This window comes from Gorilla gorilla, chromosome 2 (assembly GCF_029281585.2).
Source record: "Gorilla gorilla gorilla isolate KB3781 chromosome 2, NHGRI_mGorGor1-v2.1_pri, whole genome shotgun sequence".
NCBI classification, from domain to species: Eukaryota; Metazoa; Chordata; class Mammalia; order Primates; family Hominidae; genus Gorilla; species Gorilla gorilla.
In genome coordinates, this window is record NC_086017.1 from 197,983,044 (window position 1) to 198,270,590 (window position 287,547).

General features: G+C 43.2%; 4 protein-coding genes across 8 annotated transcripts; 2 read left to right on the forward strand and 2 right to left on the reverse strand.

Moving 5' to 3' along the window:
- The first annotated feature begins 1,812 nt into the window (after nucleotides 1-1,812).
- LOC101141974 (small ribosomal subunit protein uS10-like) lies at nucleotides 1,813-2,239 on the forward strand. The gene has a single exon (XM_055382092.2). It carries the CDS (start codon nucleotides 1,840-1,842, stop codon nucleotides 2,197-2,199), a length of 360 nt encoding a protein of 119 aa, XP_055238067.1. The 5' UTR covers nucleotides 1,813-1,839; the 3' UTR covers nucleotides 2,200-2,239.
- A 23,128-nt stretch (nucleotides 2,240-25,367) lies between these two features.
- On the reverse strand, nucleotides 25,368-25,835 carry LOC101142361 (large ribosomal subunit protein eL29-like). Its single transcript, XM_055382093.1, is given in 1 exon segment — nucleotides 25,368-25,835. A coding segment is annotated over 1 exon segment (468 nt).
- Nucleotides 25,836-33,744: 7,909 nt separating this feature from the next.
- Nucleotides 33,745-183,912, forward strand: ST6GAL1 (ST6 beta-galactoside alpha-2,6-sialyltransferase 1). Of its 5 annotated transcripts, XM_055382102.2 has the most exons (9): nucleotides 33,813-33,854; nucleotides 45,527-45,606; nucleotides 67,872-68,013; nucleotides 144,114-144,245; nucleotides 148,027-148,683; nucleotides 156,593-156,690; nucleotides 178,203-178,301; nucleotides 179,513-179,687; nucleotides 180,916-183,912. In XM_055382102.2, the coding sequence occupies exons 5-9, from the start codon at nucleotides 148,077-148,079 to the stop codon at nucleotides 181,155-181,157; spliced, it is 1,221 nt and encodes a 406-aa protein (XP_055238077.1). In that variant the 5' UTR covers nucleotides 33,813-33,854; nucleotides 45,527-45,606; nucleotides 67,872-68,013; nucleotides 144,114-144,245; nucleotides 148,027-148,076; the 3' UTR covers nucleotides 181,158-183,912. The 5 variants fall into 5 exon arrangements, with proteins under 5 accessions (XP_018879673.2, XP_055238074.1, XP_055238077.1 ...); XM_019024128.4 differs by lacking the exon at nucleotides 45,527-45,606 and having other exon boundaries at nucleotides 33,745-33,854; XM_063704449.1 differs by lacking the exons at nucleotides 33,813-33,854; nucleotides 45,527-45,606 and adding an exon at nucleotides 50,717-52,109.
- Nucleotides 183,913-225,923: 42,011 nt separating this feature from the next.
- RPL39L (ribosomal protein L39 like) lies at nucleotides 225,924-244,354 on the reverse strand. Its single transcript, XM_004038177.4, has 3 exons — nucleotides 244,053-244,354; nucleotides 232,923-232,986; nucleotides 225,924-226,304 (listed from the first exon to the last, which is right to left on the reverse strand). Exon 3 carries the CDS (start codon nucleotides 226,274-226,276, stop codon nucleotides 226,121-226,123), a length of 156 nt encoding a protein of 51 aa, XP_004038225.1. The 5' UTR covers nucleotides 226,277-226,304; nucleotides 232,923-232,986; nucleotides 244,053-244,354; the 3' UTR covers nucleotides 225,924-226,120.
- Nucleotides 244,355-287,547: the final 43,193 nt, after the last annotated feature.

Sequence of the window (287,547 nt, forward strand, 5' to 3'; positions counted from 1 at the left end):
TTGTGTTTGTGCCCCATCATTATACTTTAGAATGCTGCCATCTTCCTTACATCCCAGCAGGACCACCTGCTTCTCATATCTACTATAGAAAAGGGTGGCATGTCAGGCAGGAGCCAGCTACACTGTGTCCCTCCAACTAGGAACTTGGATGGGCTATGGATGCCAGCATTTCTCCCTTCCCTTCGATCTCAGCAGTAACACTAGTTGGCTGAACACTTTTCACTTGCCAGGCAGTGTTTAAATTATTGATGTGTGGCCGGAAGCGGTGGCTCACACCTGTAATCCCAGCACCTGGGGAGGCCAAGGCAGGCAGATCACCTGTGGTCGAGTTTGAGACCAGCCTGGCTAACATAGTGAAACCCTGTCTCTACTAAATATATATAATATATATTATATTTATATGTATTATTTTTGTATATGTATATACATATGTGTGTATATTATATATGTGTATATATACACACACACAAAATTTAGCTGGGTGTGGTGGCACACGCCTGTTATCCCAGCTACCTGGGAGGCTGAGCCATGAGAATTGCTTGAACCAGGGAGGCAAAGGTTGCAGTGAGCTGAGATTGCGCTACTGCACTCCAGCTTGGGCATCAGCTGTCTCAAAATAAAAAAATAAAAAAATAATGAATGTCTGTCCAATTCAAGCTTGTTATTTAAAGAGCAGACCATACCTGCTCCCTGCATGACTTCTCTTACCGCTTCTAAAACTGCTGCCAGCCAGGCAGTAATGACACAGTTGGTATCTTTGCAATATTTGCTGATATTGACCCCTCCCTTCTTGAAAATTCTGCCTTATTTGGTTTGTGTGACATCACTCCCTGTGGGGTTTCTCTTCCCACTGAGTAGTCTTTTTCAGACCCATAGATTGGTTTCTAGCCAGCTTTCTTGCTATGCCTCCATATTGATATAACCCTGGACTCCATTCTGAGCACTCTTCTCACTTGATTCTCTACCTTAGTAATTGTCTCCTTGACTGGGGCATTAGTTACTGCAGCTATGTGAATTTGATATGTTCAGACAGCCACACTCCAAACCCATAGATCTTTGGCTAATGGTTGGCTCTACCAGAGTGTCCTTCAGGCAACCTAAACTGATCATTTCCAAGGTTGAACATATCATCTCCCATAAAGCCAGTTCTTTTTGACATAACCCAATCAGGAGAATAATTCCTAAGACTGGAACAAGCCTTTTCTCTCTCGCAACCCCACCAATCACTTGCCAAATTCTTTTATTTCTACATTTTTTTTTTTCAGAGATAGGGTCTTGGTCTGTCACCCAGGCTGTAGTGCAGTGGTGGTGTCACAGTTCACTGCAGCCTTGAACTCCTAAACTCAAGTGACCCTCTTGCCTTAGCCTCCAGAGTAGCTAGGACTACCCGAGTGTGCCACCAGGCTTGGCTAATTAAGAAAAAAAAAATCTGTGTGTGGTGATCTGGTGATCTTGCTATGTTGCCCAGGCTATCTCAAACTCCTGGCCTCAAGTGATCCTCCCACCTCAGCCTCTCAAAATGTTGGCATTACAGGTGTAAGCCACCACACCCAGCCATTATTTCTACCTTTTAATAAACTAGTGAGTCTCAAACTTTGGTCTCTGAATCCTTTTACACTCTTAAAAATCATTGGTATCTCAAAGAGACTCTATGTAAATGAGCCATATTTATAGATATTTACCATACTAGAAGCTAAAATAAAAAATTTAAAAATATTTATGTAAGAGGAAGACGCGGTCGTAGGTGCTGAGGATTTCTGGTCCGCATGCTCCTGCTCCTGACTCACCGCTGTTCGCTCTCGCCCGGGAACAAGTCGGTCAGGAAGCCGCGCAGCAGCCATGGCTTTTAAGGATATCAGAAAAGCACCCGTGGAGCCGGAGGTGGCAATTCACCGAATTCGAATCACCCTAACAAGCCGCAACGTAAAATCCTTGGAAAAGGTGTGTGCTGACTTGATCAGAGGCGCAAAAGAAAAGAATCTCAAAGTGAAAGGACGAGTTCGAATGCCTACCAAGACTTTGAGAATCACTACAAGAAAAACTCCTTGTGGTGAAGGTTCTAAGACGTGGGATCGTTTCCAGATGAGAATTCACAAGCGACTCATTGACTTGCACAGTCCTTCTGAGATTGTTAAGCAGATTACTTCCATCAGTATTGAGCCAGGAGTTGAGGTGGAAGTCACCATTGCAGATGCTTAAGTCAACTATTTTAATAAATTGATTACCAGTTGTTAAAAAATATATATATATTTATTTAAAATAATAAACCCATCACATATTGACATAACTAATAAGCCCACCACATAGTTACAAGAATCACACATTGACACATTAACACTAACGTTTCTATTAGAAAACTATTTTCCAAAACAAAAAAAAAAGAAGAGTTGCACTGCTTTACATTTTTGTAAATCTCTTAATGTCGCTTAACAGAAGGAGCTGAATTACAATATCTGCTTCTCTTGCAATATATTCAGTTGCAACCAAAATGCAATGATTTTGTTTGAAGTGTACAGAGAAAAATTCATCCTCAAACAGGTAAGTAGATGGAAAAGGTAGGGGAGTTTTAACATCATTTTTAGGTAATTGTAGATAATTCTTTTGTTGCTACACCAAAGCTCAACAAGTGGTAGTTTCTTAAAGGTTAGCTATAAAGTAGATTCTGAAACCATATCAGTGAATTTTTTGTACTCTGTTATATTAAAATCTACTGGGTTATTTTATACTTTGAATGAATCTTTTACCCCTTAATGCATGACTTTGTGACATTGTGTGCTGGGCTTTGGAAATTTTATTCACTGAGTCATGCATACCTTCCTGACATTGACCCATTTCCCTCTAAATGTCAAGTAATCACATTTGATGTTTGCACCACGGTATTGCTTTGCAGGGCTGCCGTAACAGAGTACCACAAATTGTGTAGTTTATAATAACAGAAATCTATTCTGTCACATTTCTGAAGGCTGGAAGTCTGAGATCAAGATGTTGGCAGGGTGGTTTCCTCCTTAAAGGGCTAAAGGAGAATCCCTTCATGCCCCTCTCTGAGTTTCTGGTGGTGGTGTGAAGTCCTTGGTATTTCTTGGCTTGTAGCTGCATTACATCAGTTTCTGCCTCTGTTTTCACAGGCCTACTTCCTTGGGTGTGGCTACATTTCTGTATCCAAATTTATACTCATAACACCAGTTCATTGAATTTGGGGCCTTCCCTAATCCAGTATGACCTCATGGTAACTCAAGTGTATCTGAAAACCCTGTTTGCCAAGGTCACAATCATAGATATAAAAAATTAGGACTTCAACATGTCTTTTTTGGAGCCACAATTCAACCCCCAACACCCATTAGTGTCATCAGAAAAATGTTCAAGGATTGGGAAGCTGTCAGATTCACAGGGGTGGGTACAAGTCTTCCAAAATTCTAATTTTTACCTGAAAACTTAGATTTCATCATTGGCAAAAAATACAACTAGTAACAAACACTAAAATAAAAACTAGAAAAATTTGTTATTCTTGAAGTGAGTGGTTCACTTTGTTGACTTTTAAGAAAACGTCTCCCAAATATGCAAGTCTGATAACCTTAGTTTATACTAGTAATTTTCTTTCAGGTGAAATCGTATTTACCATACTAGAAGTTAAAAGTATGGTAAAACTTTTAATATAAAAGTTTTTTTCATGTTCCATAAAAAAATAAAACGGTTAGTTCAGTTCATAACTTAACTACAAAAGCACTTTTCCTTGGGACGACCATCATATTTTACTCTGCAACTAAAATGCTTTGTATATTGCATCACACAGAGTGTTAAAAGGTTGTGGGCGCAGTGGCTCATGCCTGTAATCCCAGCATTTTGAGAGGCTGAGGCAGGCAGATTACTTGAGCCCAGGAGTTTGAGACCAATCTGGGCAACAGAGGGAGACCCTGTCTTTACAAAACAAACAAACAAAAATTAGCTGGGCCTGGTGGTGCATGCCTGTGGTCCCAACTACCAGGAAGGTTGAGGTGGGAGAATTGCTTGAGCCCAGGAAGTCAAAGCTGCAGGGAGCTGAGATCACGCCACTGCATTCCAGCCTGAACAATAGAGCAAAAACCCTACCTAAAAAAAAAAGGAGGCTGGTGATTCAGGAATGATAGAAAAAAAAGAAAAAAAAGGATATGTACTCAAAGGTAAAGACTTAATAAAAATTAATAATATTTATTGCTTCATAAAGGATATTTAAAAAACATTTTTTTTCCCCTGTGAGTTGATGGTGGTGAAGCACACAAGACTACTAGTGGACTTTAGTGCCTCATTGTACTAAGACACTAACAGTTTTACCCATTATTTCTTTTGCACTATTAGTGCAAATGTCAATACAGTGAAAAACACAAATATGATCTTACTGTAATTGTGAAAAATAGTTGTGACCTCATGGACCCCCTGAAAGTGTCTGTAGACCACATTTTGATAACCACGGTCCTAAAGAACTCTCCACCAACTCTACCTCTGCCTTAGGACTCATGAGTTCTTAGGAAGACTATTACAGTAATCATCACCATAACCAGTTCTCTCTCTCTCCAGAGCTGTCCCCTTCTATCAGTCTTCCACACAGCCAGAGTGAGCGTTCAGAAAAGTATCAGTGGGACATTCTTCTGCTTAATACCCTTCAGTGAGTTCCCACTGGCTTTAAGGTCCAAACTCCTTAGCATAGGACATATGATGTAAACTCTTCATCTAGCAATGACTTATGTTTTCCACCTGTTCTCCAGCCATATTCTCCACGTCTTCCAATTCAGCCAGACCAGTTCTCTTAATCTATCATGCTGTTCTTCCTGCCAGGAATATCCTCATCTCCTCACTTTTTATCTGGCTAAATCTTTACTTACTTTTAAAAGTCAGCTTCTGTTATCTCCTCCAGGAAGACACCCTGGATCATCTTCCTGGTTCATCAAAAGGATTAGCAGATTTTCCTTCTCTACATTTCCATGACATCGTGTGCTTAGTTAGTTCTATTATAGCATTTTTTTTTTTTTTTTTTTTTTTTTTTGAGACAGAGTCTTGCTCTGTTGCCTAGGCTGGAGTGCAGTGGCACGATCTTGGCTCACTGCAAACTCCACCTCCCAGGTTCAAGCAAATCTCCAGCCCCATCCTCCCAAGTAGCTGCGACTACAGGTGCACACTACCATGTCCAGCTATTTTTTTTGTATTTTTTAAAAGTATTATACTTTACGCTCTGGGGTACATGTGCAGAATGTGCAGGTTTGTTACATAGGTATACATGTGCCATGGTGGTTTGCTACACCCATCAACCCATAATCTACGTTAAGTATTTCTCCTAATGCTATTCCTCCTTTACCCCCTGCAACCCCCGGCAGGTCTCAGTATGTGATGTTCCCCTCCCTGTGTCCATGTATTCTGATTGTTCAACTACCACTTATGAGTGAGAACATGTGGTGTTTGGTTTTCTGTTCTTGTGTTAGGTTGCTGAGAATGATGGTTTCCAGCTTCATCCATGTCCCTGCAAAGGACAAGAACTCATCCTTTTTTATGGCTGCATAGTATTCCATGGTGTATATGTGCCACATTTTCTTTATCCAGTCGATCACTGATGGGCATTTGGGTTGGTTCCAAGTCTTTGCTATTGTGAACAGTGCCACAATAAACATACATGTGCGTATGTCTTCACAGTAGAATTATTTTTAATCCTTTGGGTATATACCCAGTAATGGGATTGCTGGGTCAATTAGTATTTCTAATTCTAAATCCTTGAGGAACCACCACACTGTCTTCCACAATGGTTGAATTAATTTACACTCCCACCAACAATGTAAAAGCATTCCTATTTCTCCACATCCTCCCCAGCATCTGTTGTTTCCTGACTTTCTGATGATTGCCATTCTAACTGGCATGAGATGGTATCTCACTGTGCTTTTTATTTGCATTTCTCAAACGACCAGTGATGATGAGCTTTTCTTCATATGTTTGTTGGCTGCATAAATGTCTTCTTTTGAGGAGTGTCTGTTCATATCCTTTGCCCACTTTTTGATGGGGTTGTTTGTTTTATTCTTGTAAATTTGTTAAAGTTCGTTGTAGATTCTGGATATTAGCCCTTTGTCAGATGGATAGATTGCAAAAATGTTCTCCCATTCTGTAGGTTGCCTGTTCACTCTGATGATAGTTTCTTCTGCTGTGCAGAAGCTGTTTAGTTTAATTAGATCCCATTTGTTAATTTTGGCTTTTGTTGCCATTGCTTTTGGTGTTTTAGTCATGAAGTCTTTGCCCATGCCTATGTCCTGAATGGTATTGCCTAGGTTTTCTTCTAGGGTTTTTATGGTTTTAGGTCTTATGTTTAAGTCTTTAATTCATCTTGACTTAATTTTTGTATAAGGTGTAAGGAAGGGATCCAGTTTCAGTTTTCTGCATATGGCTAGCCAGTTTTCCTAACACCATTTATGAAATAGGGAATCCTTTCTCCATTGCTTGTTTTTGTCAGGTTTGTCAAAGATCAGATGCTTGTAGATGTGTGGTATTATCTCTGAGGCCTCTGTTCTGTTCCATTAGTCTATATATCTGTTTTGGTATCAGTACCATGCTGTTTTGGTTACTGTAGCCTTGTAGTATAGTTTGAAGTCAGGTAATGTGATGCCTCCAGCTTTGTTCTTTTTGCTTAGGATTGTCTTGGCAATGTGGGCTCTTTTTTAGTTTCATATGAAATTCATACTAGTTTTTTTCCAATTTTGTGAAGAAAGTCAATGGTAGCTTGATGGGAACAGCACTGAATCTATAAATTACTTTGGGCAGTATGGCCATTTTAACGATATTGATTCCTCTTATCCATGAGCATGGAATGTTCTTCCATTTGTTTGTGTCCTCTCTTATTTCATTGAGCAGTGATTTGTAGTTCTCCTTGAAGAGGTCCTTCACATCCCTTGTAAGTTGGATTCCTAGGTATTTTATTCTCTTTGTAGCAATTGTGAATGGCTCTCTGTTTGTCTGTTATTGGCGTATAGGAATGCTTGTGATTTTTGTACATTGATTTTGTATCCTGAGACTTTGCTGAAGTTGCTTATCAGCTTAAGGAGATATTGGGCTGAGATAATGGGGTTTTCTAAATATACAATCTTGTCATCTGCAAACAGAGACAATTTGACTTCTTCATTTCCTAATTGAATACCATTTATTTCTTTCTCTTGTCCAATTGCCCTGGCCAGAACTTCCAATATTATGTTGAATAGGAGTGGTAAGAGAGGGCATGCTTGTCTTGTGCCGGTTTTCAAAGGGAATGCTTCCAGTTTTTCCCCATTCAGTATGATATTGGCTGTGGGTTTGTCATAAATAGCTCTTATTATTTTGAAATATGTTCCTTCAATACCAAGTTTATTGAGAGTTTTTAGCCTGAAAGGCTATTGAATTTTATCAAAGGCCTTTTCTGCATCTATTAAGATAATCATGTGGTTTTTGTCATTGGTTCTGTTTATGTGATGGAGTACGTTTATTGATTTGCGTATGTTGAAACAGCCTCGCATCCCAGGGATGAAGCCGACTTGATCTTGGTGGATAAGCTTTTTGATGTGCTGTTGGATTTGGTTTGCCAGTATTTTATTGAGGATTTTCGCATGGATGTTCATCAGGAATATTGGCCTGTAATGTTCTTTTTTGTGTGTGTGTCTCTGCCAAGTTTTGGTATCAGGATGATGCTGGCCTCATAAAATGAGTTAGGGAGGATTCCCTCTTTTTCTATTGTTTGGAATCATTTCAAAAGGAATGGTACCAGCTCCTCTTTGTACCTCTGGTAGAATTTGGCTGTGAATCGGTCTGATCCTGGACTCTTTTTGGTTGGTAGATTATTAATTACTGCCTCAATTTCAGAGCCTGTTATTGGTCTATTCAGGGACTCGACTTCTTCCTGGTTTAGTCTTGAAAGGGTGTATGTGTCCAGGAATTTATCCATTTCTTCTAGATTTTCTAGTTTATTTGCACAGTGGTGTTTATAGTATTCTCTGATGGTAGTTTGTATTTCTGTGGGATCAGTGGTGATATCCCCTTTATCATTTTTTATTGCTTCTGTTTGATTCTTCTCTCTTTTCTTCTTTATTAGTCTGGCTAGCAGTCTATCTGTTTTGTTGATCTTTTCAAAAAACCAGCTTCTGGATTCATTTATTTTTTTGAAGGTGTTTTTGTGTCTTTATCTCCTTCAGTTCTGCTCTGATCTTAGCTATTTCTTGTCTTCTGCTAGCTGTTGAATTTGTTTGCCCTTGCTTCTCTAGTTATTTTAATTGTGATGTTAGGGTGTCAAGTTTAGATCTTTACTGCTTTCTCTTGTGGGCATTTAGTGCTATAAATTTCCCTTTAAACACTGCTTTAAATGTGTCCCAGAGATTCTGCTATGTTGTGTGTTTGTTCTCATTGGTTTCAAAGTACATCTTTATTTCTGCCTTAATTTCATTATTTACCCAGTAGTCATTCAGGAGCAGGTTGTTCAGTTTCCATGTAGTTGTGTGGTTTTTAGTGAGTTTCTTAATCCTGAGTTTTAATTTGATTGCACTGTGGTCCGAGAGACTGTTATGACTTCCGTTCTTTTGCATTTGTTGAGGAGTGCTTTACTTTCAATTATGTGGTCAATTTTAGAATAAGTGTGATGTGGTGCTGAGAAGAATGTATATTCTGTTTATTTTGGGTGGAGAGTTCTGTAGATATCTATTAGGTCTATTGTTCCAGAGCTGAGTTCAAGTCCTGAATATCCTTGTTAATTTTGTCTCATTGATCTGTCTAATATTGACAGTGGAGTGTTAAAGTCTCCCATTATTATTGTGTGGGAGTCTAAGTCTCTTTGTAGGTCTCTAAGAACTTGCTTTATGAATCTGGGTGCTCCCGTATTGGGTGCACATATATTTAGCATAGTTAGCCCTTCTTGTTGCATTGATTTCTTTACGATTGTGTAATACCCTTCATTGTCTCTTTTGATCTTTGTTGGTTTAAAGTCTGTTTTATCAGAGACTAGGACTGCAACCCCTGCTTTTTTTTGCTTTCCATTTGCTTGGTAAATATTCTTCCATCCCTTTCTTTTGAGCCTATGTGTGTCTTTGCACATGAGATGGGTCTCCTGAATACAGCACCATTGATGGATCTTGACTCTTTATCCAATTTGCCAGTCTGTGTCTTTTAATCAGGGCATTTAGCCCGTTTACATTTAAGGTTAATATTGTTATGTGTGAATTTGATTCTGTCATTATGGTGCTAGCTGGTTATTTTGCCTGTTAGTTGGTGCAGTTTCTTCATAGTGTCGATGGTCTTTACAATTTGGTATGTTTTTGCAGTGGCTGGTACCGGTTGTTCCTTTCCACATTTAGTGCTTCCTTCAGGAGCTCTTGTAAGGCAGGCCTGGTGGTTACAAAATCTCTCAGCATTTGCTTGTCTGTAAAGGATTTTACTTCTTCACTTATGAAGCTCAGTTTGGCTGGATATGAAATTCTTGGTTGAAAATTCTTTAAGAATGTTGAATATTGGCCCCCATTTTCTTCTGGCTTGTAGGGTTTCTGCTGAGAGATCCGCTGTTAGTCTGATGGTTTTCCCTTTATGGGCAAGCCGACCTTTCTCTCCGGCTGCCCTTAACATTTTTTCCTTCATGTCAACCTTGGTGAATTTGACGATTGTGTGTCTTGGGGTTGCTCTTCTGGAGGAGTATCTTTATGGTGTTCTCTGTATTACCTGAATTTGAATGCTGGCCTGCCTTGCTAGGTTGGGGAAGTTCTCCTGCATAATATCCTGAAGAGTGTGTTCCAACCTGGTTCCATTCTCCCCGTCACTTTCAGGTACACCAATGAAACGTAGATTTGGTCTTTTCACATAGTCCCATATTTCTTGGAGGCTTTGTTTGTTTCTTTTCATTCTTTGAAAATACTATAGTATTAAATAATGATAATTATAACAAGCAAATCTTGTCTTCTCACTTTATTTCATTAAGTTCATCTTCAATCTGTAACATCCTTTCTTCTGCTTGATTGATTAGGCTATTGATACTTGTGTGTGCTTCACAAAGTTCTGGTGATGTGTTTTTTAGCTCCATCAGGTCATTTATGTTCTTCTATAAACTAGTTATTCTAGTTAGCAATTCATCTAACCTTTTTTCAAGGTTCTTAGCTTCCTTGCATTGGATTAGAACATGCTCCTTTAACTCGGAGGAGTTTGTTTTTACCCACCTTCTAAAGCCTACTTCTGTCAATTCGTCAAACCCATTCTCCGTCCAGATTTGTTCCCTTGCTGGCAAAGACTTGTGATCCTTTGGAGGAGAATAGGCATTCTGGTTTTTGGCATTTTCAGCCTTTTTGTGCTGGTTTATCCCCATCTTCATGGATTTATCTACCTTTGGTCTTGGATGTTGGTGACCTTTGGATGGGGTTTTTGTGTGGACATCCTTTTTGTTGATGTTGATGCTATTCTTTTCTGTTTGTTAGTTTTCCTCCTAACAGTCAGGCCCCTCTGCTGCAGGTCTGCTGGAGTTTGCTGGAGGTCCACACCAGACCCTGTTTGCCTGGATATCACCAGCAGAGGCTGCAGAACAGCAGATTGCTGCCTGTTTCTTCCTCTGGAAGCTTTGTCCCAGAGGGACACCTGCCAGATGCCAGCCAGAGCTCTCCGTATGAGGTGTCTGTCGGCCCCTACTGGGAGGTGTCTTCCAGTCAGGATACACAGGGGTCAGGGACCCACTTGAGGAGGCAGTATGACCCTTATCAGAGCTCGAACGCTGTGCTGGGAGGTCCACTACTCTCTTCAGAGCCATCAGGCAGGGACGTTTGAGTCTGCTGAAGCTGCACCCACAGCTGCCCTTTCCCTTAGGTGCTCTGTCCCAGGGAGATGGGGGTTTTATCTGTAAGTCCCTGACTGGGGCTGCTGCCTTTTTTTCAGAGATGCGCTGCCCAGAGAGGAGGAATCTAGAGAGGCAGTCTGGCTACAGTGGCCCTGCTGAGCTGCGGTGGGCTCCACCCAGTTTGAACTTCCTGGCGGTTTTGTTTACACTGTGAGGGTAAAACCACCTACCCAAGCCTCAGCAATGGCGGATGCCCCTCCCCCCACGAAGCTTGAATGTCCCAGGTCAACTTCAGACTGCTGTGCTGGCAGCGAGAATCTCAAGCCAGTGGATCTTAGCTTGCTGGGCTCCATGGGGGTGGGACCCTCTGAGCTAGAACACTTGGCTCCCAGGCTTCAGCCCCCTTTCCAGGGGAGTGAATGGTTCTGTCTCGCTGGCATTCCAGGTGCCGCTGGGGTATGAGAAAACAACTCCTGTAGCTAGCTCAGTGTCTGCCCAAACGGCCACCCGGTTTTGTGCTTGAAACCCAGGGCCCTGGTGGCGTGGGCAACTGGAGGGAATCTCCTGGTCTGCAGGTTGCAAAGACCATGTGAAAAGCACAGTATCTGGGCCAGAGTGCTCTGTTGGCCACGGCACAGTCCCTCACGGCTTCCCTTGGCTAGGGGAGGGAAATCCCCCTACCCCTTGTGCTTCCTATGCTTCCTGGGGGAGGCTACACCCCACCCTGCTTTGGCTCGCCCTTCGTGGGCTGCGCCCACTATCCAACCAGTCCCTGTGAGATGAACTGGGTACCTCAGTTGGAAATGAAGAAATCACCTGCCTTCTGCATGATCTCACTGGGAGCTGCAGACCGGAGCTGTTCCTATTCGGCCATCTTGCCAGCACCAATTTTTTTTTCATTTTTAGTAGAGGCGAGGTTTCGCCGTGTTGGCCAGGCTGGTCTTGAACTCCTGACCTCAGGTGATCCACCCGCCTCGGCCTCCCAAAGTGCTGGGATTACAGGCATGAGCCGTTGCACCTGGCCTATCATAGCATTTTTAACATCATATTATAGTATTAAATAAAGATAATTACCATTATTATAACAGCAAACATCTATGTACTACTTGCTGGACACTGTGTCAAGCACTTTAAATGCATCATAATTTCTGGCATATTAATTTATTAATCATATTAAGTCTTCAAGTTCCTTAACCTCAGGGTATCGGAGGTAAGAGAGCAATAAGGTTCATAGTTTTTCTTTTTCTTTCTATTTATTTATTTATTTATTTTTGAGACAGCGTTTCACTCTTGTCTCCCAGGCTGGAGTGCGATGGTGCGATCTCACCTCACTGCAAACTCCGCCTCCCGGGTTCAAGCAATTCTCCTGCCTCAGCCTCCTGAATAGCTGGGATTACAGGCATGTGCTACCACGCTCAGCTAATTTTGTATTTTTAGTAGAGATGGGGTTTCTCCATGTTGGTCAGGCTGGTCTTGAATTCCTGACCTCAGATGATCCTCCTGCCCTGACCTCCCAAAGTGATGGGATTACCAGTATAAGCCACTGCATCCAGCCTATTTATTTGTTTTTTGAGAGTGAGTCTCATTCTGTAACCAGGCTGGAGTGCAGTGGTGCGATCTCGACTCACTGCAACCTCCACCTCCTGGGCTCAAGCAATTCTCCTGACTCAGCCTCCCAAGTAGCTAGGATTACAGCATGTGCCACCATGCCCAGCTAATTTTTGTATTTTTAGTACAGACAGGGTTTCACGATGTTGGCCTGGCTGGTCTTGAACTCCTGACCTCAAGTGATCCACCTGTCTTGGCCTCTCAAAGTGTTGGGATTACAGGTATGAGCCACCATGCCCGGCCAGGTTCATAGTTTTTAAAGTTTGGAAGATACGAGTTCCCATCCCAGCTTCAATCTATGTGAATTTAAACAAGTTTCCCATTTCTCTTGCTCAAAAAAATGGTTGTTGGGCTTTTTTTTTTTTTAACCAAAGTGATAACATGATATCCAGAAAAGTAGAAAGAAGAAAACAATAAATTACCTCCACGTCCCACCATTTAGAAATAAAATCAAAATCTGTGAGCATGCTTATAGATATTTCCAAATGGATTTGTATGTTAGAATGATACATAAATAAATTCAAAACTAATAACCTAGTATTATATTCTATATTCTGTTGTTTAAAAGTGAAAAAAGAGGTCCTGACGCAGTGGCACACACACCTGTAATCCCAGCACTTTGGGAGGCCGAGACAGGTGGATCAGGAGTTCGAAACCAGCCTGGCCAACATGGCAAAACTCCATCTCTACTAAATTACAAAAATTAGCCAGGCGTGGTGGCATGCTCCCATAATTCCAGCTACTCGGGAGGTTGTGGCAGTAGAAATACTTGAGCCCGGGAGGTGGAGGTGGCAGTGAGCCGAGAATGCACCACTACACTCCAGCCTGGGCGACAGAGCAAGACTCCGTCTCAAAAAAAAGAAAAAAAAAAAGTGAAAAAAGGATTGCTGAGATTCAGGTAATGTTTCTTTACCATGAGAGATATTGGGATATTGGCTACTCTTTTAAACCCTTTAAGCAGGGCCCCAGCCTGGGTCCAGCAGGCTATATATTAACCCACAGAGGCAGTTTGATTGGCTTCACACAGTTAATTTAAAGAAATAGAAACTAGGCTGGGCGTGGTGGCTCATGCCTGTAATCCCAGCACTTTGGGAGGCTGAGGTGGGCATATCACGAAGTCAGGAGATCGAGACCATCCTGGCTAACACGGTGAAACCCCGTCTCTACTAAAAATACAAAAAATTAGCCGTCTAATTTAGTCTCGCTCTATTGCCCAGGCTGGAGCACAGTGGTGCGATCTCGGCTCAGTGCAAGCTCTGCCTTCCGGGTTCACGCCATTCTCCTGCCTCAGCCTCCTGAGTAGCTGGGACTACAGGTGCCCACCACCATGCCCCGCTAATTTTTTGTATTTTTTGTAGAGACGGGGTTTCACAGTGTTAGCCAGGATGGTCTCGATCTCCTGACCTCGTGATCCACCCGCGTCGGCCTCCCAAAGTGCTGGGATTACAGGCGTGAGCCACCAAACCCGGCCACACTGCACTGTTCTTTAGAGAAAAATCTGATTTTTTAAAAAACCCTGAGAGGTGACTGGATTTTTCTTTCTGAATATTTAAAGAATTTTTTTTTTTGCCTTCAACTTTAACAGGCATATGCCTAAATATCTTTTTTCAACCAATATTGTTGGAAAACAATACATCTTCCTGAGTGAAAAACAGAATCACTTTGGAGAGATTTTCCTGTATTACATTTCTGGATAATTTCCCTAGTTAATTGTTGTAACTCTATTTCCAGGACAGTAGTAGTCCTTATATTAGGTGGCTTTTATCATCTATCCTTTACATGTCTTAAATTCCTTATCCTTTCTTTCCATTTTCATTATGATTATACCAAGCCTTCCTTCCACAAAAATAATTTGATGCTCAGTTGGTTCTATTTTGTTACTTGGTTATTTTTCTAGGTTATTTGTTAGATGTAAATTGGGATTTTGCTACACAGCTTGTTTCTTTAGTACTTTAATCTCCCTTTTAATCTTATGCTGTTATTTTATCCTTTTGTCTTTGTGTTCTTATTTTGTTAAAATCATATACTTTATTAGAATATGATATATGTCTGAAGAGTGATAAATTCACAATGAGTATTGCACTGTTCCTTGGCTTGGGCTACGTTTTCTTCCAGATTGGATTACTTTTCTCTATATCGAATGCTTTCATAGCTTCTGCCCTGTTTCTTTTTGTTATCTAGCCTGTGATTGACACAGACGGTTTGGTAATCTCATTCCATTATTTGGTTATATGTGGGTGACTTCTCCTTGAAGCCCTTCTATCATGTGTAAAACCCAGTAGTCTTTCCATCAGGCCTACAGGGGCTGCTTGCTGTCTACATTTCTGTAATTTGAGGGCCTGGGGAAGGCATGGAGCTGCGCACAGCCCTTGCTAGAGGACCTGGGCATGGCATTTTTCTGAGATCTCATTAAGATGTCCAATTTTGTACCCCGCACCTGTGTGCCTGCCCTAACCCAGCACATGTTCTGGAAGCTGTCAGGCCCTGGCTGTTCTGCAATTTCTATGGTGGTATGTAGTGGCTTCTGCTTCTAAGCATTTTGTCTTGACTTTTCTTCAAGCTTCCTTTTCATCCTCTCAGTCAGATTCTCTGCAGATTGAAACAGGGAGAGCGATTCCTAAAAATTATTAGAAATATTGCCATTGTATCTACTTTCCTTCACACTACTTCTAGAAAAGGTAAGTATGAAATTATGATCCCTGTGTCACCACACCAGAACTTTATATTTCTTCCTCTGACAACTTCTTTTCGACAGCTAAGGCATAAGCTTGAATCTCTTTCCTTGCTGCTGGTAGATTTTTTGCAATGTCATTTTGGAAGGATATTTTCAACGAATATAGAATTCTAGATTGCCAGGTGTTCTTTCCTTCTCTCCCTGCAAACACTTTAAAGATGATCCACTATCTTCTGGTCTCCATATTTTCTCTTTTCTTTCCTCTTTCTTTCTTTCCTTCTTTCTTTCCTTCTTTCTTTCTTTCTTTTTTTTTTTAGCATTTTAAATTCTATTTTATTTATTTATTTATTTTTTTGTCTTTATCTTCTTTTTTTTGTTTTTTTGTTTTGTTTGTTTGTTTTTATTGATCATTCTTGGGTGTTTCTCGCAGAAGGGGATTTGGCAGGGTCATAGGACAATAGTGGAGGGAAGGTCAGCAGATAAACAAGTGAACAAAGGTCTCTGGTTTTCCTAGGCAGAGGACCCTGCGGCCTTCCGCAGTGTTTGTGTCCCTGGGTACTTGAGATTAGGGAGTGGTGATGATTCTTAACCAGCATGCTGCCTTCAAGCATCTGTTTAACAAAACACATCTTGCACCGCCCTTAATCCATTTAACCCTGAGGGGACACAGCACATGTTTCAGAGAGCACAGGGTTGGGGGTAAGGTCATAGATCAACAGGATCCCAAGGCAGAAGAATTTTTCTTAGTACAGAACAAAATGAAAAGTCTCCCATGTCTACTTCTTTCTACACAGACACAGCAACCATCCGATTACTCAATCTTTTCCCCACCTTTCCCCCTTTTCTACTCCACAAAACCGCCATTGTCATCATGGCCCGTTCTCAATGAGCTGTTGGGTACACCTCCCAGACGGGGTGGTGGCCAGGCAGAGGGGCTCCTCACTTCCCAGTAGGGGCGGCCGGGCAGAGGCGCCCCTCACCTCCCGGACAGGGCGGCTGGCCGGGCGGGGGGCTGACCCCCCCAACCTCCCTCCTGGACGGGGCGGCTGGCCGGGCGGGGGGCTGACCCCCCACCTCCCTCCTGGACGGGGTGGCTGCCGGGCGGAGACGCTCCTCACTTCCCAGATGGGGCGGCTGTCGGGCAGAGGGGCTCATCACTTCTCAGACGGGGCGGCTGCCGGCCGGAGGGGCTCCTCACTTCTCAGACGGGGCGGCCGGGCAGAGACGCTCCTCACCTCCCACACGGGGTCGCGGCTGGGCAGAGGCGCTCCTCACATCCCAGACGGGGCGGCGGGGCAGAGGCACTCCCCACATCTCAGACGATGGGCGGCCGGGCAGAGACGCTCCCCACTTCCTAGATGGGGTGGCGGCCAGGAAGAGGCGCTCCCCACTTCCTAGATGGGATGGCGGCCGGGCAGAGACGCTCCTCACTTTCCAGACTGGGCAGCCAGGCAGAGGGGCTCCTCGCATTCCAGACGATGGGCGGCCAGGCAGAGACGCTCCTCACTTCCCAGACGGGGTGGCGGCCGGGCAGAGGCTGCAATCTCGGCACTTTGGGAGGCCAAGGCAGGCGGCTGGGAGGTGGTTGTAGCTAGCCGAGATCACGCCACTGCACTCCAGCCTGGGCACCATTGAGCACTGAGTGAATGAGACTGTCTGCAATCCCGGCACCTCGGGAGGCCGAGGCTGGCGGATCACTCGCGGTTAGGAGCTGGAGACCAGCCCGGCCAACACAGCGAAACCCCATCTCCACCAAAAAAATACGAAAACCAGTCAGGTGTGGCGGCGCGCGCCTGCAATCGCAGGCACTCGGCAGGCTGAGGCAGGAGAATCAGGCATGGAGGTTGCAGTGAGCCGAGATGGCAGCATCACAGTCCAGCTTCGGCTCGGCATGAGAGGGAGACCGTGGAAAGAGAGGGAGAGGGAGACCGTGGGGAGAGGGAGGGGGAGAGGGCGAGGGAGAGGGAGAGCTTCTTTCCTTCTTTCTTTCTTTCTTTCTTTCTTTCTTTCTTTCTTTCTTTCTTTCTTTCTTTCTTTTTCTTTCTTTCTTTCTCCTTTTTCTTTCTTTCTTTCTCTCTTCTTTCTTTTCTCTCTCTCTTTCTCTCTCTCTCCCTCCTCCTCTATCTTTCTTTCTTTTTTTTTTTTTTTTCAGAGTCTCTCTCTGCTGCTCAAGCTGGAGCGCAGTGGTGCAATCTCGGCTCACTGCAACCTCCGCCTCCTGGGTTCAAGCAATTTTCCTGCCTCAGCCTATCGAGTAGCTGGCACTACAGCTGCGTGCCACCACGCCTGGCTAATTTTTGTATTTTTAGTAGAGATGAAGTTTCACTATGTTGGCCAGGCTGGTCTCGAACTCCTGTCCTCAGGTAATCCACCCGCCTCGGCTTCGCAAAGTGCTGGGATTACAGGCGTGAGCCACTGTGCCTAGCCCTCCATATTTTCTCATGAGAATTCAGAAAGTGATTCAAATGGCTCCTCCACTATGTGAGGTATCATTTTTTTCTCTGGTTGCTTTCAAAATTCTCTCTTTAGTTTTCAACAGTTTGACTATGATAGGCCTATATGTGTCTTTATTTACATGTATGCTGCCTGGGGTTCACTGAACTTCAATTTATAAATGTATGTCTTTCAACACATTGGGGAACGTTTAAGCCATTTGTTCTTCAAAATTTTTTTTCTGGTCTCATTCTCTCTTCTACTTCTGGAATTCAATTACCTGTATGCAGGTATTTTTATATTGTACTACAGGTCCCTGAGACCCTGTTCAATATTTTCAACGTTTTCTGTCATCAGATTGGACAATTTCTATGGCTATAGAAATTCTCTCTCTCTTTTTTTAAATCAAGTCCATCCAGTGAATTTTTAATTTAAAATATTGCATTTGTCAGTTTTAAGTTCCCACTGGTTCTTTTTTACATAGTTTCTATTTCTTGTTTGAGATTTCCTGCCTTTCATTCATTAAAGTATACTTTCCTTTACTTTGCTGAGATGAGTTGTAATACCTGCTTGAGAGTTCTTATCTGCTGCTTGGGGTTGGTCCAAGTTGATTGTTTTTTCTCTTAACCCTGGATCATATTCTCTGGCTCTGTGCTGTTTTTTCTCTTAACTTTGAATCATATTTTCTGGCTCTGTGCATGGTATGTGATTTTCGAGTATATTTAGGCATTATAAATTTGATGTTCTGGAGATTGTACATCCTATTATGTTCTTCTGAGAATGCTGATGTTTTGTTTTAGCAAGCACTTAACTTAGCTGAGCTCAAACTGCAAAACTGTATCCTTTGGACAGCAACTCATCTCTTGGGTCATTTTCACTACCATTAGGTAGGCTGATTTGAGCATGCCTTATGTGAGTGTGGTTCAGGAATCTGCCCAAATCTTGATCAGAGTTTATACACAGGATCCAGGTCTTTCTTACTCTGGCTCATTTCTTTCTAGTATTCTCCCACCTCCTGCTTTCTAGCATGCTGTATTAGAGTTTTAGCTATCCCATGTAGTACCAATCTCAGCCTGTGCTCAGGCTACAAAACTATAAAAATAGGAAACTCATCCCTTGCCATTTCACTTATCCAAGTTTTGACTCCCCCCAGATTCTGTCTGCTTCTGTTTACTCTTTAGTGCCTTCAGGCTTTTTGTTTTTGTTTGTTTCTTTGTTTATTTCATCCAGAGTTTATATGTATTATCTATAGGAAACCAGGATCTGGTAGATGCTTATTTGTCCATACCAAAAGCGGAAATTGATGGTACTTTTTTTCTGTTGCTTTTACTTTTGCTGTTCATTGTGTTAAATGTTGGGAGGAGAGAGATTATGTCGTCTAGAGTCATTTTGCCATCTTTATCCAGAAGTTTTCTTGTGCAAGTGGTTTATTCTTCTAGAGCCTCAGCTTTATAATCTATAAAATAAGCAAAAGAGTTTCTTGTGGAGTGTGTTATAAGGTTTAGATAAGATAGTGCGGGTAAAACTTTTTAGCCCGGAGCTTGGCAGTTAATAAGATTATTACCATTATCTTCAGTGTCAGTATCTCATCCCTAACATGGTGCCGAGTATGTAGCAAGAGATAAATGATGATTGTTGGATAAATGAATTAGATACATGAAAATAGAGAAGGAAGAGAATGGATACAAGCAATGGTGAAACTAACTACAGGAAACTGAGAAGCTGCTTCAAGGCTGGCATTTCCCCATTGGAGCTGGGCATGTAACAGACACATAGGCCTGTGGCCAGGTAGCTCTTCCCTCTGGCCAGGCTCTGTTACACAATGTGTTCTCTTTAATTTGTGCGGTGATTCATGACACAAGCCGCAGCACGAGGACGATCCTGCAGAACTGGGGGAAGAGTCTCCACATCCCAGCTTTGTACACTTTCCAGAAGGCACAGAGGAATTCTGGGGGGATTCTGGAGCCTGCGTGGAACTCCCTTGTTCCGTGAGCATTAGAGGAAATGTCTGAAAGCTGCATTTGGGTGGGGCAGTAGCAGAGACAGAATGGATAGGTTTGGGGATGGAGGAGGTGTTCATTCTCCAAGTGTGACAAGCTTGTAACACCCTGACTTCAGGAAGGAACTATTACCCACACCAGAGGGCTGAAATGCCAACCCTCAGCAGGTGGTTGCATGCTCCAAAACCATAATGGTATTTACCAGGGTGAAGGGGTCCAGGATTTAGGCACTATCAGTGGCTGTGCTTCTATTCACAGCACCTGCCAGGGCTACTCCAAGAGAACAGTAACTTGAGCAAGCTCCTTGAGCCTGGGAGTCTTCTTAGCTGGATAAAGATACAAAAAGACTTTCGAAAATATTATTAAGTAACATGTTTAAAATGGTAAATTTTATGTTACATATGCCTTACCACAATGACAAACAAAATTGGTAAAATAATGTATGCTTATTATAGACAATTTGAAAAATTAAGAAAGATTTAAAGAAGAAACAAAGTTACTTATATTCTTTCCTTCTAGTATTTTGGCATATGTATTTCCTTTCTTCTTTTCCGTATCGGAATGGACTTTTTTTTTTTACTTAATTGAAATTATACTGCCTATAATGTGGGATTTTTGGGGTAATTTAGTATTATAATCTCAGCATATTTGTCATTAAGTATTGTTTGAATATCTTTTAATGGATTCAAAGAAATTCATTTATGGATTCATCAAATTGTACTTAATGGTCCCAGTGGCTATTTAAGCAGTTTTTAATATTTCACTAATAAAATAACACTTTAATAAACATCTTTAAACATGAGTCTATGTGTAAAAGACCTTCTGAAATTAGAACATTTTTTCTTCTCTTCTTCTTTCATCCTGCTTAGATCCTACATCTCCTTACATGCCAGGTTCAGATCTGGCCTCTGCTAAAAAACCTACCCTGAGAATTTCAGCCTGCAAGAATCCCTTCCTTCTCTGACTCCAATTCATTCATTTTTTTCCTCAAATATTATTTTACGGCATATCAAATATGTATATGTATATGTTTATCAAATATTAATTTCTTTTCTAAAGTGATTGGTTAGTACAATGATTATGGCTAAGCCTATCGAGTACTTACTCAATGATGGCCCCTTTTAAAGCACTTTACATGGATTATATCATTTCATTTTTACAATACTATCCATGCTTTACCTATAGGAAAACTGAAGCATAAGTAATTTATCAAAGATTGCTCAGCTGTTCCTTGGGTGAGCTGGGATTTAACACCACCCACTGTGGCTCTGAGTCCATTAATTGTATTAACATTTATGAATACTGCCTCAGCTGGACTATTCTAGGGAATAAAGTAGACAGAGCAAATACACTTCTGTCCTCTGGAATGAATTCACAGCCTGAGCTGCCCTGATGAGTCTGGATCGTAAAGGGTCTTGAGCCACTTCCTGATGACGGTCTGTGAGTACCTCTTATTCTTCCATTCTGTGTACTCCTGCAGGGCTGGGATATGGTCCCCTTCTGCCTTCCACCCCCATAAAGCACACACTTAGTGCACAAGGGCTACTCAGTAAGGCCCTCAAACTGATGGCTGCGAGGTAGCAGAAAGAGATCTGAGTGCCTGGAGACCAGGGTTTGCTTCTGTCAGTCTGGTGTCTGTTTCTTCATGAGGGAAATGAGATCATCTTTGACATTCTGAGAGTGTAGTAAGATCTTCCAGTAATACCTTAGGTTTTTCTCACGTGGTAAAGAGGAAACACTAACATAAGACCCTCCTGTGGCCCTGAGATCTTTGATCTGGCCCACGGCCTGTAATTTCTGGGTTAAACATGAGAAAGCTGTCTCCACACTGCTTCTTTTTCAGTATGCACAGATGTGAGTGGAAATCTTTTAGAGGCTAAAAAGCAGTGCTAACTTTCTCACTGCTACATATTTGTTTCATAAAGTAGGTAATTACAGTTACAATTTTTTTTTTTTTTTTTTGAGACAGAGTCTCGCTCTGTTGCCCAGGCTGGAGTGCAGTGGTGCGATCTCAGCTCACTGTAATCTCCATCTCCCGGGTTCAAGCAATTCTCCTGCCTCAGCCTCCTGAGTAGCTGGGACTATAGATGCCTGCCACCATGCCCGGCTAATTTTTGTATATTTAGTAGAGATGGGGTTTCACCATGTTGGCCAGGCTGGTCTTGAACTCCTGACTTCAAGTGATCCACCTGCCCCGGCCTCCCAAAGTTCTGAGATTACAGGCGTGAGCCACTGCGCCCAGGCAGGTGTTTTGTTTTGAATGAGATTAAAGGATGAAAGAGGAACAAAAAAGAAAGAGGAAGAAGAGGAGGAGAAGGCTTCCTATGCCATGCCCTAGGCATCTGGGTTTTCTGCATTGGTCCTAGGGTTAAAAAAAAGTTAGTTGTTCACCTCCTTCTGATTGGTTTCACATCTAATAATTATAATACCTTTCTCCTTTTGTGTATGTAGTTGATATACAGCCTGCCACCGCACACACCAGCATTATTGCTGATCCTTGCTGTGATCCTTCGAGGAATGCAGTGCTTCCATTTCACAGATTCAAAGAAGCTAAGGGCCTTTTTAAAAGCTATCTGGCTGGTAAAAAGCAAGACAGGAAGCAAACTCCATTCTGCTTGGCCCCAAAGAACTCCTGAAGCACCACCACAGCACTGAGTTAGCTGTGGTCTCATTAGTTACCTAAGGAAGGAACTGTCAGCAGACGACGGAGAGGCACACTGCAGAGACATGGCCTTTTTGGAGTTTTTTGTTTTTTTTTTTGAGATGGAGTCTCACTCTGTCTCCCAGGCTGGAGTGCAGTGGTGCGATCTTGGCTCACTGCAACCTCTGCCTCCCGGGTTCAAGTGATTCTCCTGTCTCAGCCTCCTGAGTAGCTGGCATTACAGGTGCCCGCCACCAGGCTTGGCTAATTTTTTTTGTATTTTTAGTAGAGATGGGGTTTCCCCATGTTGGCCAGGCTGGTCTCGAACCCCTGACCTCATGATCTGCCCGCCTTGATCTCCCAAAGTGCTGGGATAACAGACTTGAGTCACCGTGCCTGGCCCATTTTGGAGTTTTATTAAAGACCTTGGAGGGGATTAGAGATGGAAATGTCAACTAAGAGGAGCAAGCGTATTTCCTGGCCATGAATGGAGTTAGGAGAGACACTTCCTTCCCTCCCTACCTCTGTGGTCCTGGGCCAAAATTTGGGGAATGGCTAGTGAGGAAGGAAGGTTCCAATCTGATTTAATTTACAACTGTAAATCTGATAAAGAAAATTTTGTCCTGATTTGTGGACTTATTTATGTAAAACAAAGTGTGTTTCCATGAAACACCTAATGCGTATTTATTTGAAACGGTATTAAAAACCAAATTCCAGGCCAGGCGCGGTGGCTCACGCTTGTAACCCCAGCACTTTGGGAGGCTGAGGCGGGTGGATCACCTGAGGTTGGGAGTTCGAGACCAGCCTGACCAACATGGAGAAACCCCGGCTCTACTAAAAATACAAAATTAGCCGGGCATGGTGGCGCATGCCTGTAATCCCAGCTACTCAGGAGGCTGAGGCAGGAGAATTGCTTCAACCCGGGAGGTGGAGTTTGTGGTGAGCTAAGATCACACCAGAGCACTGTAGCCTGGACAACAAGAGGGAAACTCTGTCTCTAAATAAATAACTAAATAAAAATAAAAAATAAAAAACAAAAACCAAATTCCATTTAGCTATACATCAAATACATGAGAAAACAAAAGGTACAGTCCCAGGAATTTCTGCATGTGTCTACAAGACTTCAGAGAAGGAAGAGATCAATGTGGATGCCAGGCTTCCAGGAGGAGCTTAGGATTGAACCAGACCTTAGAGGATGGCTTGAAGGCGGAGAGAGATGAAGGAGGCTTTTCAGAGCAATGAAGAAGCGAGTCCTAGTGGTAGAGACAGTGAGGAGACAGTCAGGTCATCCTCTCCTCACTTTGCCTCCAACGAAAAACAGATGAGCCTATTGGTTAAAGAGTGGCTTTGAAGTCATACACATCCTAGTTCAATTTCCAGCTTTGCAATTACAAGCCTTTGGCCAGTTATTCAAACTTCCTAAGCCTTAGTAATCTCATTTCCAAATGCGGTTAATGACGCACACCTCCCAGGATCTTTATGAGGATTAAATATCATAACCATTTCAGCTCCTGCTTCAGTAATTTGAGGAAGTCATTATTATCTCTTAGATCATTCTGGAATATCCAGATACAAATCTCAACCACGCTCTATTTCACCTCAGTAACCAATGGAAATTACAATTTCTTCTAGGTCATGAGATCTTTGAAGCAGTAAAACTACCTCAACCCTCTATGTCAAAACCACTGGGGTGAAGGAAATGTGTTATCATAAGTCCAGATTCACACAAAGCCATCTCAAATGAGTGTCTTCCTTCTTCTCCCCAGCAACAACGGCAATATCCCACCAGACTTCTGGCCATTCTCTGTAATCTCCACTTATCACTTTACACATTTTTCTTGGCACTTTGAAAAGACAGGCTGAAAACCCAGGCTAATGATCCCCGAGCAGTATGAAAAGTCAGAAGATAATGAGCAGGTCCTGATTCCTCTCGGGGCCCTCATTATGAAGGACAAGCCACTGAAATTTCTGCTTTTTCTCAAGTCTTTTGTTCTTTACACATTTTTCTGGGCTACCCTCTGGCCCCTTATTAGCATTTACAACAGAGTCAGAAGATTTGGGCTCTAGTCCAACTGTTGCCGCTTATTAGCTAGGTGATCTTTGGCAAGTTATTGTACTTTCTAGACCTCAGTTGATTTCTCAGTAAAATAAGGATCAATCAAAAAATGTATAGGAATGCACCTCGCAAGTCCTCTAAATGTGTAATGCATATTAAAGTGAGTAGATGAATCAAGCAGGTGTATTGTACCCCTTTCAGCTTAACCCAACCACCAGAGAAGTCCCAGATTCTGCAATAAGATACCTCTTCAATAGTCCACTCTGAATGTGGACTGAAGAACTCTGCATCTATTCTGGGGAAGAAAATGAGTTTCCTAATAACGATCCTTCCTGTAAGTTTGAGAAAAGCGTCACAGAGGAACCTGGTCTGTAGAATTACAGCCCAGCTGACGGGTTGGGACCCCAAGCAGATTGGATCCAACCCTTTGAATATAATCATATATATGGTTAATACAAGTGCCTGTGCTTACATTCCCCCAGACAGTCACAGACACACACAAATCTTCCACCTCAGTGGGCCTGAGCTGGAGTCCCTGCCTCCTGGATGAAGTTCTGGGGCCTCCACATCATGGCCTTGTCTGAGCCTGTCTGGTTAGAGAAGTGCAGGCTCTTATTATCATTATAGACTGCCTACTTGGTAATTGAACTGGACAGCTGAGTGCTTTACGATATCACCAAGTAAGACTGTAATGGATAAGGCTGCACTGTTCAGGGGCTATTTCCTGCACTGAACCATTTCAGTGCTTCCCAAATGCACACGTTATTGTCCGAACACTTAGACCTCAGCAGAGCTGGTTACAGGTTAATCCAAATCACCACCTCCTCCATCAGCTCCTGCCAGGAGGATGCTGAGGATGTACGCTCAGGGATTTTTTTTTCCTCTTTTTTCTTTTCCTTCAAGAAACAGAATCAATACCCATGTGCACTCAGGTTTCTAATAGCGAGCTGTCAAAGGTTTTACCTTGAGCCCTGTACAAAGAGGGACTAGAAAATTAATGTAGTTTCATAGGGAGGTGTTTAAACTTTAGGCAATAACTTTTTTTTTTCCTGCCTCAGGTTTATTTGTGCAAATAGCACAGAAGGACCCCAGCCCCATGCAGATGGCAGCCGGCGGGGGCGGGGGGAGGGGGGCGGTTGCACCAGTCCTTCTGTCCTCCTGTTGGCAGACAGAGATATCTACTCTGAAGCCTTTGTAGGGGCCTGAGCACCTTTGGGAGCCTGAGCTGGAACTGAAGCTGGAGCTGCAGCCTGGACCTTGGTTTGGTCCTTGGCCTTGGCCTTTGGCCGGCACAGCCTGAGCCCCTTGGCAACGCGGGCACGAGCACACTTCCCAAGCTTGGGGTGGGGAATGTAGGCAAGTCGCTTGAGCTTGTGGCTGACATCCTTTGGGATCTTGGGCTTAGCCTCCTTGGGCTTCACAAGGGCCCTGATAGCCTCGGCACGTGCACTCATGGCCTCGGCACTGTTGGCCTGCATCTTCTTTAGGCTCTTCTTGTTGTGCTTCTTGGCAAAGCACATATTCCTCAGGAACTTGGGGTCCACCCCCTTAAGAGATTCTTATCTTTGTGATCAGGCTTTCTTGATACCATTTCTGTGCCATTTTTGGGACTGGTTGTGTGTGGTGTGGTTCTTGGACTTGGCCATGTCTGCACTTTAAGCTGTGGCTCCTGAAGCACCTACAATTAGAAGAGCAGGAAATAGCTTAACGATAAGAAATGTGGCTTTTTCCAAAGCTTATTGCCCAGCTATTTGTGTTTAATTAACTACTGGTGATGATAATCAATGAGAATGTTGCTGAGGCTGCAACCACGCCTCTGCTGTCTAAAGCCCACAGTCCCTTGGCAAAGGGTTCCTCACTCAGGGCAGCACCAGCAGAGAAAGCTCCCTTGGTGAAGGAGCACGAACATGTTCAGGCATGGTTGGTGGCTTTTTCCCTTTGGGGGAATTTCTTTGTGAGAAGCTAGAAAGAGCCTTAGAGGTAACCCAGTTGACTTGTCTGTAAACCCTGCAGCTCATCAGCCTTGCCTGGGAAATTTGTTAACAATTATAGATACCCAGCGTCTGACCCCAGAACCATTATATCTTGGGGAGGAGAATGAGAATTTATACTATAAACAATTTCAGCAGGTGACTTCAAAGTTCAGCCAGGCTTGAAAACAAGTTATTTTGTCCAACTGCCCTTGTTCATAAAGTAGTAAACTGAGAACAAGAAAGGGCAAGTGCCTTGGCTGAGGTCTGCAGGCTGGTTGTGAGAGTTTAATGTGGAATGCAGGCCTGCTGTCTCCTAAACTGGTGTGCTGTGTGTTATGTGGCCTCTCTCATAAAATATTGGCTCTCCTTGGGGAGAGATGTAGAAAACACATGTGAGTAAAATACAGTCAGTGATGGGGTAATCCTTTGAACTGAATGTTCAAGTCACCAGGACTCAGCGCTGGCCGTCACTTGCTGTAATTAGTCAAATATTTTGGTTAAGAATTCAGCATCACTGGGCGGGTGCCGTGGCTCATGCCTGTAATCCAGCACTTTGGGAGGCTGAGGTGGGCAGATCACCTGAGGTCAGGAGTTCAAGACCAGCCTGGCCCACATGGTGAAACCCTGTCTCTACTAAAATACAAAAATTAGCTGGGTGTGGTGGCGGGTGCCTGTAATCCCAGCTACTCGGGAGGCTGAGGCAAGAGAATTGCTTGAACCTAGGAGGCGGAGGTTGCAGTGAGCCAGGATCGCACCACTGCACTCCAACCTGAGAGACAGAGCGAGACTCCATCTAAGAAAAAAAAAAAAAAAAAAAAAGAAATCAGCTTCACTGGCTGTGTGCCACGGCCCATGCCTGTAATTGCAGTACTTTGGGAGGGTGAAGCGGGCAGATGACTTGAGATCAGAAATTCGAGACCAGCTTGGGCAGCATGTTGAAACCCCGTCTCTACAAAAAACACAAAAAATTAGCTTGTTGTGATACAGGCGCCCGCCACCATGCCTGGCTAATTTTTTGTATTTTTAGTAGAGACAAGGTTTCACTATGTTGGCCAGGCTGGTCTCAAACTCTTGACCTCAGGATCCATCAGCCTCTGCCTCCCTAAGTGCTGAGATTACAGGCGTGACCAAAAACAACCTTAATTTCCAGCTGTAGGAGAATGGTTGAATAGTTTACGACGCATTCACATATTGTTAATAGCTACTGCTTATTCTGTGCTTACTGTGGCAGGTATTGCTTTAAGCACTTTTCTTGTTATTAATTAATTTTTTTTGAGACAGAGTCTCTCTCTGTTGCCCAGGCTAGAGTGCAATGGCATGACCTCAGCTCACTGCAACCTCCACCTCCCAGGTTCAAGCAATTCTCCCTGCCTCAGCCTCCTGAGTAGCTGGGATTACAGGTGCCCACCACCATGCCTGGCTAATTTTTGTACTTTTTAGTAGAGACGGGGTTTCGCCATGTTGGCCAGGCTGGTCTTGAACTCCTGACCTCAGTTGATCCATCTGTCTCAGCCTCCCAAAATGGTGGGATTACAGGTATGAACCACCATGCCCGGCCCATGTATTAATTAAAATAACTTTATGGGGCAGATACTATTATCCTTACTTTACAGTTAAGGAAACAGAGCCAGAGAAGTTAAGTAATTTGTCCAAAGTCACCAAGCTAGGAGGTAGAAGAGTCAGGATTCAAACCTGTCTTGAGAATCCTCTCAACCACGAAACTGTCTCTTGTATAGCCAACCATTAGTACAATAAACCACTAATAATTTGCTGAAGAATGCTTGCTTTGCATGTAATAAGGGCTAAACTGAATGACTACATTTATTGTTAAATACACATAGGAAATGCTTATGACATATTTAAATGGGGGAGAAAAGCCAGATATCACTGTACATACATTATAATTTTAACTATAGAAAGTTGCAGAAAAATGCCCAGGAAGAAAACAGGCCAAATGGTTAATTCTGTTTGTGGTTGATGGGCTGACAATTTTTCCCCCTTGCTTCTTTAACTTTGTCTGACTTTTCTGAATTTTCTAAAGCAAATGTTAACTGTAACATCAGAAAAAACACTATTAAAAACATGAGACCTTACAGACGCAGGCTCAGGACAGATCATCAACAGGCAGCAAACACTGATCCTCCTCCACTCAAAGAAATTAACTGCAAAGAACTTTCATTGACCTGTGTGACCTCTTGCACAAAACATTGACTATTCCTATGATTTATTCTAACTGTCATCCTTAGATCATTAATACATAGGAGACAATTTCTACTTTGGTTCTGATAGAAGTCTCCCAAGAGAAGCCAATTTCCTGAATCTTTTTGAGAGAATTTATTATAAGCATCTTTGCTTCCTCAGAGTCCCCGAGCTCTTGTATTCCCTGCCATTATCAGTGTATCTGGTCTCCTGGGCATAGCTTATGAGTAGATGTTCAATACATGAAAATCATTATTACGAACTGAGATATTTTGCTAAAACATACGTGATTTGGGAACAGAGTCTTGGTTTCTCCTCGTATCTTCCCAGGGACTTAGGATGGGGTTGGACACAGAAGATAATTGGGTGAAGGGCAGCCTAACTACTCATGTGCCCACATGATACGTATATGTCTATTTCTGTGACCTATCCTGATCTCGCCATGCCCGTGTTCTACTCTGAGGTTTCTGGAGCCAGCAAGTCACTTCTTGCTGTACTCGGGGCTGTGGGGCCAGCCATCCTCCCATTCTTGTGGCTGTGATCCTCTCATGAGACCTGTTTCTAGTTTCCAGCCCCTGCATTCTAGCACTCTTCTTCTCTGCCCCCACTCTGCTTTATCAGCCCATCTGTGCAGGTCTGCCTCACAGCAATCAGCAGGAGCCATCCCTGTGTGCTTAAATTAGAGATGCTGTTATTCTCTCTCTCTTTTAATAAAGAAAAGGAAGTCATTTCTTACAGTTACGGAGGCTGAGGAGTCCAAGGTCAATGGACTGTATCTGGTGAGAGCTTTCATGCAAGTGGGGAGTCTGCAGAGTTCCATAGTGGCACAGGGCATCACACGGCAAGGGGGCTGAGCATGCTGCTATTTTCTTTCTACTTTTAAACTTGAGTTCTACAGACTTAGTAGACTAGCTGTGAACATATATATATATATAAAATCATCCATAAGGCTGGCAGCACTGAAAGCCAACATGGTGGGCACAGGCAAACCACAGTTCTTTTAGGCCCCTGAACCTATCCTCATATTAGACAACATGTACTGAAGAGGAGACGTGATATTAAGAGGAGAGCTGTGAGGTTTATTTAAGGAACTTGATGAACATCTGTAGTGGGTGGGGAAGAAAGATTTGGGAGGAAATTTTCAACTGCTTATTGTCTTTTTTTTTTTCCCCTCATGAAACATCACCTCCAATTCAAGAGTGTTATGAACATATTATTTGCAAGTGGATTGCTGTAAATGAAAATTATGTGTATTAATCCGTAAGATGTCTGAAATGATGACTGAGCAATGCATTACCTAAAAATATTATATATTGGCTAAGGTTGAGGTCAAGGGTTGGGGGAGGGATGGGGGATGTGTTAGTCTGTTTGGGCTGCTATAACAAAAACACCATAAATCGGGTGGCTTGTAAATAACAGGACTTTATTGCTTATGGGTTTAGAAGCTGGTAAGTCCAACATTAAAATAATGGCAGACTTGGTGTTTAGAGAAGGCTCAGTCTCCTGGTCATAAGTGGTACCTTCTAGCTGCAGCCTCACATGTTGGAAGGGGCTAGCTAGCTCTCTGGAGTCTCTTTTATTTTACTTTTTAATATTTATTTATTTATTTACTTATTTTTGAGAGAGGGTCTTGCTCTGTTTGCCCAGGCTGGAGTGCAGTGGCATGATCTTGGCTCACTGCAACCTCTGCCTTCTGGGTTCAAGCAATTCTCCTGCCTCAGCCTCCCGAGTACCTGGGACTACAGGTGAGTGCCACCACGCCCAACTAATTTTTTGTATTTTTAGTAGAGATGAAGTTTCACCATGTTGACCAGGCTAGTCTCGAACTCCTGACCTCAGGTGATCTGCCCGTCTCAATCTCCCAAAATACTGGGATTACAGGTGTGAGCCACCATGCCTGGCCCGGGTCTCTTTTATAAGGGCGCTAGTTCCATTTGTGAGGGCTCTGCCCTCATAACCTAATCACCTCCCCCAAATGCCCCACCTCCAAATACCATCATCTTGGGGGTTAGGAATTCATTGTACGAATTCTGGGGGGATACAACATGCAGACCATAGCAGGAAGGTGTGGGTGGAGGGCCCAGAACTGAGATACTGTCCAGAGGGAAAGTGGGTATCTGTACTTCTCAAAAAAACCAAAACCAACCTGTCAAGGCAGGGACCCCAGAGAAAATGGGAGGAGAAGCCTCACATGTATAGACTGGGAGGACAGGATCATCTCCAAAGTAATGCCCCAGCCTCTGCCTCTCACTTATAGGTCAGAGGGTCCTAAGTGATGAGAGAGAACCTTGGTGGAGGCTGCTCCACAATGGCCCCCATCCTGGAATTTTACCAGGAGCACCGTTGCTTGTCCACTCATCTGTCTCAGACGCCCAGGAAATTTTCGCACGTGTCATATCATCTGTGCTTATCTCAGTGTTGAGATAACTTTTTCCCTTGTTTTCTCCTTAATTTGCTTTTCCAGTTCTCTGGAAAAGAGAACTGCAGAGTGGGGACTGGATAACCTCTGAAAGAGCGCCTCCTGCTTTTGTGGAGTGCAGTGGCGCGATCTCGGCTCACTGTAAGCTCCGCCTCCTGGGTTCACACCATTCTCCGGCCTCAGCCTCCTGAGTGGCTGGGACTACAGGCGCCAGTCATCGCGTGCCCGCCTAATTTTGTTTTTGTATTTTTAGTAGAGATGGAGTTTCACCATGTTAGCCAGGATGGTCTTGATCTCCTGACCTGTGATCCGCCTGCCTCGGCCTCCCAAGGTGCTGGGATTACAGGCGTGAGCCACCACGCCCAGCCCCGGTTAATTTGTTTTGTGTTTTTAGTAGAGACAAGGTTCCACTGTGCTAGCCAAGATGGTCTCTATCTGCTGACCTCATGATCCGCCCGCCTAGGCCTCCCAAAGTGCTGGGATTACAGGCGTGAACCACCGCACCAGGCTGTTCTTAGTTCTTAAGTAATGTTGACATATGGGTGATGATGAAGGAGATGATTAAGGCTTTCAAAGAAAGTGGAAGAATGTGTCAAATTCTCTCTTCACTTCCTAGATGACTTCAGTTTCCTAATCCATAAAATAGGACTAAGACCATTACTTATCTGATGAAAAGGAGAGACAATGTAATAAATAAGGTGCTTTGAATCCTGTATTAGTCCATTGTCACACTACTGAGAAAATTATAAATTACCTGAGACTGGGTAATTTATAAACAAAAGAGGTTTAACTGACTCACAGTTCCACATGGCTGGGGAGGCCTCAGGAAACTTATAATCATGGTGGAAGGTGAAGGGGAAGCAGGGCACATCTTACATGGCGGCAGGTGAGAGAGAGAATGTAGGGGAAATGCCAGACACTTATCAAACAACCAGATCCCGTGAGAGCTCCCTATCACAAAAACATCATGGGGGAAACCGCCCCCACGATCCAATCACCTCCCAGGAGGTCCCTCCCCTGACACATGTGGATTACAATTCAAGATGAGATTTTTGGGTGGGGACACAGAGCCAAACCATGTCAGATCTCCAAATGGTAGCTATTATTTAGATGTCCTTTTCTTCTGTCTTGTTACAGTCACTGACACAGTTCAGGCTCTTATTATATCTCCATTGATGTCAGCTTCCAATCTAGTCTCTTGCATGCTCTGCTTCTGCCATCTATTTCCCAGTGTGGTGCCAGAGGAATCCTTGTAAAATACAAAGATGCATGTCATGCTACTGCACAGAATCTTTTAATAGCCTCCTTTTCCCCCCGCCCTTTTTAGAATAGGGCCTAAAATCTTCAATGTAGCATCCTTCCAGAAATAGTCTTCTGAACTCGGCTGCTTCTATTCATTCACGCATACATACATTTTACTGTCAGGAGCACCTTCTATATGCCAAACACTAAGCTAAGGGTTTCACGTAGGTCATTTCACAGAATCCTGAAAACAATGCTTTCCTTAATATCTCCATTTTGCAGAAGAGGAAAGGGAGGCTCACAGGATGTGGAGCTCACCCAAGAAGGCACAGCGAGTTGGTCATAAAGATTTGAATTCACTCTGGCTGGCACTCCCTTCAATTGGAGCTCTTTGTACTGAGCAAAAATGCCTCAGGGGCAGCAGGGAAGGGAATGACAGTATCAGCAGAAGAGAGCCAGGATCAGGACAGGGAGGAAGCAGTGTTTGGAAGTGGTTGGAAGCAACCCTTTCCAAGGTTGGTGATGCGGGGTGGGCACCTCATTTGGAGACAGAACTCTGGGCCTGGGCTTCAGGCACTTTAAGTGTGCACTGGACTTTGTGTTCCCAGAGGACCCCCAAACCTTCCAGTATCTCCTTCCTTTCCCCTTTCCCACCCAGCACACAGCCTGGTGCCTAGTGTGCACTCAGTAGACAACTGGGATATGACTATTGCCTCTGGTAGTCACATCCTCTCTTTGGGCTATGGGAGGCTGGACTGGAGGCCTTAAAGGCCCCTTCCGCCCTCCTGTTGGGCAGTTTTTCTGTCTTAGGGAAATCGCCTTGGGGCTATCGGGGATGGTCAGTACGCAGGTTGGTTAATCCTCTTTCCTTCCCCAGCAGCCCCACCGTCGTCCGGGTGAAAAGAAAGAACCTCGCTCCCTTCACCATCCAGGCTGAGGCTTCGGTCTTTCAGCTTGCAGCCTGGGGTGGAAGCCTCTGGGTGCAGGGGTTCGAGGACGCTCCTCTCCTTCTGTATTTGCCATTTGAGAGCGCCCAGTAGGAGTCATGCCTCAATGTTAGGAGGTTAATGCCAAACGCAGTGAAAGATTTTGTTCTTTCCTATTCTAGATAAGAGCAACACGAGTCTTCGGAGAGGTTAAACGACTTCGTCAGGGTCTCGCAGTCAGCCTGTAGCAGAGACCGGGTGTACAGCGCCCGCATGTTAGGACCGAAAGCCGGACCCTGCTGGATTGACCCCTCGCGGCCAAGCGGGGAAGAGGCATTTAGGGGTCCTTGCGCAGCCGCGTGGCCCCTCCCACTCGGCCCTCGATCCACCCTCCTTGAGGGCAGGCAGAATTCTAGCATCACCCAGTGCCTTCATCAGGAATCTTTAACCCCAAGCCCGCTCGCTAGCGACCTCCAGGCCGGTTTGGGGCGCGGTGTGGCCGGTGGCGAGAGGTGGAGTGGGGGCGGAGACCGACCCAGTCTTCGCAACTCTATTTGCATACGGAGGCGACTCGCTTCCTTCCCGCCCCTCCGCCGCGCTCTTCTTCCTTCCTTCTCCAGTCCCTTCCACTCTGCGTCTTCTGTCCCCCGTTCTTCCCCAGCGGACCCCTCCTTCGAGACTCCCTAGTGGGGTTCCCAGCTCCCGGGCGATCCTGCCCTTGCCGAGCGCGTTTTCTGGAGTCACCTGGGGGAGGGGAGTCCTGGGCAGGGCCGGGCTGGGGAAGACGCCTGGGGCACTGCCCGGCGTTAACAAAGGGAGCCGGTACCGACCGGCGTGGGCGCGGAGCGGGCGGCCGCCACCGAGCGTGCTGAGCAACCGCAGCCTCCGCGGCCGAGAGTGCAGCGAGTGAGTAGGGGGTGCGGTGGGCGGCGGCGCGGCCCGGGCTATCCCGGGAGGAGTGTGATGCAAAGGGGCGCGGGAGGATAGCGGAGCCGCGGGGTCCGCGGCGCGCGTAGGGCGCAGGGAATCTCTTTCCAGCTCCGCCTCAGCTGCCTTGGCTCCGGGGCTGGCCGCCTTTTGGTTGGGGGTGTGTGCATTTTTGTCCGGGCCAAAGGGCCACCCTGGCTTCTCTCTGGCTCCGCGAGCCTGCGGATCCACAACAAACCCACGTGCGCGCAGCCCCGGGGAACACGGATTTCTCCACGGCACCGTCAGTATTGGGTGGGGTGGCGGGGGGGCAGTGCGCCTTGCAGAGTCCGGTTCCTTCAAATCCTGCCTTCTGGGTTTACGGATCGACAAATTGAGGCCCGCGGCAGCGGAGGGGGCACAGGCACCATAACAAACGCACGTGCGCCCTGCCTGGAGAGCTGGACGCACTGCATACCCTTAGGGGCCGCCCTGCGGTGCCGGGCCATTGTCTCAGCCTCGGGGGAGGGAGTGGCTCTAGAGGCGCCACTTGCTGGAAGAGGGCGAGAGAGACATTTAAAAGGTACCGCTTGGGCATCAGACTAAACTGCCAGACTTAAAAAGGGAAACCAAAACAAGAAAGCAGCTACAAAAAGGTTACTCCAGGCTGAGTCGGTCCCCGGCCGTGGCGCATTCTTTTGGGTGAAGTGGACCACCCCTCACCTTCACCCCTGGAGGTCTCTTAGAGATGTGGTTGGGTTAAGGGTCTAAGGGTGCCCCTCAAAAAAAGAGAGTGCTGGGCGCACTATTGTCCCCGCGCTCCGGCGATTGCCTCTGTGGGGATATTTTGGTCGCCTCCTCAGCCTGCGGGAAGAATGTACGAGTCGCCCAGTGCGGTCTTGCTCTTTGCCTCTGAGGCCCGTGTCCGTGTGCCCAGACACCCCAGACGTTGACTAGCCCCTTTTGGCTTGTTAATGCATTTTCGCAAGCAAGGCCAGCCGAGACCTCGTGTTCTAGCTGGGGACGTACAATTTTCAGTTCTGAGTTTATTTGAAAGAAATTCCGAGGTCCGGAAAGAGAGGACTCTTGTTTGTTTTGCTTTTTCTTTGCTTACATATGCTCAGCTCAGCTTTGCAGATGTTAATCAGACACAATCTGCAGCAGGGAGATGGTTTCGCGGTGAATTGGTCTCTGAGGCGATGGTGTTGGTGCAGGTTGTGGGCGTGCAGTGTGAGCAGGAATGGAGGCGCCGCCGCCCCAGTGTGTGCCTGCTGAGCGGGCGGGCTGCTGCCTCACCTTGGCTAGTGTGGCTGAAGATTAACCTGTCCCCGGGGGGAACTGGAGAGCCTCCAATCCTATTCCGCTGTTATTGAAAAGGTCTAGAGAGCATCTAGGGAGCCTTCTCATTTTACAGGCAGGAAGCTGAGGCCGGAGAGTTCTGCCACTTGTCCAAGTTTAAACCGGGCGAAACGGGCCACAGAGAGAACACTTGAGTGTGGGTCTCCCAACTCCCACTGCATCGCTCAGCGGGCAACTAAAGGCAAAACCGGGATTCTGTGATTGGCTTAAAAGGTAGTGGCCTTAGGCAGAATAGGGTGAAACAAAGAGTAATTCAAATAGAAAGCTGCACCCTTCCATTATCCCTTTCAAGAATTCTTTATTCTGTTGAGAAAAATAGATTTAGTAATTCCTTACTCTCCTTCAAGCCTTTCAAAAGCTTAGTTATTTTTCTCTCCTGGCTGCCCCTTCCCCTCAAATTGGAATAAGGCCAGCTACGGAGACTCAGATGTTTTGCCTCTCATCCTTGTGCCAGGAGGCCTTTGTTTGGGCAAAAGCATGGGCTGTTGACATCAGCCCCACGGGGAAGAAAGTGTGTCTTAGCAAGCTACTCCTGAGCCACTTGTGGGAGAACAAAGCATTGTTTTCACTGATCTTATTAAAGTTACTTTTTTTTAATGAGAGTCCCATGGAAGTAGCTGCTTATTTTTGTATTTGGCAGAGAAGTAGGAAAACCAAAAAAACACTGAGAAGCCGGATTTCCCCAAAGTTAACATGTTGTTTTGCACTGTCCCTGTTATCTCCTAGTTACACTTGTTTCTTTTCCTTAGAGTTTCCAGCGTGTTTCACTTTCAATGTGATTCTGGTAGCAACAGGAGGCAGCTGGATGCCTAGGCAGATAGGGTCGGGTACCCGGTGAAACCCCCACCTCCAGGCCAAAGACAGTTTAAAGCCTGAAAGCCAAGCTACGAGTTAAATCCTCAGACCAGAGTGAGAACTTGTCTGTTTGGCGTGCTTTCCCCTAATTGATCCCTACCTTTCACCTGTTTTACATATACCCACCTTTTCCTAATTGATTTTCTACGCTGTCGTGCCCACCTTTGAGTGGTGTCTTTGCTTTAATCTTTTTTGCATACTCACAAACCGGTCAGCATGCACTCCCTATTCTGAGTCCATAAAAGGCCCCTGACCCAGCCACATTGGGGAACTTTTCCGTCTTCAGGTAGGGGACCAACCCGGTGTCCCCTCTCTGCTGAAAGCTGTTTTCAACACTCAATAAAATTCTTATCTGCCTTCCTCTCCCTTCAATGTCCAGTGTATCCTCATTATCCTTTGGTGTGGTGCAAGAGCTCGGAACCACCGAACGCGGGTACAAGCTATAATACAGTGAGCTGGGACACACCTGCATGGCCGAGCGAGCACAGGTGGGGCGTTGCTGGCCCGAGGACCAAGAAGAAAAATCCTACATCAATTCCTCTTGGCACTGCAGTATAGTTTTCTCACCAGGACGCTGACCCTGTAAGGAACTTCAGAAATCATGTGACTGGACCCTTTTACTTTCCAGATGGGAAAAGTGAGGCCTAGAGAAGAGAAATTGCTTGCCCAATGATACACAACAATGCGTGGTCTGCTTTTAGTGCACCTTTTTGCGTAAAAGGGAAATGGTTGCATCAAACCAGTAGTTGTTGGTACTCCAGAGAAAAGCCAAAGTTATGGTTGTTATAACAACACCCTTTAAGTCAGAGAACCAATTCCTTATGGATTTAAATAGGTTTGGTTATTAAGCAAAGCCAGGGATCCCAGTAGTAGGTATGCTGAATAGTGCAGTTATCTCTGGGGATCAGCTTTCTTTAGTGTTTGCTGAACGGTTCACTTTACTCTTGTGCTGGGTTCCTCCATGTCTCTGTCTTGTGCTTCCCCATTTAGGGGCTGCTTTGTATGAAATCATAAGGCAAGAGGCAGTGAGAAGACAGAAGAGAGAGGCGCCACTTAGCTGTTCATGCTACTTAACCTCTTGGGCTCCAGTTTCCTTCTTTGTACAGTGAGAGTTCTCCTTGCCCAGTCTCTGCACAGGCTGTTCCAGCGGAGCGGAAGATGCTCAGGCCATAGGAGGGGTTTGGGGTCATCTTCCTGTCTCTGGTATTACTTTAAAACCAGCAGGCTGGGCCAGGTGCGGTGGCTCACTCCAGTAATCCCAGCACTTCAGGAGGCCGAGGAGGGAAGAGTTCGAATTCCTTGAGCTCAGGAGTTTGAGACCAGCCTGAGCAACATAGTGAGACTACCTCCCCCACCACCATCTCTACAAAAAATAAAAGAACAAAATTAGCTGGGCATGGTGGCGCACCCCTGTGGTCCCAGCTACCTGGGAGGCTGAGACAGGAGAATCGCTGGAGCCTGGGAGGTGGAGGTTGCAGTGAGCCGCGATCTCACCACTGTACTCCAGCCTGGGGACATAGCGAGACCCTGTCTCAAAAACAGAAAATAAAACAAAACAACAACAACAGAAAACCCGCAGGCTGCCTCTTCGTTGTGTAAAGTGAGGGGAGTAAGGTGTATGAATCTCCTGGGGTTGTTGAAGGCATTAAGTCACATGATGCATTCTTATGACTGGTCAGACCTCTTGGCAGGCTTGAGTGCTTACCAGCTTTTAAAAAATTTTATTTATTTATTTATTTATGTATTTATGTATTTATTTATTTTTTCAGACGGAGTCTCGCTCTGTTGCCCAGGCTGGAGTGCAGTGGTGCAATCTCGGCTCACTGCAAGCTCCGCCTCCCAGGTTCACGCCATTCTCCTGCCTCAGCCTCCTGAGTAGCTGGGACTACAGGTGCCTGCCACCACGCCCGGCTAATTTTTGTATATTTAGTAGAACCGGGGTTTCACCTTGTTAGCCAGGATGGTCTCGATCAAAAATTTTATTTTTTTTAAACTTTTATTTTGGGTTCAGAGGTACATGTGCAGGTTTGTTATACAGGTAAACTTGTGTCATGGGGGTTTGGTGTACAGAGTATTTAGTCACTCAGGTACTAAACCTAGTACCCAGTAATTATTTTCCCTGCTCTGTTTCCTCCTCCACCCTTCAGGAAGGCCCTGGCGTCTGTTGTTTCCCCTCTTTGTGTCCACGTGTTCTCATTATTTAGCTCCCACTTATAAGTAAGAACATGTGGTATTGATTTTCTGCTCCTGCATTAGTTTGCTAAAGATAATGACCTCCAGCTCCATCCATGTTCCTGCAGAGGATATGATCTCATTCTTTTTTATGGCTGCATAGTATTCCATAGTATATATATGTACCACATTTTCTTTATCTAGGCTACTGTTGATGGGTATTTAGGTCTTTGCTGTTGTGAATAGTGCTGCAGTGAACATCTGCGCTCATGTGTCTTTATGGTAGAACAATTTATATTCCTTCGGGTATTTACTCAGTAATGGGATTGCTGGGTCAATGGTAGTTCTATTTTTAGTTTTTCGAGTAATCCCCGCACTGCTTTCTACAAAGGTTGAACTAATTTACACTCCCACCAACAGTGTATCACCATTGCCTTTTCTTTGCAACCTTGCCAGCATCTGTTACTTTTTGACTTTCTGATAATATCCATTCTGACTGGTGTGAGACCAGCTTTTGAAGTGGTAGGGAATGTTAGTGGGAGAATGACCTCATAGGGTAAGCTCATGTGCTCAGATTAGAGGACCTCACCTGTCACAAACAGGTGTAAAGCAAGGCCTGCCAAACTATCAAGGGAGGCTTTGAGCAGTTGTGAAGTTTGTGTGACTCTAAGGTGACTAGAACTAGTAAAAAAAAGAAAAAAATTAAAACCAGAACCTTCACACATAAGTGAGTAAAATCTCAAGTCATTCTATTTATGTATTCTGTATTTACTGACAAACAGGTGGTGGGGGTGGAGGGGATCTTGTGCTTAGCCTGGGATTACAAAGAGCATGGAGACCCACCCATTCTTTGTCCGAGGGAAGTCCAGCCTAGCTCCACCACCCTTGCTTAAAACACTTTTGGCTCTCCCTTAGAAATTGCCCTCAGGAGCTCAGAGAAAATTGATCTAATTTGTCTCAGTATTGACCTCTGGGGTCCCCTTCTCTTCATGAATAAAGGCAAGAGCAGGTGGTAAATGACAGAGTACAAGAGGGAAGGCTTCAGAGAAAATCTGGCCCTCCATAAATATGAGGACATGGTTGCATTAAAAATATACAGGAATAATTCATTAATGAAATTCACAGTAATTGTTCTGGACCATTAGATTCCTGAGAATTTAGACAGGGAATTAGTTGCTCCGATGTAGTATCAGTGATTTGTTCTATAAGAACTGAATTAGAGGCAAATGAATTTTTTCTTGCTTGTCTGCAGAAAACTATACGATGGCAGTCTGACTCCTATAGGTGTATTTTTGATAGGCTTATATGTAACAGTAGCATTGAACAGTACAGTTTCACCATATTAAAATACTGAGATGATTTTCTAAGTAATTATTATACCAGAAAGGTCAGGTTAGCCTTCAGAATCAATGTAGTGATTTAAATTTTATTTATTCTGATTATAAAAATAAAGCTAGGGGCTGGGCACAGTGGCTCATGCCTGTAATTTCAGCACTTTGGGAGGCTGAAGCAGCTGGATCACCTGAGGTCAGGAGTTCAAGACCAGCCTGGCCAACATGGTGAAACCCCATCTCTACTAAAAACACAAAAATCAGCCAGACATGGTGGGCGGGTGCCTGTAATCTCAGCTACGTTGGAGACTGAGGCAGGAGAATCGTTTGAACCCTGGAGGCGGAGGTTGCAGTGAGCCAAGATTGTATTACTGTACTCCAGCCTGGGTGACAGAGCAAGACTGTCTCAAAAAAAAAAAAAAAAAAAAACTTGGCCGTTGAGGATAATTTGGAAAGTACTGTACAAAAAAACATAGAGAAACAGAAAAAAATTCCACTATCCAAAGACAACCCCTCTTAACAGTTGGCAATTTTCCTTCTTCTTTTTTTTTAAATGGATTTATTTTTTGTAAATGGTTGAGAACATACTGTATGTGCAGTTATGTCTCTTGCCTTCTTGCTTAACCTTCCCATATATACATTTCATGGTTAACATTGCATTAAAGCTGTATCCTTTCATTCGTCACCCATATCAGCTGTTCGGCGTATCCAAGGTTGTGTGGGCCCCTGGGATCTGATCATTTCAGTGAAGGCCTATAAAATTTCAGGAGCCTCCAACTGCCTCTGCCTTTCCCACCATTGCCTCAGGTGTTCAGCCATCACCCGTCGGTTCTTTAGAAGTCTACAGGTACTGACAGTACAGTGGGGAGAGAAGAGGCCTGCACATGGCCTTGAGTTCCAGTCTGCCCTTGTGACCTTCAAAAACTTAACTTTAATACCCCAGTCTTCAACATCTGCATATGTTAAATGAGCAACTCCAAGGTCACTTATTAATTTATTCACCATATATTTCAGTGCCCACTCTAAACCAAAGACAAATAAGAAGAGCTTAGTTTTTTAGAAGCTCCTAGTTCAAAGGAGGAGGCAGGGGTAACAAGAGATTAGTGCAGGATGCCGTGCAACCTTGAGGAGGGAGCCACCAATGACTGGAGCAGTGGGAATGGCCTCCTGCATGAGGCCACACTGGACAGCCAACCACATCTAACTTTCTCTTGCTGTAATTGACACTGTGATTAAAATATCTGTGAAGAGCCAGGTGTGGTGGCTCACTCCTGTAATCCCAGCACTTTGGGAGGGTGAGGCAGGCAGATCACCTGAGATCAGGAGTTCGAGACCAGCCTGGCCAACATGGTGAAACCCTGTCTCTACCAAAAATACAAAAAACAGCCAGGCGTGGTGGCGGGTGCCTATAATCCCAGTTACTCAGGAGGCTGAGGTGGGAGAATTGCTGGAACCCAGTAGGCAGAGGTTGCAGTGAGCTGAGATCACACCACTGCACTCCAGACTGGGTGACAGAGCAAGCCTGTCTCAAAATGAAATGAAATGAAGTAAAATAAAATATTCATGAAGAAATCTCTGTTCATTTTCCAGATGATTCCCATAGGATAGTCCTAAAGTTGAAATTACCGGGTTATACTTTAAAGGGTATGACCATTTTTAAAACTTCATGGATTTAGTTCAATTACCTATAAAGTCTTAAAGTAGCTAAATATATATTGTGGGAATGGGAAAAACTAACAGCACGAGCAAGTCGGGATTTGCTTTCTTGCCCACTATGTATCACCTATGTAGACTTGGACAAGCTACTTAAGCTTACTAAGCTTCAATTTCCTTCTCTGTAAAATGGGGATAACAGACCTTATCTCATAGGGCGATTATGAGCATTAGATGAAATCATGGGTAAAAGGTTCAGTACGGTGCCAGGTATACAAGAAGCATTCAGTTAAGTAATAGCTGTTATTGTTATAACTGAGGTTTTCACAAGCCGCACACTTTTGCTCCTGATATTTTTTCTTACCATGACAGCAGGCCATTGTTTGGTTTTCTGTGCTGAGGGAAGCGGAAAATTAATTAAAATGGAAACCCCCACCAAGTGACAAGTTGAGAGAGAAAAATGATCGTTCACATGATGCATAAAAAAAAAATAAAAAGTCTTTTTTATTATGGAAAATTTCAAACATACAAAAGCACAAAGAAGAGTGTAAGGAACCCTATATCATATCACCTGCCTTCAACTATGACTGAAACGCATGGCTGATCCGTAACCCCATCGTCAACCCCAGATTACGTGCAAGTACATCCCAGACATCTTATCAGCTGAGCCATAGCTATTTCAGTCACATGATGCATATTTGAGGCACTGAGTTGTGCTGGCTAAGAGCCTGCCTCTGCTGTCGCAGTCATGGGACTGTGTGTGTGTATGTGTGTGTAGGGAGGATTGGCAGTTAGGAGAGAGACAGAAAGTCAACCTAGTACCTTTAGGGAGGATTGGGAGTTAGGAGAGAGACAGAAAGTCAACCTAGGACCTTTAGGGAGGATTGGGAGTGAGGAGAGAGACAGAAAGTCAACCTAGGACCTTTAGGGAGGATTGGGAGTTAGGAGAGAGACAGAAAGTCAACCTAGGACCTTTAGGGAGGATTGGGAGTTAGGAGAGAGACAGAAAGTCAACCTAGGACCTTTTTTTTTTTTTTCTTTTTTGAGACAGGGTCTCGCACTGTCACCCAGGCTGGAGTGCAGTGGGATGATCATGACTTGCTGCAGTCTCTGACCTCCCAGGCACAAGCGATCCTCCTGCCTCAGCTTCCGAGTAGCTGGGACTACAGGCACGCACCACCACACCCAGTTAATTTTATTTATTTTTTTTGTAGAGATGGGTGTCTCACCGTGTTGCCCAGGCTTGAACTCCTGGGCTCAACCGATCCTCCTGCCTTGGCCTCCCAAAGTGCTGGGATTACAGGCATAAGCCACTGTGCCCAGCTTCCAACCTGGGCACTTCTTAAGCTTTACTGCCCAAGTAAGGAGGCCTTGCTGTGTCACAAACAGACAGGGTGGAAGGAGCACTGAATTCGGAGTCAGGAAACCTGATTTCAAATAAGGGCCCCACCCCTTAATGGATTTATGCTTTTGGAAAGTGACTTTTGAATTTCTTGGAGCATATTTGTAAACATTTTGTGAGTATTAAATGAGATAACCCATGTGACAGCTCAAGTGGCTCAATATGAGTTGGACCTAAATCAGACTCGAGCCCAGCCTTCCCTTCCTGAGAGGCAGCCTCCATATGCAGTTTAGGTCCCTGACTGCCACCTGCAGCCTCACCAGAATGCATTCAGGGAGCATTGCTGCCGGTCTCTCATGCTGAAGATGTGGTAGTAGCTCAGATGAGCACCTGACACACACAACGCCCCATGCTTGCAAATCTCCCATCCCCTCTGTTAGTTAGCCCCTTCCCTCTGCTTTATGGATGAGGATGGGGGACCTAGAGAAGGTCCCAGTCCTTGGTAGCAGGCCGTCTCTCACACCCCGTCTATGGGAAGACAGGGTCCCTTTTCTACCTCTGACTTTGATGATTCTTGGTCTCCTCTAACTTGCTGTTACACCCAAGTAGGAATTTTTGACTCAAATAAAATAGGAAAGTCGATCCGATTTAGTAATCAAGTCAAAGTCCTCTCCTTAATCCACTGGGACACCCATTATTTCAAGACCTGGACTGTGACTTGTGGTCTCTGGCTGTTGGTGGCTAGCTCTGTGACCTTGGACAAATGCATGCCACCCTGGGTATGCCACCTCAGAGAATCAACTCTCAGCCCCGTGCAGCCCCTTCCAGCTCTGAGATTATCAAATGAAACATACATGTAAGACTGGGAGGCTTCTTCACATAAATAATAAATGAAATGGTTTTTTTTTAGAGTATTCAAATGGGGTAAAAAATTAACCCCTCAGCTTATGCCATTCCTCCCTCATTCCACTTCTCTTTGCAATGACTACTGTTTGCAGTTTGATGTCTGTCCTTCTAGCCTTCTAGCCCCTTTGTACACATTTATATATGTATTTGTGGTTATATGCAAATACGTTTTTAAAACTCAGTAGATGGATTACAATCAAACTTGTTCAACCCGTGGCATGGGGGCCGCATGTAGCCCAGGATGGCTTTGAATGCGGCCCAACACAAATTCGTAAACTTTCTTTAAAAATTATGAGTTTCTTTGTGTTTTTCTTTTTTCTTTAATCTCATCAGCTATCATTAGTGTTAGTGTATTTTATGTGTGGCCCAAGATAATTCTTCCAATGTGGGCCCAGGGAAGCCAAAAGATCGGACATTCCTGGCATTATACTCGTCCATTTACAAACTTGCCTTGTTCATTTTACTGTGTGTATTGGAGGTCTTCCCATGTCAGTGTTTATTTTTTTTTCATAGCTGCATTGCATTCTATATTTTGAATGTGTTTACCTTACCAATCTTCTGTTGATGGACATTTATGTATTCCCATAAAAATATATTTCTAAGTGTTTTTAGACCTCAAACATATGGAGAGATGGTTGTGAATGTCAGTGGGTTAAATGAACCTAGTCCATCAAGTTCTGGAAAGGATGGTGAGAGAGTGGGCACAGAAACACTGGGGTCTGCACTCTGGAAAGCTGAATTGAAGGGCTCTGAGGAAGCTACCAAGAGGCTGTTTGCATGGAAGGTTATTTTTGGAGATAGCCTGCCTGGTTTGGTGTCCTCAGCTTCAAGTGCAAAAGCCAAGCTGCGTCATCACGTTCCCCTCCCCCTCCCACCATCCTTAGGCCTTCCAAGTTTGTTTCTGGTCTCAGGGTCAGGAACAGGACCTCGTGGGAGAACTGGCACTTAAGTGGTAGGGAGGGAGGAGAGAGAACTGAAGAAAAGGAGTGTTTGATCTCGGGCTCTGGAGGAGGAATTGTTACAGTTATATTGTACTTTGTCTGGTTGTTCAAACCTACCTGGAGTGTTAATGCTTCCCTGGGTCCCCTCCAGAGAGTGATAAAATGATGCATACCCAGAAATTGGCTACTTGGATGACAGTGGCTTAGGACAACATATCGGAGGTGGAATAAATGTGGAAACTAGGACTTTCTAGTCTGCAAGAGATAAAAATAAGAGGCATCCTTTTCATGTGGAAGAAATCACACTTCATTACAGTCACACTGAGTGGCTGCTGCAGAGGGGAGAAGCAAGATGGGAGGGGGGTGAGGAGGGGAAAGAGTTGCAGGAAAACAAATAAGGAAGAACTGACTTAACGGAGCTACCCAACAGTGGAACAAGCTATGTTACAAGGAAGCCACTGCCGTGTTATAAAGTGATCCAAGCAAAAGTTGCAAGTAGGCTGGGCACGGTGGCTCACGCCTGTAATCCCAGCACTTTGGGAGGCTGAGGCAGGCGGATCATGAGGTCAGGAGATCGAGACCATCCTGGCTAACACAGTGAAACCCCGTCTCTACTAAAAATACAAAAAATTAGCCCGGCGTGGTGGTGGGTGGCTGTAGTCCCAGCTACTCGGGAGGCGGAGGCAGGAGAATGGCGTGAACCCAGGAGGCGGAGCTTGCAGTGAGCCGAGATCGTGCCACTGCACTCCATCCTGGGCGACAGAGCAAGACTCTGTCTCAAAAAAAAAAAAAAAGTTGCAAGTAAACTTGTTTGCCATCAGAGGACTTCTGCATTGCAGAGGGGTTGACCTCAATGCCCACTTAGGCCACCTCCAGCTTTGAGAGTCTGTGACTATGGGGCAAGAAGCACAAAGGTGCAAACTAGAACTAAAGGGTTGGGACAAGTTATAGACAATGTAATGAAGTAGTTTTCACCTGCTCTGAAAAGGGAATAAGATGGAAGCCATCAAAGGAGGCTTAAGCCTTGTTTCCCTTGGATCTTGGCAACTCTCTCCCTGTTCTGTCCTTGGCTTCAGCTCCCTTTGACCTTGTATTCTTAAATTATTTCCACAGGAATAAATACCTTACATACACTTTAGATGATCAGGAAATCTGGCACCTGGAAAAGAACTGCATGTCCCAGGAGGATGGTTGTAAGTTTTTTTCATTGCAGTCTTTGTAAATCTGCATCCGTCTGTTGGTTGATGGAGTTTTCCTTTGTACAGTGCCGAGCTTCCAGCTTTAATTTTAGGAACGCTGTACCCTTTACAACCTCTCGATGGTCCTCTGTGCTGGAATTGAGGGCACCCACCGTGTTTAAGGCTGATCCCTTTCTTTCCTGCAAGTGAAGAAGAATGTTTTGACTTAAGTCTTAACCAAGTCTGGTGAAGGAAACGTGGCAAAATTTACCATCTTCTGGGCTTTTGCTGTGTGCCTGGCCCTGATTAGGCATGTTGTGTGTTCTCTCATCCAATCATCATAGGAAGATCTGCTGTGTCGGTATCATTAGCTCCATTTTGCAAATAAGAAAACCAAGCTTCAGAAAGGGCTAGAAACTCATCCAAAGTTTCAGGTGCCCACCACTACGCCCAGCTAATTTTTGTATTTTTAGTAGAGATGAGGTTTCGCCGTGTTAGCCAGGCTGGTCTCAAACTGCTCACCTCAGGTGATCCACCAACCTCGGCCTCCCAAAGTGCTGGGATCACAGGTGTGAGCCACTGTGCCGGGACTGCAGTGCTCATTTTTAGAACATAGATCCAAATAATCCCCATAGTCTGTTGCTTCCAGAGCTTAGTTGAAGGCAGATATGCACATATTAATTACAATATAGTGTGATAAATATTATGATTTGGGTGTGCACAGATGATGGGAAGAAGATCCGGTAAGTTTGGGAAAGATTTCTGGAAGAGGCAACACACAAGCTGTGTCTTAGAAAGTAGCTGTTAGCCTCTGGGAAATGAGCATTTTTGAGGCAGGGGAAGGCTGCAGGAGCAAAGATTTGAGGGTGAGAAATGGCTCATTGTATATGTCAGGGAAACACTAGCAGGTTGATATTCCTGGAGAGAAATGCATGAGGCATGAAGTGGCGGGACTTGAGGCTGGAACCATTACATGCGTTATTTAATAGAATTTTCATAACACTGCATACACTATTATTATCTCAATTTTTTATTTTACTTTGTTTATTTATTTATTTATTTTTAGACAGAGTCTCGCTCTTGCTCAGGCTGGAGTGCAGTGGTGCGATCTCGGCTCACTGCAACCTCCGCCTCTCGGGTTCAAGCCATTCTCCTGTCTCAGCCTCCTGAGTAGCTGGGATTACAGGTACACACTACCATGCCTGCCTAATTTTTGTATTTTTAGTAGACATGGGGTTTCACCATGTTGGTCAGGCTGGTCTCAAACTCCTGACCTCATGATCCGCCAGCCTCAGCCTCCCAAAGTGCTGGGATTACAGGCATGAGCCACCATGCCTGGCCTATTATCTCAAATTAATAGGCGAGGAAACAAAGGTTGAAGGAGATTCAGTGACTTGCTCAAAGTCAGAACGTGAGTGTGTTGAGTTGCGTGGACTTGAACATAGGCCTGCTTGCCTCCAGAGCCAATGTCTCAGCCTCCACTTCAGTGCCTGCAGAGGCAGGCTGTGAAGGTCTGGCTTGCTGGCTAAGACGATTGTTCCCTCTCTTTTAATGTTTCAAGGACAACATCCCTTGCCGAATCCTCTTCTTTCAACCTGCCTCATGGTGTTACCCAATTTTTTGTTAAATTGGGACTAGTGGGTCTGATGTTGACAGGTTTTCTGAGTCTTGGTTCTAGGGTTCACCTTCCTTTTTATCCAGCCAATCAGTAATCCAGAAATCTTCAAATAAAATCTTTATGTGCCCAACCATGTGTGAAGAGGGAGAAGATTCATCTCGTTTCTCAAAAGATCCAGGTTTATTTGTGAGCCCAGGTAGTGCCTGCGAATCCTTTAGTTTGGAGAAACCCTTTGGGGACTGGAACAGGAACAATCACAGCTGGCTGGAGGAACGTGGGGTAATGGGCCTTGAGCTGTCCCTTTAAGGATGAGTAGGAGTTGGGAAGGTGGAGGGCATAACATATGAGCAAAATTATTGTCTCACTTAATGGTGAATGGGACATCTTTTGCCTATTCTCCCCATCCTCCAAGATAATTCCTGGGTTAGAGTTGGCTCTCGGGTAGGAGAGGCAGTATGGGGAATTCATTCATGCAAAATCAAGATTATTGAAAACTAATTAATTGGATCCCAAAGACAAGATGATGAAACTACTCAATGAAATAAAAAAGGTAATTACAGAGCCAAGGAAGACATTGAGGATAAAAACAATGTCATTACAGAAAAAGTTACCAGGAAACGTAACAGAATCTGTTGAAAATTAAATTGCTAGCAGAGAAGGAAGGCTTGAGGAAAATCACAGCCTATGCTGAGAAAAAAGATAAAGCACTTAAATCAAAGATCTAAAGATCATACAAAGGTGGGCCTTCAAAAGGGTAATTGGAGAGTCTGCGGAGGCACGAGTCGCTTTTGCTCATATTCCATTGGCCAAGACTTAGTCACATAGATAGACACACCTGGCTGTAAGTAACTCTGGGAAAAAGTCTCCAGCTGAGAGGCCATATGCCTTCTTAAAACTCAGTTTTGGGGAAAGCTTTCTACTACTGAAAGGAAAACCTGGATATTGGGATCAACTATTATCTGCTTTAAGGGAAGTCATGTTGGTCTCAGACATGACTGAACAGGTTTACAGAGGCCAGGTGAGGTGGCTCATGCCTAAAATCCTAGCATTTTGGGAGGCAGAAGCCTGCGGATTGCTTGAGACCAGAAGTTTGAGACCAGCTTGGGCAACATAGCGAGACCCTAATGAAAATCATCAGCTGGGTGTGGTAGTGCATGCCTGTAGTCCTAGCTACTTGGAAGACTGATGTGGGAGGATCCCTTGCCCAGGAGCTCGGGGCTGCAGTGAGCTATGATTGTGCCACTGTGCTCTGGGCTGGGTGAAAGAGCAAGACCCTGTCTCTATTTAAAAAAAAAAAAAATTGTTTACAGAGTTCCGGGGCAAAGGCAATGGGACTGAAGAATTTTACACTCAAATTACTTTGCAAGTATGTCAGGGAGACATCCTCACACTTGCAAGAATTTAGGGAATCTAGCACTGAAGAGGCCTTCTCAGGAAACCCACTTGAGGAAGAAAAAGATTAATCGAAAAACATACTTAGAAGGCATAGTGGAAGGTCAACTGGTGAACTCTTAATCCGTTCAAATAGAGAAGCAAAGCTAAGCAGGGGCAGGGATGGGCAGTGAGGACTAAGGAACAGAATGTGAGGAAGTAGAAAGAATATACCAGAAATAGGGGGTTAGGGGAGATGTGAGGAGATGTTAAGTGCTACCTTTAATTAGAAGTGTACCTTTTCCGGCTGGGCACGGTGGCTCATGCCTGTAATCCCAGCACTTTGGGAGGCCAAGGCGGGTGGATCACGAGATCAGGAGATCGAGACCATCCTGGCTAACACAGTGAAACCCTGTCTCTACCAAAAAAAAAATACAAAAAAATTAGCCAGGCGTGGTGGTGGGCACCTGCAGTCTCAGCTACTCAGGAGGCTGAGGCAGGAGAATGGTGTGAACCTGGGAGGCGGAGCTTGCAGTGAGCCGAGATCGCGCCACTGCACTCCAGCTTGGGTGACAGAGCAAGACTCCGTCAAAAAAAAAAAAAAGAAGGGTACCTTTTCTGGCCGGGCGCGGTGGCTCATGCCTGTAATCCCAGCACTTTGGGAGGCCAAGCGGGTGGATCGCCTGAGGTCAGGAGTTCGAGCCCAGCCTAACCAACATGGTGAAACCCCGTCTCTACTAAAAATACAAAAATTATTTTGTACTGGGCATGGTGGCGGGCGCCTGTAATCTCGGCTGCTCGGTGGGGCTGAGGCAGAAGAGTGGCTTGACCCCAGGAAGCGGAGGTTGCAGTGAGCTGAGGTCGCGCCACTCTAGCCTGGGCGACAGAGTGAGATTCCATTTCAAAAAAAACAAAGTGTTCCTTTTCCTTATAAAATAAAATAATAAAATTAGCTATTTTATTTTACTTTTAAAAAACTTATTATTTTTTGAGACAGTGTCTCATTCTGTCACCTAGGCTGGAGTGCAGTGGCGCGGTCACTGCTCACTGTAGACTCGATCTCCCGGGTTCAAGTGATCCTCCCGCCGGCCTCCGAAAGTGTTGGGATTACAGGTCTGAGCCACTGCTCCTGACCCAAAACAGCTATTGTGTAAAGCAATCCCCATCTATCCTTTCACGCATGCTTTCTTCCATCTTTCACACTTCTATCCATATACAGATATAGAGACTTGAGGAATGATACTAATTCATTTATTTTTTCCTGTATAGAGGGCTCTTGGGTGATTTTTAGCTCTATATAGTTTCGCATATTGATTGACATTTTATAAATAATGAACTAGTCTTACTTAAATAAGACCACTGAAGCTATTCCGAAAGGCACCATTAAAAACTGGTTCCTGGGGAGTGAAGAGTGGGAGCGGAGATACAGATGGATGAACACTGTGGGGGATTTGAGAGTCAGTTATGCAAACACCTCACTCTAGGCAGAACAAAATACGTTATCAATCAGATGGACAGCTGGGGATTGGGGCCCACACGACAATGGAAAAAGTTTCACCCAGGAGACCGATGGAGTTTTGATAGGTGGAATGGGAGAAAGGACCTTTCTGGCCTGGGGGCAGCAGGAACACAGGCCTGGGGATGAAGGGGCGTTGGCATGTCCGGGGTTACTGGGAGCAGTTTGTTGGTGGTTCGTGGTTGGAGAAGCAAGGATGAAGGAAAACATGGCTGCTGTTCATACAGTGTGCACAGCACACCAGATACTACACGTAGATATCTCTAGGTTGCCCAACAACCCTATAGCACAGGTACAATTATCTCTACTGTACACATGAGGGAACTGAAGTTAAGGGTGAGAGATCTGTGCTTGCTTCAGCAGCACATACACGAAAAGTGCAATGGTACAGAGAAGGTGAGCATTAAAAAATAGTGATGTTTATCTGCCCAGAGTCGCATGGTGGTGAGACTGATTTGAGCTCCCTGTGCTGCCTGCACAGCCATGCCCATGGTTTTTCTATTGTGCTATGATTTGTGGTGCACAGAGACTGGAATCAGCCACCTTTATGAAACACAAAATGTAAAAATAATTGTATAGGTAAATATTTTATAAGTAAGTCTATTTTATACATTTACGTTTATGTTTAGATTTGTATTTATTATTATTTACATTTACCTATAAAATAAAACATGTTTTAGATGTAAATTTTGTAGGTAAATTTTTAGGTAAATATAGGAGCCTACATTATGGTCCAGACTCCACCATCCAGCAGCCGTGTGGCCCCAGGCTACTTAATCAGAACCCTAATTTCCTTGCCTATAGAAGGGGATAATAATTGTGCCACTGCCTAGCCTGAGATTAGTTTTTATGTTCAAATTAGATCATAGACGTTAAGGATGAGACAGTTTGAAAGAGGCACACAGAAGGGTTTGTTATTGCGGACACACCCCTTGCTCTGCTGAGAGCATACATCTGTTCAAGCACCCACAGGTGTCTGTGAAAATGTTCACAGTCATAGACACAGCCCCTACAGGGTTGACACAGACAACCTGGTCAACAGGCAAGAAACTGCTTCCCTGACTCAGTTAACCAGCTGGAGGCTGTAATGAAAGGCAGCAGAGAGTGAGGGAGGGAGGAGGCAGGGAGTGTGTCTGGCTCTCTCCCTGCCTGGGTGAGAGACCGCTCCTGCCTGCCTTCCTGGTTGCTGGGGAATTTCTGGGCCAGAGTTGCGTCGGGATGGCTGTCAACAGCTTGGTGAGGGTGGAGGAGGCTGTTCCAGACGTGCCAAGCTACAGGAATGAATGTTGGAGCTGCCACGCCGGCAGGCCCTGCCATGTCTGGTAGACACCAGTGGTCTGAAAGAGGGACCAGGAAGGATAGGGTTGTCAGGGGACTTCGGTGGCCAGCTTTATTCTCCAGAAGTACCGATGAGGATAAAGCAAGGCCCTGGCCTCAAAGAAATTGGGCTTCTGACAACACTCATCAAACTGGGCGGGCAGCCAGACCTCTGCTCTGAGCTAGTGTGGCTGGAGGCACCTGATGTTTGCTCCGGGAAGGATCAGGATGGTTGTAGGGTGTGGGCTGGGGCCTGGTATGCTCTTGGGGGTTCAGAAACTCGTGTGTGTGTGTGTGTGTGTGTGTGTGTGTGTGTGTGTGTGTGTGTGTATGTATGTATGTGGTCGTTGGAGAGAGACCCAGGCTATTCCATATCGCTGAAGAGATCCGTTTCTTCCTTATCTCACTGGTCTCTCTGCTATACCAACACCTTTGGCTCAGCCTCAGCTCCAGCCAGCCTCAGTTCCGGAGGAGCCCCCTCAAATTCATGGCCTACAAAGGAGAGAGAAGACCTCTGATCTCTTGTGCCATGCTCACTATGCTATGTGAAATTTGCTATGTTAGACCATGACATCCTGGATGGTGGGGATGATGACTGGTTTCTCTGCACAGCCCTGGGCCCAGTATCCTGCCCAGCCCTTAGGAGTCCTCATGGAATGAGCTCAGCTCCCGCGATGCTCCTGTTTGTCCACTGAGGTAAGAACACATCCAGCCACCAGTGAGTTGAGTGGGTGTTCTCTCAGCAAGATCAAGGTGTGAGAGCAGGCAGTGGATTTGCAGTAGCCCATGGTGGGAAGCCTGTGAGGCTGTAGTGGGCCCTCCTGCTCCACCAGAGAGTCATTTTTCCTACCTGCCAATTCTAGCCTTGGAAATAAAAGCCAAGCAGGCGGGTGAAAGAGGGAAAATTCTCTGGGATGGTTCATGGATCTGAGCCCTGGAGGAGAGTCAAGCTTGGGACCTTGTTCTTCTTGTCTTCTCCTTTTGGGAACTAGGGTCATAGGAATTTGTTCCAGGTGAGAGAGGGAAGAAGGCAGCTAGGGAGCTGTGACGCGGCAGCCAGGCTGAGTTATCAGTTACCTGAGAGCCTGCCTCAGGGATTGCCTTTGTGGACTGCACAGTGCTGGTGCTGGGAGGAGGCTGGCCTTGGGCCTGAGCTGGAGGTGGTGGCTGACAGTGTGAGGAATGAATCCCCAGAAGATGATTCCTGCCAGAGGGCTTGTGGCGGCTCCTTTTTTGCTTTTCACAATGAACATCTTATTCTGGGCTGCAAATTTGGATGAGGGGAAAAAACTGGCCAGGAGGAGATGAACCAAAGGCATCTCACAGGGAATCCTTCTGTACTTGAAGAGTCCTGCCCTTGTCTCCCCAGCCAGATCCAGTGACTCACAGTAGGAGGGCTTGGAGGCAACTCACTGCCTTCCCTGTTAACTACCATTTGCAATGTCACCTTCCTCAGAAAGACCTTATCATTCGGAAAAAAAACCACACGCTTTGTAGCCAGACAGACTTGGGTTTAAATTCCAGATATGCCACTTCTCAGGTGTGCAAGCTTGGCAGCTTGGCCTCTCTGGTCCTCAGTTTCCCATCTTAGTCTATATTCATCCTTTCTGCCTTGTAGCATTGGTGTGAGTCCTAGAGGTAGTGCCTAACCTAGTTTTGGGCACATGGTTGGAGACCAATAAATCGTGGTTATTTTTAATATCACAGCACATGTGAACGGTTATTCTCAGTTATTGGCCACCTGATGGGCCACTTTGCTAGGGGCTGTGAAAAGAAAGAGAAATGAGATACAGCCTCTCCCTGGAGGAGCTCTCCGTCTAGGAGGAGAGCCAGGCCTGTGGAAGGGGGCACAAAGGAAAGCAAGTTGCACAAGTTGTGGAGGGAGCTGGAGGCAGGGGCAGAGAAGGCCAGAAAAAGAGATGATATCCTCAAAGGCTTTAAAAGAATGAAGAAGAATCTGCCAGGCAGTTGGATCCACTCATAAGGGAGGGCAGAGCTAACCGTGGAGGCTCCCTGGACAGGTGAGCCCTCGGGCTTCCCCTCTCTGCTGGCATTTGAGCCTACTCAGTTTGGGTCAGGATAGAGTCTGCAGTCGTTTTCCAGCAGGTGGTTTTACATGGGCAGGAATCCAGCCAGGCCTGACTGGGGGAGAGGGTGTTGAGGTGGCACTTGTCATCCCTGTGATCTCTCTATAGGTATCTGGGCTCCAGGCTTAGGGCTAGGAGCAGGAGTGGGCCTCCTCAGAGGGAGTGGGACAGATTACCAGGCAGGAACTGCAAAGGCAGAGCTCACTAAAGTGCAGGCTCCAGGTCATGTGGATGGAGAGGCTTCACAAAATGGTACAAAACGGTTGTTATCAAATTCAGACAGCAGGTAGGTGGGAGGAGGGGTGACCTGTGACTTCTGTGATTTCTGGGAAGTCCAGTGACCCTTTGTGCAGTGCTCAGTGTCAAATAAAAAGAACCGGAGAAGACCGCCTTGATAGTTAAGGATATACATTTGTGGTTTTAGTTATTCACAAATGACTCTAAAGTTCTGTGATATGATATGATTGGGTGAATCATTTCGATGAGATAAAAACAGGATTTTATTTGCTGCATGCATGTTGTGTGTCACTTAGGTGGTGATAAAAACAAACGTAGAAGCTTTCATTTACTGAACTCTTACCATGTCTGGGCATGCTATATGCTTTACAAGTATCTCATTTAGCCCTGGCTAAATCCAGCTCTTTGAACACCATACCTACTCCACAGATCTGAGTGTGACTGTAGAAAAGCATAGTGTCATCCTGAAGGGTCCCACTCTGATTCTTTTTTATTTATTTTTTTTGAGACAGAGTTTTGTTTTCGTTGCCCAGGCTGCAGTGCTATGGCGTGATCTCGGTTCACTGCATGCAGCCTCTGCCTCCTGGGTTCAAGCGATTCTCCTGCCTCAGCTTCAGGCACCTGCCAACATGACCCGCTCATTTTTTGTATTTTTAGTAGAGATAGGGTTTCACCATGTTGGTCAGGCTGGTCTTGAACTCCTGACCTTAGGCAATCTGCCCACATCGGCCTCCCAAAGTGCTGGGATTACAGGCATGAGCCACTGCGCCCGGCCGTAATTCTTGGCCATGACTCTTAAGGGGACATTGGTGTTGTAGGCCATGTCGCTTCATTTTGTTGGTCCATTGGTTCTCAACCCTGGCTGTCATTAGTGTTACTGGTGGGAATTATAACACGTATTGCTGCCTGAATTCCTCTCAAACTAACAAAATCAAAGTCTTTGTGAGGTTGACCTGGGCACCAGTATCTCTTTGTTAACCTGTGCTGTTAATTCCAATGAATGATAGTTGAGAAGCATGACCATTCCTCTGTCATCTAGATGACTGTTTCACACCTTTTTCTCTCTCTTCAAGCCTCTAACACCTTCCCTATCCATACTCTCAGTTGATAACCTTGTTTTAAACTTACCTGAAAAAATAATGGCAGTCGGAGGAAAACTTTCATACCTTTTGTCTTAGTCCATTCAGGCTGTGATAACAAAATACCATAAACAGGGTGGTTTATAAACAAAAGAAATGTATTGCTTATAGTTCTGGAGGCTGGGAAGTCCAAGTTGAAGGCACCAGCAGATTCGGCATCTGGTGAGAGCTTGCTTCCTAATTTATAGATGGTGCTTTTTCACCGTGTCCTCACGTGCTAACAGGGCTCACTAGTTCTCCAGAGCCTCTTTTATAAGGGTACTACTGTATGAGTCCATGTTGCATTGCTATAAAGGAAAACCTGAGACTGAGTAATTTATAAAGAAAAGAGGTTTATTTGGCTCATGATTCTGCAGGCTGTACAGGCATGGCACGGGCATCATCTTCTGGTGAGGCTTCAGGAAGCTTTTACTCACGGCAGGAGGTGAAAAGGGAGGGGGTGTGCCAATTTTTATGCTCCTGGAGAGAGTTGTCTGCATTTGCACCCTGCACTCCCTCTTCTCTCATTCTCATTTAAACTCAACATGATCAGTCTTCTGTACCCAGCACACCACCAAAACCATACCGGTCAGGCTCACCAGTATCCTCTCTTGCCAAATCCAGTGGTCAGATCTCAGTCCCTGTCTTGACTGATCAGCAACTTTTGATACAATTGACCATTCCATCCTCCTTGAAATAGTTTCTTCTCTTGGCTTCTGGAACATCACTGTCTTTGCTTTTCCTCTTTTCTCACTAGGTTCTCCTTCTCAGTTCCTTTTGTTGGCTCATTTTCTTTTCTTTTCTTTTTTTTTTTTTTTGAGATGGAGTCTCACTCTCTTACCCAGGCTGGAGTGCAGTGGCGTGATCTCAGCTCACTGCAACCTCCGCCTCCCGGGTTCAAGCACTTCTCTGTTGGCTCATTTTCACTTGGTCACTGTGGAGTGCCTCCGGGAGTGGCCCTTGGACTTGGCCTCTTCTCTGTCTCCTCATGCCCTGGCCATCTCATGTCATCCATTTACTGACAACCCTCAATTTATATTTCCAACCCACACCTTTCCCCTGAGTTCCATGCTCAGATATTCAACCATCTACTTGACAAGTTTCCTTAGACATCTAATATACATCTCAAATATGACAAGCCCAAAATCGAACTGCTGCTTTTCTCCCTAAAAGAGCCATCCTCATTTCAGTGGACAGCAATTTCATCTTTCCATCTTTTAGGGCTTAAACTCTGGAGTCATTCTAAATTCTCTTTCTCTCACGCTGCACCCACTCTGTTAGCAAACCGTGTCAGCTGTGCTTTCACAATAAATTAAGAAACAACTACTTACTCAATTCATCAAATTCATGTTGGTCCAGGACAGAAGACCTGTTCTTTCTCTTAGAATCGTTTCATAACTGAGCCTCCTGCTTGTAGTCTTGCTCCTGTGGTATGTTCTGAAAACAGTAACCAGAGTGATCATTTTAAAAGCTGTAGTGATGTGTCATTCTTCCACTCAAAAACCAGGAAAGGCTTCCTCTTTTACTCAGAGCTTAGAAAGGCCTACAGGATTCTGTGTGACCCAGCCTTCAGACCCTGCAGACTTCATCTCCTACTCTTTTCCACCGCTTCATTCTGCTTCACCTCACTGAGCCTACTCCTCAGATATAAAGCACACTTTGGTCTCAGAGCCTTTCCACTGCTTCCTCCAGGCAGGACACCTTCCTTCATGTATCCTATTGTTTTCGTCTCTTCTTCAGGTTTCTATTTAGATGTCACCTTGTCAAACAGGCCATTTGACAGCCTTATATAAGATTATAATCTCCTGCCTGTCTCCTCCCACCGTCATACTTGGCTCTCTCCCTTTTATCCTTCCTCATTGCTCTTCAATAGCGTAGGTGGCCATCTGAGTTACTACCCTGTGTCTGTTCTCACTAGGAACTTGCTTCCATGAGGGCAAGGATGTTATCTCTTTTGCTCACAGCTATTTCTTTAGGACCCAGAGCAATGCCTCAGGTATCATATGCATAATCCACATTTGTTGGCTGAATTTAACAAAATCCTCACAATGACATTTCGAAATTAGTTGGAATAACCCAAAATTCATACGTGAAGAAACTGAGACACAGAGAGGTTTTTTTTTTTTTTTAAATTTTATTTTATTTTAAGTTCCAGGATACATGCGTAGGATGTGCAGGTTTGTTACATAGGTAAACATGTGCCATGGTGGTTTGCTGCCCCTATCAACCCATCACCTAGGTATTAAGCCCCACATGCATTAGCTATTTATCCTGATGCTCTCCCTCCCCCAGGCCCCCTGACAGGCCCCAGTGTGTGTTGTTCCCCTCCCTATGTCTATGTGTTCTTATTGTTTAGCTCCCACTTATAAGTGAGAACATACGGTGTTTGATTTTCTCTTCCTGTATTAGTTTGATCAGGATAATGGCTTCCAGCTCCATCCATGTCCCTGCAAAGGACATGATCTCTTTCCTTTTTATGGCTGCATAGTATTCCGTGGTGTATATGTACCACATTTTCTTTATCCAGTGTATCACTGATGGACGTTTGGGTAGATTCCATATCTTTGCTATTGTGAATAGTGCTGTGATGAACGTATGCGTGCATGTATCTTTATAATAGAAGGATTTATATTCCTTTGAGTATATACTCAGTAATGGGATTGCTGGGTTACATGGTATTTCTGGTTCTAGATCTTTGAGGACTCACCACACTGTCTTCCACAATGGTTGAACTAATTTACATTCCCACCAACAGTGTAAAAGTGATCTTATTTCTTCATAGCCTCACCAACATCTGTTGTTTCGTGGCTTTACTAATTGCCATTCTGACTGGCATGAGATAGTATCTTTTTGTGGTTTTGATTTGCATTTTTCTAATGATCCATGGTGTTGAGCATTTTTTCATATGTTTGTTGGCCACATAAATGTCTTATTTTGAGAAATGTCTGTTTATGTCCTTTGCCCACTTTTTAATGGGTTTTTTTTTCTTGCAAATTTGTTTAAATTCCTTGTAGATTCTGGATATTAGAGCTTTGTCAAATGGATAGATTGCAAAAATTTTCTCCCGTTCTGTAGGCTGTCTGTTCACTCTGATGATAGTTTTTTTTTGTTGTGCAGAAGCTCTTTAGTTTAATCAGATCCCATTTGTCAATTTCTGCTTTTGTTGTAATTGCTTTTGATGATTTTATCCTGAAATCTTTGCCTGTGCTGATGTCCTGAATGGTATTGCCCACATTTTCTTCTAGGGTTTTTATAGTTTTGGGTTTTACATTTAAGTCTTTAATCCATCTTGAGTTAATTTTTGTGTAAGGTATAAGGAAGGGGTCCAGTTTCAATTTGCTGTGTATGGATAGCCAGTTTTCCCAGCACCATTTATTAAATAGGGAATCCTTTTCCCATTGCTAGTTTTTGTCAGGTGTGGCAAAGATCAGATGGTTGTAGATGTGTGGTCTTATTTCTGAGATCTCTATGCTGTCCCATTGGTCTGTGTGTCTGTTTCTGTACTAGTACTATGCTGTTTTGGTTACGGTAGCATTGTAGTATAGTTTGAACTCAGGTGGCTGGATGCCTCCAGCTTTGTTCTTTTTGCTTAGGATTGTCTTGGCTATACGGGCTCTTTTTTGGTTCCAGATGAATTATGAAGTAGTTTTTTTTCTAATTCTGTGAAGAATGTCAATGGTAGTTTAATGGGAATAGCATTTAATCTATTAATTATTTTGGGTGGTATGGCCATTTTCATGATATTGATTCTTCCTATCCACAAGCATGGAATGTTTTTCCATTTGTTTGTGTCTTCTCTCTTTTTTTTTTTTTCTTTTGAGATGGAGTGTCACTCTTGTCACCCAGGCTGGAGTGCAGTGGTGTGATCTTGGCTCATTGCAACCTCCACCTCCCGGGTTCAAGCGATTCTCTTGCCTCAGCCTCCTGAGTAGCTGGGACTACAGGTGCGTGCCACCATGCCCAGCTAATTTTTGTATTTTTAGTAGACATGGGATTTCACCAGGTTGGCCAGGATGGTCTTGATCTCTTGACCTTGTGATCCGCCCACCTCAGCCTCCCAAAGTGATGGGATTACAGGCGTGAGCCACCATGCCTGGCCTGTGTCCTCTCTTATTTCCTTGAGCAGTGGTTTGTAGTTCTCCTTGAAGAGGTCCTTCACTTCCCTTGTTAGGGGTATTCCAAGGTATTTTATTCTCTTTGTAGCAATTGTGGATGGGAGTTCATTCATGATTTCGCTCTCTGCTTGTGTTTTGCTGGTGTATAGGAATGCTTGTGATTTTTGAGGCACAGAGAGGTTAAACAACTTTTTCAGAGTAACACAGCTTGCTAGTGTAGAACTAGGACTCAAACCTGCCAAGTGACTGTGTCGTTAGATCGTCTCTCTGTGGAGCCTGGCCTTCCCCCTGCACCCACATCTCAACTGCCTCATTTTTTTCGTATCTTGTTGCAAGCAGCCGGTCCCACAGAGTGAGAAAAATCCCTGTGAAAAATGTCGCAAGTGTGACTGGGGGTGTAGGAAATGCATACACAAACAAGCCCTTATCTGCAACTTTAAAGTCCAAAAATTTGTGAAAGTCAAGCTTTATTCTTAACCCATTTGGTGGCAAAACTCGATTTGGACTGATGTGAGGCTATTTATAAATCTATGCCTGTAAAATGTTTGTGTGTGTTTTTTTTTCTTCCTGGTAATTAGTATTTCCTTTAAGGCTCTTTCCAGGAACATGCTCAGTTTTAAGACCCGATTAAGATCAGGCACAGCAGGCCAGGCTAAGAGGGGCATGTGTGAAATGCAGTTCTATACCAGAGGGAATGAGGGAAAGTCCACATGCTCACCAGCGAGGCCTCTCGCTGCTCCCAGCACTTTTTCTGCTTCTGTCACACAGTGCTGGATACTAGAGTCAGATTCTGCTTTCCCTAGTCATGAGGCTAGAGGAGTCTTTCTGCATAAACTTAAGAGCCCAAGAGAAAAAGCCTATAGATATTGATATTTAGGGTGTTCCAAACAAAATGTGCAGCTGACTCACAGTCACCCTCCCGTAAGATCCACCAGTTCAGAAGCACTGATCATGCACACAGAACATCCGGTCAGTTTTAAGTGTCTCACTTTTCAATTTAAAAAGACAGCTAACGATCACCAGATATTTGAGAAAAGTTTGAAACATGAAAGGCAGAAATTGAAAGAGACAACAACAACACTAGAAACTCACAAGAAATAGAGAAAATATAGGGAGCCGAAGAAAACTTCACAAAACCTGTAATTACTTGTCTAAGAGAGATAAGAGAATATGTTGCATTAGTAAAATAAAAGCAATGTGCAACAAAGAGGAGTTTCAGAGACTAAGAAAGAACTTTTGGAAATTAAAAGTGTGATAGAAGAATAAATCAGTAGAGGGTTTGGAATATAGAATTGAAGAAAACTTACAGAACCTTGCAGAAAGTCAAAGAAAGAAAGAAAATGTGCTGGGCGTGGTGGCTCATGCCTGTATTCCCAGAACTTTGGGAGGCCAAGGTGACTGGATCATTTGAACCCAAGAGTTTGAGACCAGCCTGGCCACATGGCAAAATCCCACCTCTACTCAAAAATACAAAAATTAGCCAGACATGGTGGTGCACGCCTATAGTTCCAGCAACTTGGGAGGCTGAGACGGGAGGATCACTTGAGCCAAGGAGGTTGAGGTTGCAGTGAGCTGAGGTTGTACCACTGCACTCCAGCCTGGGCAACAGAGTGGGACCCTGTCCCTCCCACCTAAAAGAAAAGAAAAGAAAAGAAAAATAAGAAAGGATTATTCTAAGAAGCCCAACATCAGAATAGTAAGACTCGCAGAAAAAGAGAATAGAGACAATGAAAGGGAAAATTTATTAAAGAAATAATACAAGAAAAACTTTGAGAACTGAAGGACATTGAAAGGCCCACTTGAGTACCTGGGGCTGTGACTTGAAAAAAAGACATACACCAGAAGAAAAGCTTCTTGACAGGAGAAAATCCTCCCCCCACCCAAATGGATTATATATAACAATAGAAATATGATTGACATCTATCTCTACAGAAGCTAGGAGACCATCAAGCGATTCCTTAAATTCTGAGAGGCTAGTATTTCCAACTGAGAAATTATATCCTGACAAATTATTAATCAAATATGAGGGTGGAATAATGGCATTTTCAGGTATGAGAAGTCTCAATGATTTTATCTCCCACACAGCCTTTTTTGAGGAATCTATGATGCATTTGTTTCTCCAAAACTAGAGAGTAAACTAAGAATAAATGGGATCTTCCTTTAAGCACAGAAAGCAACCACTTCAGGTTGAAGGAGGAGAATGGAAGATTCCAGAAGGGAGATTTTTAAGAATTAAAAAAAAAAAAAAAGATTAGTACATAATGGTATATTTAGTGTACTGTGATGAGTTTTATAGTTTTGTTGGAATGTTGAGGGCTGAATTCGTGACAAGTACATAGAAAGTTAAGCAAACAAACAAATGAGGTAATAATGGACTCTACAAATGGCAACTAAGAAATATGCATGAAAGGAATTAATTGTAACACCACACATGGCTGAGCTATGAATAATAATTTATCTGGTTATAATAATGTAACTTAATAATTACTTGACAAAATAATGTAACTTAATAACATAGCTATTAGTGTTGACTTAATAAAAAATGGTATAACTATTGGGAGAATGTGGGACAGGAGAGGTGGTATATGGAATGGTGGTAAGGAGCTAAATCCTTATTTTCCATAATAGGAAGTCAATGAATAATATCTAATATTGAAAAAAATTCAGAGCCATATAAGCGTGCTATTTAGATACACTGAGATGACTCTGGAAATAGATACAGGAGTTGAAAGACAGAATTAGGGATATGGAGGGGTGGGGCAGGGCCTGCTGTTTCTCCTTACAGCCTTGCAGTACCACTGGACCTTAAAAATCATTGGTGTGTGTTGCTTTGATTTAAAAAAGGGCTCACTGTGCCGGGTGCTGTGGCTCACGCCTGTAATCCCAGTAATTTGGGAGGCCGAGGCTGGTGGATCACTTGAGGTCAGGAGTTCGAGACCAGCCTGGCCAACATGGTGAAACCCTGCCTCTACCAAAAATATCAAAAATTAGCCAGGTGTGGTGGCATGCACCTGTAATCCCAGCTACTCGGGAGGCTGAGGCAGGAGAATCGCTTGAACATGGGAGGCGGAGGTTGTGGTGAGCAGAGATTGTGCCACTGCACTCCAGTCAGGGTGACAGAGCGAGACTCCATCTCAAAAAAAAAAAAAAAAAAAAATTAAATAAATAAAAAAAATAAAATAAGTTAAAAAGGGCTCAGTGTCTCCCCCTGTATCCAGATTGGCACCTAAAATAGGCACCCAATCAAAGCTGAATGATTGTTTGCTGTAGAGAACACAATAACACAATCAAATAAATGTGCAGAGGTGCCCTCCTTTGGAAATTTTGCATATGGCAATGGCGGAAGAGCTTCCCTTTTCTGGTTCTCTAAATGCAGACACCTCTTCTCTTTTTGTCAGAGCTCACCCATGTACTCAGTGTGCAACTCATACTTAGTTTCAGCTGTTTGCTGGAATCTCTTGGCCTAGTACTAAAGGGAAGATAAAGAAAAGCCCCTGGGAGGCAGCTGTGGGAGGCAGCTTTGTGTGTGGAACTCTGGCTTAGTCACTTACCTGCTTTGTGCCCATGCTGTCACCAAAGCTCTTGTCACCTCATCTGAAAATGGAGAAGACACTCCTCGCTTCATAGGCTTGTGTGAAGAATAAATGAATAACTTAGTACATAAAGCACCTGGCACACAGTAGTTGCTAAAAAAAAAAATTGAAATTAAAAATAAAGGAACATTTATGGTGAATATTATTAGGTCTAGGACAGGAGCCCCGTAATGTTGGATCTGGGCTCCCCCATATGAACCATCAAGAAGGGATGTGAGCCCTGGGAGAGGAAGAGGGGGACAGAAATAATCCGGAAAGTCTCCTTATCTTAGCAGACGTTCTTACTGTGTTTTGGGTACAGTGTCTTCTGATTTGACTGCTGTGTTCAGCAGATTTGTGGAGACCCAGATCCTGGAATGTTTTATGCACAAGGATCAATAAAAGCTCTTAGCTTATTTCGCTTCCATATTCAAACATAATCAAAACCATTGCTCACATCTCAGACAATGTGGAAGAATGGCTCCAGGGTTAAAAGGGTTATCTCACGCTGAGGCTCCTGGGTGCTGAGTGGGGATGGCTCCTTGAAGCCAGGGGCTTGGGGCCACAGCCTTACTGCTGTGACAGGTGAACCCATCCTCTGAGTCAACACAGAGCACTCGAGCAATGGTTCTGCTTTGAGGGGCTGGGCCGTGAAATTCTTGGCTCAATTTATGAACTTCTTTGGGTTCCTTGGTTCCTGGTGAGCTCTCCAAATCCTGGTTCTGGGTCTGTGGTTGGTGCCTCACACATTGTACACTTACTTGAAGGACACACTTGCTGGAGGCAAGAAGGAGTCACTGCGCCCGAGGCAGCCTCTCATTTAGCCACCCTCTTCCTTAGAATCATCTTCTGTGTCATCTAGGTGCTTCTGGGTCTAAGTGCAGAGGAGAAAGGGGATTGGCTGAGCTGCTGCCAGGGGCTCTAGAGTTGGGGGACAGTGCAGCAAGGGCTGCCCCAAGAGATAAAACAGAGAACAGGCCCTGAGCAGAAGGAAGGAGTTGAGCACAATCTTGGCTGGCTGGGCCTCGAGAGGAAAGTAGAGAGACCAAATCTGGGTGTCAGGCCCAGTGACCCTTGTGGGATAGGAGGGAGGTCAGAGAGCAGAACTTGTGGTGACAGATTACAGAGCGTTACGAATTAAGTGGAAACTATATTAAAACGGCCAGGAAGCACGTGAGTAGATAGGAGGCTTGGGGACCCTATGATCAGCTGAATCTGCAGTGCTGAGTATGGTGATAGGAGGAAGTTATATAATCTACTTAATAGAAAAAAAAACTTTAGAATTTAAGATAGAAGAGTCATCCAACTACACTTTAGCAATCCAGCGTGGTCCTGTCAGTAGATTTTTGTTTCGTTTTGTTTTCTGTTTTTTTTTAAATTTTTTTAATCTTTTTTATTTTGAGATGGTACCTGCCAACCCTAGTGGCCCACGGCCACTAGACTCACTACATACCTGCTGTCCTGGGCCTGCATGGTGTCCTGTCTACCTCTCCCAGGGCCTCTGCCCTGCTCTCTTTGTAGGCCAGCTTCCTCTCCTCCCACAGAGCCTCTGTAGCTCCATCACTCTCTGTCTTGCTCTGTCGCCCAGGCTGGAGTGCAATGGCACGATCTCGCCTCACTGCAACCTCTACCTCCCGGGCTCAAGCGATTCTCCTGCCTCAGCCTTCCGAGTAGCTGGGATTACAGGTGCCCACCACCACGCCTGGCTAATTTTTGTATTTTTAGTAGAGGCAGGGTTTCACCATGTTGGCCAGGCTGGTCTTGAACTCCTGATCTCAGGTGATCCACCCACCTCGGCCTCGGCCTCCGTAAGCGCTGGGATTACAGGCATGAGTCACTGCGCCTGGCCCCATCCAGTAGATTTTGATTACCTATGAAAAATTCAGCTACAAACTTGAGAAAAAAGTTTTTTTAAAAAATAGGCTTTTGAGTGCTTACAATGGATGGCCCAAGCCCTGCCCAAGACATGCACTAGGTCACAGGGGAGCCCCCAGTCTCACAGCCCCCTTAGGCTTCAGGAGCCAGAGCCAGCTGGGACCCCAGAGCCCATTTAAACAAAGCTCTTGCACAAGATGAAGAAATCCAGGCCCATTTTAACTTTTTTCCTGCCCGGGCCTCACAGGCTGGGTTACTTGCAGCACCTGCCCTCAGTACCAGGCCTCTAGTTTGCATAGATTTGCTGTGTTGAGCAGAGCTGGAAATAAGTCCTGCTCTTTGTGTTCTGATTTCCCAGCCCAAGATTGCTGCAGCCTCAGGGCCTTGGAGAGATTGTTTTACGTGGAATAATTTGGTTGCAAGAAACAGAGACACCCTCCCAAATTGAAGGGGGTCAGGGAGTGCGTGCAGGAGTAAGAAGTATGCACAGACGAGCCTCACGGCCACTAGACTCACTACATACCTGCTGTCCTGGGCCTGCATGGTGTCCTGTCTACCTCTCCCTGGGCCTCTGCCCTGCTCTCTTTGTAGGCCAGTTTCCTCTCCTTCCATAGAGTCCCTGTAGCTCCATCATTTGATCTTTTTTTTTTTTTTTTTAGATAGAGTCTCACTCTGTCACTCAGGCTGGAGTGCAGTGACTTGATCTCGGCTCACTGCAAATTTGCAAATTCCACCTCCTGGGTTCAAGCAGCTCTCCTGCCTTGGCTTCCTAGAAACTGGGATTACAGGTGCACGCCACCATGCCTGGCTAATTTTTGTGTTTTTAGTAGAGACAGGGTTTCACCATGTTGACCAAGCTGGCCTTGAACTCCTGACCTCAGATGATCCTCCCGCCTTGGCCTCCCAAAGTGCTGGGATTACTGGCATGAGCCACTGTGCCCGGCCCCATCACTTGATCTTGTGCGTGGCATTTGCTTGTCATGGTTCCACCACTACCTTTCCCTTAACTCTAGGGTCTACCACCAGCTGACTAGAGTCTTTTTTCACAGTTGCAGTTTTGAAAGAGTGTCAGATTGGCCCAGCTTCCTTATGTATGGATGAACTGTCTTTAAGTCAGAGTTCTACCCTTTGTCCATCAGGGGAAGTCCAGATGAATGAGCAAGTGGGGTAGGGGCAGGGTGGGCAGGTAGAATGACTTGCCTAAATATTGGAGATCTGCAAACCATTTTCCAAAGGACTTAAGAAGCACAAAAGGAATCCCCCATTCCCTCATGAATCTGCAGATTGCTATGGCTGGAGTGTAGGGTGCATGAGAGTGACAGGGCATGGGGCTGGTCAGCTGGAAAGGGGCATGAGACAGGTCCCCAAGGCTTTTGCCTGGGTCACAGGGCTGAGAAACCTAGTTATCTGTGTAGGTGAATTCTCCATCTCTCACTGAAAGTTTGGCCTGGAGTGAAAGGAAGGATACAAGAGCTGGCTAGGGAGAGATGGAGAGTGGAGTCTTCCTTCCTGTTAAGGAGGCAGAACAGTCAGCCCAGTAATGCCCACCCTACCTCCACCCCAGGAGCACTTTGCTCTTGTTCCCCCAGGAGGGCTCCTTGTGGGTGGCTCCTAGCTGACCACTAGCTCAGCTGTTTGCCTGTAAAGACCTCTTCCCTGACTGCTCTCATTTCCCCACAGTGACCCTGGCTCCTGGTGTTTTGTTGGCATTGATTACAAACAGCTGCAAAGTGCCCAAAGCCTCAAGCAGCTTGTTCTTTTTCCGTCTCACCAGATGCCTTTGTTGTTTGCCCTGTTCTGTCCTGAATCTTTGTGAGGTCTTGACGTTACCACCCATCACATGGCTCACTTCAGCTTCAGTTCTGTCTATCAGCATCTCCTGTCTCATGGGATGACTCTTGTTTCTCTTTGTATCTAAGGGTTTCTTTCCCCTGGACACCGTCCTTGTGTATCTATCACTCCCCTGTCCCTCCACGGGTTTCTCTTTCTCTCCTTATGAATTGTCATTCATGTACCCCTCTTTCCCAAGCTTGATTAGCAGAGTTCATTTAGCATAATGGGTCTTATCTTAGGCTGGGGCTGAGCTGAGTGTGAGCATGAAAAATAAAAAGTCAGACTTGGAGAACCGCACCTTCGTTTCCACTAGAAATGGTTACACCAGGTGAACGAGGATATGTGGGTGAGGGAGGGGCTTGGGGGAGAGAGGAGTGTTAGGGGAACGGGCACATTTCTCCATTGCTGGGAGCAGTTTCTATGGTACCGGTAGTCCTGAAGGTAGCATGCTAAGACTGTTCAGAAGCCTGAAGAATTTGGAAGCTCTTTGACCCAGCACAATTTTATTCCTAAGACTGTGTCTGAAGAAAATAATCATGGGACTCCCTGGAAGATTTTGTTTCAAACACTATTTGCCATTAGCCAAAAACAAAACAAAAGGCTGAAGATGACTTAAGTGTCCAGGCTTGGAGGGTTGGGTACAATTTATGGTACAGCTCTGTGGGGCACTATACATGGCTCATTGGAGATCCTTGGGTACATATATATTAGGTAGCCATTAAAATGATGCTGCTGAAGATTACTTACTGACACAACACTTACTAAACCATGCCTAGCTTTATTACATCTTTATAAAAAATCTGAAAAATAAAAACAAGAAACAGGTAGAGTATGTTATCTGTAGTTATCTTGGATGAAGAAAGAATGGGTACATTTTGTCTTTTTCATTTAATTATATTTTCTAAGATTTATAGATTGAACATACTTTTTCTGACACAAGGAAACACAATTACTTTAAAAACAAATGCCCTCTATTCAGACAACTATAATAATATATGGGTTGAAAATTTAGAATCAGTTAAAAATGCTTCCAAAATGAATTAGAAATTAAATTCACTTTAAAAAAAAATTTTTTTTTTTGAGACGGAGTTTCGCTCTTGTTGTCCAGGCTGGAGTGCAGTGGCACGATCTTGGCTCACTGCAACCTCCGCCTCCCGGGTTCAAGCGATGCTCCTGCCTCAGCCTCCCAAGTAGCTGGGGTTACAGGCATTAATTCACATTTGTAACAGCATAAACAACATACTATAGGACAAAGGAGACTGTGAACACGCTTGATGTAGTTGTTGATTGAAATCCATTGTCCGCAGGCCTTCTCTAAACACAAGACTTGGGCCCGATCTGTAGCTTTCTAACCCTTGCTTTTTCTTACCACAAGTAGTGAGTAGCACAAGGATTCCATGACTGTAGCAGAGTTTGCTTTGCCCAATCTGCAACTTACTCTCAAATTGTACAACCCCAGAGGGATGAGTCTGGGTGAACATGTAGCTCGTTTAGGTCCTGGAAAGGAGGCTGGCTGCCCCAGAGCTGGCAGTGGGAGGAGCAAAGACTTTCCTCCTGAATGTATTAACGTATGTGCTTGTGGCGAAACTTTGCTTTGTTGTTGTGTTTTAACCCTCTGCAGGCAAGGGGAGAGCCAGTTGCGCAGAGCCCTGCAACCAGCAGTCCAGGGAGAAGTGGTGAATGTCATGGAGCCCAGCTGAAATGGACTGGCCCCCTTGAGCCTGTCCCAAGCCCTGGTGCCAGGTGTCCATCCCAGTGCTGAGGTAAGACCCCTTGAAGCCCAGCCTGAGGAAGAGAGGACACAATGCCTTTTTTGCAGGGGCAGGAGGCAGAGGGCCTTCTCAGGAAAGAAGGAGCAGTTAGTTGTTTCTGGTTCAGTCAAACCATCTGCTTCAGCCTCAGCCCGTTGGGAGGCAAGGTCAGTTGGTGGCCAAAGAGGCTTCTGCTTTGTCAGAGCAGGTCTTTGGAATCTTGGTGGGAGTTGTATTTTCTCAGTTGCTGGTGAAATTTGAATTCCCAAGGGAATACATTTATCCTCCAGGTAAGACTGCACCGGATTCAGGTGAATGCTTAAGTATACCTCCTCTGCTCTGCAAGGGAGCTCTTGGGAAACACACACACGCACACACACACACGCGTGCCGCGCTCTCTCTCTTTCAACCCAAGGATGACAGAGTGAAACATTATGCAGAGAGGTTATTCCAAAACATTCTGGGAAGCTCACTAAAAATTGATTTTAATTACCTAGATATGTTCTGATTATAAAGGTAATATGTGCTCATAGAATGGTTGGAAAAATTCTGTTGTGGAAGAAAATACAATATATCTGAAACCCTGCCCCTGTTAACAATCCTCCAGGTGGTATTCTATTAAGGCTACTCTTTAAGCTTCCACAGGATGTTGACTTTTCCTGTATGGAGGTAGAAAGGTGAGGCAGAAGGAGAACTTGTCCCTAATCTGGAAACTCTGTTTCCCAATTTTTATATATTCAAGAATTTTGCAAACTGCTTGTTAAAAACAATTAAAAACAATGGGTGGCTTGAAACTGACCACGATGGGGAAACTTATGCCATGGAAATGGGCAAGTGCTACAACCCAGGGCTTTTTTGTTTTGGAAATTCCGATTAGATAAGCAAGCTGCTGGTTTCAGGGCTTACCCTACCCCAGGCTGTGGGGCATCCGGCAAATCACTTCCCCTATGCATTCCTTCATTTCCTCACCTGTGAACGGTAGGTGCCCAGTAACATGAGTTGCGTGAATAAATGAAAGTGAGATTTCCGTCATTATTTCATACAACAATCGTGAGGGTCCCATAAAATAATGAAAACAGAAATGTTTTGCGTACAGTGAGCCTCCCTGCCCCTGTAGAGAGGGGCTTAGTTGACTGGGCAACCTTTGGTTTAGTGGTAGAAGTTGGCTGCATTTCCCCCTTTGGCTCTTGCTCCTTGGGGAGCCTTCGGATTACTGACACCCTTTTATAAAGGCAGATGAAAACCCACCATTTACTGGCCAACATCTGGGGCACATTTCCTTCCCGGAAAAGTCAAGAAGTTGGTCAGAGAAGTGTGAAAAGGGAGCCTCAGCAATGCAGGACATAAGAGCCAGAACTGAAATCAGAGCTTTTGACTCATGATCTCTCATGCGGGTGTGGGGGACTTCCTGCCAAATGTGAAATTGCAACAAAAGCCTCTTTCTTCAAAGCCCTGCTGTTGCAGCAGATTAGAGCTAATAAATTAGCATAATGAAGTCCCAGCCTCTGTCCCCCTCCCTCTGCTTCCTGAATCTCTTCATGTGTCCCAAAGGAGGGATAGGGAGCGGGTGGTACATCCGTTAAGCACCAGTTTATCCTTGTAGAATTGTAGGTTCAGAAGATTATAAAGGTGGTAAGGTCTACAGAGTCCATCTGGTCCCACACCCTCATTTTAAGAACCCCAGGCCACTGAGCTGGTGATTACCAGTGCCTGAGGCGAAAGTACATACTCCTGGGAGGAAGGGAGCTCAGGTGGAGGGGTAGAGGATGGAGCGCTGCTCAGGAGGCCGCCTCCTCACAGAGCTTACATATAACTGGCAGGGAACGTAGTGGGTGGTCTCCAGGTGCCAGCCCTGCCTCTTCCCTTCCTAGTCCTTCGCCCGTATCTGAAGTCCCAGTGTACTTCCTGAGGTGCCTCTCTAGTGTGTTTGGACTTAAGGCCATCAGAGGCCTGGTTTTCTGGTTAGCAAAATCAACTAAGATCTTATTTTTTATTTTTTTGGGACAGAGTGTCGCTCTGTTGCGCAGGCTGCAGTACAGTGGGGCGATCTCAGCTCACTGCAACCTCCGCCTCCCAGGTTTAAGTGAGTCTCCTGCCTCAGCCTCCCGAGTAGCTGGGATTATAGGCATGGGCCACCACGCTGGCTAATTATTTTGTATTTTTAGTAGAGACGGGGTTTTACCATGTTGGTCAGGCTGCTCTCGAACTCCTGACCTCAGGTAATCCGCCTGCCTAGGCCTCCCAACGTGCTGGGATTACAGGTGTGAGCCATCGTGCCCGACCTAACTAAGATCTTATTCTGAGAATCTTTAGATCTATTTATGACAAAGGGAAGGAAGGGAAGAGGCTGTTGATTGAGCTCATGATGGTTCCCGGCACAGTGTTTTGTAATCTGTCTACATTATCTTATTTAATTCTGCAATGAGCTAACAAGGTATCTATCCCATGTCATGGACGTGGAAATTGGGTCTCACAGAGGTAAAGAGACTTCTGCAGGATTTCACAGCTCATAAGCAAAAGAGATACACTAAGGCTGTCTGTGACCTCCACAGCTTCTCAAAGCTAGTGAGTGCTCTTTATGGCAAGCACTTGCCCACGTGGTAGTTCCAAAATGCAGTTCCCACACACAGAGTCTCTCCCGTCGGGGAATATCATTCCATCTCGGAAGCTCTGTGAACAGCTGCACCTCAAAGTGCTTGGAGCTTTGCAAAATGCTGCACTGTTCCTTTCAAACCCCAAGGGCTCTTCCTTGTAGAGTAAGATAGCACCAGGGCTGGGAGCATTTATAGAGTGCTATAGTGTAGTCCTCTCATTCAGCTGATGCCCCAGGAGGTGAGGCCCAGTGGTGCTGGGCCCCCAGGTCTCCCCGCCATTTAGAAGCAACAGGCGTGTCAGTCCCTGGACTCTCAGAACTTTTTCCCGGGGAGTGCACAAAGACAGATATGCTTGCTTTTCCTCTGCAACTCGGGAAGAGATTATTCCTCTGGCTAGAGGGATTTAATTCAGTTCCACAGATACTTACTGAAAGCCTACTATGTGCCCTGCCAAATATCTCAGCTTGTTTGGGCAAGAAACTGGCCCACACTTGGACATACAGATCTGACAGGGACAAGAGGAGGAGCTTCCATACTTCAAGGCTGTTTAGTACCTTCTTTTTCCATCCGTTCTGTCACCACTCATGTCCAGCCTTTCCTTCAAGAACTCTAAAGGAGAAATTATGTCTCAAGTAGCTGTGTGTCCAGGGTTTCCAGACTCCTGAAGAGGTGTTTTTTTGTTTGTTCGTTTGTTTTTTAGACGGTGTCTTGCTCTGTTGCCCAGGCTGGAGTGCAGTGGCGCAATCTCAGCTCACTGCAACCTCCGCCTCCTGGGTTCAAGCGAGTCTCCTACTTCAGCCTCCCAAGTAGCTGAGATTACAGGCGCCTGCCACCACACCCAGCTAATTTTTGTATTTTTAGTAGAGATGGGGTTTCGCCATGTTGGCCAGGCTGGTCTCGAGCTCCTGACCTCAGGTGATCCACATGACTCAGCCTCCCAAAGTGCCGGGATTACAAGTGTGAGTGACTGCGCCTGGCCCGAACACAGAGTTTTAAGCACCTAACTTGCTAACTGGGGAGCAAACCAGCAGATGGGGGAGGGAGTCAGGGTCTTTGGAAGATACTTGCTGAGGGACAGGGCTGAGGGGAGGAGGCAGAGTGGCAGAGGGAGTGATTTGGGGAGGCACTGCTACGTGGAGGTGGTGCCCTGCCTTCAGCTTTGGCTCAGCAGGGCACTCAGAACATGAATTAGAGCCGAAAGAGCTCCTTGGAAGGCTTGATCGTTAGCATCATGTCTTTCACTTAAGGAAATGGAGGCCCAGAAAGGGGAAGGATGTTATTTGCAGCATGAGAGGAATTGGAGTCTGTTCTGCTGACTGTCTGGTCAGGTCCTTGACACAAAACCACCGTGGCAGTAGAGGCCAGGGTGTCCTGGGGAGCCGGCACAGCCCACTTCCTGCCTTAGCCCATCTGGCCCAGGATGGGCTGGCTGTGGCTGTTGGAGGTATTTGTGGCAGTGGCAATCCAAGAGAGAGAGGGTGTCATTTTAGTGATGCCAGAGATCTCCTGCAGCCCCAGCCCCTCATTCTCATTTGGAGCCTTCTTCGAGGTCTTGCTTAGGCCGGGGAGTTACGGCCTGTGGCTTCAGGTTGGGAATTTGCCACTGTAGAAAGGCATCACAGTGTGGAGAAAAGTGGCCCAGCTTTGAAGCCATTTGACTTGGGTCTGAGCCTGACCTGACCATAGCTGCATGACCTCCCGGCTTTCTGATCCAGTTTCATCATCTGTAAAATGGGCCGAATAATACCTACCTTGAGTGAAGATGAATAATTATTTATATAAAGTTTTTTCCCCACAAAGTAGATGCCTATTAGATGGTACCCATTAATCTTGTTTTATATACCCTTATTGAGGTGTAATTGACAGACAAAACCCTGCACATACTTAAATTGTACAACTTGGTGAGTTTTGACATATGTATACAGTCATGAAACTATTCCCACAATTAAGCTAATGAACATAACGATTACCCCTAAAAGTGTCCTTCCGAGCTTTATCCCTCCCTCCTGCCCCCTTCCATCTCCCGCCCTCCATCCTCAGGCAACCACTAGACTAAGCTGCTTTCTCACACTATAGGTTCGTTTGCATTTTCTGGTGCTTTATGTAAATGGAATTATACAGCATGCATTTTTTTTTTCATTCAGCGTAATTATTTTGCTGTTCATCAATGTTGTGTGTATCAGTAGTCCTAGTTGTGGATATACCACAATTTATTTGTCCATTTACTTGTTGACACACATTTAGGTTGTTTCAAATTTTGGACTATTAAAATAAAGCCATTAGAATCATTTGTGGAAAAAAATGTTGTGGGGACATAAGTATTTATTTCTCCTGAGTAATCTCCTAAGAGTAGAGTAGCTGGGTCATGTGGTGGGCATTTGTTTAACTTTTAAAGAAGCTGCCAAAGTGTTGCCTAGAGCACGGGTACCATTTTACATCACCACCAGCTGTGTACTAGAATTCCAGGCACTTCACTTCCTTGCCAACACTTGGTATGATCTATCTTTTTCTTTTTCTTTTTTTCTTTCTTCTCTTTTTCTTTCTTTTTTTTTTTTTTTGAGACAGATTCTCACTCTGTGGGCCAGGCTGGAATGCAGTGGCGCAATCTCAGCTCACTGCAACCTCTGCCTCCGGGGTTCAAGCGATTCTCCTGCCTCAGCCTCCCGAGTAGCTGGGATTACAGGCACCTGCCACCATGCCTGGCCTATTTTTGTATTTTTAGTAGAGACGGGGTTTCACCATGTTAGCCAGACTGGTGTTGAACTCCTGACCTCAAGTGATCTGCCCGCCTCAGCCCCACAAAGTGCTGGGATTACAGGCGTGAGCCACAGCGCGCAGCCCATCTTTTTCATTTTAATAGGTGTATGGTGATATCTCATTGTGTTTTTTTGTGCATTCCCGTAAACACTAATGATATTGAGCTTCATTTTTATGTGCTTTGTTTGCCACCTGGATGGCTCCTCTGGTGAAATGTTTCGATTTTTTTACCCATTTAAAGAAAATTGGGTTGTTTGTCTTCTTATGATTGAGTTGTAAGGTTTCCTTATATATTCTACAGATAAGTCCTTTATTGGATATGCTTTGCAAAATTGTTCTCCAATTCTGTGGCTTGTACATGACAGGAGATGGAAGCAAGTAAACTAATTATTGCAATTCAGTTGAATAAGTGCTATGCACAGGAAGTGCAGAGGAAGAGTGGTGATCTCAGGATGGGGAGTCAAGGAAGCTTCCTTAAGGAGAAGCTATATGAATTGAATCTTAAAGGAAATGAAAAGTTATCTAGGTGAGGGAAGGGTAGCCTCAGTAGAAGTTCATATGTGCAAAGGCATGGAAATAGGAAATGTCGTGGTACACACAGTACTATGAATAATTTGACCTGGTTGGAACACCAGGATTTTGGAGCGAAGAGTCTGAACTGGAATCCCAGTTGTCTTACTGGCTGGGTGCCTTTTCTTTTTATTTAACTTTTTATTTGGAAACAATTGTAGATGCACACGAAGTTGAAAAGATAGTACAGAGACTCCTGATGCATCCTTCATTTAGTTTCTTGTTTCTTCTTACATGATTATAGTACAATATCAAAACCAGGCATCTAAGATTGGTACAACATGTGTATAGTTTGTGTCATTTTCTCGTGTGTAGGTTAGTATAGGCATCCCTAGAATCAAGATAGAGAACTATTTCTTTTTCTTTTCTTTTTCTTTTTTTTTTTTTTTAAGACAGAGTCGCACTCTGTCACCCAGGCTGGAGTGCAGTGGCGCGATCTCGGCTCACTGCAACCACCGCCTCCCAGGTTCAAGCAGTTCTCCTGCCTCAGCCTCCCAAGTAGCTGGGTTTACAGGTGCCTGCCACCACGCCTGGCAAATTTTTTTTTTTTTTTGTATTTTTAGTGGAGACAAGGTTTCACTGTGTTAGCCAGGATGGTCTCTATCTCCTCATCTCGTGATCCGCCTGCCTCAGCCTCCCAAAGTGCTGGGATTACAGATGTGAGCCACCGCGCCTGGTGGATACAGAACTATTTTATCATCAAAAAGGTCTTCCTTGTGCTGACCTTTTTTTGTCACCCTGCCCCCACCTCCGTTTTTCACTTCTATAATTTTGCCTTTGGAGAATATTCTCTAAATAGGATCATACAATATACAACCTTTTGAGGCTGGCTTTTTTGCACTCATCATAATGCCCTTCAGGTCTACTAAAATTGTTGAATTTATCAATAGTTTGCTCTTTTTGTTAAATTACCGAATTGTATTCCATGGTATGCATGTATCACAGTTTAACTGTTTGCCTATGGAAGGGCATTTTGGTTAATTTCAGTTTTTGGCTATTACAAGTTAAGCTGCTATGAACAATTGTGTTCTGATTTTTGTGTGGACATAAATTTTTGCTTCTCTGATATAAATGTCGAGGAGTTCAATTGCTAAGTTGCATGGTGAGCATATTATTTTGTTTTTGAAGAAACGGCCAAACCATTTCCTAGAGGGGCTGTATCACTTTACATGCCCACCAGCAACATAATCCACTTCCTCCACATGCTTGCCAGCATTTGGTGTTGTCACTTTTTCTCAGCTTTAGCTGTTCCCTTTTTTTTGGACACGGAGTTTCACTCTTGTCACCCAGCCTGGAGTGCAGTGGTGCTATCTTGGCTCACTGCAACCTCCCACCTCCCGGGTTCAAGCGATTCTTCTGCCTCAGCCTCCTGAGTAGCTGGGATTACAGGTGTGTGCCACCACGCCTGGCTAATTTTTTTGTATTTTTAGTAGAGACGGGGTTTCGCCATGTTGGCCAGTGACCAGTCTGGTCTCGAACTCCTGATCTCAGGTGATCCACGCGCCTCGGCCTCCCGAAGTGTTGGGATTATAGGTGTGAGCCACTGTGCCCCCCCAACATTAGCTGTTTTAATAGATGTGTAGTGATATCTTATTGTGGTCTTAATTTGTGTTTCCCTAACAGCTGGTTGTGTGCCTCTGTTTCTGCTGCCCCAGTTTGGCTGTCTGAATCTAGACCACAGCCTGTACTCCTTAAGTGTTGGAAGCAAGAAGATTTGGTGCTGACAAACCCCCTCCCATCATTTTCAGAGCTGCCCCAGGAATCTGACTTCCTTGTTCTTCAGCCCAGTTCACCAGTTATAGGAAATCTTTAGTCATTGTCCTGGGTGGCCCATGAAAAGTGATATTTTATAGAGCTGTGTATTTTTCCAGGGAGGATTGTTTTTGTTCACAGATGAGCAAACATCCTGTAAGTGCTGATTTTTCACTGTGCTTTCCACCCTGTTCCTCCCTGGTGCCAGCGTGCCAACATCTCCACTTACTGGCAGCCTAGTTGAAGAAACCTCTAGAGTTGGCCCAGGAGGACTGTTTTCTCAGTGTTTAGAGATCATACAGTGCCAAGGGCAGCTGCCATGGCCTCAAGCCTTCCCTAGCTCAGTATCTTCTACTCTTTCCTCTTACAGATGGAGAGGCAACTTCAATGCACTGGGGAAAGAAACGAACAATGACAGTGAATGATGATATTGCACTTCTTATGGACCAGGCTCTAAGTGTTTTATGTATAGTAATTCACTTAATCCCCATGACAACCCTAAGAATTGGGTACAATTTATAACTCCATTTTATAAATGAGGAAACAGGCATAGAGAGGTCTCATAGCTAGTAAGTTGGAATTTGAACCTGGGGAGTAGGACACCCAGGTCTGTCCTCTTAGTCATTATGCTATGCTACCTGCTACTTTCTTACTTTCTTTTTTTTTTTTTTTTTTGAGACAGGGTCTCACTCTGACACCCAGGCTGGAGTGCGCCTGGGAGGGATGTCATCTCACTGCAACCTCCACCTCCCGGGTTCAAGTGATTCTCATGTCTCAGTCTCCCAAGTAGCTGGGACTACAGGCATGAGCCACCACGCCCAGCTAATTTTTTGTGTTTTTAGTAGAGACAGGGTTTTGCCATGTTGACCAGGCTGGTCTCGAACTCCTGACCTCCCGTGATCTGCCCGCCCTGGCCTCCCAAAGTGTTGGGATTACAGGCGTGAGCCACCATGCCCGGCCACTGCTTGTTACTATGTGTACATTACCTGCACTAGGGTGGATAGAACCTCATGTGGCACACACATGACGCCACATAACACGGATCATTGTTCACAGTGCCCAGCACAGAAGCATGCACATAGTAGGTGTTTATTTAAAAAGTTGATTGAATGCTGAATGAGTGAGTGGGCACTCTTCACTGACGAACTGGGGTAAGGCACATGTTCCCTGTTTGATTTCAGTGTAGCACTGCCCTATAGCTGGGCAGACACCTTGGTGTCTCCCCTTAGGAGCGTGTGGGAAGACGAGGAGGATTTGCCATGAGCCTTCTCTGGGACAGGAGCAGTTTGGGATGTTGAGATGGGAAATGGAGTATTGAGAGGTGGGTGTATTTCCAGGGGGAATGGAGAGGTCTTTGGAGACCTGCATTGGCCATGGGCTGCCCAGTTGTGAGTGGGCTCAGGCTCTGGATCACCGCTGGGAAGATACCCTTCTATTTATTTATTTATTATTTTTATTTTTGAGATGGAGTTTTGCTCTTGTTGTCCAGGCTGGAGTGCAATGGTACAATCTGAGCTCACTGCAACCTCCGCCTCCTGGGTTCAAGTGATTCTCCCACCTCAGCCTCCTGAGTAGCTGGGATTGCGGGCGCCCGCCATCATGCCCAGCTGATTTTTATATTTTTAGTAGAGACAGGGTTTCACCATGTTAGTCAGGCTGGTCTTGAACTCCTGACCTCACGTGATCTGCCCGTCTTGGCCTCCCAAAGTGCTGGGATTACAGGCGTGAGCCACTGCGCCCGGCCCTCTTCTGTTTTCTGAGTCTCCTGTGCACTCAGGGCTGGCTCACATACACTGCAGGAAGAGGCTGGAGGAGGATGACATAGGGGACTGGACCTTGGAAGATAGCACATGATTGCACTGGCCCTCAGATTTTCAACCCCCTGCCTGTGCAGCAGTAACCTTGACTGCATTGTAGAGACTCCCATCCACTTCATCTCACCCTTGCCCATCAGGGGTGTCTGGGAAAGAGAGGTTTCTAGCCTGACAGATCTGAGTTCCAATTGCAACGCCTCAGTTGCCTCACCTGTAGACAAAGCAATAATAATAGCTGGTTTGTAGATTGTTGTGAGGGCAAAGTGGAGAAGTGTCTTAGGGAGTGTTGGCTCCCTCTCCTAACTCTTTGCCTCTCCTCCTCTCCTGGAGGCCCTCTTCATGAACACCCGGCTGTAGGGCAGTGCTGCACTGAAAGAAAACAGGGGACACGTGCCTTACCCAAGTTCAGTCAGTGAAGAGTGTCCATTCACTCATTCAGCATTCAATCGGCTTTTTAAATGAACACCTACTGTGTGCTTGCTTCTGTGCTGGGCACCGTGAACACATGAGCCATGGCGCTTGACCTCCTGTAGCATGTGATCTAAAGAGAGAGAGACAAATGCTAATTAAATAGTAACACAATCAAATGTGAAACCATGAATTGTGGGGGTTGCTGTGGAGGAAGCTCTGTGGTGTTGCGTGAATGAACCACAGCCTGGGAAGCCAGTGGATAGATACTTCCTCGGGAAAGTGATTTCAACCTGGGGTTTGACTCTCTAGCTTTGGGCCACTGGAGAGGCCAATGTGGAAGATTCAGTAGGATCAGTCCACTTTATGCTATATCCTGACTATAGGCTGACCAGGCGCCTGGCCACCCCAGGGCCCTCACCCCGCCTCCAACAGCCTAGACCGTTCCTTGAGATTACCCATATCCAACCATTCACAGGTGCTGCGGATACTGCAGGAACCGACTGAGCTTGGATCCCACACCTTACAGACCTGGAGCATCTTTTCTGTTGTTTATTTTTGGGTTAGCTCATAACTCAGTTTATCACTCAGCCGAACAGAGTGAGCCACCATGGTGGTTTTGATCATCACACCGATATTTAAAGACAACTTTATTGAGGTACAGTTTATATTCCATGAAATCAACCCGTGTTAAGTATACAATTCAGTGATTTTTTTTAGTAAACTTACTGAGCTGTTCAGTTGTCACCACAATCCAGTTATAGAACATTTCCGTCGTTGATGGGGTCAGCTTTAGATGCAAAAGACAGGAGAATTATTTTTGTTTTTATGGGATTAGTTCTGTGCTCCCAGCAGGAAGATCTCATTAATTAATTAATTAATTCAACTAGTATTTACTGAGAGCCTGGTGGTTGGGGGGGCCCACAGCAGGGCTGGGTGCAAAAGGAAATAAATAAATAAACAAGTGGTGGGGGCTGCTTCACTGTGGTTGATGAGCTTCCCACTGAAGATACGCTGTTAAGTGTAGCCTAACTTGCCTGCTCAGATGGGGTTCATGGCAGCTGCAGGGCAGGTTTCTGCTTTCTACCCTGTAGCTCTTATTTGAAGGCAAGGCAAAGGCCTTCTTTTGCAATACCTGGTATTGCAGTGAATTATTGACTGAGCAGACAGAGAGACGTGTACTTGCCAACATCTGCAAATAGCTCTGGGCTTTGGCAGGCCTGGATGCAGGATCTTGGAAAAGAGGAGCGTGGGTGTGCTGTTTACAGTGCAAAGATTTGACAGGTGAAATTGGGGCGAGGGTGCGCTGAGGGAGGAAAGGAGTGCAGGCAACGTCAGGGCCGGTGGCCAGGGTGAATCCAGGGAAGCAGGTGCCTGTGTGCACGGTGGGTGTTGCTTGGAGGCTGGGGAGTGAGTGGGAGTATGGCCTTGTATACCAGACTGAGGCATTTGCACTTAATGGAGTAAACATGGAAGATGCAATTTCAGTGTCTGAGGAGGAGCTTAATGATTCAGAGCTGGACTTCAGGAGATTAATCTTTTGTGAGAAGATAAGCAGGGGATGGGTTGGGAGACTGTTGTGAGGGTCCTAGTATTAGATGATGTGGACTTGACTCGGACAGGGGCATTGAGGCAAGGAAAGAAGAAGTGCAGGGGAGAGAAAGTTCTGCCAGGTGATGGGGAGTGATTCTTCTCTGTCCCTGAGGTTCGTACCTGCCTGGCCATCTGCCTTTTGCTGTTCAACCAGTCTCCCTCTGCCTGTCCACAACTGAAGCTTCCTCACAGTGTGTTCTCCCATGGCCTCTTTGTACTCTCCCATCCACTTCTTCCCTCTTGTTCTACTTCTCTTGCCCAGGAGGAAGGAGAGGATCCAGCGAAAGAGATGGAGAGAAACAGAACACTGTACCCATGAAAGGCAGTGCCAGGGCAGGCAGTGGAGAGAGACTTCCAGAGAGGGTGGCTGGCTGTGCCAAACGCCACAGAAGTGAGTGAGGCTGGCACTGAAGGAGGTCTGGGGGACTCAGGATTGGGACTAGGGTGAGGCCTCCCTTACCTCATCCCAATCCTGGCCCTGGGAGGAACTGGGGACCTCGGAGAAAGCAGTAGTTTACAACAAACTGGACCAAGTGTGGGACTGTTTCTTCTGAGGACAGCCTCCCAGCCTCCCATAGGAAACTGCCTGAAACTGCTCGGGACCCACTGGTCACCTTCTTCCCCACCCCAAGACAGCCCCTCAGGGTCTCCATGGGCTTGCTAGAGTTCCTGCACACAGTTTCAAGACCACAGATCAAACTCACCTCCCCGCATCCTACCGCAGAGAATTCTGAGACCCAGCAAAGTACCTGACTTGTCCAGGGTCATCCAGTGAGGTGTGACCTCGTGGGTCTTGCTTTGCTTTCCTTTGATTTATCATCTTCAGTTGGTTTACGCTCCCCTTTTATTCACCTCCCCTAACCTTCCCCTCCTCCGTAAGAATTGGAAACAGAGAGTTGATAGTTGAGGTCTGATTTATAGCTGAAGATTGAGGTCAAATTTGTAGCTGAAGATTGAAGTCCATTTATTGAGTGCCTACTTCTACCAAGCATTGTTTTAGAGGTGTTTACATACATCATTTTATTTCATTCTTTTTTTTTTTTTTTTATTTGAGATAGCGTCTTGCTCTGTCGCCTAGGCTGGAATGCAGTGGCACTATCTCGGCTCACTGCAGCCTCCATCTCCTGGGTTCAAGCGATTCTCCTGCTTCAGCCTCCCAAGTAGCTGGAATTACAGGCATGTGCCCCCACACCCGGCTATTTTGTTTTACATTTTTGGTAGAGACAGGGTTTCACCATGTTAGCCAGGCTGGCCTCAAACTCCTGACCTCAAGTGATCCACCTAGTTTGGCTTCCCAAAGTGCTGAGATTACAGGCATGAGCCACTGTGCCCGGCCTTAATTCTTATAAGACCCTTTCAAAGTAGGTGTCATTACCCTATTTTCCTGATGAAGAAATAGAGGCTCCTAGAGACTGAATGGCTTGCTTACCTTTGTATAGTTACTAACTGGTGCTGCTGGTTTCTATTCTCTCCCCACGCATGTATTTCTTCAGTCACTCATATTTACCTAGTGCTTTAATGCCAGGCACTGTTTTAGGTGCTGATACAATATGAATAAAGGACACAAAAATTCCGCCAAGACCTTCTCCATTTGTGGCTTGCTTGCCAGAGGAGATCGGCTTGTTCTTTATAAAGTCTCCTGTGCTAGATGTCTCAGGGCTGGGTATAGCAGCTGCTGTGTTTATTGGCTATTGCTGAGATGAAATTCATGACCCGATTTGCTCCTCAGCCAGCAAGGCATGTGGACTTCTTTCTGTCTGCTTCCGGGGGTCTCTGAAGCCTTCTGCTGAAACTGCCCCTAGGCGAGATAGTTTATTCTGTAAGGAGTGTGACTGTGGCTCCCTCCCCCACGGCTTCTCCCCCATTTCTTTGCTTTTATCACCAGCGGTTTCCCTTAGCCACCACCACTAGCAGAACCCTGATTTAGTTCCACGATTTAGCCCTGATAAAGGCGAGCTATTTTGGCTTCCTCCGCCCTAAGCCCCAGGGAGAATTTGGACTCAGTGTTTTCACTTGTCATTTTAGACTGTTTGCCAGAGTTTGCGGAAGAAGGCCTGTATTATTAATGCCCTTGCCGGGAACAGCTGCACCCTGCCAGGTTGTCATGTGAGACCTCTGAAAAGCTCCGAGCTACAAGGCCCACAGCTCTCCTGGGCCCACTGGGTCAGGTGGGAAATGTGATCCTACGGAAACTGCAGGCAGCCAAGGAGGGCGGAAAGCAACTTGGAAGGAACTGATCAGTCTCATGCAGGAGACACAGCCGTCCTGAGAGCGCCTCAGGAGGGCTAATTCCATCCCGTGCCTCCAGGGGCCTGCTGTATTTGAAGATCTTTTAGCCTGAGGGATTTTATCACATCATATAAAAGACACATAAAATAAAAATGAAGATATTAATAATCAGTTTAATAATATTTAGAGAGCCATTATTCCTTGTAGCGGTCACTATCCTCATCACTTGAAATAGTTTTAATTTTCAGTACAAGCCTTTGAAGTGAATGGGACTTGTTATTGCCATTTAATAGATAAGAAAACAGTCTCGGCCGGGCGTGGTGGCTCATGCCTGTAATCCCAGCACTTTGGGAGGCCAAGGTGGGAGGATCACCTGACCTGAGGTCAGGAGTTCGAGACCAGCCTGGCCATGGTGAAACCCCATCTTTACTAAAAATACAAAAATTAGCCAGGTGTGGTGGCACACACCTATAATCCCAGCTACTTGGGAGGCTGAGGCTAGAGAATCGCTTGAACCTAGGAGGTGGAGGTTGCAGTGAGCTGAGATCATGCCACTGCACTCCAGCCTGGGTGACAGAGCGAGAGACTCCATGTCAAAATAAAAATAAAAATAAAAATAAAAGAAAAAAGAAAAAACAGTCTCAGAGAGGTTAAGGGAATTACCCAAGGTTATGCCAGGTAGTAAAGGTAGAGGTGGAATTTGAACATAGTCTATCTGGCTGGAAGCTCCTGCTCCTTTCCGGATGTTGTGAGCCACTAGACACATCATATTTCTCTGACTCCTCCTCAGTTTATCTGTGCAGTTGGTTCCCACTCCTCTCTCTCCACGTTACTCTGTTAACAGCTTCTGGAGCCTGGTGTTCCAGGAGGGACTTGACCAGAGTTCACTATCTGCTGAGCCGGGTTAGCTGGGTGGATGGTGGGGCTGCAGGCCAGACCAGGAGCCAGAAAAGATGGTCTCTGGCACCCTTTCCTTTATTCACGGAAATGGCCCCTCTTCACCTCTTCGTGCTCCATCAAAGCTCCTTTTTAGTGCTGGGAGCACACCACGGAGTTTAGAGAAAACAATCTAATAATGTTATTTGCTTGCTTAGAAAACCTCCACCAGTCCCAGTTGCTTGCAGGATAAATTGGGACTAGAAATACCTCTGTCTGGAGCAGATGTCCTGTTGAAGACCATTTCTCATCACTGCAGCCCTTATACCCTGTCCCACCTCACAGCTTCTCCCCATCCCTGAACACAATGAGCCACTTTTATGACTGAGCCTTTGCACTGCTATTCTCTGTTGGGCATGCCTTGCTCTGCTTGGTGAACTCCTATTCAAACTTCAAAACCCAGGATGAACTTTACCTTTTCTGACTTCTGACTTCCTCTAGTAGAGTTGGCACCACCTCCTCGGCCCTTAGTTTTTAATGCTTTACATGATTTTCCACCCACTAGTTTATGGTCTTTCTCTAAGACCTCAGCAGCAGGAGCTGGGCCCTATTTATTTCTGTATCATCTGTATTTGGGGCATATTTGTGTGAACAAATGAATGAGGGCTCATTGTAAAACAAACTGTATATAAAGTGTGAGTCACAGGTGGCCCCACTTTAACTGAAATGTTAGGTTAGGTTGGGGGAATTCAGAGAAAGGAGAGGTGATACCCTGAGGCCTAGTGTTATTGATTAGTTGACCAGTGAGCTATGCACTCTGCCTGGAGCATTACTGCAAATGAGCCTAGGACCTATTGAGAGAAGGTCCCAGTGGGAAGACCCTAGTTAGAGGTTAGTTGGCGGTTTCTGATTGGTGAAGCCTCTAGTTACATTTTACTGTTTACATTGATTTGGATTTTGGTTTGCTTATGTAGAAGCTCTGGTTATGGAGACAACCTCAGGCTAATGGCCTCCTTCTTATTTGCTTTAACAGAGGGATGGCAGAGGTAGAAGACAGCAGATATTTGAGGGCCATCACTACTGCCTTGTACCGTGGGTAACCTGCATGAAGTCTTCTCTGTAGCTTCAGAGTATCTAGATCCACTGTCATGCCACCAATACACTAAGGCACTTCATTTTCCTCAGGGAGACTGATGATGTCTTGTTATCTCTTATTAGCATTCCAAGTCTTATCTTATTTTTGAATTCTCAAGGTCCATTTTTGGGCATATAAATTACTGAAGGCAGTCAGGAAATATTGTTCCATCAGAGCTGGGAGAAAGACTCAACCCTTATCCTGGTCCATTGACCTATTTCCAACCTCAGCTTTGATGACAAAACTCAGCAGAAGCTTTCTTACAGACTAAGAGCACTTTATAAGACACTGCTTAAAGCTGAAGGAAACCCACTGAATGACCACCCTTGAATACCTCCTTTACTGAGACCCATGATTATCTGGGAGTTAGAATCCATAATAATAGCTGCCACTGTGCATAGTGATTGTGTGCTGGGTGCTTTACATGTATTTTCTCATTTAATTCTCCTAACAACTCTATGATAGCAGTCACGCTATGATACAGGTCACACTGGTATTGTTTCACAAATGAATAAACGGGCCTAGAAAATCCAACTAGATTTCCCTAGGTTAGCAGTGGAGTTGGCCTTCAAACCTAGGTCTGTGTAGCTCACAAATGAACACTTATTATGCTTATACCATTTTGCCTCATTAGAATAATAGGAAGTCCTTCCTTTTTTGGTGAGGAAGAAATTTAGAGATTGGTTACCCTGACTGGTGATACAGAGCAAAGCTATGTACAAATTGCATCAAAGGGTGGCAGATCCCTGCGTTCCCATCTAACATCACATCATTCCTAACCTTTTTCCGTGTGGATAAGCATGACCTTAGTCAAGTCATTTCTTAGTAAGATAGATTGTTGGTTGCTCATGACTCTCAGTGAAGACCCAGTAATGCCAAGAATCATGGCAGACAGTTAGGGGGAATATGTATCTGCAACTATGGGGCACTATGGCAAAGATATTGAGGGCCAGGAATTTGACTACTTTTGAGGAGCGATGACAACTGAGTACAGGAAGTGAGAGGAAGGGAGCATGTACCGTGTATCATTTAATCAACCTTGAGCTTGAGACCAAAGGGAACATACCCTAAGTTTAACTAGGATGGGTTTATCCAGATATAATGGCATCACATCGTAAATTGAAAAGTGTCTGTGTGTAATTCTCTCTGTCTTATTTTTTCGAGATGGAGTTTCGCTCTTGTAGCCCAGGCTGCAGTGCAATGGCGTGATCTCGGCTCACTGCAATCTCCGCTACCTGGGTTCAAGTGATTCTCCTGCTTCAGCCTCCCAAGTAGCTCGGATTACAGTCACCCGCCACCATGCCCAGCTAATTTTTATATTTTTAGTAGAGACGGGGTTTCACCATGTTGGCCAGGCTGGTCTTGAACTCCTGACCTCAGGTGATCCACCCTCCTCGTCCTCCCGAAGTGCTGGGATTACAGGCATGAGCCACCGCGCCCAGCCCCAATTCTCTCTTTTTAATAGTAATCTAATTACATTTATTTGGCTGCTTTGTTTTCTGTCTCAGGTACGCTAAGTTTGTCTCTCAAAACTCTTTGTGGGCAGGAATTGTAGTTTATATGGTAGTGATGTTTGTATTTTAATTTCACAGAGTGTCTAGCGGGTAATAATTAGCCAATAAAATGTTTCCATTCATTCACCAAATATTTATTGGATAGTTACCACGGTTTGGGCACTGGACATAAAGGTGCTAGGGATACAGTGATAATTATTACTTGGCAGTTGAAATGCTTACAGTTTTAAGGGAAGACAGACATGTAGGCAAATTAAAATGACATTTTAATTTGATTAGAATATAATTGAGATTTAAGTAAAACTTATTGGGAACTCAGATGAGAAATAATGAGAAAACAAAGAGAGGGAGGCAGATTTAAGAAATATTCTGAGAGTAGAAATAGAAGCTTGCGACCTATTCAGTTGGAATCAACACTGTTTATAGGATTGCTCTAGGGGCAGTGAGGCACTGGCGTGGGCAGTGATCCAGGGGCACTCAGGGTGAGGGATGAGTTGAATATGAGGTGAGAAAAAAGGGAAGTTGAAGATACCAAGCTTAGCAAGGTAGTAAGAGGTGGAGAGAGGAAGGGAGGGGATTATAATGGTTATTATATAGGGAGTGCTTATTACTATGTGCAAGGTAATTAACATGAATTGCCTCATTTTTTCCTCATAATAAAAGAAGTAGGCACTTTTGGGGATACAGACACTGAGAGCAGTTGAGTAGCCTGTCCAAGATCAGACCTTTGAGGAGTGGAGGAGTTAGGTTTACGCCGAGGAATCCTTGCTCCAGAGTAAACAGTCATGCAGCTGGGTGGAGAAAAATTCCACCAGCTGATCAAGAACATCCGAAAAGCTCTCATGCTGATAACTCCCAAATATGTATCTCCAGCTCACACCTTCTCCCTGACCTCTAGACTCTCCTATCAGGCTTCTTGCTTTACGCTCTGTTTGACAGTCTCATCTCAAAGTCAGAATATCCAAAGCTGAACTCCAGATTTCCTCTGCCCCCAGGTCTGCTCTTCCTTTGTCTCCTCTTTTTCCATGAAAGTAGCACCATCCGTCTAGTTGCTTGGGCTCCAACCCTTGGAATCATCCTTGACTCTTCTCTCTCTCACACTCACATCTAAAATATCAGGCATGATTTTCAAAGCATGTCTAAAATATACCCACTTCTCTGCCTCCACTGCAACCACCTGGTCTAAGCCATGAGCATCGCTCACTGGGACTGCTACTGTCTCCTTGCTACTATCCCTGTCCCCTAGTCCTGTTCCCACATGGCAGCCTGAGCAATTCTGGCATATTAAGTCAGATCCGGTTGTGCTTCTGCTCAGCCTCCTGCAGCAGCTCCTATTTTATTTGCTAAAAGCCAGAGTTCCTGCCAAGACCTCAAAGGCCTTGCCCAGTCTCCTCCACCTCCCCGACATCGTTGTTTGTTCCTCCCGGACCCCGTCTCCATGTACCCTCTTCCTTGCTCCTTTCCTTCCAACCAGTGCACACCAGTGCACTCCTGCCTTGAGCCTTGCTGCAAACACGCTTCCCCAGATGTTGTGGGACTCATTCCTCCACCATCTGCAACTCTTTGTTCAAATGTCCCCTTCTCAGTGAGTTCTCCTCTGACTGCCCTTTTGAAAATGGAAACCTACCTCAACCCAGTACTTCCGATCCCCCCTTTCTTTCCTTCCCTTCCTCCCTTCCTTCCTTCCTTCCCTCCCTCCCTCCCTCCCTCCCTCCCTCCCTCCCTCCCTCCTTCCTTCCTTCCTTCCTTCCTTCCTTCCTTCCTTCTGTCCTTTCTTTCTCTCTTTCTCTGTCTCTCTCTCTCTTTTCTTTCTTTCTGAGATAGGGTCTCGCTCTGTCACCCAGGCTGAAGTGCAGTGGCACGTTCTCGGCTCACTGCAACCTCCACCTCCTGGATTCAAGTGATTCTTCTGCCTCAGCCTCCTGAGCAGCTGGGATTACAGGTGCCCACCATGACACATGGCTAATTTTTGTATTTTTAGTAGAGATGGGGTTTCACCTTGTTGGTCAGGCTGGTCTCGAACTCCTGACCTCAAGTGATCCGCCCACCTCAGCCTCCCAAAGTGTTGGGATTACAGACATGAGCCACTGCGCCTGGCCCGATCCCCCCTTTCTTGTACTCTACTCTACTTTGTTCTCTAAGCACTTAGCATCTTTTAAGATACTAAATAATTTTTTTAATTTGTTATATTTACGGCTCTTAGTGTGTCCCTCTGCTAGCATGTAAAACTCTAAGGGTGTTGATCTTCATCTGGGTTATTCACTGTAGTATCCTATGCACTAAGAATTGTACTTAGCACTTAGCAAATGTGTAATACATTTTTTTTAAAGTGAGTAAGCGTAGAATATAAAGCTTTTGTGCAGGTCTCTAAAAGTTTTTGAAAGGATATGGTCTGAGGCTAGGCACAGTGGCTAAAGCCTATAATCCCAGCACTTTGGGAAGTCAAGGTGGGTGCATCTTGAGCTCAGAAGTTTGAGATTAGCCTGGGAAACATGGCAAAACCCCGTCTCTTCAAAAAGTAAAAAAACAAAAATTAGCTGGTCCTGGTGGAGCATGCCTATAGTCCCAGCTACTCAGGAAGCTGAGGAGGGAGGATTGCTTGAGCCTCGGAGGTGGAGGTTGCAGTGAGCTGAGATTGCGCCACGGCACTCCAGCCTGGGTGGCAGAGTGAGACCCTGTCTCAAAAAAAAAAAAAAAAAAAAAGAAAAGGAAAAAGAAAAAAAGACGAGGTCTGGAGTCTGAGGGAGATGTCACTGGGGGCTGGCCATGTGGAAGTCTGAGGGAGGTGTCACTGGGGGCTGGCCATGTGGAAGTCTGAGGGAGGTGTCACTGGGGGCTGGCCACGTGGAAGTCTGAGGGAGGTGTCACTGGGGGCTGGCCATGTGGAAGTCTGAGGGAGGTGTCACTGGGGACTGGCCATGTGGAAGTCTGAGGGAGGTGTCACTGGGGGCTGGCCATGTGGAAGTCTGAGGGAGGTGTCACTGGGGGCTGGCCACGTGGAAGTCTGAGGGAGGTGTCACTGGGGGCTGGCCACGTGGAAGTCTGAGGGAGGTGTCACTGGGGGCTGGCCACGTGGAAGTCTGAGGGAGGTGTCACTGGGGGCTGGCCATGTGGAAGTCTGAGGGAGGTGTCACTGGGGGCTGGCCACGTGGAAGTCTGAGGGAGATGTCACTGGGGGCTGGCCACGTGGAAGTCTGAGGGAGGTGTCACTGGGGGCTGGCCACGTGGAAGTCTGAGGGAGGTGTCACTGGGGGCTGGCCATGTGGAAGTCTGAGGGAGGTGTCACTGGGGGCTGGCCATGTGGAAGTCTGAGGGAGGTGTCACTGGGGGCTGGCCATGTGGAAGTCTGAGGGAGGTGTCACTGGGGGCTGGCCACGTGGAAGTCTGAGGGAGGTGTCACTGGGGGCTGGCCACGTGGAAGTCTGAGGGAGGTGTCACTGGGGGCTGGCCACGTGGAAGTCTGAGGGAGGTGTCACTGGGGGCTGGCCATGTGGAAGTCTGAGGGAGGTGTCACTGGGGGCTGGCCACGTGGAAGTCTGAGGGAGGTGTCACTGGGGGCTGGCCACGTGGAAGTCTGAGGGAGGTGTCACTGGGGGCTGGCCATGTGGAAGTCTGAGGGAGGTGTCACTGGGGGCTGGCCACGTGGAAGTCTGAGGGAGATGTCACTGGGGGCTGGCCACGTGGAAGTCTGAGGGAGGTGTCACTGGGGGCTGGCCACGTGGAAGTCTGAGGGAGGTGTCACTGGGGGCTGGCCATGTGGAAGTCTGAGGGAGGTGTCACTGGGGGCTGGCCATGTGGAAGTCTGAGGGAGGTGTCACTGGGGGCTGGCCATGTGGAAGTCTGAGGGAGGTGTCACTGGGGGCTGGCCACGTGGAAGTCTGAGGGAGGTGTCACTGGGGGCTGGCCACGTGGAAGTCTGAGGGAGGTGTCACTGGGGGCTGGCCACGTGGAAGTCTGAGGGAGGTGTCACTGGGGGCTGGCCATGTGGAAGTCTGAGGGAGGTGTCACTGGGGGCTGGCCACGTGGAAGTCTGAGGGAGGTGTCACTGGGGGCTGGCCATGTGGAAGTCTGAGGGAGGTGTCACTGGGGGCTGGCCATGTGGAAGTCTGAGGGAGGTGTCACTGGGGGCTGGCCACGTGGAAGTCTGAGGGAGGTGTCACTGGGGGCTGGCCACGTGGAAGTCTGAGGGAGGTGTCACTGGGGGCTGGCCATGTGGAAGTCTGAGGGAGGTGTCACTGGGGGCTGGCCACGTGGAAGTCTGAGGGAGGTGTCACTGGGGGCTGGCCACGTGGAAGTCTGAGGGAGGTGTCACTGGGGGCTGGCCATGTGGAAGTCTGAGGGAGGTGTCACTGGGGGCTGGCCACGTGGAAGTCTGAGGGAGATGTCACTGGGGGCTGGCCACGTGGAAGTCTGAGGGAGGTGTCACTGGGGGCTGGCCACGTGGAAGTCTGAGGGAGGTGTCACTGGGGGCTGGCCATGTGGAAGTCTGAGGGAGGTGTCACTGGGGGCTGGCCATGTGGAAGTCTGAGGGAGGTGTCACTGGGGGCTGGCCATGTGGAAGTCTGAGGGAGGTGTCACTGGGGGCTGGCCACGTGGAAGTCTGAGGGAGGTGTCACTGGGGGCTGGCCACGTGGAAGTCTGAGGGAGGTGTCACTGGGGGCTGGCCACGTGGAAGTCTGAGGGAGGTGTCACTGGGGGCTGGCCATGTGGAAGTCTGAGGGAGGTGTCACTGGGGGCTGGCCACGTGGAAGTCTGAGGGAGGTGTCACTGGGGGCTGGCCATGTGGAAGTCTGAGGGAGGTGTCACTGGGGGCTGGCCATGTGGAAGTCTGAGGGAGGTGTCACTGGGGGCTGGCCACGTGGAAGTCTGAGGGAGGTGTCACTGGGGGCTGGCCACGTGGAAGTCTGAGGGAGGTGTCACTGGGGGCTGGCCATGTGGAAGTCTGAGGGAGGTGTCACTGGGGGCTGGCCACGTGGAAGTCTGAGGGAGGTGTCACTGGGGGCTGGCCACGTGGAAGTCTGAGGGAGGTGTCACTGGGGGCTGGCCATGTGGAAGTCTGAGGGAGGTGTCACTGGGGGCTGGCCACGTGGAAGTCTGAGGGAGGTGTCACTGGGGGCTGGCCATGTGGAAGTCTGAGGGAGGTGTCACTGGGGGCTGGCCATGTGGAAGTCTCAGGGAGGTGTCACTGGGGGCTGGCCACGTGGAAGTCTGAGGGAGGTGTCACTGGGGGCTGGCCATGTGGAAGTCTGAGGGAGGTGTCACTGGGGGCTGGCCATGTGGAAGTCTGAGGGAGATGTCACTGGGGGCTGGCCACGTGGAAGTCTGAGGGAGGTGTCACTGGGGGCTGGCCATGTGGAAGTCTGAGGGAGGTGTCACTGGGGGCTGGCCATGTGGAAGTCTGAGGGAGGTGTCACTGGGGGCTGGCCATGTGGAAGTCTGAGGGAGGTGTCACTGGGGGCTGGCCACGTGGAAGTCTGAGGGAGGTGTCACTGGGGGCTGGCCACGTGGAAGTCTGAGGGAGGTGTCACTGGGGGCTGGCCATGTGGAAGTCTGAGGGAGGTGTCACTGGGGGCTGGCCATGTGGAAGTCTGAGGGAGGTGTCACTGGGGGCTGGCCATGTGGAAGTCTGAGGGAGGTGTCACTGGGGGCTGGCCATGTGGAAGTCTGAGGGAGGTGTCACTGGGGGCTGGCCACGTGGAAGCAGGAATCTTCCCTGTGTATGTGGGCATTTCAGGACTGGCAGGAAGCTGGTCCCAGAGGAGGCTAAGCTGGGGAGGATGCCTGAAAGGCATTAGTGGGAGGGAGTTTGAAAAAGACCCAGAGAGGCCTGTTTGAAATAAGAATTGGAAAGGACTCTTTAGATTTTGCAATTAGAAAGGCAGTTTCAGTGGAATGATGTGAACCGACTTCAGTTATTTGAGGAACCAGCAGAAAGTGGGGAAGTGTAAGCAAGTCAAGAGACCCCGCCATAAGGAAGCAGAGATTAGGTTGCTGTTTGAGGAAGTGATTTGTTTGAGGTATTTTTTTTTTAGCTCCACAAAATATCATGTTTTGGGTGTGAGTAGGGATGGGGTAAATGACACAGTAAGCTAATAACATCCAAACCAGCTTGTGAAACATCGTGCAAGTTATATCTGGTTCATACCAAAGAGTCGCTACTCAGTCCAGGCCTCTATCATGCCTGGCACATAGTGTTGAATATTGTAGTCAATAAATATTCAACAGTAAATATTTGTTGAATACAGTATTAAATACTGTAGAATTTAGACAGGTCCCTGTATCAACAACAGCAACAATGACCACCACCACCACCACCACCACAACAAAATAACAAGAATGTCCAATGTAGGGGGTTGCTTTTTGATCCACTTGCCTTTGGCTGGTGGTGTCTTTCTCTCCTTAGCGACATATTCTTTAGCACTTTCGGCAGCTGTATGTGGTTCTATTTTGGTCTCCTTTACTGCACGGCGATTATGTTTTCAAGAGGCGAATCTTCAGGGTGACTAGAGTGACACGTTATCTGAGTTCTGGATGGAGGTAAAGGAAAATTACGGTGAGTCTGGGGAAGCAAGGGGACAAGAGAGTTGGCCAAATGAGGCGGAAAGACCCCAGATTTGCGATCAGAAGAACCTGATGTCAAATCAGATCCATCTTACAGCAAGTCGAGCCACCTCTCTGAAACTTGAATTTAAATGATCTAAGGTTACTTCCTTTGGATTTTATAGAAAGAATAGTGTCAGGAGAAAAAGAAAAACAAGGAACCATGACTTGCTAAACATACTCAGAACCAAAGTTTTTCTTTCTTTCCTTTTAAAAAAAAGTGATATACAGTGAATACAGGCTTAGTTCCCTAATGGTGGCAAATGATGTAATGTTCACAGATGTCCTGGGGGAAAACAGAACAATCAACTTCTATTTTACTCTTACCATTTCTGAGGAAAGTCAGGCAGACTGCATAGGAAAGGAAGGAAGGAAGGAAAGAAGGGAGGGAGGGAGGAAGGAAGAAAGAGAAAGAGAGAGGGAGGGAGGGAAGGAAAGGAAAGAAAAGGAAAGGAAAGAAAGCAAGGAAGGAAGGAAGGAGGAAAGGAAAGAAAGCAAGGAAGGAAGGAAGGAAGAAAGGAAAGAAAGGAAGAAAGAAAGAAGAAGGAAAAAGCCCCTAAGGTTAGTAAGTATCTTATGTCCCTGGAACTACGCTAGGCACATACATACCTTACCACCTTCTTTATCCAGTGAAGGGTATTACATCAGTGTTTTAGGTAACCTACCCAAGGTCCACAGCTAACAATGGGGAGAGAGGATACAACAAGCCTTTGGGGGGAGAAAATTGAAGCCCATGGCCCACAAGAAATAAAGCCAAGAAATGTAGTTGCTTAAAGTCAGCCAGATTCCCCAGCACCCAGCATAGTGTCTTATTCTTAGGAGAATTTGAGAAATATTTATTTATCTAAGGGATGGTTGGTTGGTTGAATGAATTACCTGAGGAAACCTGAAGATGTTTTTTGCTGAAGTGCTGTTGAAGGTCCTCAAGGTCTTACGGAGATGGGAGAAACCTAGGGGGAGAGAAATAAAATTTAAATTTTCAAAAGGAATAATTATAAACCAACTGTATCGGGCAGTAACTGAATTGACCTATGGAAAATGCATAGCACATGGTAGTACTCAATAAGTGATAACTATGATATTTAAGGGAATTATTATTATCATTAAATAAATATGTTTCTGCTGCTGCTTCTTATGCTAGAACTTGAGACACAGAGTTATTGGGGCTCATATTTAAAAGCACTTTAGTTTTTCTGTATGCATAATGTCTCGTGGTGGAAGGTAACCTCTTTTCCGGTTGGCAGTCATGCCTAGCTTCTCATACCTCTGCTTTAGTTCCTCTTTGTGGTGTCGGCACAGTAAAATTTATATACGGCCGTATAACCTATATGTTAAAGACCATCCCAAGTATCTCCTCAGTGGTCAGGCATTTTTGTATGATACAGAAGCATAAACTTTAATTGACATTGGTTGTGGTGGTAATTAACTTAAAACTCTTCGATTAGACAGTGAACATCTCTGTATCCTCAGTAACAGGATTTCTATCCTCATAGACGAGATGGTAAATGTGGACTGGATGATGGTTCAGTTGGTTTACATGTAGGGCTTCTGGAAGTGTCTCTAACGGGTGCTAATTTGTGTTGGTCATGGGGATAATGCCTCTCCTCAGCTCTAACCTGTGATTTAGATTAACACATAAAGGGCTTGTTGATCACATTGACGGAAAATTTGAAGCTGAGAGGGGTAGAAACTATTGTATATGCCAGAATCAAGATTCTCTATAAATTTAACAGCCTACAGGAAGGACTGAGTGAAGAAAGACAGGCTGCACCAATATAAATGTAAAGACCTAGCTGTAGGCTCCAAATACCAATGGTTAAGCCAGGCTGTGTGTGTGTGGGGGTGTGGGGGTGGGGGTGGACGGTGGTGGGGTTAAGGATTAGGACTTGTAAGAAAAGATAGTGAGATTGTCAGTTGCTCACACTCTGTAATCCCAGCACTTTGGGAGGCTGAGGTGGGGGGAATCACTTGAGGTCAGAAGTTCGAGACCAGCCTGGGCAACATGGTGAAATCCCATCTCTACAAAAATTACAAAAATTAGCTGGAGGTGGTGGTGTGTGCCTGTATTCCCAGCTACTAGGGAGGCTGAGGTGGAAGGATGGCTTGAGTCTGAGAGGTGGAGGTTGCAGTGAGCTGAGATCACACCACTGCACTTCAGCCTGGGCGATAGAGCCAGAGCCAGACCCTGTGTCAAAAAAAACCAAACCAAACCAAACCAAACAAAACAAAACAAAAAAAGGCTAGTGCACCTGATTTCAACTAAGTGAGAATCATTAACATGAAGCTACTAAAAACTAACCAGAAACTTTCAGTATTTGCATCGTAGAGGTGTAGTCATTCCTCTTGTTTTACAGTAGTTGGGTCACACCTGGAACAGAGCTTACTGTCATTCTTTTAAGAGTGAGGGGGGCAAATGGAAATAGGCCCAGAGGACAATAAACAGAAAAGTTAGAAGACTCAGAAACCATATTATCTAAAGAATGATTCAAAGACTGAGACATTTAGCTTGAAAAAGAGAAGGTTTAGAAGAGTGCCATAGTCTTAAAAGATTGTTTTATGGAAAAAAGAACAGGCATTTGTTAGAACCAGGAAATGGATGCTTAGGGGAATGGGGAAGAGTTCAGTCCAACGTATAAAAACATTTCTTAATTAATATTTTGCTCTCTGCAGACAGTCTGTCTTGAAAGAAGGGTTGTCATTATTACAGATGTGGAAGTAGATGCTGGCTGGCCACTTTTTGTGGCTACTGAGTGGGGGATTTTTATTCATCAGATAGAGGATTGGGCTGATGTCCACTAAGATCTTTTCTAGCTGTGATGGTGTGTTGCTAGGCCTCACAGAGCATGAAGCCCTGTGCACCACGTTCAAGGGAACCTGGATAACATTGTTGGCAAGCTAATGGGAGCTGGCAGAAAGCTTGAGCTTTGGATGCAAAGCTAATGATTAAAAGCTTTGTGTATTTGACTTGCTGTCAGCATAGAGAACATATCAATTTGAGTTTATGTAAGATAATTAGTATTCCAAGGTGCCCACCAGGTAGCATTTACTATTTGAAAAATAGCAGAATAACTGAGGGCATTTGATTTTGCATGTCTTCTCCCAAGGGATCTCAGGGACCCTGTGGACCTCCTGGATGTGCTTCCAGCACTGCTCCAGCAAGGTCCCGCTCAACACTCTTACTTCACAGGAACCCTTCCTTATCCACCCTTATCTGTAGGGGCAGTCTTTCCTCTGGGTGCTGTAGCCACAAGCTTTGGAGTTAGATGAGTTGGTTTGAATCCTAGCTCTGTACCAGCTCCATGACCTTGGGCGAGTGGCTTAGTTCTTGACTGCGTCTTGCTCTGTCGCCCTGGCTGGAGTGCAATGATGCGATCTTAGCTCACTGCAACCTCTGCTTCCCAGGTTCAAGCGATTCTCCTGCCTCGACCTCCCCAGTGGCTGGGATTACAGGCACGTGCCACCATGCCTGGCTAATTTTTGTATTTTTAGTAGAGACAGGGTTTCACCATATTGGCCAGGCTGGTCTCGAACTCCTGACCTCAAGTTATCTGCCTGCCTTGGCCTCCCAAATTGCTGGGATTACAGGTGTGAGCCACCAAGCTCGGCCTAAAGCTTCTTATCTCTATCTGTTGAATGCAGGTGACTCATTTCCACCTGCCAGATTCTTAATGATCATTAGAGCGAGAGAAACTGCCCAGCAGCACAGCACTAGCATGTGTTCATGTTCAGTCAATGGTGTTAATATTTGTGATGATAGGCATAGACTATTGATAGACTTGATGATTATATTCAGTCATCTATGGGTAGCTACTTGGTGTGAAGAATTCCTTGGCTGGGGCTGAGGAGAGTTCTCTACCTCACCTCAACCCCAGCCGCCTTCTCCCATCCCTCCCTCTTAGACCAATCCCTTCCTACAGGATGCTCTTTTTTTTTTTTTTATTTCCTCTAAAAAATTTCAATAAAGAAAATAAACCAGGAGGTAGAAGGCAGGAGAATCGCTTGAACCCGGAAGGCAGAGGTTGCAGTGAGCCGAGATCGTACCATTGCGCTCCAGCCTGGTCAACAAGAGCAAAACTTCGTCTCAAAAAAGAAAAAAAAAAAGGATATAAACCAGCTTCTGGCATTACCCAGGAGCAGCTGACCTAGATGCTTGTTCCAGTAAGTTCTCCTCACTCCCTCTCATGCTTGTCCGCCTCCCCACCTCCTCCACCCCTGCTTCCAGGTCGTCTGCAGACCGCTGGGCCGGGTTTCACAGTATTGGCGTGAATCAGCTCGCCAGGCTTCTGCCCTTTGTGCTTGGTGGTAGCTAACTGACTTTTTTCTTTTTTTCATGTGGTCAGGATTTTTCCACTGAAGCCTTTCATTTATGATGTGGGAGAGACAGATAGTACCTAGCTAGTTGCCTTCTCTTGGACTTGCTGTGATTTGACTTTTCAGCCAGGCCAGGTATTTATTTTCCCTTGGGTGGAGTGTGGTTCTCCCATAGATACCTCATTCATGATTCATTTGTTCAGGGCATACAAAAGGCATTTCTTAGGACCCAGCCTGGGCCTAGCGGTGTGGTAGGTGCCTGGGCTTCAGAGAAGGCTAGGATGGTTGCTAATTCTCTGAAAGGTCATGCCCTAATAAAGGAAACCGACATAGAAACTGTGAGGGGCGCTGTCTTGGGGTCTGTACAGTGTGCTGTGGGAGCACAGGGAAGGGTTCCTAACTCACACTGGGGATCAGGGAGGCTTCGGCTCCTGATACTAAATTACCTCTTATTTGATACACTTTTTATGTCAGACTTGCTGGTTCTTTCCACACATTGAGTCAAAGGGTGTCTCTGGTTCCTCCCTGGATGGACTGATACAGGCCATTTCACTCACTCTCCCAAGGGTTTACCTCCTCTGGCCTCTCCGAGTCTCACCTGGAGGTGTGTGTTCCTGTGGCGTGGGTTCCTTGGGAGCGTGGGTGATTCACCGGCTGGCCCTATCCCATACTGATCCTCTGGGGTGATCCCTATTCACCTTGTCTCCTTTGCTGTCATAACTCCACTGCTGGGGGCAGAGGTGGAGATGTTGAGCTTGTGGGCAGGAATAAGTTCCACTGAGCCACAGAGCTTGACTCTGCTCACCTTCCCACAATAGAACTCAGAGTTGGAATCCTTTCCCCAGCCACCTCCCCTCCCATCTGAGGACAGAGGGTAACCTGCCCATCATCTCTGGGGTTATCTCCAATTTTCAGTCTCCCTCATCTCCAGCTGACCTCCCATATGGCCAAATCGATCCTGAGGTTGGGAATCCAGTTCTTCAAACTGAGCCCTTCAGACTCTGCTGTGGTACGTGAAAACAGTTTCAGTATCCCGCCACAAATACCTTCCAAAATTCTAAATGTAGTACATGACCATTGATATGGTTTGGCTGTGTCCCACCCAGAATCTCATCTTGAATTGTAATCCCCATATGTCAAGGGAGAGACCAGGTGGAGGGAATTGAATCATGGGGGCTGTTTCCCTCATGCTGTTCTCATGATACTGAGTGAGTTCTTACAAGATCTGATGGTATTTTAAGTGTTTGGTACTTCCTCCTGCTGCCTTGTGAGGAAGGTGCCTTGCTTCCGCTTTGCCTTGCACCATGATTGTAAGTTTCCTGAGGCCTCCCAAGTCAATTAAAACTCTTTCCTTTATAAATTACCCAGTCTCCGGCAGTTCTCACACGGAAGTGTGAGAATGGACTAATACAATCATGACCTTAAAAAAATAAATAAATAAATAAATAAAACATGGCCGGGCGCAGTGGCTCCCGCCTGTAATCCCAGCACTTTGGGAGGCCAAGGAGGGTGGATCATCTGAGGTCAGGAGTTCAAGACCAGCCTGGCCAACGTGGTGAAACCCCGTCTCTACTAAAAATACAAAAAAAATTAGCTGCATGTGGTGGCGGGCATCCATAATCTCAGCTACTCGGGAGGCTGAGGCAGGAGAATCGCTTGAACCTGGGAGGCAGAGGTTGCAGTGAGCTGAGATCTCACCACTGTACGCTAGCTTGGGCAACAGAGTGAGACTCTGTCTCAAAAACAACAACAACAACAAATATTTGAGGCCTACTTTTTTGAGAACAGAAAAGCAAATTAGATGTGGTCCTTGCCCCTAAGGTGCTCACAGTCCACTATCTATCTAGGTCAGATATTTTCCACTGCTGGTCAGTGTTTATGAGGCAAACTGTTTACTAACTTGCCTAACACTGCCTGTCCTGTGCAGTTCTTCCTGGATTGACAGCAGCTAGATCCTGTGACAGAGGACAGCTGTTCCCCGCTCCCTCCCATCACTCCCCTCTTCTGTCTCCTGGCCATAGCTGTGGGCTGCAACTCTGACTTGAGTGTTTGTGTCCCTAGTGCGTTTAGCTTCGGGTGGGGGCTGCTTTGCAGGTACTCGATAAACACTTGCATGGGGAGTTGAAATAACAAGTTCTTAAAGGAATCTAATTCGAGGGCACACTGCTGGTGGGCCCTGTTTGGTGGCCCTTGGGCTGAGCACATGCTTTGATAGTTCACTCTCAGAAACATCCAGTCTGGTTCTTAAGTGGCCATAATGACCCGATGGAGTTAAGATTTCCCATTTTTGGCATAGGGTCACCTGTATGTCTTTCATTCTAAACAAAAAAGTCAAGCATGTCTTGTCCTGTTCTCTCAAGCGTGTTAGCGAGATGGAAGACATAATGGTGGCCAGAGAAACTGGAAGCAAAACTAAACAGAGGTGCAGATTTGCAGAAGCTACCCCTTGGCATCTCGGGGTGCAGTTTTTCTCTGCTTCTCAGTTAGATAACTTGACAGAGTTTTATTTATTTATTTATTTATTTATTTATTTATTTATTTATTTTTATGTTTTAGAAAACTAAGAGGCCTAGGTAAATAACTGTGCCTTAAAGCCCTTCTTTCCACCCAGGAGTAGCAGCATGCTAGAAAAGAAAAGGGTGGGCCTGGGAAACTAGATTTGAATTTTGGTTTTGTCACTTTCTAGCTGTGTGGTCTTTCGAAAATCATTTGATTCCTCTGAGCTTCAGCTTCTTCACCTGTAAAATAATCAACCCACAGCGTTACTCAGAAGATTTACAGTAAAAGAGAAAACCTAGCACATTACGTTATGTAAGCGATACTTATAACAACGATGATAATGATAATAATCATCATAATAACAATTGAATGGTGGGCTCTCTGCTGCTGCATGTAGGTAGACATGGCTCTTCTTTGTCATCAAAGAGGGTCTCTGTGGCCTGAAGCACTCGGCAGGCTCCTTGCCTTCCACATATTTCTATGTGTTGGGATGAGATGGTCTTCAATCCTTAAATATCAACTAGTAGAAGCCTAGTACAGCTTCACCTTGGAGGAGAAAAATATGTCGATTCAGCTCAACTCAGCAACTTTTTTAAAATGGAGAGATTGAGAGAGAAAGAGAGAGTAATTGAAATAATGCCCACAGTTCTGACAGCCACTTGATCAGCTGAAAGCCCACAAGTGCAGGTGGGGAGACATGAATTCGAGTTCTCTTAGTCTCTGTAGGGTGAGCAGCTTGTTGGGCCAGGTGTGATCCCAGTATTTAAATGTTTGTCTTTTTAGTGTAACATGGTAGTAAACTGAAGACAATTACTTCTTCTGGTGCACATCCTGATCCCTTTCAGGGCTGGAGTCTAACACAGCTGTGTTAGATTCACTGAGTGAATTTTATATGAGTGTTCAGGGCTGTATAAACAGACCATATATTCTGTATTTCATAGGTGATTCAAAGTGGGGGGACTTTTTGTTTGTTTAGCTTTCATTTACTGCACATGAATAGTCATACAAAATAAGATGTTATTTTAACTGACTTCAAATTCAGCTGTTTATTTTTTCATTTTTACTATAGATATTTCAGTATGTATATTTAAAAGATAGAGACCCTTTAAAAATAGGCTGGGCGTAGTGACTCACACCTGTAATCCCAGCACTTTGGGTGGCCAAGGCGGCCAAGGAGTTTGAGACCAGCCTGGCCAACATGACGAAACTCCGTTTCTACTAAAAACACAAAATTTAGCCAGGCATGGTGGGCGCCTGTAATCTCAGCTACTTAGGAAGCTGAGGCAGGGGAATCGCTTGAACCCAGGAGGCGGAGGTTGCAGTGAGCCAAGATCACGCCACTGCACACTCCAGCCTGAGCAACAGAGCGAGACTCCCTCTCAAAAACAAAAAAAAAAGAGACCCTTTAAAAATAAAAACTACAAGATACTATTATCACATTCAAATAAGTAAGTAAGTATTCCTTAATACCAGATATGGAGTCAATATTCAATTTTCCTCAATTATTATATATATATATATATGTGTATGTGTATATATTAGTGTTTGTGTATAGATATGGGTGTGTATAGTTTTAAAATAGTTTGTGTATTCAAATTAGGATCCAGATAAAATCCAAGTGCAATAGATTGATAAGACCTTTAAGATTGTTAAAATGGGCCAGGCATGGTGGCTCACGCCTGTAATCCCAGCACTTTGGGAGGCCGAGGCAGGCGGATCATGAGGTCAGGAGATCGAGACCATCCTGGCCAACATGGTGAAGCCCCGTCTCTACTAAAAATCAAAAATTAGCTGGGTGTGGTGGCATGTACCTGTGGTCCCAGCTACTCGGGAGGCTGAGGCAGGAGAATTGCTTGAACCCGGGAGGTGGAGCTTGCAGTGAGCCGAGATTGCGCCACTGCACTCCAGCCTGGGTGACAGAGTGAGACACCGTCTCAAAAAAAAAAAAAAAAAAAAAAAATTGTTAAAATGCAGGCTGTGCATGGTGGCGGCTCACTCCTATAATCCCAGCACTTTGGGAGGCTGAGGTGGGTGGATCACCTGAGGTCAGGAGTTCGAGACCAACCTGGCCAACATGGCGAGACCCCATCTCTACTAAACATACAAAAATTAGCCGGGCATGGTGGCTTATGCCTGTAATCCCAGCTACTGGGGAGGCTGAGGCAGGAGAATAGCTTGAGCCCGGGAGGCAGAGGCTGCAGTGAGCCGAGATTGTGCCACTGTGCTCCAGCTTGGGTGACAGATTGAGACTCTGTCTTGAAAAAAAAAAAAAAAAGATTGTTTAATAAATGCTTTTAATCAATAACTTCCCACGGGAGGGGACACTGATTTGAGATATAATCTCTGGGTGAGGTGTGTGGCTGCCCTGTCTCTGTATAGGTAGACACAGGCCCACAGGTGCAGCGGCCATATTATCGGTGCGTGTTTACTCCCATCGCATGTACCATTCCTCTCACAAACACCTGCTTCCTGCTCATTTGTCTTTTTAAATAAGAATATGGTATTTGAGATTCTTTTATTCTCTTTAAATATTTGAATACAGAGTCTATTTGAAGGACCAGTATATTGAATAGCAGTAATATTTGAAGGACTAGTCAGCTGTAGAAGCCTTGACTTCAGATCTTCACCCAAGAAACTTTGTGTGTTTACTTTTCCTGGGCCACTCAGATAGACAATTGCGTTTTTGATACAGTAAGAGTTTGCAGCTTAGCTTAACTAGAAATAATCCGGATCTTATTTTCGAATTAGGAAGAAACATGTTATGATGTAGAAAAGCCTGCTCTGTTACCTACATGATGGCATAGCTTTGTGCTTTTCATGCTTTGTGGCCTTGGAAGGGGGTAGATAGAGTGTAGGTGGTTAGGAGTTGTTTCCTGGCTAAAAATAGGAACAGCATATTGTGAGACAGGAGCTTCTTCTCTCACAAGCCTCTGTGCAAATAGCGGAGGGTTATGCATTTGCTGCAGGTGGTACTTAAGCTCCAAGAACTTACAGCACACCTGCTTGAGTGGATCATGGGTGAGCTGGAGAACCTGAAGTAGCAAAGGCAAGAAGGCAACGACGTTCCATCTGTGGAAGGACCTACCAACCAGGTATCTCTGGTGACAGGGCTCATCTCATAGGTGGCCCACTGTACATCATACCCTGATGTTTTCTTTGCATGACGTGCTATAGAATTCCAGGCTCATGCACACCTTTCTGCTCTCCTGTTTTGCAAATGTCTGCACTCTAGAGTCCTTCCTGTTGGCCACTACATACGTGTCCCCCGCTTCTTGCCCCTCTCTGCTTGGGTCCCTGCTACACTGGTACCCTGCTTGGGTCCCTGGAATGTGGACCCACTTTCCACCTTGTATTGCCAGTTTGTTTCCAAGGCCATCTCCACTTTGAGCTTGTTCATGACCACCTCACACAGCACGCTTGGTGTGTGTGGTGGTTTGAGGGGTTCTGTCTGTACACTGTGCTTTGGCTGTGTTGGAGGCAGGCAGGTGGGAAGGAAGCAATGTATTCTTGGGGAGATTTGTTTTTAGAGACATGAGACATGGAAAATAATAATAATATAATTTGGGAGGTAATAATATAATATGGGAGGCATGGACTATCAGAGGAGGCAGGCAGGACTGCCCAACCTCCTCACTGGGCACATTACGCTACTTCCTCCTGACCTCTATAGTCCTTTGCATTTATCAAGCACTGTCATACGTGTTATCTCATGCAATGACCAGGGTGTCACCCCCTGTTTTGTAAGTGACAAAACTGTCACTCAGAGGGATGAAATGGCATGCTAAAGGTCATCTAGTTAGTAATGGTAGAATCAGGGCTGGAGCCCAGTCTTCTAAGTCTAGTTCCTATTCTGCTCTTCATCATCTGTCTCAGGATGGTAAACTGAGGCCTGGAAAGGAGAAGGAACTCACCCAGCCTAAAGATTAAGGGTTTTAGGCTGGCCACGGTGGCTCATGCCTCCCAACATTTTTAGAGGCTGAGGTGGGAGGATTGCTTGAGTCCAGGAGTTTGAGCCCAGCCTGGGCAACATAGTAAGACCCTGTCTTTACAAAAAATAAAAAAAATAGCCAGGTGTGGTAGCACACACCAGTAGTCACGGCTACTCAGGAGGCTGAGGCGAGAGGATCACTTGAGCCTGCGAGATCGAGGCTGCAGTGAGCCTCAACGGAATCATTGCACTCCAGCCTAGGACAGAGTGAGACTCTGTCTCAAAAAGAAAAAAAGAAAAAAGATTTTAGACAGTGCTGACAATATTGAGACAATGCTGACTGGTGAGTGGGGACGGAGAAGTAAAGAACTAACATTGTGCAGAACTGTGTTCTCAGCCAGTGCTATCTAATGGAAATAGAAAGAAAGCCACAAGTGTGGGCTGCATACGTAGTTTTCAGATTTGTAATAGACACATTAAAAAAGCAAAAAGAGGCCGGGCATGGTGGCTCGTGCCTATAATTCCAGCACTTTGGGAAGCTGAGGCAGGAGGATCACTTGAGCCCAGGAGTTAGAGACCAGCCTGGGCAACACCCTGTCTCTATTGTTATTTTTATAAAATTTAATTTTTTAAAAAATACAGAAAATAAAAAGAAACAGATGAAATTAATTTAAACAATATAGAACTACACAGGGGTTAAGGGCACTAGCTCCCTGTGCAGTTGAAAGTCCATGTATATTTTCTGAAAGTAGACTCTGAAAAATAAGAAAAAGAAAGAAAATCCACGTATAACTTTTGACTGTCCCTAAACTTAATACGAATAGCCTGTTAACCAGAAGCCTTACTGATAACATAAAAGATTGATGAACACATATTTTATATGTTACGTGTTTTATATACTGTATTCTTATAATAAAGTAAGCTAGGGAAAAGAATGTTAGTAGGAAAATCATAAGAAAGAGAAAATGTATTTATTATTTAGTAAGTGGAAGTGGATCCTCATAAAGGTCTTCATCCTCATCATCTTGACATTGAGCAGGCTGAGGAGGAGGAAGAGGAGAGGTTGGGTTTGTTTCAGGAATGGCAGAGGTAGAAGGAGGGCGAGGGGGAGGCAGGAGAGACAGGCACACTCAGTGTAACTTTTATTGAAAAAATCTGCATATAAATGGAACTGTGCTGTTTAAGGATCAACTGTATTTTATTTAACTCAATATAAAAATACTCTTACTTTCTCACGTAATCAATATAAAATTACGAATCATACTTTCTACATTCCTTTTTCCATAAGAAATCTTCAGTGTGTATTTTTACACTTACAACACATCTCATCTGGCCTAGCCACATCGGGCTAGTGGCTGTTGCATTGTGGAGCCCAGTTCTAAGCATTTTATGTATATTATTTCATATAGTTCAATAATCACGTGAAAAATTTATTACAGAACTATCTAATGGTTGAGGAAATGAAGCCCAGAGAGGTTAGGTAACTTGCCTGGGGGGCACGAAGCTGGAAAGCAACAGAACTGGATCCTGGCCTCTCCTTCCTCTTCCCACTGTGGCCAACTGCCAGCCGACCAGGAAGGGGGCCCCGGGGGCAATGCAGGGGTAGCTAATTTCCAAACCATTGTTAAACTTGCTCTTGTGGAGGCAGCTGGTCCTGGGGAAGTAAAGGGAATCCTCCTTTTTAGATGGATATGCAAAAGTTAAGGGAATCCTTTCACTAGGCAGTAAGCCTCTGTCTAGGGCCATGGGACCATTAACACCACTCTCCTCGTAGAAGGTGTGTGTCATTCAAGGTGATAATGCATAGGAACAGCTCAGCTATGTCAGGGCCAGGCCATTATGGGTGCTGAATAAATGTGTTTGTGTCCCCTATGCCAAGGCAAGACATCCGGGGAAGAAGTAGGCCCGGATTTGTCGCCTTGAAGGAAGACTACTATAGTCTCTTTTTTTTTTTTTGAGATGGAGTCTCACTCTGTAGCCCAGACTAGAGTGCAGTGGCGCGATCTCGGCTCACTGCAAGCTCCGCCTCCCTGGTTCACCCCATTCTCCTGCCTCAGCCTCCCGAGTAGCTGGGACTACAGGAGTGCACCACTGCGCCTGGCTAATTTTGTATTTTTAGTAGAGATGGGGTTTCACCGTGTTAGCCAGGATGGTCTCGATCTCCTGACCTCATGATCCTCCCGTCTTGGCCTCCTAAAGCACTGGGATTACAGGCATGAGCCACCGTGTTCAGCCAAGACTACTATATTCTAATGGAGGGTAAGTGGAGTAGGAGGGCCATGTGCGTGCTCTGGGGGCAACAAACTTGGTGCTAAACTTGTTTTTCTTGTTTTACTCACAAACATTATGACAGCAGTAAAGATACACTTTTATTTATTTATATATTTTTTTAGAGACAGAGTCCCCCTCTGTTGCCCAGGCTGGAGTGGCTATTGTAGTTCACTGCAGCCTTGAACTTGTGGGCTTGGGATCCTCCTGTCTCAGCCTCCTGAGTAGCTGGGACTATAGGCGTGCACTATCACACTGAGCTATTTTAAGAACATTTTTGTAGAGTATGTTGGCCAGACGGATCTTGAACCTCTGGCCTCCAGCATTCTTCCTGCCTTGGCCTCTCAAAGTGATGGGATTCATAAGCATGAGTCATGGTGCCCAGCCAAGATACATTTTTAAAATGTATCCTGCCTCCTGACACATTACTGTTCACTTGTAACAATGGTCCCTTGTAATCATAGTCTGTTTGCAAAGCAAGCTTTTAATAGAATTACAATTTTAGTGTTGACCAAAAGTTTATTTTGGGCCGAATGTGGTGGCTCACGTCTGTAATCTCAGCACTTTGGGAGGCCGAGGTGGGCGGATCACCTGAGGTTAGGAGCTCGAGACCAGCCTGGCCAACATGGTGAAACCCCATCTCTACTAAAAATACAAAAAAAACAAAAAATTAGCTGGGCTTGGTGGAGGTGCCGGTAATCCCAGCTACTCGGGAGGCTGAGGCAGGAGAATCGCTTGAACCCGGGAGGCCGAGGTGGCAGTGAGCCAAGATTTTGCCATTGCACTCCAGCCTGGGTGACAAGATCGAGACTCTGGCTCAAAAAAAAAGTTTATTTTGTTTCTCTTGTTATCATAAACATTGTTTTTCATCTTTATAGTGCATGTCGTGTGTTAATGGCTTCATAGGCAATCATGGACTTCTGGATCACAATTTTGCTTGTTCCTATGGCTAGATATTTAGGTTGTTCCAAATTTTCTCAGCATTACATTTGATGCTACAGTAGGCATCCACAAATTTACATTTCTTTTCTGTTTTTCAACTATTGTTGGTTGTTCTGAGGTATTTTCGTAAGGTTTCACTTCTGTTTTCCCAGCCATGAGTGATATATGAGCACAACCGTTTTGCTATTAATCACCAGCATTGGGTGTGAAAATTTACTCAAAGTTTTGCTAAATTTAACTGGAGTAGAAATGGGCCAAGCATTTGTGCGTACTTCCGCAGATGCTTTTTAGAATAGTGCTTGTGTAACTGACCAGAGTGTTAGGTGAGGCCATCGTTGGCAGAAAGGTGCCTTCCTTGGGAGAAGGTGGGTTAAACAGTTTTTCTTTGCAGATTAATGGTGAGAGCCAAACCCAAAGACCCACAGGTTTCAAGCTGGCCATGTGGCTTCACTAAGTTTGGCACAGTGGCACAGAAGCAAGGTAGAACTCAGTGTTCCTACCCGAACCCTGGACATTCTGAAATGTCCGCAGCCCAAGGAAAGGGATGACCTGCATGTCACTTTCCATACCCTCCACTGCACATAGATCTGTCTCAGGCATTGAATCAGAGGGATGTGTGACTTTGGACAAATTATTTTACCTTTCTCTGCCTCATTTCTTCATCTAAACTCAGGTGACAGCAATGTCTCCCTGCAATATTGCAGTGGGGATTAAATCTGTTAATACTTGAAAAGTGCTGAGATCAGTGCCTGGCACATAATTAGTGCTCAATAACTGTTGTAAACCTGGGTTTGGATCTCACTTCCAGTGCTTTCTGGAGGCCCACTTTGGTCAAATGGCTGACCTTTCTGGACTTCAGCTTCATCTGTAAAATGGGATTATGGCATCTACTTCAGCAGCATGTTAGGGGTTTAAGTGACAAAATGCATTTCACACAGTGTCCTGCACATAAAGGGCCCACCATATATGTAATGAAAAACAAACAAACGGCCGGGTGCAGTGGCTCACTCCTGTAATCCCAGCACTTTGGGAGGCCCAGGCGGGCAGATCACGAGGTCATGAGTTTGAGACCAGCCTGGTCAACGTGGTGAAACCCCGTCTCTACTAAAAATACAAAAATTAGCCGGGCGTGGTGGCAAGCGCCTGTAATCCCAGCTACTCAGGAGGCTGAGGCAGGAGAATTGCTTGAACCCAGGAGGCGGAGGTTGCAGTGAGCCGAGATCACGCCACTGCACTCCAGCCTGGGCAACAGAGTGAGACTTTGTCTCAAAAAAAAAAAAAAAAAAAACCCAAAAACAAAACAAACAAACAAACAATGTTTTTAGCTTTTTTTTCTACTCTACCAAAGAGAGAGCTTTGTTGCCTTATATTGGTGTTGTAATTAGCTGTTAGATCTGACCATATTTTCTGTTATGGTGTATTTTTAAGTCCACATTCTAGGTTTAAGGCCATCATGAAACAAATGGGGGGCAAATCAACATTTTCATGTGTCTGAAGCTTTTAATATAATTTTGTTTTGGAGATGAATGAGCTCATAATTCCACAAAGAAGGGATGATATTTCATATACTTATTAGTTTAGTGATTTCCCTCCCACACTTACTGTCAAACTGTCAGGTTTATGGAAGCTATCAAATGTTTCTTTATGCTCAGGAGCACAGATCAAAGTTGTCTACATGATAAGGTAAAAAACATATTCTTTAGGAAATGCAAAGAAATGACCCAAAAGGCCCTTGAGCACAGCTCATTCCTCTCCCTGGTCTGTCCAACTTTCCCTCATCTTCTTTTCTGAGCTGAGAGCGTCTCCCCGGCAGCCTCCCTGAACCATCCAGCCTGGGAGCTGGGTCCTCTGAATGGTGAGCCACTCTGCAGCTGTCATGTCCTCCTCCATGCCCCTTTCTGGAGATAGAGGCATTTATGGAGTGCTGAGATGTTCAGGCCGGGTGTTAGGTAATGGGTGTTTGTTGGCTGAATGAAAAAACTTGTAAAAATCTTCCTGTGATGATAGAAGCGTGTATAATAAAGACAGGTGGATCTGCAAAGCCAAACAAGAAGAAGAGAGGTGCCATTATCTGCTCAGGCTAAGGAAAAGTCAATGTAGTCATTATGTCTGGAAAATGCCAAGGACTTCTTTCCCTCATTTTTTACGTGGCCTTGCACTCTGTAAGGCATTGGCTGGGAGGTTCACTGTGGCTTTCTTGCCGCTAAGCATCTCCTCTCTGCCAACATCTCATCAATTCCTGTCTGTGCCAATTACCTTTGCTTAGGATTTGGGGTGAGGAAAGTTCTGTGATTTGTCTGTTTCTGTTTCTGGGTAAAATCTCAACTCTGGGCATATCAGCAGAAAGGGTTCTGAAATGTCCCTTGATTCAGATGATTCTGAATCAGTAGCATGTATGTGTGTGTGCATAATTACCCTTACCCAAAAATTCTCCATTATAATTCTTTAAAAGCACAGGTTCACAAATTATTAGAAAGTATATTTTGTATACTATTTACGGTAGCAAAATATCAAATGCAAGAAGCAAGTTTAATTAAAGATAGGCAAGACATTTTACTGAAGACTATAAAACATTAGTAAGAGAAATAAACAATGGCTTATGCAATTATGGAAACTGACAATTACCAAGATCTGCGACTGGCAAGGTGGAGGCCTAGGAGCAGCAATGGTGCAGTTCTAGTCTGAGTCCAAAGGCCTGAGAACCAGGGAAAGCCAATGGTGTAGTTATAGTGCAAATGCCAGTTGGTTTAAGGCCTTTCAGTTTGAGTCCAAAGGCAGGGGGAAAAAAACCCCAAAACCAAACCAAACCAAAACAACAACAACAAAAACAATGCCCCAGCTCAAGGCAGTCAGACAGGAGGAGCTCCCTCTTACCTGTGGGAGGGTCAGCCTGTTTTACTGTATTCAGGCCTTTAACTGATTGGATAAGGCCCACCGTTAGAGAGGGGGCAATCTGCTGTACTCAGCCTGCTGATTCCAATGCTAATTTTATCCAAAACAACCTCATTGAAACACCCAGAATATTTGACTAAATATCTGGGTACTCTGTGGCATAGTCCAGTTGACACATAAAATCAGTCAAGACCATCAATTTGGGGGAAAATTGACATTTTAACAAAATTGAATCTTTCAGTTGATCAACATGGTATATATCCTCCATTTATTTAGATCTTTTATTGCTCTCACTAGTGTTTTGTAGTTTTCAGTAAAAAGTCTTGCCTATCTTTAATTAAATTTGCTTCTTGGCATTGGATACTTTGCTACTGTAAACAGTATATAAGATATATTTTCCAATGATTTGTGAAATTTTGCTTTTGAAGAATTATAATGGAGAATTTTTAGGAGAAGGATAATTGAAAATCCGTCAGACAGCAGTGAAGTTTAGGAGCTACCATTCTGGACATAACCATACATCATTAATAAAATATTCCTTACATCCCTATGCTACTTTATTATTGCCAAAACTTTTTTTTCCTTTGGTCCTCATAAGGGTTCTTAGAAAGAGACAGAAGAGCTATTATTTCTACTTTCATACAAGGAAATGTGGCCTCAGGGATTGATGTGGTTTGAATATAATGTCGCCACCAAATCTCATGTTGAAATGTAACCCCCAGTGCTGGAGGTGGGGCCTGCTGGGAGGTGTTTGGGTCATGGGGGTGGATCTTTCATGGCTTGGAGCTGTCCTCACAACAGTGAGTTCTCGTGAGATCTGGTTGTTTAAAAGTGTGTGGCACCTTTCCCACCACTGCCTCTTGCTTTTGCTTTCGCCATGTGATGTGCCTGCTTCTGCTTCACCTTCCACCGTAACTAAAAGCTCCCTGAGGCCTCCCCAGCAAGTGAGCAGATGCTGACACCATGCTTGTGCAGCCTGCAGAGCTGTGAGCCAATTAAATCTCCTTTCTCTGTAAATTACCCAGTCTCAGGTATTTATAGCAATGGAAGAGCAGACTAACACAGGGAGACTATCTAAAAGTCCTATGACTAGCAAGTGGCAGAGCCAGCCCCAGAGCCCAGGACTTTTCCTAAGAGAGAGGTCCTGCTTCTGATACCAAAGTTTTTCTATAGAAAGATGGCCTTTTATAAGCATTACTGAGAAGATACCTCCAGGTGCCCAGGAAGAATCTCCTGCCTGTAGCCTCCATAGGCAGTGTAGGAGGAAGGGAAGGAAACAGCAGAGTGGACCAAGGTAGCAATATGTAATACACTAGAGTCGGGAGCGAGAATGATGTCCTGTTAGCTTATACGGCACTTTCGTGCTATAAAGAAAGGATGCCCTTTCAGCCAGGACCAGATGCCATTATGCAGTGAACAACTTGTACAGTCATATGTGACATCCCAGAGAGAAAACAACAAATACAGAAACCTTACTTATTCAGGAATTAATTATTGATGAGGAAGCTAAATTGGTGTTTCTTTCCTTTAGAGAAATTGATTGAAAATACTTCAAGATGATTCAAAGCTAAAAGAGAAGAAATCATCTTTCTTTCTTCTCCCTTTTACAACCTTTCTATCTTCTATCCTTTCTCTTTCTCCTCTTCTTCCTTTCATAACTCAGCACTTATTGAGTGCCAGGGCATGAAAATGCAGAGATAAATGAGGTGGCATCTCTCCCTAGGAGCTTCTAAGTCTTACAAACTTTTTTGACTGCCACCATCAATAAGAAGTACATTTTGTGGTATTGCAGGTTTTTTTTTAGGTCTTTCTTTTTTAAGGGTTTTATATATTGAAACATTTATTAATGAAATGATGAGTTCAGGATTTGTTTCAAAATCTAGGGATATAGGCGTAAGTGGGGTAAACACAAAACAGGACTGACCATGAGTTGATAATACTGAAACTGGTCATGGGTCTGTGGGGTTCATTATCTGTCATCCATGTTTCTTTTTCTTTTTCTTTTTTATTTTATTTTTATTTTTTGAGACGGAGTCTTCGCTCTTTCGCCCAGGCTGGAGTGCAGTGGCGCGATCTCGGCTCAGTGCAAGCTCCGCCTCCTGGGTTCACGCCATTCTCTTGCCTCAGCCTCCCCAGTAGCTGGAACTACAGGTGCCCGCCACCATGCCTGGCTAACTTTTGTATTTTTTAGTAGAGATGGGGTTTCACCGTGTTAGCCAGGATGGTCTCGATCTCCTGACCTCGTGATCCGCCCACCTTGGCCTCCCAAAGTGCTGGGATTACAGGCATGAGCCATGGCGCCCGGCATCTGTCATCCATCTTTCTAATGATCTATTTGAGACAAAAGTTTCATGAAGCTCTACTTTCTCTTATTACATGCAGTGGATTCTGATATTTTAAAATCTTGTTTATTCTCTTTTTAAAAACCTGGTCCTTGTGCCCTAAATTGCTTTTGAGATCCACTGATGTAAAATAATATGTATTTTGAAAAACACTGGTGTATTGAGGGAGAGAGGGACCTATAAAATAACTGATTACTGTCAACCAGAAAGTGCTACTAGAATATGGTCAGAGGGCTGTGGGAGCACACAGAAGGGAAGGACCGACCAACAGGGTCCTGGGGAGTCTGGGAAAGCCCTTCAGTAACTTGCATGGAAGAGGAGACATACGCATCTTTGACAAGATGGTGGGGGGATATCTGACTTTGAGGATGAGGGCAGTGGTGCAAGTGGGGTGAGCCAACCTGAGTTCAGTATGGCTGGAATGTGGGGGCTGTTGGGGAGTGGCAGGAAATGAGGTTACAGATAGCAGCAGCAGCAAAAGTCACTAGTCTTCTGGGACAGCCTAAGGAATTTATATTTTATCTGTGTTTCAGGGAACCATTGGAGGGTAAACTGAGAAATGACCCAGTTCCATTTGCCTCTTACAGAGATCATTCCGTCGGCTCCTTGTAGATAGACCAGTCTACCTCTGTGGCCTGATTTAGAGCATAAAACCTAGACCCAAAGGAGAGCCAGTCTGGAAGCCAGATCTAACCTACCTCATGTAATTATGTCCCCACTCTGCCACATGACTTCTCAGATCTACACAGAACACAAATTGGGCTTTTTCAAGTATTTATCAAAACAAAAATTATGGTCACTTTCAGGACATAGGAAGAGGTGGAAATAGAGCCAATTCCCTGTGTGCTCCTTTCCCCTTTTCCCTGCATAGGGTTCTCTCATCTGTAGAGTTATGGCAACCTGTGAGAGATTCGTAATAATCACCTACAGTGTGGCATTTTTCTAGGTGCTTTACAACTATTAACTCACTTAATCTTCATAATAATTCTATGTGGTAAGTATTATTATTAATTTCATAGATGAGGAAACTGAGGTAAAAAGAAGTAAGTGATTTGTCTAAGGTCACACATCTAGCAATTAGCAGAGCTGGAATTTTGGCAATCTGGCCCCAAAGTCCACTTTTAACCACCATTGTGCTTCTTGATTAAGTTTGATTTCATTCCAGTCATCTCCTTAGACTCAGATGTTTGAACAAAGAGAATCGTGAAAAAAATTTGGCTTTAAGTTTTATTCTCAAGATTGCCAAATCCCTTTCTTCCCTAATGAGAGGAAGAGGAAAGTTTTCTAGCTGGGAGAAAAAGGATGGCTTCTTAGAAGGAAGTGGTATTTTAGTGGAGTTTTGAAACATGGATGAGAAGTAAATTGCTGAGAAGGATGAGTTGCTAGTACAGCCAAGATGAAATAATCCAACCACAATCTCTACCAATGTTTACAACAGAAAGCTGAATAGGATGCAAAAAACCACATGAAAACTCTGAAAAGTAAGAGCAGGCAGGCAGAGTACTGGGTTCAAAACTTGAACAATGACTCACGATGAATATGGATTTGCAGAACAGTGTGGAAAACTAAGAGTCCAAGATAACGCCATCTTTCTAACTAGAGGAAGCAGTGGGGAAAAAGCCACTGGAAGCCAGAGAGTGTGAGGAAATCCCTGAGAGGAGAGAGGTGGAAAAAGGGATACACAAATTGGACTGACAGAAGTCCTGGGCACACTACAAGGTGTGCATGCATGGAACAGACCCAGGAGGCACAGAAGAGGTTTTGAGAATCTAACTATGATATTAGCAACCACCCAAGTCCCAGACAAACTCTTGAATGGAGCATGTGACAGATTGACTCAAATGGCATACCAAAAGCTTTGAAAACTGATCTGACACTGGAGCTAACACTCATAAAAAGTGAGACAGTACTTTCAGTCTGAACCTAAGTGGATTAATTTCCTGGTAAAACAAACAAACAAACAAACAAACATTTTTCAGATGATTTTTAACAGGATCCAGAGTCTCACAACATGATATTAAAAAATCCAGGATACAATTCAAATTTACTCAATATCAAAACAACCCGGAAAATCTAAACAGTACTCAAAGGAAAAGACAATTCAATAGGCAGTAACACTGAAATGACTTAGATCATGAAATTTTTAGACAAAGTAGGTATGACCATTCTCCACTCTTGAAATTAGAAAGTTCTTGAAATTAGGAAAGATAGACGTTCTCAGCAGAGAAATAGGAACTGCAGAATAATCAGATAGAAATTTTAGACCTGAAAAGATGATATGGGCCCAGTAGCGGAATAAAGATAACAGAGAAAAGAGTCAGTGAACTTGAAGGTAGATCAATAGAAAGTATACACAATGAAATATACATTATGAAACAAAAAAAATTGGAGAAAAATGAAAAGCCTTTCATGGTACTGTGGGACAATGTCAAAAGGCTGAAACTTCTTGGTATTGGCATTCCATCTCAGAAGGTAAAAAGAAAAATACTGGTGCAGAAAAAAATATTTGGAGAAAGAGTGGCTGAAATAGTTTCAAATTGAAAGAAAAACATATCTTTACAAATTGAAGAATCTCAGTAATTTTAAACAGGATACACTTAATGACAACTCCTCAGCCACCTCATAAGAAAACTTCTAAAAACCAAGGATTAAAAAGCATTAAGAGCATTAAAATATGACACATTATACATAAGAAAAGGGAAGGAAGAAATGAGAAGAAAGGAAGGACTCAAGAAAGAGAGAGAAAGAAAAAAGAGAAAAGGAAAGGAAGGAAGGAAGGAAGGAAGAAACCTATTCGAATGACTGTCGATTTCTCATCCAAAACCATGGTGGCCAAAGACAAAGACAGTGAAACCCCATCTTTAGAATGCTGGAAGAAAAAAAAACTATCCACCCAGAATTTTATATCCAGAAAAAATATTCTTTGGGAGTGAAAGCAAAATAGAGATATTTTCAGGTGATGGAAAACCAAGAGGCTTCATTTCCAGGAGCTCTCCTCTTAAAGAAATACTAATGGAAGTTTTTCAACCTGAAGGGAAGCTGTACTAGAGGAAAAGTTAAAACTTGAGGAACAAAAGAAGAGCAGGAGAAATAATAAATATCTAATACATTCCCCTTGATAAAAATACACACAAACATAAATCTCATTACATGGGTAACTACAAACTACTGGCAATATTTTAGATTTATTTCCTTCAAGTCCTTTTTTTCTGTGAATATGCGTTTCTCTTTTTCTTTTTCGGTTTTTCTCTCTCTGTCTCTTCCTTTCATGTGGACATTTCATAACATTTTAATATTCCTTTTTGTTGGGATTTGAGGTTGTTTCAGGTTATGCATGGACTGAAGTGAAACTACAGTCTTTGGCAGCATTTCTGATAATTCTTTTTTGGAGATAGAATTACTGAATTAAAAGAGGATGGACATTTTTAATGCTTTGATTCTATTTGTGAAATTGCCCACCCTCCCTCCCTTCTTTTCTTCTTTGCTTCCTTACCTCCCCTCTTTCTTCCTCCCTTTTTCTTTCAACTAAGATTATGTAGTATATAGTTTTATAATATTCTTTATTTATTCACACTATATTGTGAGCATTTTCCTGTTTTGTTAAAAAGTCAATAATTAAAAAAACTTTTAAGTTTTTAAATTATTTTTAATGGTACTATGGTCGTATTTTTTTAAAGGTACGTAATTACATATTTATGGATGGAATGATATGTCTGGGATTTACTTAAAATACTTAGGGATAGGTGGCTATTAATAAAACATTATTGACCCTGAATTGATAATTGTTGATGCTAGGTAACGGATACATGGTGGTTCATTATTACTACTTTCTATAGTTTTCTATATGAGTGCAATTTTTTATTTTAAAACTTTATCTGAGTGTGGTGGTGTGTGCCTGTAGTCCTAGCTACTTGGGAGGCTGAGGAGGGAGGATGGCCTGAGCCCAGGAGCTCAAGGCTGCAGTGAGCTATCACTGTGCCACTGTCCTCCAGCCTGGGTGACAGAGTGAGACCTGGTCTCTAAAAATAAGTAAGTGAATAAATGTTTTAAAAGTAAAAACTGTAAGAAATTTTTATGAATTTATTTTTAATTGTTCAATCGTAACCCATTGTGGCGGGGCATGGTGACTCACGGCTATAATCCCAGCACTTTGGGAGGCTGAGGCGGGTGGATCATGAGGTCAGGAGTTCAAGACCAGCCTGGCCAAGATGCTGAAACCCCGTCTCTACTAAAAAATACAACAATTAGCCAGGCGTGGTGGTGGGCACCTGTAATCCCAGCTACTCAGGAGGCTGAGGCAGGAGAATCGCTTGAACCCGGGAGTCGGGGGTTGCGGTGAGCCGAGATCACGCCACTGCACTCCAGCCTGGGCAACAGGGTGAGACTCCGTCTAAAAAAAGAAAAAATTATAACCCATTGTGTGGACATTTCATAACGTATTTAACTTGTCCTCTTTAAAGGAAGAGGACAAGTTAAATTGTCCTCTTGGGAATTGAGGTTATTTCAGGTTATGCATGGGCTGACATAAAACTGCAGTCTTTGCTTCTCTGAATACTTCTTTTTCTGAGATGGAATTACTGGGTTAAAAGAGAATGGTCATTTTTAATGCTTTGATATATTTAATCAAATTGTCCTTCAGAGAAGACGTTCCATGTTATTTTTCCATGAGTTACTTAAAAGTGACCTTGTCAGCTCTATTGTAATTTTTTAGTCTATTAATTTGGTGGAGGAAAGTGTATGTTATTATTTTAATTGAATTTCTTTTATTTCCAGTGACATTGAATCCCCAGCCTGTCACTGAATTGGTTCCCACCCGTTTAGGGAGGAGGCAGAGACAAGAGTAGAAGAAAAATGATTTATTTATTTTTTGAGATGGAGTTGTCCAGGCTGGAGTGCAGTGGTGTTGTAATGCCCAACCTTGTTTTTACTAACCCTGTTTTTAGACTCTCCCTTTTTCCTTTAATCACCTAGCCTTGTTTCCACCTGAATTGACTTTCCCTTAGCTAAGAGAGCCAGACAGACTCCATCTTGGCTCTTTCACTGGCAGTCCCTTCCTCAAGGACTTAACTTGTGCAGGCTGACTCCCAGCACATCCAAGAATGCAATTAACTGATAAGATACTGTGGCGAGCAATATCTGCAATTCCCAGGAATTCGTCTGATTGATAACGCCCAAAGCCCCGCGTCTATCACCTTGTAATAGTCTTAAAGCCCCTGCACCTGGAACTGTTTACTTTCCTGTAACCATTTATCCTTTTAACTTTTTTACCTATTTTATTTCTGTAAAATTGTTTTAACTAGACCCCCCCCCCCTTTCTAAACCAAAGTATAAAAGAAAATCTAGCCCCTTCTTCGGGGCCGAGAGAACTTTGAGCGTTAGCTGTCTCTTGGCTGCCGTCTAAATAAACAGACTCTTAATTCTTCTCAAAGTGTGGTGCTTTCTCTAACTCGGTCAAGTACAACAGTGTGACCTCTGCCTCCCAGGTTCAAGTGATTCGCTTGCCTCAGCCTCCTGAGTAGCTGGGATTACAGGCATATGCCACCATATGCCACCATGCCCGGCAAATTTTTGTATTTTTAGTAGGGATAGGGTTTCACCATGTTGGCCAGGCTGGTCTCAAACTCCTGACCTCAAGTGATCCACCCACTTCGGCCTCCCAAAGTGCTGGGATTACAGGCGTGGAGAAAAAGGATTTATTTTCTCTTCCTCATTCTTCACTTTGAAGATGAGAGGCAAACACAGACAGATCCCAGATTCAAATCCTGGCTCTACAACTTACTAGTTACTGATTTTGTACCTTTATTTTTCTGACCCTCAGATTTTTTTACTGAAGAAATCAGTGCAATCATGAACTGTGAAGTAATAGACATTTATAGAGGAAATGCCTGGGGTGCAATGGTCATTCTGAAAATGGTAGCTTTTGTTGTCCTTGGGAAGCTGAGGCTCAGGATGTGAAACAACCTCCTGCTCTTTTTCAGAGGCGGCAAGGAGCTCAGAGCTGGGTTCCTTCACACAGGGAAGGCCCCTTGCAGGAACTGCTGCTGGTATCTGCGTCATTAATTCTTTACCTTTTATTCTTCCGGCCTTCCGGCTCCGCAGTCTTTCATTCCCTGCTGGGCATGAAGGCAGCTATCACAGGCCAGGAAATTCATGTTAGGGAATTGGGTCATCTTAGGGAACTAATTCAAATTGCTAATGGTATGTATTTGATTCAGTGGAAATGCACCTTGCAGTACTTGATTCGGAGGACTGGGTTGAATTTCTGGAGGGTTTGTTTGACATTGTCTCATCTTACTCTCTGGAGCAGGATTCAGACCTGGAACACTATCTTTCCAGGGCAGTCTAGCCAAGCTATGGTCTCTGCCTCAATTTATTGCCCTTTCCCCAGGCCTCACATCTTCCTCCCCACTCACTCTTTGCCCAGGCCCCGGTCATCTATGTTAGTTGTGCTCTTGCTACACATCTGCCACCTCTTTCAGAAGGTTGAGAGCAGCCAAAACAGAAACGGGAACTGTGGCTCTCAATAAACTGTCTGCTCGCAGACCAAGAGAGAAGCGGGAGTGCTTTGTCTGTATTTACTGCATTTTTTTTTTCATTTTTTTTTTCTTTTTTCGAGACAGGGTCCTGCTCTGTCTCCCAGGCTGGAGTGCAGTGGCACGATCTCGGCTCACTGCAAGCTCCGCCTCTCGGGTTCAAGTGATTTTCCTGCCTCAGCCTCCTGAGTAGCTGGGATAACAGGCGTGCGCCACCAATACCCAGCTCATTTTTATATTTTTAGTACAGACGGGGTTTCAATATTGGTCAGGCTGGTCTTGAACTCCTGACCTCATGATCCATCCACCTCAGCCTCCCAAAGTGCTGGGATTACAGGCAAGAGCCACCTCGCCCAGCCGCACTTTTTAAGGTTATTTGAACACCAAGCAATTAGTGCTTCTGGGCCCAGGCTCACAGATGAGGCCAGAAAACCCCACCACACTCTCTCAGTCCTGAGCAAGGGTGCTGCTGATCGGGCACAGAGCCATTTCTCCTGAAATCAAGACTGGGTGCCAGGCCGTAGGGCTGCCAGCCTGCCCGTGATTTCTCTCTGGGACCATCTCAGTGATTTCCTGTTTTCTTCCCCTGAGCACATTCAGTGCAAGAGGTCTAAGCATGAGGGTGGGAGTTGCAGTGAGTTTGGCCTGTTTTCCAAATGGAGGGGAAGTCCAGGGAAGTCAGCAGGCTTCACTGTGAGTCGTCGGGTCTACCAGCGTTTCCTATGTCAGGCCATGAGCACCTGCTCCGTGGAAATGAAAGCAAATCTTCTCCACCAGGCAGGGGCTGCAGAGGGCTGGCAGGGGTGAGGTGGAAGGGCTCAGGGAGAATTTAACAATGTTGTGTTTTCATCTTGATGATCGCACAAAAATGATTCTGTACCAGTCACAAAGACTTCAATTCATAATGGAGGAGACCTTTAGCGTCTTAAGTGTTTCTTGAACACTGTTTCTTTTTCCTCTTAAATGGGAGCTGACTTAATCTGTAAGCCTTATTTCTTATGGCTCTATAGAAGTGATGAAATAACAGTACTGTCTGGAGAGACTTAAAATAACAAACTTTCCTCTGCACAGTTTAAAGGCTTCTCCCATCTATTACTTCCCCTGTGCTTTCCCATAACTCTGTGAAATAGGGACTATTAAGCCCTTTTTTCACATGAGGAAACAGAGACTCAGAGAAGATAAGTGACTTTTCTGAGGACACACAGTGATTTGGTTGGAGAGTTGGAGGACCTCACATCTGTGCCCTGGTTTCAGGCTTTTTCTATTAGTTCAGTCTTCACAGTGACACCCCCTTGACCCTGCCTCCCACGAGGGTCCCACGTTCCTATTCTCTTTGCTGTGGAGCAGTGTTTGAAATAGCTAACACTGAAAGTGGCAACTATTGTTTTGTTTTGTTTTTGTTTTTGAGACAGGGTCACCCTCTGTCACCCAGGCTGGAGTGCAGTGATGCAATCTCGGCTCAGTGCGACTTCCACCTCCTGGGTTCAAGCTATTCTCGTGCCCCAGCCTCCTGAGTAGCTGGGATTACAGATGTGCGCCACCACGCCTGACTAATTTTTGTATTTTTAGTAGAGACGGGGTTTGACCATGTTGGCCAGGCTGGTCTCTGACTCCCGACCTCAGGTGATCCTCCCACCTTGGCCTCCCAACATGCTGGGATTACAGGCATGAGCCACCGCACCCGGCCGCAAATACTGGTTTTGTTGAGATGAACATCAAGGTCTCGTGTTTAGCCAAAGATAAATACTGATTCATGACACTCCCGAAAATTTCATCTCATCCTTGAAAATGAAGACTTTTCACACCCAACAGCAGTCAAGCCGGGCCTCAGCCTTCTGACCCTCCTCCCCTGCTTCCTGGCAGGTACAGGTTTGCCAGCTCCCATTTATTAAGCACCTGGCATGTGCCAGGAACTGCACAATCCTTACTTCTAACCCTCACTGCAGTCCTGTGAAGCAGGTGCTTTTGCACACATTTTACAGATGAGGAAACTGAGACCCCGACTGTCATGTAATTTGCCTAAAATTGCATGCTGATTAATAATAAAGCCGGGATCCAAATCTAGATTTGTCTGACTCCAAGTCTTGGTGCAAACGAAATTTAGCACCATTCCTCCAAACTGAGCCTTGTCTGAGGGTCTTTTGCCTTCTCAGTCTTGGTCTTTGGTCCCCTTTAGTTTTTTCTGGGCCCACCGTTTTGAGCTCCCAGTTACCAGCCTCTTGATTGAATTGATTGACCTGGATGGATGTGGTCAAAACAGGCAACTTCACAGCTCTGCCTTTCCCAGGCCAGCACTGGGGTGAGGTGTGGGGAGGGCAGGCAGCCCAGGGGCAGCTCTCTTCCTTCTTTGGGCCTGCTTCTTACATCTCCATCCTCCTAAGTCCACATTGTGTGCTTGGTCAGCATGCAGGAGTTGGGACTGTTTTGAGGACTTGCTTGTGGGTTGTGGGGAGGGAAGGGCACTGGCATGATTGCAATACATTCCTGGGCAAGACATCTGGCCTCTCCCATTTGCGGTTCCTTCATCTATAAAATGTTAACACAGTGTGTCAAAATGTTGATGTTCTCGAGTGATTTTTCCTGAGATCTTTGCCAATTCTCAAATCAACATCCTTATGGTCATTTTTGCCAGGATCTCATTTATTGTGTACAGTAGCCTAAGAGGAGGCATTTTGTTCTTGCTTGACACATGACAAAATCACACACATGCCACCAGAGCACATAATTCCCCCTTACACCGTAAATACAATCAAGCACACTTGAAAATCGAAGTGATTTCTTCCTTATTGATTCCACAAATAAAAGGCAGTAGGGATTTCTAAATTTGTTAAAGGAAATTCATCACTGAGTGTAAATTCTCCCTAGCATGGACTAGCAATTTTGTTTCTCTGGGAGCCATAATTCACAAGCCAACAGGTATTTCTGTCACTTCCTAATACATGGAGGGTACAGCATCCCCTGCACACTGGGTTCCAGCCTGAGTGTGAACTCTCTTGCGTACGAAGGGACTGGCCCCTGTGTGCTTCTTACTGCACGCACTTCATAATTACTCCTTAGCAGACTTAGGCTGTTTCATGTCTAGGACCTTCAGAGTTATTCTCAAAAGTAAAAATCCCAAATGTTGATTCTGTAAATACCAAGGGTCAACTATAATATTAGCAATGATCCAGGGCTGCTGGAGGATTCAATGAGATAAAATGCTAAGTGTCCAGCATCGTAAGTGTGCTCTGGGCTTGGGACCTTGCTCATTCACTGAAAATCACTGAAATTCCAGGGTTAGGTGGGCATGGCTTTGGCTGAAAGAGTCACAGGTCAAACAAGATGATCATCTTAGTACAGGCATTAAGAGTGCAGTCTTTCCTGGGTGCAGCAGCTCACGCCTGTAATCCCAGCACTTTGGGAGGCCGAGGAGGGTGGACTGGTTGAGCCCAGGGGGTTCAAGACCAGCCTGGGCAATGTGATGAAACCTGTTTCTACAAAAAATTACAAAAATTAGATGGGTGTCGTGGTGTGTGCCTGGAGTCCCAGCTACTTGGGAGGCTGAGGTGGGAGGATTGGTGGAGGCTGGGAGGTCGAGGCTGCAGTGAGCTGTGATTGAGCCACTGCATTCCAGCCTGGGTGACACAGTGACAACTTGTCTCAGGAAAAAAAAATAAAAATAAATAAAAGAGTACAGTCTTGGATTCAGACAGTTCTGGGTTCAAACCTTGGCCCTGCCATTTACTAGCAGAAGTCCTTTAACTTCTTTGAGATTCAGGTTTCTTATCTGTGAGATGGAAAGGGTAACACGGTACCGGCTTTGGAGGACTGTGGTGAGATTGAATGAGCTGTCGGATGTCCAGACCTGGCACAGTGCCTGGCACGTGGGAACCCCCTAGGAGGCAATCACAGTCACTTTTCATCCTTCCTTTCTTTCTGTACAGAGCCACAGACCCAGCAGGTGCTTCATGCTTGTTGATGATTTCAGTTCCTGTCTAAAACCATTTTCTTGTTTACAAAATAACCATCTTCCACCCCAACACACACCACAAGCCCCCGCGGTGGATGCCAGCCAGACATTCTATTCATCAAGCGCCACTTGCCTATCCTGTGCTTGGCAGTGCTAAAAAGGAGACAGAGAAGGGATATAATCTTATTTTTCTGACTGGAAAAACAAGATTCCCACACGCAGCACCTGGAGAAGAGTGCGGGAGTGCAGGAGAGTGTGTGTGCATGTCAGGAGTGTGAGTGGAAGTCGACACTGGTGGAGGACTCCTCACTGCAGGATCTGAGAAGCTTCCTCCAGGGATATGGGCTGGAGCTGGGGCTGCCTTTGGGGACCTAAAGTGAAGGGAAAGAGTAATGCGGGAGGCAGTTCGAGGTTGAGATGAACCATTGAGTGATGACTTCTGTGGATCTGTCCCCCAAAGAAAAATGTCCAAACGTTGGTCAACATGCTCCATTAAGCACCCAGAAAGTGCAGATATAAAATGTTCTTCAGGTGTGGTAAGGAGGAAGCAAATGTGAAAACCCCCAGAGAACCAGCCCCTGCCTCCCAGGAGGCAATGATGTGGGCCAAGAGCGGAAGTTGAGTTCTGGCCTTCGCCTGGGATTGCTCAGAGGGTAGCAGCCCCTTTGCCCAAGAGATTGAGCTGCAGCCGTGTTGCTGCCTATTCATTTGGTGACCACAGACAAGACAAGATCACCACGTGGGGAGGAGAGACAAGTGAAAGGCCCACCTCAATGCAAGGGTGATTAGCTCTTTCTCCAGCAGTACTGACTCACTTTAGCCTACTAATCAATGTGAATTCTTCATAACAGGCGATCCCCTTTGAGTCCAGGAGGATAGAGTTATTGACAGTGTAGCCTGAAATTCCTGGGGCCCTGGATTGAAGCTGTGGCCCTGCCATTTCCTCAGTAACTCTGAGCTGTTATTGGGCAGCAGACTTCCTAGGTTGTGGAGGAGGCTGGGTTAACTGGGGACTTTAAATGCTTGAGCCGTGTGTTGACTCATTAACTATGTCTACCCTAGGCTGAACTGGTGTTGCCCTTCCCTTCCCAGGAAAGGCCTGGCCTCTCTCCCTTTCTGCCCAAGGCCACCCTCTGTGAACTTTTACATTCTTCCAAACTATTTTGATGTTTATTGGTCTGAATCCATTAAATCAGAAGCTACTGAGGATAATATCAGGCATCTATATTTTAAAAATGCTTCCTGGGTGATATTAATGCCCAGGTAAGATAGAGCAACAATGTTCTAAGTGGTTCCCTTCACCTACACCACTCACCTTTATGGCTGTGAGATTAGGGGTGGGAGGGCAGGGGAGGGTTACACCAAGGGCCTTGAAGCTCTCAGGACAGACTTGAACAACCTTTTTCTCCTCCATGTTCCCTTCCCCTTTTTCTTTGTAGGGGGTCCATTTGGCCTTGGACGGGTTCTAGCAATGACGTCAGTTTGTTAAGACGAGAGAGGTAAACAGTTGTTGCCTTGGTGACTTTAAGGAGAGGTAGTTGCACTTCAGTGATTCTGGCAATTAGAAAATGTCAAAGAACGCTGGCTCAGACTTCCTCCTGCCCAGATTGATAACACGAAAACCACGACGGACATGGTTGGAAAGAACGGCCGCCTGGCGTGATCCCCAGCCCTGGAATTCCTGGAGGACATGATATTCAAGAAGACATTAGTAGACATTGTCCTCACTAAAGACAGAGTTAAAGTGGAGTTTGAATCATCAGACCCACGTTAGTAGGATTTCAGAGGAAATCCTTATCTTTGGTATTTCAGTAGAAATCGTTCCTGTTTTGTTGCCATTTGGTTCTCCTTTGCAACTTAGCATGTGAGAATTCCGGGCAGCCTGATTCCTTGCCCATCTTTGACAGCTCTGCTGCTGTGTCCCGGGGGAGGCAGGTTTCCGACATAACTGCTACTCTGCCTTTGCCTGGTGAGTGCTGAGATGGAGAGGCAGGCTGGTATCTGTTTGATCTGATACTCCAGGAAAATCGTAATTTTACATTGTTTTTCTCCTGATTTCTAAACACATGAAACCAGATTCTTCTGGAGAAACATAGAGTGCCTTAATTTTGCCTAGTTAGGGGCCGTTGGGGGTGGTTTTTCTAAGCACCCTTCTGTGTCTAGCCAACCAGTAGAACCTGATTTTTGGGAGGTGAATTAGCCAGGGTTCTCTAGAGAGACAAAACTAATAGGATAGATGTATTTATAAAGGGGAGTTTATTAAGGAGTATTGACTCATACGGTCATGGAACTATGTGAGGTCCCACATAGTCCATCTGCAGGTTGAGGAGCAGGAAAGCCAGTCCGTGTCCCACAGCTGAAGAACTTGGAGTCTGATGTTCGAGGGCAGGAAGCATCCAGCACAGGAGAAAGATGTAGGCTGGAAGGCTAAGCAAGTCTAGTCTATTCACATTCTTCTGCCTGCTTTTTATTCTGGCTACACTGGCAGCAGATTAGATGGTGCCCACCCAGATTAAGGGTGGGTCTGCCTTCCCCAGCCCACTGACTCAAATGTTAATCTCCTTTGGCAACAGCCTCACAGACACACCCAGGATCAATACTTTGCATCCTTCAATCCAATCAAGTTGACACTCAGTATTAGCCATCACAGGGGTATGCTAAGCAAGAATTGTGTCTATGGCTGTAATCACAAAGTTATGATTATTGGAGTAAGCTCCACAAACCAGAGTCCCTTGTCCAGGGCCTCCAGAGATCCACCAGACACTTGAGTATCTCGAAAAGCCAGATGGGAGAAGCATGTTCACCACAGCAAACCTGCGCAGCCAAGAAAATCAAGTTTCTTTGTTTTATGCTAAACTTTTATCAACTGACTGTGGTAGTCGTGGCAATCTCATGCCATTCAGAACCTCTGATTGGCAACAGTATCTTTGTTCATTTGATAACAAATAACTCAAATTTTAAATTAAAGTTAGTTGACAACATCTTTCAAAATCTTGGAAACATGTCGGGGGAAACAAAATACAAGAGATATGATTTGATGTGAAAGAATTTAGGACCTCTTGGCTTTGATTAAATTAGGGTGTGCTTCTGTTATTTCACTGGGATTGTGAAATGTTGGGATGAGGAGATATGAAAAATCTATAGCTGAATATTCTGTTGATGGTTTTAAACCATAGAAATAAATATTCAGGAAGTCTCTACTGAGTAGCTCTATAGGGTAATGCTAGCTGCTAGAGCAAATAAACTCACGTCTTAACCATCTTGGCCCAGAAGTGATGTATGTTATTTTTGCTCACATTTCTTTGCCAATAACTAGTAAAATGATCCCATCTATATGCTGTGTGTGTTTGTGTGTGTGTAAAATGCAATCCCTCTCTGGACAGTAATTTACAGCAATAACTATATGGCAGAAGGAGCAAACTTCTTGTGGGGCAGCCAGCTATCCCTGATATGAGGAAAGAGAAAGAAGGGTCAGCATTAAGTGGCAGCTCAGGTGGCACACATTAAGAATCCAAGATCTTAGAGAAATGGGAGTCCTTCATGGGAGAGGGTTTCTGGCAGCCAGGACACATGGAGCCCCTCTCGGAGGCACTATGCCACCCTCTGGGGGCAACAGGGTGTCAAGCACTCTAAGTCTAAGAACAGAAAGTTTGGGTTCTAAGGTCCAGATGAGGGTGAGGTTTGTGCACTAAAGATTAAGGAGATGAAGATCAGGGCAGAGTAAATAGGTGTCACCAGAAGGTCAATACAGTGATTAGCAACTGTAGTTGGTGTGATAAAGCAGAGAGGCTCGCAATAGCCCTTGGAAGGGCCTGAGTAGAGGGACATAGGATGAAGAGCACTACCAGTTTGTTGGTTAGAATAATCTGGTCAGCCGGGCATGGTGGCTTATGCCTGTAATCCCAGCACTTTGACAGGCTGAGGCGGGTGGATCACGAGGTCAGGAATTCAAGACCAGCCTGGCCAAGATGGCGAAACCACATCTCTACTAAAAATACAAAAATTAGCCGGGCATGGTGGCGGGTGCCTGTAATCCCAGCTACTCGGGAGGCTGAGGCAGAGAATTGCTTGAACCTGGGAGGTGGAGGTTGCAGTGAGCCGAGATCGCGCTGCTTCACTCCAGCCTTGTAACAGAGCGAGACTCTGTCTCAAAAACAAACAAACAAACAAACAAACAAAAAAACACAAAAAACGAATAATCTGGCCACACCCTGGTTTCACCATTTACAGTGACATCTTGAGCAAATGACTTAAACTCTCTGAGTTTCAATTTCTTTATTTAAAAAAGAGGATTGTTAATACCCCACCCCACAGGGTGGTGGTAAGAATTAAATTTGGTAACATGTATAAGACCTGCTGTTTATTACAGTTGATTCTTAAGGCAGCATCCGGTGATGCCTTTGAAACATACATCGGCAAAGTCTTAATCAGATGAAAGCCAAAACCCCTACACCTGTGTAAGGCGCCACATTATCTGGCTGCCCCGTGTAGGTATTTTGCTGTTCCCTCTACTTGCAACCCTCTTTTCTCAGAAATCTGCATGGTAGCCTCCTTCATCTCTGTTAACAGAAAAACCAAATTCTGTAAAATATTTTCAAGAAGTTTATCCTGAGGCAATATGAGTTACTGTAGCTTAGAGAAAACACAAACCCAAGAAGCCTTGAGTGAGTGGCCCTGAGGCAGTCGGGCCACAGTCTGGTTTTATACATTTTAGGGAGACAGGCATTACAGGCAAGGATATCTGGAAATCAGTACATGGAAGGTAACTGGTAGTTCTGTCCAAAAAATGTGAGACATCTCAAAGTGGGGGAGGGGGTGCGGTGTTAGGATATATGTATTGGTGTTTTTTTTGTTTTTGTTTTTTTTTTTGAGATGGAGTCTCGCTCTGTCACCCAGGCTGGAGTGCAATGGCGTGATCTCTGCCCACTGAGCCTCTGCCTCCTGGGTTCAAGTGATTCTCCTGCCTCAGCCTCCTGAGTAGCTGGGATTACAGGAGCATGCCACCACGCCCGGCTAATTTTTGTGTTTTTAGTAGAGATGGGATTTCACCATGTTGGCCAGGATGGTCTTGATCTCCTGACCTCGTGATCCACCTGCCTTGGCCTCCCAAAGTGCTGGGAATACAGGCGTGAGCCACCATGCCTGGACTATGTATTGGTTTCCATGCATGTTTCCTGGCACATAGCCCCATAGCCCTTGCTACAGTCTTGCTAGAATGTTGGGCTTTTTAGACTTCAGGGACAGGCCCTAAGAAACAGTCTCTCTCCTGCCGTCCTTTCACCTGCCCCAAGGCAGGATTTTTATGTTTTCTGGCCTGACTGTGGGCCTTACAACCCTCCCATGAGGCCAGGCATAGTGGTTCATGCCTGTAATCCCAGCACTTTGGGAGGCCGAGGTGGGTGGATCACCTGAAGTCAGGAGTTCGAGACCAGCCTGACCAACATGGTGAAACCCCGTCTCTACTAAAAATAGAAAAATTAGCCGGGTGTGATGGTGGGCACCTGTAATCCCAGCTACTCGGGAGGCTGAGGCAGGAAGAATTGCTTGAACCCAGGAGGCAGAGGTTGCAGTGAATCAAGATCATGCTACTGCACTCCAACCTGGGCGACAGAGCGAGACTCTGTCTCAAAAAAAAAAAAAAAAAAACCTTCCCATGAGAGGTTCCTACCCTATGCCCTGGGGGAAGAAATGCTGACGTCAAGGAAGCTTCTATAAAAACCCAAGAGGACAGGGTTGGGTGAACTTTCTGATAGCTTAATAGGAGGAGGTTCCTGTAGGGCGGCACAACCAGGGAGGGTGTGGAAGCTCTGCATCCCTTCTCCCATACCTTGCTCTACACATCTCTTCATCTGTATCCTCTGCAGCATCCTTGATGATAAACCAGTAAATGTAAGTAGGGTGTTTCCCTGAGTTCTGTGAGCCGCTCCAGCAAATTAATTGAACCCACGGAGAGGGGAACCCCAATGGAAGCTGGTTGGTCAGAAAGAAGTTCTGGAGGCCTGGACTTGTGACTGGTGGAGGGGGGATGTCTTGGACACTAAGCCCTCAATCTGTAGGATCTGACACTATTTCCAGGTAGATAGTGTTGGAACTGAATTAGAGGACACCAAGCTGGTGTCGCTGCTTGGTGTTGGGGTGGGACCCCCACACATATGGTCACATAAGTCATCTTCTGTGTTGATTGTTGTGGTGTGAGAGCAGAGGAAAGATGGCTACAGAGAGTTTTCCCTACACAGGGACTTGGGGGGTAGAGGGTTAGGGGAGGGCTGAGGGGCCTTACAAGTCTTAAGTGCGTTTTAGGGATTGTTTAGCTAACAGTAGCTGAGAGAGTCAAGTTATTGTCTAGTGACTTGAAGTCAGTAGGAAGGAATGCCTGAGTAAGATAAGGAGGTTGTGGGGGCCTAGGTCCTTGGAGCTTCATAGATAGCAGCCCTCTGGGTGAATAGATAGTGATTGTCTCTTCTCAGACCTTTGGGTGTCTGACTCTCAGTTAATCTCTCCTAGATCTGGGAAAGGCCTAGCAAGGGAAGAGACATTAATATCGATTCTCTGGAGATGCACGTTTCCCCCACCAAAGATGGCTTTGCAGTCCGAAGGCTGTCTGGCAGCCTTTTCCAAATATGTCAAAGAAATGTATTTTGGGGCAAAATATTTTAATTTCCTTCAGAGTCTGCTGTCTGTCATGTGATACTATACCAGAGTCAGGTTGGAGAGTAAGCCACATTTTACTGGGTTAATTAAAAAACCCATTTAATGAGACTGTATTGTTTCTAGGGTATGACTTAATCTTTGCCTTTTATGGCCTTAGGTATTGTGTCTAGTTTGGTATCTTATTGTCATAAAGGGTCTGTTTGGTCAGTCTTATAATCTCTATTTTACCTTAATGCTGGTCACTTGTGCCTAAACCCCAAAAGGGAGGGGTATGATGAGGGTGTAACCTCCTTTCTGTCATGGCTGGGAATTCACTTTTTCAGATTTCTCTGGGGTGCCCATGGCCAAAAAGGAGTCCATTCAGTTGGTTAGTGGGGGGCTTAGGATTTTATTTTTGGTTTACACCTCCTTCCAACACTTGCTCAAATGTCTTCTTCTCAGTGAGGCTTTCTCTGATCATCTGATTTAAATCTCCACCTCACCCACTCCAAGCTGTCCCTATTTCTCTTCCCTACTCTAATTGTCTGCATATCAGTTATCTCCTTGCAAAGCACCACGGATTTATGTTGTTTGACTCTTTATTTATCCTCACTATAAGGTGAGTGCTGGAGGGGTTAGGGATTTCTGGCTGGTTTCTCTACTGCTGTGTCTGCAGTCTGGTTCACAGTAGGCAATCAGCATTTGCTGAAAGAATGAACCTATCGCTTGGAACCAACCCAAATGTCCAACAATGATAGACTGGATTAAGAAAATGTGCACATATACACCATGGAATACTATGCAGCCATGAAAAATGATGAGTTCACGTCCTTTGTAGGGACATGGATGAAGCTGGAAACTATCATTCTCAGCAAACTATGGCAAGGACAAAAAGCCAAACACCGCATGTTCTCACTCATAGGTGGGAATTGAACAGTGAGAACACATGGACACAGGAAGGGGAACATCACACACCGGGACTGTTGTGGGGTGGGGGGAGCGGGGAGGGATAGCATTAGGGGATACACCTAATGCTAAATGACGAGTTAATGGGTGCAGCACACCAACATGGCACATGTATACATATGTAACAAACCTGCACGTTGTGCACATGTACCCTAAAACTTAAAGTATAATAATAATTAAAAAAAAAAAAAGAATGAACCTATCGCATGAGTGTTGGTGTAAGTTTTCTTACAGGCCCCGGGGCCACCACAAAGTAGAACTCAACCTTCCCTATTCATTTCCTCACCTCCAACTCCCTTAGACTACCAGGACTTAGATCCTTTTGGGTATATATATATGTTTTATATATATACATATATACATGTTTTGCTTGTTTGTTTGTTTTTTGAGACAAAGTCTTGCTGTGTCGCCCAGGATGGAGTACAGTGGCATGATCTCTGCTCACTGCAATCTCCGCCTCCAGGTTCAAGTGATTCTCCTGCCTCAGCCTTCTGAGTAGCTGGGACTACAGGCGCATGCCGCCACGCCTGGCTAATTTTTTGTATTTTTAGTAGAGATGGGTTTTCATCATGTTAGCCAGGATGGTCTTGATCTCCTGACCTCGTGATCTGCCCGCCTCGGCCTCCCAAAGTGCTGGGATTACAGGCATGAGCCACCGCGCCCAGCCTAAATGTTTTATATATATATATACACACACACACACATATACACATATATATGTGTATATATATATATATATAGAGAGAGAGAGAGAGAGAGTATATGTGTATATATTTTAACAAAAAAAGCCTGGGAGAACCATTGAATTTGAAACCACCAAATCTCAACAAGCCTTGAAATCTAACACTCAGTTTAAGGAAACACAGAGCAGAGAGGAGAACATTAAACAACACCCTGAGGAAGCCGTGAGCCAGGCTCAGAACATAAGCCACTCCACAGGAGAAATGACTTCATTTTTTCAACAAATATATGCCATGGAAAAGAAGAAGTAAGGGAGCGAGGAACTATTCTAGATAAGAGAGAATTGAAAATGGCACATCATCCAGTCATCCAAACAAAATGTCCTGTCCTTGTTTGGATCCTCTTTTGAGCAGGTTAGTGTAAAAGACATTATTGAGAGAATTGGTAAAAATTTAAAGGTGGGTTGGATATTGGGTGATATTGGCATTGTGATCATATTGAATTATTATTTATATTCATATATTCTCTGGCAGAACCTGGTGCGTGTGTGTGTGTGTCTCTCTGTGTGTGTGTGTGTCTCTGTGTGTGTGTCTCACAGTGTAGAGAATCTGAGGGTCTACGTTCTCAATTCTCCCAGGGGTGGTACAATTCTCCCAGGGGTGGTACAATTCTCCCAGGGGTGGTACGATTCTGCCAGGGGTGGTACGTAGGTAATTCTCGATGCCATGGGAGTTAGTTGATGCACTGCATACAATGGAGGTCTTAGGACATTAAGGCTTAATTTTTTGTTGGATCCACAGTTGGGAAGAGCTGGTAGCAGGAAACTGATACAAAGTCTGGCATTTGCTTTAAATTACTCCAGGAAAAATCGAAGCAGTGTAGTAAAGATTAGGAGGTGAGACAGTTCCTCTTTCTGAGGAGATGGTGGGCCCGTTTTCTTCTTTGTCTGGCTCTCTGTAGCATAGGGGTGTGGTGTAGTGTAGGGATGTGGAGGAAAGAGTGGGTGGCTGTGTTGCTGGGGAGGGGTGAAGTGTTTTTTCCACTCTCTATATAGGCCCTTCCTGCGCTCTCCTCTGCTTAAAGCTGATTTACCAAGCGGAGTGCAAATTGTGTGGTGAGCATGTGGGAGATGCCTCCTGGGGCTGGGGTGTGTAGTGGGGAGTGGGCATTATACAGAAAGGGAATTCATGGGGCATGAAAGGCCTACTTTTTGCCAGGCACCTGTCAAATAGGAAGGCAGATATTTCTATGAATACATGTCTGTCTGTCTGTGCATGGGGTGCAAGGGTGAAGACAGTAGCAAATGGCTCATGATTTCCCTTTGCCATGGCTGTGTCAGTCTGGAGTTCAGAGCTCTCCTAATCAGTTCCGAGTGGCTGGCTCTGGTCAGGGACTGCAGCCTGACCTCATGGTGGGGACACAACACCCCCCAACAAAGTTCTGTTCTCCAGACTCTTAGAAAACCTCTGGGGAAATGTACTCAGGGAAATGTTCTGAGGACTTCATTATCAGTGCTGCCTGGCTGGGAAAAGATGTAATCTCTGGTAAGAGACCCTTGGCAGGAGTGAAAGCCCTTTATCTTCAGGGCTTTGCTCTGGGCAGGATCCCCCTCCCCACCATGAGCCATGCAGGTGGGCCTGTCCTCAGGTAAACACTTGCCAACAGTCACAGCCTCTCAGGCACTGCGCGCCCCTCATGGCTTCCTTTCTTTCACTGTCTTCTCAGATTCACCAGCTACAAGTCGGTTTCTTGTTGCATATCATGCTTCTGACCTTTGCTGCGCTTTTGAGCAAAACGGTGACTTGTCAGAAATGTTTTGACAAATGATTAATGTTTTGACCCATGTTGGTTCCCGCTTGATAGAGCTCGGTGGGTAGGAGCTGGGGTGGTAGAGCCAGACAGCCTGGGCAGGCTCCTCTGGGGACTCTGTGAAGCACATGGTGATAACAGTGCTCGCCTTGGGCACTGTTGTTGCTGCAGGAATTAAATGAGCTTCACCAAATTACAGGACCTTTACTGCCTGTAAATTACTTAGCACATAGTAAAAGCTCATTAATTATTAGCTAAAATAAAGTGATAAAAATCTATCATTAAATTGTCAGCACAGCCCTGCAGAGGCAACCTTTTAAGTATTGTTATCCTTCGCAGATGAAGACACAAGGTTCACAGAAACTGACTAATTGGCCTAAGATAACTTACAGTACAAAAGCCAGGATTTCAATCTAGCTTTTTGAGACTAGAGCCTGAGTGAACTGTTTCTCCAAAGCCAAGGCTTCTCAGACTATTGGTGGTGAAGAACCAAATTTTTTTCCCAATTCCTATCACATCAGTAGTTTCATAAAATACAATAAAAATGGGGCCAGGTGCGGTGGCTCACGCCTGTAATCCCAGCACTTTGGGAGGCCAAGGCGGGTGGATCATGAGGTCAGGAGATCGAGACCATCCTGGCTAACACGGTGAAACCCCATCTCTACTAAAAACACAAAAACAAAATTAGCCGGGCATGGTGGCGGGCACCTGTAGTCCCAGTTACTGGGGAGGCTGAGGCGGGAGAATGGAGTGAACCCTGGAGGCAGAGCTTGCAGTGAGCCGAGATCTCACCACTGCACTCCAGCCTGGGCGACAAAGGGAGACTCTGTCTCCAAAAAAATAAATAAATAAATAAATAAAAAATAAAAAATAAAATAAATAAATAAAAAAGCATGGCTTCCAGAATCATGAAATGAGAAAAAGGACATTTGAAATACAAGCCCCATTTTAAAAAGTATTGATCTAACAGGCATAAAATTACTCTTTAAAATTACTGTAAAAGTCACTTACACTCCATTTCTGTACTTTTCTCATCTTGCATCTTGAAAAGCTTTCTCAGCCTAGCACTTCTCTGCAGATCTCACTTTCAGTAGCACTGTTCTCAGCGACCTGTTTCTCACCACTTGCCTGAGAATTAATTACCTGGGGTGCTTATTAAATGCAGATTTCCAACTTCCCCCCAATATTCCCCCAACCTCCCAGACTACTTGAATCAGAATGATTGAGACAGAATTCAGGAACCCGCATTTTAACAAGTGATTTTAATAATTTGGGTGTGCTCTAAGTCTGAGAATCACTGTGCTCCTCAGTGTTGCCTCCTCTCTACAGATAACAGATAAGAGGGTAAATAGTGAAGTGAGTGCAGTGTTTTATTCCAGCCCCCCTTCTTGCCCCGTCTTCTTTTCTCAAAAAAAATTTTCAAAGGCTTCCTTTCTGTAGAAGCTCACTGACAGAACCTACTTTCCGGACTCAGTGCACTTCAACAAACAGGTATTGAGCTCAAACTGCAGGGGGCTGGGTAGGTGGAGAGCTGACCGCAAGATGCTCACAAGCAGTAGAGGGTGAGTATAGGTAGAGAAAGGGCAGTTCTAGGGCATTTCTGTGCATAAAGTGGGGCCAAAGAGAAGGAGCCAGCAATGAGACCAGTAAGGCATTACCGGTAAGGCAGAGAAAAACCAGGAGAAGTATAGGTTTTGGAAGCTAGGTGAAGAATATGCATCAAGGAAGAGGAAGTTATGGACTGCTGATGAGCTGAATAAGATGAAGACTGAACATTGACCATTTGGTTAGCAATGTGGAGATCGTGGAGGTCCTTGTGACTGACAAGATCAGGTTCATGGAGATGGGGAGGCCTGGTTGGAGTGGGTTCAAGTGAGAGTGGGAAGATAGCTATTGCAAACAAGACTATGGACAGTCTTTCAAGGAGTTTTACTGTAAAGGAAAGAGAAATAAGGCATTTGAAAGAAGAGAAATGAGGTCAAGAGGTTTAGGGTCAGGGCAGGGAAGTGGAGTTTATTTAGAACTCATGCAATAAATGGCTCAATATATGACTGCTCTAAAGTCATATATCTTTTAGTTAATTCCTTGAGTAAAACAGAAACAATTGTCTATCATGACTTTTTTCTTCAAGCTCTTTAAAACTCTCCCCACTCCCAAACTATATCATTGTCTAAGAAGAAAGGAGTTTGAAAATCAGTCTTGTTACATAGCTTAATTTGAATACATCCAAAAAATGTCATTGCATTATTTTCATATTTGCTGAATCTATTTTTTGGCTGGAGTATTTTAAAGTAGATTTTTAAAGTAGATTTCATCTCTTACTACTTCACATGCATAGGACTTTTTCTTTATATAACCACAATACTTTTATACACCTAACAAAATTAACAATAATTTCTTAATACCATATAGTAACCAATCTATGTTCCAATATCCCCATTTGTCCCCAAGGTGAATCAAACCAAGATTCAGACAAGCTGTACATATTACATATTATTATATCTGCGAAGCCATTTGTTTTTTATTCCCATTTACTTGTTGATGAAACCAGTTCAATTGTCCCATAGGAAGTCCTGCCTTCTGGATTTGTCTGATAGTTTTCCTATGGCGCTATTTGACTTGTTCTTCTTTCTTCTGTATTTCCTAAAAACTGGAATTGTGTATGACAGCTTGATAATATACAGATTAAACATTTTGGGCAAGAATTTTTCATAGGTGGTTAGCAGGGCATGGTGGTGCACGCCTGTGATCCCAGCTACTCGGGAGGCTGAGGCAGGAGAATTGCTTGAACCTGGGAGGTGGAGGTTGCGGTGAACAGAGATTGTGCCACTGTACTCCAGCCTGGGTGACAAAGCAAGACCTTGTCTCTAAAAAAAAAAAAAAAAAAAAAAAAAAGAATTTTTCATAGGTGCTTCATGTCACATCACATCAGAAGGCACACACTATCTAGATGTCTCACTGTTAATGATGCTAAAAGACTGATCAGGGTCAGGTCATGGCTGCTTGACTCATGAGAGGTGTTTTGATTTTGCTTTTTAAGAGCAGCAGCGTGTCTATATGTTGATGGGAGTAATCTCTGAGAGAGGGATACTTATCAATTAAACAAAGGAGTGAGGTTTTCTAGAACAACTTTCTTAAGTAAACAATAATGTGTGGGATCTAGTGGACAAGTGTTGGTTATTGCAAGTGTTGGACATAGCCAGTTCATCTATAGTAACGAGGCATATGGACATAAATGCAGATAAAGGGGGCTCTGTTAGGGGGTTTCAGGAAGTTCTAATCTGGCAGCTTTTGTTTTCTCCATGAACAAGTAGCAAATTTATCACAGGAGAGGGAGATTGAAAGGAGGAAGTCAAGTAGTGGGCGAGTGCCAGATGAATAGAGTGGACAAGTAGCATATGATTTCTGAAAAGCATTAAGGACCTCCTGGCAGTTAGGGATCGCGAACTTGAAGTGAAATCAGTAAGCATTGTTGTACAATTTTCTCTAGCCATGCTCAGTTGCATGTTTGCTGGTGTGGAGCAGAACAGAGGGTTGGATTTAACCAGGATTGAGTTTTAGCCAATCATGTGTGATCAAAGAGGGCAAAGGACTCATTTTAATGATTTTGACCATGGAATTTAAGTTGTGTAGGAAGGGAAGTAAGAATATGAGGAAAGTGAGGAACAGTGACAGGTGGAAGGATTAACCACAGAAGCTTGTTGGAGTTGGGGTACTAGTTGGAATAAGCTGCATAGACAGGAGTGGTAATTGGAGATGGGATGCCTGAACTCAAGATTATGGAAGGTATTGTTGGGAAATAACAAGATCAGAGATACGACTCTGGGAGTGAGTGGCCGTGGTCACAATCACTGGGGTAGAGGAGATCAAAGGACTGTGAGGCCAGAGGACTAGAATATCCTATAAGTGGATATTAATATCACAAGGAGTTATGATAGAAACAGTGTTGGAGGTAAAATATTCAGGCAATGAAGCATGGTATTTTGGGTGGGGGAGAAGATGGCTGCAGCCAGGTAAGTGGGGTCATAGGTAGCGTTGTCTGCACAGGGTCTCTGTGAGGATGACATGCATTGATGCATGTGATGCTCTTCACTTTGAGCCTGACAAATAGCATGTGTTAGAGGTTCAGTCTAACACTTGCTAGAGGCAACAGGTGTTAGAGGTTCTCCATCTGAGTCTATGTGGCTCCAGTGAGTAGAGCTTAAAACACTGGGTTTATAGTTATTCATTTTTTATTTTATTTTTTAGACAGAGTCTTGCTCTGTTGCCCAGGCTGGAGTGCGGTGGTGCAATCTCAGCTCACTGCAACCTCCACCTCCCGGATTCAAGCGATCCTCCTGCCTCAGCCTCCCAAGTAGCTGGGATTACAGGCGCCCGCCACCACACCCAGCTAATTTTTGTATTTTTAGGAAAGATGAGGTTTCACCATGTTGGCTAGGCTGGTCTCGAACTCCTAACCTCAAGTGATCTGCCCGCCTTGGCCTCCCAAAGTCCTGGGATTACAGGTGTGAGCCACCGTGCCCGGCTGCAACACTGGATTTATTTTTACAGGGAAGTTGATTTTCATTAACTTTAATATATTTCTAAGAGGCAGAGCTACTCACACAGTTGTGTGTGGTCTGGGGCGGTAGTAAATTCCCTGTCATTCAGTGTATCCAACAGGCAAAATGAACATTTGCAATGATGGTGCCGTCAAGGTGATTCTGGCAACTGAAGGTGATGGGTGGGTAGGTGGGAGGGAGTGGCTGTAGCAATTGAAGGCAGTGGGCAGTGGGGAGGGATGGTGTCAGGAGCTAGCTTCATTCTTGCATTCAGACATGACTGAACATTTCCTAGTTGTGGCCCAGGAGCTCTCAATCTGGTTGGGACAGATCTGCAAACAGATAAATGTCACATAGTTTGATGAGGGGAAGAATAGGCACCATGGAGTTATGCTGATCATCTCTGTGAGGCCAAGGAAGCTTGAGAGTCAAGGAGCACTTGAGCTGGTGTTGGAAGCTGAGTGGGCATGGCCCCATGGGAACAGCATAGGAAACCACACTTTGCTGAAGAACTTCTTGTGCAGAGCTGCAAAGGCATGAAAGAGTCTTCGACATTTAGAGTGCCATTCTACTTAATCTGGGCAAATTATTTATCTTCCCTGTCTCAGTTTCCCTGTTTGTAAAAATGGGGGTGGTAATGGTATCCACAGAGGAAGGGATGGTGACTGTTGTAATCCCTTTGAGTGGATTATCTTTTTTTTTTTTTGAGATGGAGTCTCGCTCTGTTGCCCAGGCTGCAGTGCAGTGGTGTGATCTCGGCTCACTGTAGCCTTCACCTCCCGGGTTCAAGTGATTCTCCTACATCAGCCTCCCGAGTAACTAAGATTACAGACACATGTCACCAGGCCCGGCTAGTTTTGTATTTTTAGTAGAGACGGGGTTTCACCATGTTGGTCAGGCTGGTCACGAGCTCCTGACTTCAAGTCATCCACCTGCCTCAGCCTCCCAAGGTGCTGGGATTACAGGCATGAGCCACAGTACCTGGCCGAGTGGATTATTTTACTTGATTCTGTAAATCACACTATGAGGTAGGATTTGTTATTATTACTATTTCTATTTTACAGATAAAGATGTCTTAAATCTTGGGTCTTAAGGGGTTGAGTAACTTGCTCAAAGTCAGGTACCTGGTGAAAGGCAGTTTGGGCTCTTGTCTTGATAAATCTCATTCCAAAGCTTGTATTGTTCATCCCTAAGCTATAGTCAGTGCTTGGCACATAGCTAGTGCTAAATAAATGGTAGCTATTATTGCCAGGATTGCTAAAGTTTCTCACCCAGAGAGTTGAGGGTTCTGTTATCACTTCTACAGCTGGTTGAAGATCAGTAGTGCTGCTATCTCATCAGCAGCAGGGACTATTTTTGGAAAGCCCTCGTCACCTATGATAAATCTAGATAGTTGCACCACTTTTGTTTCAATTGGCTGATTTTTGAAAATCAAAAATGGAGAGTGATTTTTATCTTCTTAGAGGGCAAGGTTTTTTGAGCAGATGCAGTTGATGTGAGGGAGGAAGAACTGGGATTGATGTACTTTTCTGTTGCCTGTGGGCTGTATCAAACAAAAAGTTTGATGTTCTGGCTGCCAGCTGGAGGATGGCAGCAAACCAGCATTCACAGGCAAGAGGTATCATCCAAAAGTCTGGTGACTGCCCACAGTGTTTTCTACAGGGGGCTAAGAAAGAGCCTCTTCCATGAGTGATGCCAGGAGTAAGAGCTGTGAACCCATCACCCATTTATTCATTCAACAAATGCATACTGAGAGCTTATTAAGTGCTAGACATTCATCTAGTGTCTAGAGATACTCCCTGGAAATAATAGAGAAGAAGGTTGACAAGATTCCTATTTATGAAGCTTATATTTCTAGTGGAAGGAGACAGACTAATCAAATACTAAATGAATGCCTGCATAATTACAAACACTCATGCCACAAGGGAAATTCATGCTGTGAAAATGTCAGAGGGATAACTATCAGAGAAATTTTCTGACTCTTCCAAGGATGCTGCCCAGAAAACCGTCCTTCTTTGAGCTGATGAGGAGAGCCCCAAATGTTTTGACACAGGGCAGAGTGGCACCTCTCACTTTTTCCCTGGTAGTCATACCTAGGGTTTGCCTGCCTGCCTTCCTCCTGGTCATGAAGAGCTGGGGTTCTCCCAACCTGAATTCCTAGCCTTCAACAGAGGATTTTCTCTTGGTTCATGGGGTGAAGTCAAGTATGTCCATATGGCTTCCTCTTAGTTCTGTTAATGCTAGATCTCCTAGGACAGGCCTTGCAGCCAGGTTAATATTGTGCACCAAGTTGATACACAAGGTTGAAGTGTATTTTTAGTATTGCCCCCAAGAGTTTTGCCTTAATTATTCAAGTAACATAATAAAAATAATGAAGGAAGTTGGCCAGGCGTGGGGGCTCACGCCTGTAATCCTAGCACTTTGGGAGGCCGAAGTGGGTAGATCACCTGAGGTCAGGAGTTGAAGACCAGCCTGGCCAACATGGTGAAACCCCATCTCTACTAAAAACAAGTATTAGCCAGGCGTGATGGCCGGTGCCTATATTACCCAGCTACTGGGGAGGCTGAGGCAGGAGAATCACATGAATCTCGGGGGTGGAGCTTGCAGTGAGCCAAGATTGCACCACTTCTGCCTGGGCGACAGAGAGAGACACCATCTCAAAAACAAAGAATAAAATAATAAAGGAATTCAAACTGATAAGAATTAATCTTTCATCAGTTTATCCGTCAATGGTATTCAAGTCTCAACCATTTACATTTTTTCTAGACAGTTGGATATACATATCTTTTAAGTCGCCATCTGAGTACCCAGATAACATTTTCTGTTTTGCTTTTTTCATTATAAGATTTTAAGTATTTTCTCCCCTATTACTATATAAATTCATACACAATTATATAAATTATTTCAGGTGGCTATACCATGCTTTTCTTATTTCCTTATTGCTGGATGCTTAGTTGTTAACAGATTTTCACCTTGATAAATAAGTTCGACATTAAAAATTTTTATTTTTGGCAGTGTTATTAGGAAAGTTTGTAATGCTTAACATCTACTTCAAAAAGTTAGGAAGATCTCAAATTAACAACCTAATATTGCACCCAGAGGAACTAGAAAAAAAATTTACCCCAAAGCTGGCAGAAAAAGAAAAAAATAACTAAAATCAGAGCAAAACTGAACAAAATTGAGACTCAAAAATCCATACAAAGAATCAACAGAACCAAAAGTTGGTTCTTTGAAAGGATAAACAAGTTTGGTAAACCACTAGCTAGATTAACAAAGAAGAAAAGAGAGAAGATACAAATAATCACAACCAGAAATGACAAATATGACATTACAACTAATCCCACAGAAATATGAAAGATCTTTGGAGACTATTATTAATACCTCTGTTCACACAAAGTAGAAAATCTAGAAGAAATGGACAAAGTCCTGGAAACTCACAATCTTTCAAGATTGAATCAGGAAGAAATTGAAACCTGAACAGACCAATATCAAGTTCTGAAATTGAGTCAGTAATAAAAAACTTACCACCAAAAAAAGCCCTGGACCAGATAAATTCACAGCCAAATTCTATCAGACATACAAAAAAGAGCTAGTACCAGTCCTACTGAAATTATTCCAAAAAAGTGAGGCAGACAGATCCCTCTCTAACTCATTCTATGAAGCCAGCATTACCCTGATACCAAAACCTGGCAAAGACACAGTAAAAAAAGAAAACCACAGGCCAATATCCCTGATGAAAATAAATGCAAAAATCCTCAACAAAACACTAGTAAACCGAATCCAGCAGCACATCAAAAAGTTATTTCACTGTGATCAAGTAGGCTTCATTCCTGGGATGGAAGGTTGGTTCTACACAGACACATTAATAAATGTGATTCACCTCATAAACAGAATTAAAATCAAAAGCCATATGATCATCTCAATAGATGCAGAAAAAGATTTTGATAAAATCCAAAATCCTTTCATCAAAAAAGCCTTCAAGAAACTAGGAATCAAAGGCACATACCTCAAAATAATAAGAATCATCTATAACAAACCCACAGCCAATATCATACTGAATGTGTAAAAACTGGAAGCATTCTCCTTGAGAACTGAAACAAGACAAGGATGCCCACTCTCACCACTTCTATTCAACATAGTATTGGAAGTGCTGTCCAGAGCAATCAAACAAGAGAAAGAAATAAAAGGCATCCAAATAGGAAAAGAAGTCAAACTGTCTCTCTTTGCTGACAATATGATTCTATACCTAGAAAACTATAAAGACACTGCCAAAAGGCTTCTGGAACTAATAAACAACTTCAGCAAAGTTTCAGGATACAAAACCAGTGTATAAAAATTCATGGCATTTCCATAACCAGTAATTTTCAAGCTGAGAGTCAAATCAACAACACAATCTCATTTATAATAGTCACAACAAAATTTTAAATACCTAGGAATACATCTAATCAAATAAGTGAAATATCTCTCCAAGGAGAACTACAGAACTTTGCTGAAAGAAGTCATGGATGACACAAACTAATGGAAAAACATTTCATGTTCATGGATTAAAAGAATCAATATCATTAAAACAGCCGCACTGCCCAAAGCAATCTGTAGATGCAACACTGTTCCCATCAAACTACCAGTGTCATTTTTCACAGAACTAGAAAAAAACTATCCTAAAATTCATGTGTAACCAAAAAAGAGTACAAATAACTAAAGCAATCCTAAGCAAAAAGAACAAACTCAGAGGCATTCCAGTAGCTGACCTAGAACTGCACTGTAAGGCTACAGTAACCAAAACAGCATGGTACTGGTACAAAAACAGACACATAGACTAATGGAGCAGAATAGTGAACCCGGAAATAAAGCCACATACCTGTAATCATCTGATCTTTAACACAGTCAACAAAAATAAGCAACGGGGGAAAGAACTCCGTATTCAATAAATGATGCTGGAATAACTGGCTAGCCATATGCAGAAGAATGAAACTAGATCCCTTCCTTATACCATATACAAAAATTAACTCAAGATCAATTAAAGATTTAAATGTGAGACCTCAAACTATAAGAATCCTGGAAGAAAACCTAGGAAACACCATTCTGGACATCAACCTTGGGAAAGGATTTATGACAAAGTACTTAAAAGCAACTGCAACAGAAACAAAAATTGACAAGTGGGATCTAATTAAACTAAAGAGCTTTTGTGCAGCAAAAGAAACTATCAACAGAATAAACAGACAACCTACAGAATGGAAGAAAATATTTGCAAGCTATGCATCCAACAAAGATCTAATATCCAGAATCTATAAGAAACTTAAACAATTGAACAAGCAAAAAACAAATAACAACATTAAAATGTGAGCAAAAGATATGAACAGACAATTCTCAAAAGATGCATATAAGCTGCCAACAAACATGAAAAATGCTCAGTATCACTAATTATTAGAGAAAAGCAAAGCAAAAGCACAGTGAGATACCCCCTCACGTCAGTCAGAATGGCTATTATTAAGTCAAAAAACACCAGATGCTAGGGAGGCTGCAGGGAAAAGGGAACACCTACACACTGTTGTTGAGAATGTTAATTAGTTCAGCCACCATGAAAAGCAATTTGGAGATTTCTCAGAAAACTTGAAAACAGAACTACCATTCAACTCAGCAATCACATTACTGGGTATATATCCAAAAGGAAATAAATGTTTCTACCAAAAAGAGACATGCACTTGTGTGTTTATTGCAGCACTATTCACAATAGCAAAGAATGGAATCAGCCTAGGTGCCCATCAGTGGTGGACTGGATAAAGAAAATATGGTACATATACACTGTGGAATAGTACACAGCCATGAAAAAGAACAAAGCCATGCCCTTTGCAGCAACATGGATGCAGCTGGAAGCCATTATCCTAAGCAAATTAATAATGCAGGAACAGAAAACCAAATGCCATATGTTGTTACTTATAAGTGGGAACTAAACAATGAATGCTGATAGACATAAAGATGGCAATAATAAACACTGGGGACTACAAGACGGGGAAGGCTGGGGAAAGAGCTAAAAAATGAATTATTCAGTACCTGCATGGCAGGATCAATCATACCCCAAGCCTCAGCATTGTGCAATATACCAGGTAACAACCCTGCATACATACCCCCTGAATCTAACATATAAATTGAAATTATTTTTTTAAAAAACCCTTTTCTTCTTTGTGTGCGTATTGCTTTATAGAACTCATATTCTTTATCTCATTAATCCTCTCTCATTTGTCATCAGAACTATGTAATGTAGAGAATCATTTTACATGTGGGGAAACTGGAGTATGTAATCTTTTTTCTTTTGAATTATTTATTTATTCACTCTTATTTCCTAGAAGTACAGTAGCATGGTCCATGGTCAGAAGCTCTTAACTCTATGGCCTGAATACATTCTAGAAAGGTTACATTAATTTATATGATCCTTTGAATGTATATCAATTTAATTATAATCTGTCCAGCAATGAGTATTATCATGTAGAAAACTGCAGACGAATGTAAATTCTATAAACTAGTTTCTCAGTATTCTAGTTGCGCCTCTTGGGTTTCTCTCAAGATTAACCATACCTTTATATGCTTGTTAATTGTGCTTTTTATTTTGTGATTAGTCTGTTCATGTTGATTACCTCTTTATTTTGGGAGACTTTTATTATATTAACCCTTTTTATATTTTGACTTTTCCTTTTTATTGTAGTTACAGTATTTTTCATTGTATAGATGTTGAAATTTTCTTGCAACTGAATGTATTAAACTTTTCCTTTGCTATTTTCCTACATCACATCAAAAGAAGGAAGAGCTGACAGGTATATATTTATATTTTTAGCTGTTTTTTGTTGGTTTGTTTAGAGACAGGTTCACTCTGTCACCTAGGCTGGAGTGCAGTAGCGCTCATAGCTCACTGCAGCCTCTAACTCCTGGGCTCAAATGATCCTCCCTCCTCAACCTGCTGAGTAACTGGGACTACAGGCATGCACGCCTGGCTTATTTTTAGCTTTTTAAAATTACATTTTTATACTTTTGTACATTTTTTTCAAAGTCAAAGAATAATGGATGTACATTTTAGAAATTTTGGAATATATGTAAAATTATAAAAGATGAAAACATCTATTATTATTACCATTCTGGGTGTACTTTTTTCTAGTATTTTTTCACATTTTTTTAAATGTATTTTTTTCTGAATTTGGATAGTATTTACCGTTTTATAACCTATTTTTTCAGTTACAATTATACTGATTGAACTTTCACATATTATTAAATATTCTTTGAAAATAAATAATTTTTGAAAATCTGTATGAAGTTTATTTCAGGATGGACCTAATTGCTCCCTATTTACCTCCAAGCCAGCAATTAAACAATCTGTTCTTCCCAGGTTGGTCCATGGTGGCCACTTTAGCTTTCTAGCCCATTCTTATCCAGTGTCAAGTCTATTTCTTCTTTTTTTTTCTTTTTTCTTTTGAGACAGAGTCTCTCTCTGTTGCCCAGGCTGGAGTGCAGTGGCGTGATCTCGGCTCACTGCAACCTCAGCCTCCCGGGTTCAAGCAATTCTCCTGCCTCAGCCTCCCTTGTGGCTGGGACTACCGGTGTGCACCATCATGCCTGGCTAATTTTTTTTTTGTATTTTAGTAGAGATGGAGTTTCACCGTGTTAGCCAAGATGGTCTTGATCTCCTGTCCTCATGATCCTGATCCGCCCACCTCGGCCTCCCAAAGTTCTGGGATTACAGGTGTGAGCCACCACACCCGGCCAGTGTCAAGTCTATTTCTAGGCTATCTGTGCTGTTCACAGATCCAGAGCATTGCACCTTTAATAGGCTTTTCTCTCTCTCTTTTTCCTGAGCCCTGGAGGCTTCCTGGATTGAGACCTAGCCTAGGTCTGCATAAGCACCTTTCCATCTTGTTAATGTTTAACACTGCCTCTGCTGGAAAACAGCTCTCACCTCCTCTCTTTCTGTCTCTTATTTTTTGCCTTTGCAGATGAGTTTTGATCATCCTGAGAAAAATGGGCCTTGGCCTCCAGACCCAATAAACCTTCCCTCCCATGGAGAATAGTGCTAATTCCTGAGGACCTGAAGGGCCTGCCGCCCCTGGGGGATTAGCCAGAAGCAGGTAAGGAACACACAGAGGCATGGGCTAGCAAAGGGGTACATTCCTGAGTAAAAGTTGGTGTGGCAGATGTCCTGGCAGGGAATCTCAGGATCTCAGTATCTGGATCCAGCTTTGCTGTTTTCTTTTTGTATGTATTTTTTTAGTCCTCTTTAACTGCTGATTCAATGTGGGTTTGGTTGGGGGGTGTAGAGAAATCGCTTGTCCATTTCTATTAACTATATAAGATTTAAGTTATTCTGTATTTCAGTCAACCATTCTGAGTACCTACTACCTGCCACGAATGCAGCTGGTACTGAGTATGTCGTGATGGGTGGGTCGGGACAGGATTTCCTTGCTTTGAGCATTGATTTCTGCCAGTTCAGTGTTGGCCAGTTCTTTGAAGGTGATGATGCAAGTTGCTGTGTTCTTCCTCTAGAAGCCTCATGATGATTGTAAAGATTCTCTGATACAATTGCATCAGTTCAATACTCTTTCATTGAGTATCCGCTCTGGTCCAGGCACTGTGCTGGGTACTAGGGTTTCAGAAAGGATGCCAGGAGGAGTTTTCCTTTAGCAGCAAAGTCCGGCATGAAAAGCAAGCATTACAAAGCACTGGCTGGCAGCAAAGGGGAGCAGGGATAGTGCGGAAGGGGAGGTGGCCTCCACTGACCTTCAGAAGCAGAAAGGTGATGCTGTCAGAGCTGGCAAGCACATGGACAAGGAGAAAGAGTGCAGCAGTGCAGACACCTGGAGGCTTAACACAGTCTGGTGTAATTGGAAAATTCAAAGCTTAGTGTGTTTTTCCAAAACATTTGTAGAGAAAACTTTGCTACTCTTTTCCCTTGGTTGCGCCATTTAGAGAAAGTTTCTTCAGCCTCTGCCTTCTTCAAACAATTTGAGAGATGAGAAAGGGTCTTGCAGTTATAAGTGCCTGTGCCCAGAAACTCCAGCCACCTGGTGGACTTGGAGCCTCAACCAAGGGTGGTGTCAAGGGACCACATGAGCCCTTATGTGAGATTTCAGATGAGTGCCCTGAGGCCATGACAGAGCACAGGCTGTGAAGGCTGAGGCTGTCTGATGGTTGCAAGACTGTCGCTAGACCCAGCTGTTTGGAGGAACTCTTCTTTCCTGGGAAACCACACCTTGGAGAGTAGGTACTGGGCAGCTGCTCCCTGAGCCTCCACTCCTGTGACAGTGAATCAGGCCCTTCCTGCCATCTTGTTTCATTCAGACATGTGAAAGTCAGGTTCCAAGTCCACTATTTCCAAATCACTCATGCAACTTTGAAAATTATTTGTATTTCCAAACCTCACTATACTCAGCTATAAATGGAGCTCATAAAATCTGCTGTGCTTATCTCACAGGAGTATAATAGGTCTGTAAAACCTTACCAATATGGAAAGTACCCGAGTGGTAACACAGTGCACAGCAGGGATGGCAGGTGCAGCACTGATGGTGAAGGTGGCTTATCTGCGACTGTCTGACAGACGAAGTTCTCTCTCTAGTGACCTTGAGTCCGACTTGATCACACTGACTTCTCACTGTCCCTTATCACAGATGCATGGCCTTGGGTGGAAAGATGATGAACTTTTAGAGTCAGACAGACCTGGGCTGGAATTCTGGTTCTAGAACTGACTTGCTGTTGACATTGGAGAAACCCTATAACCTTGCTAAGTCTCAGTTTTTTCCATTTCCTAAAATAGGATTGTCAATATCTCTATCATAGTGTTGTAGTAAAGGTTCAATGAGATATTGCAAGGAAAGTGACTACCATGTAGTAGGCCCTCCTTAAATGCTACTTTCCTTCTTTTCTCTAGTTCTTCTTCAGTTGTCATATGGTCATGTGATTACCTGTGTTGGGTGTCTGCGGAAATTGAATTCCTTAGTTTCTGGTAATACAACAAGCTTCCATCCTCCACTTCATGATCTTATATCTGAATTCTTCTTCCACTGTGTACATTTAATCATTTCCACAACTTCAGCAGCCCAAGATAGGAGCCCATCATTCCCAGAGTCACTGGTTCCTGAGGTCTGGGATGGTGGAAGCACTGCTTTGGTTGGTACTGCCGATGGATTCCAGGAATGAGCTAGATGTCAGTTCATGGAGGATTCCCAGGGAAGAGCCTGGAGCTCAGGGCTGCTGAGTCATGGCTGTGGCTTCACACCACTGTCTTCACTACCCGTATCACCTCCACATGGCCCCCAGGCTGAGCTGCTGCTCTCCTGTCTCTGTTCAGAATACCTCCTGTGCCTTTTTGCTTATCTAGTTCAAATGCAATGAATACCATCCTCTTGTTTTGCCCTCCCAACACTCTGCAAATCACACAGGGCAGAGATAATTATTCTGAAAAACTCAGGGGCAGAAATATTAAGTGACCTGCCCAAGGTCACCAGGAATGGGGAAAAGAACCCAGGTTTTGTGAACACCCAGTCCAGTACTCCTACTACCTTTTCCTGATATCCTTAGGAGCGGGATCCATGGGAAGGGACCTCAGACCCCTAGTGGGTTAGCAAAACCCCGGAGGTGATTGCTTTGATTTATTATTGTAAATAAACCCAGTGATTGGGGAAAGAATGTAATGTTTTCCAAAAGATACAGACATTATTTGAGTTCAAAGTGCTTCCAGTTTCCATTCAGTTACACAATAAATTCTGAGAAAACAAAGTAGGTGTTTACTCAGAAATAAAGAGACTATTCAGTCTCTATTTGCTCAGTGAAATCTATTTTCCAGAGCTTTTTGCAGTTCTGTGCATGTTGTACTGGAAAGGACATGGGTTATGGAATCAAATCCACTTGGATTTGAACCTCAGTGCAGCCATTTCCTCAGCTCTGTGAGCTTGGGCACTTCCCTTGACTTCCTAGAGCCTCAGGTTGCTAATCCATAAAATGGAGATTGTAACACCTTTGAAGTGAACCCTGTACAGGTTAGGAGATGCCCTTCGCATTAGACTACGCTATGCGTGGTGCCCCCAGAGTTGTGTCTCATGGTGGCCCCGGTTATGGTGAAGTTAAGTGAAATAACATCCAGCGTGCTTAATGAATTTTTGTTTCCATTTCCTTAGTTGGCTACATGTCTGCTATCTTACCCAGAATTCCTAGCCTCTCTCATGAGGTGAGTCAGCTTCCTGTCTCAACAGTGCTCTTCTTGCAGGGCACTGCACGAAACTATGTGGTGGAGATAACCCTCGATCTTCTCATGCAGGAGTCCAACATCGCAGCCCTTAGAGAGATGCATCAGAAATCTATGGCATCATCTATAACGAGAAGTCTTTTTCTGGCCATTTTGAAGGGGTGTTGGGCCACTTACTATTTTAGGAAGTTTAGGTCTGGTGATGTAAAACAGTCAGCCTGCTCTTTTTTATTCTATTTTTGTTTCAAGCATGCATGGCTTCATTTAACAAATGTTACAAGGCCCTAGGAACTGAATGATTTGCAAGATGTGGTTTCTGACTTCAAGAAACTCAGAGTGCAGTCAGAGAGGTAGACCAAGGCAACCAGAAACTAATATTCAGCATAGAAAAAGTAATGATGGGAGGACATATAAAGTGTTCATGGCTCAAGAGGAAGAAGGGAGTGGAAGAGTGGAAGAGGAAGAGGGTCTGCGGTCCACGTTCAAAGCCCAAATTGAGGCTGACTTTTGTCGAGAATTGCTTAACAGGCTGCAGAGGTGGCCAGGAGGTAGACCAGGGCTGGAATTCAAGTCATCTCACTTCAAATCTATTGCTCAGTCCATCGCTCCGCCTCATGCCACATTGGGTTTTTCTTTACATCATTTGTTTTTCCTTGTCTCACTTTTTTTAGGCTTGTTTTCCTGCTCAGAACAAAGTGGCTTCCCTGAACACATCTTCATTATGATTCACACCAACCTGAAGAAAAAGTTCAGCTGCTGCGTCCTGGTCTTTCTTCTGTTTGCAGTCATCTGTGTGTGGAAGGAAAAGAAGAAAGGGAGTTACTATGATTCCTTTAAATTGCAAACCAAGGAATTCCAGGTGTTGAAGAGTCTGGGGAAATTGGCCATGGGGTCTGATTCCCAGTCTGTATCCTCAAGCAGCACCCAGGACCCCCACAGGGGCCGCCAGACCCTCGGCAGTCTCAGAGGCCTAGCCAAGGCCAAACCAGAGGCCTCCTTCCAGGTGTGGAACAAGGACAGCTCTTCCAAAAACCTTATCCCTAGGCTGCAAAAGATCTGGAAGAATTACCTAAGCATGAACAAGTACAAAGTGTCCTACAAGGGGCCAGGACCAGGCATCAAGTTCAGTGCAGAGGCCCTGCGCTGCCACCTCCGGGACCATGTGAATGTATCCATGGTAGAGGCCACAGATTTTCCCTTCAATACCTCTGAATGGGAGGGTTATCTGCCCAAGGAGAGCATTAGGACCAAGGCTGGGCCTTGGGGCAGGTGTGCTGTTGTGTCGTCAGCAGGATCTCTGAAGTCCTCCCAACTAGGCAGAGAAATCGGTATGTTCTGGGGTTGTTCTGTGAATGGCAGTGCTTATTGGGACTGGCTGGGCATATTGATGGTATGGGAGACAAGTGGCCCAAGTGTGGCTCAGCGGACCAGTGGAGTGGGCCCAGGGCAGTGTTTTTTTCAGAGTCACAAGTGACACAGAGGGAGTTGAACAGATGGCGCTCTAGGCCCCCGGCATCTTTATCAATTAGAAGAGCTTCATTATTGTTTCCTAATATTTTTAGTTGATATATAATAATTAGATATATTTATGGGGATATTTTGATACATTTATTCAATGTGTAATGATCCAATCAGGGTAATTAGAATATCTATCACCTTGAACATTTATTGTTTCTTTGTGTTGGGAACAGAATAGTTTTATTTTGATCTGTTTTAAATATTGGAATTGTGTAGAAGATTTCATTTGAAAAAGAGAGTTCCACTGCTACCAATAATCAAAAGCCTACAATTGACCTTTGAAAAGACTTGAAGCATAGATCTGTACATCACTTCCAGGTTCTGAAATTCTGTTGTTTTACCTGATTAGTGGAGGACTCTATTGGCCTCAACAACCTGGGTAATCTTCAGCTTTTCTCTTTGAAAAGATTTAATTGGGTCAGTAATTCTTAACTGGGGGCTATGGACCAACTTCAGAGGGTCATGAATCCCTGCAATTGCATGCAAAACTGTCTGTGGATTAGGTGTGTATAATGTATGTGTATGTGTATAAGTGTGTCCGTGCATTTTTCCAGGAAGGGAGTTTGTAGATTGCAGTTTATTCTCTAAGGGATCTGTGACCCAAAAAAGTTTCAGAGTCACTGGTCACAACATATTAATTTGCTTTTCTTGAAACCCTTTGTAGTGAATCAAGATAGAAAGTCTCTCTATATTTGTAAACCTGTGTAACAGAGAGCCTTATTTCTCTTATGCTGAATGTGTTTTCCATTATTTGAAATGAATCAGCTAAAGAAAGCAAAGCACAGGAAGCTTTGCTCCTCTGTCAGCCTGGAGGTACTGGAGCAGGTGAGGTCATACGTTTCCTTTTTTATTTCCTTCATTTGACTGCCAGGAAAAATGGTCTGAAACCCAGCACAGGCTCTCAAAGAAAAGTAGGCCCAAATTGGACTCTCTAGAGCAGAAAGAAATGGTGAGATCACAGTTTCTACCTCCCCAAATAGGCAGCTGCCTCGCTGGCCGGCCCCACCTCAACTTTTGCTTCTGTATTTTTGGTTTTTCTTGGACTTTGTTTTCAAGAAACTAAATGTGATTGGTTTTTGTTCATCCATAATGGAGCTAAGTTTCTTTCTTTCTTTTCCATTTTTGCTGCTTATGTAGCAAATGTTTGGGATATCCTAGGTATTAGCTGATCCTTCTTCATGTCAAGTTAATATTGCGTGCCTGGCTGAAATTGTACTGAAGTTTGAGACAGGGCCTGATACCTCTGTGAATTAGAACTACAGCTTTAATTTTATGCACTCCTTAAAGGTTTGGAGTGATTTAAGTAAACATTAATAAAAATAATATTTTTCTATAGATTGCAGTTTCAACTTCAAAATAAGGATTTCCACAGAAGGACTTTGATCCTGAGCTGTAATGAAAATTGCATGTTAGACTTCGAATGTTCTGCTGTTATGGGGTATATATCCTCTTGGCATTTTGTCTAACAAATATTTTAAGACATTCATATATTCTTTTATTTATTCATGGATTCATCAACAATACAAAGGGGAAGGGGAAGGGAAAGGCCCTTTGTTGAAGCCCGAGTTGCAGGCAGCGTGCCAGGCCCATACACTTCCTCCTGCATCTGGAATTTGTTGAGTCTATTCCCAACTACTGGATGGATCAGATTATTTCAAATGGTTTTCTTTTACAAATAACATTGCTGACAAGGTTTTTGTGCAGATAACTTAGGTGACCACTACTGACATTCCACAGGGAAATATCCTCAGAAGTGAGGCTAGAAGACACGAGTAAGAGACATTTTATGACTTTTTTTTTTTTTTTTTGTCCATAGCAAGATTTTCTATCAGAGAGAGTGTAATAACATACTCTGCCTCCAGCAGTCTCACAAACCAGCCAATGGTGGGCTCAGTCATTTTCAATTATTTTTGATAGTTTACTCATACATGTTAAGTATCTTAGATTTGCTGGAATTTTCATGTCAAACAGTAGCATAATTTTAAAACACTATCATCAATACAAGTGATGCTTATTATGCACCTGCTGAGTTCCTAACATGCCTTGCTCTTTTCATCCTCCCAGAAGTCCTGTGAGGTTGATGAGATTATTGGTCTCATTTTGCTGGAGAGCTAAATGCGGAGGCTCAAGTGGTTACACAACTGGCTAATAGCAGATTGGGGTTTGAAAGCAGAGTGCTTGCTTCAAAGACCCCACTCTTAGCACCTCTGCTGTTGTGCCTCATAATAATTGTAGCTTCATAATAAAATTCGGTGTGAGTATTCTTTTGTTATGTTACAAAATTTCTTATATTCTTGTCTATTAGCTGTCCTAGAGAAAAAGAGAAGGGTATTCTGAGTTAAGGCAAAGGCAAGAAGCAAAGGCTGCATGGGGTAAAGTGTGTTTGGGCATCACAAATAATCCTGTTTGGATGGCATGTGGGTCCTTGTGGGTGAAGATGGGTGAGGAACGAGGCCAGGAAGGTAGCTAGGCATTAGCTCTTAGAGAATGTTGATAGTCACAATAAGGACTTTAGGTTTCATTCTTCAAGCCATGGAGAGCCCTAGAAGGTTTTTGAACAAGGGAGACTTCTCACTTCTCTATGAGTCCCTGTTTTGTACTCTATAATGTCTCCATTATTAGGGACTATTGCCACAACCAGGTCAGAAGTGCCAGGCCTGCCCAGGCTGTGGTAGCAGTGATGGAGAGAAAGGACCTTACCTGAGAGGCCTCATGAAGTAAGAGGCAGAACTTACTATCTAGCTGGAAATGATCTTGAGTGAGAGGCAGGAGCCAGGATGTCTAGCCTGGGAGCAGGCTGTATCTTACCAAGGGGAGCATGCTTCCAGAGGAACGCAGATTCCACTTTGGATGTTCTGAGACTGAAGTGTGTGTGGATTTCCCTGGGTAGATATCTATGCTGTTGAGTATTTAATTCTAGAGAAGGATCAGATGTCGAGATAGATTTACAAGTCATTTGTATCAAGGTGAGATAATGGTTATAATCCAGGGAAGAAGACCAGTTAGAAAACCTAGAAAAAGATTTACATTTAAAGGACAAAGAAAAGAACAGGGATAAGCAGGAAAAGTCAGAAGGGTCAGAGACCGGCTAGAGGAGAACTAGGTGTGCACCATACAATGGAAGGCAAAGGGGGATGGAGTTTGAGGGATGTTGGCTGTTGGTATCAAAGTCTGCAGAGGTGGGACATATTCTTGGGCAGAATAAGGACTGAGAAGACACCTGTGAACTGAGTAGCTTGGAGAACATGATCAGTTATATCAGGGGTCAGCAAGCTTTTCTTAAAAGGCTGGATAGTAAATAGTTTTGGCTTTGAGGGCCATGATGTCTGTCACAACTACTCAACTCTGCTGTTGTACTGCAGAAGTAACAATAGATAGTAGTAAATGAACAGGCCTGGCTATGTTCCAACAAAACTTTATTTACAAAATGAGGGATGCACCAGATTTGTCCTTCAAGTCATAGTGTTTTGTTTTGTTTTTGACGGAGTCTTGCTCTGTTGCCCAGGCTGGAGTGCAGTGGCATGATCTTGGCTCACTGCAAGCTCCGCCTCCCAGGTTTATGCCATTCTCCTGCCTCAGCCTCCTGAGTAGCTGGGACTACAGGTGCCTGCCACCACGCCTGGCTAATTTTTTGTATTTTTGGTAGAGACAGGGTTTCACTGTGTTAGCCAGGATGGTCTCGATTTCCTGATCTCATGATCCACCCACCTCGGCCTCCCAAAGTGCTGGGATTACAGGCGTGAGCCACCGCGCCCGGCCAAGTCATAGTTTTTTTTTTAAACTCTGATCTATAGTATGTCTGTTTTCTTCAACCAGAATCAGAATGTAATTTTCCATAAATGATTGTAGGATGTATTAAGCTAACTTGAAAATATAAAAGCGTTTGGTGATAAATTGTGATAAAATTTCTTTCATAATAATTTCTAGCTATTTAGAGTTAACTACACCTAGAGGCAGTGGATTTTGATGTATTTATGAATTTACTAACTTGAGCTGATTCTGTTGAATTTTCTAGGCATGTGATTGTATAATCTGAATACAGTGATGCATTTATTTTTTCTTCTCCTAATTTGCCTCTTTTTCTGAGCTCTAATTCTAAGTTACAGAGAGGTGGTAGGTTCTTTTTTCTGCAGCCTTTCCCCCTCGCTAGGCTTGTTTGCTGGGATCTCAGTAGTTGTGGATTTCTCTTGGTGATTTCTTAGAGGCCTATTTGAGTTTGAAAGTTCAACTTTCAATTAGCAGGGAGGTTTGACAAACAGGATTTTTTTCTCTTTAAGTACCTAAGTCAGTTTAAAGTTTTCTTTTTAAAAATTTGATATATAATAATTGTACATATTTATGGGGTACATGTGATATTTTGGTACATGCATACAATGCGCAATGATCAGATTGGGTAATTAGAATATCCATCGCCTCAAAAAAGTTTTCTCCTTTGATTGGCTTTTTTCTTTTCCTTTCTTTTTTTTTTTTGAGACAGAGTCTTGCTCTGTCACCCAGGCTGGAGTGCAGTGGTATGATCTTGGCTCACTGCAAGCTCCACCTCCTGGGTTCACACTATTCTCCTACCTCAGCCTCCCGAGTAGCTGGGATTACGGGTGCCTGCCACCATACTCAGCTAATTTTTTTGTATTTTTAGTAGAGACGAGGTTTCACCGTGTTAGCCAGGATGGTCTCGATCTCCTGACCTCGTGATCTGCCCACCTCGGCCTCCCAAAGTGCTGGGATTACAGGTGTGAGCCACCACGCCCAGCCTGATTGGCTTTTCTCTTAGAATCACATCCAAACTTCATACCTGGGCCCCCATGTCCGTGTATGATCTGGTTCCTGCCAACCTCTGTAACTGCATCTTTGATTTTTGTTCCCCTCACTCCTTGTCTACAGTCAAGTCCCTGCCCTCATTGTGGTCCTGACACTTGCTGCATCCTCTGACTGGTGGACTTCTCTGAACCCTTCCCAAGCCTGGCCATCGTTTGGGTCTCAGCTCCAAGGCATTCCCTGAATCATCACTCTATGAAGGAAATTCCCTCAATGTCTCTGGCACACAGCTCAGCTTGTTAGCGTCACAGTGTTTGTCACAATCCGAAATTATCTTATATGTAGGTTGTCGTGCATCTTTATTGTCTATCTCCGTGCAGTAGAATGTAATATCTCTGAGGGCATGGACCTTGTCTTTGTTGCTCACAGCCGTCATCTCCCGCATCTAAAACTGTGCCTGGCATAGAGTAGGTGCTCAATCAGTATTTGTTGACTGAACGAAACAATTCTCCTTTTTTATGGTCAACATCAAGCATCTTTTCTAACCTAAGCCTTCTGTGCTGGATGTTCTCCAGTTGCACCTCCAAATCCCACTCTCACCCTTTTCCGTCTAGCTCTGTCCCTGAGAAATTGAATTTTTTTTTTTTTGAGAATGAGTCTCGTTCTGTTGCCTAGGCTGGAGTGCAGTGTGCAGTGGCACAATCTCGGCTCACTGTAACCTCCGCCTCCTGGGTTCAAGCGATTCTCCTGCCTCAGCCTCCAGAGTAGCTGGGATTACAGGTGTGTGCCACCGTGCCCAGCTAATTTTTGTATTTTTATAGAGATGGGGTTTCACCATGTTGGTCAGGCTGATCTCGAACTCCTGACTTCAGGTGATCCACCCGCCTCGGCCTCCCAAAGTACTGAGATTACAGGCATGAGCTACTGCGCCCAGCTGAGAAATTAAAATTTTGAACTGCGTTAATTGGCATTTCTCACTCTCTGGATTTTCTCTGGGACTGGCCAGGAGAAGCAGTAGCATTAAAGCTGAGAAGACTAAGGTCAGGGCACCTATTCCGCCATGTTTCGCCTTGCAGAGTAAACTCAAGCTGTATCTTTCTCTTGACTGAAGGTCTCAGATCCTGCCAGGAGGCCGTCCCAGTCTTGGTCCTGCTCTGTCCCTTTTCCCTTCAGGTCTATGAGAGCCAAGGGAAGGGGCAGAACCAGGTTGGGATATTGACTCCCTCAGGCTCCTTCTTGCTGGCCGGAGGTTGGCAATAGCTGTGTTCCTCTCCTAAAGGCAACAGCTCCCGACAGATGTCCCTCCTCAGCTCAGGGTCTCCACTCATCAGGCCACAGTAGACCTGGGGTGGTAATGACACCCTGCAGTCATCAACCCTGGGGCTTTAGCCTATTCCATGTTGATTTCTTTAAACTGTACCCCAACTTGGTATGTAGTCCTTTTATGAATCTCTCAATTACTCCATTGGAGCTTCTCATTTCTTTTCTACTGGGATTCTCACCAATAATTTATTCATCTGTGAAATGGAAAAGTTGACTAACTGAAGTTTCTGATGGATCTGTGTTTCTCATGCAATTACTACTAATCCCTTTCGAACCAGTGACTGATTCTGACAAAATGTGTTGTAATTCTGAGTTGTGTAAAGATATACCTCCTGCCCTATGTGCACTTCAGTGTACCTGCCCTGTAAGATGATAACAGTTTGGACTGTGCCCTTCTCAGGTAATTTTCAAACCATTTTGATGAAATTTTGCCCTAGGATTGAGGATAGGGTTGTGTTGTTTTCATGAATGATGTTTCTGTGTTCCTGAGGTTTAGTACATACATTGGAACTGAAATAAAGAGAGAGGCTTTCATCCTTAATTCTGTGGATATCCTCTTTCTAAATCATCTTGTGTTCAGTCAAATGCATTCACTTCCCCAAATCCTGTGTGGATAAAGAATGACCCAAAACAAACCTGAATAGGACAATAGAGGATTCAGCTGACCCCCTGATCCCGTGTAGATTTCAGTGGTGAGCCCCAAACTTGCTTGACCGAGTAAGATTGAAAGAAGTTCTCATAGGATCACAGGATTTGATCCCTCCTCCATCAGATAGGTCAACGTGGGGTAGAGAAACTTTTCCAAGTCTTCCAAACACTGCTTAAACAGTTGCAAAGACAAGGAGCTAGCCCAGGAAGCTTTTAGGTTTTTCAAGATGGCCTGTTTGATTTTGCCTGGATTTAGTACATTGTTTCTGACAATGGCTTACAAAGAAAGAAAGAGAGAGAGAGAGAGAGGGAGGGAGGGAGGGAAGGAAGGAAGGAAAAGAAGGAAGGAAGGAAGGAAAAGAGAGAGAGAGAGGAAGGAAGGAAGTTAGTTTAGCTCTCTGACCTCCTCTTCCATTTCTGCCACACCAGGTCTGTGACTCTTCCCTGGGCCTCAGGTTCCTAAATGGAACACCTGGGGGTTGTTTGGATGCCATAGTTAAATCCCGTCCATTTGCTGAGCACTGCATGCTTTTCAGAGTGCAATGGGGTCCTTTGCACTTGTGGGATACACTGAACATATGGTAGTGTTTTCATTTTTCTGACAGAGATAGAAATATAATCTACTGGTGATACCAAGAGAATATCTGGTTTGCTGCTTTGATAACTGGAGTAGCTACTCCACCGTAAGTAGCACACTGGCTTTGTTCACTTTTCTGCTGTGCCCAGGCACAAGTGAATGTCTTTGAATGGGTTTCAGGAATGCCACAGTATGGCCCCCTTCAGCCCTTACAGTGGCTGGCAGACAGGTGGTCATCTCTGCCTAGGAGCTTTACCTGAGCACCACACAAATACTGCCATTTTGCCCTGTGGATCATGATGGGGTAAAGATGGGGAAGCATTATTCCCTTGCCCCCTCCCCCGCCTCTTGTCTTTCTCTTTTTCTGCATATTGCCAGTGCTCATCACCTCTTTTCTGTTTCTTTGTGGTTTATAGATGATCATGACGCAGTCCTGAGGTTTAATGGGGCACCCACAGCCAACTTCCAACAAGATGTGGGCACAAAAACTACCATTCGCCTGATGAACTCTCAGGTAAAATTTCTTCTGTGCAGCTATGGAGTAAGAGAAGGACCACAGTGTGGGCTCTAATGTGGAATGTATCTACTGGGAGCACATCTAGGCTTCCAATTAAGTCTCTTGATCTTCCTGAGTTCCTGATTCCTCACTGGAGAAGAAGACAATGATTCCATGACCCAACCTGATGATGTGTTTATTTAAAGAAAAACCCTTTAGTATTAGTGTCTGCTAATGGAGGTGTCGTACCCAGGAAAGTAGAGTTGAGCTGTCCTTGCTGCTGCAAGGTCGTACCTGGAGGTTTACATGAGGGACAGCAGAGCCCAGAACATCCAGGGTAGAGTGGGGAGTGTTGTGAAAAGTGAATGAAACAATACACAGGAGAGCACTTTATGAACCGTAAAATGCTATACAACTACTATAAGACAGTGTCACCATGTAATTACGTGTAATATGGCACTAGAATTCATGTACTATTTCATAAATTCCCCTGGATAATTAGGTTCCTGGAGTATTTTCAGGTAGCACATGCTGATTTCTCAATACTAAGGGAGACTTGAGAAATATTCTTGCCACAGGGTTCTGTTAATATATTTTATTAGTGGGAAAAACTGTATTACACATAAATCAAAATATCAAAAATTGCACAATAGGGCTGCAACCTGCCCATCTCACAACCACCAACATTTGCCTTTTTCTGAATAAACATATGTGCTCTGGGGGTTTTTATGTCAGTGTTTAGTCTGCATACTTCCCTAGGAGTCCTGGGCATGGGGTGGATCCTGGAACAGATCAGAAATGCCTTTTCAGCAGTGTCTGTGGAATGTGTGTTTCTTTCCTTCTCTACTAGGGCTCCACTTCCCTATATCTGTCTCTTCACTTCCTTACTTTCAGGAACTCACCAGCTAGGCAGAAGCTGCTTCCTGCATAGCCCACTTTCTATTTGAAGCCCACAACCTTAAGAAACTTTTTTTTAAAATTATACTTTAAGTTCTAGGGTACAAGTGCACAACGTGCAGATTTGTTACATAGGTATACCTGTGCCATGTTGGTTTGCTGCACCCATCAACTCGTCATTTACATTAGGTATTTCTCCTAATGCTATCCCTCCCCTTGCCCCCAACCCCACAACAGGCCCCGGGGTGTGATGTTCTCTGCCCTGTGTCCAAGTGTTCTCATTGTTCAATTCCCACCTGTGAGTGAGAACATGCGGTGTTTGGTTTTCTGTCCTTGTGATAGTTTGCTCAGCATGATGGTTTCCAGCTTCATCCATGTCCCCACAAAGGACATGAACTCATCCTTTTTTATGGCTGCATAGTATTCCATGGCGTATACATGCCACATTTTCTTAATCCAGTCTATCACTGATGGACATTTGGGTTGGTTCCAAGTCTTTGCTATTGTGAATAGTGCCACAATAAGCATATGTGTGCATGTGTCTTTATAGCAGCATGATTTATAATCCTTTGGGTATATACCCAGTAATGGGATGGCTGAGTCAAATGGTATTTCTAGTTCTGGATCCTTGAGGAATCGCCATACTGTCTTCCACAATGGTTGAACTAGTTTACACTCCCACCCACAGTGTAAAAGCGTTCCTGTTTCTCCACATCCTCTCCAGCATCTGTTGTTTCCTGACTTTTTAATGATCGCCATTCTAACTGGTGTGAGATGGTATCTCATTATGGTTTTGATTTGCATTTCTCTGATGACCGGTGATGATGAGCATTTTTTCATGTGCCTGTTGGCTGCATAAATGTCTTCTTTTGAGAAGTGTCTGTTCATATCTTTTGCCCACTTTTTGATGGGGTTGTTTGTTTTTTTCTTGTAAATTTGTTTACATTCTTTGTGGATTCTGGATATTTGCCCTTTGTCAGATGGATAGATTACAAAAATTTTCTCCCATTATTTAGGTTGGCTGTTCACTCTGATGGTAGTTTCTTTTGCTGTGCAGAAGCTCTTTAGTTTAATTAGATCCCATTTGTCTATTTTGGCTTTTGTTGCCATTGCTTTTGGTGTTTTAGTCATGAAGTCCATGCCCATGCCTATGTCCTGAATGGTATTGTTTAGGTTTTCTTCCAGGGTTTTTATGGTTTTAGGTCTAACATTTAAGTCTTTAATCCACCTTGAATTATTTTTTGTGTAAGGTGTAAGGAAGGGATCCAGTTTCAGCTTTCTACATATGGCTAGCCAGTTTTCCCAGCACCATTTATTAAATAGGGAATCCTTTCCCCATTTCTTGTTTTTGTCAGGTTTGTCAAAGATCAGATGGTTGTAGATGTGTGGTATTATTTCTGAGGCCTCTGTTCTGTTCTATTCGTCTATATATCTGTTTTGGTACCAGTACCACGCTGTTTTGGTTACTGTAGCCTTATAGTATAGTTTGAAGTCAAGTAGCATGATGCCTCCAGCTTTGTTCTTTTGGATTAGGATTGTCTTGGCAATGCAGGCTCTTTTTTGGTTCCATATGAACTTTAAAGTAGTTTTTTCCAATTCTGTGAAGAATGTCATTGGTAGCCTGATGGGGATGGCATTGAATCTATAAATTACCTTGGGCAGTATGGCCCTTTCCACAGTATTGATTCTTCCTAACCATGAGCATGGAATGTTCTTCCATTTGTTTGTGTCCTCTTTTATTTTGTTGAGCAGTGGTTTGTAGTTCTTGTTGAAGAGGACCTTCACATCCCTTGTAAGTTGGATGCCTAGGTATTTTATTCTCTTTGTAGCAATTGTGAATGAGAGTTCACTCATGATTTGGCTCTCTGTTTGTCTGTTATTGGTGTATAGGAATGCTTGTGATGTCTGCACATTGATTTTGTATCCTGAGACTTTGCTGAAGTTGCTTATCAGCTTGAGGAGATTTTGAGCTGAGATGATGGGGTTTTCTAAATATACAATCATGTCATCTGCAAACAGGGACAGTTTGACTTCCTCTTTTCCTAATTGAATACCCTTTATTTCTTTCTCTTGCCTGATTGCCCTGGCCAGAACTTCCAACACTATGTTGAATAGGAGTGGTAAGAGAGGGCATCCCTGTCTTGTGCTAGTTTTCAAAGGGAATGCTTCAGTTTTTGCCCATTCAGTATGATATTGGCTGTGGGTTTGTCATAAATAGCTCTTATTATTTTGAGATACATTCCATCAATACCTAGTTCATTGAGAGTTTTTAGCATGAAGGGCTGTTGTATTTTGTTGAAGGTCTTTTCTGCATCTATTGAGATAATCATGTGGTTTTTGTCATTGTTCTGTTTATGTGATGGATTATGTTTATTGATTTGCGTATGTTGAACCAGCCTTGCATTCCAGGGATGAAGCTGACTTAATCGTGGTGGATAAGCTTTTTGATGCACTGCTGGATTTGGTTTGCCAGTATTTTATTGAGGATTTTTGCGTCGATGTTTATCAGGGATATTGGTCTAAAATTCTCTTTTTTTGTTGTGTCTCTGCCAGACTTTGGTATCAGGATGATACTTGCCTCATAAAATGAATTAGGGAGGATTCCCCCTTTTTGTATTGATTGGAATAGTTTCAGAAGGATTGATACAAAGAGGTTTGTACCTCTGCTAGAATTTGGCTGTGAATCCGTCTGGTCCTGGACTTTTTTTGGTTGGTAGGCTATTAATTATTGCCTCAATTTCAGAGCCTGTTATTGGTCTATTCAGAGATTCAACTTCTTCCTGGTTTAGTCTTGGGAGGGTGTATGTGTCCAGGAATTTATCCATTTCTTCTAGATTTTCTAGTTTATTTGCGTAGAGGTGTTTATAGTATTCTCTGATGGTAGTTTGTATTTCTGTGGGATCAGTGGTGATATCCCAATTTATCATTTTTTATTGTGTCTATTTGATTCTTCTCTCTTTTCTTCTTTATTAGTCTTGCTAGCGGTTTATCAATTTTGTTGATCTTTTCAAAAAAAAAACAGCTCCTGGATTCATTGATTTTTTTGAAGAGTTTTTTGTGCCTCTATCTCCTTCAGTTCTGCTCTGATCTTAGTTATTTCTTGCCTTCTGCTAGCTTTTGAATTTGTTTACTCTTGCTTCTCTAGTTCTTTTAATTGTGATGTTAGGGTGTTGATTTTAGATCTTTCCTGCTTTCTCTTGTGGGCATTTAGTGCTATAAATTTCCCTCTACACATGGCTTTAAATGTGTCCCAGACATTCTGGTATGTTGTGTCTTTGTTCTCATTGGTTTCAAAGAACATCTTTATTTCTGCCTTCATTTCGTTATGTCCCCAGTAGTCATTCAGGAGCAGGTTGTTCAGTTTCCATGTAGTTGTGCAGTTTTGAGTGAGTTTCTTAATCCCGAGTTCTAATTTGATTGCACTGTGGTCTGAGAGACAGTTTGTTATGATTTCTCTTCTTTTATGTTTGCTGAGGAGTGCTTTACTTCCAACTATGTGGTCAGTTTTACAATAAGTGCGATGTGGTGCTGAGACAAATGTATATTCTGTTGATTTGGGGTGGAGAGTTCTGTAGATGTCTATTAGGTCTGCTTGGTGCAGAGCTGAGTTCAAGTCCTGGATATCCTTGTTAAGTTTCTGTCTCATTGATCCATCTAATATTGACAGTGGGGTGTTGAAGTCTCCTATTATTATTGTGTGGGAGTCTAAGTCTCTTTGTAGGTCTCTGAGGACTTGCTTTATGAATCTGGATGCTCCTGTATTGGGTGCATATGTATTTAGGATAGTTAGCTCTTCTTGTTGAATCGATCCCTTTACCATTATGTAATGGCCTTCTTTATCTCTTTTGATCTTTGTTGGTTTAAAGTCTGTTTTATCAGAGACTAGGATTGCAACCCCTGCTTTTTTTTGCTTTCCATTTGCTTGGTAGATCTTCCTCCATCCCTTTATTTTGAGCCTATGTGTGTCTCTGCACGTGAGATGGGTCTCCTGAATACAGCACACTGATGGGTCTTGACTCTATCCAATTTGCCAGCCTGTATCTTTCAACTGGGGCATTTAGCCCATTTACATTTAAGGTTAATATTATGTGTGCATTTGATCCTGTCATTATGATGTTAGCTGGTTATTTTGCCCATTAGCTGATGTAGTTTATTCCTAGCATCGATGGTTTTTACAATGTAGCATGTTTTTGCAGTGGCTGGTACCAGTTGTTCCTTTCCATGTTTAGTGCTTCCTTCAGGAGCTCTTGTAAGGCAGGCCTGGTGGTGACAAAATCTCTCAGCATTTGCTTGTCTGTAAAGGATTTTATTTCTCCTTCACATATGAAGGTTAGTTTGGCTGGATATGAAATTCTGGGTTGAAAATTCTTTTCTTTAAGAAAGTTTAATCTTGGCCCCTACTCTCTTCTGGCTTGTAGAGTTTCTGCTGAGAGATCCGCTGTTAGTCTGATGGGCTTCCCTTTGTGGGTAACCCGATGTTTCTCTCTGGCTGCCCTTAATATTTTTTCCTTCATTTCAACCTTGGTGAATCTGACAATTATGTGTCTTGGGCTTGCTCTTCTCGAGGAGTATCTTTATGGTGTTCTCTGTATTTCCTGAATTTGAATGTTGGCCTGCCTTGCTAGGTTGGGGAAGTTCTCCTGGATAATATCCTGAAGAGTGTTTTCCAACTTGGATCCATTTCCCCTGTCACTTTCAGGTACACCAATGAAACGTACATTTGGTCTTTTCACATAGTCCCATATTTCTTGGAGGCTTTGTTCATTTCTTTTTACTCTTTTTTCTCTAAACTTCTCTTTTTGTTTTATTTCATTGATTTGATCTTCAATCACTGATACCCTTTCTTCCACTTGATCGCATTGGCTATTGAAGCTTGTGCATGCATCTCGTAGTTCTTATGCCATGGTTTTCAGCTCCATCAGGTCATTTAAGGTCTTCTCTATACTGTTTATTCTAGTTAGCCATTCATCTAATCTTTTTTCAAGGTATTTAGCTTCCTTGCAATGGGTTTGAACATCCTCCTTTAGCTTGGAGAAGTTTGTTATTACTGACCTTCTGAAGCCTACTTCTGTCAGCTCGTGAAAGTCATTCTCCGTCCAGCTTTGTTTTGTTGCTGGCGAGGAGCTGCGATCCTTTGGAGGCGAAGAGGCACTCTGGTTTTTAGAATTTTCAGCTTTTCTGCTCTGGTTTCTCCCCATCTTTGTGGTTTTATCCACCTTTGGTTTTTGATGATGGTTTTGGTGTGGATGTCCTTTCTGGTGATGTTGATGCTATTCCTTTCTGTTTGTTAGTTTTCCTTCTAACAGTCAGGTCCCTCAGCTGCAGGTCTGTTGGAGCTTGCTGGAGGTCCACTCCAGACCCTGTTTGCCTGGGTATCACCAGTGGAGGCTGCAGAACAGCAAATATTGCTGCCTCATTCTTCCTCTGGAAGCTTTGTCCCAGTGGGGCAACTGCCTGTATGAGGTGTCAGTCAGCCCCTACTGGGAGGTGCCTCCCAATTAGGCTACATGGGGCTCAGGGACCCACTTGAAGAGGCAATCTGTCCTTTCTCCGAGCTCAAACACCATGCTGGGAGAACCACTGCTCTCTTCAGAGCTGTCAGACAGGGACGTTTAAGTCTGCAGAAGTTTCTGCTGCCTTTTATTCAGCTATGCCCTGCCCCCAGAGGTGGAGTCTACAGAGGCAGCAGGCCTGGCTGAGCTGCAGTGGGCTCCACCCACTTCGAGCTTCCAGGGCTGCTTTGTTTACCTACTCAAGCCTCAGCAATGGCAGACGCCCCTCCCCCGCCAGGCTGCTGTCTCGCAGGTTGATCTCAGACTGCTGCGCTAGCAGTGAGCAAGGCTCCGTGGTCGTGGGACCCACTGAGCCAGGCACAGGATATAATCTCCTGGTGTGCCATTTTTTAAGACAGTTGGAAAAGCGCAGTATTTGGGCGGGAGTGTCCCATTTTTTCAGGTACCGTCTGTCACGGCTTCCCTTGGCTAGGAAAGGGAAATCCCCTGACCCCTTGCGCTTCCTGGGTGAGGTGATGCCCCACCCTGCTTTGGCTCGTCCTCCATGGGTTGCACCCACTGTCCATCCAGTCCCAATGATATGAACCAGGTACATCAGTTGGAAAAGCAGAAATCACCCGTCTTGTTTGTCGATCACGCTGGGAGCTGCAGACCACAGCTGTTCCTATTTGACCATCATAAGAATATTTTTATAATGGGATAGAAATTGAGGAACTTAACTTCTTTGTAAGTGGTCACCATCTTTTTTTTTGTTCTTCCTCTAATACCTTTTAATTTTTTTTTAAGAAAATCACTTTCTATCACCGTCACATCTTCTAGTCACCTCTAGGTGCTTCCAATGCCTGTTTGTTGTTCAAATTTATATTTTGGCTTTTGGTATTACTTTTATTATTATTATTATTATTGTTATTTGAGATGGAGTTTCGCTCTGTCACCCAGGCTGGAGTGCAGTGGTGTGATCTTGGCTTACTGCAACCTCCTTTTCCTGGGTTCAAGCGATCCTCTTGCCTCAGCCTCCTGAGTAGCTGGGATTACAGGCATGCACCACCATACCCAGCTAATTTTTGTATCTTTAGTAGAGATGGGGTTTCACCATGTTGGCCCAACTGGTCTTGAACTCCTGACCGCAAGTAACCACCCACCTTGGCGTCCTGAAGTGTTAGTATTACAGGCATGAGCCATCGTGCCTGGCCTACTTTTATTGTTACTAGAAGAGATAGGATTGAAAGGAATGGACTGGCTAGCAAGAAGCTCTCTGCGGCAAATGACAGTTGAGCTAGACTTTGAAAGATGGGCAGGACTTGGGGAAATAGCAATAGACAGGCACTCCAGAAAGTGGAATTGGCAAGACAGAGGAGAACAGGAAATGAGGGAGGTGTTACACCACTCCAAGAGTAGTGTAATGATCACTGCCCTATTAGTGATCAGGCTGGAGTGCAGTGGCATGATCATAGGAAATGAGGGAGACATTCGGATACCCCTGGCTAAGTTGGAGGTGGAGGTGTAGAAGAATTGGCTGGTCTTGCCCCGTAGAGAGAGATGAGGCTGGACCTTCATGGCTGCTTGTGCTCTGGCAAGTGTGGAAATTCAGACAGAGGGTTAGGACCAGCTTTGTCCCTTTCCCTTCTCATGCCTAGTCAGGAACCCTGGAGCTGGAGAGCACTTTAGGGAGCACTAAAACCTCATCTCTACTTCTATATAAGATGCTACCTAAATATCCAGGAGAGATGTTCATTTACTCTTAATTCATTCATTCATTCAACAAATGTATTCAGTATTGAGTAGACTGTGGCAGTCAGTACATAAACTCTATAGTTAGCCTGCTTGGGGTTGAAATCCAGCTCTGTCTCTTACTAGCTGAAGGATCATCAAGTTACTTCTCTCTAAAAAAGGGAGAATAATTCCCTTACAGGGTTGTTGTGAGGTGTAAATAAGAAAAATCTGTGCAAAGCACTTAGAACAATACCTGGCACATGTATCAATAAACGTTAACTGCACTTAGTATTGATATTTGCAGACATTGGTAGGGGAGGGTACAATTGTGAGCAAAACAGACTCAGCCTCTGTTCTTATGATGCAATCAAATAGTTTTACAAATAAATAAAGTTGCAAAAAAGAACTAGAGAAGAGAGTGGTCAAGGTACTAGGAGAGCCCTGAAAGGGGAGATTTGAGCTATTCAAGGAGGTCAGAATCCCTAAGTAGATGGTACTTGGCTGTGTAGAAGGAATGTGTGGATGTTGAAAAGGGTGGGATAAGAGCTTTTCAGGAAGAGGCAACAGCATGGGTACAGTTTTGTGTGGAAGGAAATGGGGGACTGGAAAGACTCAGGAAGAGGTGAGTATATGTGGGGCTATGTGGTGAGAGACAAGGCTGAAAGCAAGAAGGAGTCAAGCCATGGTGCTGCACTGAGGCATCTTCTTTTTTCAGTGGGGGTAGGGGGGTTGGCCTGTCACCCGGGCTGGAGTGCAGTGGCGCGATCTCAGCTCACTGCAAACACCACCTCTTGGGTTCAAGCGATTCTCCTGCCTCAGCCTCCCGAGTAGCTGGGATTACAGGCGCCCACAACCATGCCCGACTAATTTTTGTAGTTTTAGCAGAGACGAGGTTTCACTATGTTGGCCAGGTTAGTCTCAAACTCCTGACCTCAGGTGATCCACCTGCCTCAGCCTCCCAAAGTGCTGGGATTACAGGCATGAGTCACCGCACCCAGCAGGGTGAGACATCTTCTTTATGGCATGATCAGATTTGCATTTTGTAACCATCACTGGCTTTCATCTGAGCAGAGGGGCTGCAGTAGATGAAGATACATAGTTAGGAAGGTCTTGCAGTAGTCTGGGTTAGATATGCTGATAGCTTGCACAAGAGTAGGGGTGAAGGTGAATGTGAGAAAAGAATGTATTTAAGGGCTGCTTGCGATTTGCAGTCAACAGGTTTTAATGTCGCATTAGATGTGAGAAGTAAAGGGAGAGGGGCCAAAGGTGCAGCTCAGTTTCTTTCTTGTGTAACTTGGCAGCTAGAAGTTGAAATTAGAAGTCAGCCCCTTATCCATGGTTTCACTCTCTGCAGTTTCATTTATTTGTGGTCAGCTGCAGGCTGGAAATACTAAATGAAAAATTCCAGAAATAAGCAATTCAGAAGTTTTAAATGACACGTTGTTCTGAGTAGTGGGATGAAATCTTACACATCTTACTTTGTCCCTTTTTCATCACAGGAAGAAGGATGGGTACAGTACAATAAAATATTGAATAAATAAGCAAATTCAATAAAGTAGCAGGATCCGAAGTCAACACACAAAAAATATTCATTTTTTCTATTATATGCAATAACAATGAATGATCTAGAAAGGAAATTTAAAAAACAATTCCATTTACAATAGAATAGCATAAAAAAGCATAAAATACTTAGGAATGAATTTAACCAAGGAGTTGAAAGACTTATACAATGAAAACTACAAAATATTTCTGAAAGAAATTGAAGGAGACACAAAAACCTGGAAGACATCCCATGTTCACAGATTGAAAAAAGTATTGTTAAGATGTCAATAATACCGAATATGATCTGCAGATTTAATGCAATCGTTGTGAAAATCCAAAAGATATTTCTTTTTTTGCAGAAATAGAAAAAGCTATCCTAAAATTTATATGAAACCTCAAGAGACCCCGATTAACCAAACAATCCTGAAAAATAAGAATAAAGCTGGAGTTCTCTCACTTCTTGATTTCAAAAAATACATATGTTACAATAATCGAAAGAGTGAGGTACAAAGACAAACATATAAACCATTGGAATAGAATAAAAGTCCAGAAATAAAGTCTTGTATATATGTGTAAATGATTTTTGATGAGTGTGTCAGGATCGTTCAATGAGGAAAAGACAGTCTCTTTAAGAAATGATACTGCGAAAACTGGCTATCCACATGCAAAAGAATAAAGTTGGACCCTTACCTAACACCAAAATTAAAAATTAACTCAAAATGGATCTATGACCTAAATGTAGACCAAAAACTATAAAACTCTTAGAAGACAACATAGGGCAAAAACTTTATGACATCAGATTTGGCAATGATTTCGTCATTATGACACCAAAGGCATACATACGTAACAAAGGAAAAAATATACAAGTTGGACTTTATGAAAATTAAAAATAATTGTATATCAAAAGATACTCAACAGAGTAAAAAGACACCACACATAATAGAAGAAAATATTTGCAAGTCATCTATCTGATAAGGGATTAATGTACAGAATATATAGAACACTCATCAAACAACAATAAAAAAAAATCAAATTACCCAATTTAAAAATAGGCAAAGGACTTGAATGGACATTTCTCCAAGATATACAAATGGTTAGTAAGCACATGAAAAGAGACTCAACTCTTTTTTGCTAGGGAAATGCAACCCAAGAATACAACACAGCACCACCTCACCCCCATTAGGGTGGCTTCTATGATCAGAAATCGGAATCCGTGGGCACTGTTGATGGGAATGGAAAATGGTCAGCCACTGTGGAAAACAGTACGGCAGTGCCTCAAAAACTTAAAAATGGAATTACCGTGTAATCTAATAATTCTATGTATTGGCGTATACGTACAGAAATTGAAAGACGGGTCTTGAACAGATATTCATACCCCCATATTCAGACTACGGTTACTCACAATAGCTGGAATGCAGAAGGAAGCCAAGTGTCTATTGATGTTGAATGGATACACAAAAGCTGGTTTCTACATATAATAAAATATTATTCTTAAAACGGAAGGAAATACCGAGATTGGCTACAACATGGATGAACCCTGAAGACATTATGCCAAGTGAAATAAGCCAGTCACACACACACACACACACACACACACACACACACACACAATACTATATGAATGTGGTTGCCAGGGAATGTGAGGTGGGAGGGGGAATGGGGAGTTACTGTTTAATGAGTATAGAGTTTCAATTTTGCAAGACCGAAAAAGTTTTGGAGATGGTTTGTGGTGATAGTTGCACAACAATACAAATGTACTTAATATCACTGAACTATACACTTAAAAATGGTTAAGATAGTCAATGTTATGTTATATGTATTTTAATACAATTTTTTAAATTGGAAAAAATGTCAGTAGGGGAGACAGTCACAGAAGTACAAACACTGTATGATTCCACTTTATATGAAACACCTGGAGTAGAAACGAAGTAGAATGATGTTTGCCAAGGGCTAGGAGGAGAAAGGAATGTGGAATTGTTGTTTAATGAATACTGTGATTCATTTTGGGAAGCTGAAAAAGTTCTGGAGATGGTGGTGATAGTTACACAACAATATGAATGTACTAAGCTGAATACTTAAAATTGCTAAAATGGTCAATTTTATGTTATGTATATTTTAAAAGCTTTTTTTTAAATCAACAGGGAGAAACCAGTTGATAAGGGAGAAAGTGAATATACTAAAAAGAGGAGAAAATGATTAGTTACCCACAACATGATGGTGGTGGAGCCAAAGCGTAGTGGAGGATGAACCCCAGCAGGCGGGAGTCAGAGGGAAGAAGGTGCGAGTGGTGTAGCTGGAGGCAGTCAGTATTAGAAGGATGAGAGGGCTTCTATTTTCTCTGCAAAGTGGGATGCAAGGCCAAGTCAGAAGGAGGCTGAGGGGGAAAGAGGTTTTAGTAGAGAAGGTTTGAACAAAGAGATTTATAATTGTCATTGAGGTGAGTGGGACCGTCAGTAAACCTGATGAATGGAGTAGGATTTCCAGGCCATGCTGGGCTACTTTGAGGTTGAAGAGAATGAATTTAGAGAGAAACCAATCTCTGTTTGATGCATGGATGGTAGGATCTGGAGGTGAGCAGGCAGCAGCAAAGAGGAGAGGGGAGAGGGGAGGAGCCCTCCCTGAGCACTCTCTTGGACTGCGGAGGCTACCTACTCTCTGAGCACTTCTTTGTGATGATTCAGTCTTCCTCACTGTGAAGAATGAAACCCCAATCCTGCAAAGATTCTGAAACTGTATTTAAGGCCAAAGTAAGGTTGCCTGGGAATTAAGAGTACTGGAGTCAGACAGGCTTTGATCAGATCCCTCCCCCAGCACCTCCTATGTGAGTGACTTGAGCAAGTTGCTTTACTTTACCTTTCTGAGCCTCAGTTCCCTTACTTGTAAGATAGAAATATGAATAGTTACTATCCAGGTTTTTTTTTTTTTTAGGATCAAAGGAGTTACTATGTGTGGAGCATGTCACCCAGAGGCTGGTATGCAGGAAGTGCTTTGTAAATAGTAGCGATGGGCACTACTGAAACCTGAATGTCTGCCTCTGCCTGTTTGCGAATGACTCCACCTTCCCAAATCCCAACAGGGAAGGTGAGTCAGCTTGAGACCACTTGAGAGGCATCTAGCAGAAGGGAGGCAAAACTTCTGTTAAAGGATAATTTTTAGGGAAAAAAAGGTAAGATGATGACTCTCATACAGATATTAAAAATGAATTCATCATGAAGATTTTATTTTACTCGTATGATGGAACCAGGCAGATATTACAACTGGTTCAAAGGAAAAGTCAAAGCAACACAAATTTGGAGTAAAGGAGTTGAACTAGTTTTTCTGTGAGATAAGGCAGGGGGAGGGGAGAAATCAATTGAAACTCTCCTGGGCAGCATCCTGCCCAGTAGGCACATGTATTAGTTGCCTACAATTCACAAAGGGTTGCGAAATAGCTCCCGTGGAATCAGAATCTGATAGGGAGGAAGAGTGTGCTCAGAAAATGCATGGCTTTCTACTGAAGCAGATTTTTTTCCCATTACACTTCTAGATCTCTGTGCACCATTGTGCCAGGGCTGCGAGGAAGGTGGCCCACTTCCCGGGATACACTACCCACCCTCAAGAGAGCCTTTCCTGCTTCTTCTTAGGCAAATCAGCTCTCTTTTCTCACCTCCTGTAAGCAACACTAAGTATCTGGCTGTTCCTTTCGTACTCGAGTCCTGGCCGCTCCATGACAGCACTTGTGGTGGTACTGAACTGTGATGGACACTTTCTATCATTGCCCTTTCTTACCTTGATATCCTAAAAAGCTGGTGGTCTGTCTTCTCTATCTTTTGTCCTGGTCAGTTATCCTAACTATTGTGTGTCTGTTTCTGTGGATTAGTAAACGGGGTCCCCACCCCCACTCCACAAGGAGAACATCTGGCACCCAGAAGTCACTGAGAGAATAGCTGTTTCTTTGGTAGAATTCTGCCGCTGAGTGGCTTGTTCTTTTCCCAGACGGAGAGGTCTCCTGACAGCAGCTCTCTTCTTTTTCTTTTTCTTTTTTTGAGACAGAGTTTTGCTCTTGTGCTCAGGCTGGAGTGCAGTGGTGCAATCTCGGCTCCCTGCTCTGCCTCCTGGGTTCAAGTGATTCCCCTGCCTCGGTCTCCCAAGTAGCTGAGATTACAGGCATGCACCACCATGCCCAGCTAATTTTTTGTATTTTTAGTAGAGACAGGGTTTCGCCATGTTGGCCAGGCTGGTCTCAAACTCCTGACCTCAGGTGATCCACCTGCCTCAGCCTCCCAAAGTGCTGGGATTACAGGCATGAGCCACCGCGCCTGGCTTCAGCAGCTCTCTTCTAAAGCCATCTGGACCCACATTTGTTCAGCTCCCCTCCCTTGGCCATGATGAAGGCATGCAAAACAAAAAAGGCACTTTTCTTATTGAGAAGGTGGCTTTTTATAGAGAATGGTGTCATACTGTTAGGTTTCAGGCCAGCAGACCTAGTCAGGCATGTGATGCTTCTGTGCCAGGTGTGGCTATGAGAGTCAACAGGAAAAATGATATATGTAAATGGACAGGTCTTTAAATAAATGCAGTTTTGACTATAAGAGTAAGAAGGTTTCTGTGAGACTCAACTCAGTACCTCCTGTACCCTGTGGGCCTGAGAGAGGAGACAATGGGACAAGAAGACCCAGTGGCTTCCTTGGAAGCTTTTGTGCTAGCTGGAGAGAGAAGACCTACTTCCTATATGCCTAGCAACAGTCCACACTGACTGGACTGCAACCAGGACATTTCCAGATTACTCAGTGGGGCTTATCTTGAAATAATAGTTGATGCCATTTGTTAAATATATTATATATACCATCTAAGGGTCTTACATGCCTTCTCTCATTTGATCTTCATGGCAAACCCTGTGAGGTATGACCACCAACCACCATTTTACCTCAGAACTCAGGCTCCCAGAGTTTGAGTAAGTTGCTCAGAGGAGCCCAGAAAGTAAGCGACAGAGGTGGGATTTGGTTCTAGGTGTTTGCCATCAGCACTTTAAATCACCAAAGCTTTCTGGAAGCTCCAACTTTTCTTCTCAAGATACTGAAAGACAGGTATCTGGATGGGTTGGCAGGGCGGGTGGGAGGTGGGCGAGATTTCCATCAACAACAGGTCTAAAACCAGCGATGGTGAGCTGGGTGATTTTGATGGAACCCCTGCCATACAGTCTATTAATATCATAATTGGAGCTAAAATTTAATCATGATGGCAGTCATGAGTTCTGGGGCTTCTTGATTTGGGCCAGCAGACACACTCTCAGTCACTAGTTCTCCGAATCAGAGAAAGGATGCCTTCAGGCTGTCTTCACATGGCTTTTCCTCTGTGCGTGGTGGAAAGAGAGAGCTCTGCGGGTCTCTTCTTGTTGTAAGGACACTGGCCCCATTGGATTAGGGCCCCACCACATGACACATTTAATCCTAATTACCTCCCTCACAGCCCTATTTCCAAACAGGGTATTAGTCACATTAGGGATTAGGGCTTCAACATAGGAATTCTGGGGGCACACAATTCAGTCTATAACAGAGGGAAAACAGATTTGAGAAGAAAAAAGTCCAAACTATGCACAGTGGTAATATCTGAAGATGTGTGTGTGTGTGTGTGTGTGTGTGTGTGTGTGTGTGTTTCTACTCTTGCATTTTCTAACTGTCCCCAGTGAGTATTTGTTACTTTCTAACTGAGAAGGTTACTTTAAACAGTGTCTTTAGCAGCAGCACTCCATGCCCTGGTGTAGCCTTTTCCTGGCAGATGTTCCCCAGGGCTCTGCTGCTCTGCCAATGACTTATTCTCAGCATGAACTCCTCCCCTGCCCCCTAAGAGGATCTCCAAACCCAGGTCACACTCCCCCTGCAGGTAAGTACAGGCGTTTGAGAACAGCTTTATTCTTCCAGGAACAGCTGGTCCCCTCAGCAGGGCCTTACAAGGTGGTTATGTCTAAATAAGGCACCTGAGGCCAGGAGATGTGACATGGTCCATCTAATACCATGGAGTGAGTTAGACACAGAGCAGGACTGGAACCCACGCTTCCAATTCCCCATCCAGTTTTAAGGCAATCTTCTTTTCTTTCTTTCTTTCTTTTTTTTTTTTTTTTTTTTTTTTTTTTGAGACAGAGTCTCTGTCACCCAGGCTGGAGTGCAGTGGTGTGATCTTGGCTCACTGCAACCTCTGCCTCCCGGGTTCAAGCGATTCTCCTGCCTCAGCCTTCTGAGTAGCTGAGATTTCAGGTGCCCACCACCACGCCTGGCTAATTTTTGTATTTTTAGTAGAGACGAGGTTTCACTATGTTGGCCAGGGTGATCTCGAACTCCTGACCTCAAGTGATCTGCCCACCTCAGCTTCCCAAAGTACTGGGATTACAGGTGTGAGCCACTGCACCTGGCAAGGCAACCTTTTTTTTTTTTTTTTTTTTTTTGGTAGAAAATCTTTGAACTTCATATAGATGGTGTTAATGTGGGTGAGTTCAGAGCCATGTGTAAAGTTCCAGGAGGGGAGTGCTTGCTGGCTTCTCCCTTATCCCTCCACCAGATCCCAGCCCCAGCCACTTTCTGTTTCTCTTCTCTGGATAAAACTATCATTCATCTTCACCTGTTTCTATTTTCATGGATTACTGTCTCATTCATCTCAAGTAGCTCAAGTGAATGGCTGTTTTTCCATTGGATACAGGAAGACTGAGGGTGACCTGACCCTCATGGTGTGCTTGCTTATTTGAATGTCTGATGGTTTTATGCGTGTAGTCCTGCTGGAGCAGAAAGAATATCTGTTAGGAGCCTGCCTCTGGGCTCTGGTTCTAACTGTGCCCCAAACTCATCGTAGCCTTAGACAATTCTCTTGTCTCTCTGGGCCTCAGTTTACCCATCTGGAAAATGATGGGTCTGAATTTAATACCTTGAGTATCATCCAGCTGTGACATACTACAACTCAGGCAAGAAGCAAATTCTCCTGACACTCCATACTCCTATCCAGTGTTCTCTGACGTCCTTCCCCAAGAGCTGTGGTACCCTACCCTGCCCACATTATGTGAGGCATTGTAGCACATAGGTTAGAAGTGTGGTCTCTGGGCCGGGTGTGGTGGCTCATGCCTGTAATCCCAACACTTTGGGAGGCCGAGGCAGGTGGATCACGAGGTCAGGAGATCAAGACCATCCTGGCTAACACAGTGAAACCCCATCTCTACTAAAAATACAAAAAATTAGCTGGGTGTGGTGGCACATGTCTGTCATACCAGCTACTTGGGAGGCTGAGGCAGGAGAATCACTTGAACCTGGGTGGCGGAGGTTGCAGTGAGCCAAGATCGTGCCACTGCACTCCAGCCTGGGCAACAGAGCGAGACTCCATCTCAAAAAAAAAAAAAAAAAAGAAGTGTGGTCTCTGGAGCTAGACCTAAGAATCCAATTCAGACTCTCTTACTTACTGACTGTGTAACTTGGACAAGTTACTTAGCATTTAGCATCTCTATTTCTTTAATTATAAAATGAACATATTAACACTTACTTCCTAGGGCTATTGTGAAGATAAACTGAGTTGAGGTATGACAGTACCTAGCATGTAGTAAGCATCATTAAATGGTGTCTGTTGTTTTCACATATTGTAAAGAAGAAAGCTTCGTGCATCTCTTGGAATTTCTGAGGACAGTGAAGCCACAGCTGGGAAAGTCTCAGGGAGCCAGGAGTTGTTGGCCTCCTGCTTTGCATACTCAAAATTGCTGGAAAGGGGCTATAGCAGGGGGAGACATTTTTTTAAAATCCCAGTTATTGCTATTCCTCATGAGTGTGTATATATCACCTGGCATCAGTACTCTGCATAGAAAGAAGCATAGCTAAAGAAAAGACACTTTGCTTTTAATATACCAGCTGTTTTCAGGGGAATAGGGTGGATGAGGATAGGGAGTACTGGCCCTCTGTCCTCAGGCCTCCCTGTCACCAGCTCAGTCACGTCTATCTTACAAATCCCCATCTAGCAGGAAGCCTGCTCTGCCCTTGGACTATAGACCTGAAGGGCTGTTGTAAGTTACAATGTTCCCAGTGGAAGGAGGACAGTACTTAAAAGTTACAAGATGTGGGTTCTGTTCTTAGTTCTTATGGCCTGTCAGCCAGGGAACTCCTGGCCAGTAGTCTCATCCTTGAACTTCTTTTTTTTTTTTTTTTTCTCAAGACGGAGTCTCGCTCTGTCGCCAGGCTAGAGTGCAGTGGCACGATCTTGGCTCACTGCAACCTCTGCCTCCCGAGTTCAAGCTATTCTCCTGCCTCAGCCTTCCAAGTAGCTGGGATTACAGGTGCCTGCCACCATGCCTGGCTAATTTTTGTATTTTTGGTAGAGACAGGGTTTCGCCATGTTGGCCAGGCTGGTCTTGAACTCCTGACCTCAAGTGAGCCACTGCGCCCAGCCCTCATCCTTGAACTTCAAATTTCCACCCCACCTTACTCCCACAGGCATATACCAGTTGTTCCTTTTTCTCTGTTCTTATGCAGGAAATGGCCTGAGGTCCAGGAGTCCCCTTGGTCCCCTTTTCCCCTCACTCTCAACATTCAATTAGTCTTCACGTCTACAGCCGACAATTGTAACTTCTTTTCTTTACTCCATTATTTCTTAGGTGACAACAGGAGCTTCTTTGTGGTCTTCTTTTTTCTAAAAACACTAATTCATACCTCTAGCGTGTTTAGATCTTCCTTACTTAAAACCCTTTCCTGGTCCCCATAACCTGCTGAAGAAATCCTAAGCTCCCTGGCTTGGCCTCTGTCTACATTTCTCTGATCTCTTCCAGCTCTTTCTCTGTATCCTAGCCATACCGAACTACTTGCAATTCCCAAACAGGGTACACACTGTACTAGTTGTTCCTGCAAGAGACAGGAACACACATCCCCCCACACTAGCTTAACAAAACAAAAAATGCATTTCTCTCTCATGCAAAAGAAGTCCAAAAGTAGACATTCCAAACTTAATATGGTGTTCCAGTGTCAGAATCCAAGTTCTTTCTACTTTGTGGGTTTGCCGTTCTCAGCATATGACTTCCACTTTATGGTCCAAAATGACTGCTCAAGCTCCAGCCATCACATCCACATTTCAGCCAGCAGGAAGAAGGAACAAGGAAAGGCATAACCTTGCCTCTAAGGATAGTTCCTGGAAGCCACACTTGCTTACATTCCATTGGCCAGAATTAGTCACCCAGCCATATTTATCTGTAAGAGAGGCTATGAAATTTTTTTATTTCAGGGAATCTATTTTAGATTGCCATGTGCAAAAGTAAAAACCAGAGGTGTTGGTGGTCAAGGAAGAAATAGAGAATGGATGCTGGGTAACATCTAGCAGTCTCTGCCACACACTCACACATTCAGGGGTTTGCACTTGGTTCCCTGTGTCTCAGACATCCCCTCTCTCATGCTTACAGTCTCTGCTTGGCATCTTCTTTTTTGCCCCCTAACACTTGCTCTTTTTTTTTTTTTTTTTTCGAGATGGAGTCTCACTGTTGCCAGGCTGGAGTGCAATGGTGCAATCTTGGCTCACTGCAACCTCTGCCTCCTGGGTTCAAGTGATTCTCCTGCCTCAGCCTCCCGAGTAGCTGGGACTACAGGCACCCGCCACCATGCCCAGCTAATGTTTGTATTTTCAGTAGAGATGGGATTTCACCATGTTGGCCAGGATGGTCTCAATCTCTTGACCTTGTGATCCACCTGCCTCGGCCTCCCAAAGTGCTGGGATTACAGGCGTGAGCCACCACGCCCGGCCCAACACTCGCTCACTTTATGGCCATCCTCATACTACCTCTGTTGTTGCACCATCACAGCGTGTTAACCATTGTTCAATTGTCCACCTTTCCCACTACCCTGTGACCTCCTGGAGGGCAGGGACTGTGTCTTTCCTTTGGCTCCTTAGCACCCAGTATAGCTGCACAATCTCCAGCCAAGGTAGACCGACCACCAATATTTCTTGTCTCAAAGATATATTCAGGAAATGAGAGTATATTCTTCAGGCTTCCAGGAACTTCCTTACATCTGTAGGAAGGTATGGGCATGGGGATAGCTCAGTGATTGTAGAGGCTCGTGGCAGATTGCTATTCTTTGGGTTGCACGCAGGCCGTCTCTCTTGCCATAGTTTTTTCCAGATACTTCAGTGACATTGATTAGGTCTCAGCCTTGGCGATGTAGACTGAGGTGGAGAGGGATTATTGTCATGATTCTTGCTTTTGTTTCAGTCAGTTCTTGATTTGATTTCTGCCATTTATTCCTCTCAATTTTTACCTGGGCAACATCATCTCCCGCCTGCTTTTTAAGGTGAATGTTGACAGCTGATTTCATATATTAGTTCTGGCTTTCTTAAGAGGGACATGGCTCCCTTCATTCTTAAGCCTTTGGGGCTACTTTTCTTTCTCATTCACTCATGATCTCCATTTGATCCGCAAGACAGCTCATGTTTGAGAGAGCGGAGCAAATGTGTTATTCCCATTTCACAGATAAGAAAATGAGGGCCGGCCAGGCGCGGTGGCTCGTGCCTGTAATCCCAGCACTTTGGGAGGCCGAGGCGGGCGGATCACGAGGTCAGGAGATCGAGACCATCCTGGCTAACAAGGTGAAACCCCGTCTCTACTAAAAATACAAAAAAAAAAAAAAAAAATTAGCCGGGCGTGGTGGCGGGCGTCTGTAGTCCCAGCTGCTTGGAGGCTGAGGCAGGAGAATGGCGTGAACCCGGGAGGCGGAGCCTGCAGTGAGCCGAGATCACGCCACTGCACTCCAGCCTGGGCGACACAGTGAGACTCCGCCTCAAAAAAAAAAAAAAAAAAAAGAAAATGAGGGCCTAGTAAGATTACTCTTATTTGCTCAACATCATAGGAAAGTTAGTGGCAAAGCCAAGAGTTGATCCTGGATCCTTTTGTATCCAAGACCAGTATCTTTTGCAAATACTTTTCTTTATTTTGATAAATAATTAACATTTACATGCATTATTTTCCCCCAGAATTTGAATTTTTTCTTAGGATAGATTCCTAAACATGGAAGTATTGAGTCAAAGAGTATAAATGTGCTTTAAAAAAAAAATGCTCTTAATACATTTTGCAGAATTCTTCAAGCAAGGTTGTCACACTCATGTTTAAGGCAGGTATAACTACCCACTCATGTTTAAGGCAGGTATAACTACCCATGTGCAGGCCAGCCCAGGAGCCAGTGCGGTGGGGAGAGGCCATAGCCAGCCATTGCTGGTTCCCTCAGCCAGCAGAGGCACACATGAGCTTCTCACCAGCCCGGTGAGGGTCTCCTGTTGGGAGGTGTGCATTTTTGCATGCACTCTGGCCTCTGCACACAAACTGAATATTTCATCTGGTGCTCAACCACAAGCACAGCCATCTGTTGGATGTGTTGGAACAGATGTGTTGGACTGTGTTGGCTGTGTTGGACTGTGTTGGCTGTGTTGGACTTCGTGAGAGATCCTATGTCAGTCTCCATCATGATGTGTATGTAGTGTAATGGACTCTCTAGGTGACTGAAAGGATTCCAGAGATAATTTTGATTATATGAGTCCCTGACTTCAGACTCCACTCTTGTGACCACCACACAAGGTGTGACTCCAGGAGGCTGGGATGCCATGCTATTTTCACTGTACCCTTGCCCCCGTAATCTCAAAGCCTGACTGGATGGAACCCTTTCTATTCTATGGCTAGTGGCTTGTGATAAATGTCCTTTCAGGTCAACACAGTGCAGGCTGGTATCTTTACCTTTCTTTCACCGAAGTTAAGTGCTGCACCAGAACTTAGAAGCCTCATGGGGCTCTGGGGCCTCAGGCTGTACCTTGTGCTATGTCAGCTATTACTTCATGTCAAACATTTGCATATGAATGTTCAAGTGACAGCTTATCCCTTTCTTCCTGCAGTTGGTTACCACAGAGAAGCGCTTCCTCAAAGACAGTTTGTACAATGAAGGAATCCTAATTGTATGGGACCCATCTGTATACCATTCAGATATCCCAAAGGTAAGTGGGTGTCCGTGGGAAATAGGGGTTGAGTTTCTTGTCTGTCTACAGATTTTCCTGATTTCCTAGGTTTTTAAAGTCATGGCTGACATTGGCTATTCCTAAAGGCTGGGTATTTGAGTTTTAGGGTACCCCATTTCATCTGGACTGGCAGATTCAGAAGTATTCCTGTCCTATGCCAGCTACTCTCTTTGCTGTGCCAGGCACTGCCAGGTATTGTCTCCCAGTTATAGTATTTACTGGGATAGTGGCTGGAGTTCCCAGCATCTGGGGTAGATTGTTCATTAATGCAATTATTCGTGATGAGCATCAGCAGAACTTGAGAGTAGTTGCCGTTACTCCTGTAAATAATATTAGCACACTTTTATTTCACACTTCCAGTATCCAGAATTCTTCCCATTTCACTCTCATAACAATTTAAGGAGATAGATGGAAGCATGGTTGTTCCCATTTTACAGATGGGGAAATTGGAATGTGGAGAATGAAAGTCCCCCATTCCAGGACTTGATTTACTAAGCAGAAGGCGCAGATCTGCAACAGCAGCTCTTTCCGGGGAAGGAGACATGAGTGGCAGGCCTGCTGGATTCTAACCTCTCTGGAATAGTCCTCTCACTGTTAATGCATGTCAGTTGACCTCTCCCTGATGTAGGCTGCTGTGGCCTCAGAAGCATGGCCTGAGAAGGGCAGAGAGCACTAATCTTGGGACACTTAACTCTTAAGTTGGATCTACCAATGCCTGACAGGCTCTGGCGACCCCTGGCACCCTCACTATCTGACTTTCAACAGTTTTGCACTGATCTCACTTAGAACTCAAATTTGCCTAGGTCAGGACAAGGACTCTGAACCCATAGATGTCCTATGCTCTAGTTTTCTCCCCTTTAAAAATGAGAGATGGGGCCAGATGGTACGTGGGGCTCTTTTCAGCTCTGATAGTGTTCCCAGACTCTGATCCTGAAGCCTGAAGCTGATCTTGGGTCGCCAAGCTCAACTCTCCCCCAAAGTACAGGCTATAGGCTAGGCCCCACCCTGCTATCCAGCGAAACTGTGGCTGGAAGAGAAGCCTGTAGTCTGCTGCAAGGAAAGGGCTGTGCCTCAGGAGCAACCCTTGTTGGTCCTTTCCCCTCCCCATGTCCACTGATGAGGATGACTCCTGGGGGGAGCAGCTCACTGGCCCATTTCTCCCTTGAGAGGACCAATTCTTTCTTTTTCAGTGGTACCAGAATCCGGATTATAATTTCTTTAATAACTACAAGAGTTATCGTAAGCTGCACCCCAATCAGCCCTTTTACATCCTCAAGCCCCAGATGCCTTGGGAGCTATGGGACATTCTTCAAGAAATCTCCCCAGAAGAGATTCAGCCAAACCCCCCATCCTCTGGGATGCTTGGTGAGTTCATGTCAGGGAAAAGACCTTGCATGTTTGTTTCTAGAAGAGATGAGCTTTTTTTCTGGGGTCTCGTTCATTCATTCGTTTGTTCATTTGTTCACTAAACAATTGCTAGGATTTTGCTCTGCTTTTAGACCGTGCCAAGTTCTATCTAAAATACAGAGGGAAATAAGATAGAATCCTTTTTCCTGAGGGCATCTATTGGGGAGGTCAATCAGATGTCTGAGGCAATATTCAATTTGTGCCAGAAGGGAGAGACAACCTGGTGTCATAGGAGAGAGGACACCTTCTAGCTGGACAGTTGCATATAGCCTCATGGAGGAAGTAGTGTTCGGTAGGCTTTGGAGAGGGGAGAATTTGGCAGAGGAAGATGGAGGGAAGGGAAGCCATGAACAGGGGAGGGAGGTGGGAAAATGAGGAGCGGAGCTGCACCTCAGATGAGGGGAGCAAGGCACTTTTCTCAGGTGTACAATTTAAGGGGGTACCCCTTAAAAACTCAGTCATCAAGATAAATAATATTTCACTACAGTATCTTCAGAAAACACAATTAATGTAAAAATTATGATGAGTGAAATATCAAATATTTAAATAAAGATAGGATCAGTAACAGTGCTGTGCAGAGTTTATTGGAACAATGCTGGCCAGGGGCCCTCTTCTTGGATTTTCTCTACACCTCATCATACAGACTGTGAAGTGTTCCTGTTCCAGCTGTCCCTTTGCCCAGCTAAGGGAAGAAAAGTCTTCCCTCCCCAACACTGTTTCATGCAAATGCTATAAGGAAAAATCTGCTCCCAAATAGCACCATCCAAGAGGTTCTGCAGGATGTCACAGTGCTAGAAAGTGCTAACTACACATGATGCCACTGTCTCCTCAATCAGCTCAGTAATCTTGTCCTCTTTCTCCAAATAAATTATTCCATGGATACATTCATTGGCTGATTGATGGAGTCATTTAATCTACTAGCATTTAGAGAGGATCTGTTATTCACCAGGCCCTGGCCTAGGTGCTGGGGATTCAAGGGTGTATAACCCTCACACAGCCTTGCATCCTAAGGAACACTGCTGGGCTTGGCTTGCTGAAACTTAGATTGGGAATCACAGTCATAAATAGAAACTCCAGAGGGAAAGCTCTCCAAATTTGGGGTCATGAGCTGCTGGACCAACTGGGCAGAGCTCTGGGGTGCTGGGGTGGGTTGTCAGGCATGACTCACCTCTGCTCCCCTCTCCAGGTATCATCATCATGATGACACTGTGTGACCAGGTGGATATTTATGAGTTCCTCCCATCCAAGCGCAAGACTGATGTGTGCTACTACTACCAGAAGTTCTTCGATAGTGCCTGCACGATGGGTGCCTACCACCCGCTGCTCTATGAGAAGAATTTGGTGAAGCATCTCAACCAGGGCACAGATGAGGACATCTACCTGCTTGGAAAAGCCACACTGCCTGGCTTCCGGACCATTCACTGCTAAGCACAGGCTCCTCACTCTTCTCCATCAGGCAGTAAATGAATGGTCTCTTGGCCACCCCAGCCTGGGAAGAACATTTTCCTGAACAATTCCAGCCTGCTCGTTTTACTCTAGGGGCCTCTGTCAGCAAGACCACGGGGGCTTCAAGAGCCTGTGGTCAGGAAATCAGGTCCAGCCTTCCCTGTAGCCAGACAGTTTATGAGCCCAGAGCCTCCTGCCACACACATGCACACATATCTAGCATTCTTTCCAGACAGCATCCTCCCCACCTTCCACCTTGGTAGATGCAAGGTCTATCTCTCCCATCAGGGCTGCCAAAGCTGGGCTTTGTTTTTCCCAACAGAATGATGCCATTCTCACAAACCAATGCTCTATATTGCTTGAAGTCTGCATCTAAATATTGATTCACGTTTTAAAGAAATTCTCTTAAATTACAATTGTGCCCAATGCAGGGTGGCTCTGGGGGGCAAGTAGGTGGTACAGGGGATTGGAAACATGCTCCGCGCCTCCAGAAAAAAGTTGCTCCCGAGGTCCATGCCCCTGGAACATGTTCCTATCACTCTGGCTGGTTGGGCTGGTCCTTAGACTGGGTGCTTATGATTAAAGGGTCTTGGTTAGCCCACTTTCCCTCTCCATGTGGAGATGGAAGGTAGAGAAGGATACAGTGTCTATCCTCAAGTTGCTATGGTTCAGTGAGAGAGGCAGACATCTAAACAGGCAGGTAGGATTCAGTGTGCTTAGTGCACTGGGGATTTGGAGAGAGATGGGCTTGCTCTCTCTGTGCACCCAGGAGGGCCACGCACTTAAAACTGTGTTTGTGGATCAGAGAAGGCTTTATAGCACAGGGGGCATTCAGATGAGTCTTAGAGGAAGAGAAGAAACATGGCAAGCAGATTACATCTGAGCCGTTTGAATTGTGTTTTTCTTTCTTCCCGTGTTTATTTTCTAAGATCTACCTGAACTTAGAGACTCAAGATATTTTTTTAGGAAACCTCCTACCCATGTCTGAGGTAGCAGGTGTAGCCTCACGACAGATACCAGGCAATCCAGAGCCACAAAACCTGATTCCTCCAGGCTCTGCCTGGCCTGACCCTGTCCTGTCAGCTGGGATTACATACCAGTCCCATTCTTCCTTTTCAATACCTACCCCCAAATCTTCTCCTAACCACCATCTTTTTTTTTTTTTTTAAAGCATTTTTTGCTTTAAAAGCATCCTGACCCCAATTTCTTTGAGCTCACGGGCCTTTTGCCGAAGGTCTCTCAGGATGTAGTGGTGTGGCTCTCTGGACTTACGTCACTCTCAGAGGTCAGAACCTTGGAGATCAGAACTGATTCTCACCAGGTGTGAGAGGTGTGGTAGCAGATGGCAATGCTCTGCACCTCTTCCTTGCAAGTGAGCAACTTCAGGCTCTCTGGGCAGAGGCTGGCCCACTGTAGTTTGCAGACATGCTCTCCAGATGGTCTTACTAAGTCCCCTCTCCCTGATAGGGAATCCTGCTGGACCAGCACAGCCCTGGTGTGGAGAGGTTAAAAGACTTGCACAGGATCACCAAGTCATGCTGTAGAGCCAGGGTTCCTAGACCCAGGGCTCTGCACTCTCAAGGCTGGCCACATGTGCTCAAGGGGATCTAATGTTTGGGCTCCAAACCAACCATCTCGGAGCTGGGCTCCTCATTTACTGCCAAACCCTCAGCTTATGTAGCTAGAAAGGGCCCTGGAGTGAGAAAGCCTGGATTTTCAAATTGATGCTCCCCTACTGACTAGCTGTGCCACTCTGGGCAAATGCTCTTCCTTGAGCCTGTTTCCACACCTGTAAAGTGGGGATGATGATCCTATCTCACTGCTTTTGTGAGGATTACAGGAAAGCACCTGTCCTGGCTCTGTACCTGGCACGCAGTAGGTGCTCAGTTCATGCTGGTTTCCTCCCTGCCTTCAGTAGGGACCTGCTCTGTGCTCACACCTCGGCTGCATGCACCCTGCTGTGACGGAGGCTAGTGTGGAAGAGGTCCTGTCCTCAGGGAATTAACTGTCTTATTGGGAGACAACAACTATCCTCCTTGGAACACCCAAGAAACCATGCAAAGCAGTGGACAACACAGAACACGCCCTCCTCCTCGCTGCCTGCAGTTCCAATCTGATTCTGCTTAGGAATGGGCGGAGCACGTGGGCTGCTTAACTGCTGTATAGGACAAGCCCCTTACCCCTCTCTGGGCCCATGAATTCCTGGCTTGGTTTATGTTCTGATTTGACACACTGATTTTAATCTTCGAATCACGACACTGAGTGCAGAGGACGTGGCATTCCGACAGCAGGACATACATGTTGGTGTGAAGACTGGGACGACACTGGGTAGAATCTAGTTTTTAATTATTATTAATATAAAGGATCAAATTAATTTAAATATGATTCTGAAGTCTACAGAACTTTTAGTTCTGTGCTGTCTATGTGGACACTTTGGTAAAATGCAAATTATGATATGGACGTTATCGTTGGTCTGGTGAGATGTTTCATATTTGTGACAGTTAATTTAAAAATTATGACTTAATGCTGCCTGTGTCTATGGGGTTCTGTCTTCTTTGATAGCCATCTATTCATCTGGATCATGGGACCCTCTCTAATCCTTCCACCAATCAAATAAGCTATTGCTGTTGGTTTGGAGTTGAGATGTCAGTCTCGGAAACTTCTGAAAAATGCCTAAGCTAATAATTACCCAAGGATTATGTCAAATTTTAAAATAAATGTGTGTGTGTTTCTTTAAGCTGCTTCTCTCTTCTTATTTGCTAAACGAACAACTGCTGATTGCCAACTTTTATCTCCAAAGAGGACACAACTGAGATCCTGAACCCCCCAGTCCTTACCCACTAGCGACTCTAGCCTTAGACTTACTCTTCAGTACTCCAGGAAAAGAAATGTGAACTTTACTGGAAGGATCACCTCTTTGAAATATTCACTGGTTTACTGATTTTTTTATTTTTATTTTTTGTTCTTGCCTGGATTCACATAACTAACCTGTTCCATCAAAGAAGAGATGGAGTCGGGCAGAAAGCAGAACATAAGGAAGATCCTTCCCTCGGTTTCCAAAACTCTAAAATCCTTAAATGAATGATGTCTTAAAAGGATTTAAAATGTTTGGACACAAATCTTGAGAAGGAGCATGAGTTAGGGGAGAGAGGATAATTCCTTTCTCCTGTGAACTGCCCACCCCCTTGTTACAGGTTGAATTGTGTCCCCCCAAGATTTGGATGTCTGAAGTCCTAACCCCCAGTACCTCAGAAGATGACCTTATTTGGAAATAGGGTCATTGCAGATGTAATTAGTGAAGATGAGGTCATATTGGAATAGGTTGGGCCCCTACTCCAATATGACTGGTGTCCTTTTGAAATGTGGAAATTTGGAGACAGGCATGCACACAGGGAGAACACCATGAAGGCTGAGCCCACAGAGATACCAAGCACCTGCAACCTCCACTCCCACCCGACTAGTAGGGTTCTCACTGACAAAGCCCGACTTTCAGTGTCTTAGATACTGTTCTTAGAAAGTGCTTCATGGCCTGGCAGTGTGCTGAACCCATACCAGTGCCTGGCCTCTAGAGCCATGAGCAAGATGGGGAGAAAGGGCACACAGGACTCAGAGACTGCCACCTCCTTTCTAGTCCCAGGTCCTTGTCCTCTGGATGTCCTTGGTTTCCACTTCCTTCATGACCCCCGGCGCAGCCCTCTGGGATGTGTTGTAATGTGACAGAAAGTGGCTCTAACACCGCTTTCCACTCTCACTTAGGCCAGGAACACTCGCTCAGGAATCTCATGCTATGGGATGGGATAATGGCATCAGCTCAGGAGAGAGGAAAAGGCCTTCTCAGTACCCCTGAAATCCCACCACCCAAAGCATTGATGTCCCCATCCAGGTGTTCTCAGGATTAATCAGAAAACAAGTTTATAATGGGAAGAGGAATTCTCTTTGATCCAGTGAATACACATTAAACAGCCATCATGTGCCTGGCACTGGGAACAGGATGAAAACCCACAGCACCTGCCTCCCAAGGAAATGGAGGGCCACAGGAACGGGCCTGCCCTGCCTGTGGATAGGTATTATCATACTAATGTGAGATTAGTGATGTTATTTTCTGGAAAGCTAAACCTGGATAACACTGCTATTGTTAGGCACACATCCATAACTGCTTAGAAGAAAAATAGTATGCAAATGCCAAATATGAAGACATGTGATAATACAAGGTAAAGGAAAATAATGGCGTTATAGAGGAGATAGTCATTTTAACGGGGAGATTTGGGGAGTCTTGAGGATGGGCAAGATTCTTTTTTCTTTAAGTAAAATGCAACTTCTGATTATGAAAGTAATACATATTCAGTGTCAAAAGAACAGAAAATTTTAAAAAGAGAAAAAGAATCATCTTCCACATCCTATGATCCAAAGGTAACCTCTACCAGCAGTTTCCAATCCTACTTTAAAAACAATATAAAAAATACATTATAAAAATGCCTGTGGATCATTAAGGACCTTTTTGAAAACAGGCTCTGTAATGGTTGAATGATATTCTATCATAAGGATGGGTTACAGTTTACACACAACTTGTTCCTAGAGTTGAGCATGCAGTTTATTTACATTTGTTTTCTCCAAAATACCAAATATATAAGCACATGTTCTCATCTCTGATTGTATCCTGAGGTGAGAAGTGGGTTCATGGGGTGGGCTGGGTACTATTTTCCCCTCAGGAATTGTGGCTGGGAGACTCCGAATCATATTGGGGGAACTTCTGGAACAGTCTTACAGAATTAGAAACAGACAGACCAGGGGTTAAACTGAAGGCAGCATTATAGGATTGCTGGGAACTCTGTTACTTTCTCTGGTTAATTATTTTGCTATTTTTTGGTGTTTGTTTCTCCATACAAATTAGTCATAAGAACCTCCAAAACAAAGATCTGTATTTGTTATATATGGCTAACAAATGACTTCAAAATTTAGTAGCTTAAAACAAGTATATTAGTTTGCTAAAGCTGCCATTACAAAGTGCCACCGACCGTGTGGCTTAAGCAACAGAAATTTATTTTCTCACAGATCTGGAGGCTGGAAGTCCAAAGTCAAATCGTCATCAGGATTGGTTTCTCCCGAGGCCTCTCTTGGTTTGCAGATGGCCACCTGCTTCCTGTGTCCTCACACGGCTTCTCCTCTGTACACATGATCCCTGGTTGTCTCTGTGTCCAAACCTCCTCTTAGAAGGAGACCAGTCAAATTGCGTTAGGACCCACCCTAACGACCTCATTTTAAATTAATCACGTCTTTAAAGGCCATCCCTCCAAATACAGTCACATGCTGAGGATTGCGGATTAGGACTTCAGCATATGAATTCTGACGGGACACAATTGAGCTCATAACAAGCAATAAACATTATTTTCTCACACAGTTACTATGAGTCAGAAATTTACGAGTCATTTAGCTAGCTACTTCTGGCTTGGGGTCTCAAAGATTGCAGCCAAGATGGCAGCTAGGGCTTCATTATCATCAGAACTTAGTATAGTATATACCCTATATTTCATTCTTTTCTTTTTTCTTTTTTTTTTTTGAGACAGTCTCGCTCTGTCACCAGGCTGGAGTGCTGTGTCGCGATCTGTGTTCACTGCAACCTCCGACTCCCTGGTTCAAGCGATTCTCCTGCCTCGCCTCCTGAGTAGCTGGGATTACAGGCACGCACCACCATGCCCAGCTAAGTTTTGTATTTTTAGTAGAGACGGAGTTTCACCATGTTGGCCAGGATGGTCTTGATCTCCTGACATTGTGATCCGCCTGCCTCGGCCTTCCAAAGTGCTGGGATTGCATGCATGAGACACCGCACCCAGCCTATACCCTATATTTCATTCTGCCTTTCAAACTACCAAGTTTTCTGTTGCCTTATGTTTTACAATATAATTTAACCTATATTTCCTCTCTTATCAGAGTCAGGAATGAAACAGTATCTTGTATTTTTATAAGATAAGAAGTTTGACACACTTTTATTTTTTAATCACCCATCCTTAGTTTTTATTAACATTAGAATTTTGGATTCAGAATATCATTGTTCTTTGGAAAATAATTTTTGGTAATATCATTCGGCTTTATAATCAAAATTACAATGTATTTTTAAGGCACATTTCTATGTTAAATTGGTTAATTACTCAGCATTTACCCTTTTATGCATGACAGCTCCATTCTTTTTGAGACAGGGTCTTGCTCTGTGGCCCAAGCTGGAGTGCAGTGGTGCGATCTTTGCTCACTGCAACCTGCACCTCCCAGAGTTAAGTGATTCTTCTGTCTCAGCCTCCCAAGTAGCTGGGATTACCAAGCTCCATTCTTTTTCTTTCTTTCTTTTTGAGACAGAGTCTCACTCTGCCACCCAGGCTGGAGTGCAGTGGCGTGATATCAGCTCACTGCAGCTTCCGCCTCCCGGGGTCAAGCGATTCTTCTGCCTCAGCCTCCTGAGTAGCTGGGACTACAGGTGCACGCCACCATACCTGGCTAATTTTTTGTATTTTTAGTAGAGACGGGGTTTCATCATGTAGGCCAGGCTGGTCTCGAACTCCTGACCTCACGATCCACCTGCCTTGGCCTCCCAAAGTGCTGGGATTATAGGCATGAGCCACCACGCCTGACTGACAGCTCCATTCTTAATGCCCTTTATTTGCTCCATTTATCGCTCTATTGTAGTACATCTTCAAATAATTTTTTCAAGGATACATGAATCCTTGCATATCTGAGAATGTCTCTTTTTAATACATGAATGTTGAATTGCCTGGGTGTAAAATTCTAGAGGTAACATTTTTTTCTTTTAAAACACTGTACAGTGGAATCATTCTGATTCAGTTGCAAGGTTAAAAAATTAGCATAGAAGGCAAAAATCATGCATAGAAGTTAAAATCACTCTGAATTTAATTCCTTAAAATGTCCATCATACCAGGGCTGGGCCCTTGGAAACTCAAAAGCCTAGGATGATCTTCTATTTTTGCCTTTGACTGAAGTTCCCCTTTCTCTGAGGCAGAGAAGGCCAAACATCTGCTAGCAAAGCAAAAGTTTGAAATTGGATTCTTGTTAGGCAAAACATAAATTATTCTATGTAGTTATGTAGATTGGTCCCAAAGGCCCAGGCCTTGGAAGAAGTCTGTCTGCTTGAAAGGACCACCAAGCAAAGTCAACTAAGATTGAGCACCATGTGTTCTGAGAAGCTTTCCCTGATTCTGCAGCCCCTCCCCGCTAAGAAAGCTTTGGTAGGTGCCCCTGTGCTTCCCTTTTCCATTCTGTGGTTGTCTCCGCATACGTTGCATTACAGTAAAGTAATGTGTTGAGCCTCCTTGGGACAGGGCTTCGGTCTGATTTGTCTTTAGTGTCTTTGGGAGATGAAGATGGGCCGGGTGCGGTGACTCATGCCTGTAATGCCAGCACTTTGGCAGGCCAAGGAGGGAGGATGGCTTGAGGCCGGGAGTTCAAGACTAGCCTGGGCAACATTGGGAAATCCTGTCTCTACAAAAAATAAAAAATGTGTTGGGTATGGTGATGCCCTCCTGTGGTCCCGCTACTTAGGAGGCTGAGGTGGGAGGATTACTGGAGCCTGAGATGTTGAGGCTGCAGTGAGCTATGATGGCACCACTCACTGCAGCCTGGGTGATATAGCAAGACTCTGTCTTAAAAAAAAAAAAAAAAAAAAAGATGATGATTGATTGGTTGAAAGTTTGTTAAACTGAACAGGAAGATACAGTATTCTAGAAACACAATACTAACCAATTTCCTTGGGTTCTGTTATTGTCAGATAAACTTCTTAATTGTGCCAACGTTGTGACTTCAAAAACTGTACATTTCACATTGAAAAGAAAAAACCAACAGAGAACATTTCATCCCTAGGTGTTTCATGTCCTGTGCTAAGCGGGCCGGTGAGAAGCCCAAGGTAATATGCATCAATAAACCCACTTTGTTTCTAAAGCAAATGCTCTTGCTTTCTCAGAACAGTGTTTCATCACCTCAGCCTTCCAGAGGAATAAAATAATGGTAAGTTTAATAAAATAATTAAATAACCAAATCCTTACTGATGGGGTCTTAGTGGTCAGAGAGTATTCCACATTTCTATTATTATATCATAGCTTCACAGACCCTTTGTAGATTCTTGTGTCACAGACAATAGTCACTCTAGGAACCTTATCCTGTGAAATTCTATTTTCTCTTATTTCTTTTATTTCCGTTTTTTTTTTTTTTTTTTTTTTTTGAGACAGGGTTTCACTCTGTCACCCAGGCTGCAATGCAGTGGTGCAAACTCGGTTTACTGCAGCCTCCACCTCCTGGGCTCAAGCCATCCTCCCACCTCAGCCTCTCAAGTAGCTGATATTACAGACATGCACCACCATGCCCGGCTACTTTTTTGTATTTTTGATAGAGAAAATACATTTTTGCTATGTTTCCCAGGCTGGTCTTGAATTCCTGAGCTCAGATGATCCACCCACTTCAGCTTCCTAAAGTGCTGGGATTACAGGCTTGAGCCACCACACCCAGCATATTTCTTTAAACATATAAAAAGGGACTTTCAGTGAGAAAGAAAAATACATCCGGAGGATGTGCCATATTTTCCTTTTATTTTAATTACAAAATTACTTCATGTTTATTGTGGGAAAACATAGTAGTATAGATAAAAGGAAAATAAAAACACACTTTGTTACATTTCTTTCTAGACCAAAATTTGCTATGTCTCTCTTAAGAGTGAATTAAAAGAGCTTCCTGTCATTTATTTATCTTTTACAACTTCCTCTGCATAGTGGAGGTGGCACAACAAAGCCCGAAACATTCCTAGAATTTCATTTCCAGGCAGCTTAAACTACGAAATTAGTGTCGGGGGTGTGCCAATTCTTTTCTGCACTAAAAAAAAATTTAAACAGTGTGTATGATTGGCACAAAATAAACTGCACAATTTGATAAATTTTGGCTTATGTATACAACTGTGAAACCATCACCACAATCAAAATGTAAACATATCACCCATTAAGGTTGTTTCTTCATTCCCTTTTAACCCCTTCCTTCCATCCCTCCCTGCTCCTCCCTATTCCCAGGAACTTTCTGTTTTCTGCACTACAGATTAGTTTGCATTTTTCAGAATTGTATATAAATGCAACCATACAGTATGGACCCTGTATCTATGTCAGTCAGGGTTCAACAAAAGAGGGTGGGGTGGGGGTAAAATATATGTATGAATCTGCTACAGGAAATTGGCTTTATGCAACTGTGGCAGCTGGTCAAGGAGTCTCTTTAAGGCTGTTTCCATGTCTGATGCTAGAGCTGGAAGTCTACTGGGCAAAAAGTCAAGACGATCACAAGTGGGCTGGCATGGGGAAGCAGGAGCTGGAGCCTCACAAGGACAGGCTGAAACTCTTGTCCATTCTTGTTGCCTCTGATGTTGGTGATGAGGGTATCCTGCAGAAGCCAGGGCGCTTTGTCACAGAACTAAACACATACATGGTCCCAAAGTCAGAAAAACTGGTGAATCCAAGGGTAGGTAGTAGAGCAACTGTAGGCCCAGATGCTGCTTCAAAGTAGCTGCTGCCTTTTTCCCACCCTCTAAAGTCCCTTGTTGCTAACTCTGTTAGGAAACATACAGGAAGTAGAATTCTTGGACAGTTTAGACTGGCCAAGTACAACATTACAAATCCATCACTTAAATCACAGACTTTTTTTTTTTTTTTTTTTTTCAGACAGGGTCCGGCTCTGTTGCTCAGGCTGGAGTGCAGTGGTGCAATCTCAGTTCGCTGCAACCTCCACCTCCTGGGCTCAAGCAATCCTCCCACTTCAGCCTCCTGAGTAGCTGGGATGACAGGTGCACACCACTCTGCCCGGATACTTTTTGTATTTTTTGTAGAGACAAGGGTCTCATTATGTTGCCCAGGCTGGATGACAGGTGCACACCACTATGCCCGGATACTTTTTGTATTTTTTGTAGAGACAAGGGTCTCATTATGTTGCCCAGGCTGGTCCTGAACTCCTGAGCTGAAGCAATCCACCTGCCTCGGCCTCTCAAAGTGCTAGGATTTCAGGCATGAGCCATTGTGCCGGCCCACATACTCTTTTTTTTTTGTCCAGCTTCTTTTACTCAGCATAATGTTTTGAGATTCATCCATACTGTAGTGTATATTAATAGCTTATTCCTCTTATTGCTGAGTAGTATTCCACTTTGTGGATATACCATATTTGTATAACAGTTATCTTTGTTGTTGAACATTTGGATTGTTTTCTAGTTTGGGGATATTATAAATAAAGTTGCTATGACCATTTGTATACAAGTCTTGTATTTCTGCTGGGTGACTTGTAGGAGTGAAATGGTTGAGTCATATTATAGGCATTTAGTTAATTTTTAAAGAAACTGCCATATTGTTTCCTAAAGTGGTTGTACTATTTTAAATTTCCACCGGCAGTGCATAAAAATTTTAATTCTGCCACATTATTGCTAAACTTAGTTTAGGTCTTTTTAATTTTAGACATCATAATAGGTGTGTTACCTTATTTTGGTTTTAATTTGCATTTCCCTAATGGCATATAATGTTCATCATCTTTTCATGTGCTTATTTCCTATCCATTTTCTTTGATGAAGAATCTTTTCAAATAATTTGTCCATCTCTTAATGGACAATGATTGTTTATTGTTATATTATTGAGTTTTTAAGAATTTATATATTTATGTGTAAATTTATATAAATTATTTATATATTATATTTATATATTCTAGATACAAGTCTTTTATCAGGACTTGTGATTTGTAAACATTTTCTCTCAATCTGTGGTCTGTTTCTTTCATTCTCTTAAAAATGCCTCTAAAAAACAAATTTTAAATTTTGATGAAGTCCAATTTATCTTTTATTGATCATGTTTTTGGTGTCATAACTAAGATGTTTTGGCCTAACCCCAAGGTTATAAAGATTTCTTTTAAAAGTGTTATAGTTTTAGTTACATTTAGGTCTATGATCCTAATTTTTTTGTATTGGTGCAATGTATGGAACAAAGTTGGGGTTTTTGCACATGGATATTCAATTGTTCCAGTACAACATGTTGAAAAGAATATGCTGCCTCCACTGAATAGCTTTTGCACTTTTGTAAAAAAAAAAAAAAAAAAAAAAATCAATTGACCGTATATGTGTGGATGTACTTCTGGACTTTGCTCTGTTCCATTGGTCTATTTGCCTATCTGGATACTAGTTACACACTGTTCTGATTATTGTAGCTTTAAATTTCTTTAAATTTTTTTGGGGGGGGTATAGCCGGGCACAGTAGTACATGCCTGTAGTTCCAGGTACTTGGGAGGCTGAGGCAGGAGGATCACTTGAGCCCAGGAAGTTCAAACATATCTTCAGCAACATAGCAAAACCCTGTCTCAAAGAACAACAACAACAACAACAAAAATTGGGAGGGAGAGGGTATCTTTGGTCCTTTTACATTTCCATGTAAGTTTTAGAAATAGCTTGCCAGCATCTACAAAAAAAAGCCTGCTAGATTTGGACTGAGATTGCATTAAATCTATAGATCATTTCAGGAAAAATTGACGTCTTAACAATAATAAGTCTTCTAGTTCGTGAGTGCAGTATATTTCTGCACTTATTTAGGTTTTCTTTAATTTCTCTCAGAAATGCTTTGTAGTTTCTAGTTTATGAGTCTTGCACATCTTTTGTCAGATTTATCCCCCTATTTCATATTTTTGATGCTGTTGTAAATGTTTGTTTTTAATTTCAATGTCTGAATCTTTGTAGCTAGTATATAGACATACAGTTGACTTTTGTATCTTGATTTTGTGTTCAGTGATCTTGCTAAATTTAGTTCTAGGGGCTTTTTTTGTAAATTCTTTGGTTTTTTCTTTTTCTTTTTTTTAATAGGTAGTCATTTCATCTGCAAAAAAAGACAGTTTCTTCTTGCATTGTTTCTGGTGAAAAATCTGCTGCCATCCTTTTCTTTGTTCCTCTGTATGTAATGTGTCTTTTTTTTTTTTTTTTTTTTTTTGAGACGGAGTCTCGCTCTTTCGCCAGGCTGGAGTGCAGTAGCGCAATCTCACCTCACTGCAACCTCTGCCTCCCGGGTTCAGGTGATTCTCCTGCCTCAGCCTCCCGAGTAGCTGGGACTACAGGCACCCTCCACCACGTGCGGCTACCGTAATGTGTCTTTTTAAAAATTTACTTTTACTTATATTATTTTTAATTGACAAATCATAATTGTATTACATGTATGGAATACAATATGATGTATACACATACACATACATGTGGAGTGATTAAGTCAAGCAAATTAACATATTTACCACCTCAATTACTTGACATTTTTTGTGGCAATACATTTGAAATTTACTCTCTTAGTTATTTTGAAATATACAACATATTATTGAATATAGCCAGCCTGGTGTCCAATAGATCTCAAATCTTGTTCCTGCCGTCTAGCTGAAACTTCGTACCCTTTGACCAGTAGTAACTCCCCATTCTCTCACTCCCCTGACTCCAGTGTCTGGTAACCATCCTTCTATTTTCTACTTTTGTGAATTCAGCGTTCTTAAGATTTCACATATAAGTGAGATCATGTGGTATTTATCTTTCTGTGCTTGGCTTATTTCACTTAGCATAATGTTTTTTAGATGCATCCACATTGTCCCAAATGACAAAATTCCGTTCTTTTTAAAGGCTGAATAGCATCATTCTATATGCATTTTCTTTATCCATTCATCTATTGATGGACACTTAGATTGATTTCCTCTCTTGGGTATTGTAAATAATTCTGTAATAAACATGGGAATGCAGATATCCCTTTGACATACTGATTTCAATTCCTTTGGACATATTCCCAGAAGTGGGATTGCTGGATTATATGGCAGTTTTATTTTTAGTTTTTTGAGGAACTTCCATACTTTTTTCCATAATGGCTGTACCAACTTACATTTACATCAGCAGTGTACAAATGTTCTCTTTTCTCCACATTTTCACCAATGCTTGTTTCATCTTTTTGATAAAAGCCATTCTAACAGGTGTGTGGTGATATCTCCTTGTGGTTTTAATTTGCATTTTCCTGATGAGTGGTAATGCTGAGTATTTTCTTGTAAATCTGTTGGCCATCTGTATGCCTTTTTTTGAGAAGTATCTGCTCAAGTCTCTTGCCCATGGATTATTTGTTTTCCTGCTATTGAGTTGTTTGAGTTCATTATATATTTTGAGTATTAACCCCTTATCAAATGTACAGTTTCCAAATACTTTTTCTCACTCTGTGTGGGCTGTCTCTTCTAAACTTGGCAGATTGTTTCTTTGGCTGTGCAGAAGCTTTTAAGTTTGATGCAGTCTCATTTGTCTATTTTTGGTATTGTTGCCTGAGCTTTCAGGGTCATATAAAAAAAAATCTTTGCCCAGACCAATGTTAAGGAGTTTTTCCCTGTGTTTTGTTCTAGTAGTTTTATAGTTTCAGATCTTACATTTGAGCCTTCAGTGCATTTTGAGTTGATTTTTGTGCTTGGTGTAAGGTAAAGGTCTAATTTCTTTCTTCTGCATGTGGATAACCAGATTTCCCAATGCCATTTATTGAATAGACTTTCCTTTCCTCATTGTGTGCCTGGCACCTTTTCCAAAAATCAATTGACCATAAATAGGTGGGTTTATTTCTGGGCTTTCTACCTGTTCCATTGGTTGATGAGTCTGTTTTCATGCCAGAACCATGCTGTTTTGACCACAATTGCCTTATAATATATTTTGAAGTGTGGTACTATGATGCCTCCAGCTTCATTCTTTTTACTCAGGATTGTTTCAGCTTCTCATGGTCTTTTGTAGTTCCATACACATTTAAGAATTATCTTTTCTATTTTTGTGACAAATGGCATTAGAATTTTAATAGGGATTTTATTGAAGCTATAGATTTCTTTGAGTGGTGTGGACATTTTAACAATATTAATTCTTCTAATCTATGAACATGAGATATCTTTCCACTTATTGGTGTTTTCCTCAATTTCTTTCATCAGTGTTTTATAGTTTTTAGTATACAAGTCTTTTACCTCCTTAGTTAAATTTATACCTGGGTATTGCTGTGGCTCCTCCCGTTAATTCCTTTCCAGGTAATGCATTATTGGTGTATAAAAAATTACTGATGTTTGTATGTTGGATTTGTATACTGCAACTTTGCTGAATTTGTTGATCAGCTCTAACAGTTTTTTTGTGAATTTTTTTGGGTGGATTTTCTATGTATAAGATTATGTCATCAATGAGGAGAGACAATTTCACTTCTTCCTCTCCTATTAGGATGCCTTTTATTTTATTTTTATTTTTATTTTTATTTTTTTTTGAGACGGAGTCTCGCTCTGTTGCCCAGACTGGAGTGCAGTGGTGCGATCTCGGCTCACTGCAACCTCCGCCTCCCGGGTTCACACCATTCTCCTGCCTCAGCCTCCCGAGTAGCTGGGACTACAGGTGCCCGCCACCACGCCCAGCTAATTTTTTGTACTTTTAGTAGAGATGGGGTTTCACCGTGTTAGCCAGGATGGTCTTGATCTCCTGACCTCGTGATCTGCCCACCTCGGCCTCCCAAAGTGCTGGGATTACAGGTGTGAGTCACCGCACCCGAACTTGTTTCTTTCTCTTGCCTAATTGCTCTAGCTAGGACTTCCAATACTATGTTGAATAGAAGTCGTGAGAATGAGAATACTTGTTTTCCAGTTCTTGGAGGAAACGCTCTCAGCTTTTTACTGCTGAGTATGTTAGCTACGTGTCTGTCATACATTGCTTTTATTATGTTGAGGTACATTCTCTTTATAACTATTCTGTTGAGAGTTTTTATTACAAAAGGGTGTTGAATTTTGTGAAATTCTTTTTCTGCCTCTGTTGAGATGACCATACAGTTTTTATTCTTTATTTTGTTAGTGTAATGAGTCACATTGATTGATTTTCATATTTTAACCACCTTGCATCTCAGGGATAAATCCCATTTAATCATGGCAAATGATTCTTTCAATGCATTGTTGAATTTGTTTTGCTAATATTTTGCTAAAGATTCTTGTATTTATGTTCATCAGGAATATTGGCCTGTAAATTTTTCTTTTGTAGTGTTCTTGTCTGAGTTGGGTATCAAGGAAATGCTTGTCTCATAAAATCAGTTTGGAAGTATTCCCTCTTCCTTGATTTTGTGGAATAGTTTGAGAAAATTTGGTGTTAGTTATTCTTCAGTTTGGTGTTAGTTATTCTTCAGTTATTGGTAGGATTCAGCTGTGAAGCTATTAGGTTCTGAGCCTTTCTTTGATTTCTCACTTATTTTATCTCCTTATTTTTTATTGGTCTCTTCAGATTTTCTATTTCTTCATGATTCAGTTTTAGTAGGTAGAATGTGTCTAGGAACTTATCTGTTTATCTAGATTGTCCAATTTTTTGGCATATAATTGTTCCAAGTAATTTGTCACGATCTTTTGTATTTCTGTGTTATCAATTGTCTCCACTTTCATTTCTAATTTTATTTGAGTCACTCTATTTTTTCACTTAATCTAAGTAAGGGTTTATCATTTTTATCTATCTTTTCAAAAAACAAATACTTAGTTTTATCTATTTTTTCTATTACTTTGCTAGTCTCTATTTCATTTATTTTTTTCTCTTTCTGCTCTTGTTATTTCTCTCTTTCTGCTAACATTGTTCTTTTTCTAGTTCCTTGAGGTGTAATATTAAGTTGTTTATTTGAGATCTTTCTTTTTCTGATATAAGTATTTATTGCTATAAAATTTCGTCTTAGGACTGCTTCTGCTGCATGCTGTAAGTTTTGGTATGATATATTTTCATTTTTGTCTTAAGGTACATTTTTCATTCCTTTTTTATTTCTTTTGTGACTCTGGTCTTGCAATCAGGCAAGGGAGAGAAATAAAAGGCATCGAATAGGTAAGGAAGAAGTGAAATTTTCTCTCTTCACTGACGACATAATCTTATAAACACATAAAAATCATAAAAATTCCACAAAATTTCCACATACTAATTTCCACATTTGTGAATTTTCCAATATTTCCCGAGATTTCTCTTGTTATTGATTTCCAGTTTCATGGCATTGTGATTGGAAAAGATACTTGCTATGATTTGAATCACCTTAAATTTGATAAGATTTGTTTTGTGGCCTAACATGTGGTCCTGGAGAATGTTCCATTGAGAAGAAAGTATATTCTGTTTCTGTTGGATGCAATGTTCTGCATATGTCTGTTAGGTACATTTGTTCTAAAGTGTAATTCAAGTCCAGTGTTTCCTCGTTGATTTTCTAACTAGATGGTCTGTTATAAAAAATGAATACCCATACTATTATTGCATTGCAGTCTACCTCCTCTTTGAAATCACTTAATAATTGCTTTATGTATTTAGGTGCTTTGATGTTGGATGAATATATTTACAATTGTTATGCCCTCTTGATGAATTGACTCCTTTATCATTATATAATGGCCTTTTTGATCTCTTTTTATAGGTTTTGAATTACAATCTATTTTTCCTTATATAAGTATAGCTAACCCTGCTCTCTTTTGGTTTCCATATGCATGGAATATCTTTTTCAGTCCCTTCATGTACAGTCTATGTGTGTCCTAGTGAGGTGAGTCTCCTGTAGACAGCATATGATTGAATATTGGTATTTTGTTTGTTTGTTTGATTTGAGACAGAGTTTTGCTCTGTTGCCCAGGCTGGAGTACGTAGTGCAATCTCAGCTCACTGCAGCCTTGACCTCCTGGGCTCAAGCAATCCTCCCACCTCAGCCTTCTAAGTAGCTGAGACTACAGGCATTCACCACCACGTCTAGCTAATTTTGTTTATTTTTTGTAGAAATGAGATCTCACCATGTTGCCCAGGCTGGTCTTGAACCCTTGGGCTCAAGTGATCCTCCTGCCTTGGCCTCCCAAAGTGTTGAGATTATAGACATGAGCCACCATGCCTGGCCTGAATATGGTTTTTATGCATTCAGCCACTCAATGTCTTTTGATTGGAAAATTAAATTTATTTACATTCAAAGTAATTAGTGACAGGTAAAGGACTTGCTACTGCCATTTTGTAATTTGTTTTCTGGTTGTTTTATAGATTCTTTGTTTCTTTCTTCCTCTCTTGCTGTCTCCTTTTGTGGTTTAAAGGTTTTCAGTGGTGGTCTGTTTTTAATTCTTTATTTTTATATTTTATGCATCTATTATAGTTTTTTGCTTTATGGTTACCATAAAACTTATATAAAACATCTTAAACTTAAAACAGGCTATTTTAAACTGATAACAATTATAATTGCAAGCAAAAGCTCTACACTTTACTCCTTCTCCCTACCTTTTGTGCTTTTGATGTCAAAATTTTCCTTTTCTTATAATTTGTATCCCTTAACAATCTATTGTAGCTACAATTTTTAGTAGTTTTAGCCCTCATAGTAGAGATAAAATTGCTTTACACACAACCTTTATTTACATTTTTGGTGTATTCTGAATATGACTACGTATTTCTTCTACCATTAAGTTTTTTATTTTATATGTTGTGTATTATTAGTTAGTAGTCTTTTGTTTCCACTTAAAGAACTCCCTTTAGAGGCAGAGGTTGCAGTCAGCTGAGATTGTGCCACTGCACTCCAGCCCGGGTGATGGAGCAAGACTCTGTCTCAGGAAAAAAAAAAAAAAAAAAAAAGAAGTCCCTTTAGCAATCCCTGTAGAGTGGGCCTAGTGGTGATGGTAAACTCCCTTAGCTTTCATTTGGAAAATTTTATTTCTCCCTTATTCTGAAGGACAGCTTTGCTGGGTAAAGTATTCTTGATTGGCAGTTGTCTATTATCCTTCAGCACTTTGAATGTATCATCCCACTGTCTCCTAGACTACAAGGTTTCTACTTAGAAATTCACTGATAGCTATATTGAGACTCTGTTCAGTATGATATGCCTCTTATTTCTTGCTGCTTTCAGTATTCTTTCTTTGTCTTTAATTTTTGATAATTTGAATGTGATGTGTCTTGGTGAACTTGTCTTTGAGTTAAATTTGATAAGTGATCTCTAAGCTTCCTGTACCTGGATATTGTCATCTTTTCCTAGATTTGGGAAATTTTCAGCCATTATTATCTTAAATAAATTTTCTGGTTCTTTTTCTTTTTCTTTTCCCTAGGGAACTCCTATTATGCGTAGATCTGTTTTCTTGATAATGTCCCATAATTCCCATAGGCCTTTTCCATTGTTTTTCCTTTTTTTTTTCTTTTCATTCCTCTGACTAATTTAAATGTCCTGTATTCAAGTTCACTGATTCTTCCTTCTGCTGGTTAGTTACTGTATTCTTTAGCTTTATAATTTCTATTTGGATTTTTTATTGTGTATATTTCTTTGTCAAACTTCACATTTAGTACATGAATTGTTTCCCAGAATTTCATTCAATTTTTCGTCTATATTTTCTTGTGGTTCTCTGAACTTCTGAATTCTTTATCAGTCATGTCATAAATCTCCACTTCTTCAGAGTCCACTATTAGAACTTTATTAGTTGCATTTCCCTCTTTTTTTTTTTTTTAGACAGAGTCTCACTCTGTCGCCCAGGCTGGAGTGCGGTGGCACGATCTCAGCTCATTGCAACCTCTGCCTCCCAGGTTCAAGCAATTCTCCTGCCTCAGCCTCCCAAGTAGCTGGGATTACAGGTACGCACCACCATGCCTGGCTAATTTTTGTATTTTTAGTAGAGATGGAGTTTCACCATGTTGGCCAGGCTGGTCTTGAACTCCTGACCTCAGGTAATTCACCTGCCTCGGCCTCCCAAAGTGCTGGGATTACAGGCATGAGCCACTGCGCCCAGCCTTCCCTCATTTTTTATAATCCTTGTGTCTTTGCATTGGTACCTACACATTTGAAGAAACACTTCCCAGTCTTTGCTGGTATTCTTTGGCCGTGCAGATCTTCACTATTTAGTATAGCCTAGGATTCTAGTTGGGCCAGTAGGTGGTGACAGGTAGACCTTGCATGTTCTCTAGTTGGGCTGGGCTGTTAACTGTGTTCTGGTGTCAAGAAAACTTCTGGCTGTAATAGCAATCACTATAGTCGGACTCTCAGGAGGTCTTCTTCTTAGGAAAAGGGGGAGAGTACCACATCACGGGAACACCATGTGGGACAAAATAATCTGGGTGACAGGCCTTCAGTCCCAGATCATTCCTGTGGGAAAGTTTATTTCAGCAGAGACACAATTGCAGTACTGGATTCAGCAGGGGACGTCTGTGTCTCTATCCAACAGTCAGACAGGCTTGGTGCTCATGAAGGGTCTTAGAGAAGGGGTCCTCTTTCCCCACTTGTCCACCACTGCAGACACAGCTGGGGCTTCTCTCACGGGAACTCTGTGTGGATTCACCTACATACAGCCTTCCTGGAACACTTCAGGGCAACTGCATCCCCACAGGAGGAGCATTCCCCAGGTTTGGGCTTGCACAAGAAGCAGACTCACAATTTCTCTCTACTTGAAACATCAATATTCCTACAGACAAAAAGAAGTGCCTGTATAATCTGAATAGCGGGAACACTGGGACAGGCGTGAGGCTGGGAGGTGGATAGCTTTTCTGCTGGCCTGGCAGGGGAGCTGAGGTAGCTCCCAACCTTCACTCTGATAAGACCTCAGTGCATCTATTTGGGAGCTCCCCAAGCAACCTTAATCAAGGCTGGGATCTCTGCCCACCATTGGGTATTGCATTTACCCACTTGCTTTAGCTACAACCGGTTCCTACCCAGGGATACAATACCACCCCTACTGTCCTGAAGCTTGAGCCATTAACTCAGTAAATAAAATAGTGGAGAAAAAATAAATAAATAAAAGTGCACAACACAGGGAAATGAGATAAGCTTCAAAAGACCCCTACCATTCCAATCCCACAGGAGACAATGAACTTGCCTATACCAACTACATACATACTACAAGTAGCATCTGAGACAGCCATCACACAAAGACTCTCCATAAGCAAGGAATTCCTACAGAATCTTCACTCATAAAAGCACCAAAAACCAAATTCAGCTGTAATAAACTATAAATATTAAAGTCACAGCCTTAAGAGAAAAAAAAGAAATTAAAAAAAAAGAAACCAAAAATAAATTCAAGAACAATTAGAAGAAATAGTCTACCCAAATGAGAAGGAACCAGAAAAGTGATTCTGGTAATATGACAAAATGGGGTTCTACAATGCCCTGAGAAGATCATACTAGCTCCCCAGCTCTGGATCCAAAGCAAGATGAAATCTTTGAAATACCAGATAAAGAATTCAGAAGGTTAATTATTAAGCTGCTCAAGGAGATACTGGAGAAAGGTGAAAACCAACATAAAGAAATTTAAAAATCAATACAGGATGTGGATGAGAAATTTTCCAGAGAGATAGATATAAGGAAAAACTAATCAGAATATCTGGAAATGAAAGACACACTTAGGGAAATAAAAATACAGTGGAAAGTTTCAACAATGAACTAGAACAATATAAGAAAGAATTTCAGAGCTTGAAGACAAGGCTTTTGAATTAGCCCAATCAGATAAAGATAAAGAATCAAAAGAACAAAGTCTCCAAAAAATATGGGACTATGTAAAATGGCCAAACCTAAGAAGACTTGTTGTTCCTGAGGGAACAGAGGAGGATAAAAGTTTGGAAAACGTATTTGAAGGAATAATTGAGAAAAAGTTTCCTGGCCTCGCTAGAGATTTAGATATTAAAGTACAGGAAGCTCATAGAACATCTGAGAAATTAATTGCAAAAAGATCATCACCAAGGCAAAAAGTCATCAGGCTATCTAAAGTCAATATGAAGGAAAGAATTCTAAGAGCTGTGAGACAAAAGCATCAGGTAACCTATAAAGGAAAACATATCAGGGTAACAATAGACTTCTCAGCAGAAACCTTACAAGCTAGTAGAGATTGGGTGTCCTATCTTTAGAACCCTTAAACACAATAATTGTCAGTCAAGAGTTTCGTATCCAGCAAAACTAAGCTTCATAAATTAGAGCAAAATAAAGTCTTTTTCAGACAAACAAATGCTGGGGTTATTTGCCACTACCAAACCAGCACTACAAGAAATGCTAAAAGGTGTTTTAAATTGTGAAAGAAAAGCTTGATATGCACCAAAATAGAACCTCCTGAAAGCATAAAACTATAAGGCCTATAAAATGTAATGAATGTATGAATGTAAATGGCCTAAATGCTCCACTTAAAAGGTACAGAATGGCAGAATGGATTAAAAAAAAACATAAACTAGATATCTTCTGTCTTCAAGAGACTCACCTAACACATAAAAATTCATGTAAACTCAGGGTAAAGGAGTGGAAAAAGATATTCCACACAAATGGAAACCAAAAGTAAGCAGGAGTAGCTATTGTTATATCAGACAAAACAGATTTTAAAGCAACAACAGCCAAACACAAGCAAACAAAAAACAAAGAATAACATTATATAATGATAAAAGGATCAGTCCAACAAGAAGATATTACAACCATAAATTTATATGCACCTAACACCAGAGTGCCAAGATTTATGAAACAATCACTACTAAATCAAAGAAATGAGATAGACAGCAACACAGTAATAATGAGAAATTTCCATACTCCACTGACAGCACTTGAAAGATCACTGAGACAGAAAGTTAACAAAGAAGCAGTGGACTTCAACTATATGCTAGAACAAATGGACTTAACAGATATTTACAGAACATTCTACTCAACTACTGGAGAATATACATTCTTCTTATCAGAACATGGAACATTCTCCAAGATAAACTGTATCATAAGCCACAAAACAAGTCTCAATAAATATAAGAAAATCGAAATCATGTCAAGTATCTTCTCAGACCACAGTAGAATAAAACTGGAAATCAACTACAAAAGGAACCTTCAAAACTATAAAATACATGGAAATTAAATAATCCGCTCTTGAATGATTTTGGTGTTAATAATGAAATCAAGATGAAAATTTAAAAATTATTTGAAATGAATGATAATAACCGACACAAGTTATCAAAACATCTGGGATACAGCAAAAGCAGTGCTAAGAGGAAAGTTCATAGCATTAAATGCCTACATCAAAAAGTCTGAAAGAACACAAATTGACAACCAAATTTTACACCTCAGGGAACAAGAGAAACAGGATCAAACTAAACCCAAAGCCAGGAGAAGAAAAGAAATAAAGATCAAAGTGGAACTAAACAAAATTGAAACAACAACAACAACAATAAAAAAATACAAAAGACAAATCAAACAAAAAGCTGGTTCTTTGAAAAGATAAACAAAGTTGGTAGATTGTTAGTGTGATTAACCAATAAAAGAAGAGAGAAGATCCAAATAAGCTCAAATAGAAATGAAACTGGAGACATTACACAGAATACCACAGAAATACAAAAGATCATTCAAGACAACTATGAACAGCTTTATGTGCACAAACTAGAAAATCTAGAGGAAATGGATAAATTCCTGGAAACATATAACCTTCCCAGATTAAATCAGGAGGAAATAGAAATCCTGAACAGACCAATAACAAGCAGTGGACTGAATCCGTAATAAAAAAAATTGCCGACACAAAAAAGGTCCAGGACCACAGAGTTTCACAGCTGAATTCTACCAGACATTCAAAGAATTGGTACCAATCCTACTGAAACTATTCCAAAAGATAGGGAAAGAGGGAATCCTCCCCAAATCATTCTATCAAGCCGGTATCACCCTAATACCCAGACTAGAAAAGGACATAACAAATAAAGAAAACTACAGACCAATATCCCTGATGAACAAAGATGCACAAATCCTCAACAAAATACTAGCCAACTGAATCCAACAGCACATCAGACAGATAGTACATCACGATCAAGTGAGTTTCATCCCAAGGATGCAGGGATGGTTTAACATACACAAATCAATAAATGTGATAAATCACGTAAACAGAATTAAAAGCAAACGCTATATGATCATCTCAATAGATGCAGAAAAAGCATTTGATAAAATCCAGCATCATTTTATGATAAAAACCCTCTACACACTAGGCACAGAAGAGACTTACCTCAAAATAATAAAAACCGTCTATGACAAAGCCACAGCCAACATCATACTGAATGGGAGAAAGTTGAAAGCATTCCCCCTGAGTACTGGAGCAAGACAGGGATGCCCACTTTAACCACTTCTGTTCAACATAGTACTGGAAGTCCTAGCCAGAGCAATCAGGCAAGAGAAAGAAATAAAGTCATCCAATTGGAAAAGAGGAAGTTAAACTATCACTGTTTGCTGATGATATGATGGTATACATACAAAACCCTAATGACTCATCCAAAAGGCTCCTATATCTGATCAACAAATGCAGTAAAGCCTCAGGTTACAAAATCATTGTACACAAATCAGTACCACTGCTATACACCAACAACGATCAAACTGAGAATCAAATCAAGAACTCAATCCCTTTTACAAAGCTGCAAAAAAAAAAAGTAAAATACCTAGAAATATAGTTAACCAAGGAGGTGAAAGATCTCTACAAGGAAAACTACAAAACCCTGCTGAAAGAAATCACAGATAGCACAAACAAATGAGAACATGTCTCAAGTTTATGGATGGAAAGAATTAATAATGTGAAAATGACCACACTGCCCAAAGCAAACTACAGATTCAATGGAATTCCCATCAAAATGCCATAATCACTTTTCACAGAACTAGAAAAAAGCAATACTAAAATTCACATGGAACCAAAAAAGAGCCCACATAGCCAAAGCAATACTAAGAAAAAAAAAATCTGGAGGCATCATATTCCAACTTGAAATTACACTACAAGGCTATACTTACCAAAACAGCATGGTACTAGTATAAAAATAGGCAGGTGGACCAATAGAACAGGACAGATAACCCAGAAATAAACCACATATTTATAGCCAGCTGATCTTAAACAAAGCATACAAAAACACAAATTTGGGAAAGGAAATCCTATTCAATAAATGGTGCTAGGAAAACTGGCAAGCCACCTGTGGAAGAATGAAACCATCTGCATCTCTCACCTTATACAAAAACCAACTCAAGATGGATCAAAGGCCTAAATCTAAGACCTGAAACCATAACAATTCTAGAAAATAACGTTAGACAAACTCTTCTGGACATTGGCCTACACAAAGAATTCATGACTGAGACCCCAAAAGCAAATGCAACAAAAACAAAAATAAATAAATGGGAACTGATTAAAAAGCTTTTGCACAGCAAAATAAATAATCAGCAAACAGACGACCCACAGAGTGGGAGAAAATATTTCAAACTACACATTCAATGAAGAACTAGTATCCAGAATCTACAAGGAATTCAAACGAATCCACAAGTAAAAGACCAAATAATCCCTTCAAAAAGTGGGAAAAGGGCAGGAGTAGATAATTCTCAAAAGAAGTATACAAACATGAAAAATGCTCATCGTCACTAATCATCAGGGAAATGCAAATTAAAACCACAATGAGATACAACCTTACTCCAGCAAGAATGGCCATAATTAAAAAATAAAAAATAAATAAATAAAAAACATGTTCACGAGGATGTGATGAAAAGGGAACACTTTTACACTGCTGGTGGGAATGTAAATTAGCACAACATCTATGGCGATCCCTTAAAAAAACTGAAAGCAGATTCACCATTCAATCCAGCAATCCCACTACTGGGTGTCTACACAAAGGAAAAGAAGCCATTATATGAAACGGACACATACACACACATATTTATAGCAGCACGATTCACAATTGTGAAGATATGGAACCAGCCTAAGTGCCTATCAACCAATGAGTAGATAAAGAAAATGTGGTATATGGAATACTACCCAGCCATAAAAAGGAATGAAATAATGTCTTTTGAAGCAACTTGGATGGGGCCAGAGGCCATTATTCTAAGTGAAATTACTCAGGAATGGAAAATCAAATACCGTATGTTCTCACTTAAAAGTGGTAGCTAAGCTATGAGGATACAAAGATATACAGAGTGATATAATGGACTTTGGAGACATGGGGCAGGGAAGGTTCGGGGCAGTGAGGGATAAAAGACTACATATTTGATACTGTGTACACAGCTCGGGTGACAGGTGCACTAAAATCTCAGACTTCACCACTATGGAATTCATCCATGTAACCAAAAACCACTTGTACCCCCAAAAGCTACTGAAATAAAATAATAATTTTAAGAAAGGAGAAATTAAATTTACCATATATATAAAAGAAATGAGTGTAATATTAAGGGCATGAAGTACAGAGACAGACAACATTACAATTATTCAAATAATTTATTGGAAATAGCTAGTATTAATAAAATGTTCTCCTTTAAACAAAAAACAAACAAACCTGAAATGCTGGCTGTGCTCCGCAGTCTGATGAGGCCAGTGGCTGGACTCTGCAGTAAGGCTGAGCTGTTTGATTGCTCCTGGACAGGCCGTGTCGTAGGCTGTCTTCTCTGGTTGGGCAGTACTGCAGTTTTGAATCTGTAGTTGGGCAGGACTGCATGCTGGGCTCTGAGGCTGAGCAAGGCTTCTCGGATCACTACTTAGCTACTCTGGGTGGACGGGGCCAGAGGTGATGCTTCACAGATATGCGTGAACTTGAGCTTGCTTCTCATCCCAGGGTAACCTTAAGCAGAGCACTGAGGCTTGGTGTTTTAGCTCTTTGGCTGATGGAGCTGAGTGAGGCCAGATACTCCCTTTACAGATAATCACTGCCCTGCCCCTATCTCCCAGCCTGGGTAAATTTCAAGGAGGGTAACAGGACTGGCTGTGGAAGCTGGCTAGGTACCTGAATTTGAGAGACCAGTTGACTGTGCTTAGTCCAGAGCAGTGCTGTTGGCTAGCCTCTCTGGTGGTGCACCTCCACTGGCCTGAATGCAGGACAGCTGCCAAGATTCCTGCACTAGTTGATGTGAGCCCCACATCTGTTCTTTATCTCCAAGTGATCTCAGATGTCTAGCTCTGCTGATACTCCCAGTGCTTCCTGTGTGATGAGACAAGAGAACGCTTCCTGTGAAGGGTCCCAGAATGGTGGCAAAGCAGAATGTTCACCTCCAACTCTCTCCTCCCTGTGTAACAACCGTGGGTCCCAGAGAATCCTCTATGTGTGGCACGTTGCCAGCTTGGGGGAGGAGCAATGTGGCCAAAGTGAAACTACTCCTCTTATTCTTGGCATGCGGCTGTTCTCAGTTCTGCGGTATAAGGGGGTGTCTTAGCTTCACTCTCAAGTTCTGGAAAATTCACAAAGGTGTTTTTGTCTGTGAGTAGTTGCCAGTGGATTTGTGTATGTATGTGTGGTGGGGGAGGAGAAATGGAGCTGGAAAATTCCTATTCTGTCATCTTGCTGATGTCATTCTCAATGTCTTTTTTTTACTGCTTTTAAGATTTTTTAATCTTTATCTGTAGTTTTAAGTAATGGGAGTATGATATGCCTTCTTGTAGTTTTCTTTGTGGTTTTTTTTTTTTCTGCTTAGGGTTATTTGAGCTGTTTGGAACCATGTTTATAGTTTTAATCAGATTTGGAAAATCTATTTTTTTTTTTTTTCTGAGACAGAGTCTTCTCCTGTTGCCCAGGCTGGAGTGCAGTGGTGTGATCATAGCTCACTGCAGCTTCAGTCTCCTGGGCTCAAGCGATCCTCCGACCTCAGCCTCCTGAGTAGCTGGGACCACAGGTGCATGCTACCATGCCTGGCTCCCTCAACATAGAAGACCCTGTCTCGTCAAAGAAAATTTTTATTTTATTGCTCAGGCTGGTCTCAAATCTCTGGGCTCAAGTGATCCCCCTGCCTCAGCCTCCCAATGTGCTGGGATTATAGGTATGGACCCCCATGCCCGCCCTCCTTTGGAGAACCAAATAACATGAATGTTAGGTTGCTTAAGGCTGTTCCATAGCTCATTGGTCCTTTCTAAATTGTTTAAATTATTCTTTCTTCTATTTTATTTTGGGTAGTGTCTAGTGCCATGTCTTCAAGTTCACTTATATTTTCCTCTGCAATATCAAGTCTGCCATTAATCCCATCCAGAGTGTTTTTATCTGAGATATTATAGTTTTGATCTTTCCTTTGGCTTCTTGAATATCTAAAATACAGTTTTAACAACTATTTTTATGTCTTTGTCTAGTAATTATATAAAGTATATCATCTATTGGTCAGTTCTAGCTGATTTTACTCCTAACTATGGATAACGTTTTCCTGCTTCTTTGCATGACTGGTAATCTTTTATTGGATGCCAGACATTGCAAATATTTTCTTTTGGGGTGCTAGATATTTTTGTATTTTGATCAATATCTTGAGCTTTGTTCTGGGATGCAATTAAGTTTCCTGGCAATAATTTGTTCCCTTTGGATACCATGTGTTTGCTTCCTGTTCCTCAGGAATCCACTATTCGTTATTACCTGATTTCCAATGTTTTAAATATTGTTATTTTTTTCATGTTCTTTATTTGTTTCATGTAAGAGGGTAAATCCAGTCTCTTTTACTCTGTCTTGGCCAGAAATTGAAATATCTCTTCATTAAAACTTGAAATAAATATGTTACAGGAGTTTTACTTCAGCAGAATCTGGGTTCATTCAAACATGTGGCTCTCTCTCAGAGACCGGAAATAGGGACGCTACGGGCCTCCCCGTGCCCCACCCACCACCTGAGCAGTGTACACTGTACCAAATATGTAGTCTTGTATCCCTCACTGCCTCCAGCCTTCCGTTCCCCAGGCCCCACTGGTAAGGAGCTCCCTGATCGTCCATAGGGGAGGGGGCAGAGCTTAGGTGAACCAGAGGCCTAAGTTCAAGAGGCCACAATAGAAGGGAATAGGAACACTGATTGTTCTATGGCCCTGTCTTGTGGGCTAGGGAGAGAGGACTACAGTGAAAATATGAGAAGACCCCATGAGTTCAGATTATCTGCAATACCTATGAAATATTGAAACCTCAGTGTGGCATGAGAAGTCTGCAGCTTCAGTGGCAGCATCGTGGTAGTAGGAAGAGGCCACAAGAATGGTTGGTGTCTGGCATTAGTGCTCATAGAAGAAAGACAGAAAAGGAGGAAAGTGATGGCTGTTATAATGAAAGGTTCAGTGCCTTTCTGTCCTTTTTCTTTTTCTTTTTCTTTTTTTTTGAGACAGAGTCTCGCTCTGTCACCCAGGCTGGAGTGCAGTGGCGTGATCTCGGCTCACTCAAGCTCTGCCTCCGGGGTTCACACCATTCTCCTGCCTCAGCCTCCCGAGTAGCTGGGACTACAGGCGCCCACCACCACGCCTGGCTAATTTTTTGTATTTTTAGTAGAGACGGGGTTTCACCGTGTTAGCCAGGCTGGTCTCAATCTCCTGACCTCATGATCTGCCCTCCTTGGCCTCCCAAAGTGCTGGGATTACAGGTGTGAGCCACTGCGCCCGGCCCTCTCTGTCCTTTTTGGGTAGGCATTTCAGGGGGCTAGATCCCCAACTAAAGGATCTAGGTCAAAGCAACGCCTCGGGAAGCAAAAATGGCCTGTGACCGGGAAGTCCTTGTGCACACACATACACAGGCCAGTCAGGATGATAGTGGGAGCTGCAGTGTAGTGTGCTTGCTTGAATAAGTGAATTTTTAAAGTCATTAGTGACAAAAGTGACATTTTTTTCCCCCGGACATGAGTTCTGACCTGTCTTTCTGTGGTGATGAGGTCTTATGTTTCTCACTGCTGGCCACATCTCTGCTCTGCGGAAGCCTAACGGTGAGCCTGCCCAGCTGAATAAACAGGGGCCAGGACTGAAGGCTCAGGGCCGGGCATGATCCAAGCACTCACTGGTGCTTCCTCAGATGTTTGTTTTACCATTTTGCTAAAGAGAGATTGAAGGAGCCTTAAAACAGGTGGGGAGAAGTTCCATAAAGTTCTTCATCAGGAAGCTCGGAAAACCGCTTGGCAAAGGCATATCTAGAGACCCGGTTACATGAATGGAAAAGGATTCGTCTGTAGGCACAGGCATACTCCTCTGAAAATGCTGAAAATCTGTTCAACTCTGCGGCTCAGGTTGAGACAAATGCTGTGACAGCTTCATAAATCATGGTAGAAGGAAATCAAAAGAGAAATGTCTGTGGGGACTTTATGAGTATTTCTTTTCCAAATGTGGAACATCCCATTCTTGGAACATATTGCACAGGGAAAGTGTGTGGCCCTGGGAAGCACTGAGTTATAAAGTAGTATTCCACTGAGAATTCTAGGAGCAAGCCAAAATACAGAGAAACCCTGAGTAGCTGCTTTTTCAATCAAATAATACAACTGTGGTAGATTATAATGTCCCAGGCAGTATTCACGAAGAGAAAAGGGTTAGTGGTTTGGCCTGCGGTAACGAAGCTGACTTCACTGTCTGCTGCGCTTGGCCAGCAGCTAGTAATCTCCACCTCTTTTTCCGTCAGTTTCACTTGTGTGAGTTATTTCTCACCAGACCACGGTAAATGCCACTAGAAGCCTCATAGCAGTGCTTCACGTTTACCAGCGGGAAGGACACCAACACCAGCCCATTACTCAAGAGTGGACAGAATTGAACCTGCGTTTTAAGGAAACAGGTCCCAAACGCACTTTTTGTAGAATCTAAGCAGTGACATTTCCGAGTCTATTGAGCCCTTGTATTAACATATGAATATCCAGCCCTAAAAACTAGAAACAAGCTATCAGTGAAAATGCTTTGTTATGTGCTATTTTATATAACACAGTGGAACCTGTGTTTTGATTCAGCAAGTTTGAAACACACTTTTTTGTGGAATTTATGAAGTGTAACACTTTCCAAATTTGTCCTTACATTGAAGTTTTTTATACTATTGCCTAATTCGGCAACTTTCAGTTATAACAGATTCTCTAGTCTAGACATAAAGTACATTTTAAAGTATTTGAATATAGTGCCCCAATCTTGCAGCTATCTCTTTGCACCCTCCTCTTTTAGAACTTTTAAAAATTAATACGTTCTTTCTGTCATCCGTCCATCCACCCATTCCCTTGTTCATTCAACTGAGAGATATTAGCATAAATACACTGTGCCTAGTCTTGGTGCAATGTGAGGGAGTTACAAAAATAACAATGACAACATTAGTGACAGACTCTCATATATCACTTGCCACTTGCCAGGAACACTTCTATGCTCTTAACATATTAACTGTTAATCCTTGTAACAACTATTGAGAAGTTGTTAGCTGTTGAACTATGAGACGATACTATTATTACCATGTGCAGATGAGGAAACTAAGATTAATGAGACATGGTCTTTGCTTTCAAAGGAGTTTACAGAGTAGTAAGAAGTCAAATTATATGTGCATAAAAGAGTGAAGTTAACATTGTTGGTTCTAAGTATCAATACAAGCTTGCAAAATGAATGGCATAGGATAGTTTCATACAGTACAAGGGAGTGTGTCTTACATCAGGTTCTCCCAAAACAGACACTGAATTAAGGATTTGGGTGGTCATGATTGATCAGGAAATTGCTCTCTAGAGGAATCAGTAAGGAATGGATACAAGATAGGAAAGAGGAAGAAGCCAGCACAAGGGTACTTTCAGGGGAAGGTCTAGCTTCAGCCCGATTCCATGGAGAATATTGGAGTATAAATTATACCTTGCATGTTGTGATGGTTAATACTGAGTGTCAACTTGATTGGATTGAAGGATGAAAAATATTGTTCCTGGGTTTGTCTGTGAGGGTGTTGTCAAAGGAGATTAACATTTGAGTCAGTGGACTGGGAAAGGCAGACCCATCCTCAATCTGGGTGGGCACAATCTAATCAGCTGCCAGCTTGGCCAGAATAAAACCAGGCAGAAGAACATGGAGAGATTAGACTTGCTTAGCCTCCCAGCCTACATCTTTCTCCCATGCTAGATGCTTCCTGCCTTTGAACATTGGACTTCAAGTTCTTCAGCTTTGGGACTTGGACAGGCTTCCTTGCTCCTTAGCTTGCAGATGGCCTATTGTGGGACCTTGTGATTGTGTGAGTTAATACTCCTTAATAAACTCCCCTTATATATACATCTATCCTATTAGTTCTGTCCCTCTAGAGAACCCTGACTAATACAGATTACCTGCCTAGAAGCAACAGAACTGAGCATTTGAATGCTCCCCCCATCAATAATTGGCTCATGAGTCTCCCTGTGGTTGGGAAACGTAAAAATCCCACGCATATTAGGTATGTCAGTCAAGTGGTGGAAATGGTGGACCAGGGTAGGCAGCTCCAATGCCCAAGATCAGTCCTTTTATTATCTTGGGTTTAAGCCATTTGCAACAAAGCATGCAGAAGCTGGGGTACATGGAATTGATAGAAGAGGTCTGAGAGGATCTGGAGGGTGAGTATCAACATATCTGCTGTAGTTCACCTCTTGTATTTCACAGATGAGCTTGCTTCTCTCACTCCATCCTTAAGCTCACTCCATCCCATCACAGTATCTTCAAAATTCTGGTTGGTTAAAGATCCTGGGGGAAACTTCTAAGAAATAGGTTAATGGAATAAGCTAGAGTGCTCACTACTGCAGTTTGTCTTGAGATTGTACCATCTATTTGTCCTTTTCTTCTTCTACCACCCTTTCTAGATTTCCCTTGCCCTTCTGCTAGTTTAGGTGGCTTTCTTGGTGACATGACCCTGACCTTCAACCCTTAAAGGCCTGAGCCCCTGGCTACCATGCTTTTATCAGGCCATCGTTGCTGTAACTACCCATTCTCACTTAATGCTGGCCATGGGAATATCAAGAAATGTCCCAGAGAACAACCTGAATTCTGAACATATTCCTCCACACCTTCATTAAGTAGCGCAATTCTACGTCCTCATGATGTCAGGGTCAACTCTCCTGCTAGTATGGTGACTTTTATTTCTGGTATAATGGCAGCAACCAGTTAGCAGTCATAGCTTTTTAAATGAAATTCTTAATGTGTACCCTGGTGGAAGTACACCTCCTCTGTGAAACAGGACCTGAGACCCACAGTGGTTGAGTTTGGGGAGACAAGAAGTACAAATTCCCCAAGTAGGAATGATGGTAAGTAGGTCCACTTTCTACTCTAACCACTTGAATTCTGGAATCAATTATTCTATCTATTGACAACATAAGACCCCACCTTCAGAGGATTATCATCTCCAAGCTGGCACCTCAACTCTGCCTAACACTGTTAGGCCAGCAGCCTCTGGATGATATAGTACGTGGTAGGACGAGTGGATTCCACAGTCTTGTGCCCATAGCCAGACATCCAAGGCTTTGTCACATAGTATGCCCTGCTGGTTAATCAGATGCTCTTTAACCCTTCATCAGATAGTGATGTTGTTTGAGGCCCGTGGGCAGGAAAGGCAAGCCCATTCCTGGAATACGTGACAATCCCAATGGGAAGAAAATGTTTGGCTTTCCAGAGTGAATGGAGTCCAATGTAATCAACTTGCTGCCAAGTGACTGGTTGTTTTACTTGAGGGTTAGTACCATATTTGGGCTCCAGTGTAAGCTTCTGTTTCTGACAGCTGAGACATTCAGCAATGCCAGTAGTTAGATCTGCCTTGCTAAGAGGGAGCCCATGGGTCTGTACATAGTGTCTTTGTTTCTGGTATCCTGGCTTCTCTGTTCGTGGGCCTATTGCACAAAAATTGGGATGGCCAAGAACCAAGGTGAGCTCACATCCATTGGAAGAGCTACTCTGTTCAGCTGGTTAATGTCTCTTCTGGGTAGACACTTACTTGTGGGCCTTAAATATGTGCTATAAAGATGCTCACACTTTGAGACCACTTCCATAGGTTAATCCACATGTTCATCTCCAGACTATTTATTCCTGATTTTCCAATTTTTCTTCCTCTAGGCCCCTGGTTAATCAGCCACTACTATCCATGAGGCTATATACAGTCATTCCTTGGTATCCACCAGGGATTGTTGCCAGGATTCCCCTTGGATACCAAAATCTGTGGATGTTCAAGTCCCTTATATAAAATGACATGGTATTTACATATAACCTATGCACACAATCCCGTATACAGTAAATCATCTCTAGATTGCTTATAATACTCAACACAATGTAAATGCTATGTAAATAGTTCTTATACTATATATTTTTTAAAATTTGTTTTATTTATTGTTGCATTTTTTCCAAATATTTCTGATATTAGCAGTTGGTTGAATCTTCAGAGTAGAAACAGTGGATATAGAGAGCCTCCTGTACACATATCATTAACATATAGCACTTCCCACTGTACACAATGTAGGTGAGCAGATGCAATGTCCAAACTTTGTCCACTTAGAGAACTTCTCTCACCATTGTCTTTTAGGGCCACCCAGGAAGGGGGATACAGTTCAGTAATAGTCCATTTTTGGTTCATACCAAGATATTCAATAAGGTATCCATGAATCAGTCCTGGTAATTTTCCTCCTCTGATAGCTGGTCAAAGGAAACTCCCACATGAGGCCAAAGGGTTAGCAAAGGAGAAGTATCACTGTATTGGTGATGACTGATGGGGATTCGGGCCACCTGTTCATGCAGATTACTGTGCCCTCTGGATCTGCTGCAGCTGCATCTAGAACCTACCACTTCTATCACATGATAGATTGCTGCTGAGCCTGCCCAACGTTATGACTTGGTAGTTCTGAAAGTTCTCAGCTCAAGATAAGCAGCTCGGATCCTAGAGTCACTTGATGAGATGCTCTGTCTCTATGAGAGCTTAATACCTACCTCACCAGGAGCTGCTTTTCATATGGTATATAATTTTATGCTTTGAACGGCATGGCCTTTCTCCCTTCAGTGTATCGAGGACACTCAGCAATAGTCGTCAAATTGTTCTGCAGTAGCTATAAATGATTTCCTTTGTATCTCTCAATTGCTGAAGATATTGAATAAATCAGAGCATTCCCTTCTGTTTCCTGTCTTAGTTAACCACAGGTGAAAGTTCTAGGAATGGCATTGCTACGGCCTGCCAGGGCCTATTAACACAAGACATGAAGTCATTTTCATCTGGTCAGAATCTCATCCATAAAGTGTGCATCCTAAGACCACTTTTGGGGCCAACTCTCTTAAAATCGGCTCTCCTGGAGTCAGATCCTGAGTCAAGGATTCAGGTGGTAGTGATTTATTAAGGGAAAAACCAGTAAGGAAGTGGGAGAAGCAGCAGAGGAGAGGAAAAGAGACTAAACAAGACATCAACTCTTGGTGAAGTCTCAGTTTCAACCCCAATTTGTAGAGAGTAATGATTGACTCCTCATTTAGTTTCACAGCAAAGGAGCTGGGGAAAGGGGGTAGAATTAGATACAGAGCACCCAGGCACCTCCTGCTCTCAGCTGGGGCAGGCAGCCCTAGTGCCTGGGAGAAGGTCTCTGAAGGTCACAGATGTTGACTGCTGCTGCAGATCATGTAGAAGCTAGAGGATGGAGGCACAGAACTGGGAAGAGGGATCTCAGGGGATCTGGCCAGGGCACTCTTATGCCTACTCCAAAGTGATACAGGAAGAAACGTGCTGAGTTTAGGGAATCAAGCAATCCTGTGTGAGATGGAGTGGTCAAAGAAGGCTTCCTGGAGGTCAGACTTGAGGTAGATTAATCTAGAGTCAGTGGACGTTGACTCCAATTATTACCAACGGCATCGCAGTTAACATTTACTGGGGTTTTCAATAGTGGCTAGAACATAAAAGGGTGTGAGGAACAGGATTTGACCATCACAGTACTTGCTGTTGAGATTGACACTTTCCTTAGCACACTTCCTAGGCTGGAGAAAAAATATAGAACAAAAACACAAACATCCTAACTATCTACCCTTTCTCACTAATCTCTCCTGCATATTTGTTTCAAGTCCTCCTCTAAGAAATGTCTTCTGGAGGGGTGAGTGCTGACCATTTTTACCTAATTTCCCTGCTCCCCATCCCATTCCCCACTCTTTCCTTCCCATCCCTTCCTCTCTTCTACGTATTGGGTGCTGGTCACCAGTAAGGCTCTGAAGACACCGCATCCTCTCTCAGGATGTGTTTGCTTTAATTGAACAAGCATTTATAACTTCCCTGCCTCCTCTGAGGGCTTAGCATTTGCTGCAAGTTCCAAATCACTCTTACCTAATACTATGAAAGAGAATTTGATGAGCTGCCCAAAGAAGTATAATAGATTATGAATACGAGTGCTCAGAGACCAGTTTTGTTCAAGCAAACAGGGAAGACTTTCAGGAGAATATGGGACCTGATTTGAGTCTTAGAATATAAGATGTAGAGACGGTATAGGGGAATTGGCCTACAAAGGAGCTGTAGTGTGCGTGAGTGAAGACGCAGATGGTCCCCGATTTACTATGGTTCAACTTCAGAGGTTTTGACGTTAGGATGGTGCAAAAGTTATAAGCATTCAGTATGCTTCTCAATTTACAATGGGGCTACATCAGGATAAACCAATTATAAGTTAAAAATATCAGTTTGTTCAGACTTAATCCCACCTTAAGTCGAGGAGTGCCTGTATTTGATATGGAAGTCAGGAGAATGCTACATTAATACTTCTTCTGCATGATCCTCAGACCATCACCTCAGTATCACAATGAAAGCACCCATTCTCCATTTCTTCTCTCCCATTCACCTATACATTCCTGTTCCCAGAGTCAACCACTTTCAAATCTTCACCATTTATTATAGTATTTACTTTCATTTTCCTAAAGGATATGATTATACTGCCATGTTTTTGTTTTTTGACTTTAAATATTATTTACTACAATAGATGAAAAAGATTTAGCCATCTTACAATTCACACCTCATCCACACACAATTCTTCTACATCCCACTCCTAATGTAGTTATAATAGCATCATATTTGGTTAAGTCAATATTCAAAGATTATATGTTTTGACTACGTAAATGTTATTTACAGCTGAGTTATGTATGGGTTTCATGGTTACATTTTCTTTCCCCACCCCCTGCATTTTTTTTTTTTTTGAGAGAGAGTTTCCCTCTTGTTGCCCAGGCTGGAGTGCAATGACGTGATCTCAGCTCAACACAACCTCCGCCTCCGCAGTTCAAGCGATTCTCCTACCTCAGCCTCCCGAGTAACTGGGATTACAGGCATGTGCCACCATGCCCGGCTAATTTTGTATTTTTAGTAGAGACAGGGTTTCTCCATGTTGGTCAGGCTGGTCTCGAACTCCTGACCTCAGATGATCCACCTGCCTCAGCCTCCCAAAGTGCTAGGATTACAGGTGTGAGCTATTGCACCTGGCCTCTTTCCTTTTCTTTAACCACCCCCCTACCCTGGAGTTAATGATTACATTTTTTTGTTTGCTTAGTATTCTTTTGTAATATCACCAGTTTATCCCCAAATTCTGACACAGCTGTCAAACTTTTGTTGGTACAATTATTTATAAATATTAAATATTCTATAAGCTTCTTTTTAATCCTTCCTTCCTTTCTCTTTCTCTTTTCTCTTCTCTTCTCTTTTCTTCTTCCTTCCTTCCTTCCTCTCTCTCTCTCTTTCTTTCTTTCGAGACAGAATCTCACTCTGTCGCACAGGCTGGAGTGCAGTGGCACGGCCTCGGCTCGCTGTAACCTCTGCCTCCCTACCTCAAGCAATTCTCCCACCTCCGCCTCCTAAGCTGCTGGGACTACAGGTGTGTGCCACCACACCTGGCTAATTTTTGTATTTTCAGTAGAGACAGGGTTTTGTCACATTGGCCGGGCTGGTCTTGAACTCCTGACCTCAAGCGATCCGCCCGCTTTGGCCTCCCAAAGTGCTGGGATTACAGGCATGAGCCACCACGCCCGGCCTATAAGCTTCATTTTTGAGGGGAGTCTCTGGGGGCGCTGTCTCTCCTGAACTGGTGATCTCTAACCCTACATTAAACAAGTGTTCTTCATTTCATCATCATCTTAGGAATTTCCTTTGCTCCTCTGTGAATCTTGTTCCTTTTTCCCTCACACTGCTTCTTTCTTAGTTTACATCTCCTTGCTTTTGTGGGACATACCAGAACGTGGTTTTTAGAGAGAGAGGGCACACGGGAGGAGGCAGCAGGGTGAAGGAGGGAATGGATGGCTCAGAGGAAACATGCCATATAAGGAAATGTGAAGTTATCACCTGACAGTAATGCAAGGACACCGTGTTGTGTGCTCTTGGAGGTTCTTCCTTCAGAGACAATAAATTTCAACTATACTGGATTTGAAAGGTAAAGCCTTTAAGATAGAGCTTTATATTTTTTGGTGTGCATAACAGGCTTGGATATCTCCTGGAAGACACACTATTCCTCCCCCAAGTACCAAAATATGATCATTAAAGAAGCTGTACTTCACCACATTGACAGAAGAGGGCACCATTAAACGAAGAATCTTGTAAATTAGCCCACATCCACAAAAAGAATTACAAAAAATGGAATAAATCTATGCAAAGCTTCTTAAAGAAAGAAAGAGACTCAACACACCTCAAGTGATAAAAATTTTCCACCACTCCAAGGGAGGTAAATACAAAAATGACCATGAAACAGAGGAAAACTGCAATGCTATACTCCAGACTCAAATAAACTCAAACAAGTATACAGACATGTGAAAAGCTATACATATATACACATATGTATATATATGTATATATGTGTATATATGTATATATATGTATATATGTGTATATATGTATATATGTGTATATATGTATATATGTGTATATATGTGTATATATGTATATATTTGAACCTCCCAGGTTCAAACAATAAAGTTTAGAACTTTATTTATTTATTTTTTGAACCTCCCAGGTTCAAGAGATTCTCCTGCCTCAGCCTCCCAAGTAGCTGGGATTACAGGTGGGCACCATCACACCCAGGGAATTTTTGTATTTTTAGTAGAGACGGGGTTTCACCATGTTGTCCAGACTGGTCTCAAACTCCTAACCTCAAGTGATCCACCTGTCTTGGCCTCCCAGAGTGCTGGGATTACAGGCATGAGCCACTGCGCCTGGCCTGAAAAACTATCTTTAATCAGAAATTAAAATATAAATGGATTTAGAAAAAAATGGGAAGTAATGAACAGTGTGTTGCTTGAACTCAGAAAGAAAATAAAAGAAAAAGAAAAATAATCTTAGGATTGAAACATAAATTTTAAGAGGGTACTTATATTGGTTTCCTAGGGCTATCTTAACAGATTACTATAAACTGAGAGCTTGAAACAATAGGAATTTATTCTCCCACAGTTCTGGAGGCCAGAGGTGTCAAATCAAGGGGCTGGCAGGGCTTGTTTCTTCCCGAGGCTCTGAGGGAAGGGTCTGCTCTATTTCTCCTTCATAGCTTCTGGGGGCTGCCAGCAATCCTTGTTGTTCTTTGGTTTATAGATGCGTCACTCCAATCTCCACCTTCCTTCCCACATTACCATCGTTTCTATGTGTCTTCTCTCCTTCTAAGGATACTTGGAATTGGAATTAGGGCTCAACCAGAAAACCTAGGATGATTTTATCTTGAGATACTTAATTACACCTGCAAAGACCCTTTTTCCAAATAAGATCATATTGCCAGGTTCCGAGTAGACATTTTTGGGGTGTGGGGGTGGGTGTGGTCATCATCACCTCGCTATAGCACCCAAAGGAGAATGTACTCAGATAGAGATTTAATATGGGCACTGAAGAAAGGCAAACAAGCAAGAAAATGAAATGAAATAAAGAAGTGAAATGGGTCAGGAAGAAAGTGATTGACAGGGAAGACAGTCCAAAGCAACACTGGTATAACTGGAGTACATGAAGAAGAAATAGCAAACAATGTAACTATCATTTAAAACTATAATTGAACTGTTGAACTGGGTGACAGGGTGAGACCCTGTCCCTAAAAAAACAAAAACAGAACTGTAATAGAAGAAAGCTTTCCAGGAGTAAATACAGGTTTAACTTTAAAAATGCCCAAACTATTCCCTATTTTTTATTCCCACCAGCAATGTATGAGAATTTCAGTTGCTTTGCATCCTTGACAGCACTTGCTATTGTCAACTGTATTCTTTTGCTTTTTTTTTTTAATGTTTATTCATTCTTATAGGTCAATAGCGGTATTTTACTGTAGCTTTATTTTGTATATCCTAAAAATGATGTTAATTGCATATCACTATGAACCTCTTTTAATGTGCTTATTTGCCAACTACATATCATCTATGATGAAGCGTCTGTTCAAATTCTTTGCCTGTTTTATAAATTGTTGTTTCCTTATTATTGAACTTTGATAGTTCTTTTTATAATCTGGATATAAGGCTCTTATTTGATATATGTAGTATATAGAGATATCTAGAGAGAGCACATATTCTGCTTCTGATGTTACTTTTCGTTCTCTTAATGTCTTAAAGAGAAATGATTTTAAATTTAATAAAGTCCAACTTATCAAGTTTTTAATTTTATGAATTGTGTTTTTGTTGTCATATTTAAGACACCTCTGCCTCACCCATACTTAAGAAGATTTCTTTTATGCTGTCTTCTAGAAGCTTTATACCATTAAGATTTTACACTTAGGTCTATGATCCCATTAGAGTTTATTTTTGTATATGGTACAAGATATGGATCAAGGTGGGGTTTTTTTTTAACATGTAGATGTGCATCATTTGTTGTAAAGACTATCCTTTGTCCACTGAATTGCCTTTGCACCTTTGTCAAAAGTTAATTGATCCTCTATGCATGTATCTATTTTTTAAATTTCCTGTCTTGTTTCTTCATTCTACTTGTCTATCTTACTTCACCAAGCCTACATTAGCTCAATTACTATAGCTTTACCGTAAGTGTTAAAATCAGTTAGGGCCCAGTGAGGTGGCTCATGTCTGTAATTCTAGCATTTTGGGAGGCCAAAGCAGAAGGATCACTTGAGCCCAGGAGTTTGAGATCCACCTGGGCAACATAGGGAGACCTCATCTCTACAAAAAATTTTAAAAATTAAAAAAAAATAAAATCAGTTAGTATGAACCCTCCAAATTTGTTGCTTTTTTCAAAATTATTTCGGGTATTCTACATTCTTTGCATTTCCACATAAATTTTAGAATCAACTTATTTCTACAGGAAAGCCTATTATGTTTCTGATTGGAATTGTGTTAAATCTATAGGTCAATTTGAAGAAAAATGACATTTTACCACTACTGAGTTCTCCAATCTATGAATACAGTATATCTCTCCATTTATTTAAGGCTTTGCTTTCTTTCAGCAGTGTTTTGCAGTTTTCAGCATACAATCCTTTGCATATTTTTGTTAGATTTATTCTTAAGTATTTTGTTTTTTGATGTATTGTAAATGGTACTATGGTAGTATTTTAAAATTTTTAATTTCCAATCATTTATTTTTATAATACTGAAATTCAATTGTGTTTTGAATATTAGCCATATATATTGTGACTTGCTAACCTCACCTGTTAGTTCTAGGATCTATTTTATAGAATATTTGGGGTTTTTATATCTAGACAATAATTTCATTAATGCATAGAAACAAATACTGGAAGAAAAGGTGAGGCAAATTCATTTAAAAAATGGGTATAGAGAAAGGATTTCTAATTATGACTCAGAATCTAGATATAGTAAAAACAATTTGATAAATTTTGTTGCATAAAAAACCTTTTGTGTGGGAAAATACCATAAACAAAGTAAAAATACAACGGAGAAATCTGAAGAAAAAAATTTGCAACATACATCATAAAGGGCTAATATCCCTAATATATAAAGAACTCTTAAAAATGGAGAGGAAAAAGTCCAAAAACATGACATGAAAATGGGTTTAAAACATGAACAGACCATACACACACACACACACACACGATATAAAAATGGCCCTTACACATATGAAAAGGTGTTCAACCTCAGTCAAACAAATGAATGCAAATTAAGACTATACTGAGATACCGTTTCTCACCTACCAGATGGGGAAAATTAGATAGTGTGATGCCATTCTGATGAAAGGCTGTGAGAAGAGAAGACAGCTGTGAGGGGTTTCAGCACTCGGCTCTCCAGTTCATCCTTCTACATAAGTTTCAGTGATGATCAAGGAAGATACGTGAGGAGAAGAGAGTGCCCGTGCTGTTTGGTGCAGACTTAGAAAGGATGTTGGGAACAAAGCACTGGGGTGTTCTGGAGATGTTATCTGAGTTCCAAAGAGTGGATTTAATACATTTTTTAAAAATTTTCTAATTCTACAGGTTATTGGGGAACAGGTGGTGTTTGGTTACATAAGTTAAGTTCTTTAGTGGTAATTTGTGAGATTTTCGGTTCACCCATCACCCAAGCAGTATACACTGCACCCAGTTTGTAGTCTTTTATTCCTCACTCCCTTCCCACCCTTTCCCCCTGAGTCCGAAAGTCCATTGTGTCATTCTTATGCCTTTGCATCCTCATACTTAGCTCCAACTTATGAGTGAGAACATACAATATTTGATTTTCCATTCCTGAGTTACTTCACTTAGAATAATAGTCTCCAATCTCATCCAGGTTTCTGCAAATGCCATTAATTAATTCCTTTTTATGGCTGAGTAGTATTCCATCATCTATCTATCTATCTATCTATCTATCTATCTATCTATCTATCTATCTATCAAAAACAGTTTCTTCATCCACTCATTGATTGATGGGCATTTGGGTTGGTTCCACATTTTTGCAATTGTGAAATGTGCTGCTATAAACATGTGTGTGCAAGTATCTTTTCGTATAATGACTTTTTTTCCTCTGGGTAGATACCCCGTAGTGGGATTGCTGGATCAAATGTAGACCTATACTGAACATACCCATTTACATCATCCTACAATTTCAAGTATATTTTCTCATATGATATGTGGCAAACAAAAGACATCTGTATCTTTTGATATGTGCTCTCTGTTAAGGTTGGTGCTGGTGCTTGAGAGTGACCTAAATTTTATGGGTCCCATCAAATGGAGGAAAAATTCTCTATAATTGACCTCAGATTTCATTAGGTGACAGATGGCCTATGCTCAGAACATAATCTATTAGAATCAGAAAACTACCTATTGTCTTGGATATTTATGGCAAATTATTAAAATGTTTTCAATCATCAATGCTAGCGTGTAGTCACAGCCCTTGGTGCAGCCTAAAGACAGATGAGCCCAGACCCCCACTCAAAAACAGACCATACCAAGGTAGAGAGGTTCAGCCAACCCAGCCAGCTCAACTCAGCTCAGAGTCAGACCTCTGACACTCTAAAGCAGCATTTTATGAAAACCTTGTTTTATTGCCTCAGTTTATGAAGCTGTTTTCAATCTCATTCAAGCCTTGTAACTCAGTGAGGAAGTTGGCTGTCTGGTATATTCAGGTGAAATACAACAATTAAGGCCCAGAGAGGTTCTCTACCAGTTGTCCAACATCATAAAACAGATGGGAAGAGCCATAACTTCAAGCTACCCGAATCCTAGTCCTTTGCTTTTTGTTTCTATTGTGGCAGAATTCTTCCCAGAAACAGGATCACTCCCACAAGCAGGGATTCCATTATTTCAAAATTGAGTCAGGAATCTTAAGATTATTGAAGTAAAGCCTTGTTCAATTAACTAGACTCAAGATACAGAAACCAAGCTGGGTGTGGTGGCTCATGGCTGGAATTCCAGCACTTTGAGAGGCCAAGGTGGAAGGACTGCTTGAGGCTAGGAGTTGGAGACCCGCCTGGGCAACACAGTGAGGCCCTGTCTCTATGAAAAGTAAAAAATTAGCTGGGCATGGTGGTGCACACCTGTTATCCTAGCTACTCAGGAGGATGAGGTGGGAGGATCATTTGAGCCCAGAAGTTCAAGGCTGCAGTGAGCTAGGATCACATCACTGCACTCCAACCTGGGTGACAGAGCAAGACTGTCTCAAAAAAAAAAAAAAAAAAAAAGAATAGAAACTAATACTCGATTTTATATATGGGCTCCTCCTTCCTCTTCCATCATAGCTTTCCCAGTATGATTCCCTTAATTTTCTTAACCCTAGTACAACCATCTCGTGATGCACAGACCAGATTTTTCCTCCACTGTTCTACCACTGGGACACATTGTCTTAGGTCTATACAACATTGATCTAATCCCTGAAGATGAAGGGCTCACTTAAAAAAATTATCTATGTACTAAAAATGTATCTATGTCCGAGGCCTTCTTTGTACAGTCATCACTTGTTATCTGCCAGGGATTGGTTCTAGGACTTCCACAGATACTAAAACCACAGATGCTCAAGTCCTTTATATGAAATGGCCATACTTATTTGCATATAACCTATTCACTTCTTCTGTATATTTAAAATCATTTCTAGATTACTTATAAGACCTAATAAAATATAAATGGTATATAAATCATTGTTATACTGTATTTTTATGTGTATTATTTTTTATTACTGTATTATAATTTTTGGACATTTTTAATCTGTGGTGGGTTGAATTTGCAGATGCGGGACCATGAATATGGAGAATTCAGTGTACTCCATTTTTTTATAAGCATAAAATTACACTCATTCCTAGACCTTCACCTCCTATACACTTCTGTGCTCAGGGCAGCTACGTATTTATGAGGCAAAGCCTCCCATTCAATTTTGAGAATAGGGAATTCACTCCTGATATCAGAGGGAGAGATGCAGCTGACCTACATGACACCTTAGCACAGAGAAAAATGTATCCTTCTCTCTGGGCGGATGTAGCTTTGCACAATGGTGCGGCTTGGCAAGTGGAATTCTAGCAGAGTTGTAGTCCTGATTAACTCCCTTGGCCAGCCATCTTTGTCTAACAGCCAAACTGCACGATCATACAAGGTAGCCGTGGGACTGGGATCCATGAAGATTATTTCCTTAAGATTTTTTTTAGTAACTGACAAGGCAAGTAGACACAGTCACTTCACAGTTTGTAATTACTTATTTGCAAGATTTAATATCTGCTCCCAGTTTAATGAGTTCCATGAAAGTAGGGACTCCGTCTTTACTCACTCCATATGCCAGTGCCCACTATAGTGCCTGGCACATCATAAGCACTCATTACTTGTTCAATTCTCTTAAGAGCTGTGGCTGCAATACTTTGGGAAGAGCAAAAAGATTATCTCATAACTCTTAGTTCATAACTCTCAGACATGACCGCTGTCCAGAAGTTTATGGCAAACACAAGAACCCACACGTAGAGAAGAGTGAAGACAGGCAGAGACTGCTAGCTAGAAATGTTACAAATTCTAGACCATGGCCTACTACTGCTTCTGCATAATGTCATATTTAAATAGAGTAGCAATATAAATGACAAAATCTGTGACTGGCCCTTTACTGGTCACTGATATTTGCACTTTATCAATGGCCTCCTGTTCCATCCAATATCATTCTTGTCTCTTTTTCAAATCCATTTTCCATAATACAGCCAGTGTGAAAACTGACCTGATTGAAGTATGGTTTCAGTTCAAAACCTTTCAAGGGTTGCTGATTGCTTAGGAGAAAAAGGTACAAAGTTCTAATGATTTATAAAGCCCTATGTGGTTTGGCCTTTACTTAGCTCTGCAAACTCACCTAGAGTCATTCCCTCTGCTTTCTATGCTCTAGCCAGCTCCTTTCTATGCTCCTTTCACTTCCCTAAGGACATAATGTGCTCATTGCTGCTCAAGGCCTTCAAACACGCTGTTTCCTCTGCCTAAAATACTTGTTCTCCCTATGACAATCTTCACTTACTTGACTCATGCCTCCTATAGGTCTTAACTTAAATATTGAGTTCTGAACACATACTGAAGGCATAAAGTGGGTCTCCCCACTTGCCCAGGAACTCTACCTTCTCTGCATCTTATTTTCCTCTGTAGTCCTGATCTCATTTTGTCCCATTTATACATCTGCATGATCTGAGCAGCATCTGTCCCTCTCACCACAGGCTGAAGGTCTATTTGGCTCAGCATTTATCCTCATCAGCATTACCCAGGGGTTTGGCATATAGCACAGATCCTGATGTTTACCGAATAAATGAAGGGACAGTTTTTAAAGATGACAGAGACATTTTTGAAACAAAAGCTTTCACATATTTATTACTGAATCCACCCTACTAGCACAGAGCATACAGAAAAACAGAAAAAAATATTCCCAGTAAAACATGTGCAACTGTCCAGATAGTGGTGACATTTTCAGCTTGATATCGTAAGATGATCGTGAACTTGATAAAGCATAAATACGTGTGCCATCTCATGTGCAATTCCTTATAGACCCAGCTTGGTTCTTCTCCAGTGCCTCCTTTTGGAGTTGTACCTGATTTTATTACCAGGTTTCATCTGAATCCACTGGGGGATGGGACGATTTTGCTTTTGTTTCTTGGCCAGGAATCGCTTAATGGTGAAAGTCTTGTGAGAAGACATGGCGAGAAACAGAGTCAACCACACACCACTACGGCGGAGAAAGGGAGAGAGAGACAGAGACAATATTACCATAGGATAGGATAAGGTAACATGAAGAAATAACAAGACAAGAATAGAGGATCTTTGGTGCCACAGCGAGGGCTCATTGCCACTCAGGATCCCACAGGCAGCTCAGGAGCAGCTCAGGAGCCAGCAGCGGTCTGAGGAGTCTGATGGCTGTTCTGGTGGATCATCAGCAAAGGCAGGAGTCCCTTTGTTCCTACTGTTCCTGATTTGATGCTACTCATTTCTCAGCAACATACTTCTGCTTCTCTTGTTAAATGACCATCAAGAGGAAATTATTTTCAACTTTAAAAAAAGTTACGAACAGGTAATACCAGTTCATTACAGAAAAATTAAAGCAAAAGAACACTAAAAAAAACTATTATCCCATCTAGCTAGAAAAAGCCCCAATATTAACAACTTGATATTATAAGAGCCTTCCAGTTAAGACAGATGTACATGCAGAATATTGTCTTTCTATAAATTGAGATATTGTAGATATTATTTTGTAACTACAACTTATCTAACTAATATGTGACCCTTTTTTGGCAACTCTTTCTCAATAACCCTTTATATTTGGAGGTCTTAAATCTTTTCCAGTGTCCTGCTATGGCAAATAGTACAGAACAGGAAAACATGGTTGAAAATAGAAACCTATAAAACAAGTAATTCATCCCCACAACACTTAAAATATGAATGTATACATTTAAAACATGCGATTCGCTGTAAAACTACCTCATGGTACTTTCATGTTACTACTATTTTAAAAGCCACTGGCTGTGCATACTAATATTTTTATCTAATTATCAAAATTGACCACATTGCCATCTACTGAATTGCATGCTACCACTCCGTTTAAAGACCTTGGGTCCTCCATAATTAACGAACATCAACCTGGGGCCAGAGACACAGTAGTTATTTTTAATGATTCAGGTGCAAAATAATGTCTACATCTCAGATTGTGAGAGTAATTACATGACGGCAGTAAAGTCTTACTGCAAACAGTGTTGGAGACATACAAACAGTATGGATCTGTCATGACAAAGGCATTTTTTTCTAACTCTAAGATAATGGGGATAGTGGTAGTGTGCAAAAAGTATGACTGTTTCTGACTGTCTGAGTTCACACACAGTGTCTAACCCAGTCTCTTCAGATGTGACCCAAGCTATTATCTTGGCTTCTGTCTTATGGCTCACTGTTGTGAGATGTTTATTCTATGTCTGGCATCTCCCCTAACATGCAGGCAGGAAGAAGAGAAAGAAAGAAAGAAAGGCAAAAGAGTACATGCTGTGAGGCTACCGGCTTTTAAGGAGCTTTATAGGTATCTCTCTCAATACCTTTGATTACACCTTATTGGCAAGAACTGTGTTCCACTGCCATCCTTAGCAGTAATGAAGGATGGGTACTATAGTTTTTTAGCTGAGCACATGATGCCCCCAACCCCACACAAATCAGGTTCTGCTAAAGAAAAAGGAAGAAGAATGAATAGCAGAGTAGATAACTAGCAGTCTTTCCTATAACAATTTTGGAAAAGATAATTTAGGATACTTCTGTGAATTTCAGCTCTCAAAATAACCAAAAGAAAATAGAGGAAAATTTAAAAAAGAGAAAAAGGAAGTTCTCAATAGAAATACCTATTAGTCTAGGTATTGAAAAATGGGGTGGAAAAAAAGTCCAAATTGATGGGCAACCCATAAATGTCATGGTAAGGAAATACCAGAAGAAATAAGAGTGCTAATTATACTGTCTGCCCTTCAACCCTAATATCCAAACTTCAGACACTTCTGAGACAACTGCCCTAGTGGGGAGGCCAGTGTCCCCAGATTTGTACATCTTCCCACTGGGAACTTTCAGGAGCAGGAGACTTTATGTGCAAGTAACAGATGAGTAGGCAACTAAGTTGGGGTATAGTGTGGGGTGTGGTTGAGATACAAATGTTTCATGAAATATAAAACATTGAAAACTAAGCCGCAAGTATCCTTGTAGGAGTCTACAGGTTAAGAGAATAACAAATAGGCCTGAAAATGCCAAATGGGTGATAAAGATAGGGAAAGTACACTACTATTTCTGTCCAATCCTTTTATTTTCTTCCTATACATTAGCAGCAAAGAACCTTTAGCTACCAATCACAGTTCATCTTAAATTGACCACATGCTGACTTTAGCTAGCTATCTAGCAGACCCTGTTCTACCCTTTGTATATTAATTCCCTCTATACAATCTATCAGTGACTATTTGGCTCCAACCACTTCAGAAAAAAAGTCTTCAAGAATACAGGGAAAGAACTAGACTGGGTTGCCAACAAACCCAGAGTCTTAACACCCTCTCCCTTGGGAACCCTGGTTGTACTGGTTAGGGTTCTTGAAGCCAATCTTGTTTGAAAGTCTTCTGTAAGAAAAATTTACTGTAGTAAGATAAAGAACTACAGTAGGACAAATAGTTTACTGTACTATTCCAAGTATTCATTTCCAATGAAGAGGATGATAGGGCGCTCACCTTTGGAGATACTTTGGGCTAGGAGCTCTGACCAGGTATTTCCCGAAAGCTCAATGCCAGTGACATACAGCTCTTAGCTAGAACTAACTCTCATGGAAACTTTTAAAAAGAAACTCAAAGAGATATCTGCTATCTGCATTGGAGACAGTGAAAGAACTGAAAGAACTGGCTATAATGCCAACTGAAAGAAGCTTATAGCCAGTAAGTCAGTAGTCCTCTTTCTAGTACAACAGTAATGGTTATGAGGGCAGTTTTACCTTAAAAGGAATGATTACACTTATTGCCCTACACATCTCAGGTGATTCAGAGGACCTCAAGGAGTTAAATGTTCTCAAGAAAATATTGAATTACATACCTCTGGCTATATGCTAAGTTATCTAATTAGTCTAGAGGCTGCAAATACAGTATAATATAGATCCCAAGTACTGGAGATACACACTTCATTCCAGAAAATTGAGAGATGGGAAATCATGGTACCAAGTAAAAAAAACTGGGCAAATTCTAGAACCTGGATAGCCTACGCAAAGGCGAAGTTTATTAAGTGATCATAAATGGAAGGCCTGCTGCAGTTGAAAGAAAGCGCATGTGGAGATGGAGGCTCATGAGATTTATTAAATCTCTATCAGATGCAATCATACTTGGCCATTTAACTGGCACTTCAAGAAAGATGATATATCCCTAAACCCCGAGACATACATTTCCTGCCCCTTGCTGTCCTAAGCATAATCTTCAACCATATCTAGATGATTCTGAGAGTTCAAGGCACTAGTGCTTGTAAAATCAAGGTGCTCATAAGGGTCCCATTCTTTAACATCTATACTGAATATCAAAAATTGGACTCTGGATTTGGGCAAAAAGTATAGGCCCACTCCTCATTCTTCTACTTACTGGATATAGAGGTCATGTGCACACCAACGGCTGCCTGAGGAATACAGTAGTGGCAGCTATTTGGGTATAACTAGACCACTGGGGCCATTAAATGGTTCCTCAAAATTCTTATTAGGCTCAGAAACAGAATTTGTTATATAATTTCCAAAGTTCAGTTGACTGAGCAACCTCAGCAATCAGTGATACAGCTATTATATATGACCAGCTATGTAAAAGTAATGCCAAAGAAATGGTAGCCATAATAAATGTGGTCTAAAACCACATGTCTTTAAATCATATTCTAGCTGGGAAGGGAGGAGGAGCATGTGCTACTAAATAAGGCAAATACCTACATCCCAGACAACAAAACACATGGGATGCAAAAAGATATGTCTATAAGGAAGTGGTTAAACTGAGTGGGCTTCATGGTGGTCCTGGCTCTCCACACCTTTTCATAAAGTAGGATTTTATAATAAGAAATGGAAATTTATATTAAGAAATTTTATACTTGTGAGAGCAATATTTTGATTTTTAAGTGATAAGTTGTGTGAAAATAATGGTGGCATCATATTGGTTTAAAGGTCAATGTGTTGTTTTAAACAAAAGTTATCAACTAAGGGTTGGATGGAGGTTGGCCATAACTTGCCTTGTAACTTAAGAAGTGTTATGGCTGGAAAGCCTCTATGTGATGTGAAAAGCACCCTGTTATTTGTAGCTCAGAACTGGAGAGTTCCTGCATCTTGTGGCTTTCTGAATCGCTGCACTCAGACAAGAAGAAGCACCTGCTGCCTGTTGACCACTACCTCTTCCTTACCCATCCCTAATCACTGTCTTTCCACATGTGGTTACAGTGAGATACTAGATCCCCCATTCGACCACCTGCTGCCTGTTGATCAACTCCTCTTCCTTGCCTCTCCTGTTTTCCTTCCCCACTATATAAACCCCTAACTTTGGCTGGAGCGAGGAGATGGATTTGAGGTTTGGCTCTGGTCTCTCTGGTTGACATCAGCTGTAAAATAATAAGTCTTCCCTGGCAATACTTGCTTCTTTTTGTGTGGTAAGCAATGGGACCTAGACTGAGCCCCTAGTGTTTTGATATCACTATCACAAATCGTGAAGTGGATCTGTATTAGGCACACCTCCGCACTTTGTGAGGCTTTCTGAAGTTGTGGGAAGCATTTCTTGGAACCCACTGAGTAAATATCAGAGCACTCCGGAGTGGTTAAAGGTTATATTACTATTTAAGGTCATAAGGTTAAAGGTCATAAAATATTTTTAAATATGGAACTCCGGGAATCTTTTAACAAAAAAGTTTTTGTATCCAAACCATCTTGTGTGTCCCATGTCTGATTAAACTTGTAGACTAAAAATAAGAACTTTCTGTTCCCAAAAATATAAACATCTATTGGTTTCTTTTTTTTTTTTTTTTTGAGATGGAGTTTCACTCTTTTTGCCCAGGCTGGAGTGCAATGGCGCCATCTCAGCTCACTGCAACCTCCGCCTCCCGGGTTCAAGCAATTCTCCTGCCTCAGCCTCCCGAGTATCTGGGATTACAGGCGCCTGCCACTACACCCGGCTAATTTTTTTATATTTTTAGTAGAGATGGGGTTTCACCATGTTGGCCAGGCTGGTCTCGAACTCCTGACCTCAGGCAATCTGCCTGCCTCGGCCTCCCAAAGTGCTGGGATTACAGGCTTGAGCCACCACGCCCGGCCCATCTATTGCTTTTTAATGTTTTGAAAAACCACAGTATTTTGAAAAATACTGTGCTTTATTAATTTATTTTCCATTTCTAGTAATGGTGGCCCAGGTTATTTAGGTCAGTCTGCCAGCTGAAAACAAACCAACTAAAAAACTGGGTAAAATATATTTCAAATAATATTTTAAAAAACCTCAAAGAGATTACAAAATAGTAAGGAATTATCAGGCCAAAAGTTAAGAGAAGCAAAGAATCAAGAGAAGTAAACAAGCCTGAAGCCACTTTTTCATGGAAAGCACTGCTAATCCCAGAACATTAGGACCTCCATTTTGACAGCCTTTCAGAGTACAGGGGAGATTGAAAACAAAACCCTGGGTTCATATAAGTTGGGGAGTCTGTCAGGAGACCTTCTCCTACAACAATCTGGGATCCAAAATCTCAGAGTGAAGGTGAACAAGAATTGTAATAATCTGAATGCGCTGAGACTCCTCTGAGTTGTCCAGGAAATATCAAACTTTGAACAGGTGGGCCCAAACTTGTGGTACCTGCAGGTACCCAACAAAAGCAAATATGTGTGATCTTTGGGACAAAGTATCTTAATTATAGGCCAGACAATTATTTCCACAAAATGACATTTCAAGTGCAATGACTAGCAGAGGGTCAAACATAACCAGCATATAAGAAAATTGGAATCAATGATTAAAACAGACAATAGAAAGAGATCATTAGAAACTCTAGGTAGGACCCAGCATCTGTGTTTTAAAAGCCCATCCAGATCATTCTGATGCATGTTAAAGTTTGAGAATCATTGCTTTACATTTTTGTCATATAAATATACATCCCATAGAAAATATATAAATGTAATAGATCAGAGAATGGACCCAAGAATTTGCATTTCTAACAAATTCCCAGATGATGCTGATGCCAGACCACACTTTGAGAACCACTAGTATGAAAAAAGGAATTTTAGTATACAGGTAAAGAGAGTGGTCACCTGTGTGCAGAAGGGCTGTTACTTAGAAGCAATATGCGTATATTTCCTAGAACACTGGTAATTTTCTATTTCTTAGCCTGGGTAGTTATTACACAGGTGTCATTATTAAACTACACATTTACACTTTAGTGCCTATTTTAATGCATAGTGAGATAACTGGTTTCCCTTTCCCATTCAATCATACAGTTCAAATGCCATGGCGTAAATCCTGTCTACCATCATCCCACCACCTTCATTATAATCAGTGCCTAAAGTATAAAATGTAAAAGTTTGTGAAGTTCCAAGACATAACTCCTTTCACTTTAGTTTGCAATGTAATTTTTCACAAAATTAAATAGCTTTGAAAATTAAGTTTAGTCTAAGTTTCTGAAAACCGTATTTAAAACACTGTTTAAAATTCAGATATACTATCTACAGCCTTCATCCCTAATTTAAAAATATCTACAAAACTAAAAAGAAACTATCTTAAATTTTTAACAAAGTGTCCAATTTTAAAAATTACACTTTAATTTTTTTCACAAGTTGAAAGAAAGAGGAAGAAAATCCTACCTTTTTCAAGTCTGAATTTCCTACTCCAAAGAGGCAAAGATGCTTGCTTCTCTCCAAATAAAATCTGAAAAGAAAATATCCAGTGTGTAATGGTAACAGTAAGATCCTACTATTTTCAGTTAAACCTTACCTATGGGTGAAAGTAATGTTCATCAATTGGCCTGAAATTTGTGCAAACCTTAAGAGAAAATATAGGAAGTCTTTTTGAAGAAAGAGAGGCAATGACAACAAAATTGAAACATGTAATATTAAACTGATCAGTGCAGCCTGTGCTTGCTTTTGAATTCCCACTCACAAATCCTCAAACAACATTAATAAAATCTGGGATGTGTACACCTGTTTCTTGTGTTTATGAAAAATAAGCTCTTTGGGGGGATTAGATTCTTCCAAAAACTTCAAAAAACAGTAATATTTGCCATTTTTTTGATTCATGGTATCAACATAGTTATTATACAAGCCCTCCTCACCTTTCCTCTGTGAGGAAACCATTATAACAGTTTTTTAATATACATTTCTTTCTCTCTTTTTTGAGACAGGGTCTCATTCTGTTGTCCATGCTGGAGCAGAGTAGCATGATCCTAGTTCACTGCAGCCTCAAATGCCTGGCCTCGAGTAATCCTCCTGCCTCAGTCTCCTGAGTAGCTGGGACTACAGGTATGTGCCAGCACGCCTGGCCTGTAACAGTTATTATAGTTACTGATTCTGGCAGCTAGGCAGTAGCTGTCTATGCCTTGTGATGTACCAGACAGGTATCTGAACAACCAAATAGTCCCCACGGCAAGGTCTGTGTGTAATGCCTCCCTGTGGCAAGCTACTGACTGAGGCTATGGCAAAAACATATGCAGTTGGGTTTCATTATGCCTATAAACATCATGATACGTCCAATGTCCATTTATGTGGTAACACCTAGCCAGACCCTATTATACCTCTTGCTTTGCTCAGCACTATTATACCTCTTGCTTGCAGAGAGCTGTATGCACCCATCCCTTACAACGTCCTCTCCTTCCACTGTTGCAAAATGACCATATGTTATGATGCCTAATCATTATCATATCAACTACAGGCTATGTGGCAAGACAGTGATGATAGCTTAGCAAGGATTGTTTCTGAATATTGAATGTTAGATCCAGATGGTCAGACAAGTGAAAGGCAGTTTTTGCAACCATGTGAGTTAATACACTGCAATTTCAAGATAATATAGCTCAGGATAAAAGAGGTTTGATAAGCTCGTTTCCTGAGCAGGTAGAACAATGGGTTTTGATAGTCTAAATACATCTCCTAGGCGGATTTGGGGGGACGTGAAAAGCCACACACACTGAACACTGTCAATCCAATGTCCTCTGTGTCCTTTACTCATAATGTAACCTTCACCAAGCCTCAAACCCAGTCTTTTCTGGGATCACTTTGATTTAGAAAGTAATAATCTTTTTTTTAAACAAAAGCATAACCATGGCCTCGGAATAGAGCTGATCTTAGGAGAGCAGTGCTCCTCCTCCTCCTCATTGACAACAATACCTTAAGCACACAATTCGTTCCACAAAAGGACATCCTCACTCAGTTCTTTTGAGTAGAAAATTCTAAATTATCCAAGACTTAGCCGAGCTTGTTATATTAAATGGTGTTTACCTGGTCTTAAGGATAAAATGTGCTACAGTAAAGCACAAAATATGTAGTATCTTTTCATCAATGTCTACAAATTGTACTGGATTATGAACCCTCTATACCTTTTGGACTATAAAGTTAACCTTAAGAAACCAATCTATAAAATTGCTGCATTATATTTTTCAACACAATCTGAGTTTTCCTCCCTACTCCCAGGTCACCACTATACCCTCCCCTCCACCTTTTTTTTTTTTTTCTTTTTTGCCTCTGTGAGAATATCAGGCTCACATATAAATAAGTGCCACTTAATAAGAGCTGTATTGTATCATCTAGGTCACCCAGTAGGTATAGACAGGACATTAGTGATTTCCCTTGGGCTAGGCTAAAATACTTCATCTCATACATAGTTTTAATATACTTTGTTATAATAATCAGTTGGCTTAAAAAACCCATCATAGAACTCTCAAAGCATCCTACTCCTTCAAGACGGCCCTTGCCAAATGCTTTGAATATTCTTGTTGACTGTCCTGTCTTTCCTATGTATCCTCTTATAAGAACCAGTCTCGGGGTTTGTGAGATATTCTAGTCATTTGTGAATCTACTTTGCTTCACATGAGTTGATAACATCCATGTCACCTTCAAAGCAAAGTTCTTTGTACTTTCCATTCATTGGTTTTATTCTCTGATGTATTAAACCACAATTACTTTTGCACCAATCTAATAGTTTGGATATTTGTCCCCACCCAAATCTCATGTTGAATTGTAATCCCCAATGCTGGAGGTGGGGCCTAGTGGGAGGTGTTTGGGTCGTAGGAATGGATCCTTTGTGGCTTGGTGCTGCCGTAGTGACAGTGAGTTCTTGTGAGTCTGGTCATTTAAACGTGTGTGGTACTTCCCTTTCCCCAACTCTCTCTCTCACTCTTGCTTTTGCCATGTGACGTGCCTGCTCCCACTTCACCTTCTGCCATGAGTAAAAGCTCCCTGAGGCCTCCTCAGAAGCAGAGCAGATGCTAGTGCTATGCTTCCTGTACAGTCTGTAGAAACATAAGCCAATTAAACCTCTTCTTTATAAATTACCCAGTCTCAGGTATTTCCTTACAGCAACGTAAGAATGGCCTAAGACATTCTCAATCATTTGACAAAAATTTTCATCCTAAATATCTTCTTTATGGCAGGTGGTTTCTGAGCAATCTTTAATTTTGAAACTGAAAGTACTCAAGTATTTTATATGCAGAGGTAGGGCTGTTCTTACAAGTTTTTTTCTTTTTGTAGCACTTCCGCTGTTACTGAGTCATCTGCATCACATGACATTTGTATCAAATGGGCACAACTGTCTGTGTATTTCATGCTGTTTGTTGACTTATGAGCCCAGGGCATCACTATACCACTTGCTAACTTACTTTCCTTAGCATGTCCTCTTTTCAGCTTTCTCTACATCCTTGGTTGGCACATGACCTAAAATCAAAGTGGTATTTAAAAGGCTTTTTTCACATATACAACTCTCACTTTCTCTACATCATCCTGCAAGTTGAAATATTTTATCTCTTCTGTATTTGCGACCACTGTCACAGTGGTTAAAAGAACTCTGGAGGGCCGGGCACAGTGGCTTATGCCTCTAATCCCAGCATTTTGGGAGGCCGAGGCAGGCACATCACCTGCCTGCATTTTGGGAGGCCGAGGCGGGCACATCACCTGCCTGATTTTGGGAGGCCGAGGCAGGTCAGGAGTTCAAGACCAACCTGACCAACATGGTAAAACCCTGTCTCTACTAAAAATGCAAAAATTAGCCAGGCATGGTGCCTGGTGCCTGTAATCCCAGCTACTTGGGAGGCTGAGGCAGAAGAATTGCTTGAACTCAGGAGACGGAGGTTGCAGTGAGCCAAATCACGCCACTGCACTCCAGCCTGGGAGACAGAGCAAGACTCCTTCTCATTTAAAACAAAACAACAACAACAACAAAAGAACTGTGGAAACAAACTGCACAGGCTCATGTCTCACTGCCACCACTAGCTGTTAGTGTGACCTTGAACACATTTCTTAGCCATGTTGTTCCTTTTTTCTAGGTGGTGTAGGTGTAGGTGAGGATTTAGTATAGTAATGAGTGTAAAATATTTAGGACAATGCTTGGCACATAATAAACACAATACAGGTCTTAGCTGTTATTTTTATATCTACAGCTGTATAAAGCCTACAGTTGTTGAAATTATAAATGTTCTCAGTTTTAAGATTTCTGTGTTGATTCTGCTGTACTAATGTCACTATCTTGACTATTTAATAGGAAGATATAACATACACAGACTATAAGCTCCTCAAGAGGTTATATTTTTCTTGGATACTCAAGGATGCTCAGAAGAGTAATTGAGCACATGATAACGCTTTCGTCGTCACACCAGATACAGAGCATTTCCTTGAGGCTGCCTACCACATAACCATTTAGTTATGGTTGCAGGGGTCACAAACACTCCTGGTTCCCACAATATCTGAAATAAAAAAACACAATACCAGAGGTATTGCCCATGGTAACATAAACCAAATATGCCCCCAGGCAGCTGATAGCAAGATTATACATGCATGTGTCACACACAGGCTTATTCACCCAGAGATGGTCAATATTAATGTTCAAAGATTACTGCTACACTCAGCCATCTTCCTTTGACAAGAGAGAATACAGATTTTTTTTGAAAAAAGTTTTGCTCAAAAATCTATGAAAGATGCTCAGTTTCTGGGGGTAAAGTATAAGTCTGGTGCTGGTTGAATGCTGACTACAGGTGTAGAAGGAATAGGTGCGGACCCACCTCTTCAATGAGAGTTCATTTAGGTAATCAGGTAAATCTGATGCTGACAGACAAAAGAATGGCAGATGCTGAAATGATTTTCCTTATTCTCTATTTTCGGGAAGATTTCACAAGAACTTCCCTGCTTTAGTAAGAAACAGATGTTTCCCCCGTATGGTTTCTCACTATCTCAAGAGCCACTTTTGTCCATATTCAACATGCATAAATATTTCAGTAATTTGTCTTCTGCCTAGGATGTAGAAACCTAGAAAGAGCATCGCTCCTATGCCAACAATCAGAAGAACTACGAAATAATTTTTCCTGAAACTCAGAGGACTGAGGTTAGGAAGACCAACTGGACTTTCCCAGTATGAGAACTAAAAGTCCCATATCCTGGGAAATTCCTCAGATCCAGGCAAACTGGAACAACTGGTCACCCCACCTAAGGTCACAGACCAATAAAGTAGCTTGAAATCCAAGGAAAGACTGACCTGGCAAAGGAGCAAAGGGACATGAGCACTGAAGAAGAGACATCAAGTACCTCATACACTGATAAGAATTCAGCTAAAATTGTCAATGAACTGCTAAAGGTCAAGTGTGGACTAGCATAAGAGTATAAAACCCCTGGGAGCCTCAGACATAAAGACAGTTTTCTTCCACTTTCAGTCTCTCTTCCATGATCTCTACCGGGTACTGATGGAAAAGACTTGGGACAAGGCAGGAGACTAGAGAGAGCCTCCTCGGTGGTGAAGATCTATTAGGGGAAGATATGGTTTGGCTTTGTGTCCCCACCCAAATCTCATCTCAAATTGTAATCCCCACCTGTCGAGGGAGGGACCACCTGGAGGTGACTGGATCATGTGGGCGGTTTCCCCAGTGCTGTTCTTGTGACAGTGAGGGAGTTCTCATGAGATCTGATGGTTTAAAAGTGGCACTTCCCCCTTCACTCTCTTTCCTGCCACCATCTAAGACATGCTTTGCTTCCCCTTTGCCTTCTGCCAGATTGTAAGTATCCTGAGGCCTCCCCAGCCATGTGAAACTGGTAATTTATAAATCACCCAGTCTTGGGTAGCTCTTTATAGCAGTGTGAAAACAGACTGATACAGGGAAGTAAGCTCTTACTGTGGAAAAGGCAAAAAATCTGCCCAGACCTTTCCTTACCCAAGACTGAGGTTGGACCAGGATGACCAAGAGTCTTCTGGCCTCCTCTACCAAGATAGCAAGCACCAAGTAACAAGCAGGGTGAAAGGTAAAAGCATGGAGAGAGACTCCTGTGTGGTATAGGCTCATTGGGAAGGCTGCAAGCTGAGAATGAAATAGGATATTGAGAAAATCCCTCTAGCAAGCTACCATAAGCAAAAGGTAATATTAGAGGAAATCGAACCTGGTAGTGTACTGAAGATGGACCAATAAAACCCAAACCCAGCTTAACTACTGAGTAAGCTGATTCAAGACCCCACATTACTGACCTAGCAGAAAAAGCATGCTTATTTTGGGGCATAGATTATCTCAACCCCTACTGTCCTACACAAGATGCTTGGCATTTGATAAAATATTATGAGCATGAAAAAGAAAAAAACAACTCATTGTGAAGAGGGAAAGTAATCAACAGAACCACACTCTCAGATAGCCTAAGTGTTAGAACTAAGAGAGACGGAACTTAAAATATATTTGATTAATATATGAATCATATATATTGAAGGTTCTAGTGGAAAAAAATTGACAGCAACATGAATGACCAGAGGGGAATTTCAGCAGAGAAAAAAAATGTATACATTAAATGAATATGCTTGAAACAGAAAATATAGTAACAGAGATAAAGTAGTCTAAAGCAGAGGTATACAACTAGGGGCAATTCTGCCTTTCTGGAGACATTTGGCAGTATCTGGAGATATTTTTGGTTGTCACCACTGGAGGAGTGCTGCTAGATCTAGAGGGTGGAGGCCAGGGATGCTGCTGAACATCCTATAACGTACAGGTGAGCCTCATACGACAAAGAATTATCCAGCCCAAAATGTCAGTAGTGCCCAAACTACTTTAGCCTGATTAAAAAAAAAAAAAAGAGAGAAGACACAAATTACCAACATCTGCAATGAAAAAGGGGACAATGCTACAGGTCTCAGGACATTAAATGGATAGAATAATATCACAAATTATTGTATGCCCATAAAGTCAACTTAGTCATCGAAGTCTTGTAAGGAAATGGACCGATTCCTCACGAGATGGGTACCACCAAAGCTCATGTAAGTGCATAACCTAAGTAGTTCTATGTCTATTAAAAATGTTGAATTGTGTAGTTAAAAATCTTGTAACAAAACTACAGGCCCAAATGGCTTCACCACCAAATGCCAGAGATCAGGACAAGACCAAGCCTTTCTCAGTGCCAGGAGGAATGCTTGAGCTTCAACTTCCAGTTCCCACCTCTGTTATGCTTCCAGGGATTCCCAAATATTTTGCATTCTGTGGTGTTCACACCTCAATTCTATCTCACAGTGCTGACCTGATCACAGTTGAAAGGTGCTGTTGCATGTAAGATTGACCTTTGCATGTTGGGTGAAAGGGAAGCCTCAGAAAGGCAGTAATTTGAGCCAGTGGTAGACATTCTTTCCCAACTCAACTTGCCAAGGCTTTTTCGCTTAAAGCTTTCTTAAATTCTTAAGAAATTACATGGCTGTGTGATGGTAGATCCTCCCACCCTGATGGGGCAATCTCATTTCAGTCACCTGCAGGTGTCTACTGGGGTGGTGATCCAGCTTCTAAGGCTTTGTCAAATACTGTGGCTCCTGAGGCAAAGCAGTTCAGAAGCATAGCTGAGACTGAGCCTCATGATGGGACGGTAATATGGTTTGGCTGTGTCCCCACCCAAATCTCATCTTGAATTGTAACTTCCACAACTCCCACGTGTCGTGGGAGAAACCCAGTGGGAGGTGATTGAATCATGAGGGCGGGTCTTTCCCGTGCTGTTCTTGTGATAGTGAATAAGTCTCATGAGCTCTGATGGCTTTAAAAATGGAAGTCTCCCTGCACAAGCTCTCTGTTTGCCTGCTGTCATCCATGTAAGATGTGACTTGCTCCTCCTTGCTTTCTGCCATGATTGTGAGGCCTCCCCAGCCATGTGGTACCGTAAGCGCAATAAACCTCCTTCTTCTGTAAATTGCCCACTCTCGGGTATGTCTTTATCAGCAGCATGAAAGACTAATACAGACGGGTAAGCAGTGAATAGGCAAAACACACTTGTGGGTGAGGTAGCTCACAAACAGAGCCTTATCTTTCCAAAGGAAGACATAAACCAAGTGTGTTGATCCATTTTGCGTTGCTATAAAGGAATACCTGAGGCTGGGCAACTTATAACAAGTTTTATTTGGCTTATGGTTTTGCAGGTGGTACAAGCATGGCACCAGCATCTGCTAGGCGTCTGACGCTTTAACTCTTGGTAGAAGGTGAAGGAGGAGCAGGCATGCCGCATGGCGAGAGACGGAGCAAGAGAGAGATGCCAGGTTCTTTTGAACAACTGGCACTCATGTGAACTAACAGACTAAGAACTCTTTGAGGCTCTAGGAGGATTGGATTAGGACTGCATCCAGTACACACTGATGAAAAGCTAACATCTTCCCTCATCACACTGCTTTTGAGAGCCATTCAAAACACTAAAGATCCAGATATTGGAGTTTGCCCATTTGATATTCCATAACTAATGGAGACTGCTCAAGTGAAAGCTTAAATTTACAGGTAATTTTCTGTCCCTATCTACACTTCAGACTAGAGCATCGGCAATTTCTTCACTAAAGCTAATTACTTTTTAAAGTGGTGTGACTGACAAAAAGAAGTCAGCCCAAGGATGCTGCAGTGCCAGTTTGTAACAATATAATTAGGAGTGAAAGTTGGTGAGGTGACCACCCTCCCTGATGACATCTTTCTTCCTTTCTCTATAGTTTTACAGTTCACTTATGCAAAACTCGACAATCAAACAGCCAAAGCAGTAGAGACAGGTCTGCCAGCAACTGAATTGATTCTAATGCAACAGCTGAGGGAAGTTTGAGCCTTTCTCTGCAGTCCTAGACCATCTGTAATTAGGCTGTGGTTCTTTAACTGCCAAGGCCTTTGAGTTAAGCTGGGTTAGCAAGGTTGTTTGATATGGATCGCATAGGATGAGTAGGTAGTGGTATTTTCTGGGAGATAAGAGTCAATGTGAGTAGTTTTTTGGTGGGGTGGGCGGTGGGGAAGGCAGTTTTTCTGAACATTATAAGAAGTTTCCAATATCTCAAAACTTTTGTAATAGTGTTTTCCCGAAGAAATATAATGTGAGTCCCATATATAGTTACAATTTAAAATTTTCTGAGTCATGTTAAAAAATAAATAGGAACAGGTAAAATTAATTTGAATATATTTTATTTAATCTGATTTAAAATACCATTTAAGCATGTAATTAATATAAAGGTGGATAAAATATTTTAAATAAAAGAAGGAGACTTTAGGCTGAGTGCAGTGGCTCACACCTGTAATCCTAACATTTTGGGAGCGAGAGGATTGCTTCAACTCAGGAGTTTGAGATCAGCCCGAGTATGTTTCTCATAGTGAGACCTCATCTCTACAAAAAAATTTAAAAATTAGCTGGGCATGGTGGTGCATGCCTGTGATCGGGAGGCTGAGGCAGCAAGAGGATGGCTTGAGCCGAGGAGATGAGGTTGTAGTGAGTCATGATTGAGTCAATGCACTCCAGCTTGGGCAACAGAACAACACTCCTCCTCAAAAAAAAAAAAAAAAAAAAAAAAGGGTCAGGTGCAGTGGCTCACACCTGTAATCTCAGCATTTTGGGAGGCCAAAATGCTCAGGATCACCTGAGGTCAGGAGTTCCAGAGCAGCCTGGCCAACATGGTGAAACCCCGTCTCTACTAAAAATACAAAATAATTAGACAGCGTGATGGCACATGCCTGTAGTCCCAGCTACTTGGGGAGGTGAGGCAGGAGGATCACTTGAACCCGGGAGGTGGAGGCTGCAGTGAGCCGAGGTTGCACCACTGCACTCCAGCCTGGGCAAGAGTAAGACTGTCTCCAAAAAAGAAAAAGAAAAATTGGCCGGGTGCGGTGGCTCACGCCTGCAATCCCAGCACTTTGGGAGGCTGATGCGGGCAGATCATCTGAGGTCAGGAATTCGAGACCAGCCTGGCCAACCATGGCCAACGTGGTGAAACCCCGTCTTTACTAAAAATACAAAAATTAGCCGGGTGTGGTGGCAGGCACAGCTACCACAATCCCAGCTACTCGGGAGGCTGAGACGGGAGAATCACTTGAACCCGGGCGGCAGAAGTTGCAGTGAGCCGGGATTGCGCCACTGCACTCCAGCGACAGAAGGATACTCCGTCTCAAAAAAAAAAAAAAAAAAAAAGGAAAAAAAGAGACTTTAAAAGCTGTTGTGCGTTTTAACATTTATAGCACATCTTTTTTCAGACCAGCCACATTTCAAGTGCTGAATAGCTACAAGTGATTCAATGAGCTTTGGTCAGCTCAGCTTTACAACCTCTCAGGTTCTTTCTCTAAGCAAACTCTCTTAGGTTCTGAAATTGAGAAGGCGTGGAGGGTGAGTATTGGATTACAAAGCCTTTATGATTCCAACAACTCTTAGTTAATAGAAGCATCCGTCCTGTCTCTTGATGTCCTAGTGACTAAAGACATGTCTAGAGAAGAAACTCTTTTAACTATATTTTTATATAGTTACATGGCAGCCTTTGAGAAAACTGAGAATTAAGGCCAGGCCCAGTGCAAAATGAAAATGTTGTGGAGGTGGCGGGGAGGGGAGGCGGGTGCTGGTTTAAAAATTAAGAATTTCAAGATTGCCATAGCAGAGCAAGAAAATAAGTACAGGGCCCTTCTGAGCCCTATGTGACTGCACGGGTGGGACCCTTCTGAAGCTAGTCCTGGTCAGGGTTTATGTCTCTGGATGAATCCAGATGTGTAAAAGGCAAGGAAATGGCGAGATTCCTTGGGCTATCTTTGAGAAACGGGGACCTTAAAGGAGACTGCAAAATCTTACCTACTGGAATTAATGGAGGAAAAGAAAGTGTTTGCGCCTGTGAGAACGCTTTGGAAAGAGGCAGTGAGCAGATGAGGCAGATAGGTAAGACACTTGGTTTTGCTGATTAAACCACTGATGAATCAGTGCCACTCACATCCTGGGTAATTCTAGGGACACTAGTTGGACAACGCTGACACCTGAAGAGGTGGCAGGGCGGAACATGGATCCCTTTAAGGCTACTTTATTGTGGATTTCCTCCTTCTCTAAGCTAGAAACAGGGGATGCCTGAGTGGCTTCCAGAAGCCACTACTGTAGGCCAGGAGCAGTGCCTCACGCCTGTAATCCCAGCACTTTGGGAGGCCGAGGCGGGCGGATCACCTGAGGTCGGGAGTTCGAGACTGGTCTGACCAATATGGTGAAACCCGTCTTTACTAAAAATACAAAAATTAGCCGAGTGTGGTGGCGCGCGCCTTTAACCCCAGCTACTCAGGAGGCTAAGGCGGGAGAATCGCTTGAATCCGGAGGCGGAGGTTGCAGTGAGCCGAGATCACACCACTGCACTCCAGCCTGGGCGACGGAGGGAGACCCTGTCTCAAAAAACAAACAAACAAACAAAAACGCTACTACTGCTGGAGTCGGCTTGAGCTGTGGCATTGTTGTTTCCAGCCCGAGACCCTCACGCCGCCCTGCTCGTTGGGCGGACCGGGCCCTGGCGGCGGGTGAGGAGGAACCTTTACTTACCAGCGCCCTGGCCTCTGCTTTTTTCCCACTCTAGGACGCAAACCTCGATCTGCAAGGGCCTGGGGCGCGGGCGGAAAAGGCGGGCCCAGCTCCCTCAGGTCTGCGTGTCACCGACGCGAACCCGCTCCGTCGTCCTGACGCCCCCGGCCTAGCTGCAGCCACCTTGTCGCAGGGACCTTGGTGTCTCTGAGACTCCGAGACGCCTCGCCCCCAACTGGCGTTCGGAGGCGGTTGCCTCGCTGGGCGCAGCAATTCAACCGCCGCGCGCCGGATGCTAGGGCGGCGATTTCCCCGGATGCTAGGGCGGTGATTTCCCCAGTGACAGGCCCCGCCCCCGCCCCGCCCAGGCCCGGGCGGTCCCGCCCCACTGAGCTGTGGCCCAGGGGGCCGTGGGTCCGACTCCTGCGTGTGATGTCACCAAGTTGACTTTGGGGTCCCCCATTCTTCCTTAGTTCTCTGTTTTACCTCAGCGCGTTGTCTAGCTGCTGCCTGGCCACGGTACTTAGTACACAGCGTGACTTAATACTGGATAAACGGGGAAAGGATTCGTACGCCCTGGCGGGGCCAGAGGCTCACAGCTTGGGTTCCCGCGAGCACACGAGCCAGGAACCGCCAACGCCTCCAGGGGGCGCTCTCCCTCCCATCGAGCCACCGCCGGGCCATTGGAGACCAGGAGGACCTCTCAGCTCCATCCCTGCGTCTCTAACAATTGTCTCATCTCCCTGCCTGGAGTCAGTATTACCACTCCCATAACACAGATTTTTAAAATGCAACTAAATTTTAAATGACTCACTTTATTTAAAAACAACATGAACAAAATGGGATTTCTGCTAATGCAAATATCTATACAAATTTAACGATTTTGGTTCTAATTCTAGATGAAAAGTCAAATCTCCTGTTACATATTAGAAAAGTCAAATCTCCTCTTACATATTAGAAGTTTACCTCTTGTTACCTTTACTGCAACTGCAATGGCAGTTTCAACTGTTTCAACCAAATAATGTAGTTGGAAATGCTGTTATTAGAAGTGTATCTTCCCAGCATACTGGGAGGCCAAGGTGGGTGGTTTACTTCAGATCAGGAGTTCGAGACCAGCCTGGCCAACATGATGAAACCCTGTCTCTACAAAAATACAAAAATTAGCTGGGCGTGGTGGCGGGTGCCTGTAATCCCAGCTGCTCAGGAGGCTGAGGCACGAGAATCACTTGAACCCTGGAGGCAGAGGTTGCAATGAGCTGTACTCCAGCCTGGGCAACAGAGTGAGACTGCATCTCAAAAAAAAAAAAAAAAAAAGTGGATATGACAGTTCGAATTAGATCTAAAACCTTTCCTAATTACACCAGTTAAATCATGAAATCATGCAATAGTAGAACAGGTGTCTTACCTACCTGCATTATCCTGTAAATATTGACATGTTATTCTACATAATCATAAACTGACCGATCACACATATCTTTAAATCTAATCATCATAACTTTAAAAACTGTATTTGAATAAAATCAGTGTATTTCTAAATATGTCTTTAACAGATGCAAAGATGTAAATTTGAAATGTCTTGGTAAATGAGGTTAACACAATATAAATATTTTTGACGAATTCATCATAATTTGTTCATTTTAAGGAGACTGATTTTATTTTCTTGAAGCTTAAGGAGGACTTTGACATTTTAAATGTATCTAAAATTTAAATTTTATTAAATTTTACATTTCACATTTTTTTATTGATTGAAACAAGCATTTCACATTTCATATTTCTTTTTTTTATTGATTGAAACAAGCATTCCATAGTCATTTCAAATAGTGTACAAAGTATTTTAAAATGTTTTTCTGGCCGGATACAGTGGCTCACGCCTGTAATCCCAGCACTTTGGGAGGCCGAAGCGGGTGGATCACCAGGTCAGGAGATCGAGACTATCCTGGCCAACATGATGAAACCCTGTTTCTACTAAAAATACAAAAATTAGTCAAACATGGTGGCACGTGCCTGTAGTCCCAGCTACTCAGAAAGCTGAGGCAGGAGAAGCGCTTGAACCTAGGAGGCGGAGGTTGCAGTTTTTCTTCAAAGACCTGATTTCCATATGCAGGATAACACATTCAAACTCTTATTTGTTGTTAATGTAAGATTTAATTCATGTAGTTTTTTTTCTTCTTTGAGAAGGAGTCTCTGTCACCCATACTGGAGTGCAGTGGCGCGATCTCACTGCAACCTCCGCCTCCCAGGTTCAAGTAATTCTCATGCTTTAGCTTCCCAAGTAGCTGGGATTACAGGTGCATGCCAACATGCCTGGCTAATTTTTGTATTTTTAGTAGATACAGGGATTCACCATGTTGGCCAGGCTCGTCTCGAACTCCTGACCTTTGGTCATCCACCTGCCTCAGCCTCCCAAAGTGTTGGGATTACGGGGTGAGCCACTACGCCAGGCCTGCTTTTAATTTTGTGAATGGTCTTGATAACATTTCATTGTTCATTGATTAAATTCATTGTTGTGATGTTTTAAGCTTGGTGATTTAATGTTGTTGATGAACAATGCAACTAGTTGCCAAAAGCCTGATATTACACTTTACTACCCAACTACAGCTGATGCTCAAATAATGACATTGGGATATGATTTTAAAATTTATTTTCCTGAAATAATGTGTGTGTCAAATCTTAACACCCCATTGTATTCCTTGTCAGTAATTTTGAAGACAACAACAAAAAACCTCCTTCTCTTTATATCACTGTTTTGGCCTATTTGCATTGCTATAAAGGAACACTTGAGGCTGGATAATTTATGAAGAAAGATTTATCTGGCTCATGTTCCACAGGCTGTATAAGAAGCATGGTGCCCACATCTGCATCTAGTGAGAGCCTCAAACTGCTTTCACTCATGGTGCAAGGGAAAGGGGAGCAGCTTGTGCAGAGATCACATGGCAAAAGAGGCAAGAGAGAGTAGAGAGGGAGGCTCTTTTTAAATACCAGCTCTCAAGGTGTATTAGTCCATTTTTACACTGCTAATAAAGACATACTGGAGACTGGGTAATTTGTAAAGGAAAGCAGTTTAGTTGACTCACAGTTCTCCATGGCTGGGGAGGCCACACAAAATTTACAATCATGGTGGAAGAGGGAGAAAACATGTCCTTTTTCACATGGCAGCAGCAAGGAGAAGTGCTGAGCAAAAGGGGGAAAACCCCATATAAAACTATCAGACCTCGTGAGAACTCAATTTCTATAACAAGAACAGCATGAGGGTTAACTGCCCCATGATTAAATTATCTCCCACTGGGTCCCTCCCACAACATGGGGATTATGGGAACTACAATTCAAGATGAGATTTGAGTTGGGCACAGCCAAACCATATCACAAAAGAACTAAGAGTGCGAAGTCACCATCCCCCAGAGCGGGCATTAATGTATTCACGAGGGATCCACCTTAAACCTCAGGACCCAAATATTTCCCATCAGGCCCCACCTCTAACATTAGAGATCAAATTTCAATATGCAGTTTGGGGGACGAACGTCCAAAGTATAGCAATCAGCCTTTTAAAACTTACCCTTTTCATTTTGAGATAATTGCAGATTTACCTGCAGTTGTAAGAAGTAGTATAGGGGCTGAGTGTGGTGGCTTATGCTTATAAACCCAGTGCTTTGGGAGGCCAAGGTGGGAGGATCTCTTGAGCCCAGGAGTTTAAGACAGTCTGGGTCATACAGCAAGACCCTGTCTCTACAAAAAATTGAAAGTTAACCAGGCATGGTGGTGTGCATCTGTAATCCAGCTACTTGGGAGGCTGAGGCGGGAGGGTGGCTTGAGTCCAGGAATTCGAGGCGGCAGTGAGCTACAATCACATCACTGCACTCCAGCTTGGTTGGCAGAGTGAGACCCTGTCTCTAAAAAAAGAAAGAAAGAGAAATAGTTCAGAGATTCTTTGTGCCCTTTGCCCAGTTTCTCCAAAAGGTAAAATCTTGCAAAACTCTACAATAATATTACTATCAGGATATTGGCATTGTTACAGTCAAGATACAGAGCTTTTCCATCACCATAAGAATCCCTCATGGTGCTCTTTAATAGGCACAACAACTTTCCACCTGCTTCCACCCCTCCTATATGCCATTAGTTCTCCATTTTTATAAACTCGTCCTTTCAAGATCGCAATATAAAGGAGAACTATAGCATGTAACCTTTTGGGATTGGCATTTTTTTTGCTCAGCATAATTCTCTGGAGATTCATCCAGTTTATTGCCTGTATCAGTAGTTTGTGTCTTTTTATTGCTGAATAATATTCCATAATATCCACAGTGTATTTAACCATTATCAGTTGAAGAACATCTGGGCTAATTATGAATAAAGTTGCTATAAAATTTGTGTTTACGTTTTTGTGTGAACATGAGTCTTTATTTCTTTGAGACAAATGTCCAGAAGTGCAATTCCTAAGCCATATGGTAGTTGCATGTTTAATTTTTCAGAATCTGACAAACTGATTTCCAGAATGGCCATATCATTTTTTTCCCACTAGTAAACTATGAGTGATTCTTTGCATCCTCACCAGAATTTGATGTTGTCACTTCTTTGTTTTAGTAATCTTGCTAGGTATATATCAATATCTCATTGTAGTTTTAATTTGCATTTCCCTAATGGCTAATGATATAGAACATCTTTTTTCATTTGCCAATTTGCAATCTTGTGTATCCTCTTCAGTAAAATCTCTTTTCATTACCATGTTTGTTTCCTTTTACTATTGAATTTTGAGAGCTCTTTATGTATTCAAAATGCTAGGCCTTTGTCAGATATGCGTTTTACAAATATTTTCTCCCATTCTGTAGCTTGTCTTTTCATTCTCTTAACAGGGTCTGTCACAGAGCAAAAGTTTTTAACGGGCGAAGTTACATTTATCAACTTTTCTCCTACGAGTGATGTTTTTAGTGTTAAGACTCTTTGTCTAGCCCTAGCTCTTAAAGATTTTCTCTTTTTTTCCTAAAAGTATTATAGTTTGACATTTTGCATTTAAGTCTGTGATCCATTTTTAGTTAATTGTTATATAAGTTATGAGTACTTTTTTGCCTGCTTTATTAGTCTATTCTCACATTGCTATAAAGATACTACCTGAGACTGGGTAATTTATAAAGAAAGGAGGTTTAACTGACTCACAGTTCCACATGGCTGAGGAGGCCTCAGGAAACTTACAATCATAGCAGAGGGCAAAGGGGAAGCAAGTACCTTCTTCACAAGGTGAAGACAGGCAAGAGAGAGAGAGCTCAGGGAAATTGCCAGACTTACCAAACAACCAGATCTCAGGTGAAAACACTTACTATCATGAGAACAGCATTGGAGAAACCACCCCCATGAGAAATCATTCACTATCATGAGAACAGCGTAGAGGAAACTGCCCCCATGATCCAATCACCTCCCACCAGGTCCCTCCCTCAACATGTGGGGATTACAATTCAAGATGAGATTTGGGTGGGGACACAGACCCAGACCATATCATTCCACCCCGGCCCTTCCCAAATTTCATGTTCTTTTCATATTTCAAAACCAGTCATGCCTTCCCAACAGTTCCCCAAATTCTTAACTCATTCAATCATTAACTCAAAAGTCCAAGTCCAAACTCTCATCTGAGACAAGGTAACTCCCTTCCACCAATAAGCCTGTAAAATCAAAAGCAAGTTAGTACTTCCAAGGTACATAGGGGTACAGGTATTTGATAAATGTTCCCATTCCAAATGGGAGAAATTGTCCAAAACAAAGGGGCTACAGGCCCCATGCAAGTCCAAAATCCAAACAGGGCAGTCATTAAATCTTAAAGCTTCATGATGATCTCCTTTAACTCCATATTTCCCATCCAGGTCATGCTGATGCAAAATATAGGCTCCCGAGGCCTTTGGCAGCTCCACCTCTGTGACACTGCAGGATACAGCCCCCATGGCTGCTTTCACGGGCTGGTGTTAAGTGTCTGCAGCTATTCCAGGCACAAGGTGCAAGCTGTGGATGGCTCTATCATTCTGGGGTCTGAGGTGGCCCTCTTCTCACAGCTGCACTAGGCAGTGCACCAGTGGGGACTCTGTGTGGGGGCTCCAGCCCCACATTTCCCCTCTGCATTGCCCTAGTAGAGGTTCTCCATGAGGGCTCCACCCCTGAAGCAGGCTTCTGCCTGGACATGCAGGTGTTTCCATACATCCTCTGAAATCTAGGCAGAGGCTGCCAAGATTTCAACTTGGCAGCCTCAACTCTTGTCTTCTGTGCACCCGCAGGCCTAACACCACATGCAAGCTGGCAAGGCTTGGGGCCTGCACCCTCTGAAACATGGCCCAAACTGTACCTTGCTCCCTTTTAGTCACAGCTGGAGCTGGAGCAGCTGGGACACAGGACACTAAGTTGTGAGGCTGCACAGAGCAGCAGGGTCCTGAGCTTGGCCCACAAAACAATTTTTCCCTCCTAGTCCTCTGGGCTTGTGATGGGAGGGGCTGCCTTGAAGATCTGTGACATGGAAATGGAGACATTTGCTCCACTGTCTTGGCTATGAACATTCAGATCCTGGTGACTTATGCAAATTTCTGCGGCTGGCTTGAATTTCTCGCCACAAAATGGCTTTTTCTTTTCTACCTCATGGTCAGGCTGCAAATTTTCCAAACTTTTATGCTCTGCTTCCCTTTTAAATATAAGTTCCATTCAAATCATCTCTTTGTGAACACATATAACTGTATGCTTTCATGAAAAGACAGATCAACTCTTGAATGCTTTGCTGCTTAGAAATTTCCTCTGTCAGATACCCTAAATCATCTCTTTCAAGTTCAAAGTTCCACAGATCTAGGACAGGAGCAAAATGTCACCAGTCTCTTTGCTAAAGCATAGCAACAGTAACATTTGCTCCAGTTCCCAACAAGTTCCTCATCTCCATCTGAGACCACTTCAGCCTGGAATTCATTGTCCATTTCACTATCAGCATTTTGGTCAAAACCATTCAACAAGTCTCTAGGAAGTTCCAAACTTTCCCTCATTTCCCTGTCTTCTTCTGAGACCTCCAAACTATTCTAACCTCTGCCTGTTACCCAGTTCCAAAGCTGCTTCCATATTTTCAGGTTATTTTTATAGCAGTGCCCCACTCCCAGTACCAATTCTCTGTATTAGTTCTTTCTCACACTGCTGTAAAAGTACTATCTGAGACTAGGTAATTTATAAAGAAAGGAGATTTAATTGACTCACAATTCTGCATGGCTGGGGGGACCTCAGGAAACTTACAATCATGGTGGAAGGTGAAGGGGAAGCATGGCTTGTCTTACATGGCAGCAGGTGAGAGACAGCGAGAGAGAGAGAGAACGAGAGAGAGAGAGAGAGAGCGAGTGCAGGGGAAATTGCCACACACTTGTCAACCAGATCTTGAGAGAACTGTCTCACTGCCACAAGAACAGCATGGGGGAAACTGCCCATGATCCAATCACCTCCCACCAGGTCCCTTGCTTGACACATGGGGATTACAATTCAAGATGAGATTTGGGTGGGGACACAGAGCCAAATCATATCACCTGCAGATATGCAATTGCTCCAGCACCAATTAGACTTCTAACATCTTTTAATCCCTTAAAACCTTAAACAGGTGAACAGCAAAGTTTCATTATCATGTATTATCATACAGGATGCTTTCATGCATAATAATGAAAGTTAGTTTGATTGCAGTTTATTTTTGGACATATTTTACTCTGTCATTGGTTCTTTTAAAAACATAATTACGCATAGAATAAGATGTTTAACTTATATTTTTTCCATTGTTACCCTGATATGCTTTTGTGCAGCTTGTAAGATGAAATGTTATCTAGTACTATGACATACACATTTGTGTCTTATTTTTGACTTTAATGAGGATGCTTCTAATCTACCCTTATTTAATATAAATGCTAGTTTGAGGATTGAGAAAAAAATATTTTATCATATTAAGCATATATCATTTTACAGTTAAAATATATTATATATATTTTATAGTTCAAGGTTTTTATCCAGAACAAGTATTGAATTTTATCTAATGGCTTTTTAGTATCTAAGGAAATGATAATTAAGATGATACTTATCTATCAGTATCTAATATAGTAATTTATACGAACAGATTTCCTGATATTGAACCAGTCTTTTATTCCTAGAATAAACCATGTTTGGTCATGTAGTATTGATTTTGAATATAATTCTTTGCTAATATTTTCTTCAGAATTTTATAACTATTTCCTGTATATGTTTTTCTCTATAGAATCTTTTATTGGGAGAAGTAGTTCCAAAATGGAAACTCTGTTTTTTATGTTCTAAAGCAGCAGTCCCCAACGTTTTTGGCACCATGAACTGGTTTCATGGAAGACAAATTTTCTACAGACTGGAGACAGGCTGGGGGGTGGGGGGAGGGTTTCAGGATGAAACTGTTCCACCTCAGATCACCAGGCATTAGATTACCATAAGGAGCGGGCAACATAGATCCCTCGCATGCACAGTTCACATTAGGGTTTGTGCTCCTACGAGAATCTAATGCTGCCACTGATCTGACAGGAGGCAGATCTCTGGCCTTACTGCTTGCTCACCCACCACTCACCTCCTGCTGTGCAGCCCAGTTCCTAACAGGCCCTGATGGGTACCGGTTGGTGGCCTGGGGATTTGTGATACCTGCTCTTGAACAGTCCAAATAGCGTTGGGACTACCTGTCTTTTTTGTTTGTTTGTTTTTTGTTTTTGAGACAGAGTGTTGCTCTGTCACCCAGGCTGAGGTACAGTGGGGCGCCATGTCGGCTCACTGCAACCTCCACCTCCAGGTTTAAGCAATTCTCCTCCCTCAGCCTCCAGAGTACCTGGCACCACAGGCATGCCCACCATGCCTGGCTAATTTTTTTATTTTTAGTAGAGACAGAGTTTTGCCATGTTGGCCAGGCTGGTCTCGAACTCAAGTGATCTGCCTGCCTGGGTCTCCCAAAGTGCTGGGATTACAGTGAGCTACAGTGCTCCGCTGGGATTATCTGTTTTTTATAGGCTTAGAAATAGTCCCAGCTGGGCATGGTGGCTCATGACTGTAATCCCAGCACATTGGGAGGCCCAGGCAGGTGGATCGCTTGAGCCCAGGAGTTTAAGAACAGTCTAGGCAACATGGCAAAACTTCATCTCTATAAAAAATACAAAAATTAGCCAGGTGTGATGGCACACACAGCTACTCGGGAGGCTGAGGTGGGAGGATCACCTGAGCCTGGGAGGTCAGAGGCTGCAGTGAGCAGGGATGCCATGCCCCTGCACTCCAGCCTGGGTAACATACTGAGACCTTGTCTCAGAAAAGGAAAAAGAGTACCATGTGAAACTGTCTTGACATAGTCTTTTGGGGAAGACAAGTCTTTAAAAAGTTTTAAGTAAGTTTATAGTAACTGAGCTATTTAGACCAATTTTGGGAAGTTATATTTTAATAAAATTGTTTTATTAGAACATTATATATTATATCCAGGTTTTCAAATTTAATAGCATGGGGTTTAGTAAAATATTATTTTATTGTTTTGTTAAGTTAATCTCCACCTGTAATTATTTCGTTTATTATATCTCATTTATATAATTAAATTTTTTCTTTAAAAATTAGAAAAACAGGCCGGGCGCAGTGGCTTACACCTGTACTCCCAGCACTTTGGGAGGCCGAGGCAGGCAGATTACAAGGTCAGGAGATGGAGACCATCCCGGCTAACAGGGCAAAACCCCATCTCTACTAAAAAACACAAAGAAAAAAACTAGCTGGGCGTGGTCATGGGCTCCTGTAGTCCCAGCTACTTGGGAGGCCTGAGGCAGGAGAATGGTATAAACCTGGGAGGCAGAGCTTGCAGTGAGCCAAGATCATGCCACTGCACTCCAGCCTGGGTGACGGAGCGAGACTCTGACAAAAAAAAAAAAAAAAAAAAATTAGAAAAACAGCAAGTTTATTGCTTTGAACACTGCCTAGCAAAGAACCAAATTTTGGACCCTTTAAAAATATTCTGACATTTGGCTGAGTGTGGTGGCTCACACCTGTAATCCCAGCACTTTGGGAGGCTGAGGTGGGTGGATCGCCTGAGGTCAGGAGTTTGAGAACAGACTGACCAAGAGGGTGAAACCCCATCTCTACTAAAAATACAAAAATTAGCTGGGCGTAGTGGCAGGTGCCTGCAAGCCCAGCTACTCGGAGGCTGAAGCAGGAGAATCACTTGAAGCTGGGAGGCAGAGGTTTCAGTGAGCCAAGATTGCACCACTGGACTCCAGCCTAGGCAACAGAGTAAGACTCTGTCTCAAAAAAAAAAAAAAAAAAAAAAAAAAAATTCTGACTTTTAAAAAAATTTTGGATTTATTCAATATCTGCCTTTTTCTTTATTAATACCATCCCTCTACTTTCCTTCTATTTATTTTTATTGCTCTTTTTCTAAATTCTAACATTGGATACTTACTTCAATTATTTTAGTTTTGTTTATTAATGTAAGAATTTAGGCCATAGAATTTCCTCTGAACACTTCCATAGTTATATCCCACAGGTTCTGATAAATTTCCATTTTATCCAAGAATTATTTAAAAATTGTGAAATCAAAATTTCCAGGTGGGAGGTAGAGGGGATCATGGCGGACGGGAGGCAGGACTAGATTGAAGTTCTGGACAGAGCAGCATGCAGAGGCTTGCATTGTGAATTTTAGCTCCAGATCAACTGCAAGAAAGAAACAGCAATCCCGAGAGGACCTACAGACCCTCGGAAGAAAGCGGACTGCTCCTGTAGGACCTGGGAGACACCCCAAATACTGTACCGCAAGAAGAGGGAAAGGGAGACCCTCTTCTCCCGAACACACACCCCCCACTGGAGAAGCTGAAGATCTGTTTGCAGAAGTTTCCAACTTTACCTGGAGCTGAGTCAAGTTAGAGAGCCAAGCAAAAATACAGGGGTAGAGGAAGCAGCAGAAAGGTCCCAGGAGCTTGCTGGGTCCCCAAGCAGCCCATTCCTGCCTGGCACCACAGGGAACCATAGGGAGGGTGGCCAGAGGACCAGTGAATAAAACTCCACAGGAAGAAGGAATTCTCTAGCTGAATTTCGTAACAACTTGAACAGGGTGAGAAGCCTCCTGGCCAGAACTCAGGGGAGGGCGGGAATCTGGAGTGCAGACTTCACAGGTGGGGGAAGACCTGAAGCCCTTTTCTTTCGCAGCTGGGAGACGGATAGCCTCGGGCAAGTTTTCAAGCACATCTCGTCCTCCACCTGGAAACAGACTCAGAGCTGTTGAGGGGAGCACGGCAGGAGTGAGACTGGCCCTTTGGTTTGCATGGGAGCCTGGTGAGGCCTGTGACTACCAGCTTTCCTCCACTTCCCAGACAACCTGTGTGACTTAGCAGAGGCAGCCATAATCCTCCTAGGTACACAACTCCAATGACCTGGGAATCTCACCTCAATTCCCCACAGCAGCTTCAGCAAGACCCACCCAAGGAGAGTCTGAGCTCAGACATGCTAGGCCCACCCCCACCTGATGGTCCTTCCCTACCCACCCAGGCAGCAGAAGACAAAGGGCATATAACCTTGAGAGTTCTAGGGCAGCGCCCACTGCCAGTCTCTCTCCACACTACTACAGCTAATGCTTTCTGAAAAGTGCCACCTCCTGGCAGGAGGCCAACCAGCACAAAAATAGAGCATTAAACCACCAAAGCTAAAGACCCTCATGGAGTCCATTGCACCATCGGCCACCTCCACTGGAACAGGAGCTGGTATCCATGGCTGAGAGAACCATAGACAGTTCAAATCACAGGACTCTGTGCAGACAACCCTCTGCATCAGCCCGGAGCTGGGTAGACTCGCTGGGTGGCTAGACCCAGACAAATATCATTGCAGTTTGTCTCCCAGGAAGCCACATCCATAGGAAAAAGGGGAGAGTCAAGGGAACACCCTGTGGGACAAAAGAAACTGAACAAAAGGCTTCAGCCCTAGACCTTCCCTCTGACAGAGCCTATCCAAATGAGAAGGAACCAGAAAACCAACCCAGGTAATATGACAAAACAAGGCCCTTCAACAGCCCCCCTAAAATCACACTACTTCATCAACAATGGATCCAAACCAAGAAGAAATCCCTGATTTACCTGAAAAAGAATTCAGGCGGTTAGTTATTAAGCTAATCAGGGAAGGGTCAGAGAAAGGCGAAGCCCAATGCAAGGAAATCCAAAAAATGATACAAGAAATGAAGGGAGAAATATTCAAGGAAATAGATAGCTTAAAGAAAAAACAATAAAAAAATTCAGGAAACTTTAGTCACACTTTTAGAAATGCAAAATGCTCTGGAAAGTCTCCGCAATAGAATTGAACAAACAGAAGAAAGAAATTCAGAGCTTGATGACAAAGTCTTCAAATTAACCCAATCCAACAAAGAAAAAAATAATAAAATATGAACAAAGCCTCCAAGAAGTCTGGGGTTATGTTAAATGACAAAACCTAAGAATAATCAGTGCTCCTGAGGAAGAAGAGAATTCTAAAAGCCTGGAAAACATATTGGAGGGAATAATTGAGGAAAACTTCCCTGGCCTTGCGAGAGACCTAGACATCTAAATACAAGAAGCACAAAGAACACCTGGTAAATTCATTGCAAAAGATCTTTGCCTATGCACATTGTTATCAGGTTATCCAAAATTAAGATGAAGGAAAGAATCTTAAGAGCTGTGAGACAGAAGATGCAGGTAACCTATAAAGGCAAACCTATCAGATTAACAGCAGATTTCTCTGCAGAAACCCTACAAGCTAGAAGGGATGGGGGACCTATCTTCAGCCACCTCAAACATAATAATTTTCAGCCAAGAATTTTGTATTCGGTGAAACTAAGCATCACATATAAAGGAAAGATACAGTCGTTTTCAGACAAACAAATGCTGAGAGAATTTGCCATTACCAAGCCACCATTATAAGAACTGCTAAGAGGAGCTCTAAATCTTGAAACAAATCCTGGAAACACATCAAAACAGAACCTCTTTAAAGCATAAATCACACAGGACCTGTAAGACAAAAATACAAATGAAAAAGCAAAAACAAAAACCGAAAAACCCCAAAGTACACAAGCAACAAAGGGCACGTTGAAAGCAATGGTACCTCACATTTCAATACTAACATTTAATGTAAATGGCCTAAATGCTCCGCTTGAAAGATACAGAAACACAGAGTGGATAAGAACTCACCAACAAACTATCTGCTGCCTTCAGGAGACTCACCTAACACATAAGGACACACATAAACTTAAAGTAAAGGGGTGGAAGAAGGCATTTCATGCACATGGACACCAAAAGTGAGCGGGGGTAGCTATTCTTATATCAGACGAAATAAATTTTAAAGCAACAGTGATTAAAAGAGACAGAGAGGGACAATTATATAATGATAAAAGGCTTTGTCCAACAGGAAAATATCACAATCCTAAATGTATATACACCTAACAAACGTTGGAGCTCCCAAATTTATAAAATAATTACTAACAGACCTAAGAAATGAGATAGACAGCAACAAAATAATAGTGGGGGACTTCAATACTCCACTGACAGCACTAGACAGGTCATCAAGAAAGTCAACAAAGAAACCATGGATTTAAACTATACCTTGGAAGAAATGGACTTAACAGATACATACGGAACAACCACAGAATACACATTCTATTCAAGAGTGCATGGAACTTTCTCCAAGATAGAACATATGATAGGCCATAAAATGAGCCTCAATAAATGTAAGAAAATTGAAATTATATCAAGCACTCTCTCACACCACAGTGGAATGAAACTTGAAATCAACTCCAAAAGGAACCTTCAAAAACATGCAAATGCATGGAAAGTAAATAACCTGCTCCTGAATGAGCAATGGGTCAAAAATGGAATCAAGATGGAAATTAAAAAATTATTTGATCTGAATGACAGTAATGACACAACCTATCAAAACCTCTAAGCTACAGCAAAGGAGGTGTTAAGAGGAAAGTTCATAGCCCTAAATGCCTACATCAAAAAGTCTGAAAGAGCACAAACAGGAAATCTAAGGTCACACCTCAAGGAACTAGAGAAACAAGAACAAACTAAACCCAAACCCAGCAGAAGAAATAAAATAACCAAGATCAGAGCAGAACTAAATGAAATTGGAACAAAAGAAAATACAAAAGATAAATGAAAAAAAAAGCTGGTTCTTTGAAAACATAAATAAAATTGATAGACTGTTAGCAAGGCTAACCAAGAAAAGAAGAGGGAAAATCCAAATAACCTTATTAAGAAATGAAACAGAAGATATTACAACTGACACTACTGAAATACAAAAGATCATTCAAGGCTACTATGAACACCTTTATGCACATAAACTAGAAAACCTAGAATAGATAGATAAATTCTAGAAAAATACAACCCTCCTAGCTTAAATCAGGAAGAATTAGATACCTAGAACAGACCAGTAACAAGCAGCGAGATTGAAATGGTAAGTTAAATATTACCAACAAAAAAAGTTAGAACCAGATGGATTCACAGTAGAATTCTACCAGACATTCAAAGAATTGATACCAATCCTTTTGAACTATTCCAGGAGAGAGAGAAAGAAGGAACCCTCCCTATTCATTCTCTGAATCCAGCATCACCCCTAATAACAAAACCAGGAAAGAATATAACCAAAAAAGAAAACTACAGACCGATACCCTTGATGAACATAGATGCTAAAATCCTTAATAAAATACTAGCTAAGCAAATCAAAAAACATATCAAAAAGATAATCCACCATGATCAAGTGGATTTCACACCAGGGATGCAGGGATGGTTTAATGTATGCAAGTCAATAAATGTGATACACAACATAAACAGAAGTAAAAACAAAAATCACGTGATTATCTCAATAGATGTAGAAAAAGTATTTGACAAAATCCAGCATCCTTTACGATTAAAACTCTCAGCAAAATCGACATACAAACGACATACCTTAACGTAATAAAAGCCATCTATGACAAAACCACAGAAAACATAATACTGAATGGGGAAAAGTTGAAAGCATTCCCTCTGAGAACTGGAACAAGACAAGGATGTCCACTCTCACCACTCCTCTTCAGCATAGTACTGGACGTGCTAGCCAGAGCAATCAGACAAGAGAAAGAAAGAAAAGGCATCCAAATTGGTAAAGAGGCAGTCAAACTGTCATTGTTTTCTGATGATAGGATGGTTTACCTTGAGAACCGTAAGGACTCCTCCAGAAAGCTCCTAGAACTGATAAATGAATTGAGCAAAGTTTCCAGATACAAGATTAATGTACACAAATCAGTAGCTCTTCTATATATCAACAGCGACCAAGCAGAGAATCAAATCAAGAACTCAACCACTTTTACAATAGCTATTAAACAAAATACTTAGGAATATACCTAACGAAGGAATTGAAAGACCTCTACAAGGAAAACTATGAAACACTGCTGAAAGAAATCATAGAGGACACAAACAAATGGAAACATATCCCATGCTCATGGATGGGTAGAATCAATATTGTGAAAATGACCATACTGCCAAAAGCAATCTACAAATTCAATGCACTCATCATTAAAATACCATCATTCTTCACAGAATTAGAAAAAACAGTTCTAAAATTCATATGGAACCAAAAAAGAGCCTGCATAGCCAAAGCAAGACTAAGCAAAAAGAGCAAATCTGGAGGCATCACATTACCTGATTTCAAACTATACTATAAGGCCATAGTCACCAAAATAGCATGGTACTGGTATAAAAATAGGCACATAGACCAATGAAGCAGAATAGAGAACCCAGAAATAAACCCAAATAGTTACAGCCAACCAACTGATCTTCGACAAAGCAAACAAAAATGTAAAGTGGGGAAAGGACTTCCTTTTCAACAAATGATGCTGGGATAGTTGGCTAGCCGCACGTAGGAGAATGAAACTGGATCCTCATCTCTCACCTTATACAAAAATCAACTCAAGATGGATTAAGGACTTAAACCTAAGACCTGAAAGTGTAAAAATTCTAGACGACAACATTGGAAAAACCCTTCTAGACCTTGGCTTAGGCAAAGATTTCCTGACCAAGAACCCAAAAGCAAATGCAATAAAAACAAAGATAAATAGCTGGGACCCAATTAAACTAAAGAGCTTTTGCATGGCAAAAGGAACAGTCAGCAGAGTAAACAGACAACCACGGAGTGGGAGAAAATCTTCACAATCTATACATCTGACAAAGGACTAATAACAAGAATCTGCAATGAACTCAAACAAATCAGTAAGAAAAAAACAAACAATCCCACCAAAAAAGTGGGCTAAGGACATAAATAGTCAATTCTCAAAAGAAGATGTACAAATGTCCAACAAACATATGAAAAAATGCTCAACATCACTAATGATCAGGGAAATGCAAATCAAAATCACAATGTGATACCACCTTACTCCTGCAAGAATGGCCATAATCAAAAAATCAAAAAACGGTAGATGTTGGCGTAGATGCAGTGAACAGGGAACACTTCTACGCTGCTGGTGGGAATGTCAACTAGTAGAGCCACTATGGAAAACAGTGTGGAGATTCCTTAAAGAACTAAAAGTGGAACTACAGTTTGATCCAGCAATCCCACTACTGGGTGTCTATCCAGAGGAAAAGAAGTCATTATACGAAAAAGATACTTGCACACTCATGTTTATAGCAGCACAATTCGCAATTGCAAAATCATGGAACCAACTCAAATGCCCATCAATCAAAGAGTGGATAAAGAAACTGTGGTATATATATATATGATGGAATACTATGCAGCCATAAAAAGGAATGAATTAACAGCATTTGCAGTGACCTAGATGAGATTGGGGACTATTATTCTAAGTGAAGTAACTCAGGAATGGAAAACCAAACATCGTATGTTCTCACTGATATGTGGGAGCTAAGCTATGAGGATGCAAAGGCATAAGAATGATACAATGAACTTTGGGGACTTGAGGGGAAGAGTGGAAGAGGGATGAAGGATAAAAGACTACAAATATGCTGCAGTGTATACAGCTCGGGTGATGGGTGCACCAAAATCTCACAAATCACCACTAAAGAACTTATGCAACCAAATACCACCTGTACCCCCATAACTTATGGGAAAAAAAAAACTCCAGGTGGTAGAATTTTGTTTTAAAAACTTTATATTGCTAGTTTTCATATTTATTATTAGAGAAAGTTGTCTATTAATAGTATTTCTGTGCTTAAAAAATTATTGATGCTTTCTTGTGGCCTAATAGGTAATCCGCTTTTTTTGTGTGTGTGAGGGAGTCTCACTCTGCTGTCCAGGCTGGAGTGCAGTGGTACGATCTCAACTCACTACAACCTCTGCCTTCCAGGTTCAAGTTATTCACCTGCCTCAGTCTCCCAAGTAGCTGGGACTACATGCATGCACCACCACTCCTGGCTAATTTTTGTATTTTTAGTAGTGACAAGGTTTCACCATGTTGGCCAGGCTGGTCTTGAACTCCTGGCCTTAAGTGATCCATCCGTGCTGGCCTCCCAAAGTGCTGGGATTATAGGCTTGGTCAACTGTGTCTGGCAGTGATCAAGTTTCATGACTGTTCCCTTCCGTGGTTTCCTAGAAGAAAGGTGAGTTTTCCCCCTCAAGATGTGTAATTTGGTATAAAATGCATCAACAAGTTATTATGTTATTTAGGTCCTCTGTATCCTTATTTATTCATTTTTGTTTACTTGGAATTTCTTGGACTAAGAGTGATGAAGCCTCTTTCTACTAAAATATTTTTAATCTGTTTTTTCTTATAACTCTTGCAATTTTTGTTTATGAATATTGATATTGATGCATAAATATTCGTAATTACCATTTTTAATTGTTATTTGTATACTTTAACACTCTAAAGCACTTTTTTTTTCACTCTGCCACCCAGGCTGGAGTGTAGTAGCGTGATCTAGGCTCACTGCAACCTCCGCCTCCCAGGTTCAAGCAATTCTCCTGCCTCAGCCTCCCAAGTAGCTGGGATTGCAGGCATGCACCACCATGCACATCTAATTTTGTATTTTTAGTAGAGACGGGGTTTCACTATGTTGATCAGGCTGGTCTCAAACTCCTGACCTCAGGTGATCCGCCTGCCTCAGCCTCCCAAAGTGCTGGGATTACAGGTGTGAGTCACTGTGCCCGGCCTATAAAAGCACTTCTTGAGACATCCCATTTGATACTGTTTTCCTTAAATTTATCTTATCCGATGTAAGAGAATGATCCCTGTCTTCACTTTTTTTCCTCCACTTATCTAGTACATATATGTTTGCCCACCATTTTACTTTCAAAGTTTTCGACCCCTTTGTTTCAAGAGTCTCTTATATACAGTATAAATGTCTGATGCAGGAAAACCTCACCTCATTCAAAAATGGGGTCGCCAAAAAGAACTGCAACTGTTTTTTACACTGTAAAAATTAATACTTAAAACTCAGAATCTAAGGAGTATTTTTGCTTGCCTAAAACTAGGCCTGGCTCATCTTCAATATGAAACTCCCATAAATATCTGATGCAGGAAAACCTCACCTCATTCAAAAATGGGGTCGCCAAAAAGAACTGCAACTGTTTTTGATTTTACAGACTTACAGGCAGAAGGGACTTGCCTTGTCTCAGATGAGACTTTGGACTTGGACTTTCGAGTTAATGCTGGAATGAGTTAAGATTCTGGGGGACTGTTGGGTAGGCATGATTTTGTTTTGAAATGTGAAAAGGACATGAGCTATGGGAAGGGTCAGGGGTGGAATGATATGGCTTGGGTCTGTGTCCCCACTCAAATCTCATGTTGAATTGTAATCCCCAGTGTTGGAGGAAGAGCCTCATAGGAGGTGATTGGATCATGGGGCAGACTTCTCCCTTGCTGTTCTTGAGATAGCGAGTTCTCACAAGATCTGGTTGTTTCAAAGCATGTAGCACTTCCTCCTTCATTTTCTCTCTCTCCTGCTCTGCCATGTGAAGTTGTGCCTGCTTTCCCTTCACCTTCTGTCATGATTGTAAGTTCCCTGAGGCTTCCCCAGCCATGCTTCCTGTACAGCCCATGGAACTATGAGTCAATTAAACCTCTTTTCTTCATAAGTAACTCAGTCTCAGGTAGTTCCTAATATCAGTGCAACAACAGACTAAGACAGACAGGCTTATAAAAAATAAAAATTTATTCCCCACAGTTCTGCAGGCTGGAAGTCCAAGGTCAAGGCCCCAGCAAATCTGGTGTCTGGAAAGGGCTCACTTCCTTGTTCATAGATGGCATCTTCTTGCTACGTCCTCACATGGTGGAGGGGCAAATGAGCTCTCTGGAGTCTCTTTTATAAGAGCACTAATCCCATTTATAAGGACTCTACCCTCATGACCTAATCACCTCCTAAAAGCCCCATCTCGTATCCTTACAGTGAGGATTAGGTTTCAGCATAACTTTGGGGGCGAGTGGGGGACACAAACATATAAGCTATAGCAGTAGATATTTGTCTTACTGCACATTTCCTGTTGAATATCTAGTATGGTGACTCTTCTCTGGCCTTTGTCCTAGCAATGAGCACTTCTAGTCAGATAAGTGGTATTATCTCATAGCCTAGGTAAAGGATGTCTTTTTCCTGGGTTCCCTGTTCCCTGTGTGATGCATATTATCACAACTTTTATTGTCTCACTAGATCCCATCTCATTTGTGAGCCACCTAAAAATTCCCTGTTATCAGAAACACACTTGATGTACGCTGAGTCTTTGCCCAACAATGGACTGCAATGTTTCCTACCTTCTAGGAATGCCTGAAATGAAACCACACAGAGACACTTTACATGGTGATATTGGAAGCAAAGCCCTGCAATCTGCCTGTCCTGAAGAGATTGCTCCTTTGCAAAATTCTTTTTTGGCTGCTGATGGTAGTTCTCAGGAACTACCATTTCCCACTGGATAGCGCCTTGCCTCACTGGACATTGCTGCTGGTCTCCTGGGTGCCACAACTCCCACTGGGATTGGTGACCATGCTGCAGTGGGGCTGTCATATGACAGAACTCCTTGGCATTCTATGGGAGAGAACATCCCTCTCTTTTGGGTGTTGGATTTGGCCACTGGGCACCATGACCATGATATTGTGCCTCAGTGTTCCACATGGTATCTAGCAAAATCATTCTTTAATTTTCATTCTAGTTTCCATCCCAACCCTGTTCCCAGGACACATGACAAACAGCATGTTATACTCAGAATGGCCCCTTCCCATCTGATGTCACTGGGTTATCAAGTTCTTCTGCCCAAACTTCTCCTGTTTTTCATGCTCACTGCTTTTAATGAGCTCGTTTAGCCAATTCACTATTTACCCAGAGATCTACTAACATAAGGTATAGATTCTGATACCCAGCCCCCATTTTTAGTTCATCAAGGCAACTGACTCCTTAGAGGTCACCTGGGAGAGGATAATGTCCAGGTGTGTAGGCAAAGAGTTAAGGGAAGTGTTTGGCTGATTCATTCATTAATCAATCCCGTCTAGTTCTTCTGTAGTTTGGGGCAAACTTCTCTGTTTGGTGGGATGGTTGCTGAGCCCTCACTAACTTGGTAACTTCACCTTCTGCTAAAGGTGGCCATGGGCTGAGCTCTCTAGTGCTCAGCAGGATGATGGCGTGGCTCTGACAAACAGAGCTTACTGCCTGGGAATAGGTGCTGAAATGAGATGGAGCTTGAAGAAGTCAGGCTAGGCAGAGGGTTTTGTTTTAATTTCATCCCAAAAGGTGACAGATGGTTGTGAGCTACTCTTCAATCCCCTACACATCCCTGTGACCCTCCTCAGAGTTGCCTCCTGCCTTGGCACTTATGGCAGATCCAGGTCTCAGGCAGACATGTTGTAACTACACAAGGGGTTCACTTTGCCTGCTGCCTAGACAGAGCCAATTTCTGAAGACAGCGGAATTGCCGTAGAGAAAGAGTAATTCACACAGAGCTAGCTGTGTGGGAGACTGGATTTTTATTATTACTCAAATCAGTCTCCTAGAACATTCAGGGAGGAGAGTTTCTAAGGACAACTTGGGAGGTAAGGGGAAGCCAGTGAGCCAGGAGAGCTGATTGGTCAGGGATGAAATAATAGGCAGTCGAAACTGTCTTCTTGCACTGAGTCAGTTCCTTGATGGGGGCCACAAGATTGGATGAGCCAGTTTATTGATCAGGGTGGGGCCAGCTGATCCACCACATGCAGGGTCTGCAAAATATCTCAAGCACTGACCTTAGGAGCACTTTAGGGAGGGTCAGAATCTTGTAGCCTCCAGCTGCATGACTCCCAAACCATAATTTCTAATCTTGTGGTTAATGTTAGTCCTACAAAGGCAATCTAGTCCCCAGGCAAGAAGAAGATCTGCTTTGGGAAAGAGCTGTTATCATTTTTGTTTTAAACTATAAATTATAAACTAAGTTTCTCTCAAAGTTAGTTCAGCCTACAGCCAAGAATGAACAAGGACAGCTTGGAGGTTAGAAGCAAGATGGAGTTGAGTTAATTAAGTTAGATCTCTTTCACTGTCTCAGTCATAATTTTGCAAAGGTGGCTTCGATGTCAGTCTGGCAGCTTTACATCAGGGTGAGATCCACAGAACTACAGATTTCACTGTGAGTGGGAGCTCTGTACTGAGCTGCCTGGTTGTCACCAAAGCAAAGTTCCTTGCTTCTTTTTTCTCTTTCTTCTACATTATTTCTCTTCCTCCATTAAAAAAAAAATTTCTTTTCTTCTTTGTCTCCCTTATCTCCATTTCTCTTTTCTTCTTTGCTTCTAAGAGCTCTGTATCTTCCCTTCTCTGTCTTTGTTCAATTCATTTGACACACATTAGCTGCATCTATGTAACAGGGTGTGTATTAGGTGATGGGTATATAAAGGTGAGTAAGATGAGATCCTGTTTTCCTGTAACCTAGTTCATTGTTGGCATCAGAACTACAACCCACAAAATAAAAAGAATCACTAAGAGAGTATGGCATTTCAGGTGCTTTATGTACATTCTTGAGTTTAATTGTCCTAAAAAATTAGTAAAGTAAGCATTTCATTTAACGGATGAGAAAATTGAGGCTCAGACAGGGTCGCAATTAGACAACGGGTGGACAAAGCCCCTGCATCTTGTTTCTAACCCAACCCTTTCTCATTTGCTCTTCTCTTTTTTCTGTTTGTTATTCCCATTCTGCTTCCTTCTTCTCCTTAACACCCACTCCTGTTGTCTACACTTTTTCAAGCCCCTTTAGTTCATCAAGGCAACTGACTCCTAGGAGGTCCCTTGGGAGGGGATAATGTCCAGGTGTGTAGGTAGAGAGTTAAGGGAAGAAATTTTCCCTTTCAAATTCTCCCTCTGTGCTTCTGTTTCTCTGGCTTCCTGTTTCTCCCTGGCCTTTTGTCTCCACATTCTGAACTCTTTCCTCCTATTTCATGCTCTCTGCCCTTTTCTCTCTTTCTTTTCTCTTCCTTTCTCCGTTTGGTTCTTTCTGGTATTCTTAGACTGTCTTTTTTCTTCTCTCCTTTCTTCATTCCACTCTATCTCACTTATCTCAAGGACTCTCCCTCCCCCTTCCCCAAGTCTCTCTTTGTCTCTCAGTCTTTCTGACTCTGTCTCTTGCTTTCTTCTTTCTCCATTCCTGCCCTTCCTACCTCTGCTTCCCCTAGTGGCTTTCTTCTTGCTCTTCTGTTCCTTGCTCTTTCCACCCTGGCCAAGAAGGACAGTGAAGTTCTGTCCTTTCTTTTTTTTTTGCTCTCCCTCCCCTTTATTTCTTCCTATTGTTCTTGTTTCTGACTGTTCCTTGGCTTTTCTTCTTCTTTTTATTACTCTTTCTCCCTCTGTTTCTCTCTCTGTGTCTCTGCTTTATTTTTTCTAAAGATTCCCTCTTATTTGTGCTCCTTTTTTTGACCCTCTTTTCCTCCTTCCTTCCTTCTTCCCTTTTGCCCATTTATCACTATTATATTTTCTTCCTTCCTCTCCATCCACTTTCCTCTCCCCATTTTCCTTTCTTACTTTCTCCCCTGCTGTGATCTGCCATCTCCTCCAGCCACCCTAGCCAAGAAAAACAGTGAAGTCCTGTAGCTGCTACCTCCTTCTTTTGGGCTTGTGGGTTTATGAAGCTGGGACATTTTTCCTGTTCCGGGGCCTCTCCCTCGGCTGCTCCCCTCTGGGCAGTGTTAATAGGTCCAGGCTTGCAGGGGGATGACCTTGGCTGTCATATTCACAATGCTGAGAGAGGCCAAAGAAGTCAGGACCCCACCCCCAGGGAGAGGGATCATCTTGAGGAGTATCCAGAGTGGGGCCTGCTTGCTGCATGAAGTCAGAGTCCACGTGGAGCAAACTGTTTTTCCCTTAACCCCTCCTCTCTCCTCCGGCACATGTGCAAAGGCACCCCCTTGAAAAATCCTGGTAATGGTGAATTTTATGAGGGAGCAGCTGCCATGGTCGTGCTCTCTCAGGCCTCTGGAACTTTGAGTTACCCAGCTCTAATATGGATCAGGCAGCCTCAAAGAACCGTTTAGCTTGGCCTTATGTAGGCAACAAGAAGATTCGAGTCTGCTTGCATTCTCTTTGCAATGATTCCTGAATACTCTTGCTTATACCTCCTTCTAGGGAGTGACTATGTATGTGGTCAGTGAGTATTCTCCATTCCGAATGCATATTTAGCTGAGGCTGAGAGGAGGCCCTGTTGTGGGTAGGTCCTGGGCTGTGTATCCCACATTGCCCATGTCTCAGCTGAGGTGGTCTTCCTGATATAGCTGCTTCTTGGGTTAGGTATCCATTAAGCCAGAAAAATTATGATTGCTAATGTGAGCCCATCAGGATGGGCACAGTGGCAAAGTCTGGGACCATATGAGTAACCTACCTATGGCTGAGCCTGAACCTATAGCCAGTGCTTTCTCTGATAGGCTCTATGCATGCTGCTAGGATTGTGTGATGCTGCACCTCTAGCTAGATGAATGAAGGCTATAAGGGAAAGCCACAAGTGACTCCTGGAGTCAGAGTTGAGAGAGAAAAATTGTTTCTGGGAGAATCAGGAAAGCTTCTGGGAAAAGATGGCTTTTGAGCTAGCCCCTGAAAGTTGGATTTGCTTTAACAGTTAGAGATGGGGAGAGAAGCAGTGGAGGTCTCTTGGAGGTTTTGTTAAAGCTGGTCAGTAGATCCTAGGCTTTGCTGGGTAGGAAAATTCTGATCCATGAAATTAATAGGCTGGGCACAGTGGCTCATGCCTGTAATCCCAGCATTTTGAGAGGCTAAAGTGGAAGGACCACTTGAGCCCAGAAATTCAAGACCAGCCTGGGCCACATAGGGAATATTTTGTATTTTGTCACTACAAAAATAATAAAAAATATTAGCAGGCATGGTGGTGCACACCTGTGGTCCCAGCTTCTTGGGAGGCTGAGGTGGGAGGGTTGCCTGAATCCAGGAGGTTGATGCTGCAGTCAGCCATGATCATGCCGCTGCATTCTAACCTGGGCAACAGAGCGAGACCCCCTCTTAAAAAAAGAAAGAAAGAACGAAATTAATAGGTGTGTAGTATGAAGTAGGGATGAAGTACCAAGGGAATTTCTGGCTCATAACTTGAAGGTAGAAATCTGTAGGTGCTTGGAAGGTAGGAGTCCTGGGCGAGGTTGTGGTTTGTTTAGTCGCAATGGGCTGCAGCGAGAATATGGTGATGTCAGAGTAAGATGCCAAGGTGTGGCTTGCCTATGGTCACTAAAAGCGTGGGCTTCAGAGTCAGACCAGCCTACGTAGCATTTTCGTGCTGTGTGGGTTTCGTCAAGTTCTCTTTGAGTTTGTTTCTTTATCCTTTAAGTGGCTATAACCATGGAATTTACCATGTAGGTAATTATATTAAGATTAAATGAGATAATGCATATCAAGCACTTAGCATGGTGCTCATACATAGCAGTTGCTCAATAAAGCTTGTCTAGCGTTAAGTTATATAGATTATTGATTTTTTTGCAGCATACTTTATCACTCAATAATTATATAGTAACCTAACATTGTTTCATAACTATGTTTACAATGATTACATTGTTGCTTTCCATGACTTTCTATTATTTTTATTTTTAGCTATACCTGCTGGAATGGGACAACTTTCTATCCCATCTTCCTTCAGTCAGATCCCCTCAGCTGCCCGCCCCTGCTGTCACCCTGAGCCTTTCTGCTCTATTCTGATGGTTTTCTCAGGTTCTGGGAAGGGGTTTATTCATTTACTTTTCTTTCAGGCCCTCTTTTCACATGTGACTAGTCGGTCAAGACTTTGTGCAATCTTTTCCCATCTGGATCGTTTCCTGAAAAAAATGTTTTTAAGTTTCTGGTCCATTCATGACACTATTCCTTGTTGTTCGGGGTATTACAGATGATTACTCAATATTTTTTAACTTTTTGGTGTTTTTATAAAGTTTGGGGGGAAAAAGAGCTAAGAGTGTGGGCTCCAAAGTACGTTTTGACAAGGACAACTTGGTAAGTTTCCTGCCCCAGTGTGTAGGCCCAAGGGGGTGGCAATTAGGATTAAGCGTCTGACAATCCTGATTTCCACAGAAGCCCGCCTCCTGCTCAGAAAGCGTGTTCTCCTGTGGCTCACCTCCTCACGAAGTTCCCAGTGGCCCTAGAGGACACACGGGCTGTCTCCCTGGTAACAGTTAAGCCCTCACTCCTTGACCTATCAGTCCTTTTATAACTTAGGCCAAGGTTTAAATTTTAGCTAAAATTATTACTGCATTCCTCCAGAAGAAACTCATTGTGTGGGCATACTGAGATTTATCTAATCGATTGAATCTCCATAGATTTATCTAATCTGTTGAACATCTCCATCAGTTTTGATAACTAATGATAGTTGTCAAAATTCCTGTTTTACCTTTAAAAATAAGAGCTGAAACTATAGCCGGTGGGGACTACTAGAGCGGGGAGGGAGGGACAGCCGCAAGGGTTGAATAATTATTGGGTACTATGCTCAGTACCTGAATGATGGGATCATTTGTACTCCAAACCTCAGCATCAAACAGTATACCCAGGTAACAAACCTACACATATCTCCCATGAATCTAAAATAAAAGTTGAAAAACAAAAAAAAAAAAAAGATTCTTACCACGTTAAATAAATAAATAAGAGCTGGATTTGCTGCCCCCTTGTGTCTTAGAACAGCCATAACAACATCATCATTTGTATCCTTTCTTATTCCTTACCAGCTCGGGTTTCACCTGGCCTGATTGCTCAAATTACACCTCGGGGTTTAGGAGACCACATCTCTCAGTTGCAAAGAGCTCTCCTAAGGGAAAGGCTTTTATTACCAGCACCAAGTTCAGCTCTGTCTGATTGCTAAGGTTTGAATCATCAGAACAGAAAGAAATTTGGCATGGAACAGATTTACCAAGACACAGTTAGCAGGTACTCAGGTACCAAAAAAGATGTATTTTATAATATCACTAACTCAGATACCAAGCGCTACTCAGAAAGCAGGCTAGGAAAATTCATTTTAATGGATGTTTCATTCTTTTATTTACCTGATGTTACTGAGTGCCAGACACCGTTCTTGGCATTAGAAAACAAAACTGAACAAATACAATAAGCAAATAGGCAAACAACTACTGCAATATAACGCTAGTTAGTGATAAGTACTAACATGAAAATGAACTAATGGTAAATAAATAGAGGGTAATAGGGTGATTCATGGAAACCACTCAGAGGGTGACATGCAGAAACGTGAATGAAGTAACAGCAAGCCATGGGAAGGTCCAGGGAAGAGTGTAGGTAAAAGAAACTGCAAGGGCAAAAGTGTTGAGGTAGAAAGAGTCTGGTATGTTTGAAGAACAGCAAGAAAGTCAGTATGGTAAGAGCAGAGTGAGGGAGGCTGAAGTGGCAAGAGATGAGATGGAAAGATAGGTAGACCTTGTATGTATGATGAGAAAATTGGATATTACTCTGAAAGTGATGTGAATCCATTGGAGAATTGAACAGGGGAGCAGTATGATTTAAATTACATTTCGAAGCTGTCATTCTGACTGCTGGGCAGAAAAATGAATCTAGGTGACAAAAAAGGAAGTAGGATGGTAAAACAGAAAATTATTGCAGACAGAAATATTCCCATCACCCTAGAATAGAGACTGCCTCAAGACAGAGTTCTTTATTGCTTAGACCTTTGTGTCTTAGGTTAGTGATCCCTGGAGTTAGTGTGGGTCATGAAGTTGATGAGAAGCCCTACTGGGCCAGGGCTCTCTTTTCCTTCTCTTGTTACCACATAAAATTTGTATGGGATTCAGTTGACCTTTTTAAAGAAGGATGAAACTCCTGGTTGAAAATTGAGCTCTGGTAGCTGATAAGATGGCATGTAGGCACTCCCCCAGGGTAGATGACCTGCTTAGGAGAGGTGAGGACACTGACACAATGGCTGGACAGCAGGTGAAGGAAAAGCTGGGGAGGGGACAGGTGCCCTCACCTATTCTTAAATAAATATTTTGGGATAAGGAGTCTTGTCTTAAAGCTCCTCACATAGACAAAAAGAAGTGAAGGAACTGGAGAACGGGGTGGAGTAGGATGTGGAAGTAGGATGACTAGAAGGTACAGAGTTACCATCTTCAGATATCTGAAGGACTATTTTTTTTTTCACGGAAGGATTAGCATTGTTTTCTCAGCCTCCTGATACAGAGAAGAATTAAAAAGGCGGGATAATATTTACAACCTGTATTAGTCTGTTCTCACACTGCTAATAAAGACATACCCAAGACTGGGTAATTTATAAAGGAAAGAGGTTTAATAGACTCACTGTTCCACATGGCTAGGGAGGCCTCACAATCATGGCGGAAAGCAAACGAGAAGCAATGGCATGTCTTACATGGCAGCAGGCAAGAAAGCGTGTGCAGGGAAACTCCCATTTATAAAACCATCAGATCTCATGAGACTTATTCATTTACTTGAGAATAATATGCGGGAAACCACCTCCATGATTCAATTATCTCCACCTTGCCTCACCCTTGACACATGGGGATTATTACAATTCGAGGTAAGATTTGGGTGGGGACACAAGCAAACCATATCACAACCCAAAGCAAGAGAGTAATTTCCATCAGAGCGGCTAATGGTAAGGTAGGCTGCCTTGTGGAATGAGGTTCCATTACTGCAAGCATTCAAGCAACAGTGGGAGGCCTGTGGGTGAGTGTTCCAGACTCCCAGATGGCACCCAGGGATACTTGCCTCCTGGTGTTCATACCTTGTTTAGTGAATAGCATTAACTATGTAACCAATAAGATACTGCGGAAATGACAGTGTTACTTCTGGTACTAGGTTATAAAAGACATTGTGGTTTCTACTTCCCTGGTATTTGGATTATTGCCTCTGGAAAAACCAGTCATCATGTCAGGAGGATGCTCTAGCAGCTTTTTGAAGAAGCCCATGAGATTAGAAACCTGAGGCCTCTTAACAACAGCCAACAATGCAAGTGAGCTGTTTTAGAAATGGATCTTCCGACTCCAGTCAAACTCTCAGGTCATTATGACCCTGGTCAACATCTTAACTGCATCCCGATGAGAGACCCTGAGCCCAACTGACTCAGTTAAGCCATGTGTTAATTCCTGACCCACAAAAACTTTATGAGATAATAACTGCTTTGGGTGAATTAAGCCAAGTTTTAGGACAACTTTTTATGTAGCAATAGATAACTAATTTTGTGCCGTACAAGAAATTCACACATCAGCTGGAACTGAAATCAAATGGCTTTCTGAAGCCCTTTTTAGCCCAGATCTTTGATTTTTGACAGTCACTTTATTGGAAAAGAAGTGAAGTTAGACTCAGCTCCCGGCCATCCTTAAGATATATTTGCCTCTTTTCTCTCTAGCTAATTTTAGCAATCCTCCAGAGCACTGGGCAGCCAAATGTTTCAGCTACCTGGACAGGGCCCAAGGCTGGCTTTCGAGAGATGCCATTACATTATAGACTTTATCACTTATGTGTTGCTACAGAGCTCATATTGAATAATTCTCTAGACACTGAGAATAGACAATCTCATTAAGTTTTTAAAAATAACGCCATGGATGTATACACAAATTAGGTGCTTATATGTAATACATACATACATATAAATACATGTTTACATGTGGATATACCTTTTTAGGCATATATGCATTTAATCAGATAACTCACATGTTATATATGTACGCATAAACAAAATAATCTATGTAGACTTGACTTTCTAGAAATCTGACATTTCTAAAAGTCAACACAGAGACCACATTCACCTCAAGAGCTGGACAAATACTACCAAATGAACTAAAGCCCCTGCTACTGTCTTACTAACTAATAACTTATCAGTTTTACTTGAAGGAGAAGAATAGTCATTAAAGGTCCTCGAACCCTATAAACATCTCTACCACTGTGGGAGCCTATCAAAATTTTTGTATAATTTTTCTGATTGATGGTCAATTGTAAACACTAATTTAATGCTTGTCTCTGTACTGTGGTCCCCCCTTATACATGGGAGATACATTCCAAGATCCTCAGTGGATACATGAAACTGCAGATAGTACTGAAACCTATATATACTACGTTTTTTCCTATACACACATACCTATGATAAATTATATGATATATGATAATTTATAAATTACACAGAGTGGGCAGAGTGTGGTGGCTTACGCCTGTAATCTCAGCACTTTGGGAAGCCAAGGCGGGCAGATCACGAGGTCAAGAGATTGATACCATCCTGACCAACACGGTGAAACCCCATCTCTACTAAAAATACAAAAATTAGCTGGGTGTGGTGGTGCATGCCTGTAGTTCTACTCAGGAGGCTGAGGCAGGAGAATCGCTTGAACCTGGGAGGTGGAGGTTTCAGTGAGCCGAGATCGCGCCACTGCACTCCAGCCTGGGTGACAGAGCAAGACTCCATCTCAAAAAATGAAACAAACAAACAAACAAAACTTACACACAGTAAGAAATTAACAACAATAATAAAATAGAACAATGATTAGATATACTGTAATAAAAATTATGTAAATGTGGTCTCTCTTTCTCAAAATATCTTATTGCTCTGTGTTCACCTATTTTCAAACCATGGTTGACCATGAGTAACTGAAACCATGGATAGCAAAACCTTGGATAACGGGGGAGCTCATGTACTAAGCACCCCAGAAGGATGTGCAGACCACCTCTGCCTTTGGTTTATGTGGAATGTCACCCCCAGCAAAACCCATCTTGTGCTAACAACACACAGTTTATGGTGTTTCTGTAAGAAACCTTAACTTGTCCTGAGAATTTGAAGTGGAATCCTTCCGCTTCCAGAGATCTTTGTTATTAGCTCTCATGACCTATCTATCTTGGCATGATGTGATGGTTGTATGAATGCCAGCAAATCACTATAGACTCTAAGTTCACTGACAGCAGAGTCTGCCTTCTTTGTAAATAAATACTTTACTCTTACCACACATACTGAAATATAGTAGAGGTCAACAAATGTTTCTTAAATGTTGAGGGGTCTTTTGGTCTTATATAGTTCAGGTGGTTGGGGTATGGAGTAAAGGATTTAAATATTTGGCCAATCAAATGAAAAAGGGAAGCTGTCCTGGATTTGTTTTAAGTGATGATCCAGGACAGAGGATTTGCTCAGGACTTAGCAGTAGAATGATGCTCTACCTGAAAATCTTGTTTGTTTTTGCTGAGTAGGTATTGAGCACTTTCTCACTATTTTTCTTTCCCTTCTCACATTGGTAGCTGCAAACATAGAGCTTGTTTTATGGTACTCCTATAACACATGTATACATCTATGCACCAAATCCAGTCCTGGATCCATCTTATTTACAGTTTTATTCCCTTTTACCTTCTGCTTTTGTTTTTACTATTAAAATTTTTTTTAATTTCAAATTTTCAAATGCAACTCCTCGAAATTCTTCATAATCATTCTTCATAATTCCTCATAATTCTTCAAAAAGAATTCCTTAAAATCATCTAATTTAGTACATAATTAAGTTGTCTGTGTTATCTCAAACACGCCTTTTTATAGTTGATTTGATTCAATCAGAAAGTTCACATATGACATCGGGTCGTGCGTCTCAATTCTTTTTAACTTTATAGCAGTCCTCCTTCCCCCTCTTCTTCTTTACCATTTATTTATTTGGGAAAAAAATCATGTATCTTGTAGAATTGCTCACATTTTGGACTTTGCTGATACATTCTTGTGGTTTTTGTCTGAGACGTTTCCTCATACTTCGTATTTCCTCTAGACTATCTACAGGCCTGATCAGATATGTTTTGTTTTTTTTTTTTTTTTTGAAATCTCACTCTGTCACCCAGGCTGGAGTGCAGTGGCATGATCTTGGCTCACTGCAACCTCCGCCTTCCGGGTTCAAGCGATTCTCCTGCCTCAGGCTCCTGAGTAGCTGGGATTACAGGCACGTGCCACCATGCCCAGCTAAATTTTGTATTTTTAGTAGACAGGGTTTCATCATGTTGGTTAGGCTGTTCTCGAACTTCTGACCTCGTGATACACCCGCTTTGGCTTCTCAAAGTGCTAGGATTACAGGTGTGAGCCACCGCACCCAGCCAGATTTGGATTTTTTAATGTGACTATTTCAGTGCTAGTGTTGGACAGTTCCTGTAGCGTTATATTAGGAGACACGTGATGTCTGATTGCCTTTCTTTTCTTAATTGATCAGTAAGATCAGATGGTGTCAGCCTGACCCATCCACTATAAAGTTCCCCACAACATCTTAATTAATGAGTTTAGCAGAGTTAGATTTTTTTCTTTATCATTATTTCTTTAGGACTGCAAAATAGTGATATTCTGATCCTATTGTTCCCTTTTATGTTTTATTTATTTACTTTTTGAGATAGAGTCTTGCTCTGTCACCCAGGCTGGAGTTCAGTGGCGCAATCTCAGCTCACTGCAACCTCCACCACCTGGGTTCAAGTAATTCTCATGCCTCAGCTTCCCTAGTAGCTGGGATTACCAGTGTGCTCCACCAGGCCCAGCTAATTTTTTTGTATTTTTAGTAGAGATGGGGTTTCACCACATTGGACAGGCTGGTCTCAAACTCCTGACCTCAAGTGATCTCCCTACTTGGCCTCCCAAAGTGCTGAGATTACAGGTGTGAACCACTGCGCCTAGGCCCCTTTTCTTTTATTAATTGTAATTCTTCTCTAAAGAATAGCTTCCCCTCAACTATTATTTGGTTATCACAAAATGCAGATTACATAAGAAGGCCAAGATAAATATGTAATATTTTTCCCTTGCCTATTTTTGAAGTAAATAGTTGGTATTTTTTAATTTAAAATATCATTATTAATTTATGGATTTTTAGCATATTTGATGTACTTCAATGAGTTGTGGCCATTATTCTTTTTGATGATCCAATTATTTTGTTTTTGGCCAGTGAAAGCTTCTTCAGGTTAGTTTCATTTGCCTTTTGTCTTTTGATGTGACAGTAGGAATTTTTGAAATCTGGACAAGAAAATATTCCAGGCTCATTTTATACATTTATTGACTTATATCTGAATGAATTATTTTTCCAGAAAGTTCTGATCACTTTTGGTGATCCAGGTGCTGTGAGGTACTTGTTGCTAACGGATTGATGATTTATTTCTTTCAGGTCTGTGTAATAGACAAAGTTAGGAAGTTCATAATTTTTATGGGCAATACAATTTCATTATGATATAATACTTATATTTCCCATTCAAATTCAGATAATAGGAATTTTTATTTACCATCTTAGATTTTATGTATTTCTAATCTCTTTTTGATTACCATAAAAATCTTGGTTCCCAGTAACATTAATAGAAGGACTAATACAATGTGTTACTTACTCTATTAAAATAAAAATAATAACACTGTAATTACTCCCCATCCCCACACTTCAGCCTCCATGAGATATATGGAAACAGTCAAATTATTATGTTTTAAAGTCATTTGAAATAATTCACCATTGAGTAAGCCACAGATTTCATAATGTTAGGTTAATTTTTTCCCCAAGTTTTCAGAATTTTTAAAAATTCAATTTTTTTGTTTTATAATTATGTAAAAAATAACATGGACCCAAAACAAAACAACACAACAAAGCACATTTAGAAATATTTGCGTTCTACCTGTGTCTCCTCTACCCTGTTCCCTCCTCCCCAGTGAACAACAATATTCCTTAGTTTTTAATTTATCTTTCCATTTATTTTTAATATAGTCAAATATGTATCTTTCATCCTTCGAGGAAAGGTAGCAATCTTTATATACAGTTCTGCCCCTTGGTTTTTTCTTTTCCTTTTTTTGTTTTTTAGTTAAGAGGCTATCCTGGATATCACTCCATAATGGTTTATAGAGATAATCCTCATTCTTTTGTTTAGCTCCATAGTTCTTCACCGGGTGGTGTTTCATATTTTATTCCTCTTGTATCTTACCATAGGTGAGGTATGCCGTACAATTTAGGTTGTTTCCAATTCCGACTGCTACAAACGACATAGTACTGAATAGCGATTTGTGTATATCATTTTCTGTTTTTGCCAACATATGTTAGGCATAAATTTCTAGACATAGGATTGCTGGGTCAAAGGGAAATGCATGTATTATTTTGTTAGATATTTTTGACTGTTTTAAAAATAGAACATATTATTATGTTGTATGCATCTTTGAAAGCTACTTTAAACTTTTTTATAAAAAGAACGTTGGGGCATAAATTACTTTTAATATTTATTATAATAATATGAAGCACTAAGTAACATACATTTATAATTATATAATTATCTATCTTTTATAGGCATAAGACTCTGTTATAAAAATTAATATTCATCAGGGATTATCCACAAATTTCCCTTTTCCCCGCACTCCACCAAAGTGAATGCAATTGCTGGATGGACCTTTCCCCACTCTTCCACATGCTTTTCTCATCCCTCACTCCCTATATTTGTCATTGCCAGACCAGTCTCTACACTTTTGTAAGAATGGATCCAGAAGGATTTTATGGCAGGGAGAATGACCCAGGGAGAAAGTTGGAGGGATAGGAGGTGAGAAAAGTGGAGGTGAGGGAGGCTGAAGGTGAACAACACGGTGGAGAGGGGGAGGCAGCAAACGAAAGGTACTGGGGGACACAGAAGGGAAGAAGTAGAGGGGAAGAGACATAGGAATATGAGAAGTGTTGCTACAACTTGTGAGTCTGATCCACTCTCATCTTTTGGAAAAGCAAGTTAATAAAATTCTTCTATAATTACTTTTGTGGCTCTTATACTGTGTATCTTGAACATGACACCACATAGAGACTGATCTATATGGACTGTGACTTCCATAGGGCATCAAGTCTTCATAATGAAAACACCTGAGAGTTTACAGATAATACAATACTGAGATTTAAGTTGGCTGTTGGTGTGAAATAAGTTATGTATGAATTAATATAAATGCTGTAGCCTGTGTACTAACTGAAGCCCACCCATATCCCTATAATGTAGGTTTGCCTCTTTCTAATTATAAGCAGACCTACAAGGCAAGACTGAGTCACACCAGATGTCCACTTACATCTTAATGCTTGAGTCCAAGTCTTCTGGCATAAAATTATATAGATCACTGGCAAAATATCTAAAAAAGAAGAAAAAAACCCATAGCAACAGAAAGTAAAATCTGATTCTTAGCAAAGCCAATGCATTAGCTAAACAGAATAGTCCGGGGCATCAAAATGTTAGCAAGCATGGCTGCCCTCTAAGGAGAAACTGAGGTCAGTTTGCCCCAGATCAAAGCCCGAGGAGAAGCCAGATCCTGCCGTGCACAGAATTCATTCACTGGAAAGAAGCCTTCTGGGCCAAGTCCCTGATGGCATTGAGAGCTGACTGGAAATGCATTCCCTGAGAGAAGGGTTTTGTAATCCTTGATTTAGTTTATTTCAGTCTGTGGAAAACCTAGTTGCTGAATTCAGGATTCTTTCTTCCAGAGAAGATTTGGGCTTGTGTTTGCAACAGCCTTGGACAGCTACAGACCTGCAATTCCTTCAGTCCCTTTCCTTGTGTCAGGCATAATCTGGGAACCCGAGTTGATTCTGCTCTCCCTCTGCTCAAAGTCCAGCTCTGGATTGTTGTGTTGATATTGGCATTTGCCCTGAGGGCAGCTCCCTCTTTTCCTGCTCACTGCTGTGGTTTCACCTCAAGGTTTTAAGAGTAAATGTAAAATTTCCATATATTTATCTCCTTTATCTCATAAGAACCCTGTGAGATAGCAATAATTACCTGCCTCCCTCCATCAGTCAAAAGAGGGAATAAGGCGTTAGAGGGTACCAACTCCTTGAAAGTTACAGGCCCAGTTAAGTGGTGGAGTCAGCTTTGTCTGCCTCACTCCAAAGTGAAAGTTTTTTGTTTTTTTGTTTTTTTGTTTTTTTGTTTTGTTGTTTTTGACAGAGTCTTGCTCTGTTGCCTTGGCTGGAGTGCAGTGGCGCGATCTCGGCTCACTGCAACCTCCGCCTGCCGGGTTCAAGCCATTCTCCTGCCTCAGTGATGACCTTCAAAAAGCCACTTTACTGTTTCTCCTCATTTCAGTCCAGACTTCGGGCTGCCAACCAACTGTCTCTTTTTAAAACATGGGAATATACCATCATTCTAACCATCCTTGATATTCCATCTCTACTTTCCACCGAAATGCGTAAAAGCACATTTTTTTTTTTTTTTTTTTGAGAGATGGAGTCTCGCTCTGTCACCCAGGCTGGAGTGCAGTGGCCTGATCTCGACTCACTGCAACCTCCACCTCCTGGGTTCTAGCAATTCTTCTGCCTCAGCCTCCCGAGCAGCTGGGATTACAGGTGCATGCCACCACGCCTGGCTAACTTTTTGTATTTTAGTAGAGATGGGTTTCAGCATGTTGCCCAGGCTGGTCTCGAACTCCTGAGCTTAGGCAATCCACCTGCCTTGGCCTCCCAAGGTGCTAGGATTACAGGCATGAGCCACCACACCAGGCCATAAAAACACATTTTGCCACAGCATTGAGAATTAAAGATGGCAACAGACCACTTGCCAATGTCTGGAAATATTCTCACTAAGTGAGACATGGAGGAGCTTCGAATGACAAACTTTCGGTGGATAACACTCACTTTGACCTGTGAAACAAAATGGCAAGGCTGGTCATGACGATGTCAAATAGCAGATTTAACACTCCCCTCCCCCTATTCCTCTCTCTAGGCCATGCCATCCCTGGTTTCTAACTTGCCACAACCACTGAACAAAGTAGTTGTCTGGGGTGGGAGGAAAACAGCACTAGGGTCTGTCATAGTTTCCTCCCAGCATGAGATGTAAAAACAGCCTAGGCATGGCTGGGTGTGGTGGCTCATGCCTGTAATCCCAGCACTTTGGGAGGCTGAGGTGGGTGGATCACCTGAGGTCAGGAGTTCGAAACCAGCCTGACCAACATGGCGAAACCCTGTCTCTACTAAGAATACAAAAATCAGCTGAACATGGTTTTCATGTGCGTCCGTGTGAAGAGACCACCAAACAGGCTTTGTGTGAGCAACATGGCTGTTTATTTCACCTGGGTGCAGGCGGGCTGAGTCTGAAAAGAGAGTCAGCAAAGGGAGATAAGGGTGGGGCCGTTTTATAGGATTTGGGTAGGTAAAGGAAAATTACAGTCAAAGGGGGCTAGTTCTCTGGCGGGCAGGAGTGGGGGTCACAAGGTGCTCAGTGGGGGTGTTTTTGAGCCAGGATGAGCCAGGAAAAGGACTTTCACAAGGTAATGTCATCACTTAAGGCAAGGACCGGCCATTTACACTTCTTTTGTGGTGGAATGTCATCAGTTAAGGTGGGGCAGGGCATATTCACTTCTTTTGTGATTCTTCAGTTACTTCAGGCCATCTGGGCGTATAAGTGCAAGTCCCAGGGTATGTGATGGCTTAGCTTGGGTTCAGGGGCCTGACATTCCTGCCTTCTTATATTAATAAGAAAAATAAAACAAAATAGTCTTGAAATGTTGGGATGGCGAAAATTTTTGGGGGGTGGTATGGAGAGAGAATGGGCGATATTTCTCAGGGCTGCTTCAAGCGGGATTAGGGGCGGCGTGGGAACCTAGAGTGGGAGAGATTAAGCTGAAGGGAGGTCTTGTGGTAAGGGGTGATATTCTGGGGATGTTAGAAGAAACATTTGTCGTATAGAATGATTGGTGATGGCCTGGATATGGTTTTGGATTAATTGAGAAACTAAATGGAATAAGAGAAGGAGAAAAACAGATATAAAAGGTCTAAGAATTGGGAGGACCCAGGACATCTGATTAGAGAGTGCCTAAGGAGGTTCAGCATAGTCCTGCCAGCAAAGATTATTTATTTACTTCAAGAGTTAAGAGTGGCAGTTTGGGGATAGCACCAGGAGATATCAGCTGTGATGGCTTGGAAAAACAGTGTAAACCGGCAGTGTAAACAAGAGCAGGGCATGTATGAGTAGTTGAGAATGGTGAATAGGAGTGTGACTAGGCAGAAGATAGTAGGGATGACAAGTTTTTTTTGGGGCACAGTCTAAGTTGGTCTGGTGTCTGGAATGAGACTGGTGCCTAATAAAAAGGAGCGTCTATACAGGCGCTCAAATGGGCTGTACCCTGTAGCATTCCGAGGACAGGCCTGAATTCTGAGAAGGGAAAGTGGTAAAAGTATTGTCCAGTCCTTTTTAAGTTGGTGGCTGAGCTTGGTGAGGTGTGTTTTTAAAAGACTTTTAGTCCATTCTACTTTTCTTGAAGACGGAGGACCGTAAGGGATATAAAGGTTTCACTGAATACTAAGAGCCTGAAAAACTGCTTGGCTGATTTGACTAATAAAGGCTCATCTGTTATCAGACTGTATTGAGGTGGGAAGGCTAAACTGAGGAATCATGTCTGACAGAAGGGAAGAAATGACTGCGGTGGCCTTCTCAGACCCTGTAGGAAAGGACTCTACCTATCCAGTGAAAGTGTCTACCTAGACTAAGAGGTATTTTAGTTATCTGACTCAGGGCATGTTGAGTAAAAAGCTAATTTGCCAGTCCTGGGTGGGGCAAATCCTCGAGCTTGATGTGTAGGGAAGGCAGGGGGCCTGAATAATCCCTGAGGAGTAGTGGAATAGCAGATGGAACACTGAGAAGTTATTTCCTTGAGGATAGATTTCCATGATGGAAAGGAAATGAGAGGTTCTAAGAGGCGGGCTAGTGGCTTGTACTATAGTATAACCTGCCTTTGCTGGTGTGTGGCGATTAGGCCTGGTGGAACTGCCATCAATAAATCAAGCGTGATCAGGCTGAGGAACAGGAAAGAAGGAAATTTGGGGAAATGGGGTGAATGTCAGGTGGATCAGAGAGATACAGTCATGGGGGTCAGGTGTGGTATCAGGAATAATGTGGGAGGCCGGATTGAAGTCTGGGCCAGGAACAACGGTAATTGTGGGAGACTCAACAAAGAGTGAGTACAGCTGAAGGAGCCGGGGAGCAGAAAGTATATGCGTCAGGTATGAGGAAGAAAATAGATTTTGGAAGTTATGAGAACTGTAGGGAGTGAGTTGAGCATAGTTTGTGATTTTGAGGGCCTCTAAAAGTATTAAAGCTGCACGCAGACAGGAGGGCTAGGCTAAAACAGTAAGGTCATGTTGTTTGGACAGAAAGGCTACAGGGTGCGGTCCTAGCTCTTGTGTAAGAATTCTGACCGCGCTAACCATGCCTAGGAAGGAAAGGAGTTGTTGTTTTGTAGAAGGTGCTTGGGTTTGAGAGATCAGTCGGACACGATTGGCAGGGAGAGCACGTGTGTTTTTATGAGAATTATGCCGAGATAGGTAACAGATGAGGAAGAAATTTGGGCTTGATTGAAGTAATGGAGGCTGTCTGGGAAGCTTTGCGGCAGTACAGCCTAGGTAATTTGCTGAGCTTGATGGGTGTCAGGGTCAGTTCAAGTGAAAGCGAAGAGAGGCTGGGATTAAGGGTGCAAAGGAATAGTAAAGAAAGCATGTTTGAGACCTAGAACAGAATAATGGATTGTGGAGGGAGGTATTGAGGATAGGAGAGTATACGAGTTTGGCACCACAGGGTGGATAGGCAAAACAATTTGGTTGATGAGGTGCAGATCCTGAACTAACTTGTAAGGCTTGTCTGGTTTTAGGACAGGTAAAATGGGGGAATTGTAAGGAGAGTTTATAGGCTTTAAAAGGCCATGCTGTAGCAGGCGAGTGATAACAGGCTTTAATCTTTTTAAAGCATGCTGTAGGATGGGATATTGGCATTGAGTGGGGTAAGGGTGATTAGGTTTTAATGAGATGGTAAGGGGTGCATGACTGGTCACCAAGGAGGGAGTAGAGGTATCTTATACTTGTGGGTTAAGGTGGGGGGATACAAGAGGAGGATGCAAAGGAGGCTTTGGATTGGGAAGAAGGGCGGCAATGAGATGCAGCTGTAGTCCAGAATAGTCAGGGAAGCAGGTAATTTAGTTAAAGTGTCTCAGCCTAATAAGGGAACTGGGCAGGTGGGGATAACTAAAAAGGAGTGCTTAAAAGAGTATTGTCTAAGTTGGCACCAGAGTTGGGGAGTTTTAAGAGGTTTAGAAGCCTGGCCGTCAATACCCACAACAGTTACGGAGGCAAGGGAAACAGGCCTTTGAAAAGGAGGTAATGTGGAGTGGGTACCCTCCGTATTGATTAAGAAGGGGACGGACTTACCTTCCACTGTGAGAGTTACCTGAAGCTCAGCGTCCGTGATGGTTTAGGGGCTTCCGAGGCAGTCGGGCAGTGTCAGTCTTTAGCCGCTAAGCCGAGAAGATCTGGGAAGGAGTCGGTCAGAGAGCCTTGGGCCAGAGTTCCAGGGGCTCTGGGAGTGGCTGCCAGGTGAGTTGAACAGTCCAATTTTCAGTGGGGTCCCACACAGATAGGACGCGGCTTAGGAGGAATCCCCGGCTGCGGGCATTCCTTGGCCCAGTGGCAAGATTTCCGGCACGTGTAGCAAGCTCCTGTGGGAGCAGGTTCTGGAGGAACGCCTGGCTGTTGCGGTTCAGGCGTTTGGAAGTTCTTGTGTGCTGGAGATGTGGCTGGGGTTTGTCTCACAGTGGAGGCAAGGAATTGCAACTTTTTTCTATTATTGTACACCTTGAAGGCCAGGTTAATTAAATCCTATTGTGGGGTTTGAGGGCCGGAATTTAATTTTTGGAGTTTTATTTAATGTCGGGAGCAGATTGGGTAATAAAATGTATTTTGAGAATAAGACGGCCTTTTGACTTTTTAGGGTCTAGGGCTGTAAAATGTCTCAGGGTTGCTGCCAAACAAGTCATGAACTGGGCTGGATTTTTATATTTGATGAAAAAGAGCCTAAATGCTATCTGATTTGGGATAAAGAAAAAGGAGCATTAACCTTGACTATGCCTTTGGCTCCAGCCACCTTTTTAAGAGTAAATTGCTGGGCAGGTAGGGGAGGGCTAGTCACAGAACGAAACTGTAAGCCAGACCAGGTGTGAGGAAGGGAGGCGATAAAAAGATTATAGGGTGGAGGAGCCGGGGCTGAGGAAGAATTGGGACCTAGCTCGGCCTGGCGAGGAGGGGAGAGGTCAGATGGGTCTGTAGAAAAGGAAGATTAGAAAGACTCAGCGACGCTTGCGGTTGGGACTGAGGGGACAGGCAGGAGGGAAAGAAGGAAGATTTGGGATGAGTTGCACTGGGCACAGAGACTAGGAAGGGACTGATATGTAAAAGAATGCCTGGACGTCAGGCACCTCAGACCGTTTGCCTATTTTACGACAAGAATCATTTAGATCTTGCAGGATGGAAAAATTCAAAGTGCCATTTTCTGGCTATTTGGAACTACTGTCGAGTTTGTATTGGGGTCAAGCGGCATTGCAGAAGAAAATAAGGCATTAGGTTTTAGGTCAGGTGTGAGTTGAAGAGGTTTTAAGTTTTTGAGAACACAGGCCAAGGGAGTAGAAGGAGGAATGGAGGGTGGAAGTTTGCCTATAGTGAAGGAAGCAAGCCTAGAGAAAAGAGAGAGTAGAGAAACAGAGGGAAGGGGTTCGGGGGTTCTTACCTTCCAGAAAAGTGGGAAAAGGGGTTGGGGTGCAGAGATAAGAGGTCAGGGTGCAGAAATAAGGGATGGGGTGCAGAAATAAGGGGTCGGGGCATGGAAATAAGGGGTCTGGGCATGGAAATAAGGGATGGGGGTGCAGAGATACGAGGTTGGGGTGTGGAAATAAGGGATTGGGGGTTCTTGCTCCCTAGAAAAGCAGGACTTGCTGCTAAGGGTGAAGGAGAAGGGGTTGAGGGGTACTTGCCCCTGCCCCAGGAAAGTGGGACTTGCCGCTAAGGGTGAAGGAGAAGGAGTTGAGGGGTACTTGCCCCTGCCCCAGGAAAGCAGAGAAGGGGTAGAGACAAGGAGAGAAGGGGTTGGGGTACTTGCCCCTTCCCCAGAAAAGTGGGACTTGCCGCTAAGGGTGAAGGACCAAGGCAGGCGTCCCTGTGTGGTCTGACACCTTTGAAACGTGGATGAATAATCAGAGAGGTGTCCCTGCAATGATTAAACACCAAGGGAAGGCTGCCTTCTCAGTCCGTGACCGGCGCCGGAGTTTTGGGTCCACAGATAAAACGTGTCTCCTTTGTCTCTCCCAGAAAATGAAAGGAATTGAAATTAAGAGAAGGGAGAGATTGAAGAGTGGAAAGAAGAAAGTGGTTGAGGGACAGTGAGAGAGGTTGGAGAAGAGAGTAAGAAGAGGCCGTTTACCTGATTTAAAATTGGTGAGATGTTCCTTGGGCTGGTCTGTCTGAGGACCTGAGGTCGTAGGTGGATCTTTCTCACGGAGCAAAGAACAGGAGAACAGGGGATTGATCTCCCAAGGGAGGTCCCCTGATCTGAGTCACAGCACCAAATTTCATGTGTGTCTGTGTGAAGAGACCACCAAACAGGCTTTGTGTGAGCAACATGGCTGTTTATTTCACCTGGGTGCAGGCAGGCTGAGTCTGAAAAGAGAGTCAGCGAAGGGAGATAAGGGTGGGGCCGTTTTATAGGATTGGGGTAGGTAAAGGAAAATTACAGTCAAAGGGGGCTAGTTCTCTGGTGGGCAAGAGTGGGGGTCGCAAGGTGCTCAGTGGGGGTGCTTTTTGAGCCAGGATGAGCCAGGAAAAGGACTTTCACAGGTAATGTCATCACTTAAGGCAAGGACCGGCCATTTACACTTCTTTTGTGGCGGAATGTCATCAGTTAAGGTGGAGCAGGGCATATTCACTTTTTTTGTGATTCTTCAGTTACTTCAGGCCATCTGGGCGTATAAGTGCAAGTCACAGGAGATGCGATGGCTTGGCTTGGGCTCAGAGGCCTGACAATGGTGGCGCATGCCTGTAGTCCCAGCTACTCAGGAGGCTGAGGCAGAAGAATTGCTTGAACCCGGGAGGTGGAGGTTGCAGAGAGCTGAGATTGTGCCATTGCACTCCATCCTGGGTGACAGAACAAGATTCCATCTCAAACAAAACAAAACAAAACAAAATGAAAACAGCCTAGGCAGAGAGTTAAAGCCTGGTGGCGGAGTGGTCAGGGAGCTGGGTTCTTGAGACAGCGCTGCTCTGCTCAATATCAACTGCAGATAATGTAGTTAGGGCTATAATGGTTGGTCTACAATGAATATGTACAGACCTTTTGTCATTCTCTAAACAATACAGTATGACACAATGTACCTAGCATTTACACTGCGTTAGGTATTATGAGTAATCTAGAGATGATTTAAAGTGTACAGGAGGATGTGTGTGGGTGATATGCAAGTACTATGCCATTTTATGTCAGGGACTTGAGCATTCTGAATTTTGGTATCCATTTGAGGATCCTGGAACCAACCCCCACCATGGATACTGAGTGACAACTGTACGCTGAAGTCTGTGCAGGCCTCCAAGCTGCAAATCACTGTGAAGAAATAAGTCCTGATTCCTTTAAATAAATATCCCTTAAAGACCTGGAGTAAAGCCTAGAATGAGTAGGATAGAGTGGAAGAGAAGCCCAAGAGGCCTTGCCCTGGAGGTGTTTCCATGTGTTCATACCTGGAAGGCGGCTGGAAGCTGCAGGTATGGAGGCATTCCCTGTGAGGACTAACATATGATTTGTTTATCTTGCCCGAATTCCTGTCTAAGGGGTCTGGGGAGTCATGCCCTACAAATCATAAATTCTCATCAGATGGGTTTTATTGAACCCTATATATCATGATTTGCTTTCCAACCTGACTCTGGCATAACATTATGAGACAAGAAAATCAAAATATTTTACCCCAAAACACGTTTCTTTGCCATATTTTGAAATAGCCATGCAAAGCTGTTCTTTGTGGGGGAAAATTTGCATCTGTAAAGAATCTCTACTAACATAGCTAGATCTTTTTCTTCCAGACCCTCCCAATCCTAAACAGATTAACCAAGATCTGAATAGGAAACATTTGTCACCTGTTGTCTCTAAGGGCAGCCACTATAAGACTTTAAAAGAACTTTGGTCTCCACAAATCTTTATCTTAACCTGAACATTCTCTTTCTATGAATCCCAGGTCTTTAGACGAACTCAACCAGTTGTTATCTAGAAAATGTTTAAATTCACCTATGACCTGGAATCACCTGCTTTGAGTTCTTCTGCCTTTCTGCACCAAACCAATGTATTTCTTAAATGTATTTGATTGATGTCTTATGCCTCTCTAAAATGTGTAAAACCAAGCTGCGCCA

Coding starts and splice junctions, on each gene's coding strand:
- LOC101141974 (XM_055382092.2), top strand. CDS start 1,840: ATGGCTTTTAAGGATATCAGAAAAGCACCCGTGGAGCCGGAGGTGGCA.
- ST6GAL1 (XM_019024128.4), top strand. CDS start 148,077: ATGATTCACACCAACCTGAAGAAAAAGTTCAGCTGCTGCGTCCTGGTC. Junction 148,684..156,592: donor CCAACTAGGCAGAGAAATCG/GTATGTTCTGGG, acceptor TGTGGTTTATAG/ATGATCATGACGCAGTCCTG. Junction 179,688..180,915: donor CCCATCCTCTGGGATGCTTG/GTGAGTTCATGT, acceptor TCCCCTCTCCAG/GTATCATCATCATGATGACA.
- RPL39L (XM_004038177.4), bottom strand. CDS start 226,276: ATGTCTTCTCACAAGACTTTCACCATTAAGCGATTCCTGGCCAAGAAA.